General features: G+C 42.2%; 2 protein-coding genes and 2 non-coding genes across 7 annotated transcripts; 1 reads left to right on the plus strand and 3 right to left on the minus strand.

The window, feature by feature from the left end:
- Positions 1-18,099: 18,099 nt before the first annotated feature.
- TMEM131L (transmembrane 131 like) lies at positions 18,100-178,602 on the minus strand. Of its 3 annotated transcripts, none has more exons than XM_074377138.1 (35): positions 178,425-178,602; positions 177,651-177,721; positions 168,387-168,430; positions 102,112-102,180; positions 97,642-97,765; positions 96,184-96,300; positions 95,240-95,350; positions 72,737-72,814; positions 72,393-72,546; positions 70,906-70,964; positions 70,490-70,598; positions 69,390-69,486; positions 68,620-68,773; positions 67,889-68,059; positions 66,544-66,613; positions 65,359-65,476; positions 63,836-63,977; positions 61,721-61,830; positions 60,656-60,728; positions 57,496-57,623; positions 55,487-55,629; positions 53,631-53,817; positions 53,233-53,418; positions 52,459-52,608; positions 50,534-51,078; positions 44,197-44,345; positions 35,585-35,709; positions 32,925-33,091; positions 31,410-31,595; positions 29,255-29,333; positions 28,302-28,384; positions 23,242-23,362; positions 21,691-21,779; positions 19,940-20,079; positions 18,100-19,214 (listed from the first exon to the last, which is right to left on the minus strand). In XM_074377138.1, exons 1-35 carry the CDS (start codon positions 178,546-178,548, stop codon positions 18,939-18,941), a joined length of 4,749 nt encoding a protein of 1,582 aa, XP_074233239.1. In that variant the 5' UTR covers positions 178,549-178,602; the 3' UTR covers positions 18,100-18,938. The 3 variants fall into 3 exon arrangements, with proteins under 3 accessions (XP_074233239.1, XP_074233233.1, XP_074233244.1); XM_074377132.1 differs by having other exon boundaries at positions 21,691-21,782; XM_074377143.1 differs by lacking the exon at positions 178,425-178,602 and adding an exon at positions 174,820-174,935 and having other exon boundaries at positions 21,691-21,782.
- Positions 42,912-42,986, minus strand: TRNAS-GGA (transfer RNA serine (anticodon GGA)). The gene has a single exon. It is a non-coding gene; the product is annotated as a tRNA-Ser (tRNA).
- On the plus strand, positions 115,487-115,559 carry TRNAT-UGU (transfer RNA threonine (anticodon UGU)). The gene has a single exon. It is a non-coding gene; the product is annotated as a tRNA-Thr (tRNA).
- A 38,584-nt stretch (positions 178,603-217,186) lies between the features above and the next one.
- Positions 217,187-277,229, minus strand: MND1 (meiotic nuclear divisions 1). Of its 2 annotated transcripts, none has more exons than XM_074377149.1 (8): positions 277,150-277,229; positions 272,667-272,732; positions 269,277-269,334; positions 265,893-266,041; positions 237,054-237,128; positions 234,234-234,348; positions 222,315-222,359; positions 217,187-217,429 (listed from the first exon to the last, which is right to left on the minus strand). In XM_074377149.1, exons 1-8 carry the CDS (start codon positions 277,150-277,152, stop codon positions 217,323-217,325), a joined length of 618 nt encoding a protein of 205 aa, XP_074233250.1. In that variant the 5' UTR covers positions 277,153-277,229; the 3' UTR covers positions 217,187-217,322. The 2 variants fall into 2 exon arrangements, with proteins under 2 accessions (XP_074233250.1, XP_010966821.3); XM_010968519.3 differs by lacking the exon at positions 277,150-277,229 and adding an exon at positions 276,720-277,135.
- Positions 277,230-287,559: the final 10,330 nt, after the last annotated feature.

The following is a 287,559-nucleotide window of genomic DNA, read 5'->3' on the forward strand; positions in this document are numbered from 1 at the left end:
AGACCAGCAACACTTCAAGTGTTCAATATCCATACGTAGCTAGTGGCAACCATTGGACAATACGGATCTAGAATGATCATTTAACAATGGAACTGATCATTTCATCCCACCTCAAGCTTAAGATTCTTCTATGGCTTCCAAATCATTCTTGGATGAGGATCTAAATATTTAACGTAGACTACAAGTTCCTGCAGGATCTGTGGTGCAGCTCGTGCTTAAATTTCCTGTCTCTGCCTCCTGTCCCCATCACCACCTGTGCCAGCCACACCAGCCACATCAGACTTTCAGGTTTCCAGACACAGAGTTTCCACTCACCACAGATCCTTTGCATATGCTGTTTCCTCTGCTGTGAATGCCATTCTCTATTAACATCCCCTCCACCATCACTATCAACCCCACCATCACCACCACCTCCATCATTACAGAATCGCCAGCACCACCACCACCTCCACCAGCACCACCGCCACCTCCACCAGCAGCATCACCACCACCTGCCGCAGAGACTCACTTCTCCTTCAGGTCCCCACTCACCTTCACTTCCCTTACTTTTCACCCTAGATATGCCTTCCTTTCCTTCATAGCATTTAGCTTAGTTCGTAGCTGTGTCCTCCCAAGTGTGTGATTAATGCCTGCCTCTTTCACCAGGCCATAAACAGAACTGGTGTGTTTAACTCACCATTGTATTCTCAGTGTTTACCCAGTAACTTGTATGTAGTACGGTTCAGTAAAAACTTTTGAATAGATAAATGAATCACTCAAGATAATCAGGAAATGAAGAACTATAAAATGGGGCACGGAATAGAGCTTGAAGAATGGAGGAGAAGTCAGTGAACACTGTCAAATTGGGTGAGTAGAATCCAAAGCGGGGATGGAGGAGTGGGAGGTAATTACTTCAGTTGAGACCTTACCTTGTGTTAATCTCTCCGCGTGTTGTTTAATGTGTGTTTGTTTAATGCGTTAGCAAGTCTATGAGGCAGGCATTATCTGCATTTTAAACTTAAAGAGGCTCAGAAGGGTCCGAGGCCTGCCAGGTGACACAGTTAAGATTGAAGCCTCCTTCTGTCTGATTTCCAAGCCCCTGAACCATGCATTTCACTAGGTTTCCATAGACAACTTCCTAGGCTTCACAATCTTGCTAGACTTAATCGATGAGAATAATATTATTGAATGAGAATGTGCCTGAACACTCAAAGGACAGAAAAGGCTAGATTTGTTATAGTGTATATGCATGTGCCCCTATATTGTTGCAAAGTTTCTTTATATAAACGTTGCCCCAATGCGTTGCACAATTCAAGGGTGATTGCCTCATGTGAGACTCTTAAGCAAAACAAACCCGGCCTGAAATGATGTCATTTACTATTTCAAGTCCAAGAAGGAAGTTAAATGATGATTGAATAATGGCTCGTATGGAACATTCTCAAATACCAATTGATTTTCCTTCCTGTTTAAGTGAGGTTGTGCACATATAGTGCTTAACAGAAAACTTGGCATAGAGAAAGAGATCAATCATCGTTAGCTGGTGGTATTATGGTCATGATCATGATTGTTCCTGGCTCATTACAGCTCTTCGCTTATTTTCTGCATACATCTAAACTATTAGTTCTTAAAAATATGCTGTGCTGGCTCAAAAAGACTCACATGAGTCGCGGCCAAAGTCAGCTTCTGAACTGACTCAGGGCAGCTGCCAACCGTGGCCCATGCACCACAGGGCACAGACCCAGAGCTGAACCGGCCGGTGTCCAGGGCTCAGCACAACCCCTCGGCGCCCTCCTCCACCGTGTTATGGGAACAACGGAGCATGGCTTGTAAGGGCAAGAGCTTTGTGGTCACAGCAAGTTGGTTTCAGAGCTTGCCTCTTCCACCTGCCCACTCTGTCACCGATCACAAGACTCAGTTTCACATCTGTTACAGGGGGACGATAATTCTTAGCCAGAGGACAGTGCCAGGAATCTGGTAAATGTTCAGTGTTAGCTATTATTTTTAAGAAAGGTCCTGGCATTGAAACTATGGGAACTCAGTTCTTGCTCTAGTTTGCTGGAGGTTGGCCAGTCTACTCAAATTGTCATTTCTCCTGGAAGAAAGGAATATCACACTGTCGCTTGCTTGGCCCACAGCCACCCTTCTATTTCCTGATTTCCCGAACCAGTTGGTTCAGCGCTGGGTCTGTGCTCCGTGGTGCATGGGCCACGGCTGGCAGCTGCCCTGAGTCAGTCCAGGAGCTGACTTTGCCAGAGACTCATGTGAGTCCTTTAGAGCCAACACAGTGTATTTTTAAGAACCAATATTTCAGCATGTATGCAGAAAATAAATGAAAAGCCGTAATGAGCCAGGAGCAATCATGATCATGATCATAATAAAACCATGAAAATCCTGACCATTGCCCCCAGCCCCACAGAACCTGCTAAGATTAGTGATGGCATCTCCAGGTAGCGAGGGAGCAGGAGGAACGTCACCTCGTCGACCGTGAACCTGCTACGGGTGCAATGAGGTCTGATCCTCCCTCAACTGTCCATCTGTCTGACGGTCAAGACTGGCTTCTGAAAAATTAGGATGCTCTGACTCTTTTTTGTTGTGAGATATACTATTTCAGAGTGACTTAAAAACTTTTCTGACCTGAAAGTAAAGCAGGGAGGCAGTGCTAAGTGCAGTCTTCACCTAGTGACCATCTCTGTAAAACGAACTTACTAGAGTAATTGTGAAAATTAGGCAAAATGCCACGTGCAAAACACAAACAGTGCCTGGCCTTTTGTGACCTCATGAGCCCTGGTCAGAAGACAAGCTGTTGACCGAGGAACTCTTAAGACATATGAAATTGCAAAGCTCAAAGCTGTGTTGGCAGAGGATGAAAATTCAGAGAGGAAATTAAACGACGTGAGTGGGTGTGGACATCTGGGTAAATTTTTTCTCCTCAGTCTTTCCTAAAAAGCATTTGTCTCTAACCTTAAGCCAATTGCCAGGAAAGTTACCAGATAACAATTCTCCCCCAAATAATCAGATCCCAAACCTACCTTGTCTCCGGCCCTCTGTGTGCGGAAGACTCAGCAGGCCAGGAAAGGCCTTGTCCAGTGTAGACCAGACAGCAAGTCCCCAGCCGTCCCCCTGTGTCACTGTCAAAGAGACAGGTGTGACCAAGAAAGAATTAGTCCTTAAGGGACCTGGAGTGGAGCAACTGGTCAGAAATTCTCTATGAACATCGTGGCGTCGGCATCCACTTGGCTCAGTAAGTCCCTTTGAGAAAAGGCAGGTATACCAGGGAATGTAAATGCCACTGGGCTTTGGAGTTTAGGATGAATATTGTCTCCTTCTTACCAATTAGACAAGCTTAGCTTCTCTCGGACAGTGAGAGCAGGGATGACAGGGGTGGAGGTACAACATGGGAGCCGAGGGAGTTGCCTCACACAGGTTCAGTTGGGACAATGAAGGCAAAGTGTTTGGGAAGAAGGGGGATCCCCTCAGAAGTAGCGCATAGAGTCCAGGACAGGGAAAGGAGACGCAGAAGGACCCACTGAATGACAGCATTGTTGGCAGAAGGGTTTTGCCCCTTTGTCAGGGGAGGGCTCCGGGTAAATCTTCTCATCACTCTCGGAGGAGGGAGCCCCGGGGCTGGGCTTTGGGGCGGGAAGGATGGCAAGGATGCTGCTCTCTTTTCCAAGACTGAGGGATGACCTGCTGAGGATGCCATCCCTGGCACCCACAGAAACACTCAGACCCTTGCCCAACTGTGCCAACGCCTGCTCTGCCAGGAACCGGGACAGAGGCAGCGCTGTCTGGCCGCAGGACGTCCAGTGAAGGACTGCATTAAAATTCCACTCTTGCATAATGTGCTTCACAGAAATTTCAGATGTAGGAAATGAAAGTGATGGCTGCGGAGAGCCTGAACTTCCTCTGAAACTGCCCCAGCCGGGCACAAGCCTTCTGTGCTGGCGAGGGGAGCACGGCAGGAGAGGAGGGGCCTACTGGATGTCAAGCACCTATTGGGTGCCCCCTTATTTGTGTCCTGTCAACATTTACTCCGTGTGTCCTTTGGTCACCCGTTTGCTAGGGTGAACAGTCCAAAGTCATGGTCCTCGCCCTCGAGAAGCTCACAGTGTTCAAAATGAACAAATTTAACAAAACAGAAACAGATTCACGGATACAAACAACAGATGGGAGAGGTGTGGGGGCGGGGCAAAATGGGGGCAGGGACTTAAGAGCTACACTCTTAGGAATAAGGAGGTAAGATACAAGGATGTCATGGACAGCACAGGGAAAATGGCCAATACCTTCTAAGAGCTTTAGAAGCATAATCTATAAAAACATACAGTCACTCTGTAGTACATTTGAAACTAATATATTACTGTAAATCAACTATTTTTCAATGGAAAAAAAAAAGACTCACAGTCTTATGAGGAAGAGATAAATTGTGCAAGTAATTCCAAGAAGGACAACGTGAACGTAGTACACACGAGGTGGAAGTCTCGCCACAACCCCGTGAAAGAATTATGAAGCCCATTTTGCAACCTGAGGCTCAGAGAGGTCAGAGAAGCTGGTAAGAGGTACCGCCGGGATCTGACATCCAGGTACCCAGTTCCACAGCCCACATTCTCTCTATCGGCTGACCTCATATGTGCCACGTGCACGTCACTGGGGTGGGAGCTTGAATAACGATCTACTCTATTCAAAGAGCTTCATACCCTCAAAGGGTGAAGAGTTGCACAAGTAGGTGGATTTGCCAAGAGCAGGAGAACAGAAAGCGACAGGAAAGGGGGCCCCGCCCTTACTGGGCCAGCGTTCTCGTGTGCATTATTCAGTGTTTCTGAGTGTCAGTGTCTTGGAAGTGTTAACCTTTTTACAGGGTTGTTACGAAGATGACATTAGAGGGTAGAGGTGAAAGGTGGTTTGTAAATTAAAACCACTGTTCTCATACATACTTTCCAGCTCTGGAAGGTAACCGTAACTGCCTCGGGAGCAAAGGGCTGGCATGCTTACTGCTCAGTTTGAAAGATTTGAGTTCCCCAAGCTCAGGGTCCCTCCTCCATCACACACCCCCCTGCGTGTGCTGGTGTCACACCGCCCTGGGGGAATGTGGGCTCAGTGAACCATGCCAAGTGCTGACAGTCTAGCTGCTGCCATTGCTGTGAGTAAGAAATTGTCCTTTGTCCCTGACCCACCAGTCTCATGTGTTCCGCTAGCATCTGAGGGACTGCGACAAGCCAACCGGTTAGCTTGCAGTTGGGGTAAAGTCTCGGATGTGTCGCTTCTGGACAGTGCTGTATAAGTTTCCTATTGCTGCTTTAACAAATTACCACAGATTGAGTGTCTTAAAACAACACAGTTTTTTTTTTTTATCTTATCGTTCTGGAGGTCGGACACCCAAATTGGGTCTCACCGAGCTAAAACCCTTTCTGGAGAAAAATCCATTTCCGTGCCTTTTCCTCCTTCTAAATGCCCCCTTGGCTCTACCTGGCTCCTCCGTCTTCAAAGCCAGCAGCATAACACCATCAACCCTCTCTCTGACTCTCTGGCGCCCTTCCTTCATTTACAAGGACACTTATGATTACAGTGGGTCTAACCCAATAATGCAGAGTCCTCTCCCCATCTCCAGACCAGCTGATTAGCATCCTTAATTCCATCTGCAACCTTAGTTCCTCCTTGCCATGTAAGGTATACCTTCACAGGTTCTGGGGATGAAGATGTGGACGTCTTTGGAAGACCATTACTCTGCCTACCACAACCGGTATGACAGAAATTCAGAAGTGTGACAGCTGACAAAGGGAAGCCACTTTACATAGACCATTGCCACAAAATAGCCACATATTTGAATCTGGCTGTCTCTTAGTCTCTTGCATTGCTCAGGAGAATTATAACCATCACCGTAAACCTTACGTTTTGAAGTTGCCTGTTGTGAGAAATGGCTCTGTTGTAAATCGAGGTCTGTCCTCATAATTTTTGTTTTGAAGTTCATCACTTCAAACAATCACTAAGTGACTTCAGGACCATTATGTAGGTTATGTTGTAAAGCATATTTACTATTTCAGACATACACTCCAGGTTTGGCGTGTGAAAATGCTAATAGCCAACTCCTCACGACACAGTTAAGACCAATGGAAGTTTTATTTTATCTGTATGGATTAAGAAACACTCATTTTATATTAAAACTTATTTTTGGCTTTAGCATAAATTTTGTCCTACCAGGGATTGAATCATATCATCTTGTGCATAATGAGAACTGGAACTCAAGGATGATTTTAGGACAGAGGTTTAATTGCTAGAGACTTTTCAAAACATATGTATACAAATGACATTTAAATGTACATATTATATTTAATGACTGTATTATGGGTAAGAATTGCTCTCTGAAGTTAAGCAAAATCAAGTTCTTTCCCATTTATTCATTCATCCCATAAATATGTACTGGGCGCCCACTATGTGCCAAGCTACGCTGGGGAAATAGAAGTGAACAAAACAAATCTCTGCCCTCTTGGGGGCTCACTGCTGTCAGGCGGGTGAGGAGACAAACATGGTGGCACGTCTTCACTGGGTCCTCTGCTCAGGGTCTCATCAGGCTGAAATCCAGATACCAACTAAGCCTTTCATCACAGCCCAAACTAGGAAAAGATTCCCTTCCAATAGTTCCCAGGTGTTTGGCTGAATTCATTTCTTGAAGCTGTGGGTTGAGGATTTCAGCTCCTTGCTTGGGGTCACTGTTGGCGCCTAGAGGCCACCTGCAGTCTCTTGTTACACGAGTGTCTCCAATATGACCACTCACTTTATGACAGCTTGCTTCTTCAAAGCCAGCAACAGAGAGAGAGGGGTTGCTAGCAAGACGGGGGTCTTATGCTACATAACAGTTATGGGAGTGACAGCCCATCACCTTTGTCATATTCTATCGGTTAGAAGTAAGTCACAGGTCTTGCCCGTACTGAAGACGAGAATATTATACAAGGGCATAAACAGCAGGATTTAGGGGTCCTGGGGACCAGCCTGGGTGTGTCTGCTGCATTCTGGTGACCCAGGATGAGTCCAAAGGGGCCAGTTGTGCACAAGGGAAACTCTAGAACATGGCCCCACCTAACCACAATCCTTCCACACGTCCAGGAAGCAGAGAGATGGAAATATTTGGTAAGCAGCACAAATGACTTCTACAAACAAGTGAATATATAATATATCGAGTGATAATAAATGTTACAGAGAAAATAAAGTAGTGTAAGGGGAAAGGGATTGATGGCACGTGGGAGTGGGTATTAATCAGGATAACTTAAGTTATGCTGCTGTAACAAACATAGAGAGTCCACCGTGGGTCCAGACAAGTCTCCAGGCAAATTTTGCTCTAGGTAGTGACTTAGTAACTCAGGCTAATATAGTTGCCCCCATCCTGTGATCAAACCATCTGGAACATGTGGTCTGTCTTCTTGCGACATTAGAGGCAAACATCAGTCTTATACGTTAACTCTTAAATGCTTCAACCCAGGAGTGATGTGATTTTTGCTCAAATTCATTGTCCCAAGCATCAAAAGTTCATAAGAAACAGAAACAAAACCAACAAATCACTGACATAGTAATTAGTAACCTCGCTTGTTTTGCAAAATAAATTAAATTAAGCTTTGCTTGTATGACCATGCAGGCAATTTTTAAGTCCGGTCTCCATTTGCATTTGATTTTAACAAAAGCTATAATGGGCAAGGAAGTACAATCTCCTCATAAGGGCTGGCAGGAAAGACCTCTCTGATAAGGTGATATCTGGTCAGAAACCTAAACGGAGAAAGGGAGTGTCCCGGGGACATCTAGGGAGTGAGTGTTTTGGGTGGTGTGAACACCAAGTGCAAAGGCTTGGAGGCAGGAGCTTTCTTGGTGTATTTGAGAGATGATAAGTTGGGCGTGGCTGGAGTTAAGTGAGAAAGAAAGGCAGTGTAGGAGACTAGGTAGGGGGAAGTCAGATCATGCAGGGTCTTGGATGCTGCGGCACTCAGGTGTCCCAGGAAGCCACGAGTGGGTATCGAGTGAAAGTGTGACATGGCTGACATATTGAAAGGACTGTTCCCGGTTGCTCTGTTAAGAACAGACTATCTCAACAGCTTGTCTTTCAAACCAAGAGCCCCCATGCTCTGTAATCCAATCTTAGTTACGTGGGGCAGGCAGAATTCTCTTAAAGCTTGGCTTTCTCGGAGGTGACATTCAGTTGGTCTCTGTATATTGGATCTTGGCATTATTTTATTTACTCCTTCAGAATGCATCCGTTCTAAATTTCACCTTGACTATTACTGGGCAGAAGCTGCCTATCTAGTCATTCTTAGAGATCGGACCCTATTTGCAAATAGACACCTGTCAATCATGTGCTTTTTGTGATACCATCAGCTTTGGATGTTCTGCAGAAAACAGAAAGGGTAGCTATTTGGTTCGCTCCTTCTAAATCCCAGGCTGATGAAGAAGCCTCTATTTGAGCATGCCATTTGGTGGCAGAAGAAAATAGTCAGAGACAGAGGACTATGCAGGGCCAGTTAAAGCTTCTCTTGGAAATTAGCACATTGTCACTTGTGTCCACATTCATGGCCAACACAAGACACTGGGCCAAGCCTGACAACGGGGCATGGAGTGTGCTCCACCCATAGAGAGTGCTGTTCGGAGAGGGTGGATATGATCCGCCGTGGTCTCTAAATCGAGTCCATCTGGCCTGAGGTCCCTTAGGAGGTCTTCAACTTAGAGGCGAAGGTTCCAGCGGAGTGTGGAGGTCTCTAGGGAGAGGGAGAAGGGCCAGAGCCCGGTCGTGGTGTCACTCCCTCTCCAAGGAAGAGCGGGGCCAGGAAAGCAGTTAGAAGGAGAAGGGCTGTGGGAAGCAGAGGAGAACTTCTCGGTCACAGAGTCTGTGGTCGGAGAGGTTCACAAAGGAGAGCCGGTCCGCAGGGAAGTGAAGGGCCAGTTGCCTGGATGAGAGATGGCAAGTCCCACTGGGGCCATCTTAGAGTCACCATCTTCCTGCTTCGAGTCACCAGGATGTGGGAAAGTGAACAAAGACATGTCTGGAGCTCAGCTTCCAGCTTTCGCCGGTGTCACCTCTTCAGTCATATCACACTTTGCTGTGCACAGGTCATTGTCGTGCCTCGACCTGCTGGGTAGCACCTTCCAGGGGCCAGTGCTGCATTAAGGCGGGGGAGGGAGAGAGATCATTCAGGAAGGGACACGAGGAACATGTACCAGTAAGCAGGATGCCCAGCAGGAAAGGTGTCTGAGGGACCAGGAGCCCTGTCTGTGCCCTATGTCCTACTCAGTGGCCGAGGACATGCGGGGGACTGCCTCCGTCTCTCCCCGCCCTAGGAGTCCACGACTGCACCTGGGCGTTAGGCCGGCTTTTCCCACAGGAATGACCTGAGAAAAACAAAAGGAAACAAAAGCAAAGTATTTCAATAGCCTGTTTTAGCAACGAGGTGGGGCCATGCTACAGTTTATTCTCTTGGTCACAAACCATGCACCTGGCTGACTCACGACTGCTGGCTTGGCCTGGGTGTAATATCACTTCCAAGAGCCTAGGGGGCAGGTTTTCACTTTAGGGTGACCCACTGTCCTGGTCTCCTCAGGATTCTCCTGGTTTCAACCATGAAAGTCTCACATCCTTGGCACCTCCTCGGTCCTGGGCCACTGGGGCGGCTGATCACCCAACCACATCCCTCCCAGTGGCCCCTGCAGTGAACTGCGGGGGACGTGGTGGCAAACAGGCGGATTGTATCACCAGACAGACCCAAGTTCAAATCCTTGTATGTGCTACGTCACTTCCAAGTGGTGTGATCTTAGGGAAGTTACTCGTTATTTCAAAACATAGATTCATATTTGCCTCATATGGTTTGTTATAAGGTTTGTGATAAAATTCTCACCTCACCAGGGACCCGCAGCCCCCTCGCCCACTTTGTTCGGTGTTAGCAGCCTCCGTTCTCTTCCTTGAGACTGCAATGTTCACCCTCCCACGGTGCACTCCCCGGTCCCTCTGTCGGGAAGGGCCCAGACTCGTCTAGTCCCTCCTTGGGAGGTCTTCCCTGCCCGCTCACGCAGGAGGGCCTCTGCCAGCTCTCCCAGACACTCTATGTCTCATCCCCGTTTCATACTTCTTGGGCTGAACGTGAGTGGGAATCGTCTTGGCTACTCAAGAAGAGGGCAGGCAGCCTTCTAAAATGGCTCCCAAAGACCTCCACTTCCTGTCCGTCATCTCCCCTGGAGTTGGGGCAGGACCTAGGGACTCACTTCTAACAAACAGAATATGGCAAAGTGATGGCTTGTCTCTTCTGGGATTATGTCTTAAAGACATGCTTCTGTCTTACTGGCTCTCTCTCTCTCTCTCTCTCCATCTCCTCACTTGCTTGTTCTGATGAAGCTAGCTGCCCCAATGGAGAGATGCATGTGGCCAGACACTGAAGGCAGCCTGCAGCCAACAACCAGCAAGACACTGACTCCTGCCAGCAACCACATGAACGAGCCTGGGAACAAACTCTCCCCCAGCTGAGCCTGGGGATGGGGGCAGCCCTGATGGACACCCCAGCCACAGTCACAGGAGAAGCTCTGAAGCAGAAGGTCCAAGTGGAGCTGTGGGCTGATTCCTGACCCTTAGAAACTGTGAGATAATAACTGTTGTTATTTGAAGTCATGAAGTTTGGGGGCGATTTGTTATGCAGCAATCAAGAACCGAAACAGTGATGTTTTGTTTATTTCCCCTCTAGGATATTAACACCATCGTAGAAGGGCCCATGCGTGGCTTGTTTACTGCAGTATGTCCGCAACACAAAACAAAGTCTGGCATGTAATAGCTGCTCAGTTTTATTGAATGAGCAAGTCAAGAGGGCACAGGCTGCCTACAGGGCGTGTGAAGACAGATGAAATAAATATTTGTTGAATGAATGAGTAATTTAATGACCAATTAAATGTGAGGAGGGTTGGGAGAGGGAGAGTATTTGAGCTGACTTATCTTTATCAAGAGGTCCCTAGTGTGGGCTCGGAAGATGTTAAATGAATACATTAGTAGATGAACAAACTCAGGCACAGGTTTCACTTAAGGATAGACTAGAAGTGATATTGATGTTGACACCTTGAATGAGAAAGATCTGCAAAATGTCTAAAAGGCATTCAGAAATAATCCAGCTTTTCACAGAATATTCAGTGAGAAAAGCGATCATGTGTATATCCTGTCTTTGTTAAAACACAGATAGGCACACAAGTCTGGAAGGAAACACACCAAAATGTTAACTCCTACTTGGTGGGCGATAGGATTCCAGTGGTTTTATTTTTTTCCGTTTTGCTTATCCGTATTTGCTACAACAGACAGAACAAACAACAAAGGTACGTCCACTTATTCTTAAGACACTAGAGGAGAAAGCACCCACAGTGGATTTAAGTCAGCACCATAGAAGCAATCATTCCCCGGGGGGACAAGTAGATTCAGTGACCAGGGAAGAGGAGAGAGGACTATGGTTGCTGTGGGCAAAACCCCAGGCATTTCTAAAGTAAGATTTCTGATCGGGTTAGAGAAAAAGCATTTGGTGTTGACAGCAGCATAGCCACTTCCTCTTCGGCCAAACTCCCTCCACCTGCCCTGATGGCCCTCCTTGTCCAAATCATTTCTCATTTCTTTCAAATCCATTTCTGGACACGATGCTGGTCCAGCCTTTCTTTTTCTCACACTTACACATCTACTGCCTGTTTTCCCATGGTCCTGGAGGCTGCTTCATATTCAACAGCTAGAATAATATCCCACAACTGTTTTGATCATCCTTCTCATTGTAGCTGGGGCATGAAATCATGAACTGAAAACTGTGGAAGAGTCACCCTTCATCTCATCCCCAGATGAACTTGATCAGTCTTTCACTTCCCATCAGAAAGTGACACTTAGGAAACCACCAGTTACCTCCAGTAACCACTACTGGTCTCTCCAAGTTCTGTTCCAGAATGAATCAAGCAATGACTCATCTCATGGATACCTGGGTTTCAGGCCTACTAGTTACTCCAGCAGACTGTTTCTCAATAACTGTTCAGTAGTTGACGTGTACTGGCACCTAAAACCTGAAATCTTATTTTTCTGAAGTAGAGGCAACACAGGGTGCTGTGTCTGAGGACCAGGCTGGGCTCCTGGTGCTGACACAGACCTCGGAGGCTGCATCTAGTTCCCCAGGATGTGGAAGCCTGGAGGCGTGGGTGCCGCCTGGGCACCATGGAGAAGCTGCACTCTACTGTGAGGAAGTCCCACGGCCCAGCTGCAACAGCTGGGCTGCAAGTCACACTCCTGTTGGCACTGCAGGGCCTTCTCTCCAGAAGGAAGCCCATGCCCTACTGGTTGCCTGGTTGCCTGGTTGCCTTAGACACCAGAAACCTCTCCAAATAGGGCAGACATTAACAAAATCCTTCTCCAAGCCGGTACAGTGCGGTGAAACATAAAGAGTGCCCGGCACCACCCTCTCTTCTCCGCTCAGACACGTGGAAGCCGCTATTTCCGCTCGAGTGGGACCACGTGACTGGTTCCCACCAATGGGCTGTGAGCGGAAGTGACGTACTGTACGTACCGTACGACCCTGTGGGGCGGGGGGAGCCCGGAAGAGCAGCCTGAGGCCTCCAGGCCCTTTCCTGTGGAGGTAAACGGGGAGACGCTTAAGACGTTGGCAAAATCCAAGAGCAGAGTGGCCTGGATACTGAGTCCCACGGCAGGACGGTGTCCCTGGAGTGTCATCTGGGTCTGCTGGGAGATCACTTTGTTTCTGCAGCGTAACCTAGCCTAGCCCAACCAACACACAATCAGTTCTGGGTTTTGCCACATCATTTTGATTTAATGACTTTTTTAAATTAAAGAAGGACGGCAAAGAAGTGGTTGCTTTCTCTCCAGTAGCACTGGGCGCCTGGGATACTTGATAAATCTGGGGACGTGGCCTCACTCAGAGCTGCTTGCTCCTTTTGTGGCGGGAATTGCTTTTCACATTGAAATAGAGACTGAGCGGTCATGTTTCCCGTCAGTGTTGCAGCCTCTCCAATCCTGAGGTCATTGTCCTTGGTCTGTTCCTTACATGTTTTAAGGATTTTAAATAAGTTCTCCATCTAGTGAACAACTAAACATACAACTGGAATAAAACATCCACCCTGATGCAATGACATTAGGTAGAGTTTTTGTTTGCTTTTGGTTTCTAAAGTAAGTTTTCTTTTTTAAATACTGCATACATTCTATCACACAATTAATAAATACGTTCTACTTTACTAACATCTCTGTACTCCACGGGGAGCAGTAAATTGTCCAAATGTCTGGGTCACACAGAAATAATTTTGAAATGTTAATTTGAGTTTGCATAAATATTATATGTATTTTAACAAAGTTGTATTTTAACAAAGTTGTATTTTAAAGGTGACTTCTATAACACTTGCCCAGTATTTTACCTAATTATAATTAGACTGCCTTGCATTTTGGATGTTGGCTGTATGAGTATTTAAAGACATTCTCATGTGCCTTTAATCCTAGCCCAAGTAATTTCTACATACCTCATTTTATAGGATTTTTACTAGGGAATGCTTAGTGAAAGTTTCACTTTGCCTTTGCCTTTAAATCCTGTCCTTTTATAGCATGATGTAAATTTTATTAGGACTTCAGTGTTTGTTTTTAACATACTTACTTTCACCGTTGTTAAATAAAATACACTTTCCCTTAAGACTTAATTAAAAGTTTTGGGAGGAGGTGGGGTGATAGTTAACATGCTGATAATAGATAATACCAAAGAGAAAAAGAAACAAACAAAAAATGAAGATGACTCATAATCCCTCCCCCAAGACAGCGCATCCTCCCCTGCCCCCATTCAGTGCGAACCCGAACGGCGTATAAACTGTATCCTAACTCTTTCACTGCCTACCTCGTTCTCTTACAACGGCTTTTAAAGGCTTCCTAGTATGCCACCATCTGTACGTACTATAATTTAAACGTATTCCTACTGTCGAACATTTATTTCCAACACATCCCTGTTCTAAACACGGTAATGGATACGCCGGTACGTCATAGGCAGAATAACGACCCCGCCCCCAAAGAGGCCCACATCCTAAACCCTGGAACCTGTGAACACGTGACGGTAGAGCCTAAAAGGCTTGGAAAACGTGATTAAGTTAAGAACCTTGAGATGGGGAGATGATTTGGGTGGACTCAGTCTAATCACACGGGTCCTTAAAAGAAGAGAACCCTTTGGTCAGAGAAGAAGATGTGACAACGGAGATGGGGTCAGAGAGATGCTGCATTGCTGGCTTTGAAGATGGAGGAAGGGGGCCATGAGCCAAGGAAGGTCAGCAGCCTGGAGAGGCTGGAGAAGGAAGAAGGAAATAAGAGTCTCCCCTGGAGCCTCCACAAAGGAAGACGGCCTTGCCACCACCTTGGTTTGAGTGCAGTGAAACTTGTGTTCAATTTCTGACCTGCAAAACTGTAAAAATATAAATATGCGTGTGTATGTGTGTGTGTGTTGTTTTACGCCACTAAATTTGTGGGAAGTTTTTATGGCAGCAGTAGGAAACTGATACCCAATTTTTGTGCACATCTTTTACAGTTTTCCTTAGAAGTCAATTCATAGAAGAGTTTTCCAGGTACCTAATACACATCGCCAACCAGTTTACAATCTCATCAGCCATGTAGAAAGTGCTTGCCTCACTTGCCCCTACAGACCCTGAGACTTAAGTTCATAGGCAGCCTATTGTTTCAGGTTCTTTCATTTAAATTGATGATAGTAAGCGTAACCAACAGCAGTAGTAGCCAACTGAGGGCTTACTACATGCCAAGCACTATGTAAATGCTCATTTAATCCTCACAACGTCTCTATGAGGTCTGTTGCCATTATTAGCTCCATTCTACAGAAGAGAAAACTGAGGCACGGGGAAGCTGGGAAGGTAGTAAAGCTGGAGTTAGACCCCACGACATCTGGCCTCAAAGGGGATGCTCTTTGATGAGTCTTCATTAAAATCTAAGCTCCTGGAAGGCGGGGTCGGTCTCCTCTCCTGCCTCGCTTACTCTAGGGATCCCTGAGTTTCCCCCAGCGGCAGCATAATCCAGCAGAGTAACAACCGTCGTGAAGAGCTCTACATGTGGAGACTGGCATGTGACACGTGTACGTATGTGTGTTTAGTGTGCCTTTGCTTGCGGCCAATCCCAGAGTAATTGAAGTACTCTCTAATCATGAAGACTCTCTTCTTTAACGGCCAGATGGCTGAACTCACATGGGCCCCTCCCACGCATCCTGTTACACACCCTCCTGTGCAGCAGACACCACGCCAGGTGCCAGAGACAGCGGTGACCTGGACATGTGCGGAGGCGGGTGTGCGTGTGGATGCTGTAACGGACCCGACAACAGTAGCTGAAACGAGAGTTTGTTTCCCTTCCCGCTGCAGAGTCAGGGGTCCGGGGCTGCAGGCACCTCTGTGGACCTGGAGGCCCAGGCTCCTGCTCTCTTGTTGCCCTTCTGTCCCCTCGAGCGAAGATCAGCCAACGTTTTCTGTAAAGGACTGGAGTAGATATTTTAGGCCATACCAGTGGCAACAACTCTGCCCCTTTAGGTGAACGAACAAGGAGTGGCCGGGTTCCGGTACAACGTGATCCACAAAACAGGCGTGTACAGTGCGTGATGTGCAGCAGGTACCCGACAGAAACAGGAGGGAGCTCCATCACTTCTGCTTGGGTCTGCCTACCTCCCACCATGGGGGGCGCCGCGCCCCTGCCCCGTCCAGGCTCAGGAAGGTGACTTGCATCTTCCCCGCAGCCCACCTGCTCCCTGCTGCTCTGACGTCCCCTGCACGCCAGCAGGCTGGGCCATCGCCCCCCTCAGCCTCCCATCCACCGCCTGTTTCGAAGCTCCCCTCACAACTGACCTTCCCCCGCCTCCTCGCTTGGTGTCCACTGGCTCGAGCTGGGACGGTGACGACACCAGTGCCGGTCATTGGCTGGTCCCTCACGGCTCCCTCATCTGACCTGGTCCTCCAGCGTTTGACCTGGTGCTGGCCACTGCCTCACCTTCTTGGCTTCCTCCAACCTCATCAGTGTTTCCTTCTGATCTTCTCTGCCGCTGCCTCCTCTACTAAATGTGAGGTCCCAGGCTCACTCCCTGAGACTCTTCTCCTCGCAAGGCCCCCCTCACTCACTCCCATCACATTAGAACCCTCGGCAGGCTGAGGATGCCCCAGTGGACGGCTCCAGCCCTAAGCCTCACCTGGCTTCTGATCTGTCGGTGCGGCTACCTCTACGCTGTCTCCACTGGCACACGAGGCCTCTCACACGGAACCCGTCTGACATGCAACCCTCAGGCCCCCGCCCCTGCCCGGTCTCCTCCTCTCAGTCAGGGGCATCACCACGACCCAGCTCTCTGCCACTGCCTCCCAGTCTGAGGTGTTCACCTCCTGCACCCCCTCAACCAGCCTGTCCGCACACAACCTGCCTGTCCTGTCCCTCATCCTGCTGATGGGATGGGGGACTCTGACTGCTGTGACTGTTACTCCCGCACTCCCAGTACCAGCTCTCCTGCCAGCAGTCGGTGATTTCTTTGACACTCAAATGGGGTAATGTTCCTTCTCTCTTAAGACTCTCCAGGTACTGCTCGCTGGACTTCCCATTCTCTCTTTGGTGGCCAAAAAGGCCTTACAGAGGTGGCCTCTGTCCACCTTGCTGGCTCCCCTCTTTCCCCTGTGTCCCTTACTCATGGGGCCCCTGCCCCTCTGATCTCCTGCCCCAGGGCCTTTGCACCTGCTCGTCCCTCTGCTTTCTCCTCATCCTCATCAAGTTTTACCTGGGATGCACCTCCTCAAGGAGACCTTCCCCACCCACCCCTAGTCCCCACTGCCACCTCCCCCGAGCTGATCACATCACCCTGAACTGCCCTCACAGCACATGTCATACCCAAAATATTCCTTGAACCTTCTGTGGGCTTTTTCCCTAATCCTGCTTCTGGAATGTGCCAGCAGGACCTCATCTGTCCTGTTCTCTGCTGCACCCACAGCCTGCGGGGCAGGTCCCAGCTCCTGGGAGGCGCTCAGTATGTACTTTTAAAAGAATAAAAACTTCCAGGTCCCCACGACTGATTTTATCTTATGGCTGAAAATAATATTCCAGCTGAAGTGAAGGTTTTTTACTTTCTTTTGTGTATAGTGGAATCAATACTTGTTTTGGTTTCTCATGTTTCCCTGAAGGGGAATTGAGGGGTCAATGAAAGTAGGGGGAAAATTAGATCCTTGGACCAAGGAGAGAGCAGAACGTGTATTTAATGTCTAGACTCAGTCCAGTGGGGAAGTTTTGAATTCAAAATTGAAAATGCTTTGGGGCCTTTTTTCATCAACCTAAATACTATTTCTTTTATTTTGGTAGAACACGTATAACACAAAACTCACTACCTTCACCGTTTTATGTGTATAATCTAGCGGCATAAAGTGCATCCACACTGTTGTGTAACCACCACCACGACCCATCCCCGGAATATTTTCAAATCCTCAAACTGAAACCGTCTGCATTAAACACCAACTCCCTACCTGCCTCCCCCCTCCAGCCCCCCGTAACCTCTATTTTACTTCCAGTCTCTGAATTTGACTACACAAGGTACCTCATGTAAGTGAAATTATACAGTATGTGTCCTTTTGTAACTGGCTGACTTCACTCAGCGTGTTTTCAGGGTTCATTCAGGTCATAGCATGTGTCAGAATGTCCTTCCTTTTTAAGGTTGAGTGACATCCCATTGTACGTCTACAGCATGTTCTGTTTAACCTTTCTCCCACTGATGGACATTTAGGTTGTTTCTACCTTTTGGCTATTGTGAATAGTGCTTTAGTGAACATGGCGTGTAAACATTTGTTCAAGTCCCTGCTTTCAGTTCTCTTGGGTGTATACCTAGAACGTAAATTATTTTTTTCAGCGTTATCCAGTATTGGGGACGAGGGTCTGCTTCACTCAGATCAGGATTCTAACTGGGGAACCCGAGAGCATGCCTGGAGGTGCTCCTGACAGAAGGGCAGTCCCCAGTGTATGGTGCCCTCGCCCTGCTCAGCCAGGCCCCACACAACCACGGCAGAAAGAAAGAAACTCAAAGCAAGCAAGCCCGGCATTCCACTCGAAACTCCATCCCACTGAATTTCTAAGAAAGACAAAACAAAATGTAAAAATAAGGCATTTTTATTAAAAGTTAAAATGTCTTCCAAGTTTACACATACAAACATACTTCCACCACCACGTGGATTTCTAAAATCACCGACAAGCAGATACAAACCAGCCCAGCCAATGTGCATCAGGCCCTGGTCCCTGGGCACCCGTGCTGGGCAGGAGCCTGTGCCCTCAGAGGGGAACCGAACACCTACCAGCACCTCCATGCTGCTGTCCTGCCCCAGGGACCAGCCTGCCGGAGAGGAGGGGACATCCCTGCCAGACGGACGGCAGAACAGCGCCGGGCTCCCTACTTAGCTGTGCCCACCAGGTCTGCAAAGAGCCCCCTCCACCCGGACAGAGCAGGTCCATCCAGGCCAGCGACCATCAGCGAAGTTGCCAACACCGGCTGCACATTCCAGTCAACGGAGAGCTTGAAACAAAAGCCTGATTGAGCTACGGTCCATCAGATCAGAACCTCCTGGGGTGCCGCCGATCACATTTGCTGTCTGCAGGCTCCCTGGATTCCTGTGCCCACGGTGGGAGGGAACCACATTGGCCGCTTCTTCCTCAGCTCTTACCTGCTGAGAAGTCACCCCGGTTCTGACAGAAACATCTGGCGCATCTGAGGCACTTCTTGAGTTGTGAAGGTCCAACGCCCAGATGCTTAGTTTCTACCACTGATTTGCGAAGGGTTAAAAAAAAAATAGAGCACCCAGATTTCATAAAAAAATTTATTTTCATATAAAAGTGCCAAAATATCCACCAATGTCAATCTATTTCAACAGCCAGTTTATGCTAGTCATCCAAACACAAGCCTCTTTATTCACATTGTTTAAAAATCCGATTCTTCTTTTCACACATTCCCACAGTAACCGGAGTCCCTGGACAGCGGGAAATTTGCGTTCCTGTTGGCTGTGGTAGTCCATATGTCCAGGTTCATGTAGGCACGAAACGGGTTAAACCCCGGGTAGTATTCCTTGCACATGACCGCCTGGTTGTCCAAGTGAGTCGAGTGCTCCGTGGTGGGACTGACAGGGCAACAGTTGTCATATACGTCGTTTTGAGGGGCCCAGATGGAACCAAAAAGTCCAGACATTGGAGACAAGCTTCGGGTGCTTGTGAGGTAGGGCTGAAGTGTACATGAGGAGGGAAAAAAAAAAGTTAAAAAAAATAAAGACACCTTAGATAGGCAATGTCAATGTCAAGGTTGACTACACAGCCGTGGATGCCACGGTGGTATCAGTCCAAGCTACTTGGAAGTGACTAAATTATTCTCAACAATCTGGGTTGCTGTCACTCCATTTCTCTCAAACGGAAGGTTGTGAGCGCCCCATCAAGCTAGAACAACTTATTTCAACCCCAGGAAGGACCCACAGTCAAACGCCTCTCTCTGTAAGAAAGGGCTGAGTAAGGCGGAAGGGCCGGGCTTTTAAGCACAGAGCGTGTTCAGGGGCAGGAAGCCCCCGGGCCTTGGTCGCCTACCACTGACTGACCTTCCTGGGATGTTTATTTCACCTCCTCCCAAAGCTGAAAGGTCAGCAGGACCACAGAAACACAGCTGTGTCCCAGACAGCTTCCTGGCCTGAGTTCGCTTTTATCAACAACCATCACTCCTCCGTGTGGCCGGGGTGTCTCTGTCACTGGGTGGCCAGGCCACTGGTGTCTGCAGCGACCCACCCCACCCAGCCCGGTCTAACTACGTGCAAGGGCCCCGCAGAGTGCGGCCGGTGACCAAAGGGCCTCAGCCAGGCTCTCCAGCTGATCTGAACCCAGCTCTAAAGCTCAGGTGAGCCCAGGGGGAAGGAAGCACCAGCAAGAAGCCGGGGCCCAGGCAGCAGGGCGGGCAGCACTGACCGGAGAACTGATGAGACCAGCGTGTCCCCAGGTGCTCGGCACGCTGGGGGGGCTGTTCCAGGCAGACTGGGAGCTGTGGTCAGCAAAGTCCGTCTGAACTGCGGCAGGACAGGGGAAGCCACTGGGGCAGTTCATGTTTTCTGTGACAAATGGGAGACATCGACAGAAGTGAACATTTTTCTGGAAAGAATGGAATTCTCACTCTCAGGCAAAAAAAGCTTTCCAGGCCTTACGATATGACCAGTTAAAGACAGACGTGGTGGGGGAAGGGTATAGCTCAGTGGTAGAGTGCGTGCTTAGCATGCACAAGGTCCTGGGTTCAGTCCCCAGTACCTCCTCTAAAAATTAATAAATAAACCCTAACATGGGGCCAGGGTTGAGAATCACTGGTCTAGACTCGTCTTGTCATCTGTAACATGCTACTCATAGGGACAGTTTTACTCTAAGAGGCAATTCATTGATAACCAACTGTCTTCCAGTTTAGCTTCGTAACCCTGATCTGTAGTTAATATCATCTGTCTCCTAATGGCTGATACTAGACTTCCCATACCCTTGGCAGCGTATTTCCGTGACTCTTAACAAAATGTGTTGTTTTGCATAGACAGTATGAGGTAAACTTCCAATTAGCACAAACTAAATCATCAACTAAACAGTCAGAGAAGTGGGTCCAAAGTAGCAGGATCTTTAAAATTGAATTTACAAAGCAATTATTTGGGGGATGGGAGTGAACAAGAAGGTTGCAAATGATGGGAGAGGGAGAGACACAAATAAGCATCTATGAAGAAAAATATAACTTTCATATTTTGCTTATGAATTAAAGAAATAAAGTAGCCATACTCCCAAAAAGAAATTAATTAATTAATTAACCCCCCTAAAAAAATATAAAAAATGAAAAGAAATACAGACATAAAGTAATTACTCCCTGAGACACATCACCTGGGAAGCCCTCGGGGAGGATGTAGTTCCTCTGGGCTTGATTTTCTGTATTTGATAATGTGATGGGTAGTGTAAATACTACCATAGATTTAAATAGTGTCAAGATTCTTATTAATGCTGAAAATTTTCCTTTATTACCTGTCATGCCATTGTCAGCCACCTGCACACACACCAAATGCGTTGATTTAAGAGCAGAAGGCACCAGGCACTTCGCAGTTGTCAGTAAGAAGATAATAAACACAGCCTCACACGCAGGGAGAAAGTGCCCACAGCACCCCCTTGTGGCTATCAGAGAGCACTGCATATGCCAAAACCCAGATCAGTACAAGCAATTGTGCTGACTCCAGCCCAGGCATCTGTAATTTCCCACAATTGCCCCTCCGAGCTCCTTTCCTTCCTTCTGCAGCATCTCCCAGGGGCAGAAGAGTCAGGACATGCTGAGGAACAAGGAGGTAAATGATTCTATCTCACCAAGGATGTGTTTGCCTAAAGAGTAACGACTAAAGCCCTGGCCTCCCGACAGACCACCCACAATGTTAGGTGCACACAAATGCAGACGAGCCCGTCCCGCCTGATCTGAGGGACTGGGTGGATCAGGGTTCTGTGTAAAAGCCCCTGTACACTCGGGCTGAGGGGCTTCTTGAGGCCACATAAAATGACACACGGCAGGACCTACAGGAAGGACTGAGCAGCCTCCTGTTAGATGGCTCTCAAAGGCCACATTCTTTGCAGCTGGTGTCTTAGGTCCACACCCTCTCTGCTTTGACTTTCCCAGGATAAAAGGATGGCGCTGGGACTGTCCAAACAGCTCCTACCTTCTGGAAAGGCGTTGTAGTCATTCAGTTCCAGGGGGCAGTACACACCGGGAAACTGGCCTTCACAGGTCGCGCTCCAATCAATGAAACTGCTACAAAAAGCAAGAGGTCTAGTCTCAGAAACAGGATGTCAACTGACCAAGGGAAGAAAGAGGAAAACGGTTTACCTGCCTAGCATCCTCATCACTGCCAGTCCCTCAATTTTGGAAAATAAATGGTGTACTTTATCGTCACGGAATCAAAGACTAACTCAGTGTGCTCATCACCCACGACCTACCACTGCAGGCTGGATGGCTCGGACTGGACGCCCACTTCCTTCACAACGGGGGTGAAAAGCACAGCCCAGGGCAAATGGTCAGGACTGTCGGAATAACGGTGCTGACAGAGGGTGACTAGCCTTGCATGGTGACCATCTCACAACGTGTACAAATATCAAACCACTGTGTTGTACACCTGAAACTAATGTGATATTGTATGTAAATTGTAATTCCCAAAAAAACCCTCAGAGATGGAAGTTTGATCTGTTGAGCAGAGAGAGCCAAGGACCCAGGAGAAAAGGGGGCCGGGGAGCTTTTCTTTAAATGAGACTCTTATCATGAAAAGCAAATAAATTACCCAAGGATAAGGGGAATGGGTCCAAACCCAGCTTTCATTTCCCAGAGAATTACTTCCATTTAGACTGTAAATCATTCTCACCTGGTGTCAGATAGCAACCATGTAATAGCAAGATCAATATTTGAAAAACTGGCTCTCACTGCTAATTAAAAGGTATAGACTCCAAAAAGCGTCCACCCACGTTTGTTCTAACGGGAGGCAGACCCTGTGGCTGTGGCTTTGTTAACATGCAGAGGGCTGGATGCCATCCAGGGTCCCAGCACACGTCCAGGGGCTTCAACATGTCCCGCTACTTAAAGCCCACCCTCGGGGCAGGGCCAGCACTCGCTCACGTGAACCACAGCCACACAAACTGTGACTCGTGGTAGGTGCTTGGATCCCAATTCCAATGTGGACTTTCACTACAGAAAGTAAGAAAGTAAATACCTCTATAATAAGCTGAACAAACAAACAACAAAACTTCAAATGGACTCTGATTACACATAGATATGAACATCTTCTCAAGTTTTCACAATTGAATGACATATCCGATGGTGAATTTAAGAAACTGCCATTGGGTAATGATTTCCCAGTACTCAAACTATTCGATCTTTTGATGTTTAAATGTGTGCAAGATGAATGCCATGGAAAAATGACAGTTTGTCTTCTGTGAGCTAGTAGGAATTATGAGCGACCGTTTTTGTTTTTTCCATTTTGTCTCTAATCTACTAATAGTTCATCTTTTCATTGAATATATTAATAGCTCATCTTTTTAAAAAGTGAAGCAATGACACGGTCACCAGCTACGTTACTTTTTCCCCTTCGTGTTTCTCTCAGTTCTTGGTTTGTTATTTCTGAGACATCGCGATTCAACCAGGCAGGTGGCAGCACCCAGTTCAGGCGCCACGGGGCCAAGCGAGGCCATCTTCCGGTCGCCGGTGGGAGAGGAGGCCGTACCTGTTGGGTAGCGGGGCGGGTCCCTGCACCCCGGCCGGCACGCCGCTTTCCAGGGCGCAGCTGAAGCCGCTCGTCACACACACGGGCTGCGAGGGCCACAGGTCTCCCGGCGGGTACAGACCTAGGGAAGAGGATCAGCCTCTCAGTCCACCTCCCGGCCCTGCAGGACCAGCTCAACTTCACCTCCCTCCAGAAAGCACAACCCGGTCCCCCATCGTGGGGACCACTTCTGCCCTCCTCCAGCCCCGTCCGGACGTCAAGTGAACACACAGCAGGCGGCTTTGACCTTTACCTCAGACGGCAGGTACCACCGTCTCCTGACCCAGGTTACAAGACCGTTGTGATGACTCAATGGTACTCATGGGCCCGCTTTCTGCAAAGCCCCCAGATTCCAAGGACACAGCAGTGAACATGTTTGCATTCAAGTAAGCAGAGCCAAACAACAAACAGAAGTAAGAAGCTGGGGAAACGGTGCAGCCCCGGGGATAAGACACCAGGATTCTGTGGCAGTGGGGCGGGTGGGGACCAATGTCAACACCTGGGGAGGGACCACTGTGGACTCCAGGAGGCCTGGGGCACAAAGTGACATGAGTGATACCAGTTTTTCAGAACCGCCCCCGGACCCCTCCTCAGGAAGGAGCAGGGCTGGGGATGGCTCTCTAAAGCTGGGTAAAGGCCTGACTGCTGGGTCCGCCAACACCCGCCACACGGTTCTGAACTCAGTTTGATCATCGACCCCCTTAACCTTTCCAGGGGATGCCCCACTCGTGCACCTCCCAGCAAAACACCTGTCAGCACCTCTGCTGGTCTCCCGCCTTCAATGCCATAGCCACTGCTCAGTCACTCATGGGATGGATGGATGGATGGATGGATAAATGGATGGATAGATGGACAGATGGATGCCACTGGCTGGTGGCATGGACTAAAGGGACAGGCTGGCCATCTGCACACAGGCAGTGCCTCCACATAGAAAGACGTGACTCAACCATTCAAAATGACTTGGAAACCCAAAGGTTTGCCAGCCAGCCAGCTACACTGGGGACACTGCTTGCCTGTGCCTCTGCCATGGGGGGAGCCCAACAAGTAGACACAAACCTCCCTGCACCTGCTGTGTGGGAGATGGCGGTAGTCCCCCTCCTGTAAACCCGGAGACTGGCCGCTCAGGGTGGTCAGAGAGACCTTGGAGTGTTTAAAGAAACAGCACCCCTAGACCACGTGGCTTTCATAGTGTGGAGGTCTCTCAATGAGGGGCTACCCTTGGCCATGCAGGGAGCTTCCCAGAAGGATCACTTGTGGTTCACGCACCTCCTACGGGCAGTGTTCACCACGAGGGAGCCGTCCAATTAGAAAAAGTGGGATAAACTTTGCTAAAATGAGCTGAAGTGGTCAAAGACACCCCCTTGGCCCAGAAGGCATTCAGGGCAGCCTCAGCCCACTGGTCAGGGCTGCTGTGGACAGCAGTGCCCTGGACGCCCTCCGGCTGGCCGAGGCCCAGTCTAGCCGTCACTAACACCTCCTGCCGTGCCTGGAGAGGTCAGGACAGAGACGTGAGGAGCGAGCCGCCCGGCCTCCCAAGGAAGACCGGGGGTTTACAGCCTCGCTCAGCGGCTGGGTCGGGACTCTGCGCAGCAGGGCTGCGGTCAGCGCTGCAGGGCAGCTGCACCCTGCTGCTTGAGTCCTGTTGAGAGCAGTGGGAACTAGATGCTGTAGGAGCCAATTAAGAGACTCACTGCCCCCTTCTGTCCATCAGATGAACCAAGAACTGCTTAACGGAGTGATGTCCTCATGAGCAAAGGGACCAGAAGCCAAGACCACACAGAAACAAGGGGCATGTGTGCTGCCAGGAGACTGTCCTCTGTGGGTCTCACCTTTCTGTACTTCCTGAGACCCGATGCTCTGGCTGTCCACATTCTGACCTACCCTTTCAAGGGAATTTGCTAAACAAAGCCTCAGAAGATAGAGACAGGGTCTCCCTTTAGAGCAGGGGGCAAGTTTGTTTTGTCCAACACAATAAAGGTAACATCTCCTGCCTCTTATAAAAAACACTTGGGCTCCATTAGCTCAGGGCTCCTTTCCTGTCATGCAACCACTGACCACTGCACGTGCAGGCGGCCAAGAGACTGGCAGCAAGGGGGCCTGAAGGAAGTGTGCCGGGCTGCCTGCGGTGCTAAACGTCCTTTGCCTCTGACCCAGGAGTTCCCTGTCTTCTGCCAGCATCTGCAGAATCGTGGCAGACTAGCTGGTTAGCTTGTGGTTAGGGTGAACGCCTCAGACCCCTCCCAGTCCTCAACAGTGACGTGATCTGACTTAGGTTTAACACGATCCCTCTGGCTGCTGTTAAAAATAGACGGCAAGGTGGTGACGGATGTTAACCAGACTCGCTGTGCTGACTGTTTTGCAACATATGCAGATGTGCAATCATTATGCCGTACACCTGAAACTCATATAATGTTACGTATCAATTACACCTCAAAAAAAAAAAAAAAAAGAGAAGAGAAAACAATGAGACAGTAGTGAGGAGAGAGCAGAAGCAGAGAGACCTGTCCGGTGGTCACGGTGACTACCTAAGTGAGGGATGACAGCGGCCTGGACCAGGGCAGTCACGGTGGAGGTGGGAGGAGTGAACAGACGCTGGATGCATCTGGAAGGCAGACGGCTTTGAGAGTAAGACAACAGACTGTGCGTGGGGGACAAGGAAAAAGGCGACGCTGGCACCTAGATTTCTGGCCTGAGTGACAAGACAGACCAAGTGGGGAGCCGGTGAGGAGCAGGACTGAGGGAGGAGGTGGCAGTCACTCTGGGACATCTGTGCGTCCCCCAAGGACAGAGGGCACGTGGCAAGTGGCTGTATGAGGCCAGACTGAAGGTACAGAGGTGGGAGTTGTTGGGGGAGGGGGAGAAGCTGTGAGGGGGACACGACCAGCAGGGGAGCATGGGCCTGGCCTCCCGGCGACAGCGTCCAGCATGGCAGAGGGGAGGAGGAATCGCACAGGGACCCCGGAGGGTACAGCCAGAGCAGAATGTCTTGGGTCCACAGGAGGTCGACTTGAAGACAGAGGACAGAGTGTGGGATTTGCAGACAAGGAAGTCACTGGTGCCCTGCAGACACTGCCTCAGGGCATCACAGCACAGCCAGTCCACAGGGTTTGGGGGAGAACCAGAGAAAGGGGTCGGAATCAGCAAGCTGTTCCCCTAAACAAAGGGGTCAGGAGCCACTAGACAACAGGGTCAAGGGAGAGGGTTTTGGCTGCTGTCGGTTTTTCAAAGACCGGAGAATTACAGGATATTTGCACGCTGCTGGGAACGACTCTTTAGAGAAAACCCGATGCTGGCAAGGACCCTTGGAGGGGAGGGCTGCACTGGCACCCCACAGGTCGCAACACGAAAGGAGCAAGGGTGACAGGTGGCAGATGGAGCAGGGGAAGATCTCTAACTGCTTCTCTCTTCCCCAGCGAAACAGGACGCAAGATCGACTAGGAGAACCAGGCAGAGATGCTGGAGGAGGGTCGGGGGTGAGGAGCCCAGGGAGATGCAGCCGCTGCCCGGGGAGGATAGCGTGTTGACAAGCAGCTGTATTCCAGTCTCGCTCATCAGCACAGAAACAGGCAGAGAAGCTGGAGAACCGGGCAGAAGCACGACTGCGGCTTTGCATAGGGGGTGCGATCACGGGAGGGGAGGCGGGGAAGTGATGTAACAACAGATCAGAGAACTGAGGCTGCGCACACGAGGGAGGTGATGGGCAGGGAGACAGGGACAGGACCGGGGCTCTGCAGACAGGAACTGTGGACAAGTTCTATTTCTTTAGTGACTTTATGGTCTAGCCAGGGATTGTAACCCATCGTCAAAAAGAAATAGATTAGTGAAGACAAGGTAAAAGACACCTGAAACACACACACACACACCCATGGATTAAGACACTAGATGACATACAATTCTCCAAACTGATGACAAAACAAAGACAGAAGAACACGTTGAGATGTGTCTGTTGGACACAGGTTTTCTCCTTCCCCACCATCAACTACATCCTCTCCCTCTTCTATTACCTCCAAGAAAAAAGGTGGTACCATTTAAACATCCCAAATCTCACCTCAACAAATTACTGAATTTAAGAGGTTCTTTTCATTGAAAACTAATTTTACTGGACTAGTAATCAGATCGAACTCACAGTTCATTTATTTCTGTTGATAATTTGACAGCCAGTCCAAAATGTGACCAGAGGACACAGAAGCCTCATGCCTTCATAGTAGAACAGCTCCACTGTGCAGAGCAGCGTTTAGCTCCCACACGATTTACATGAGCAAACATGCGTATCGGAGCCGAGCATGCCCGGAGGGTGAAACGCACCAGGCTCACCCTGCAGAGCCCTGACCGGGTTAGGGAGGAAGGAGGCACAAGAGGAAAACAGGAGCCACGAGACCAACCAAGGCGAGAGAGGTTAAGGGGAGGGGAAAGGGAGAAGAAGGCCTGGAGGTAACCTCCGGGACAGACCCAGGAAGGAACAGGCTTCCTTCCCGCCGGGTCTGCACTCTGCGCTCTGGGGCCACAGACCCCCGCCTGGCAGGGGCCGGCAGAAGCTAAGAGATCGGTGGGCTTTGGGGCAGGAGGGAGGCTGGTCACTGAGGCCGGCCAACAGGCTTCTGCAGCAAAGGGAGGAGGGTGAAGACGCAGGGGAAGCGGAGGTCGGCTGATACAGGTGACAGACCCTCACCCTCGGTCGGCTCTCCAGCTGGCCTACCACCACCCTCTATTTCTGCCATCTCGGATGGGAACAGGGAACTAAAGGCAGTGGTATTTAGAGGCACACTGCTGCTTGGGGGCCACAGGCCATCTGTGCCTCGTTTACCAGGAGGGGGCTGAGGGCCAGTGTAGAAGGGCAGCTGAAGTCAGAGGCCCCGAGGATGCCCGTGCAGAGGACAGGTGCCTTCCCGAGGCACGAAAACCCAGAGCCATGGGGCCCTGGGCCCTGGTCCCCAGCCTGCCTCATCCACCCCCCAGTTCCCCGGCCAGCAGGGCAACAGGGACCCCTGGCCGGCATCCCGAGCAAGAGGAACAGGCCTCACCTTTGTCTTCCTCAACACCCGCAGGTCCAGCAGGAAGGCTGGGACAGGCAGCATTCGAGAACCGGGGGAGGTCACTCGCATCTCTGCGGGGAGAGCACGAAGAGGGGAACTACTGACTTTCTGAACAAGGAAATACTGAATTTGTATGACCCACTCTGAGTTTTTACATGAAAGCCTCCCCTCAAAAACATACGGATACTGGAGACACAATGTTACACACCCAGAAAAGGGCTGGAAATGTTAACTTCCCCAGATCCAGCCAAGTCTTGTTTTAATAAACAACAACACGTTTTAACCAAGGTAACTTCGGGCATCGATCTGCAGTTTCCAATCCACCTCCCACCAGTGGGAAGCAGTTCTCTGCCCCAAATTACTCTCTACCCCAGACAGAAACAGTTCGCACAGAGCCTCCCTTGTCCAGTTCCACTGAATGACACCCTCCTGTCCCCTCAAGGAGCCTAACACTTCCTTCCACTTCTCACTCTGAAGCCCTCTCCTTCTTACGTCCCCTCCCTTTCTCTCTCTCAGTAAATGGGGCTTGTTTATCTTGTCCGATGCTGCAGAAATCAGCACACGGCGAAATTACAAATGCGGGTCAACTAGGTTCCTGCAAACTTTTCTGAATCATCAGTGCTATTTTATTTCGAGTCCTAGCAAAGAGTAGATGGTTCCCATCCCTAACTCGTGTTCTTCCTACTTTCAGGAATGAGATGTTCTCTAACGTGGCCTTATCACTGAAAGGACCAGCGATACCCGATGCTCCCATGGGACCGTGTTCACCTGGAGGGACCACATGCTCTGAACTGTTAATAAAATCAGACTTTACTTTCTCACATCCTTAAAAGGTGTTTATATTTTCGCCTGCAGAACCAAGTGCAAAGAAAAAACACACTGAATGACAGGAAAAGCAGTACCTAAAACACACTGCAGAAGCTGGAAAATGAAACACTTACGTGGGGTTGCAGATGTTATGAGAAAGATTCAAGATGATGGGGGTTTCGGGGGGAAAGTCACTTTGCAAAACACTGTCTCCTGCATAAAAACAAAGAGAGGATCACAAGTTTTTACAAGCATAATTCAACTGTATATATATTAAGACGCAGACTGCTAATATCATTAACCGCAGATGAATGATTTTCACTTTAAACTGACATTTACACATTGAGTAATTTAATTTTTTTAATTAAAAATTTTTTTATGTATGTATATGCATAAAATGTGTGGGATCATACTTCAGAAACACTTTGCCTTTTTGGTCTTTCACACCGTTAATTATAATGGGGACATTTTCCTGGTACTTATTATACAACCTCCGGACACCCCCAGACTGCATCACATGCCACCGTGTCACAGCAACACCTTTCTCGTTCTCCTGTCGCTGGCCTTATGCCCCCAGCTGCACTTCTATCAGGCAGGCTGTCTTCAGTGACCAAGAAAACCATCCCTGCCCCCACATAAAACGCCACGAGCAGGGCCTACATCCAAGTCCGTGCATCCTCCACGCTGGCGGTACTGTCCCCGCAGATGGGGCGGGGCTGGTTTGGTTCCTGGGGCTGGGAATAGCTTATCATTTATGTGTGAGACACAGCACACAGTAATAAACAGATACACAGTGTATGTCGGTGGCACTGAAATTTTAGGAGGGTTGTTAGGCAAACGGTGTCCACAAAGGCACCTGCTGGAGGGGCCAACGATGAGAAAAAGGCTGAGAAACAGAATCAACTCACAAGTGGGCGTTTGTCTAGGTTGCTATGGTACCAGGGCCCTGGACTGTCAGACGAGACCTTCTTTACAGGTACCACTGCTGGCAGGAGGGAGAACAGAGGCCAGCAGAGAGGCTGCTGTACGGAGAGGGAGGTGGGGGGAGTGGGCTGGGCTCTGAGGGAGACGTGGGGTCCAGTGTGTCCAACGAGCCACACGACCCCTCTGAGCCCGGGTCCTCTGCACCCCACAGAGCGAGCACCCCACAGATGCCACGGTGACACCAGCGGGAATCCCTGCCCTGATACAATGCTTAACCACGTTCTGTGTCGACTGTAACAGTGAAAAGGGGTGAATTAAATCCTTACATAGACACTGAGCTGTAACAAATGATGCCAAGGGAAAAGGAAGCCACAATGTGCTACCCTGAAGTACGATCTCCTTTGTGTAAATTAAAACAATTCTCTATTTTGTTGATGGCTGTGTGAATGTAAAATAAAATATGGACTAAAAGAATACACGCCAAGTCTATGACATTGGATGGTGAGTCTCTCAAGGAGGGGGAAATGGAACAGGCTATAAAGTATTATTCTTTAAAAACAAAATTAGGACAAATCTGACAAAATTAAGAGGAATTAATTCTGGGTCATAGAAATACAGATGCTGCTTCCACCTTTCCTGCATCTTCAAATTTCTCAAAGTGGGGACCACTGTTTACAGCAACGTTATTCATGATACCCAAAAGGTAGTGTCCATTAACAGAAGAATGGACAGACAAAATGCGGTATATACCCATGACAGAATAGTATTCAGCCTTAAAAAGGAAGGAAACCTTGCCATGTCAGAACATGGGTGAACCCTGAAGACATCATGCTAAATGAAACAAGCCAGCCACCGAAGGACAAATCTGTGTGACTCCCCTGACCAGCTACCAGAGTGGCCAAATTCACAGACAGCAAGTGGAGCAGAGGTCACAGGGCTGCAGGGGCGGGGAAGGGAAACCTGGGGTTGACTAGGTGCCGAGTTTCTGTTTGAAAAGATGGAAAAGGTCTGAAGATGGACGGTGGTGGAGGTTGCAGAACAATACGAATGTACTCAATGCCACTGAACTGTACACTCAGAAACAGTTAAAATGGTAAATTGTGTTGTGTATACCACAATAAAAATGTACAAGTGAAAACGTGGGAATTCTTCCAACTGTTTCCAAGATGGAGACTTAAATAATAATACTACTAATAATAACAGATGGAGGAAGGAAGGAAGAAAAAGAAAGTGGATAAAATTCAAAGCACAGCAAACACTCAAAGGCACAGGCATCTGTGCTCCGGGCTGGGGAGGCAGCCCTGGCCCCCGTCCTGGGTCCGGAGGAGGGCGGGGAGCGGGGCCACGACTCAGCCCCGGACTCACCGGCCGGCTGGAAGTGCTGGGGGCCCGCCGTGAGCTTCTTGTCCCCGTCGGAGCTGCTGGTGCTGCTCCAGCTGCCCCAGCTGCCCCGGCTGGCACGCACGCTCCCCGAGGAGCTGCCGCAGTCCGAGCTGGAGTCTGAGCAGGACTTCTCCCCGCACTTCTTCCTGGAATCCTGGTAGTAACCCTCTGCAGGGAGGAAGAGAGGCCACGTTCACCTACACAACGTTCAGCGCGAGGCCAACTCTCATCAAAGGAGGGAGGCCAAACTATGAAGACGACAAGGTTCAACTTCAGATCTGCGACCTCTGCTCATCCAGAGAGAAGAAAAGTTAACTTATTTACCAAACAGAAACAGACTCAGACACAGAAAACAAACTGGTGGTTACCAGGGTGGGAAGGGGATGGGAAGGGATAAACTGGGAGTTTGAGATGTGCAGATACTAACTTCTACACATAAAGTAGATAAACAGCAAGTTTATAGTGTAGAGCACAGGGAACTATATTCAACATTTTGTAGTAACCTATAATGAAAAAGAATAGGAAAAGGAATATATGTATGTACATGTATGACTGAAACATGATGCTGTACACCAGAAATTGACACAACGCTGTAAACTGACTATACTTCAATTAAACAAAAATTAACTGAAACTAATGATGGGACCTTAAGAAACCACTGGGGTGAGCTGTGCTGTGCTAAGTGCTCTGCTGTCAGATGGACAATTAATGCTGTCTGGGGCTCAGACCGTCAATTCCAATAATAATCTTGACCCCAAAACGGTTCTGGAAATAACAAGCATTTCTCTCAAGAAAATCAAAGCTATTCTACTGGACTGGAGATTTATAGGTAATTTCTTTATTAAAATGTCCACCAAGAGTTCCAGAGTGGGTGGGAAGAACCTCTAATAAGATCCAGAGGCAACACACACGTGTCAAGGGGCTGAACAAGAAGCCCCGCTACCTCTGCGTACTGTCTCGGGTGCACTGACGTGGGCACATGTCTGGGAACGTGGGTGTCAGCGGGAGCACCCCAACTCTCCCGCCTGGCACCCAATGTGCACTGCCCTACCCTGGACCCAGCGCTGGGTGCCCTCTACCACCTCCCCCCCAGGACCCAACCCATCAGCCCTCACGGGGCAGCAGCCTGGCTCTGCGGGAACCGCCTAGCACGTGTGCATGAGAACAGCCGCTGTTCTCACCTGCCTTTTCCCCACTCCCCTCTTTCCCGAGGAAGTCAGTCCAGAGCAAGCACCAACCGTCCCTTCAGCAATCTGCATGCGCAGAGATGAGAATGGCTACATGTCAGGGGAGGGGGAGGTCGGGAGGGGCAACAACACTAGGGAAAGAATCTCAGAAGAATCCCAGCACCTGGACTCCTCCTGACAGCATCCTACTCGGGCTCCAGTGAGCTACACTGCCTGGGAGGTGACAATCTCATCAAGACACACTGGACACTCCCCCGGAGAAGCAGCAACCCCGAGAGCAGCACGTGGGCAGCTCAGCAAGGCTCCATACCTGCCTCTCCCTGCGCGGCAGGTAAGCTGCGTCCCAGGCCAGCATCTGTTTTACACGTTTCCCCGGGATTTTCCTGGATGCACCAGCTTCTTACATCCAGGTCGCCACTCAGCTCTGACCTTTCCAATTCACTGCACACAAGCTTTAATTCACTCTGTTCAGAAGGCCTGGAAGAGCCACCAAAAAAACAAAAACAAAAAAAAAAAAAACCACATCACGTGTTATCCTGCAAACATACCTACTTGATTTCCTCAAGACTTATCCGAGGGGAGAATACGAATCTGGGACAACTGGAGACCCCTTCTCTTTGGGTCTGCGGGGAGAAGATGATGAGGAAGGGGGAGATGTTATTACTAAGGACAAGAGTTTGCCATTTCAGAATCAGAATTAAGTCGATGCTCATTTAATCTCTTCATATTTTTCAGCAAGAGGAATAAAACTCCGCAGGTTAAGCGAGTCGCCCAAGGTCCACTGGCAAGTGGCAGGTGCAGAGACAGAACCCACAACTCTTGGCATGTCTTCCTTGGTTCTAGTGTAAAATATGATTCTCAGCAGGTGAACATGCCCGTGGTGTCCAGGGGGAAGTCCTGAGTGTTAACTTAAATCTTTCCTCATTCATCCACTTAAGCAAACATTTGCTGAGTGATGACCACGAGCCACATATTGTTAGGAAAAACAGTGCAGTGTCTGCAAAGAATGAAGTTCCTCTCCCAGGAGTTCATAGTCCAATACTAATCTCTCTCTGGCTAGACCGTGAACTTGAGGAAATACCTATAACACAGTTATAGGAAACACAGAAACACGTAGAGAATGCTACAGGAATGCTTAGATGATTACTGCATATGGTCCAACTTCAGCAGCTCACGGCAGGTTTGGAGGGTGGCAGGTAAGACTAGATATGTGAGTTGGAGCCACAGTCTCACTCGTTTCTGACCGCTCGGGCTAAATGGCGTACAGAAGCACGAGCCAAGGAAACAGACAAGCCAGTGACAGTCACCTCCTTAAGCATCGTGTTCTCAAAACATTTGACGAGCTACAAGCTACCTGGGAATTACTCTTTAACAACTTAATTTGTTTCTTTAGCATGTCAGAAATCTGCTTTTAAAAACACATCAGAACATTTCATGGCGAAATTTCACTCTAGTTTTCTCTCTCTATTCCACTTAAGTCCTTCAAATTTTTATGAAAATACATGTAAAGGAATACAAGGGGTGATTTTTCCTTTCTACCGGAGACCACATTGCAGCTTTCAAATAATTCAGCCTAAATGAGAATAACTACCAGTCAGTGACCAGGATTCAGTGTTAATAATCATCTGACCATGGGTATCTTTCTTTTTTCTCTATTTGCATTTTGCTGACCCTGCTGGGGTCACCTCCCCAGAGCAGGATGTGCCAGGGGGCACATTTCAGGGCTGAATCCCAAGGTCTGAGCTCCCGATCACAACTTCTGTGGGAACCTGGAGACAGACACTGTAAGTAGCATCTTATGTGCCCCCATCAGGGGCTCCTGCCACCAGGCGGAGGCTCTGCCAGAGCTCCCTTCCAACCAGAGGAAGTTCAGCGAGGTGCACCCCTCTCCCCACACCAGTTTGGACCTGCTAGAGGACAAGCTGACAGAAACACAGTTAAGTGCCGAGCTGGGCTCATAGGAAAGAGAAATCCCCAGTTGCTGGAACTCAAAAGAAAAGCCAGAGTGGTGGGCGCGGAGGGGCGTCAAGGGAGGAAACACGCCTCGCCGCCCACTCAGGGCGGGCTCAGGGAGCTGGGCCTGAGTCTCCTTCATAAAACCAGGCCCAGGGAGGTCACTGCTGCTGGAGGCGCTCCCCGTGCCTGTGTGCAGGGCGTTGGAAATCTAACCCAAGGAGTCAAAACTCAGAGACGACACCACCAGGTGGGGATCTGGAGTCAGAAAGCACACACTCCTGACCTGGTGGAAAAATTCCTCAAGCTGCAGAACTGACCGAAAATTCAATGGAAAGAGATTTCTGGAAACCCAGAAATATGGGATAACCACAGATAAGATACTGAAAGCTCAGGGAGATTAAGTGTCTCAAGGAAGCAAGGGTTCCCTAGGAGAGGGCCTAACTGGTTCACGGCCGGCTCTGCCCCTTCCAGCAAACCACGGGGTGTCCGCACCTCACTGCCCACAGCCCCGGGAACCCACCTTCTGCAGGACTGAAGGGCCTGATGGTTCTGTGCATGAGGAGGATTCTCCTTCATTATCAGGACCCCAGGCAGCCCAGTGGGGTCAGGATCAAGTGGGGACTTGGGCTGCCTGTGCCCAGGGTTTCTCTCTGTGACCCGCTCCACCAGCGCTCTTGCGTGTCACAGGCAGAAGGAAGGTCCTGGTGTGGAGGGGTGTCTATGCTTTTTCCCTAAAAGCACCCACAGCTTTTAGCATTTCATTAAGTAAAATTTTAAAAATAGGTTCATGTGAAGGAGTTTTCAACAAAATAAATAAAAATGGAACCAGAAGATATGTTAATTTTAAGAATATTCATTTTCATAACATATTTTTATCTCAAAATCCAAAACTGCCACTCTCATATTACCTGTATCCAACTTCACAAAAATAAGATTGAAAGATAAAGAGCTAAATGGAAAACTGCAGAGTAAATAATGGATGAAGATTTTAAAGGGACTGCAAACACGACGTACCTCAAGACCTGGGCAGCACTCCTTTTCTTGTTTTTTCTACACGTTCGATTTTTATTCCAATTTAAATTTTGTAAACTTCCTTCTTTTTTCTCCTGAAGCTTCTTCTTCCTAGAAGGATCTTCTTGCTAAAAAGAAAAAAAAAAAAAGGCAACTTTTAGTAAAGGCTTAAACTTACTAAATACACATTATAAAAAAACTTCTGCATGATTTTTTTTCTTTATAACTTTTGAAGACCAACACAGTCTGGATTCAGAACATTCCAGCACTGGTGAAAACTGAGACATACATTTCTTAGTCTCCAGTTTGTTTTCATTTCCTTTTTTTCTCTACCTCCTTCAACCTCTGCAAAAAAGAAAAAAAAAAAAAAACGTTGCCTATAAAATTCCTCAGGGGCTAGAAAGGCAAAACATCTGTTAGCAATTTATGGTCAGCTTGCTGTTAGCCTCAGTGGCAATAAATCCTCCATCCTTCACCTGTTTATTTGGTATGTGCAATTCGCATGAATTAACTACTGAAGAAAAATCACGTAAAAACTCAACTTAGGAATAATTTATGTATTTATGCTTGTGTTTATAGATGAACTTTAAGAGAACAGCCAAAACTCCAGAGAATGCTCCAAACAAGTTTAAGCTTTTTAAGTAAATAAGGCAAGAATATGCTTGATGTTTTTTCAATGTGGTTCTGAAAAGCAATTGAGCGTGAGATACAAATACAGTATAGATAATATATCATATATTATATACATAGACATCCTTTTTTTTTTTAATTTGGGCTTTTTCCCCTTTTCAGTATCAGGCATGCTCTCCTAACAGGCCCAAGGGGAGGGGGTTCCCCTGACGTTTAACATTTTAAAGTAGTTCGTGTCTTACGCCTTCTAACAATTAACTCTTTCTCTTCCTTCCATCACGCTGCCCCTTTAAAACAGACTTGGAAGAAGAGAAATAAAAGGTTTTAGAGGTCTGCACATGATACATCTGGGTACTGAAAGCCTCGTGTATCTATTAAAGCAATACGCTCACCACAATCAGCCAACACTAGACATACAATGAAATTGTAACTCTACATGTGGTGCGATTATGGTATTTTTTGCTTTCTTCTTTAGACTCCTCTATTTCCCCCCAGTATATATTAACTTTTTTTCTGATTCTGAAGGTATTTTGAAAATATGACAAGTTAAACACACAAAACCCTATCCTCCAGGACCTTCTGCTAATTGTTTTAAGTTTGATGCTAAATACTCACACTAAAGACATATGGTCAGACATGACCCAATGTTAAACGGTAAATACAAACCACATTTATTCCTGTAGTGCTCCTTGTGGATTTCCAGCTTTGGGGAGGGCAGTTTCCCCCTCTCCTGCCCTACTCTGTCTTCTTTTAAGGGATGAAAAGGCTTTTCAGTACAGCAAGTATTGAGCCTCTCTGTCCCTCCAGGGGCACACACAAAAAGGACCAGCCTCTCCGTGGAGTCAGGGGGTGAGCCGGTCCGGAGTCACTCTGCCGCATGCTGCCTTTCCACCCCACCCGGTCAGAACGGCCATCACGTGCCCGCGAGAGGGCAGGTACTGCAGAACCACACGCGGGTGGGCCTCGGCGGTCAGGGGCATCACCACCTTCTATGAATATACGGAGAGTGAATTTAGGAGCATGCGGGGCGTGCTGGAGGAGCAGCGTCCACAGCAAAGACCAGACGGGCCGGGAAGCGGGTGTGGACAGGGGAGCGAAGAGGCAGGAGACAAGCGGAGGAACAGAAAATGAGTGAGTGGCCCTTCCGCTGGCTGCGTGTGCGTGCGTGATGGAGAGGGACAGGGGAGCTCGGGCAGTGAGGACCCCGGCCCGAGGCAGCTGGGGGAGACCAGGCTGGCAGCGGATGTGACAGAGGGGAACGCAGACTGGGAGAACTAGAGCCACAGACTCGTCAAGACGCGGGAGGACGGATGAAGGGACAATGGACTCTCTGTTTCCTGGGAGGGAGGTGTCCCACGCGGGGAGGCGGGACTAACCAGGAAACTGAAAGTCCACGTGGACTTGAAATTGAGACACCATCTCTGAGGCCAGACCGCCTGGTCTGAACCTCGGTGCTGACTTGCTGCGGAATCTCGGGTAGGAGACAGCCTCTCTCTGCCTTGGTTTCTTCCTCAGAAGACGGCTGTAAGCATTAAATTACCTGACACACAGCAAGCAGTTTACAGAAGACTGGGCTGTTACCACCACCATTGTTGAACTGTTTGAACTAAGTTCTCTGATCTCCCTGCAGGAGGGACAATTCAACTGGCCACAGGGTGGGAAATACGATTTACGAAGCTTTACTGATAAAAGCAAAGGAAGAAATCAGAGAGCAATTACAGGCTGACTGCACAAAGGTATTGTTAAAGCCACTGCATACAAGTCAAAGCAAATAAAAAAAAAAGAGGGAAAGGGCAAACAAAGAAAAAGATCTGCTGTTACTATCTGATAGAGTTAATACCATCACCCATGTTCTTAACAGAACACAAGGGAAAAACACTAACATTCACTAGAAAAGTGGGCAAAGGACATGAAATGCAAATTCACAAAAGAAAGAGAAAAGGCCCAAAACATGAATAATTTGTTCAAAATATTTAATAATAAAGTATGTTTTTAGGAAAGACAGATCATAGACAAGTGCCTCATCTTTCCATTCTGGCTTTAAAACCACAAAGTGTGTTTACACGGCGTTCCTGTGCTGCAAACAGGAGGCAGGGCTGGGGAGGCAGCATACCTAACAGTGTGTGCCTCTGAGCAGGGCCAGTGATATCCGGTTAGACATTTACTGCTTAACTTACTTTAAAAAAAATAAAATAAAATTCTTAAAGAGTCCATGGTGAGATCATGGATGCATGATTTGTTGCTTCTGTTTTTCAGAATTTTACAAAACAATGAAGGAAAATGCTTACTTTCCCCTAGTATGAGATGCAAATTGAGATGTGAAACAAGACAACCGTTTACCTATCACACTGACCAAGACTTTGTCAAAAAAAAAATAACCGTGCTGCTGAGACCAGAGTAAAATGATCCTTCTCGTACACCGCGTGTGAGGGGAAATCTGCTCCACCTTTCTGGAAAGCAAGCTGGCAGCTCGCACGAGGGGCCTTCCCAGCTGATCCTCTTTAATTCTATTTCGGGAAGTCTAGGGGAAGGATGTACCAGGTACTCAGGCAAGACTTAACAACAAAACAGCTCATCATAGTGTTATTTACGCAAAGTCAAAGTTGCAAAATGACTTTAAAGTCCAACTGCAGGGGAGTGGTCCGGATTATGGGCACAGCTAAATGATGGAACATTACGTAACCACCAAAAACAAAGTTCCCCGTGAATTTCTAACGTGAGAAAATTCAGGAGTACGACATTATAACAAAACTATACAGACAATAAAAATGACCCTGAGTTTTTAAACACCTGCTCAGAAAAGGAAGAGAACACAGGAAGAATGCAAAAAGGAGTCCATTTTGGACAGATCTTTCCCTCCTTCCTTTATGCTTTCATAATAATCATGAATTCCTTTTCAAAGGGGAAAAAAAAAAAAGAAAAAGATCTGCTTAAAAGAAAATAAACAGCCAATGCTGGGATTAAAATTTAGTTTGTGGCTCCCAAATGTGGGTTCCAACCTCCTTTGCCAATAAATCTAGAAGAATGTTCCCCATGTGCTACAGACAGATTTATACAATTTTCTTAGCTGCAAAGTTAGGCCCCAAGAATGTACAAGAAAAACAAACACTGAGCACTGCACTTGGGAATGTGTTTATTGAGAATGATTTTCTCCAAATGAACAATGAAATGGAAAGTACACTCAGGGGGTTTTAAGGAAGAGTTCTACGGAACTCTGAGAGTGAGTCACAGAGACAGCAAAGGAATGACTGACCAGGCCGCAACCAGAAAACCCACTCCGGTCACTGCGAGGAGCTGAGGACCACCCAGCACAGCCCGAGTCCCCCAGACCCGCTGCATCCTCGGACCCCTTGCATCCCCACTGTCACGCCGGCTGCCCCCACTCAGGCCAGATGTCTGTCCTGCCCAGGCTCACAGATCAGGAAAGGAGGGAGGAACTTACACAACCCTTGGGACCGTGTCAAGGAAGCGTCTGGGCTCTGCAGACAGAGATAAAGACGCAGCTCGTGCTCCCTGAGACCTGATTGTGAGGACACACCGGGGAGAGGATGCCCCGAGTGAGAGCAAGGCCACAGCCAAGGGCACATGCGGACGGGGCAAGTCTGGCACAGGAGCTGGGGGAGAGCTGGGGCTGGCGGCAGAGGCTGAGACAGGGGCCCCGCACCCCACGTGCGGCAGGCAGGGCACCATCTGACTGCCAGCAGACTGAGGGGCCTGGAGCGATGAGCGCCCACCTCTCCTCCAGGACACAGGGCTGTGGGGCCAACAGGCCTGCCCATCTCAGCTTCAGCTTCTACCTCACTGCAGTGGACCACGGAAGTTTCTACTCATGACCTCATGTCCTCCTCTATCGAATGCATGGCTTGGCTTCTGCCTCCGTGGCTCGGCGAGCTGGCCAGCCCTCTGCTATATGTGCCCCATCAAGCCGTCTGCAACCCCGATCTCTGTACACACGTGGGAGAACGCCCGTCACCCCTCCGTTCTAACCTCCACGGGGACAACTCCCAACTCTAGGACACCAGGCCTGCCTTGCCATGGAAGGTGCTGGCTCCGTAGCTCCCGTGACCAGGCCCCCCGGGGTCCCATTCCGGCCGCCCCTGTCTGTTGGCGATGACCAGTCAAGACCTGTCACTCCCGTGGTTCTCACCACTGGGCGGTACTTGCTGGTGCTGCTATTCTCGACACTGACATTCGCTCAGCCAACCCCCCCGACCCGATGAGGTCCACATGCTGTCATTACCCTCATGTTTCAGATGAGGGAACAGCGATGCTGAGTAGCTCAGCCAAGGTAAAGGAGTAAGTGTCGCGCTGGATTCACACTCAAGAAGTCTGACTGCAAAGTCTACGCTCTTAACCTCGAAGCAACACTGCCTTGACAGACATAAAAATGAACTTTTCACGTTAATCCCAATTCTCCATCTTCTAGTTACCCAGACTTAAAACCGTGGAGTTATTTTTACAAACGGCTCTGGCAGAAAAACTGGTCCTGTCCTTTATGTAGTGAGGCGCTAAGAAGTCCTGCTGGTTCTTCTGTCTCTCCCTCTGCTCTCCCCGTGGGTTACACCGGCTCCCGTCCAGACACGGTGTTAACTGCATCACGCCCCCAGCAGAGGAAGAGCCTGGTTACAAGAGGGCTGCTGCTCATGTGTGCCCTCCCCAGCCCAGCCTCCAAAACACGCAGACTAACACTTCAGAGACGCAATTCACACGTTCACTCCGGCACTTACTAACCACTGCATGGGCTCTTTACAACAGGCCTTCTGCCTGCCTCGGTGAAACTGAATTGAGAGACACTCAATGACGACCTGCAAAAAGATCGCAGCCTGCAGGTGGCTTCCCATTTGTTATCCACCCTCTCCCCAGCCGCCCAAGTTCAGGAAGCTTCAATAGCTCTCGATGATTTGCAGCAGGGCCCCTAGGCTGGCCACCCTCAGGCCAAGTACTCCAAAAAGACTTTCTATGTGAACCAATGTGCCTTCAAAAATTCGATCCCGAAGTTCCTCAGCAGGTGACCATCCTTTCCTGTTGCTTATCGCTCACTTACTTCATTCTGTTCCCAACTGAGATGCAGGGAATAAAGGCCAAACTTGGACTTGGCACGCGAGGGCCCTGGCCCCCTGGCAGGACGCCGACTCCCCCTACTCCCCCTCCTGAGTTTCTTCTCATCAGAAGATTCCCTTACTGCTCCCGTCCCCTGCCCTGCCTTTCCTCCCTCCACCTGCACAAGTGCCTGCCTCCTCCGGGGACTGCCCGCGGCTGCTGCAGGCTAGGCGGGCATCTCCCGTCCGACACCACCTCCACGGTGGACTGATTTTAGCACTTGACTACGTGGGAATGCCCTGTCTTTCTCAGCAGGCTGCAGATTCCTAGTTGGGATTGTCTGTGATTTTCTCATCATTCTCACTTCACTTACTTACATGACATAGAGTTTAAGCACAGTCATTTAAAGAAAGAGAAAAAAAAATCATGCAAAATCCTACCACTCTGAAATAACCAGGTTATTCTCCCAAACCTTATTTTTTTACTATATTTTTGTGAACTTTTACACACGTAAGGAAGGCAGGACAGATGATGGGAATAATTTATGATACCGGGGCCATGTATTGCTTTTAAATATAAGTTTATGCCTCAGAAAGACAAAGAAAAATACCATATGTTATCACTTATATGTGGAATCTAAAAAAAAAAAATGACTCAAATGAACTTATTTACAAAACAGAAACAGACTCACAGACAGAGAAAAAATACTTTTGGTTACCAAGGGGAAGACAGAGAGGAGGGAAGGGATAAACTGGGAGTTCAGGATATGCAGATACAAATACTACATGTAAAATAAACAAGGTCCTACTGTATAGCACAGGGAACTATATTCAATATCATTTAATAAACCTATAATGAAAAACAATATGAAAAGGAATATATGTATGTACAACTGAATCACTATGCTGTACACCAAAAATTAATACAACATTCTAAACCGACTATACTTCAATAAAAAAAAATTAAGGCTCAGTTTTAGCTGAACTTAACAGAAGAAACTGAAGTAGAACCAAAGGAATTACTAACTCTTAAATAACTGTTTCTCCTCCACAATATATTAATTCCCTATGGATCTCTCTAAGGTTAAGAAAAAGATAGTGAAAGGTATTTTTGCAGGTTTTCACCCTTTTAATTAAACTACACGTTTCAGTTTTGCACAGTACTGGCTCTCTACCAAGAAACATAAAAATTAAAACTTATTTTCACCTACCTTTCACCTCCTGTTTTTGCAGATTTTGTTATTATTTTTGCTTTGTTAAGGTTTTAACATTTGCGATCTGGGCTGCAGTCGTAACTGTCAGGTCTTAGTTCTGGATATAAAGTGGACAGAAACCTCAACAAGAGACCTTTATCACGGCTTCCTCAACCCTGGCTCTCTGTCTTTAGGTCTACCTTAGTTGGCTAAGTTTCACTATCTTCATTTTTGGAGTAAGGCTCCTGAGTTCATTTGAGTTTAGGGAAGTATCCTGTTGCCTTCGTGCCTGAGTGTCAGCTTGCTGGACACAATATTCTGGTTCATATTTTCATCTTTCTCTAAATGGTACTATTCCCCTGTTCTCTGGCATCAGATGTTTCTCCAAAGTCTGAGGCAGGCTTAAGTGTGTGTGTTTTTGATCTTCCTGCCTCTCCTGCACAATTCTTTAAACTTTTGTTTTTTTAACGGAGGTGCTAGGGATTGAACCCAGGACCTCATGCACTCCAGGCACACGCTCTACCACTGAGCTATACCCTGTCCCCTTCTTCAAGCTTTAAGTCCAACACTTTAACTGGGATGTGCCCAGGTCCATCCACTTTTCCTGGTGTGCACGGTGTGCCCTTTGGATCTTTAAATTCAGTTCTTCCTGCACATCAGGAAAGTTTTCTTCTATTACATCTCTGAATACTTTCCTGATCCATTTTTGGGCCATTGACTTAGACAACCATCCTTCTTACCTTGGGCTGTTTTGTCTTTGTACCCGTATCTATCATCACCTTTTCTCCAAAATCTTCAGTCTCTCAAGTTTTTCCCTACACATTCACTCTGATGATCTCAAAGCCTTTTCTTCAGGTCAATGAGTCAATTTTCAGCCACTGCACATGTAACGTAATGTCTACATGTATTGACTGAGCTTTATAATACCTCTTTCAACCTCATCCTAGCATATTAATTTGCCTCTAAAGACTCTTATTTTATTGAATTCATAGTCTATAGTGTGACATATTCTCAGTTTCCTTCAGGTCTCTGGATATGCTTCCTTCCAGATTGGGGTCTCCATCTTTCTTCTGTATGTTTTATTCCTTTCCTTCATTTTTACTACAGTCTATCTGTCTATTTTTTTCACTATGCTTGTGCTAATACACAGATCGCTTTGTTCTGATCCAAAGTAGGTAATTCTCCTAATTCCCTTGCCCACCTTTATCTGAGAACTGTAGTTTCCCCTGTGAGATACAGGGATGAGTTCTGCTTTCTAGACACTCTGCAGGGGCCCACGCTGGTGGGAAGCGAAAGAGCTAGCTGGATCAGTACAAGCTCTGCCCTCTCTTCTGGGATTCTGTCACACTAGGGCCCACACACCAGAGCAAGAAAGGCATCTCCGTCCTGGGGCTGCTTATGTAAAAGCTTATGCTTCTAACTCAGAAAGATTATGCTCTAAAAATGGATGCTGGATATGTGCCCTGGTTCTATTCTAGCATCTTTACCCAGGAGTTAAACCATTTGCCTAAGAACAGCTTCCTTGAGAGTAAAAGCTATCTGATGTCACTAAAAATTATTTTAGCATCTCCTGTATAATTAGAAGACAAACTCTCTGAACATATCAACCTTAATCATCAGTGTAAATTCAAATGTATAGCTATCCCCTTCGAAAAGTATGAAATATAGATGTACAGTTATCACACAGATATTCGTACACTAAGCCCTAAAAATAGGTTTAATTCTAATAGGCAAGAAAAAAAGGCATACAGACCTCGACTGAAGGTATGTCCTGTTTCTCAGAACACATGTCTTCTTTAGATGCTTTGTGAATCTTCTTTTCTGAAGAAGACTTTGTGTCAACCTTTTTCAAAGTTTCACAATTGTCTGCTTCATTCTTGACAGGCACTTGCTGGTTATTCCCTTGAATAAATAAAAATGATTCAGTTTCTAGCTGATGATTTCCATTTGTGTTCCCCATAGTTAAATCTCCTTACACCAAATGATCTCGTTTGATTTAATGAGATTTAGACTTAAGGTTTTTGACACCCATAATGCTCTAAGAAATTGATTTTGTTTACAGGTGAAAATTTACTTTTAATATTGAGTTCTACAAAGTCATTAAAAGAGGTCCAGGAAAGAATGATGGGGGCACACCACTGTTCACAGCAGCATTATTCATAAAAGCCAAAAGGTAGAACCCCCCAAATGTATGTGGATGAATGGATGGATACACAAAATGTGGTAAATACCAGGGAACACCTTAAAAAAGAATGATTCATGGTACTACAATATGAATATAATTAACATTACTGAACTGTGCACTCAAGTGGTTAAGATGGAAAAAAAAAAAAAAAGGAATGAAATTCTGACACAGGCCACAACATGGACGAACCCTGAAGACATTAAGCTCATTGAAATAAGCCAGTCACGACAAGACAAATATTGTGTGATTCTACTTGGACCTAGAGTCATCAAGTTCATAGAGATAAGTAGAATGGCAGGGGCCGGGGAAGGGAGTAGGGGTAATTACTGTGTAATGGGTACAGAGTTTCTGTCTGGGGTGATCAGAACATCTGGAGATGGATGACGGTGATGGTTCTACAACGATGTGAACAGTTCATGCCGCTGAACTTTATCATTTAAAATGGGAACTTTCATGTTATGTATATTTTACCACGATTTGTTTTAAATTGAGGGAGGGAGAGAGAGGGGTGAGATCTTGGGTTCTGGGTATGACTCAGGCACTAACTAGCACGAGGATCAAAGTCAGTCTCTAAGCTGCCTGAGCCCCAGTTTCCTTATTTATGAATTACCACCATCTCTGCCTATCCTGTCTGTTATAAAGAAGTGACCAGAACAGAGAGAAATGCAGAGGGTAACAGCCATCTCACACATGAACTTCCTGAGGGCGGTGCCTTCTCCCGCGGTCAGTGCCCACCTGCCCGGGAGCGGGGCCAGCCTGCGGGATGGGCTCTGGGCGCGATGTCACCACGCAGTAGGGACCACATCATGAGTGTGATAGTTCCAGGTTCCTTTCAAGTGATTTCACTCGTGTTTGTTCTTCTATTTCTGACTTCGACAAAAGGTCAAGTCAACCTCAACCCCACGGTAACGGGCCTCAGCGCTCTCATAGGAAACAAAGTATTTCAACACCTTCTCCTTTTTTCTTTAACTAAGACTCCCTCACAATACCTTGGCCACCTGAGAAAGCGGAGATGACCCCAGCGCCAAGACCCCGCAGCAGAGCCGGCTGCGGACACGAGGGGGCGGGCCAGTGCCCTCCAACTCTGCAATCCTCACGCTGCAAACTCAACTCACTCGAGGCCAACACACACACGTTTAAAAAAGAATACCTATAAAGTGAGCACTTTTGCATTTGGTTAACAGAAAATTATATAAATGTTACATAACTATAAAAACGCTGGGAAGTGTTAATTCCTCTCCCGCACGAGTTGGGCGTTCGACACCCACAGAGGAAAACGTCCAACACGATGAAGGAACCCAGGAAAGAGCCAAGAGCAGGGGAGACGGGGTCCAAACAGAAAAAGAAATCAGAAATTAAGACACCCCTTTGGATTCTGGAAGCCATCAGTATGAACAGAACACAGATATTCTCAAGAAAATGTGCCACAACTTTCCTAGAGTCTTAATTCATGAGAAAATGGATTTCCTCACATTTTCTTTAGGTCAAAAACAGCACTTCAGTTCAGTATGAGTCATCAAAGCTTCTTAGGAAGGATCCAAATTTAACATCCAACACTAAACCATGCCCAAGAAGAGGTAAAGCAGACTCTGAGAAAATCAGTAATGCCTGTGGTGGGGCTGAGAATCAGGGCAAACAACAAAATGAATTCAAATAACAGGTCCTCTGTTAAGTGTCTGAGAAATTCTAACGTGACGATATTCAAGAACTTAGAAATGCTGTGAACATGTACTTCCTTTAAAAAGCAGAACCATTCCAGGGCATCCTACTAAGCCTGTTTACTCAGAGCACTTACTTACATATCTTTCCTCCATTTATCCCTCGGAGGAGGAGTGTCTGAGCCACAAGACAAAAAACAAATGGAACAGGAACAAGTGAACTGACCAGAATCCTGCTCAGAGTCCTACTGAAGCCAGTCTAATGGCATGGTGCATTGAACAAACCACTACATTTTTATTTCCAGTTATTAGTATCTATAAGAAAATGAGACGATTTTTTAAAATTTCTGCGAAGACTGGTATTTCAGAACATTTGGAGGTATCCATCTAATTTGGTGAGAACTTCCACGTACTGTTAATTTCAAGGCTTTGGGGCATTAGGAACCTTAAAAGTTCATTATCCTTTATTTTATCATAGGCAGAAACAACAGAAAACGTGCTGACTGGTCCTCTTTTAGAGTGCTGAGATCAGTAGCAATTTTATCTTTACCTCTAAGTTTTTATTATTTTTATCACATCGTGAAAAAATAATAGTTATAAACCTCTGAAAAGAGACCTATTTCAGAAGATCATCTACGCTACACACAAAGCCCTGCGATCCTGTCAGGCCATCAAGGGGCTCCTGGATACAGAACACAAGCCTGGAAGATGCAGCTCCCTTCACAGCTGTCTGACAGGCTGACGCGGAGAGCAAGGGTGTGAAACAGCCCTGAGCAATCTGGCAACAGCCTTCCTTATTGTTGGGAATTTTAATTTATGATTTACTACAGGCTTCTCAGAAGGAGATGGGAGAAAGAGCAGGGAAGAAAGGAATGACACATTTTCTATTGTTCAGAAAACGGTCTGCTTCTCCCCGACAAGGGTGAGCACCTAGCCAGAGCCACTAACACCCACCTTGGAAGATTTTCCTCTTATGGTTACCGGTGAGGAGGGGCGGGGGGGGGATAAATCTGGAGTTTGAGATTTGCAGATACTAACTACCATATATAAAATAGATAAACAACAAGTTTCTTCTGTACAGCACAGGGAACTATATCCAATATCCTCTAGTAACCCATGATGAAAAATATGAAAACAAATATAGGTATGTATATGTGTGACTGAAGCACGCTCTACACCAGAAATTGACACACTGTAACTGACTATACTTGAATTGAAAAATAAATTTTTTTCCTCACACACAGTAAGTTACACTAGGGAAAAAACTGCCTCAGTAAAAGAAGACACAATCCTTCAGGTGCCTTCAGGGGTTCTGACAGGTTTGGGACATCACTCAAGAGACAGATCACCTCCCTGACCCCTTCCCCAAAGGTGGTCTTGTCACTAGTGTTTCTGAAAATATCTGCGTACTTTGGTGGAAATGGCCAGAACGTGGCACACACACTGAGTGTTTCCACTGAGTGAATGGACGTTCTGAAGAGGCTCCCAGACCACCAGGTGGGCTGAGTTCAGCTCTCAAGACTGAGGCTGTTTTCCTCAGACTCTAGAAAGGATCTCAATATAAAAACGACAAGCTTTTCACAAAGCGCAATCCTTTTCAAAATAAGGAAAGAACTAATGCTCAAAGTCGAAAGTGGAGACTCAGGAGGTGCTTATATTTTTGGTTTTCTCATTCCTGAGTGTTCTGCACACCGGGGGTCCCTGCCTGTGACTACCTGTCAGTTCGTTATGATGCTTCCCTTCAAAATCCGACAAAAGAACCCAACACCCTTAATGTTACCAAAAAAACTGCGTCTCCGACCTGCAAACTACAATTTTCTTCCTCTAGATTTCTCAGTCCACTCTTATTTTTTAAATTTTCAACTCTTTAAAATGTTTAAATGGTTAACTTGATGCCAGGCAATTTGTTTACTTTTTAACCTCTCTGATGTTTTCCTAGAATAGTCTTCTAAACAGAAGACAGACAGAACCAAATACCTGTCAGTCAATGGATTTCCCTGTGAGGAGCCTCCTGCTGACATAGGACTTCTGGAGACAAATACAGGACTGAGAATTAGCACCTTTGCATCTGCTCGTATGACTGTGGTGGAAAGCTAGGGTTCTTTCATCAACTGATCTGATCTGATCAGCAACCACCCTGCTACCACTTCACATGCTGATGAGCCAGCCAAAAGGCAGTTGTAAAAAAGTTCTTGTAGTGAGAGATTCATTTCATTTCATAAAGCATTACAGGCATACCAGTCATTGCCCAGGAAGAAAAGATTCTGGGCAAGTTCACCATCTACAATGTTACAAGCAAACGCTGTGTTTACTGGCTCCCTTATTAAATTTAGTCACACTTGCTGAAGTGATGGGTATGACGTGGTCATTGAAGCTCAATTACAGGCATTAAGCCACAAGCATCAGACAAGAGGACCTTGAAGCATGAAATCGAATCCTCTGCCCTGCCCTGGCACTACACAGCTGGGCCACGCCCTCCAGAGCGCAATGATGGATGGGAGGGTCTAGCTCAGTGGCAGAGCGCATGCTTAGCATGCACAAGGTCCTGGGTTCAATCCCCAGTACCTCCAATCAAAAATAAATTAAAACCTAATTACTGCCACCCCCCTAACATTTTTTTTTCCACAACATTGTAAACTAACTATAGTTCAATTAAAAACCAACAACAACAAAGCACTATGATGCAGAAGGCCCCTCCCATCCATCCGTCCGCAATGCCACTGCCTTTGCACTCTGCAGGTGCGTTTTCCCAGACACCTGATGGATGCAATGGACCACAGAAGAAGCACTCCTGGACAAAATTCCCTCAAACCATCTATGATTTTAAGTTGGTGTGAAGTCAGCCTGTGTCCAATGCTGTCCTCAGGCCTAAAGGACACACAAAACTAGAGAAAAGTCCAACCAGACTCACCCCATCATTTCGCCCTTTCACAGAGCTTTGCAGCCTGGGCCCTAGAGAGTGTCGAGAGTGACAGAAAAGGGGGAGGAGGTCCCCACTGCCCCGCCATAAACCCCCTCAGACAAGGAAGGCTCTGACTTCATGGAGACCGGGTTGAGTACATCATCCGGGGGGCATACCCACACGCCACGGGGAGGGGACATGGGGATGGCGCTGACCCTGCAAGCAGGAGTCCATTCAAGCACGTGCACTATGGCCAGGGAAACAGGACGGAGGGCTAGAACAAGGGGTACCAGGAATGAGTGCTGGAATGCGAGCCTAATCCATGCTCTACTCAGAGGACCCCGGCTTTCCTTTAAAGTAGAAATGTCCTTTGATGGAACGTGTACAATTCAGTCTGGTTTCTTCTCTACTAAATCCATAAAGCTCATAAGAATCATCCAATCTACCACCTTCTCTACAATATCAAGAAGTAAAAAATACGAAATCATTTATATTCAGACATTTCAAATAAGATCAAAGACCACTGATTCTTCCATATTAAAAACTGTCAAAGATATGACTTTTAATAGGAACAGAAATGCACTTATTAAAATGGTCAGGATGGATGCGAAAATATAAGCAGAGGCTCTTATGCCAGAAGCCAGAGGGATCAATTAAAGAGTTAACGACAAATGGATATGGAAGAAAGCCTCCCCGTCTAGTTTTGCTGGCATTTTTATTAACTGTATTTGCTACAAGAGAACTTCTGTCTTCTTTTAACCAAGGGACACAATTAGAGAAGAAACAGGGACAAGGAGCCTGTGATGGTGGCAGCTGGTAAATCGGTAAGAAAGTAAGTTTTGTTCAGTCAGAAACATTTCATGGGCTGACTGATTTTTCCCTATTTTGGGAGGAGGGGCTGATTGATTTATATAAATAGTCTGGAAAGCCAAGAAAAAAGATAATGAGGAATAGGTGTCCGTAGATTCTCACAGTAAAACGTGGTACTCCCATCATTCTAACATAGGTACTAAACGGAAAAGTAAACTCTTAACCGCGACGTTCTAAAAATTAGTGCACTGAAAAATTGTGCTGAACACTGGAATTTGACACAACATTGTAAAATGATTATAAATCAATAAAAAATGTTAAAAAAAAAAAAACAAAAACTTGGTGCGTCGTCCTCAACATTCCATCTTACAGACCGTATTTCAACAGTTAGCGCCTCTGCTCATAAGCCTTTGCACGTGAACTGTAAATTGAGTCGCCACCGTTAAACCTAAGTCACAGGTGGGAACAAAGTCCACTCAAAACAGACCGGCCCCAAACAGGAGACAAGAGTCATCAGACAGGATGCAAAGGTTACCGTTAGTTCTCCTGGAAACTTCGGGCAGGTCTGGCGGGTACTGAGGTGGATTTCTCGGCAGATGGCTTTCAGGTAGTTTCTTCGGGGGCTTCAGGGGACAGGGCTCGCGCTCCTTGAGCGCGGCCGCGTTCTCGGGTCCTTTACTGGCCGTTTCCTTAGGAAACATACACGTCGGTGCCCCCTCCTTGGCGGGGCACTCCGGGGGGGCGTGGCCGCCGGCGGCGCGCAGGCAGCCTTTGGGGAGCGCCAGGGGCTTGTGCAGGCCGCCGCCCGCGCCCGCCCAGCCGTCCCCCAGCGCAGCGGCGCACGCGTCCTCCCGCGCGGCGGCGGCCGGCCTGTCGTCGGCGGCCGCGCCGGCCGCGCCCGCCTTGTGTCGGCCGTAGTACACAGAGCACTTGTGCTTCCGCTGCGAGTGGCCGTAGGTGGCCGGGCTCCTCTTCGGGGCGTTCTGCAGCCTGCTCTGCGGGGCGCTGACCGCCAGGCAGCTCTTCCCCCGGCCTTTATCCGAGGGGCCGTAGGTGTCGAGAAAGTTCTTGCAGCTGCTTCTGAATTTAGGAAGATTAGGAATTAATTAGGAATTAACAAATGTAACACCGAGGCAGACCCAAGACACCTCTACCTGAACTCCCGCTGAAAGAGGGAGCAGTCAGTGTTGTGTGTATCAGGGAGCTCTCCACCTTCTCTTCTTTTTTTTGTCAAGGAGGGGGTGATTAGGTTTATTTAATTATTACTTTAATAGAAGGACTGGGGCTTGAACCCAGGACCCTGTGCATGCTATGCATGCACCACTTGAGCTACACACTCCCGACTAATACCTGTTTTGTTTTGTTTTTTAAGTCATACAGATACATACATACATTCATTTTCATATTCTTTACATTATAGGTTACTACAAGATATTGAATAGTTCCCTGTGCTATACAAAAGAAACTTGTTTATCTGTTTTATATATAGTACTTAGTACCTGCAAATCTCAAACTCCCAATTTATCCCTTCCCACCCCCTCTCCCCACTGATAACCATAAATTTGTCTTCTGTGTCTGTGAGTCTGTTTCTGTTTTGTAAATAAATTCATTTGTGTCTTTTTTTTAAGATTCCATGTATAAGTGATGTCATACGTATTTGTCTTTCTCTTTCTGGCTTACTTCACTTAGCGTCATCCAAAACAAAACAAAAAAAGAATATAAATACAAAACAGAAACAGACTCATAGACATAGAATACAAACTTGTGGTTGCCAAGGGGGCAGGGGGTGGGAAGAGACAGACTGGGAGTTCAAAATTTGTAGATACTGACAGGCATATGTAGAATAGATAAACAAGATTATACTGTATAGCACAGGGAAATATATACAAGATCTTGTGGTAGCTCACAGAGAAAAAAAATGTGACAATATATGTATGTTCATGTATAACTGAAAAATTGAATTTAACACAACATTGTAAAGTGACTAACTCAATAAAAAAATCTTAATAAAAAAAGAAGCTATGGTATATTTATACATGGAATACTACTCAGCCATAAAAAATCATAAAATAATGCTATTTGTACCAACATGGATGTTTTTGTTTTTTTGTTTTGTTTTGGTGGGGGAGGTAATTAAGTTTATTTATTTACTTATTTAGTTTAATGGAGGTATGAGGGATTGAACCTGGGACCTCATGCATGCTAAGTAAGCACTCTACCTCTGAGCTGCACCCTTCTCCCCACTTATTCTGTTCTTCTAAAGCTCGGAGAATTGGATACACTTACATGAAGTCTATCTCATCATAAAAGAAATATCACAGTGGTCACATAAGACTTAAAAGAAAATTGTGCAAAAACACACTTGGAATCCAAATGTATATTACCTTACAATAAAAACCAGAAATGAGTGATATCAAAGGTGAGACCTGCCCACACACACGCTACAAGAATCCTCCTTACTTGTGCGAATGGGGGCCGATGACATCCACTGGACCACTGCTCTGCTGTGAAGAGGAGCTGGCGTTCTGCCTCTGTCTCGTTTTCATGAACTCCATCAGAATGTACTGCGCTTGTTGGAAGGCTATTAAAATGACACCCAACAGGGACAGACTGAGGAAGAAAGCAACGAGGTCCATTACTGCCTGGTTCTGACTGGCGTTAAAAACACCAGCTTTACAGGAGAGTGGTGAATGGTTGATGGGAAATGCCTAAAGATATGGTATGAAAATCCCATAAGATGTATGACATCACAATTTCTGACATTTCTTGAAGATTTTTTTAAGAAACGAAGTTTCTAATAATGTGACTATTAACTCCAACATTCTAATTCAATTTTTAAAGACACTTCTAGGATAAAATCACATCTTAAAGGGTCATTCTAGTCTTCTAATCTCAAACTGCCATTGTCCTAAGCTAATAAGACATCATGCATCTTATACGATGTTTATGTATCTTAGATGTTATATTACATATACACCTTCCACTGTGACTGCCCTTGAACACAGATGGAACACAATGTCCACTATACTCCTGGGTCACCCTGTGAATCTCTTACAATTAGTTTACTATTATCTTAAAGCTTACCAGTGACTACTTCGTCTACTTCATGAATGTCAGGGTTCTCAAAGCAACCTAAGCTCCACTCAACCCATATGCTTCGCTCACACCTGGACAATATCCATTTTCATGCAACGCGCCGGGATGTCTTCTCCAGCGGAGAAGGTGGTAGCTTACCCAACGAAGAAAACCGTGAGCCTCCAAAACGACTCCTCCCAGCTGGGCCCTGGAACCACGTCCGCACACAGAGGCAGCAGGTGATGCGGGAGGGTCACGTTGAGAGTGAAGCGAAACTCGAGGTCTGCTGCCGTCACAAGAGTCAGCTCACGAATGACCCAGGAAGAGGTGAAGTCTGGGGTAAACCTAACAACAGAAGAGCCATCTTTACGAACCTTCATTGTTTACATTTTAGGCACGAAACAAAATAATTATCATGGCAGCAAAATTTCTTACACTGACAAGATAAATACTTGTATGAAAACAACTTAAGACATCTTACCGATGAAAAAGGGTTTCTCCCCACCAGATATTAAATGCATCCCCAAACTTAAATGAGGTTCCAGCCCAGTGCTCACACAATGCTGATGTCCCGGGACGTGCTGGGGTCCAAGGAAAACTGATGACAGTCTAGCACTTCGAATCCATAACCTTGGCAATTATACCCATTAATTTTCAGAGACGTCACAGTTATAGGAAGCGGTCCGATATTCTCAACCTTGAAGTTCTTTGTAATAGATAAAATTTGCTTGCTGTCTTTCAGTTCTAGTGAGGATGGAAAGTGAGATTTAGTACAGATGAACTGCAAATTTTATTTAAAACAATTTACTATATCAACATTTATTGAATCCACAAACCATGATCTACATGATTAAAATGAAAAAAAAAATCCATATAAGCTCAAAGTATGATTTCCTAGCTAATTTCTAGAACAGTCATAGATTCTGTTGTACTATCAGAATATGATAAAAATACTTAACTAGTCAAGGTTGTTCCTCAGTTAAATGATCTGCCTAGGTACCCAAAATCTATTCTTTGTTCTTTTACTTACTCAAGGTTAAGGTGGTAAGTTTACTCTTCTCAGAAGCCTAGGAGTCTGGACTTACCAATAGCCACCACACACACCACCTGTGCCTCGATCACACTGAACAGGGACCAGTTAGGAGGGGGTGTGCTTCTGTGTAAATCCAAAACAGCCACTAAAAACAGTTCAAACTCCCACTGCAGGAGGATGCAGCAGGTAGGTATAGCCTTGCAAATCAATAAAAGCACATTTCATATTGGGAGTTTAAAAAAGGAACAGTTATCAAATGTTAAAATATTCCAATAAATCTATAATGCACAATCTATTCCACATAAGGACTGACATTTTATCTGGTTCTACAGTTTTCGTATTCCTCCTTAATTCAAACTTTCAAGGCCAACTTTAAACTACTGAACGAATGAAAGAATGGAGAAAAGAAACACTCTGATGAAAACTTTGAATGCAAAATGGCTAAACTTTTCAAACTTGGTGCTCATTTGGCATAATTTTCTGGAAAAAAAAATTCAAACAGTCATTAAAGTAGTGCTACAAATTATCCAATGGTTTCAATGAGTTTTTCCCATAGGATACATACTGTTACACTATAATGTTTTCAGTGGGTTCCTGAAACTAAAACTAATAATAGGAAAATAAGATAGAATTTACCAAAAACATTTTCATCTGTTGTTTTATTTTTTGTCTTAGTTCCTGAGGAAGTTCTGGAAACTAACACAAATAGTTCAAAAGCATTTAATTTAAATTCATGCATAATTTACAAAGTTCTAATGGATCATGTAGATGTTTAAATCTGTACCATCTGATACAGTGGCCACTAGATACATATGGTTACTTAAATTAAAATTAAATAAATTTAAAAATTGATTTTTTTCAGTCACACGAGCTGTATTTTAAGCATTCATCAGCTACACATGGCAAGCAGCTGCCAGACTGGACAACACAATGTACAACACTTCCATTACTGCGAAAAGTTCTACTGGTTAGCACACTTTCAGTCTCTCCACTTCTCATTTTGGTGTGATTTTCTATGATTAGCTAACTGATAAACCAAATTACCAGTTATCTTTAATATTTCATACTCTACTGGTAACTTAACATTATACATTGTCCCCCCATATCTATTATTTAAATTGGGTTAAATATCTAAGGCTGTTGTTCTAATCGAGTTGTCTACACATGCTCAAATGTTTGCCTAATTATTTGCATCAATACAACAAATTTAATGTAAATTTTTTAAAGAATCTTGTAATCTCATTTTGCTCTTGGCTTAAGCCCAAGCCTGCCCTTCCGAGTGCCACGAACACGGGCCACACCATGCACACGGGCCACACCACGCACATGGGCCACGCGACGCACACAGGCCACACACGGGAACCACGCTTTCGGACTCACGTCGGCGGCAGTCCATCAGCGTGGACTCGGGCACCTTAAATCGCAGAGACCCTCCCGCACCAGGAAGTCTTCCACCCACTTTCAGTAATTCTCTTGCTCCAAATCCTTCCACGCCAACCATGTCGATAACAGTCAGGTTATTCCTACAGTGAAAGGAGATGCAAATAAAAAAGCATTACCAGGAGAGTCACAAGATACAGTGACTTGAATTTGAATATTCCTAGTTAGCAAAAACGTTTTTAAAGATTGGGGGGGGGGGAATCCATTTAAAGAGTGTGGCATCTCCTGCCATCTCAGGGAATCCATGAGCCAACGGAAGCCGCCAAGCCCTGGCAGAGTCACGGCAAGCGGACTGGGTGAGAACCAGCGAATGACCATGACCGGTCTCCAGTCTCCGCCCAAGAATGGAAACCCGCAGTGTTCTAAGCAGGCACCAGGGGGGTGATCAACCCTCCAAGAGACAAAAAAATGAAGAAATAAACTGGGGGCCACCCAGAAACACTTAACAAATTAGCACAAATTGGTAAAAAACCGTTTACAGGGTGAATTAAGGAGTTTTCACAGTAATTGTGACTCTAAGAAATTCTGCCTTAGGGGTAATTCTAGAAATAAAATCCGACCCTATCTTCTGAACTAAAGATATAAAATATCATCCAAAAATAATATATATCGATACAAGTTCTTAAGAGTCAAACAGTAATTCAGACTAGCTCTTGCCTTTTCATTAAATGAAATCATGAATCCCAGGATGAAAAAGTTAAGTGGAAATGATGTTCAAATGATGGAGACAGCACTGAAAGCCAGTTATCATTCACGTAAATACTAGAAGCAGAGACAGAATCCATTCCTAGTTATGCAGAATACACTGAGATGTCTTTACCTCTTCTAGAGGATTAAAACCTTTATGGAAAACTGCTTAAAAGCCTTTTAGTGACGTTAGATGATCAATATTGTTTACAGAAAAATATCTCTCAATACAGAAACCATCAAAAATAAATTAACTAGTATAAAAAAATCGAGACTTTTTAAGTCTGGGATAGTTGAAGCTGGGATGAGATAAAGCTTATCTTTGTACTTCCTACAACCTTAGTTCTTCAACAGAGAATGGGTTTAAGATGAAACATTGTCAGCAGAGCATTAAAATGCTTACTGGAACATTGGTTATTCGTTTGTTCTAGTAAGCACTAGTCAAAATGCTTAATAAAACAAACTATTTTAAGAACTTTATTTTAGTGCATTTTCATTTTAGTAGCACTCACTTGCAGAAGAACAAACTCATATGATATACTAAAGAACGTCCAAAATCATAAAGTCTTTGCCTGCTTATCTGACACTAGAAACGCTTTACAAAAAAAAATAACAAAAATGACATTAATGAAAAACTGAACTTGTCAGATGTCTTAGCCATTCAGAGAGCTTCAACATAGACCTGTATTGACTGCAAATTTTTGAGAAAAGACTCAAAGACTACCTAAAGATGCAAAAATTTTAAGAATGAAAAACATGTAGCTGTTTAAATCAATTAACAACAATTGTTCATTTAAAAGGAAGGAAAAGAAGCAATACAAGTCAGGAGGCTGAACCAAGCACTTTTTCCATTGTCCTTTGCAGCTACAGAGAGTTCCAGAAGCAAGACATACAGATGGGACAATGGTATAAATCCAAACACTGAGGAATGAAAATGTATATACAGCAGTGTTTCGATTATTTTTCAGAGCTGAGGACAGAGAAGTACGTGTCTGTGTGCTCATGTGTGTGTTCTGCTCTCTGATGGCAGGTGAGGCACTGAGTGAAGGGTACCGCCGCCCCAGGAAGATGGGCACTCACACCCCACGGTACAAGGGAGGAGTCTGGGGCACTGGGATTAAGTGTGGAGCCACACCTCTCCTACCATGAGACACAGCTCATCACTGAGGGCCTGACTAGAGGTACATGTCAACTCTTTGCTAAAGAGATTGTGTATTCTTGAGAAATTCAGTCAGCCAAGAAAGAGACAGGGACACACCTACCGGATTAGGATGAGTGAAGTCACTTTTCCATAGTCAGCTGGTGTGAAAACTACCCCGACCCTTTTCATTTCCAAAGGCTGCAAATGTAAGTGGAGGACGCCAAACCCGGATTCTTCAGCATGCACACCCTGCAAAGTATTCATAAATGCAATTAACTCCCGGAGAGCAAGCGTCCGTTAAGTGCATCGTGGACGATAAGCATGACTGCTTTTTCTTTAATGTCTAGACCTGACCAACCAAATCAACCTGTGAAACTTGTTTATCCTGAGAGCCCACGTCCATCCATGGTGCCCCAGCCGCAGCTGAGCAGCAGAGGCAGAGGCTGCAGGACAACCTGACACGGACGCTGGAAAGGGGACCTGCTTCCTGGAGCAGATGGGAGCTGGGGCTAGAGGCCTTTGATGGAATGATGCTGTGAATGTAAAACATCACCTAGAAAACAGACCACACAGCCTTTGCTCAAACACTACAGGGATCTGACCGAGCCACCCATCCACTGCTGGACAACCCTAAATTCACTTTAATGTCAAGTTTAAGTTTATAAACAAATCATCTTCATTATATTTAGTCTCTCCATTCAGGAGAAAGATCTTTATTTATTCACATCCTCTTTTATTCTCTCCAAGATTTCTAACTTTCTCTGGATAAAATTCTGTGTTCTAAATTTAACATTCAAGACTTGGTTCTTTATCACTGTGGTAGACTTTCCCTCTTCCCACTCTTTTCTAGCTCCTTCTCACTGAAAGTAATTTATTAATTTTTTTAGAGCTAACTGTACAGTCTGCTTAATATTTCTCTCTTCTGTATTTTTAGGTTTGTTTGTTTTATCCTTCAGTTATTGCTAGCATTTCCCACGCTACCTAAAAGAAGAAACAGTGATGGTATCTGATTCACTTTCATTAAAATTACAAACTTCATGAGGGAGAAACTCTGCTTTATACACATACGAATACTGAACAAAAAGCTGCCAACTTATGGTATTAAAAGTATAACCACGACAGCACCAATTATTAAATAGTTCTTCCATGCCAGGCACTGGAATGTAATTAGGTGCATATACAAAATACTAAGCATTCCATAAACTTGTTGAATCTTCAAACATTATTACGAGTGAGAAAGAGAAGGCTTGGAGAGGTTCAAGCATTTCCCCAGGATTACATGGAAGAGCCGGAATATCTGGAAACCTGAATGTCCAGTCCCACATGCTCTTAACCAAAAGAGCTACATTTCTAAAAGCAAATGGACAAAAATAATGTAGGCCTTTGTATAACAAAGAATTCTAATAAGAATTTTAAGTTAAAGTTTTGAGTGTCTCGAAGACACTGAAACTATTCTTTCTGTCAATGTAGTAAATTAACCATGGTAATCATATCCTTTATCACAAAAGATGTAATGTTCTTGGGGAAAATCTTCAATCACTGATTAAAAATGTTTTCCAAGTGAGCTGCACCATCTTTCCAAATCTGAATAGAAAGGATATTGCCATGTAAAGGAAACTGGCATTATTTTTGGAATTTAAAATTATATATGATTAAATAGTAGTGGAGCAAAATACCTGTTAGCATCTTGGCCTCATTTACCTCTCAGCAGCCCTGGGAGACTGCTTGGTGGAGAGAAAAGTGAGAGGGACAGAGCGGGGCAGGCTCCTAACACAACAAGGCAGTGCTGCCCAGACCACATACAAAGGGAAACAAGCATTACTATTGTGTGTTTCCTACTGTAAAAACGTCTCCATTAAAAACCCACTCAATGTCTATTGACAGATGACTGGATAAAGAAGCTGTGGTATTTTTATACAATGGAATACTACTCAGCCATAAAAAATAATAAACTAATGCCATTTGCAGCAGCATGGATGGACCTGAAGATTGTCATTCTAAGTGATGTTAAGCCAGAAAGAGAAAGAAAAATACTGTATGGTATACCTTATATGTGGAATCTAAAAAAAAGACAAATGAACTTATTTACAAAACAGAAACAAACAGACACAGAGAACAAATTTATGGTTACCAGAGGGAAAGGGGGTGGGAAGGGATACATTGGGGGTTCGAGATTTGCAGATACTAACTACTATATATAAAATAGATAAACAACAAGTTTCCACTGTAGAGTACAGGGAACTGTATTTAGTATCCCGTAGTAACACATAATGAAAAAGAATATGAAAACGAATATATGTACGTATACGTATGACTGAATCACTATGCTGTGCACCAGAAATTGACACAACATTGTACATTGACTATGCTTCAATTAAAAAAAAAAAAAAACCTACTTAAAAAGTCTGCTTTGACTCCTATTTTAACTCTCAGCTGGAGGTTATCTATGGCCTCCCTCTTTCAAGGTAATCTGGAGCCAACAGTGTACCTTTGGAGGGGGTGGTAAGGGCAGAGAAAGAAAAAAGCACCCAAGGCATTTAAATACGTTTGTGCGTTAGAAATACAGTGATACGCATATGTGTGTTCACAGGTGTACGTGCGTATTTTTTTTAAGAGATGCTTCGTGTTTGAATTGATCTCTGGCACAAAACACCTGTGAGGAAAGTGCTCAGCTACACCAGTGACCCACAGAACGACTGCGTGAAAACTCAGAAACCAGGCTGCCAAGTTCCCAAACAACACCCTTGCCACATGACATGTTTACTCCCTCTCCTCAGTATTTATCCAAGACCTTCTGAGTGCCCAGAGCGTTAAGATTTTCAGAGAAATCCTTTTATATAGATGAGGTGACTATCACAGAAATTGGCTGGTTTGCTAAAAAAAAATATGAAGTCAGTTTAGTGAGAGAAGATTTTTTTAATTGCTTTTACTTTATTTTGCCTTTAAAAAGAATCTGATGGGGCCGAGGAATCTTAGGAGAATTATAAATTACGGGGTCTCAAGTTTTATGGTTTTCTCCATAGCTCTGATTCAGTTTTTATTTCTTCACTCACAAGAATCTAAATAATCACATTAAAATGATTTGCAGGCTCACATGAACCAGGGGCTCCTGCTGCCTGAGTTAACTGGAAAAATCTGCTTTGCATACTTAATTCTAGAATATAAAAATAAGAGAGCCACATACATTACGTAAAGACACTCGGAACATAAATCAGTGAGGCCCAAATGCTATGCATCTAGTTTGTCAGCATTCTTTTTTCTGTTTAAAGACGACACCCTACCTGGTAAGGGCAAGCTTTGGTGAGCTGGAATTCACCAGTTGTGAAATTAATCATCTGCGTATCGGTGCCAAACCTACAAAGAAAAAAAAATGTGTAAAATAGCATTCAGAGCACCAAGGAAGAAAGAATTACATATAATACACACACACATACACACACACACACACACACACAAGCACATGTACCTGCACACAGACGCAATCCACCTGTCCTTACACTCTGGGGTCCCAGCCCCTCACACCGTACCTGACATATTCTAAGAACTCAATAAATACTGTGGAATGAATACCACTGACAGCAAAGAATGTAAAAAAGTATATGGTGACAAAAGCTCTAAAGATGAAGCAATTTCTTTTTCTTTAAATGGTCCACAGCTACGGAACCTGATAGGAACTCTCGGCCAAGGACAGTTTTATCTCAGTGGACTCGTGGCCATGTCTGGAGATATTTGCTTGTCGTGGCTGGGGAGGTCCTACCGGCATCTACTGGGTGGAAACCAGGGTCGCTGCTAAACACCCCTCAAAGCACAGAACACCCCATCCCCCTCCTTGAACACAGACTCCTCTGCTCTGCCACGTAAACAGGGCTGAAGCTCAGACCTGGGGATCAGGGGAGGTCTTACTAAGCCAAAAGAGGAAACGTTCTAGGTGCAACTGTGATTGCTATGCGAAAATTAGATGTAACAGACACGAACAATATTACCGCATCTTGTTTATTACCAACATGAAATGAAAAACGCACTAAACCACTAACGTCATTTCTCGCGTTGCGCAGAGGTCACCGGCATTTTGATGATAAATTTTAGGAGTGTATGTGAACCACTGTGACTGCAAAGGTTCCCTGACAAGAAAAGAATATTCTGCTGGGGGCCTGGACTTGACCCAGGAAGACAAGACGTCACACGGTACACACAGCTGGGAACTGCCGTCAGGGGTGTGCACGGGCGGCTGGTGCACAGCCACACACAGGCTCCGGGGAGAATGTGAAGGATGTTACACGATGCTGGGTCTAAACAGCACTTCCCCAAACCCCTCCCCCCAAGGAGTCTTCAGGACTGGGCGTTACCATTTGTGGAGCAGGCGCACAGCGGCCTCGGGTCTGGGGTACAGGGAGATGGGCAGGAGCTGCAGGGAGACTGGCAGAGAGGAAGGATTCTTCACCACAAAGTACTTCACCTAGAGGCGGGGAGAGGAGAGTCAGAACCCCGAGAAAGGCTGCACCGCTCCTGAGACGTTCCTGCAAAAACGCATCCCCTGCAGCTAACCATGCAAAGCAACGCAGCCATCAGCTCGAGGGACAGCCCGGAGAACAGACGGCCGGAACGCCTCAAAAGTGCCTGCACTCTGATAAGATTTCTTTCTGTTTCTTTGTGTCATCTTCAATTTCCTTCATCAGTGTTTTACAGTTTTCAGAGTACAGGTAATCTCCTTGGTTAAGTTTATTTCTAGGTATTTTGGTCTTTTTGATGCAAAAGAAGTGCCCATTATAAAATTCTGGTTTTTGAAGAGGAAAAAAAAAAGTGAATGAAGGGCTGCAAATGGCAAAATATCCTTCTTTCTTACGGGTGAGCTGTATTCCATTACATATATATGCTGCACCTTCTTTATCCATTCATCTAGTGATGTGCATTTAGGATGCTTCCATATCTTGGCACTTATAAATAATGTTGCTGTTAATAGTGGGCTGTATGTGTCTTTCTGAATTAGTTCTTATTTTGTGGTTGGCTTTATTCCATTGGTAACTATGTAAGCTTAAAAAGCTAAAGCTTTAAACGTTCTTAGAAACAATGAACAGTACATACATGTAAATTTTTTAAAATATGTGCAGTATATCGTGTATATGTATTCACATGCAATATATTGTATATGTGCAGTCAAATTGTAACAATTCTACCTAATAAAACTGAAAAATGGGGAAAAAAAAAAAAAAAAGAGTGTGCTCTGAGAAGAGAGACTAAGGAAGATCCAAGGAGGGGAAGCCACCTGACCAGCCCCTGAGAGATCCTGGATCAGCCAGGACCAAAAAAAAGCCACAAAGCCTGCTGGTGGGATAACTGGGAGAGCTGGAAGGCAGACTGCAGGTGAGAGAACGTTATTATGATTAATGTTACATTTTCTGATTCCGATCATTATCCTCTGACATGTCAGAAGATGTTGCTCTTTGGAAATTCACACGGGAGTAGTAGTTAGAGGTGGAGGCATAACGTCTGGCCCTCTCAAGTGGCCCCTAAAAATGCGTGTGCGTGGAAAGAGAGAGGAAGCCGTGGAGCGAGTGTGGCAAACGTCAGAGATGGATGCATCTTTGTGAAGGGCAATGGGGAGGTCTTGTCCCCTCTTGAAACTTTTCTCCAAGTTGAAATGATTTCAAAATAGAAGTTTCATTAAAAAGCAGTTTTAGTAGCACAGGGAACTATATTCAACGTCTCGTAGTAACTTATGGTGAGAAAGAATATGAAAACAAATATATGTTTGTTCCTATATGACTGAAGCATTATGCTGTACACCAGCAATTGAGACAACATTGTGTCAACGGACTGTACTACAATAAAAATATATATACTGAAAAAAAAAAAAAAAAAGCAGTTTTAGGATGTCTTGCCTAAGAAACTCAACAAGCACCTGAATAAGTGTAACTTACTACTCAGACCACGTGTGATCTAGCTCTTGGGCAAGGAAGCTTACGAGACAAAAACTCAGGTCTGCTGGCGTCTTCTTTCCCTCTGCCCTCCCTCCCCACCACCCCTGCTGGGGGAGAGAGGCCCACAGTCGGGCGCCAGCGGCCGAGGATGAGGATGGCGGGGCAGCAGGCATCACCGAGCCGCTTCCCAGACCTCTCCCAGTGAGCGCCGCACCCCCTCCCACCTGCCGAAGCCTGTGTCAGTCACGATTCTCTGTGGTGGGCAGCTGAATACTTGCTCAGCTGGCAGATTTTGAATTGAACACAGACTTCATAAAACGTATTTCTTTTATGCACTTCCAGTCTGTTTCAGAGTTTTATTCCTTACTTTGTCCTTTGGACACCTCCCCACTCCAAGGGCTGAGTGGCAGGTGTGTGTCACTTAAATTTAAAAGAATTCTGGTTCTGAAGCAGCATCTCAAGGTGGAAAGACTCTGGTAACATAAAAACCCAAGCGCTGGGGTGTCCCTGGCGGAGAGATGAAAAGACACCGAGGATGCTCACCACGCTGCTCCTCAGGGCGGTGGCGCTGAAGTTCAGCATAACGCCAGGCTGAGGGATCAGGCGAGGCAGGAAGGAAGCAAAGGGTTCTGACTCCCTGGATCGCTTCGAGTGGGCAAACCGCGTTGTTCCTAATACACTCCTCCTGGGTGATTCATAAAGAAAGAAATCATCAAAATAACTTGGGCAGAAAAAAGGGAAATCACTAAATATCACTCCCCCTAAAAGGAGTAAGAGGCTTTTGGAAATAAAAATGGCTTCTTCTGGGTCTGGGGAAGCCCGAGTACAGGATGACCCTGGAACATCCTGTTTTACTAGAAAGCAAGAAAGTGCTCGAAGAATGATGGGCATGAGTCAAAGGGACCCACGAGCGAGCCTTGAAGGACGCCCTCAGCCAAATTTGGGACAAGTTGGCATCAAAGATAATAATGATGGTAATGGTGGCAATAACCAAAAACTCCACAGTGATGCCCAAAAAGAGTGTAGAGTGAATCATTAGAAACCACCATTTTTGCAGCCAGCAATTCAACAAGTGATCCCAGGCAAGGATTATCGATGGTTAATAAAATCACAGTGGGAAACATTCTGAGGGAACAGGAAATGTGCAAGGTCTCCAATGATCACAGCCCATATAGCTTTTTACTTGCCAAAGGAAAAACACCTACAACGGACAGAGGCCTGTCACACGTACAACGGCAAGTCAAAGGATTCAACTGTGCTACGCCAGTAATGGGACCAACTGACATCGACGGGCCTCCTGAAGTGACAAGGACCCAGGGCCAACTGAGTCATCAGCACTCTTCCCCAGAATGTTTAACAGGAAGGCAAACTTAAAGCAGCAACGGGCAAAATCCAGAGTGCTGAATGTCCTATGAGACTGGCTAGGATGCTCTGAAAGATCAATATGATGAAAAAGGAAGAAAAGGGAGGGGACAGTAGTCTAAAGAAAATTAAGGGAACGTGGCCACCAAATGCAACGCATGATCCTGGATTTAAAAAAAAAAAAAAAGAAAAAAAAGGAGAAAGAAAAAGAAAGCTGTAACAGATATTTGGGGGGCCAACTTGGGAAATGTGAATACGGAACACATGTTAGATAACATAATTGTATCAATATGAAGTTTGCAGGGTATGTAATGACAGTGCTGTTATATGTAGGAGAAAATTCTCCTTAGGAAAGAAATTATTCCCTAATGAAGCACTGGGGGCTGAAGTGTGATATTGACAGTTTACTTCCAAGTGACTCAGCACAAAGGGAACGTGTGTGTGCACGTAGATACAGACGGAGAGAGAGAGAAAAGAGCAAAAGTGCTAACATGTCAACAACTGGGGAGTCCAGAGGGGGAACGTTTGCATATTCACTGTACTAGACTTTACAATTCTTCTGACCTTTGAAATTTTTCAAAATAAGAGGCTGGAGAGAAAAATCTCAATTATTAAAAAATTACGTACTGAAATTTCAATAAAGTCCTAGGTTGAACCGTCTCCCCAGTGCTAAGTAAATGAAATGAAGAAGGGTGAAGACCTACCTGCAGACATCACCATTTTTAAATTTCTTCCATCTTTCATACAACTTATTTGAAAGTTCGGAATCCACATCCCAGGTAGACCGATCCAGAGAAAGGCTCCCTTCCCAATTAGGATTTTCTAAAAGTTAGATCAGATTTACTAGTTAGATGTACAAAAAAAAAAAAAAAACCCCACAATTTACTTAGTAGCTGAGTGTTCAAAACTTCTCAAAATGAGAGGCCGGTAAAGTGATCAGTGCCCCCCTCTCTCCTCTGACTACTGTCCTGAAAGCCCCTCTAACTCAATGGCAAATGATATACCAACTCAAACAAACATGTGTAAAACAAAACTCAATCGAATTATGTGAAGGTAATAACATAAAAGACACATGGCTCATGGAGACAGCCTGAAACAAGTTAAAATTATACTTGGAACATGTTTAACAGCTTTAAATCTAAAAAGCTAAACTATTTCCAGGTCAGTGCTGGTCATCATCTATGTTAGTTTACTCTGTTGAAGGCTGATGGACAAACAGCAAACCTCAGAAGAGGACACCAGCAGGGCTCCGCAGAGAGAAGGTGTGTGTTTACGTTTATAAACTGGTGCCCTGCTCACCACGCCCTCCTGACCTATCCATTCTGTCTTGTCTGTGCTGAAGAGCGTATTAGCATCTCCCAAAAGAAATCTCTGTACTAGAATGTTCTCTTTAGGTTAAATATTTTTAATAAGTCAAAAGGCAGGGAAAGACCTAGAGATGGCTTTATCTCAACGCCCTGGCTGTCGGTTCACACAGCACTAACGCTCCCTGTAAGACGTTCATGCTCCTATACTGACGTCTTCAAATTCAATTTCACATTATTTTTTACCAACTTCTAGTTAGCCCTTTTATAAAGGAACCAGAATCTTCCAATTTTTCCTGGTGACAAGGTTGCTATGATGCTCAAATAACATGTCTGAAGAAAACCCTTGTGAAAAGGACAAGCCACTTGAAGGGGGCATTAACTACCCGAGCACCTTAGATGTTTTTGGAGGATTCTTAACAGTATCAAGTCATTCCATTAATGATCATGCTCTTTGAGAATAGAATATGATGCAATTACGTGAACAGGACTAATGATTTCATCTACAGATGCTAATTTTGCTCACTACTTCCCACCCCACCCCAAACTAGAGTTCTACAGAAAACCTAAGGGCAAAATACTTACCCGCTTTTGATTTTCCCATGAAATAATGCATGCCACAATGTGCTATCACTTCAAAACCCAGACTCCCTTCCTAGATTGAAAAGTAATATATGAATAACTTAAAGCACAACACTAAACACAAAAACCCTCATGCACTCAAATGCGTAGCTGGCGTTGGCCTCCACCTCAGTGAGCTTCCCTTTTACCAGAAGCCAAACAACTAGAAAACGGATTCTTGGCTTTCTGTGCCCTTGAGTGACAGCTCTCCCTGTCTCTCACAGGGAGTGGATTCTGTGCCCAAAATCAATCATCATAATCAATGCCCAGAGTGACAAACCCTGGGCCCAACAGACACCAGGCTGCCTTTGGAATTAAGAGGACATTCTTAGCAGGGTTTTTAAAAAACTGTATTCTAATCCTGTAGTATTAGAATGACCCGCTTCCTAGGTTAGGAAAATGCGGACCGGCAACTTCCACACACACCTGCAACCTGCCTGCTCCCGCCCACGGTCACTCTGCTTGTAAAGCATCGCCGGTTTGGAAGAAGGAAATTTCTATGAAACCTCCCCTGCTCAAAATAGGGATGAATGGAATTAACCTTACGTTTTGTTTAGTTTCACTTTAGAAGCCCTGTCTTTATGCTTATAGTGAAATATGAGGCATGTCTATCTATGAAACACCAAGGCTAAGTAAGTGAGAAAAATCATAAAGATGGTTGCATGAATGTCTCATAGTGAAAAATTAGAACCCAGCATTATACAGAATAGCTTGGATCCAAAAGAAGCAATAACAGTAACTAAATGAAAAGAAAGAAACATTAAGAAAAAATGAGGCATGTTTAAGCTAAGATTTAAACTAAATACAACAGACCCAGATTTTAGAAAGCATTTTAACTGTGGACCCTTGCAGGCTTTAGATTTGGCCCATTAAGGATATTCAAGGATTGTCAGCGACTGAGAGTCACTTACCAGACATCTAAATAAAGCAGTTAACAATTTAGTTTATCTAAAGTCATTGCAAGTATGCCCTAAAAGTTCAAATGTGTTTTCTACAGCAGGCACATACGCCTTGCTCTATAAATTCTGGAAATAAATGAAAGAAATCTTCAACTTGCAGTGTCTTATTTCATTCAAGAATTACCTCAGATTACTTCAGAAAAATAGAAATTCTTTCTAAATAAAGATTTCCATATCTAAATAGTTTATCACCTAAGACTGTCCTGATAATGTCCTTCAATTCCTTAGATAGCCTTCAAGAACATCATTTTAACCCGGTCAATAAAATCCAAGCACCATGAGATAAATTAATACAAAGAAACAGTCATTATTACAAAAATCATAACACGTATATAGCATGTGGACAATACCTTGGTCGGGGCTGAGTAAATGTGCAGAGGTATTACAAAACTGGCACCTATGTTGGTAGTCAGAAATACATGGGTGAATAGATTTATGGCAATGTCTTTAACAGCAAGTTTCAAAGAAAATATTTTCCAACAGCCTGGAGGTAGAAATAAAGGGCCAGTGAAATTCAGAATCTAAAAAGAAAAGAAGTAAGAGAAATTACTTTCCTAAATACCACTAATAAGGATTAAGATCATTATAATGTATCGTACTAATGTTCTTCTCCACTTTGAGAAATACCATTTTATGCAATTATCTCCAGGTCAAAAATTGAACTATTTTTAGATAAGTGGTACACCTCACATAATATTTAACATGCAAGTGTTTTTAAATTTCACAAAAGTCATCTTGAAGTTTTCATAGGTGGTATTTTACAAAAACCTACTCTTTCCTCATGAACCAGGCTTATTTTTACTAAATATCATCTTTTTAGGCTAAATTATAATTTACAATACTTTTAACTCATGGTAATAGCAAATATCTCCAATCGATATATCCTGGTCTCTGTAAGCTACTTGAATAACAGTTTGAAAAAAGTAAAGAGAGCCTCAAAGTAATTCTGAAAATGTGAAAAGAAAAACACTTGCTTTAAAATTCATCAGTAAAAATTAGATCCTGTAAATATCAAGTTCATAGCATTTGACTTGAAACCAATTAAAATAGGCTCCAACTTGGATGAAAGTACCATGTGTACCTTTAAAATGTGCTTGGTCTCCTTGGAAACAAACACATCATGCAAGACAACGCTACGGTCAAAATGGTTGAGGTACCACATTGACCAAAGTCCTGATGCGTTCTCATGAGTCTCCATGTGAAACTGGGTTGCAGAGGAGTCCATTCTAAAGTACCTGTGAACACAAGACATGCGTGCTGTCAGCCCTGAGTGTGAGACCGTCTTACAAGAATCTCAAGAGATTCAAGAAGAACAGCATCACAGAACATCAGAAAATGAATGTTAGCGCTGGAAAGGATGGAACCCATCACCTTCCTCAACTCTCCTGCCCACAAGGGGAGCATCTGAAGGCCAGAGGGTGCAGTGGGGCCAGGACCAGGATGGCTCACAGAGGCCACAGGGCAAAAGTAGGACCCGAAAGTAACTCAGAAACATGGCGGGGGTACTTCTTCCTACCCCCACCCTGCACCTGGCTGCCTGGCCGGAGCCCATCCAAGACCTTCAGGTTCCTCCTTCCCACTCTGCAAACCACCCTCGCACTGCCTGTAGCAGGGAAGGCAAATCCTGAAGAGAGAATCAGACGAGTCTCAGTTATATACCTATAAATTTTTTTTTAACAGAAAATACATAGGGGCCACAGGAAAGGACTGCAGCCTGCACCACAGAGCAAACGTCTTAAAACTTCGTACAACCATCCCTCTTCTTCAGAGTTCAGTTACATTTTTAAATTATCTCTAGATGGGGAGGGATAAAAAAAACATACGATTCCAGGGAAAGTGGAATTAACCCACCCTTGAACCACAGGAGCGGAGAGGCAGGCTTTTAGTGTTGGAGTGTGTTTTGTTTCCTTCACATCTTCTTTCATTCCACTGTCACAAGACAACGTAGCTGTTTGGAGGTAGAAGGAAATAAATGTGAAGGATAAGTATCTCTTCTTTCATTACTGAGGGAAATGATAACCCACAATGACCAGTCTCCTGTCAGGAGATGCTCTGTTGCACAAACAACGCACATTTCTGGAGGTAGAGTTCTGAACACATACACGAGTGTATATGTAGATAAATTCCTAAAGGTAGAATTAAGGATCGAAGCCCATAACATGTACGTTCATACATTTTCATAGAGATCACCAATTTTCCCTCCAAAAAGCCTGTATCCATTTATACCTGTGTCAAAAATATGAGTGTTTTTTTTCTTCCTAATCATTACGGAACATCAACAGTCTTTATGATCTTCAATAGAGCTAAGTAATAAATTATATCTCACTTATTGCCTTAGCATATCTTTCAGTATGAGTGAGGTGGGGCTTGTTTTTATATGTTTATCTGCATTTCTTTACAGAAATATTTTTAACTCTAAGTAAGAGCCTAAAGGATTAGGTTTATACTCCAGCGCTAGTCAGTCTACACCACGTTCTACACAAAAAAACAAAACTGGGGCAGCACCACCTCTTTGTAAAAGCAGCACATCCATCAGACGCATTTGCAACCTGGTCTTTCAAATCGCCAACTGAGCGATGGTTTACAAATTCAAAATTCTACACATGTAGCAGAATAAAAGCCACATCCCCAATGGGAGGGCACAGCTCAGTGGGAAAGTGTGTGCTTAGCATGCACGAGGTCCTGGGTTCAATCCCCAGTGCCTCCATTTAAATAAATCAACAGATAAACTAATTACCTCCTCCCCGCCACCAAAAAAAGTGGCAGCATCAATCACTTTTTCCATCATGCTATCTCAGAACTACCAAGGCTGTGGAATTGAAACCAAACCCATTCATTTCTTACAACCTTGCCTAGGCTTAGCTGTGAGTCATTTTACAGAAAGAATGGCCATCCTAACAGCTAGATACCCAAAACACAAAGACAACCTTCGGTATTTTTTAAATCTGTACCTTTGCAAGTAAAAGAAGCGATTTTTGTAAAGTTTGTTGCAGAAGTAGGTAGGAGCACTGGTTCAAACTGCAGAGACAGGGCATCTCTCTGTGAGAAATGATGGACATCCTGTAACAAAAAACAATCCACAGGACTGCTCTCAGACACGCGAAGCTGTATCCGGTTTGAATTAACTCTGTTCCAATGACTAGGTAGCTCAGACTGGTGTACACCACAACCACTTAGCAGATATGTCTGTAACAGGACGAAGGGGTGCAGACGACCTTCATCCAAACATGGGTTCAAGCAGCGAAAACAGGTTTAAATCATTGCAGAAGAGAACAGAGACAAGTGTTTCCTCAAAAATCCTCATGTTCTGCAATGCCATACACACTTGTAAGTTTAAAATCCACCTCATGCAAGCATTTACAATTACCTGTATCCACAGAAGGCTGTCTCCTGAATGCAATATATACATATTTACCGCCGAATCATCTGCCCAAAAGAATCAGAGAAATGAGATTAAAACAAAGGACCATCTTCTCACCCCTTCACACAGTACTTAAAATATCACATAACACATTTCTATTAAAAAATGTAACTCGTTCTTCAACACTAAAATTGAAACGAGGAGCTACTTTCTGTTGGATATTCTTTTAAGTGACAAGAGAAAGGACAGTGGCAAAAGGACTGACCTACTACCCCAGGCTCTCTGAATGATGAACTACCCATAGAAAAAGTCTAACTTCAGGGCCGTATTATGACTCCCCTGGATGAAACTAACCAACTGGACAGTTTCAAATAAAGCCAGGTCCTCCTGCTGATTAGAGAGCCCCTCAATTCCTTATTTCCACTCAGGAAAAACAAAACCTTGGGATCTCAAAATGCAGCCTTCCTTTTCATCCTCCCCAAGAGAAGTGCTCCTCAAGGGACAGGGGTCTTCTCTACACTGAGGTCCACCTGGCCATTCTGGGAATCACCAAGAACTATGACCCCAAGGGCAGGAAGCTCTCCTGCTGACCCATGACTACAACACAACTAAATCTGCGGACTGGGAAGGACAAAGTTAAGACTGCCAATGTAAAAGGACACTCTGGGACCATTTCTTTCTCTGAATATGTATGTGTACACACACACACACACACACACACACACACACAAACAGCATTGATAACCACTGGGTAAGAGCAAACCCTACATTATAAATGTCACAGATCACATAGTATGTGTCTCCTACAAAATCTCTTAGAAACTCAAACTGAGAAACTAGGTTATTTTTGGTAAGTAACTGAAACACACAATTTCAGAGATAAAAGGCATAGAAATAAACACTAAAATCTGCACTGCTGTAACCTGTCGGGCATCCAGGAACAAGCGCATCCAATCAACTATTTTTTGGAAGGGGGGGTAATTAGGTTTTTATTTATTTTATTTTATTATTATTTTTTTTAACAGAGGTACTGGGGATCGAACCCAGGACCTTGTGCATGCCAAGCATGCACTCTAGCACTTGAGCTGTACCCTCCCCCTAATCAACTATTAAAAATACAAACAGTATGATATGGTCAACTGAGCTGCTGCCAATCAGTAAAACTGTAACAAGAGACAGAGGAGTTCAAAAACTTCGTGAATATTTATATTATGCTGCAGTGCCCATTTGACTTGTTCACTCTCTCCAGAACTCCAAGAAAAATTATTCCCAGGGAAGCGCAGAATGGTTTGCAGTTAACGTTCAATTTACTCCAAACTATTACAGCCTTACTAGCAGATGCAGGCTGAGAACCAGTTACTATTGGAAGCTGTTCATAATGAAAGCAAAGGCTCTCTCTCTTGCACTGCAGTGATACAATCTGCAAGCAAATGGTAGAGAATCATGATGCAGGTTGATCAAAATAGAATAGAAATTTTCAGACTCCACCTTACCTGAAGTCTCAGATTTATCTGTCGCTACATAAATGATAGAGAGATGATCTAACAAATCTTGTGTGTTTTCTTCAAATTCTTTGGAGGAGTTTCCCATTGTTACAATTATGCTCATCTGTAGCCGTAAAACGTCGTCAGATTCCACGTAACAACTCTGAGATTGGAGGGATGGGAAAAAAAGGAAAAACTCAAAAAAAATCTGAATTTTTTTATTTTGAATTTTACGGTGGGGGGGTGGGGAAGCATTTATGGTGAGGGCGTGTGCATTTCTGAGAACAGAACATTTATTTCTAAATAAAGAGGCAGGAAGGAACGCAGGGAGGAAACACAATTTTTCATTTTACCTTTAATTGCTGACACACTTTATTATGTAAACTGCATTCCAGTTGCACCTGCAAGAGGCTAGTATTAGTGGTTTCTGCCTGGAAGAAAAAAAGAGGGGGGGGAAAGAATTTAAAAGGAAGCCAAAGGTTCAATCTAGTATTAATTGTTAATAATCTATCATTTATTTAGAAATTACATTCATTCATTCATTTTATTTATTCAACACAAATTTGGGTATCTGCTAAATGCTGGGTATAATTCTATTACTGGAAATACAGTAGTGAGTAAAATAGAGAAAGACCTGTACTGTCACTGAGCTTACTTCTAATGGAAATGATAAGCTCTCCCCTGGGCGACATGAAAATTCCTATTACGGCAACAAGCAGATAAATAATTTCTAAACATACACGGAACACTGTAGTTTGGTATTTCTTATGCTTTCTAAACATTCTGTTCCAGCGTAGGAGTCTGCTTTTATTTAAAAGTAGGGTCACCCAGGGAGAGCCAATCAACAGTTCTCACGTCAGCCTCTCATCACTAGAACGACCTTAGAAGCCATGAGAAAACCAGAGACGTCCAAAGTTCACCTGGCTATCATTTTTAATATGTGGAAGGGATGTGGGTTGAAGAGACAAAAATATACGAAAAGAATGCAGAATTTCGAGACATTCAAAGATCTTAACCGCCATATGGGATAATACTGGCATATTTTTGAAGACGAGGAAACGCAAAGTCCAATCAGGGGATACAGCCATTTGGGTGGGAGGGTGGGGGCAGCAGACAGTAAATACCCACAAAAGGCAGGCGGTGCAGCACGTGAATCTTAAGGATCTCAGCTGAGAAGTTCCTCTTTTGTTCATTTGACGTGTCTGGCATAGCGATGACCAAAAAGCCACCTGGCCTGGCAGTCACAGTCGGAACACCAGGAAATCTCAGCCAGGTAAGAAGGCATTCCTCAAAGCTTTGGCTGACTTAACTGTGGGTGTCCAGCTGATTCAGTTTTAAGTAGAATCACCACAATTAGGTTTAATTTGTTAGATTTATAAGGATTACCTAAGTACATTATATAAAAACACATTTTTTAATGACTACAGCTGTCATCAAGCAATGAAAGTACTAAACGAGAATAAAACACAGTTGCTCCTCAGTTCTGTGCATGCAGAACCGGCAGATACGGAGGGCTGGCTGTCAGGAACTTGAGCAACCTCGAAGTTTGGTATCCGAGCCAGGGTGTAGGAACCAATCCCCGGCAGGTGCCATGGTACCACAGCATATTACATTGTAAAGTGTAGTAAAAATGAGTTTAACCCAGCTTGTAAACCGACCCCAATGTTAACCAATGGCTCTTTGCAAAATTGCGACTATCAGCTACACTTACATGGGTAATAAACATCTGTAAACTGAGCCTCAAGTCTTAAGAGCTGGATTTTTTAATTTGTCTTTCTGTGAATGAGTCCCACATCGAAGACATAAACCGAAAAAGCCCACTAGTCCCTGAAACTGTGTTGAGCATAGTTATAAATGACTTCCTGGTGTCCAAATCCAATAGAAACCTCTCTTTTTCCTGACCCTTCTCCCCAGCATGATGCCATGAGGAGCTTCTCCTTCTCTTGGCTTCTCTCCTTCCCCAGCTCCTCCTGCTCTGTCCACGAGGGGCTGGAGTCAGTCTGGATCCTGTCTTTTGCCCTCACCACTCTCTCCCTGCGGGAATCTGCGACACGCGGGACCGCCCACGCTCATCTCACCAGCTCAGACCTCTCTGCACACCCATGGGTCCAACCAACGACGGGGCACCCATCTGGATCCTCACACACCCCGCGACAGCCAGCCGGCTGTGGGCCCCATCTCCGCACCATCCTTCACACCGGGTTTAAGCCAGAAACCTGAAAACCAACCTCACTCCACCTTCTCACTCACCCTCCTCAAACACATCCATCACCGAGGAATCCTGGCTGCACCTACTCAGCAGAGCCTCGAATCCCTTCACTTCTCTTCATTCCTAAGAAGTACCCTCAAGATTAGGGGTCAGTCGGCTAACCATGCCCACGAGCCACACCCCGCCTGCTGCCTGTGTTTGTAAATAACGTCCCACTGGAACACAGCCATGCTCTTTCTCTTGGACACTGTCTACGGCAGAGCTGAGTCTTTGCAACAGAGGTAACATGGCCTGAAAGGCCAAAAATAACTACTCTCTGGGCCTTTACAGACAAAGTTCACAGACCCTGTCCGAGTGGGAGGGAAGCGGTAAGATGCAGGCAAGCTGTGCAGTAACTTCCTCCCAGTCTCCCCATGTCCACCTCTGCCCTCCTCACTCCACTCTCCATGCTGCATCAAGAACGAGTTTACAAATAAGCAAACCAGGTCATGTCACTACCGGCTTAAAACCCTTCAGAGACTCCCTGCTTGGCCAGAGTCCCAAATCCTTAACTGTAGCCATAAACCTCAGGTTCCACCTCCCTGTTTACACTCCAGCCTCACTGGTCTCCTTTCTGCTCTGTTTTGCTTTCAGCCTCTGTTCCTTGGCTCGGTACTCACATCCCCAACCTACCCTCCCCTCTGCCTAACAAAATCTGATTCATCCTTCATGTCCCAGCTTAGACTTCCCTTTCGGGGAGGTCATCCATGACACCACAGCTGGGTTAAGTGCCATTACCTACACCCACAGCAGCTTTCACCTGATCTTCTGTAACGCCCCTCATTACAACGTCACGACTTGCTCAAGGTCTGCCTGCCGCAGCAGACTGTAAGCACCCTGTCTGATGCTTTTACCACAATGCCTACCACTTAACTGGCACTCAGCAGACAGCTGGAGACTGAAAAGAAGTGGGCACGCAGCCACCGACGCTCACCTGCAAAGGGTCAGCCTGAAAGGGGCAAGAAACTAAAAAATAGTAATCAATGGCTATAAAATAAAAGTATGTATCAAAACCTGCTACTTGGCATGTGCTTCTGATCTGAAACCTTCACAGAAGTTTAAAGAAAAACCCATATCAATACACTGTCAACATATCATTTATAATTAAATTGGGTTTTGTTTGATCTACAACAATTTAACTATAAGGTCTTATCTGACAGGCAATTCTCTTGCCTAAAAAATTTTTCTCCAAATATTGAAATAATGTTAAAAGTTCAAAATTATGATTCTGAACACGACTGAAAATCCTATCTGCATAGTTATCTGATATGATTTAAAGCTTACTATGTTGTCATTCTTGGTAAATTTCTGGATGAGTAAATTAAGAATTTACCATGTTAAGTAAGATTCTTCTATTAGCCGGGAACATAACAAAAATAAACAACAATATTGTTTCATTTGCTGTACAACATATTTCAGAATCCCACAAGGGGGAGTTCCAGCACCTCCAAACTGCCCTTGAAGCATGCTGATTTTTCTCAAAAAGAAATTTAAATGTTCCATGTCTTCCTCTCCCAAGAGAACAAAAGTATTGCCATCTTGACTTAAAAAGGAAAACTAGAACTAAAACATGAGGCACTTGGGGCAACCGCACACACGCTGGGATTAAAATTCTCTCTGAAAGGACCCCAGCCAAGCACATTCGTTTGGACGGTAGGACACTTCTTATGCAAAAGTGTGCCTAGGCCGATTATAAAAGGAAAACAAACAAAAACCTACTTCTCTACCTTGGAAATCTCCCACATTATTGTAACAAATTAGTTCATGAATTTTATGGCTAAAAGAAAAAATAATTCCTCAGTAGTTTTCCCATAAGGATATGGTATTATTCCCTTTTAGAAGATGGAGGGAAATGTAGTTTGGAGGGGTTAAATGACTTATCAAAGGTCAGACAGTTGGTTAGTGGCAAAACAAACAAAAAAAAATAGAAGGTATTTTAACATAAGTCATCAGTATTTTTTCCAAGTAAATCAGAATAGGCCAAGTCTACTTCTCCTAGGTACTTTTCTTCAACATGAAAACATGCCTTAGAAAAGCACACCAAGAGATAATGCAACAGTCAAGACGACAGCACTATTAAAACTCCTTTCATACAGCATGTGTTGCCATGATTTTGTGGTGAAGGCATATGAGTTCAGGGGATTGGATAAAAGAGAGGAAAAAAACCACCTTCCTCTACTGGCTGAAAAAATGGTCTTTGTGAGATGACTGGATAAAGAAGTTGTGGTATATGTATACAATGGAATACTACTCAGCCATAAAAAAGAATAAAATGCCTTTGCAACAGCATGGATGGACCTGAAGATCATCATTCTAAGTGAAATAAGTTAGAAAGAGAAAGAAAAATATGATCTCATTGATATGCGAAATCTAAAAAAAGGCACTAAGGAACTTATCTACAAAACAGAAACACTCTCAGACGTTGTAAACAATCGTATGGTTATCAGGGGAAAGGGGGTGGGAAGGGATAACTTTGGGAGAATGAGATTTACAAATGTTAGCCACTATATATAAAAATAGATTTAAAAAAAGATTTTTTTTCTGTATAGCACAGGGACTATACTCAATATCTTAAAATAACCTTCAATGAAAAAGAATATGAAAACGAACATATGTATGTATATGCATGACTGGACATTATGCTGTACATCAGAGATTGACACATTGTAACTCACAATACTTAAGTTAAAAAAATTCAATAAAAATTTTAAAAATTGGTCTTTGTGTACCAGGCCAGGGGCAGAATGTGATGGGGTGGGGTGGGGGCTGTTTCTATGCAATTAAATAGGAAAGAAAATGACAAGCTTAAAGTTCTAAGTCATCTGAGATGCCTTTCATTAACAAGAGTAAATCACGCCCCGACAAGAGCAGATGAGAATCTAGAATACATTAATCCAGACAGAAATGAACAAGAGTCTTGAAATTAGGGTGTTCACAGTTACAACCACACATGAAAACCTTTCATTTAAGGAATGTAACTCATGAAATACAAACGACTCACTTAGACAAATTCCAACCTGAGATTCTATTCTTCTCAGACATTTCTCTCCCTTTCACAATTCTGAATGCTAAATTTCAGAGGGCCCTAACAAAGATAAATCTCTCAGGCCCATGTGTGTCTCAGTGGGAACATGATCCCAAATAAGCCACGTGACCATCCCAGCCAGTGGCCCACATGTACGGCACTATGTACAGTACATTCTACACAGCAAATGATTCTGTGTAAAATGAGAGCTTTCAAACAACAAAGTCCTACTGTATAATACAGGGAACTATATTCAGAAAGTTGTAACGGCCTATAATGAAAAAATATGAAAAGGAATATATATATATATATATATATATATATATATATATATATATATATATACACAACTGAAACACTATGCAATACATCAGAAATTAACACAACATTGTAAATCAACTATACTTCAAATAAACATTTAAAAAATAAAATGAGTGCTTTCTTGGGTCCGTTCCACACAACACTCACACTTTTTAACCAAACTTTTTTTTTATTGACGTATAGTCATTTTACAATGTTGTGTTAATTTCTGGTGTACAGCATGGTGGCTCAGTTATATATATATATTCCTTTTCATACTCTTTTTCATTATAGGCTATTACAAGATATTGAATATGGTTCCTTGTGCTGTACAGTAGGGCCTTGTTGTTTAAATCAAACTCTTAATTTAGTATTTCCTGCATAACAGGCAGGCTCAGCTAAGTTATTAGTAAGCACTGTATAGTTGCTCCACCCTCACATTATAAACAGCAATTGTGTTTCCACCCTCACCACCACCACTAACCTTCTATATCTCAGCTATTTAACCACCGAAAACAAAATTTACCTACGTTGCCAGACTCACTCACTAAAATATTTGTAAAACCCTAGGAACTGGTGGAAATGAATTTTTTAATTTGTTTTAAGGGGAAAAGGTTTAAAGCACATGCAGCACATTTTCCCTTACCCACATCTTTTTAGAAAAGGCAGTGTTGGTGCGGGGAGGGTTTAGCTCAGTGGCAGAGCGCGTGCCTAGCACGCACAAGGTCCTGGGTTCCAGCCACAGGACCGTCATTAAAATAAATAAATAAATAAATCTAATTACCTCCCCCCATTAAAAAAAGAAAGAAAGGAAGGAAGGAAGGAAGAAAAGGCAGTGTGGCCAAGTGGTTTTGCAGTCAACCCAGACTCAAGATAAGGCCCCAGCTGTGAACCTTGGGGAGAGTCCCCACCTTTTCCAAGCCTCAGCTTCCTCTTGGATAACACAAGAGTTCAGGAACTCACAAGTCACGTTACGAGCATTAAATGAGATACACACGCCAATCCCAGGGCCTTCAAGCAGGCCCTCAAAAGGGAGCATTCTTTTTACTTGTTCATTTGCACTTTATGCCTTAAATTAGGAAAATTCCTCAACAAGTAATTTAAATGCTTCTCAGAAGCATTTACCCCCACATCAAAGTTGTCAGAACGGAAACTCCTCTTCCCCAATCCTTTGGTTTCCAAGACAAGGGATTTTTTTTTTTCTTAAATGCTTCAAATTCTTCTCGTCTTGTTTTATAATTGGTTCAGAACCCAAAAAAAGGGAGAAGTGTCCTTTACTGCACACCATCTCCCACCTGCCCCCACCCCCTGAAATGTGCCAGAAACTGTGAAAGACAAGACAGCAGCCTGGAGATGGAGTGGACCCTGAGATACCAGGACTTCCGGTTGGATTGAGGGGCAGTGGTCCGTGTTGGGCAACACCCTGGCTTTTACACTTGGGCAGCTGGCTTTCAACAACCATAATCTGGCCAGCAGTTTCAGGACAGCAGTGAGAGCTTCCACCTTGGTCGGTCATGCAGCGCATAAGTGCTCTATCCAAAGGCAAACAGCTATTTTGTTTGTTTTGTTTTGGGGGGGGGGCAGGAAGGTAATTAGGTTTATTTATGTTTAATGGAGGGACTGGGGATTGAACCCAGGACCTCATGCATGCTAGGCATGCATTCTACCACTGAGCTACACTTTCCCCCTAAGCGGCTATTTTTATATTGTCGGGTGATGCTGGGCCTCAAGCAAACGGCAAGTGGGCCCTGCAGGCCTGGCTCAGCCCTTGCGCCCGGCTCGGCACGGCACAAATTCGGGCTCTGTTATGCCAGCCGCCGTGGTCTGACCTTGAGCCACACAGCACAGCCCTGACCTAAGCAGTCATGGCAAGGAGGAGGCTAGGACAGAAAGGGCGTTGCAGTGGAAAACAGGATGGTGGTTCCTCAAAAACTAAACACAGAATTACAACATGACCCAGCAATTCCACCTCTGGGCATACACCCAGAAGTCACAGGAGGTGCTCGAACACGTATTTGGACCCCTATATTCACAGCAGCAGTAACACAGTAGCCAAGTAGAAACATCCCGAAATCCACGGATGGATGAATGAATAAACAAAACTCAGGATATACAAACAGTGGCATAATTCTTCAGGCTTCCAAGGGAAGGCAATTCTGACACGTGCTGCAACACGCATGAACCCTGAAGCCATGCTCAGGGAGGTAAGTCAGTCACAGAAGGACAAAGGCTGTAAGATTCCACTCATGGGGGGACCCAGAACAGTCAAAGCCAGGGACAGAAAGTAGAATAATGTTGCTAGGGGCTTAGGGGAGGGGGGTGACGAGGGGTTACTGTTCAATGGGGACAGAGTTTCAGTTTGAGCGGATGAAAAAGTTCTGGAGGTGGACGGTGGTGTAAAAACGTGAGTATAATGAATGCTGCTGGGCTGCACATCTGAAAACGGTCAAAATGGTCAATTTCGTGTTATGCGTATTTTACCACAGGAAAAGAAAGGGAAAAGAGAGGGGCAAAAAGAAAAAAAGAAAAAGAAAACAAAAACAGAAAAATGTCCCCGTCAGGGCTCTCCTCAAAATAGAGCTTCCAGAATACTATCCGCTGCTTCTAGAGCCAGATCTTAAAGAAACTGTGTTGGGTCCAACTCCAGGCAACCAATGTAGACAGGCTGCTCCAAATCCTGTTCCATGGCCAAGAGTCGGAAATGTGCAAGGGTTTGCTTTAAATTCACGTGGTTGGGCCACAGACTCAAAAGTTCCTCTCCAACTCACCAGCTCTAAATTCATTCATCACCTAGGCGCTAACAGCCGCTTCTGATTTTCCAGGTCCAAAGTGACAGCTACACAGACAAGAGGCAGATTTTATAAAGAAAGAAGCAATGAGGGTATTCTTATTAAGGAGATATGCTGTCATCTTGGGTTGAGTCAGAGAAGCAATTTGACAAAATTATTGCCAGCACAAAGACAACCACCACTAAGGGCTACCCTTGGAAAAATCAGACTCACTCCGGAAATCCAAGAGGTGTTGGAAGGTTAGAAAAGAAATCAAAAGCAAAACAAAACAACAAAAAAGGTCCCTGTCATTTTTCCTAATAGGAGGAAACTGCATTCTATTCTTCCTTTTAGAACAAGAGGAAGGAGGGGGGGAAAAAAAAAAGAAGCAGATTGATGAAGCCGGAGACAGAGAGAAAAGCTGATGTCTTCAGGAAAAACCAGACAGAGCTGAAACAGGAAAGGAGATCTTGAAGCCTGGAATCCAACTGAAATGAGAGAGCTGTCGCTTTGTGCTTGTTTGAGCTTTAAAAAAAAAAAAAATCCAAAAAGACAGACAAACAAGATCTCCACAGACTGGAACTGCTCCTCCAGAAGGAATCAGGATTCAGTGCTAGGAACTCTGGAGAAACACACTTTTAGAGCCAGGTTCAGAACCCACAGTAAGAGCAATCTCCAAGGAGAGGACCTACGTGCATCTCCAAAGACTGAGACAGCTCTACCAAGGGCTACCGCACCTCCGGACAGGCTGGGAGAGAGCAAGGATCAGAGGAGGATGCTCAGAGCACAGCACCCGGGGACACGGTCCTTGCCTGCGCCCTGAGGGAACATGCTTGAGAAGTTTGTGGAATCCGGACTCAGTCTAAGAGAAGACATGGCAACGAGGAAGCCCATTAAAGGGGAAGCCAGCAGGACAAGACGGACTGACCCCAGCCGTGACTTAACACGTGCGTCTAATGGGAGAGTGTCTCCAGTGTAAGAGTCTCCACAGCAGGGATACAGCCGACCCAGGACGTTATCAACTGGATCTCCCTTGCTTTGGGAGAACTCAAAAAAATGTCTAGAGAAACACCCAGAGGGAAAAAAAAAATAGATACAGACCAAAAAGTAAAGGAAAAGGTTGGGGAAAAAAAAAAAAAAGGATTGCACAGTCCAGCAAACAGTAGCAGCTTACAAGTGTTAGAGAAAAAAGAGACCAGCAAAAGAAGCTAGTTAAACAGCAAGAAACTCATCCGAGCCTCCCTGAAAGGAAGAGGGGACAGGAGACAAGTACAACCTGGAGGCAGAGCGCAGACAGCAGAGAAAGGAGGAGTGAGTGGCTCGGGGCCAAGGTGTCACCCCCACGGGACCCCAGCTCCCCAAGTGTCAACAGTAGCTCCCTGCCAGGAATCTGCAGCGAACAACGCTCCACTTGAAACACGCAGGACGGAAAGGCAAAACCTTCCCTAGGAAGCAGGTTGCAGAAGCCTCAGTGAGTCCCAGGTAAGAGGCAACAGAAACCCTGTCCTGCCCAGGTCTCCAGGTCTCGTGCCCGCCCGCAGATGCTGCAGGAGCTGCATCCCTAAACAGAGCCTGGGTACCACTCAGCACAGAAGTGCCAGAAACAGGGGCTCCCTGCAGAAAGGAGAGGACAGGCACTACACATCTCTGTGCCGGGGCATCCTTCTAAGGCTGGGCTTCTTAAAATTGAAGTATCTTAATCCTATCAGTGGATCCCATCACAAAGGCTCCGGGAAGCTGTCTTGGATACGTGAAAAGAATTTGGGATGGGAAACACCTGGGGACAAGGCTGCCGCCACCGCTAAGTCCTGATGCTGAGGGCAGACGCCAGAATAAGGTAGGTGCCAGTCCCCAAGAAGAGGAGGTGACCTGCACGAGAGCCTCCTCCTCAAATGAGTGCCCACCCCTTCCTCCCACAGGCAACCTCTGCCCATGGAGTTTAAGGGCAAAGGTCTTGGACTAAGAACAACGGGCATGAATTGAAGCTGAAACCAAGGTGCTGCCCTCTCTCCATCCTGCATCCCTCTCTCCGGCAAAGACAAAGCCCTGGGAACAACTCCTCTCAGGATTAGTGCCTTGAGGGCTGGGATGGGGGGCACATTTTCCAAAGTCAGTGGATGTAAGATTGATAATATAATATTCTTGTGCGTCCTATTAAGATTGTAGGCTTGGAGGGGAAGGTACAGCTCAGTGGTAGAGTGCATGCTTAGAATGCACAAGGTCCTCGGTTCAATCCCCAGTACCTACTCTAAAGATAAATAAATAGATCTAGTCCCCCCCCCCACCAAAAAAAAAAGACTCTAGGCTTGGAGGGGAGGGTATAGCTCGGTGGTAGAGTGCGTGCTCATCATGCATGAGGTCTTGGGGTCAATCCCCAGTACCTCTATTAAAAAAAATAAATAAACCTAATGAATTCACCCAAACAAACAAACCAAAACCAAAACAAACAAACAAAAAGATTCTAGGCTCAAGAGAGACTTGGAGTTGAACTGTTGGGACTTCTGAAACCTCAGGGAAGCCCTGCAGATTCCAGCGAGAGGAGCCGCACCAGACATGGAGAACCTCTCTGGCTAAGACCAAAAAAAGAAAAAAAAAAAAGGAATAGGGGAGGACTTCAAATTCTTTGAATGTTAACTCACAGGCCAAGATAATTTGATACGGGACTGAGCCTTGAACTTTCATGTCTTGCCAGGAATTGAATCTCTGAATTTTCAATTTCTCCCTGACAGTTTCATAACAGGAGAGGGTTTATACACAGAAACTTTATAAAGTTAAGTGATAAATGCACTTTGGCTACGTGCCAGATGCTAGGTTCCAAGCTTCTGACACGTATTAATTTATTCAAGAGCTACAGCACTCCTGTGAGGGAGGGCTATTATTATCTGTTCCATAGATAAACTGAGACATAAAAAGGTTAGGTAACTCGGCCAGAATCACTCAGAACCAAGATTTTTACTTAGGTGGTCTGGTTTTACAAGTCGCTTTCTTATTCACTACACTCCACACCTCTGTGTTGCGGCATCCTTTTAAGGCTGGGTTTTTAAAAATTGAAGTATCTTAATTCTGTTACTGGATCCCATCGCAAAAGCTCTGGGAAGCTGTCTTGGATACGTGAAAAGAATCTGGGATGGGAAACAGATGAGAGCAGGAACTTTAAACCTTGGGCATAGCGTGGCTTTGGAGCAGATTATGAAGCATCATTATAACCCATCACAGAGCTTTCCAGCTCGCCCCAGCAGTCCACGGCGGATCCACCAGTCCACCGGGACTGGCGGGAGAAGGAACAGGCTCCGGAAGGCAGGAGCAGGGAGGGCCACTAGATGTCTGCTCATCTCCCATCAGAGAAGCAGGGCCATGGGTTTACCAGGTGAGCCTCACAGGTCAAAAGTACAAAACCAAGGGATGTTATAAGGGACATAAACACTAAATACTCCTGCCCCCTCGCCCCAAGCCTACCTCTCCCCTCTTGGTGGGGGACAGACAATGACCTTGTGCTGCGGGCAGGGTGACAGGGCAGGGACTATCCGGGGAGCTTTTCTTTTCTCCTTCTCTCTCCACCTAGGGTACAGATGTCTGTCCTTGATTCAAACACACCTTCCAAAAGAGGAAATGCAGGTGGCCAACAGGCACGTGAAAAGATGCTCAACACTGACAGCCATCGGGGAAATGCACATCAGAACCACAGTGAGATATCACCTGCCATCTGTCAGAATGGCCATCATCAAAAAGACCACAAATAACAAATACTGGCAAGGATGTGGAGAAAGAGAGCCCTCGTACACTGTTGGTGGGAGTGTAAATTGGCACAGCCACGGTGGAAAACAGTATGGAGGTTTCTCAAAAAACTTAAAAATAGAACTACCATATGACCCAGCAATTCCACTTCTGGGTATATATCCGAAAAAAATGAAAACACAAATTTGAAAAGATACATGGACCCCAATGCTCACAGCAGCGTTATTTATAGTTGCCAAGATACGGAAGCAACCTAAGTGTCCATCAACAGATGAATGGATAAAGATGTGATGTATGTGTGTGTGTATATATATTCACACACACATATGTATATGTGTACATTCATATATACACACATATACACAATGGGAATACTTGGCCATAAAAAAGAATGGAATTTTGCCATCTGCAACAATGTGGATGGACTTAGAGAGTATTATGCTCACAAGTGAAATAAGTCAGAGAAAGACTAATACTGTCCGATATCATTTACACGTGGAATCTAAAAACTACAACAGGCTAGTGAATACAACAAAAAAGAAGCAGACTCACAGATATAGAGAATAAACTAGTGGTCACCAGTGGGGAGAGGTCAGAGAAGGGGAGGAGGGTGGAAGACTAAGAGGTATAAACTACTCCGTATAAAATAAGCTACAAGATATATTATACAACACAGGGAATAGAGCCATTATTTTATAATAACTATAAATGGAACAGAACCTTCAAAAACTCTGAACCCCTACCCTGTACACCTGTAACTTACATAATATTGTACGTCAACTATACTTCAATTTTTAAAAAAGTCCCTTTCTGTGGACCATGGCGTGGTCCACCTAGGGGACAAGGAGTTAGCAACTCTCTCTCACCTCAGCTGACACAGGAGAATGTGGCTTATCAGTAACGATACAAAGAAGGCATTTTAGTTTTCTGGCTACTGATCCTGATCTATTCATCGGCTCAGAACCCAAGGAAGAGAGGCATTATTTATTGGGCATTTTCAAGACTTTTAACAAAAGTTTCTAGAATATCCCAATATAGTGAATGTTGGAAGGACATCAAAAGAGATTCAAACCTCATAACTCTGTCAATAGCAGAGATGATAACTTCCTGCTTTTTAAGGTCATTTACTCAAAGGGAGGGTCTAGCTCAGTGGTTGAGCGCATGCTTAGCATGCTCGAGGTCCTGGGTTCAATCCCCAGTATCGCCACCAAAAAAAATTCAAAATTAAGGTCATTTACTTAATTATCAAGCATTCCCTTACTGCATGTTACACGACCAGGCTCTACATAGGTGATAAGAAAATAAACGTTGATTAGGACACAATTCCTGCTCTTAAGGAGTTCTATGTAGGTGATAAGAAAATAAATTTTGATTAGGACACAATTCCTGCTCTTAAGGAGCTAAGAGTCTTAGTAAATGAAAGCACGTATATCAAAACAAAAGCTTTGGCATATTATCCTTGCTGCAACAGGGGCCTCTCAGGGTTTTCAGTAAAGAGCTGGTCAATTCTCCCAGGAGGCAAAAGAGGGACTAAGCAAGTGCTGAGTTAAAAGAGGGTCCAAGAGGGGAGGAGGGTATAGCTCAAGTGGCAGAGGTCATGCTTAGCATGCATGAGGTCCTGGGTTCAATCTCCAGTTTCTCCTCTAAAAAAAAAAAAAAGAAATAAACCTAATTACCTCCCCCCTCAAAAGAAGAAACTTGAAAAAAAGGGGGGCCAAGGAACTGTTCTCTCCTAGAAAACTGTTCTGTTCTACCAAGAGGGCAGAGATTTTGGAGAAGCCCACAGGGGTGATGCAGGGGAGGGGACTCCACTCGGTACAGAAAATACCGGAGGGGGAAACACGCCCAGACACACCCACAATTCTCTATCTCACCCTGGTCTTCACCACTTCCTTCCTATCTTACACTCAGCAACGCTTTATCTCTTCCCAAACTCCCATTCCACTGAATCATTCTCACTGGAGGTGCCAATGGGGCAAAAAAAAAAAAAAGGAAATATTTAGTATTTAAGCAACTTACTTGCTTTTAAAAGCTATATTCAGAGGTAGACAGGTAGGTCATGGCATATATTTACCTGACAGATGGAATAACTCTCCTGAGTCTGACAGCCTAAACTTTTAATGCAAAGAAGATCAGACAGCATCTCATAGGCAAATAAATTTGATTAAACACATTATGATTCCACCCAGGTTTTCAGGAATCCTCAGTGATCACACACCCAGAAAGCTGGTTTATTTCACTTAACTAATTATGTAAGATTTCAGTAAAACAGGGCAGCTACAGAAGCCTCTAACCTTTCTCTGTTTTTAGTTTCCGTCTCCGGCTCCTCGTTCAGACTTTTGCAACTTATTTGTGAGTGAGAAACCTGACCCTTTTCATTTCTCCCCTGATTGGAAATGTTCCTTGTCCTCCTCCCCACACTGATTTTACAGCTTCCCTTCCAGACTGACAGGGATCAGCACCTAAGGAGGCAAGAAGCAGGAAGGCCACGTGGGGCGCCCACCCCAAGCCTGGCAGGCACAGGCTGGCCCTGGCCCAACACCTGTCCCGGGCGGGCAGGAACAAGGGCCCGGCACCAGTGCACCAAAGTAAGGCTGTGCCAATCCTAAAAGGGCAGGAACTCCTGGTCCAAACGGTCTTAGATAGCACACAGAATACCCAGAAATAATCTCGCCTGGACACCACCCAGTAACAGGACACTGCGGCGGGGGAGGGGCCCCCTCATCACATACACACTCAGAAAAATACAGAAAGGAGATGACAGAATATTCTTCCTGGCCACCTTTGCTGAGTGTGACAGTGGTCATGCAGCCTGTTTCTAAATTTTCACTTCTCTGGTTTCCTGTGTTTTCTTGTAATTACATTACAATTTCTTATAATCATGATCTCCCTTTGGGAGAATTCAATAAGATGACACCACGTCGGGGAGCTACACACAAAACCTCTTTTGCTTGGTGGAACTGTGTGTCACCAGTTTCCCTCCAACTTTAAAACCTCTCTACCACTATAAAGCTGTTAAAAATAAATTAATTAAAATAAATTAATAAAAATAAATTAAATTAAATGTTTTAAAAAGAAAAAAATAGATTAAATAAATAAATAAATAAAACCTCTCTTTACCACAATAAAGGTGTTAAAAAATAAATTAAAATAAATTAAATTAGGGGAGGGTATATAGCTCAGTGGTAGAGCGCATGCTTAGCATCCACAAGGCCCTAGGTTCAATCCCCAGTACCTCTATTAAAATAATAATAATAATAATAATAATAATAATAATAATAATAATAATAATAATAATAATAAATAAATAAACCTAATTGATCCCCTCAAAAGATATAAATTTTTTTAAATAATGAATTAAATGTTTTAAAAGAAAAAAAGGAAGAAAACGTCTCTATTTCCCAAATTGCCTTATAATTCGATTTTTAACAATAAATGCTATTTTACGACTCCAATAATAATGAGTTAACTTCTTGTAACTCTCTGAGACAAGGTTATTGCTGTCGTGACCCTACAGGCCAGACTCTGAGAGAACACCAACTTCAAATATTCTGCTTTGCCCAAGTAAACATTCTTCAAACCTCAATGACCTGGATCCAAAACAACACTAAAGAAAACATTCAAAAATAAAACTCCTTGCTTCTTCATGAGCCTAACACCATTCTGCGTACACGGTTCTGTCCCGCCAGGTACTTGACGGTCACAATCACGGAGTGTGATCTAGTTTATATTCAACTGTTCACCTGTTGGACCTTACTACATTAGCATCATAATTGTAACTTGGGACAATTACTAAAAATTCTATGTTGATATTCTTAAATTTATCAAATCCTTTCCCCACTGTTGAGCCTTTAATCTGTTTCTACTGTTTTTGCCATTATAAAAATGTTGCAAAAGAAAGAAATTTAATTATTTGCATTTATCTTTCCTGGAACATGAATTACTAAGTCAACAGATATGAAACTCATAACCCACTGAACTATACATGGCGGAAAATTTAAAGCACACTGAGTCAGCACGGCCAGTCCTAGCTCTGCTCTCAATCTCCACCAAGTAACCTAAACTCTAAGACAATTCTACCATTTCTAAAATAAGAATAATACCACCTGCCCTGTAGTAAATCTGCTGAAGGTCATCTGGTTGGTATGGTGAGAAGGTGAAGTTATACAAATCTTGATACTACAATGAGCAGATACGCTATTTGGGGCTCTCAACTCAGATGCCCACTGACTCATCCACCTATTAAAAACTCTGGGGGCTCCCCTCAGTGTACCAAACACTAAGATGATGCTGAGATTATAAAAATGAAAAAGAAACAGGCCTGGACCCAGAGAGCTCGTGGAAGAACCAGGGTGGGGACAGCCCGGGACACTGAGTGCTAAAGCAGGTTTGCACCAAGTGCCGGGGGACCAGGGCAGAGACTTGTCCAGGTACCTGGAGAGGATCCAGGGGAGGTAACATCTAAACTGGGTCTCGACGGATAGAATCAGAAGGAGAACTGGAGTTAGAATGGGGTAAAATCTTATGAAGGGGAGACAGTCTGTAAAAAGGGATGGCAGGGACGAGCGGTCTGTGAGGCCAGAGTTGAGAAGACAGGGGTGGTACCTCCGAGGCTGGAGAAGAAGCTGGACCCAGGTGATGAGGGACCTTGTATGCCAAACTAAGGCGCTTGGGCTGTATCCTGCAAACAACAGGAGACCTGGCCAGTGCAGTGATCAGGGAAATAACGAATAGTTGTGTTGAAGAAGACTTCACCAGCAGGGGTGGCATGTGCACTGGAGGGGAGAAAGCCTGACTGAGGGAGGGGGAATAACCCAGGTGCCCAAGGTGACAGTAAAAGCAGGGGACCCTCAGATTCTCACTTAAACCCACTGTCATGGTGATGTCTTGTCTGCTAGGAATGCTCACTTCATAAAGGCCAAAACAAATGGGGGGAAAAAAGGCAATTTTAATTCCTCATGTTTGCCTACTTTCTTCCCAAGAGCAGACACACGTGCACAGCAGAGAGGCTGAAATGTACACCCTTCTCTCCAGTGAACTCAGTGATCGACACAGACCAGCCAGCCAGCATGAATTTAGACAGAGGACAAATCACATAAACACTCTTGGTTTCAGCAGAAGAGAGTGAGCCATTTAATCCAATTCCACTGAGCAGGAAAAATGCAAAAGTCAGATATGGATTGACACACGCAAGAAGGAAAGAAATGAGCTCATACTACAAAAAACATTGAGATAACCTAACAATTATTCACAGGCACCCTAGTTTATTTCACAAGATGGACACATTCTTTGGTTACTCCAAAAAAACTGAGATCGAACTCAGGATCCACATTAAGAGGCAGAACAAGTTACGATCTATAGAACATAACAAATGCTAACAGTTTGCCCCTGTTCATAGAAAAAAGATCAAATAAAATGGACGTGTTTCTTTTGGCCATTTTCCCTGAATATAAGCTCTTTTAGAAAAGGCAGGGGAGGGGCAAAATAGCAAACAATGCCCTTTTCAGAGTTCTTTAGTAAAGTTATACCCTGTGATTTTGGGGGGTTGATGCTGTTCTGGGTGATTTACAGATAATCATTTAAAGCTTCCAACGAGAGGCAGTGTGGTTCAGTGGAAAGATCACAAGCCTGGAAACAGACAGACCAGACAGAGGTATGAAATAAGCTTCCTGACCTCATACAAGCAGTTCATTTCTCCTCCAGTTTGTACCCGTAAAGTAAACCTAATGGGGTTTTTTTTGAGCATTATTTAAACTTGATTTCTGTCATAACTAACTAAATCTTTCAGCAGCTCGGGAGACAAGACCAAGTGCTGCCACAGTACATCTGTAGGAGGTAACATGCAGGAAGTTGCAAGGAGTAAGTGAGCCTAACTGTCCTGATCACATAAAATTTCTAGTTGCTACCTTAGGAAGCAATTTTAAGCAAGTGCAAGCAAAGGCCAGTGACCATCCTCTGTATCTGAGAAACTCCAAGCCAAGTTGATAACATATTAATTTCTGCCTAAGCTTTCTCGCTCCATAGCTTTCTACCAGATACACTTTCTAGCTCTGTATTAGAAAAGATTCGATTATGAACACTACATCCCCACACCCTCCTTCCCCTTTTAAGGGAATTGACCTCCTGAACTTAGTATCCACCCCAGATGACGGGTTTTTTTTTTCCTAGTTTGTTTATTTATTTATTTTTTAATGGAAGTACTAGGGATTGAACCCAGGACCTTATGCATGCTAGGCAAGCACTCTACCTCTGAGCTGTACCCTCCCCACCAGATGATGGGTTCTTGACCACAGGCAGAAAACAGATAAAAACACGGGACAGAAAGGCTATCAAAATAAAGACACTCCTATCTGCGGAAAGATAGCTGGCAATCTCACAGCCTCTCACGACACAGCTAGAACGTATTTTATGTATGCAGTTTAAACGCAAAAATATTACAGTTGAGATGTTTTCTGAGGAATGACATTATTTCTTAAATCTAAATTTTATAGGTTTTGTTTTTGTTTTTAGGTGTAGCAAGCCTTGAAAAATGACTTCAACGTTTCTTTTTCTCAAGCACCATAAAAATAAAAGAAATGTAAATAAGTGTCTTTTAAGAAATATTTTTTGATATTTGGATCTCTCAATACTGGATTCTCACCAAAGAGAAGCCAAAAAAAAAAAAAGTAAGCTTTACCTGAAAACTCTGAAATGTACTCTATATTGTAGGGACACTGTGCTGTGTTCACTGCTCTATCACTTACTGGAACATTCAAGAAATGACATCCAGTAAGTAACTGTTCGTTAACTGACCGGTGCAAGGAGCTGTGCCCACCAGGGGCAGCCTTGGAAAGTAACTCGTTTAAGTCATAGATCTCAGCATAAATGAAGATGAAGGAGACAATCTATGGTTAGGAGTGGAGTCAAAGCTGAGAAATTCAACAAGGATGCCGAGACAATTCAATGGGGAAGGAATGTCTTTTCAGCGAGTGGTACTAGAATTATTGGAGACGCATATGGCAAAGAATGAACTTGGACCCCGAGCACACACTGTACACTAAAATGAGCTCAGAACGGCTCATAGACCTCACTGGAAAAGATAAACTATAAAACTCTCAGAAGAAAACATATGAGGAACTCTTCATAACCGTGGGCTCTATTAGATATGACACTAAAAGCATAAGTGACCAAATAAAAAACAGCTAAACTGGACATCATCAAAATTAAAAGTGAAGGGGACAGTGTAGTTCAGTGGTAGAGTGCATGCCTAGCATGCACGAGGTCCTGGGTTCAATCCCCAGTACTTCCACTAAAATAAATACATAAACCTAATTACCTGCCCCCTCCGAAAAAAAAAATCAAAATGAAAAATGAAAAAGCACCCTATAAGATGGGAGAAAATATTTACAAATCATTACCTGATGGAAGCCTAGTATCTAGAATATATAAAGGACACTTACATCTCAGTGATTTAAAAAAACCCAATTTAAAAACAGGCAAAGGATTTGAATAGCTATTTCTCCAAAGGAGATATATAAATGACCAAAAGCACATGAAAAGACGCTCAACATCATGAGCCATTTAGGAAGTGCAAATAAAATCCACATGGAATATCACTTCACACCCACCAGAATGGCTATAAAAAAGCAAAACAAACCCCCCACAAAAAAAACCCAGAAAATAATAAGCCTTGGGAAAGTTGTAGAGAAACTGGAATCCTTATATATTGCTGGTGAGACTGTAAAATAACTTCAGAAAACAGTTTGACGGTTCCTCAAAATATCAGACACAGAATTACCATATGACCCAGCAAAATTCCACTCTTACATACTACACTCAGGAGAACGGTTTGAGAGTTACATGAGACAACAGTACTGTCGGTATGTAGTCATAAGAACATCAATACCCTTGCACGTAGTAAGCATGTTACTTAGTACTAAAAAAACTGAAACTAAATCATGTGGTAACATGGGCTGCTTTAGAGAATCTGTCCACACAAACTTGTACGTGAATGGTCCCAGCCACAGAACTCTTAACAGCCCAAAAGTGGAAACAAATCAAATGTCCGCCGATTGATAAATGGTTAAACAAAATCTAGCATATGCCTACAACAGTACATTATCTGGCAATAAAAAGGATGGAAAAACTGATGTGTGCTATGACATGGATGAAACTCGAAAACATTACGCTAAGCAAAAGAAGCCAGTCACAAAAGACCACACAATTCATTTATATGAAATGTCCAGAGTGGACAAGCCTACAGAGACAGAGAATAGAGCAGTAGCTGCCAGTGATTAAGGCAATGAAAATGTTCGAAAATCAGACTGTGGTGATGGCTGCATAATTCTGTGACTACACTTGAAACCGCTGCCTTGTACACTTGAAGTGGGTGAATTTTGTGGTATGTGAGCTCTATCTCAATAAAGCTGTTCGAATATAAATAAAAAATGCACAAAGGGAAAGAACAAAGAAGCAAGACGGAGAGTTTGGGGACCAGCTGAAGCAGAAACAAAGACCAAGAAGAGCCACGTCACCATCAAGGTGGGCCCAGGGCAGGTGAGTGCAGACCCCTCCGGTCCAAGCTTCCCTCAACCCCCGGCCACCAGCCCTCCGACGGCGGGCCCTGGGCGAGGCTGGGGGACGCTGTGGAAAGCCCGGTCAGATGGCCCCCGCCTTCACGGGGCTGAAAGTCCACGGAGTGAAGGAAAGAGTGGCTAAGGACCACATTACAGGAGTGTCCAGCTGGACTAGGAAGCCCAGGAACTAGACTGGGAGAGACCGCAAGGTGCCCTGAAGGACACAAGGTAGGAAAGGAAGGATGAAAAGACAGGGAGGGGAGTCTGGGGGAAACCACCACCACGGAGGACCTGGGGCAGGAGAGGAAGTGGACAGGTGGGCGGCGGAGGAAGGGTCCTGTGTGCCAGTAACCCAGGGGCCAGAGCAGTGAGCAGGCCTGCCGGCCACACTCAGGCTTCGGTTTAAGCCCTCACACCTACAGGAATGCCCAGGGAAGGGGTAAGCAGGTGACTCATCTGGTCCAGCTATCATTTTTGGGAAGAGGACTTCCCAAAGGGAAGGGTCAAAGCAGATGCTGGCAGACCAGTTAACAGGCTGCTGCAGTGGTCCAGGAGAGAGATGAGGATGGCAGGGAGGCAGGAAAGGGCAGAGCGCATCATGGCAAGGACAGGGTCTCCAGGGAGAGTGAAGGACAGGCAAGCTCTCTTCCCAGCAGGGCCTCTCTCTGAGGCCCTTAATTCCACGTATCCTTAAATTAACCTCGTTAACAAAGGCGATCTGAACACCCGCCTCGGTTTCAGCACTTTTATCGCCACTAAAATGGCATGAGGCACTCAAAACTCTCGCTCTCGGTCACCAGAGAAACCCGGGCATTCTTAACTGCCCCCCTTCACTGAAGGACAGCCCTGAGATACGGCCAAAAATGTTCATAGGAAAAACCTGCAGATGAAACTTTCTGTGGCCCTTCCGAGCCCTTCTGAAATGCAAGTCAGATCACAGCCGCTCCTGCCCCAAACCTCTCAGTACAGTCCCACTGGTTTTAGGACTTACACCAAATCCAAATTTGCAAATTACAAGAAACCTCCCTTAAATGCCCGAGGAAGGACTATTATTCCATTTAATAAAAAAATAATAACAACATTTAAAACTCTAAGAATTAACTATTTGGGGGCAAAGCACCTGGACCTTTAATTACAGGTAAATTAACTTCACTTGTCTCCCGACTGGAACGAAAGCTCCATGAAGACAGAAGTGCTGGACTGATGTCTGGCCCAGAGCAGAGGCTCAGGAAGACTTGATGGTGAAGGAAGCCTGGGTACCGTGACTGACAGAAAGTCCGAGCAGTGGTCTTTATTTATTCATCAGAAAGAAAGGCTGGCAAGGTGGTAAGCTTCATAACATACTGGTTCAACAGTTTTCTGAATTTCAAAAGTCATCCATAGTTACCAGGATAAAAAATCAAAGGGAAAAAAACAGCCAACCCTATAAGCTATTAATTAAATACGCATTAGAAGAATTTTAAGGGGGGAGGCTATAGCTCATGTGGTAGAAAGCATGCTTAGCATGCATGAGGTCCTGGGTTCAATCCCCAGTACCTCCTCTAAAAATAAAGAAATAATCCTCATTACCTCCCCTCCAAAAAACCAAAAAAAAAATTGTTTTTAAATTAAAAGCCAAAAAAAAAAAAAAAAAAAGAATTTTAAGGTAGCATTATACACCTACTAAAACATCAAAAACGTTTCTTGCCACCAAGCCACACCCAGGCAGGAGAGGGGAGGGGGTAAGACACTCTTGCTGAAATGTCATTACCGGGACCAGGGAGGTTCTGCCTTCCTGAAAAGCACCCTGGCAAGACTAACAAGTTCTATAAAACGGTTTCACAGTCTTTAGCTACAGAATCCTCTTGACAAAATACACCCCAAAGAAACAGGCAGTCCAAAAGGGAAATAGAGAAACTTGTAAAATATGTACATAGCCTAGTGGTAACAATAATGAAAAACTGGACACTTCACAAATGACCAACAACAGGACTAAGCAAACTATGAAATATTGGTTCTGTGGACTATCCAGCCGTTAAAAAGAACTATTATGACTTCTACTGACACTTTACATATATATATTATTTCCATACGTATCAGGATTTTTTCCAAGAGGAGCACATATTAAAATCCTCATCTTGACGATGTAAAAAGGTCTGTGTGTACTCTGCAAAAGACATCTAAATTTAGAGGTCACCGAATGTGGTGTTTACCGGCATTCAAAATAAATTTACTACTAAAATCACCTGTGTCTGCGAAAGCTGAATGCTCTGGACCTGCGGGAGGAGGAAGTAAGCGTTCGGTAGCTGCTTTGCAGACCCTCCTGCAGAGATTCTGCGAGTGCCAACTCCAGATACCTGCAGGAGAAAAGGGTGGAGGCGGATTACTCCTCTGTCAGTTTTGAAACACACATGACATAGTAATGAAATACCTTTCCAAAGGACATCTGTGCTTATCAACTTGGCCTTCAAGACTATTTAGTCCAATTACTATGATTATCTTTGTCTACAAAAAAAAGGCAACAAAAGTTGCTGTATTTAAGCTGGATGTTCCTCATTGTAGCAACTCTTCTCAGAAACAGGCATCTTTAATAATATGGGATCATGTGTTTAATGGACTCCAGTAGGAATTTGCCACAAAAATGATAGCTTTTGGCACTTAAAGGTGTCACAGATACCACTTAAGATCAAAAGCCCTGACTATTTTTGTGAACAACAGAAATATTCCTCTCCCTTCCTCCCCAGTGCTCTGAGAGAAATGTGAGCTCCCTGAGAACTGGCTTCCCCAGCACGGGACCCCTGTCCCCAACCAGAAAGAGTTCCGAGTCCCAGAGAGGAGGAGACAACGTCACCAGGGGCTGCCCAGAACTCCAGACCCCTGGACTGTCTGAGGTGAGGGACGTGAGTTTTGAAATCCCACTATTCTTTATACTAGAAATCTGTACTGTAGGTTTCTCTGTTTCTTTCCAATACCCTCCCAAGATCCAGGGCCAGCCAGCTACGGCTCTGCACTCTGTCCTGAGGACATCCGACCAGGGGAAGGGGGATTGCTGTTGAGCTGTCATCAGCGAAATAGTCCTTTATCTCCATGACATCAACCAGGTGGCAACGCTTCCAAAAGTCTTTTTTTATCCAAACCCTTTCATTAAGTCAACAGCCAAATCACACGACAGAAGGAAAAAGTGACTTACATGATAGGAAAGGACTCCGTATGAGGAGGTATTAATAAATAAAGAACTTTCAATGTTTCCTTCTTCAGTGGGTAAGAAAATAATTCTGAAGGAGGTTCTCCCCATTGCAGGAATCACCTGGAAGAAAGGGACCTCATTAGCCACCTAGAACGGCCCTTCTGTGACAAACTATCTGTCACAGACTTTCTTTTTGACGATTCCTGTTGCCAGATGATTACAGGTTCCCGCATCCTTGATTGTATAAATGAATTCATGTATCATGAATCCCTGAGGCTGTCCGAACAGACCAACACCTAACTATCTAAGAGAAAATATCAAAGTGCACGCCATGGACTTATGGCGAGAGAGCTCTCACCCCGGTTGGCAGTCACGTGCCTCACATCGTTCCTCCACCCTCCTCTTCCTCTCCCCCGTGTTCAAGGGCCTGTATGGGACACAGTCCTACCTCCACTTAAGCAAAGAGAGGCACCGATGGACAAACATGTGGATATTTCATAAAAGTCAAGGACTGTGGGGAGGGTATAGCTCAAGTGGTAGAGCACATGCTTAGCATGCACAAGGTACTAGGTTCAATCCCCAGTACCTCATCTAAAAATTGGTAAATAAATAAACCTAATGACCTCTCCCCCCAAAAAAAAACAAAAGCAAAAAAAAAAAAATTTTTTTAAGTCAAGGACAGTGTTTATCTGGGCAGACTGTCATAAACAAAACACTGGGCTCCCCCTTACACCACGTCCTCAGTCCCAGTACCTGAAAAAGACAAAGTGGCTATCAGGTGGACAGAGTAAGGACAATATATAAATAAACCCAGCTAGTAATTAGGATGTTCATTAAAAGTTAAAGACCTAGGGGGTAGGGGTATAGCTCAGTGGTAGAGTATACACTTAGCATGTGTGAGGTCCTGGGTTCAATTCCCAGTACCTCCATTAAAAAAACAAAAATTAAAGACCCGAATTAAATTGAATTCCTAAAATTAAAACTATTATTAGGAGATCAGTTTTGAGCTCTGTGTTCCAGTGCAAATCAGCTTCATAAGGGGCCATTCACTCCCTCTCAGTCCTATATTTAGAAAGGAGTCCTAACCATCTTAATGAGCCAGGTGAAGAGGTCACCACTGTAAACTTGTACTAGTTACTAAATGCTTCAGCATTTGCAGTCATTACAAGACAAGTAATGTTAAGTTTCTTTAAGCATGAAAAAGTCACATTGAATGGACATACATTACTACCACATTTAAACTCTTCAAAATTTTCCCCCCACGTAGCTATCAAGAGCCACCAAAATTCTGAATCTGAACAACTGAAAAAATAAATGCTCGAGCAAACACACAGAAGGAAAGAGTTTGGGTAGCAGGAAAAGGGGAGACCGGGAGCAGAAAGTGAAAACTTCAGGCCAAGGAAAGCAAGAAAACCTGGCTGCCAGCCATAGCATAGTTTCCACAGGAACATCCACACTCACCCTGCAGTGAACGGGAGGCACGTGGAAATGTCCTGCGGTTGTAAACACGGAATTCACCACCACCTCGCTCTCCCTGCTAGGGTTATACGCATAGAGGATCTTTGCTACAGGGTGTCCCAGGAATCTGGGAGGGGAACAAGGAGAAAATGCAAGGTGTTGCATGGTTATAAATAAAATCATCCACCCATCCATCCATCCACGCATTCATACAGTCATATACACATGCATACATACATATATATATATAGTCTAAACCCAGAAAGCTATTGATATTCATTACAAAATTAAAAGCAACAATTAGTCCAAAATTTTTCTTAATTTTTTTTTTAATAAGACACTTAAGCCAACCCACTGGTGCACCCCAATGATTTTTATATTGGAAGAATTCAACCCATTTAGGCCATTAAATACTTGTTTAAAAAAAACAAAACACCTAGTGGGAACTAGGTACTTGTCTGACATGTGTCTCTAATTCAAATGAAAATATGTTTCAGATAAGAAACTATACTCATAGAAAAAGCCAATTTTCTGAGAGTTTGTTCTCTAAGCAATAAAATTAAAGAGACTTTTGGGGGAATGGATTTTAAATGGCAAAGAGACTTAAGTCTCATAAAAGGAAAACTTCATTGTGAAAGACCATTTTCTTCCTCAAAGAATGAAAATTCTGCGGCACTTTCTAGCAGTGGCTCTTATGCATTTAAATCGTGAGTCTTTCAGGAAACCTGCGGAAAGCTTTGGCTCTCCTCTCCCCAAATATACACACAAAAGTTTTATACTTACGCCCATAACTTTCCATGACCCTCAGAGTAAGCAACTCTGCTGTGCAGCAAACACACTAAGAGATGGAGACCTTGCTGCTGATTCTTTTCAGCCGGGCTCTCCATTCACAAGGTGGGCTCCAACAAAGGAACCCCAGGAGGAAAGGGGCCGGCTTCCGGCCCACCTACCTGGAGCTACCTGCGATGTTTCCTGGAATCATTTACTCTGAATCCTGCTGCTCAATACCGAATTCACTCTAGCTCAACCACGTTGTAATTAACAGAGAGCCAGCAAAAACTTCACTGAAGTCATCTCTCCAGTTTTAACACCCTCAGTGGCAGAGTTCCAAAGAGACAGTTTTCATTAGTATGGCCTGGAAATAACTAGATTCTAAATTCAGCAAAAATTCATCTACCTTCTGTTCATATTTCTCTGCCTTTATTCCAATTTCTGACATTAAGAATGTGTCCTTTAGCACATTTGACTGTCCTGTATGATTGGATTACCGCATTCTGTTGATTCTTATTTTGTGGTTGGCCTTATTCCTTTGATAACTACGCAAGTTTAAAAAGCTAAAGCTCTAAAACTGTTCTTAGAAACAGTGATCAGTACGCATATGTAAACTAAAAAAAAAAAAGCGCAGTATATTGTATATATGTATTTACATGCAATATATTGTATATGTGTAGTCAAATTGTAACAATTCCACCTAATAAAACTGAAAAATGAAAAAAAAAGAAAGTATGCTTTAGGAAAAATCTAATGTGTGTTGTTTCTCTTATATTCAATGGGATTTCTAAAATGCTGTTGTTTTTTTTTTTAAATGGAGGTACTGGGGATGGAACCTAGGATCTCGCACATGCTAGGCATGCACTCTACCACTGAGCTATACCCTCCCGTCTAAACTGCTGTGTTATTGCCATCAAATCCTTAAAATTTTTCTTTCAGCTTGTCCTCCTACTTTTAATCACAAGTCTTAACTGAGGGCTTAATAGGTCCAAAATGTATTTTATAAAATAAGTCCTTTATAGTCAGTTATAAATACACAGCAGTGTGATTAAAACCTTGATTTTTTTAGAGCATTCTTAAATAATACAACTAAAAAATTTCATACTATCATAAGCATCAAGGGTCACCTGAAAAAGCCCTTTCTCACGAGTACTGGGCTCCCATCTGCCTTTTCCCTCAATTAAATTAAATATGTAAGAACTTCCATGATTTTGGGTAAATAGCTGAAAGCTATTTATTATTATTAATACTTATCCTCAAAGCTTTTATCTCATTCATAAAGTTGAAACACAAGATTTTTTAGTTTCAAATGATACAAATGTCTCCCAGAGCAAAACATTAAAAAACAAGGCTGCAAAACTGCCATGTTACACAGCCCAGTGGCTGCGTCCGCCAGAAGCCTCAGCAGACCTCACAGAGAATGCTGGCTGAAACCTACTGACCACTGTGCTATTTTTAGCCTATTTTTTTTAATTCTATTTTTAAAAGTGTTATGAGGATAAGAATTTCCTTCACTAGTGACAACTGGAAGATACTCTCTTAATTTAATACTACAAAAGAATGATGAAAATTTCTTGTGAATGATTAGCACTTTTAATCTCAGGACCAGCAGAATATTAACCCTTAAAATAAACCCTCAGAAGTAGGCAGAGGGCAGCTGAAGAACATGATCCTGGTTCTCCAACCCAGAGGAAGACCAAAGCTCTGAGAAGGGTGAGGTGTGCTCAAGGTCAACGTCAAAATAAACAATAGCAGAGCCTGAACTAGGGCAGTGAAGTGATCGGGAGAATGCTCTGGTTGAAGTGTGTATCTAATGCCTATAAATTAGACCATTTGTTAGAAGTAAGATGAAACTCGAGTAATTTTAAATGTGTTCTGATTTAGACTATGGTTTGTTATTATCTAGATTTTTTTTAACATCAGCAAATATAACTTATTCACATAACTATATCCTGGATCTCAATTACAAGAAAAACAGCATGGTGTGTGCTTGCTTAGAAATCAGGTTTATCTTGTCACTTGTAGTGAAATGACCTTTGGAAAAATGCACTACTTCTCAGCAACAAATAGACGAGCATCTGTAGCACACGCTCAAATACACAGATATTTGGAAATGATACACACACACTCAGTAGCCCCTCTCTCTCTCAACACCTGCCTCCACCATCCTTCCAGGACTGATATAGACCCGGCCCACAAGTGACAAGTTGTACTTTGGAAACTATGAACTACTACATCAACAAAACTGAATTACCCAAAGGTGACTCAAGTCTAAAACTTAGTAACCTTTTCAAATCCAGACATTAAATACTCCTCTTCAACATGCTTCCAGCTACCAGAAATTGAAATGCAGAGCTAATTAACATAACTAGCTCATACATACATACACACATGGACACTGTTTACAGGATTTTTATATAACTGAAGAGTAAATATACTACAGACAGCTGGCATCCCATGAATTGGAACTGTATCCTAGTCTAACGAGACTCACTGCTCTCCATCTTATTACATCTACCAATCTGTAATATGCAAAGAAGGTCCTGCATCAAAATTTCCTTTACAATACTTTTCACAAAAGCAAAGGGCTCTCTTAAAATTTGAAATCAATGACACTGTACTATATATTCAGCTTCTAATAAAGTTTCTTTACCAAAGAGTAAAAATATAAAAATTCAAAAACAAAAAAGCAGACACCTAGAATCTTGCAGAGTCAGAAAGCTCCCTTCACACTTTTCTCTCTTCCTTTTACAGACTCTCCTGAAAGAGCTCAATAATGTACTTTTAAATTTAAAATTCTTTATCCTTTACTGCAGCTCTCATCTTTTGATGATCAGAAAGAACCGGAAAGAAGGAAGTCCAGATGAATAAAGAAGAGCACACCAGGAGACCACCACTAACACAGCCCAGATGCTCTCCTGTCACCATGGTTACATAACTCTTCTTGTGACTCAGAAAAGTTCTTCATCAAACTGATGTTCCAGGCTGCTAAAACCAGCAGGTTTCTACACCTGAAACACTCTGTGACTTCCACCCTCTGAAACTCAACTAATGTGAAACTGTATCCACTCCATGCAGCACCATTCTGCATGCAGGGAGTCTAACACTTTAAGGTTCCAACTTCATCACAACCAACACCAGTCCGTCAGTCCCCTCTTCTGCACTGCTTCACCCTCCTCTTCCTTAACTGCTCCGAGTTCCCAGGTCAGTCCTCAGCCGGCTCTCAGATCATAGCCCCTTCACGTCATGGTCCTCAGTAAGACGTACTGTGAATCATTACTGCTTATATGCCGTCTTCCACCCTTGTTTCCAGAATCTCAATCATAATAACTAATTTGCACAATTTGGAATCTTGAGAGACAGCAAGCAGTAAATATGAGTGAATAAATGAATCCAGTTTTTTAAAAATTCAGAAACCATCACTATGTAGTTCTTCATTACAAAATAACCTAATTTGTTTCAGAACAAAGACTTATTTCTTAAATTATAAGGTACATTTATTAAAAACTAAAGAAAGGACTAAAACAATCCTTACACTCTCCTTTTCACAGAAATGTTCCTTTTAACAAGTTGTAGGACCAATATCTCTTGATACTATCAATATACTTATAATATATTTAACATCACAAACATTTAAAAGATACCCAAAATCAAACAATGCAAATAGTAAATTACTAAAAATGATAAGGAAAAGATACTTACTGAATTCCAAAATCTAGAACTGATGGCTGAAAATGTAAGCCCTTTCCACTAAATAGCTTGTCTGAGAAGCTAAAAAAAGAAAAGAAAAGAAGCAATTAAACTTATTGTAGTTTTAAAATTTGAATGCGGAGTTAAGAGGACATACTTAGGCAATGCCTCTCGTGAGGTATAATTTTACTCCCTTGTAGATGAGTCTGAATTAGAATTTAAATGTGAAAGTTGAATTATTAGAAGTCAAATACAGCTGCAAAAATTTAAGATACCCTTAGATTATGGTCAGTATCACTTCATACCAAATATGCAGATTCTGTAAGCATTCAGATACAAATGAAGATAGATTTAATTTTCATAGACTTCATTTCTGGATGAATTCAGACAACATATTTATTCTCATCAACCCCAAATCAAGAAAAGACATCCAAGTAAGGGGGTTTTGGGTGGAGAGGGTAGGAGAGGGAGGGAACTTGGGCCTCTGAATTTGTTAAGACTAGTTATAACACAGAAAGCACAGGAAACACAGCCAGGCTCGCTCCTGAAATTGAACCCATCACCAGGTCTTTATTTTTAAGATTAACCATCACATAAAATCTCACAGGGCAGGTCGTATTTTCAGTAGCTATTTATTATAATGATGATTTCACTTTCCTTCAGAATCAGAAGCCACAAGTTAATATACCAAAAAACATATAAAGATGTCACACTAAAAAAAAATGAGCTGTAACAACGTAGAAGCATACTTAAAGACATAAAATATGAAATATATATAAATATATAACATTTATAAAGTACAAGGATGTGTGTGTCTATCAAGAAACTATCAACTGTCATATGACATTTTAAAAGCCACATATTCCAAAAACATTTGACTGGAGAAGCTCCTAAATGTAGCCTGTATAACTGTTTTCAAAGCAAGTCTGCCAGAACAGTCTTTCCATCTGTTCCTCCCACAAAGTAGCCCTCTGCTGAGCACAGTTCAGAGGCTGGTTCACAAGCAGACATCTGAGTGTCAATCCTGCCAGGCCATAGACGCTTTGTGACCTTCAGCAAGCCCCTCTCCCATTTTTCTTGAAGGTGCAAACAATATGGAGACCAGAGAATCCCCCTCCAAAGTCCACATCTCATGGGAAGTATCCTGGCTGCACACTTTTCTTCCTCCTTCCACTCTTCTGCCTCTAAGCTCCCTTCTTCCATCCTCCTTCCTAAGCATCCCTTCTCTGTTATCTTCCATCCGTATCGCCTTTATTCTATCTCCAACATTAACTGTATTAATAATAAGGGTGACAGCTCAGGCTCCATCTGCCTCTCCTGCCAACCTCTTCACTTGAGACCAGCTTGGGCAGATAAGAGGTCTGCCATGTACTCAAACCCCAAAAGGCCAGGACTAACTCCCTGACTTGCCTGCAAAACAAAAAGGCCACTCACACACCCAGTGGCCTCCAGAAATGTTCTGAATTGCCACAGGAGGCCATGGATGTAAAGAGCTGCCAGCATCAGATGCACGCAGCCACCCCCACTCCAGACCCAGCTGGCCGGGGCTCAGCATTCCAGAGCAAAAAGAAAACAGGCAACTTCACCTGCCAAAAATTATCTTAGAAAAGTCAGGCTACTGCTACAGGAGGAAGGAAAATAATTAGGGACAGTCTCCTTTCTGCCTTGTGTGGATTTACCGTCAGATTTCACACACAACTTCTGAATGAAGATGAGGTTTGGAGGATTTAAGTGATTCACCCAAGATTACATAATAGCTACTCAGAGGCAGAGCCGAAATTCCACAGCAGACGTGTCCAGGTCAGAAACCTGAGCCCAGGGTGGAGTTCAGGCCTATCCAAGTTCACACGACCTACCCAAGGAACCAAGGATGTCTCGCCTGCAGGGAGAGAGCTTTAGAGCTCAGGTGCAAAGCCACCACTTTCTACTCCTGCGTGGGCCCATCACTCAGCTTCTCAGTCTCAGCCTTACTGTCTGTAAGATGAAGATGACAACAGTACCCTCTTTATAGTCACCATGAGGTTAAAACCAAATAACAAGGCCTTTGCCTCATGCCTGGCACATAGTTAAGTGCAATAAATATTAGGTCGTGTTACTAAGAGGACGGTGCTCATCTAACAGGAAAAGCAGTGGGAACAGATCCAGGAGCCAACGGAGCCTGGAGTCAGAGCTGACCTCGGGATTTAAAGGTCCCAAACAGGGTAGCAGTAATTAACTCTGAACAGAACAAATGAAATAGAAACCTGGCCTGGCTCATACCGTAACAGACTTTTCTAAGTCCTACAATCAGGAAGTTTCACACACCCAATGAAAATCGGGCATCTAAGGTCCAACCTAAGGGAGAAAGTGTAGCTCGGTGGTAGAGCTCATGGCTAGCATGCACGAGGTCCTGGGTTCAATCCCCAGTACCGCCATTAAATAAATACATAAATAAATGTAATTACCTCCCCCACAATAAAAAAAAAAAAGATTAAACAAATCAGATTAAGGTCCAACCTAAAGCAGTAAGGTAGAAATAGCGGGAATTTCTCTTACTGCAAAGAGACTCTATTTTGACCTCACAATGGAGAAATAAACCCATGTCAGTATTTCTTCCTAAAAGCCATAGAACAGATTCATCTTTTCTCACTAGTCAGTTTCTATTCACTTGACAATTTGGAACCTAGATCAAGTTACACAAGGAGATTTAACACCACTCTCTAAATTTAAAAGTAAGTTCTCATAGATAAAACCATTTTAGACACAGGTGTAGACATGGAGAGTTCTCACACACATACACGACCTCAAGCACTGGTTAAAGACCAAAGAGGGAAAAAGCAGCAAACTGCTGAAATTTCATCAAGCACAGACATCAGCAACTCTCCTCAAACATCAGGGCTAGCGAGGAAACTTCACTGTGTTTAAAAGATGCCAACGCTTTCATTCCTAAATCCACAAGTTCAAAAAAAAATAACTTAAGCCTCAAGAGCTACAGAAATAAAAAGATAAAATGTCTCCCCTTTTCCCCTTTCCCTCCAGAGTCAGCATTAACCTCTTCACATTTGCATCCTTAATAATACGGGTGATTCTTTCGCATCAAAGTCCACCTGGCCTCTTTCACTCAGAGTCCCCACAACTGCCATAAAATGAACACGTGCATCTTGTGAAAATAAATCATAAATTCATACCACATATTTCTAATCTTCACCCTTTCCCCATCTGCAAGATAATTATAAGGAAAAGTCTTTTAGTAAAAAAGAGAAATAAGAGGGGCCATTTTGCTTTTGTAACAGGACTAGGCAGGCACAGGAACAGGGCATGGAAGTACCAGTGATCTGGGCTGAGGCATCTCAGTTATATGGACCCCAACCCACACCCACTCAGCCCTTACTCTGAAGATGCCCACCTTCTGCCAAGAGCTGCACCTTCCTTCAGCGGCAGGACATACGGACAAGGAACTCTACACACACTTTTGTGAAAGAATATCTTTGCCTAAGGCTACCTGACTTATTTTATTTTTTAACTTTTGCCATCGTTTTTTCCTCTATATAGAAAACAAAGAAACACACTTCGAAAAAGCAACTAATACAAACAAGAGGAAAGAAACCAGAAGAGCCCGGTTCAGGTCCCAGCCATGAGCCCCGGCATGGGACACAAGGCTTCGGTTCCCTCTTCGGCAAACTGAACGGGTTGGACTGGGTGCCTCCGAGATCCTTAAAAACGCACTAGGAAGTCCGGTCCTTCTTCCGAGGCAAATTAAATCCATCTGCCGATATCAGGCACACCCTTTAAAAAACTTCAGTCCAGTAACGTAGATATAAAAATGAATTAACTATCACCAACCGTTCTGGCCATTCACAAATGTTATGTGACCAAAACACATCATTTTCAATGCGGTGCTCCACCTCTTGGGAGTGAGCAACAGGGCCCAGGGGCTCCGGACCCAGCCCGGCAGCTCTGGGCCACTCAGGACGGGAGGTCAGGGGAGCAGCCGGCTCAGGAAGAGTTGCCCCTCAAGATGATCATCCGGACAAGGCTCGTGTGCCAATGCGCAAAACTCAAAGATCAAGAGAGTTCAAAGAGGGGAGAGAAGAAATCTACCCAAAAGAATCAGGAAAGGCCATCAAGGGCCGGGACTCAACAGAGAGCTTCCCCAAGTGGAAATGGAACGGAGGTGCTTCCAGCAAAGCTAACAGCGCGAGGGAAGACGCAATGGCTGAGGGTGCAGGAGCCACACTGGGAGACACCTTCTGAGCACCTGGTAGAGTGGGGAGCACAGAGCCAGGGAGGCGGTGTGAGCGGTGCAGAAAGGAGGGCGGCCCCATACAGCAGTGCCGCTACCCGGGTGGTGCTCCTGGACCACAGGGACTGGGAACAGTGGCAAAGCTAGACGCTCGCCCCATCACTCCGTAAAGCAAGTCTCCTGTGCTGTGGGTCTGTGCTGGACCTTTTCACGGTAAACCTACAGGTCTACCTAGCTTCTGGAAAACACTGCTGTTTCAGGACAGGACTGCAGAGGCTGCCATCCTTGCCAAACAGGTAGGAGACAACTTCACGGTGAACACCGACAGGGAGGGTGGGACTGCCTGGTTTTCCATATTCCTACATGGACTGGTTTTCATCTGTTTCTCAAAGCCCCAACATCCACAGCTAGCTGCCTTTTATATCTAAACTCTTTCAACACCCCGGGGGAAGCAGCACGTTTTGGCTTGTTTGTTTGTTTGTTTGTTTGTTTTAATTTTTAAGGTTAAGACAATGGTTTCAGCCACTGGATGAGGGCAAAAAGGTTGCAGGAACAAGAGGAAAGGTTTCCCACCCATTTCACAGACCCTCTCTGCCTCAGGAAGGTAACAAAGTAGACCACACCAAAATGATGCTCCTGTCTAGACTCTGAAGTATTCAAGGAAAGATATGTTGTGCTAATGAGCCACTTAATGAGCCACTTACTGGGCTGTTCTCCTTAGAGTCAGAGAAGGTGAGGCACCTTGAAGAGACCTGGAGACTCCCGAAGGTAGGGACTGTTAACCCCCTTGGACCTTGAGCAGGAAACAGGTGTTTCTAGGACGTAGTTGCTATTCCCAGGGAACTTGGGCTTTTTGACTTTTAATTTTAAAAAATGCTTCTCCCCAAAAGTTTACTGAGAGGAAAAAAATGTGAAATACACAATCTACTTAAGTTAGAAATGTCATTCTTCCCAGTAAATCAACCACTTGCAAAGAACCACTTAAAAGTGGATGCAGAAACCAGTCTTTTTCCCACTAAATTCCCACAGAGGGGGAAAACGTCACTTGGTACAATAGGATTTTCCCACTTTCTTCTACTCACAGAAAGCCTCTGGCTTCAAAGTCAAAGCCGAGCCAAGTACTTGAAGCAATACCAACAACGGACTGTTGGAGGCGCTCTCGCCAACAAGACATCTGGGGTTTTCAGCCACTTGGAGAGCGGATGGCCAAGCCCTCCCAGGCCAGGACAAACGTCCTCCACACCAGTCTGTCCCCTGAGTTGCTGATGACCTTCTTCACCCACAGAGGAGGTGTTCTTTTCCCTTCAAGGTGACCCCGACCACCCCTTAATGCATGGGTCCTGGGCTGATTCCAGGGCCTCAGAACTGCTTCCTGCCTCCCCAGGATTTCCACCATCTCCTTACCAGCACTGTCTTTCTCCTCCACTTACACACCTGAAACTCACGGCCCCTTACTTGAGAAGACCCCCGATGGTCCCTACCTGCTTCAAGTCCTCTTCTTCCCTTTGCAGCCCAACTGCCCATGAAAGTACCAATGACAGCAAGCACATTTATTGAGCACTTACAGTGTACCGGATGCTGCACCAAGCCCTTGACCATCCCACGTAATCCCACACACCCTGTGAATGCTATTACTATCACACTTCCACGCACAAGGACACAGACGTGTTGAGAGCTTGAACAACTTGCCAAAGCCCACTCAGTGGTCAGGTAGCTGAACGGGACCATGATGTGTGTTCAGAGCCCCTCCTCTGCACTGCCTCCCACCCCGCTTCCCTCTGGCATCCTGCCCCTCCCGCAACCAGGACTGCTCTTGCTGAGGTCACCGACGATAACAAGCTGTGATGTTGAGGGCTGAGCTCAGTTAATCTCTCCACCAGCTACCCTCTCTTGAAGTGCCCTCCCTTGGTTTCTAGGAAATATAGTCCAGTCTTCCTCCCCGCTCTGTGGCCGCTCCTGCCCTCCGTGAAGGTCCTCCCCTCTGCTCACCTATACCAGGTCACCCTCTCTTTCCAGCCAATCGCACTCACCCCCTAGGCTCACCCATCACCAAGAGAGTGATGCTTTCCTATACAAACATCTGGATTTTTTTGGCTGTCCAGCACGTTAGCTTCCTTACCACATTCACAGATTGCCCACGGTCACCCCTTCTGGGTTGTGAAAAGATCAGCTACAAGTGACCCCTGAACACGGGCTAGGATTTTGCAGCTCCGCCCCTACATGGTGTAAAGTCTGTGCATAACTACAGTCCAGCCCTCGGGACGCCTGCCGCATCCGCGGTTCCCTACCCACGGATTCAACCAACTGCGGATCGTGTCGTCCATATTTACAGAAAAAAAATCTCATTTAAGTGGACCCACGCAGCTCCAACCCGCGTTGCTGAAGGGTCCACTGTACCAGTTTTAGCAGCCTGGCCAGCACCCTAGCTGCAGGCGTATGACCCAGACTTAGCCTGATTCACTTGCCTGAGGCAGGGCACCAGGAGGTGATGCCACAAGGAGTGCCGGAGGTGGAGACTGGCTCTGAGGGTGATAACCACAGCCACCAGCAGCGGGGTGAGCGGCAGGGGTGGGAGTGTCCTTGGCAGCCTCCTTCCATGGCACGGTTTGGCTGTGGTTCTAGCTGCTAAGTCCCCTTTTGGCTTGTTTGTTTTCTGAGCCTGGTTCTTAAGTCTTCCTCGAGATTCTGTGCACTGCCCAACATCTTTTCAATAAATTCCTTTTCTGCTTAAATCAGCCAGAGTTGGTTTCTGTGGTCTGACTGATTCATTCCCCAAGCCTGTGTATCTGCGGCCTGGACGCCTCTGCTGAGCTTCAGACTTGTGTTTCCATCTGAACGCCGCCCGGCAGATGGTCCACGGGCACCTCCAGATGGAACCCAAGACGGAGCTGGGCATCGGACTTAGTCTCCCCATCAGCTCACAGCACTGTCTCCCCAGCCTGGTGAGTGACAGCCACCCTGTCCACCGGGAGCCCTGTTGAGACCCTGACTCTACCTTCTTTAGCTCCACGTGCAGCCGGTGCTGAGGGCTGTCCTGGGACCCCACACGCTGACACCACGCAAATCAGCTTCCACCTTCTAGTCTCACTAGCAGGACCTTACATTCAAAAGGCATTACATTTGCCCTTTAAAGAATATATTATTACATTTACACATTTAATCACACCACAGTCCATACGTCATAAAGACCTCCTTTGGTTAAGTGGTTAAATAACCTTGTAAAAACCTATAAAAGAAAAGGCCAGTAATTAAGCTCATGTTTCCTAACACCCATCCAGCATTCTCTTTACTGCAATGCATGGCTTCTCATGGTTTAAAGATTTAACATCTTTTCCTAGACTCTGCTATATGTTAAAACAATTAAATATGATCTTGAAATCTGCAAAATACAAAATGCATTCCGCACCACCATTCACCTCTAGGGCAAGTCAGCATGAAACAGTAACTCAGTATCAGACATCTCTAGCGATATTCGTCTTGGCCAGATGCTGCCCATGGGAAAGAGGAAGCCAAAGAGAAACTCACACAGACGACAAATGAATGGGGGGACAGGGTATAAAGGCCTTTCCTCCCCAGTCATAGGCAGGCAAAGCAAGTTTGTGCAATACTGTAGCTATGTTTAGAAAAGCAATTTTGAGTTTCCAAAGTGCCCATATAAATTTAGATATTAGTTCTGTGAACATGAACAAGTTGGGTTTTTTTCAACTGAACTATAGAGCATTTACAATACTCCATCAGTTTCAGGTATACAGCAAAGTGATTCAGTTATACAGATACACGTGTGTGTGTGTATACGTATTTCTTCGGATTCTTTTCCATTATAGATTACTACAAGATTTGAAGAGCTCCCTGTGCTGTACAGGAAACCCTTGTTGTTTATTTTACACATGGTAGTATGTATCTGTTAATCCCATGCTCCTGATTTATCCCTCTCCCACTCCTTTCCCCTTTCGTAATCATAACAGAAAAGGATTCACAGACACAGAGAACAAGCTGTTTTCTAAAGATCATCTCTGACCTTTCAAGCAACTCTGCAGATAAACATACTCGTACTATAAGAGCAACAATGCCAAATCCCACTGACGTTCACTCTTTCTCTCTACCTGCATTAGACGTTACTGCAGCCAAGGCAGTTTGACCCAAGAATCCGAAGAAGAATGAGAGACCAGCTAACTTTCAAGGGCTGACAGTCTCACCAGGACACAAAGTGGAACAAAGTCCGTAAGAGGGAAAGATGGTGTGGAGCCGGTTCAGAAAAGTTTTCTGAAAGAGGTGGCGCTAGAGTAGGGCCAACAGGCCGGAGATGCTGTCTTTAGGTAAAAATAGAGGAAGAAGTTCCAGACAAGGGGAAAAGACAAATGAAGGCATATGGGCCGCAGGAAGGTTGGTAACATAAGAATGGAAGTACAAACGGTAATTTCTTGGAGTTTCTTGGTAGGATGAAAGAATAATCCTATACAACTTTCTGGCCCAGAGCAACATGTTAATTCAAACACAATGAACTGACTGATGTTTTAATCCCACTGTGAGCAAGTATATCGAAACACTCTTCAGGCAATTACAAAGAATATTAGCAATACTGTTGGAAAAAAATCTAATGAAAAATGCCTAAGCTTTTTAACTGTCCCTCGAAGGCCAGCCTCGTGCCCCACTGGCTGCGGGGCCTGAAGCCTGGGCGGGCTGGGAAGTACACAGTGGCTGCTAGCCTTGCACGACAGCGACTCGTGTGTCTGGGGCACTCCTGCTCCTCGGACTCCCTGGACAACATGTCACTATTCAACAAGCTCAAGTCTTCTCCCTTTAAATGTAGTTTGGTGCAGTCTTTATGGAAAACAGTATGGAGATTCCTAAAAAACTAAACATAGACTTACCCTATGATCCAGCAATCCCACTCCTGGGCATATATCCAGAGGAAACTCTAATTTGAAAAGATGTATGCACCCCAGTGTTCGTAACAGCACTATATACAATAGCCAAGACATGGAAACAACCTAAAGTCCATCAACAGATGACTGGATAAAGAAGCTGTGGTATATTTATACAATGGAATACTACTCAGACATAAAAAAGAATAAAATAATGCCATTTGTGACAACATGGCTGGACCTGAAAATCGTCATTCTAAGAGAAGTAAGCCAGAAAGAGAAAGAAAAATAACCCTATGATATTACTTATATGTGGAATCTTTAAAAAGGACACAAATGAACTTATCTACAAAACAGAAACCGACTCAAAGACATAGAAAACAAATATGTGATTACCAGGGTGGTGGAGCGGTAGAGGGAGGTGGGAAGGGATAAATTGGGAGACCAAGATTTGCAGATACTAACTATGATAGATAAACAACAAGGTTTTACTGTAGAGCACAAGGAACTATATTCAATATCTTGCAGTAACCTATAATGAAAAAAGAATGTGAAAACAAATATATGTATGTATATGTATAACTGAAACTTTATGCTGTACAGCAGAAATTGACACAACATTGTAAACTGACTACACTTCAATTAAAAAATGCAACTTTAAGAATAAAGACATTATCTCATAAAAACATTTTTTAAAAAAGTCTTCTCAAAAATGTGACAATGAATATATATATGTTCATGTATAACTGAAAAATTGTGCTCTACACTGGAATTTGATACAACATTGTAAAATGATTACAAATCAATAAAAAATGTTAAAAAAAAAAAGAAAAGAAAAGAAATAGAAACTGCTCCTTAAGCCTGACCTGGCACTAAATACTAAAACTTCTATAGATTGTTAGCAGTAAAAATGCCAAATGAAAAAAAAAAAAAAGTCTTCTCTCTTTAAAAGAAAAAAACAATTTACCTTCTGGATGTAAGCTAAAAAAAAAAAAAAAAGTAGAAGAAGCTCTTCTTAGTTGGTCCATCAGGCTGTCCACTTAACACACGAGCAGATAGATACTCCATACTTGCCCAAAGAGCCAAGCTCACGGCTTATGGGATATAATCCCACTGTCAGAATGGCTTCAACGCTGATTCTTCTCGTATGAAACCCGAGGCTTCCTGACACTGGAGAAATCATCCCGAGTGTGCCCAGAAAAACAAGTACTCCTTAACACAAGGCAGAAGGGCTAGGTTTTCTCCCAGGGATGGAGGAGATGTGTTGTGTCAAAAGCAATTTTCCCTTGAGAAATACGGTTTCATGCTTTCTTTCCCAGGGTTCTGTGACAAAGACTGTTCTTCGGCACTTAATAAACCTTCTCTCTATCTTCTGTATAATTTTTAGCTGGGCACATATCCCAGGAGCCCCTGCAGCTGGGAATGGTCCCGGAACCAGGTTCCAGCAAACGAGGTGTAAGTGGAAGGTTCGAGTGGAGGCTGCCAGGAAGCCTCTGGCCCTTTCCTGCACTCCTTCCTCCCATCTGCTGCTGTTAATCCCATGTATTCACCCTGAGTGCCAGGCCTGGTACCCTAGGGGAAGGAACACGGGGAGCTGGAGGGAGTGGGTTCCCTGAAGACTTCCTGGAGCCAGAGGTGTCATATGAGAGAGAGAAAGAAAAAAAAAACTCTATCATGTTTTAAATCACTGGTATTTTGTAACTCCGTTCCCTCAAAACTTAAGACTAACTGAAACAGCTCTCACCCATTTCAAACACCAGAAACTGCCAGTGACCACTGCCCAACAGAACCCACACTACACAACGGCGCCATCCCCCAGCCTCTGCCAACTCCGGGTAGGTGAGTTCCAGCACCACCAGCCTTTCCTGTGGTCCAGAACCAGAGCTCCCCAATAAATCAGAAGGCTAAGTGGTGAAAGCAATAAAAGGAACCCAAACCTGACAGTAAGACAAAGAAAACTGCTGAGTAAAGAAAGGCTGGTCCTGCTGCCCGACACTGGGGAAAGCCACCGACTGTGCTGGTGGCCTGTGGTGGCTTTGGTCACAGGCTGGTGCCAAGTGAGAAATGTCCTCAGATCTGGGCACACAAAAACTACCTTCTCGTTCAGAACCTAGCATCCTGTCCTGCCTCATAACCTTACAGGCAGGGACCTGTCCCACCCAGGGACCCCAAGGACCTTTGTCACACACTTCAGGGAACCCAGACCACGTGATCACAGCAGAACTACAAAAGATGCTGGAAGGAACACAAAGGTGACTGTCCCCACTTCTAGGAATAAAGTCCCAGAAGGGGCCTTGCCAGTCAGAGCCTAACACCATCCCCACTGCAGAGAGGGCGCGGGGAGTAAAAGTTATTCTACTCTTTAAAGACTGCTGCAGCTTCCTCAGTCATTGACACACACTAGCTCCCACCCCGGGGGTGGCTGGCGGGAACCCTGCATTAGAAAACGCCCGTCTCCCTGCTCTACCCAAAGTTCTTCCACACCGTGATGAAGTGCAGAGTTTCTGCAAAATCAGAAGGGGAAAAAGGGGGCCAGACTGGGTCCAGCTTCCTAGTCAGTCTCGGGAGAAAGGAGTCCAAGGATGATAAGAGGGTTATAGCAGTGAAAGAAAGAAATCTGCTGGAGTCCCAGGGCCTAGAGTCACTCACTGGGTCCCCATCAGAGAACAATACACAAAGGTAGTCTCAACGAGCCAGATGAATGCTTGAGATCATCTAATGTCCATGTAACCAGAATTTCTGTTTACTGTAAAATTAAGATAACACCCCCTGGGTCCACTGTGAGGAGATTAAATGAAATTTGGATGTAAAGAGCTTTGCAAAGAGCAGGGGGAGGTGGGGGCAGGGAACGTGTCAGTTCTAGGCCAGCATCAAAGCAAAATAGTAAAGATTCACGTTCAATAGGAAAGACTACAGAAGCAAATCGGGACAAGGCTGAAGAATCTTTCAGAATTTCATTTATTGGGGAGGGCGGTAGAGCTGGGGAGGTGGGCAGAATGGCTCCAACCTACTTCAAGGGAGCGCCAGCTCCAGGTGCACCCCACTTGAAAGAGTAGCAGGCGCCTCCCTTTCAATCCAGCCCAGAGAATTTAATTGTTCTTAATTATACAGACGCCACTCATATGCAAATAGTGCATGAAGAGTCTTCCTTTTAAATTCTAATTTCTCTTTCAAAGCCTTGAGGCACTGAAATGTAATCACTGAAGATGTCACGGAAGAAAGAATGGCCCCGAGGTCACTAGGGCCCAGGACAGAGGCCCCTGGGCACAGGCCCGCCCTCCCTTTGTGCGGCCCTGCAGGCTGGTTCCCCTCCCACCGGCCAGGCCAGCCCGGGTCTTGCTCGTCCAGCACTTCGCTCTCTCCTTCCCGCATTCTCAGACCAAGTGTGAAGCCGGCCCCGGCTCCAGGGCCCAGCAGAGCAGGGAGGGCAAGGCAAGGGTCAGGTTTTATCAGTGAACAGCGATTGCAAAACAAGTAGAGCTCTCCAGTAAAGACCGAGTTGTGAAGATAATAATAGCAACGTGGCGGGGAAAGCTGCCAACAAGTAAATACAGGGAAACAAGACGGGCATGTGCAGCGCGATGACAACTAAAAACACACAGAGGAAAGCGAGGAGGCAATTACCAAAACACGGACCGGCAATGTTAGGAGCGGGGTCGGGGGGGGGGGGGGGGGGACAGGGACGGGGACGGGTAACGCTTCCCTCCACCCTGCTGCCGATTTTCTGAAACTGTCTAGTGGTTCAATATCTTTGAAAATATTAACACTTTTCAGAGGTATGTGCCTTCAGAAAACTCAAGAGTAAGAGGAAGGTACATTCATCTTACATACAACTTGTAATTATTTCTTTTGATTGATTCAAGTAACACATTTCCACATTTATAAGTTATTTAAAAGGTAACAAAAGTTCCAATTCCCTACTACTCCTCAAGGTAAAAGAATGGAATCATGCCATTTGCAGCAACGTGGATGGACATGGAGATGATCATACTAAGTGAAGTAAACCAGACAGAGAAAAACAAATATCACATAATATCCCTTATATGTGGAACCTAAAAAAAATGATACAAATGAACCTATTTATAAAACAGAAACAGACTCACAAACATAGAAAACAAACTTCTGGTTACCAAAGGGGAAGAGGGGAAGGGATAACTTAGGAGTTTGGGATTAGCAGATACAAACTATTATACATAAAATAAATAAACAATAATTTTCTACTGTATAGCACAAGAAACTGAAGTCAATATCTTCCATAACCTATAATGAAAAAGAATATGAAAAATAATACATATATGGGGGAGGGTATAGCTCAGTGGTAAAGTGTGTGCTTTGTATGCACAAGGTCCTGGGTTCAATCCCCTGTACCTCCTTTAAAAATTTTTTTAGACAACTAAATAAAATAAAATAAATAAATTCTCTCTCCCCTCTGCCAAAAAAAGGAAAAAAATTTAAGACTATATATATGTATACCTGAATCGCTGTACACCAGAAACTAACACAACATTATAAATAACTATACTTCAATTTTTTTTAAATTTTCAATTCCCAAACACTTCTTGTTACTTTGCTCCACTTCCCTGACTCTCTGGGCTCCTCCTCCCCCACCTCTCTCCACAGAGACCCCTGGGCTCCATCCAGCCCCAGGCTTCCTCCTTTCCCATCTACAACCGTTCACTCACTGATCTGATACAGTCTTCAAATCCCACATCTTGGGCCCAGCCCTCTCTCCAATTCCAGCACTCCTACAGGTCTACTGGGAAGTCTAGAAGACATTCAAAAACTAAGTTTAAAACAAAACTCTTCCCCTTACCCCACCTTACTCTTCACCTTCAGCTGCTGAAGCCAACACCCTTGGAATCATCCTTGACTGCTCTCTGCCTTGCACTCCACATCAGTCTACTGGGGAGCTTGGGAGCTCTGCATTCAAAACATATCCAGGCCCTCACCACCTTCCCCACCTCCGCCCTGGCCCGGGTACCAGGATTTCTCCGTCTGTTGACTACTGACTGCAGTGGCCTCACGTGGTTTCCTCACAGTTTAGGTCAACACCAGCCAGGATGGCCTGCCTGAACCTAACTCAGACCACATCACTGCTGTGCTGAGACTCCACTATAACTCCCCATTTCACAGGTCTCACATGAACCCCACAGCACACTCTCCCCAGTGACCGCACCACCTTCAGTCCCCTCCCCTCCCTGGGACACAGTTGGTCAGCTCCCGCTGCTCTGAACACTCCAGGCATTAATTCCCTCTTTAAAGGCTTCTGCACTTACTGTTTAGTCTGGAACATTCTTCTCCCACGGTGAACTCCCTCACCTCCTCCAAATCTTTGTAAAATCTCACTCTTTGAACGAGCCTAGACACCCCGTCTGCTTAGAATGACAGCCCCCAGCCCACAATCCTCACCCTCTTTTTCCTTGCCCCATTTTTCAACTTTCTCCATTCGATGTAACACCTTCAAACATCCAAAAATGTAGGGGGTTTTTTTTGCGCTTTTTTTAAATAGAGTTTATTCTTTTAGAGCAGTTTCAGGTTCACAACAAAATTGAGCAGAAAATTCCTTTCTGTGAACTCTGTTCCCACAGAGTTCCCACATAGCCCTCCCCACCCACCCATATATACTCCCCTACCCTCAACATCCCTCATCAGTGTGGCATATTTGGTCCAAAACTGTAGTTGTTTATTATACTGAGGTTTGCTGTCTCTTTCTCATATTTTATTAGATTATAAGCCCCACTGGGACAGGGATTTTGGTCTCGTGTGCCAATTTTGTGTGCCAACGTGTCCCAAGCATTTAGAGAACAGTGGCTCAATACGATTTGCTGAATAGGAGAAAAACTTCTCAACTAGCGTCACGGATTTATAAAATCACAATTCAGGCCTCAGAATATCTTTTCAGTTATTGAGTATAAAGTCAGCCTCACCATAATATATCAGAAACCACAGGAAATGTCATGGAAAAAGGTTTCCCAAGTTTCAATATAAATCTTTACCAAATCTAATTTTTTTTAAAAAAGGGGTCACAAACAATGTATAGAACAGTTTTAAAAACCAATGTCCGGTTAAGTTATATTTTTTATTCACCTTAGAAAAAGTCAGGTCTAGTCATGTCAAGGGTATAGAGTGACTTGCTAAATTGCAAATGCTGTAGTTGTTTAAAACATGCTGAGAAAACTAAGAAATTAAAAAACAGAGAGGCTATTGAGTCTACTGAGAAAAATACGGCACTGAAACGTGTGGATAAAGTAAGTTAGAGCCATAAGAAGAGACCCTGTCTGCTGCTGCCTGCCTGGGGAGGGTCTTTCTTTGGAAAGCAGCCCCCAGGCCCGAGCCGGTTCAAATCCTCTGACCGACCACCCCAATCAGCAGCATCTGTTACTGCAACATGCCTGAGATGGTTCAACTGCTTGAATGTGTGGATTCACGATTCCAGAATGAAGAAATAAGTCAAAATCTGTAATATTTACAAACGGCAGGTACCCAAAAACAGGTAGCTCAGGTGAGGTCCGGCACCTGATGACCTCGCTCCTGCTCCCTGAACTGCATCCCGGGTTCAAGCACCAGTGGGAGCAGACTGTCCCCCACTCCCACCCCCAGTCCCCCCGCTATCTTGAGGGTGAATGTCACCAACACGGGGATAAAAGATCTAAGGGATGGAGAGAGAATCCCTGACTCCGCTTCCTCCTGAAGCCGACAGCCCTCCTTCTTCCAGGTCATGTGAACTGATCAATTCCTTTCCACTGGAATCTATCACTCAAAGCTGAAAAGGTTCCAACCAGTAGTTAGATGAACCTGGTCACTAAAACCTAATTCATGAGCTTGGGTCCAAAAATTAGGAAAGCTGGTAACCCTTGGAACATGAAAATACATCTGATGTCTGAAAACAAACGCTTTCTGAGAAATAGGATGATTCTGCAACAGGCTTCAGGAGGAAGCATCCCCACCAAGAAAAAAAGTGTCCCTTAAAAAGTATAAACTAGATTTTCTTCGTAAAAGAACCACAGCTTCTTTCAGGAGAGACAGAAAGGCTCTAAAATTAGATGGTGGTGATCCTGCACAACCTGGCAGATACACTAAGAAACACCGAACTGCAGACTTTACATGGGTGAATTACATGGTATCCGTATTATATCTCATAAAGCTGATTTTTTTAGAAAAAAAAAAAAAAAAGGCAAGTACACATGCCAGCCTCCTAATTCACTCTGTCAGGATGCAGTGCAGGAAAGGGAAGAGGGGGCTGTCTCTACAGATGCGTCTTCTCAGACATGTCCCCACAGAAGCCCTCCAGGCTCGTTTCCTTTCTGTGCACACAGACCCCTCGTATGCATAATGAAAATGCCGTGTGCAGATGCCCTTGCCGAGCGCAGGCTGCATCCCTGTCATTATGCAGCACTCTGTAATAAGCTGCAGTTAATTCCTGCCTGTTATCCAAGTGCAAAATCACTCCGCCTCATTTCAAGCAGCCTGGCAGCTGCAGGGGAAGGAAGGCCTGGCCCTCAGTGGAGCCCCACTTGACAGATAACCCCTGCTGCTACGAGGACTCCAAACATCCAGGGCGAAATCCATTTCCATTAAGGAGGCGCCCTTTGACTTCATGCGTTAGACTGGCATGTTACCTTCCGAAAGGTACAAAAGCACGAGAAGGGCAGAAATCAGAACTGGGATTGTGGGCTTTTGTTTGGGGCTTAATTTTTTTTAGATGGAGGAGATCAAATAAGAGCGACACAAGTGCTGACACCAAGACAGGTCCTCCCACTGCCATCAATCTCCACGGACGCGTGAGCCCTGATCCTTAAACCACGGGCCTGCAGCGCGCAATGAACTTCAGTCCTGCTCAATGATTCTGAACTCTCCGGTTCTCCAAATAACCCCTTGACCTCTCTTCTGAGGAGGCATTTCCGTATTTCAAACAGCCCCCATTGTGGCTTCCCTTTAACTATAAACAGAGATAAGAAACTACACTAACAGTACTTTACACGATGAAAGCGGGGACGACACTGTGACATGCCACAGTTATACAATAAAGCGCCGGATATCAAGTATTCAGTTAAATTTTTAACTCTCATTACAGACAACGCAATTTTCATTCTATACTCAGTAACACTTTCCAAATATATTCCTTTCCTCTAGTAATAACAAAAGAGGGTAACCCCTGTACATTGCACACTAGAAATACTGCCACGTACTGGCAGCAGTTATAGAATTAATCCCTTTAAATCCAAGAAAAGGTAAATCCCCCAGCAGTGGAATTTTTAAATGTATGGCTCCTAACATTTCCTCCCTTTTAAAAAGAATCATGAGCATCAGCTCCTAGAGTCAAGAAATGATTCAGTCCCTTGGTATCCAGTCTGGTCACTTCTTAGGGACAACCAGGGGCAGCTTTTTAAAACTATAGCTCAAGTGATAGAGCACATGCTCAGCATGCATGAGGTCCTGGGTTCAATCCCCAGTACTTCCTCTAAAAATAAAGAAACCTAATTACTACCCCCCCAAAAAAAGAACTTAAACAAATTTTAAAAAGCTACGGATCCAGGGCTCCACCAGTTCCTCCTGAATTAGAATTTCTGGGGACAGAGCCTGGAAATCTGTGTTTGGGAATAACTCCCTCAAGCAACTCCACCACCCCTGCACCCATCAGGGCAGTAGGAGTGTGTGCATCCAGGGACCACAGATCCATCGATCCATCTATCTGCATTCACTCCGGGACCCTCCCAGTGATAACATGTTTCCAGTGCAGCTCATTCCCATTATAAAATGCTTCAGTCCCAGCAAGGGTCAGGCTGCAGGGAACAGGCTAGCTGCTTTCAGCAGAAAGGGATTTTAATACAGGGAATTAGGTGCTTATGAGACCACTGAGAGGGTTCAAGGGGGCAGGCTTGGTGCTGGGCCTCCAGGAAGGAGCCCCAGAGCAACAGGGAACCGCCCCCCTCATCCCTCCTCAGGAGGCTGCCCTAGGCCCACGCAGCCAGGGGCGCCCTGTGGGCTGAGACCCCAGGACCCGCACACTGCCTCGGCCAGCACCGCCTGCCCTGCGCCAGCCAGCCACAGAGTCCCATGGCGGGAAGACCCACTCACTCCTTCGTGATCCAGAGGTTGAACTTCCGTGAGTTAAACGTGCTTCTGAAACGGCTGCACCGAACAGTAGTCACCAAAACCGTGTCCAGCAGGCCAGCCTACTGTGATGAGAGGCCCTCGCCTCTGACACACCCATGTGGCGTTCGCCCCCAAGCAGTCAAACCCCTCCGGTCTCCCTCCCCCACTGGCCTCTCTACTCTGCATTTCCCCTTCCTGTGGGGACCATGCTCATTCAGATACCTTTTGAATTTCTTCTTTGATTCAGCTCAAAATGCAGTCTGTCAAGATCTTTTAAAATTAACGCAACATTTTAAATCGACTATACTTCAATTTAAAAAAAATTTTTTTAAAGATCTTTAGCATCCTGATTTGTATCATCCAATAAACTGACTCTCTGCCCCCAAATTCTGTCATTCACCAAATGAATGATATTTGAACTGAACAGATAGGGTTAATTTTAAAAACATCGTAAAACAACCTTCACCTGGAAGCTCTAATATCAGCATGATCAAGATCTGCCCAAAGTCAACCAGCATTTCTTACACACTATTTTCTGGACTATACGTCCAACATAGCATGAGATCCTGTAAATGCATAAAAGCCCCTGACCACAAACAAGAAGTTGGTATTCTCAGAGCAGCAGCAGAGACCCGAGAAAAAAGAACAGCAGAAACAGCAAGAAATCTAGGTGTTGCGAACAGGACATCTGACACCAGTATGAACTATGAACCACTCAGGTTTGAAATAATGTCAGTGGTTCTTCTCTTAAAGCGTGTGTGAGGTCTCGTGAAACCAACATATGGTAACATCTTGTGTAACAGCCCACAGAGTCCATTTTTGCAATCAGATCTTACTTAATTCAATACACCGTGTGACTTCTAAAAGCAGGCATATGTCAAATCCGAAAACTCTCCCACAGTTACCTGGATAGGGTGGGGAGGGAGGAGAGGTCTCTTGAGCAAATGGAATCATTTCCATCACAAGGAGCTGACCAGAGAACACACCATGTGCCACAGAGGTGCATGTTAATTTCTTAATTTGTCTTCTGTGAATAAACTACTTTTACTCCTAGATTAATTTGGCATCACATTTGTACCTGCATTAAGATTCTCTCCCACTCAGTCTTCTCATTGGTTTTTCTACTTCTTTCAACCCACTCCCTTCCAAAGCAGAAGCGTCTGCTTCTAAATAAGGAGTCCACACAGGTCTCTGACTTGACATACTTCCGGTAAGTGGAAACATACACTGAGTTTCTCTTCAAGATGGGCTTGAGGGGGTGGAAGACGCACGCCCACAAACGTTTGCTCATTTAAGTGGAAATTTTACTTTCATTTCTTTTGTAAAAGGATTCCATCCCATCTACCACATTTTAGAAGCATGCAATTTCTTCAAACAGAAAGTTCAAAGTAATCACATCATTTCTTCTACTACTGCCAGTACCACCAACCCTACATGGAATGGAACATTTCCATCTTGTACGGGTGAGAGTCAGCGTTCATGGACATGGAATTCAGTGTAATTTCTCATCGGGATAAAATTAATCACAAAATATCCTGGAAATCACCAATAATCATGGAACTGACAACTGATGAATGGTCTCCGGAGCCCTCTGGACAAGGAGGGGAAAGGCGATGGAAGGGCCTTCCTCACCTCCCAGGACCCTCCCTTCCTTACTTAATCCAGAGGACACAAGCCTCCCAGATCAGACTAAGTAGAAAGGTGCCCCACAGAAACAGAGCAAAACTGCAGCGCCTCATATCACCTACAGCATACAAGCCAGATAAGAAGCCAGGCCGATGTGATGTTCCAGAGTCCACCCTATCTCCAGCCCGCACGCTCCCCACCCAGACCAAGCCCCTTTCTCCCAGTGCTCTTTCCACCAGAAACTCTAAAACTGAAGCCCTCAGGGGAGGGTGTAGCTCAAGTGGTAGAGCGCATGCTTAGCATGCAGGAGGTCCTGGGTTCAATCCCCAGTACGTCCTCTAAAAATAAATAAATCTGATTACCTCCCCCTCCCCCCGGCCCAAATAAAATCATTAAATTACATGATGATGAATAAATAAAAAATATTAAAACTGAGGTTGTCACATGTTGTAATTGCCTTCCTGAAACAAACACTAGGAGACAGGCCTAGAAAGGGCGCCCCCAAGAGGCAACACCAATATTTTCAAGAAAGTAAAAGGAAGAAGGTAGGAGGAAATGGAAGTGAGAAAGCTGTTTCATCACGTTCTCAAGTCAGTCCTTCCTTCCTCTACCTGCTTTTAAACCGACACTTGTTCTCATCGCTTTAAACTGTTTTGTTTTTAAACCCAGAGGTTTCCCCCTGCACGTTCACAGGTGGATAGATTATCTGCATTACTGCAACCAGTCTGCACACTCTATTTTTAAAACCAGTTCTCTTTTTTCAGTATTTTCAAACATGCCACATAGTTTTCTCCAGTAACTGGAAAAGGATGCACTAAACATAAAACTTACATTTTCCAACCCACACAGATCTACCAGTGCCAACGGCCAGGAGCTCCAGAGCAGCTTACTCTCTGTCCTGTTTTCATACACTGGGTTCTGTCGATTTGTAAATTTACATTTTTAAAAGTAACCTGCTCTTTAAAGAGGCAAGCTGTCACCTGTTTTATATTACCTAATGTCAAAATCTGAAAGTAAGTGGAGGCTAAACTATTTCACCCCCAGATCTGAAATCCCATTGACTCCACACTGCTATCCGCGTCGGAGAGACAGAAGTCAGCGGCGGGGGCCCGTCAGGCGCAGGCAGGCGGGGGTTTACTGCGTGCCCGAGAAATTCGGGGCGGACCAGGGGAGAGAGCAGCTGCTCACACAACCAGTGTGGCCAACACTCGAAACATACAGGACCAGAAAGCAAAGAAGCCTCCCAAGTTGTAAAACTATGGTACCAAAAAGATGGAAGGAAGGAAAAACAAAGGCAAGGTGGTCCACTAAGGCAGGAAAGGCTAACACTCGGGCAGGGGCAGGTCACCCGTCGATACTGGACAGAGTGCCGGCCACACCCTCAGCACTGTCAGGGGGCAGCACCACCCAGTCTTCAAGGGGAGCCATCCTTCCCCAGAGACAGTCCCCACTCCCCCCACCACAGTACCTCCTAGAAGCCGGCACAGAAAGCCAATCAGATCTTCCCATAGAAACTACAACACTAAAACTGTAAAATCAAAGGGCTACATACGTTCTAGCTAAAGGCATCAAACAAACAGCAGTGACAATGCTGCACAAAACCTAAGACCCAGGGACAAGTCCTCTAAATAATTAACATAAAGCAATAAACTCAAGCCATAACCCTGAGCTTCTGTGTTAGCCGTGACCTTATAGACCACAGCGTCTGAATCTCTCCTTTGGCAGGCCAGGAAGTGGAAGCCCAGAGGACCACCTGCCATGGTCAGGGATCGAGCTAGAAGCCACGTGAGAAACCCAGGCCTCCTACCAACCAATCATGTGCTACTAGATAAGCTTACCTTCTTCACCAGAGTCCCTGAAAACAGACAAAAAGCACAGACAGCTATTATATAAGCTGTCTCCAAAACAACACACAGAACAAACAAATATATGACTTCCCTGTGACACACTTTACCTGCCAGCAGTGTCCACCATTAAAAACTATATACTTCTGTGCCTGTGATGAGCTACCTTTCTTTTTGGTGTCTTTAAAATTTACAAAGTATTAGGCGAAGACATGGTCTGCCGGTCCCAAGTAGCCACGGCTCCTGGCCGTCCCCTCCTCCCTGGCCGTGTGCATAGGCGCCCTTCCCCAAACCACGTGCACCGGAAGGGAACTCTCAGGGAGCAGAGCTTTGTGAAGGGCTACCTAGCACACACAGCCAGTGGCCCAATTCCCCCTTTGACTTTCTGCAGGAGAGAACGAAAAAGTCAAACAGAAGTGACTTAAAGAAAGATGGGAGAGAAAGCCAGCCTTGCACACGCAGAGTGAGGTGTGCTGGTCAAACAGCCTCAGTGAGGAGAGTAGGGCGGCCCCGATCCCGGTTGGCCTTTACTGAATTAGCTCATCTTGCTACACCAAACACGACTTTCGTAATGAGAAACGTAGTCAGAAAACTGTGAGAAGTAAGGGCAGGGCTGATGTTCCCCTAGGATGGCCTCCCTTACCTGACTGCCTGTGGCCTCTGTTGATTGGCTGGAATCCCAGGTATCACCCTGACCCCGGGTAAAAAACAAAAAAAAACTTTCTGTAAAATCTATGAGGCTGACTGCACAGTGAGGGTGATAGCTTCTTTTCTGGGTGTGGTTTCCATTCGGACATTCACTTTAATTTTAACACGAGCTAACTGCAGGCTATTTCCTACAATCCCGTCAGTAAGAATATGCTAACTCAAGAGCACAGGAAAATTCAACAGCAAAACCTGAGGTTAGCTAGAAGCACGCAACCTCCTTTCTGACTGCTCCCCTCAGCACCTCCTTCAAAACAGCCACCCAACTGTGCAAATGTTAGCCTTAATGCATTTCTGAACCTCAGTTCCTCTTCCTCAAAGACTTTCCCTTCTTTTTTACCCCAGGTCTTACCTTCGGGCTTTGCATCTGATCTAGTCTCATCCCACACAATGCAGTGATGCTTTCTTTTAAAAGTTTAATTTTTTGTTTACTATTATGCCTCTCTCCCCTCTCCATCTCATTCCTGAGACATCTGCCCCCTTCTCCAGCCTCAGGCGAACTGCCTAACCTCACGTCTCACAGAAGGAATCCCATTCAACAGACAGTAATGGAGATAAACTTTAGGAAATCCCTAAATTTCACAAATACTTCTACTTAAAAAGCATCGTAATCCTGACTGTTTTCATGAACGTGGTTTGCTGATGTCTGACATAACACATGGGACTTTACCTTCACAGGAAACTCTATTCTGGGTCTTATTTTGAAGTGAAATGGTAAAGACACAACAAATGTCCAAAGAGAAAAATACAGGTCGTCCTATAGGCACAATGTTCTTCAATTGTTTTTTAAGACCAAAGAAAACACAGTACCATACAGATATTACATGATAGTTAAGTGAATAGACAAAGCCACAAAAACCTACGCAATCCTGAAGTCCTGTAAAGCCGAACCACCGAGTACTCAGAGTGGGCTAAGGGAAAACCCAGGAGCCCTCCGGCCCGGGCAAAGGCCACGGGGATTTCCTCTGACTTTTCCGAATCACCAAAGGCAACTATAGGCAGGGCCTCAGGCCAACCCAGAGCTGAAAGTGGTCCGTGGGAGGTAGGAGTGGGAGGATGGGGAGGCCCTGTGGGTTGGGGTGTAAGGACCAGAGTGAAAGTAAAGAATGGAAAAATTGAGGGGCGGATGGAAACAGGCGTGGCGAACACTGAGAGCTGGGAACGGCCACCTTCTAGGCAAGCTCTCGACTCATTCCAGAAACATCTACTAAAGGCACCCCAGTGACGTGCTGGGGCTGCAAAAATTAAAAACAGAAGGACCTTACTCTGAGAGAACTTCATCTAGCAGAGTGAAGGCACAGGCCAGAGAGTCAGGCAGGCAGAGATCAGAATACTCTCAGAAGGAGCCAGAGGCAGGGGGAGGGGCCAGTCTTCTTGAAAGCTACACCCTGGACCTTCTTAGCCCTGAATCTTCCTTTGCTTCCATCCTGCCTCACCTGATGCCCAGCACATGGCCTCCATCCCAGCCCACCACCCACCACCGCCCATCCCCCGAAGAAAAGAGCCCATCCTTCTGAGGCCTCCTAATATTTGCACATAATGAAAGCCAGCACACCTATTTACTACACCCTTAGGAACTTAGAAAGTTGAAATTAAAGGGCACACAACAGGAACTCAAAACCCACAAGCTGAAGCTTCAAAGATGAGAATGTCCCATTTCATAAAAGGCGGTTAAGGGTTCCCACTTCTCTGTTCCATGGTCTCTCCCAGCTCCCCCACCACAGCCCCAGACTGACTCACGCTTGAGTCCCCACTGTCTTCACGACTCAGATCCCACGGTTCCCTCACATCCAGAGGGGAGGCCAGAGGCCCCAGTGTACATGCAATTCTACTCTAAGCCATTCTGCTCTGAGACACAGCCTCAGGAGAAGCGGACACCAGACTCGCAGGGGTTATGTTCAGCAGGAGCGTTCCGGAGTGTCTGCCTCCTTCTCTACATTGTTGAAAGACTGTGAAATTAACACGTATCTCTTCTGTAACAAGAATAAGAAATAAAACAAAGAACAACAGCAAAACAGAGACCACACAGGCTCCAACCGGAAAGAACCTCGAGGACATGACGCTCAGTGAAATAAGCCAGTCCCCGAAGGACAAACACTGTGATGCTTCCACTTACACGAGGTGCTGAGGGTGGTCATGCTCATAGTAGCAGGAAGCAGAAGCGTGGCTGTCAGGGGCTGGGGGACCAGGAATGGAGCCGGTAGGTAAAAAGCACAGAGCTGCAGTTTCGCAAGATGAAAAGAGTTCTGTGGATGGACGGTGGTGATGGTCGCACAGCATGAATGTATTTAATGCCACTAAACTGTATACTCAAAAATGGTTAAAATGGTAAATTGTATATTATATATATATGTATCACAATTAAAATAAATAAAGGTTTTAAAAGAGCAGTCTTTGGGAACGTATCATATCTAAACTAGGGTCCATCTGTATTTAACAAGACATATTTTTCTTGGGGGATGCACAGACTGTCTACTTCCTAACCAGCACATCAGGGGCGGATACGTGTACTGAGACACTCCTGCCTAGAAAGCCAGGGCCCAGAATTTTCCTGGGAGAAACAGCCACCCCTTTCCCTTCCAATGATATCAGCACCATTACCCCGAACACAACCACCACAATTAGCCAAATACCTAACACATATTCACCTGATACAAGTTGTCTCCTCGGCCACCCCAGAAGAGTAGGTATCGTCCCCAGTCTACATGTGAAGAGACAAGGCCCAAGAGGACACCACTGAAAGTGGCTGAAGCCTGTGTGTGTCCCCGCTCGGGGTTCCCCTGGCCCCTGGCCCCTGTCTCTCACACACACACAGGGCACTGGCTTCCCTGGGGGCAGAGTCGGGACAGGACTGCAAGTCCCTCCACCCACCCATTCCTGCAGCCCATCCACGTGGGCCACCTGCTCTACAACCTCAGGGCGCCACTGAACTGCTGCATACAAAGACCTCAACAGAAAAAGCATACGCTCCGACCATCCCCTAGAAGGTTCCTCAGGGCTTCCCATTAACTGGCTCCAAAGAGAAACTAAGCCATGCTCCAGGTCTTTACCTGTGATCATTAACCCAACTCAAGTACGAATCCCCGGCCCCACGTGTAACTCAAAGGGCTCCTGGCCCAGCCCAGCCAGTCATTAGGGAAAGGAGAGGTCTTCCTTCCCGAGCTCGAGCCACTGCTTCTCCACCTCCCCGCCTCAGCGCCCGATACAGGACACTAATCTGCCCCGGGGGCCCGGGGCCTCCCCAGCTTCCTGCCTAAAATGTGAAAAATAATTAAAGGCTCATTGTCTATTCTTAAGATACAAACTAAGCACTCTAGCTTTGAGGTTTAAGATTTTTTTAAAAAAAATCTCCCAAATCTTAAGTAAAATCAGCACCCAAGAAGATGGACCACAGATGTTCAAAGCCTCCAGAGACCCCCACCCCCTAAGTCAGATCAGAGGAAGAAAAGGGCATGTCTGTCCAGGCCCGGGAGGTCCCTGCATCCCTCACGTGGCATTTCTGTCCTGGGCTTCACCCTGCCAGTTTTGTTTTCACATGCATCACTGTAAATTCCCTGTGGTCGAGCGAGGGCTGTCAGACTTCCCTGTCCTCCACGGCATCCAACCCTGTTTCTTACACCCAGCAGACCCTTGGTAGAGCAGTTCTTCAAAGAGTCCTTGTGTGAAAGAAGAGTGTGACAACAGCCAAGAGGCCATCTTCCTAGAGACTCAGTGAATTTCTGCCTCAAAGCCTAAGAAGCCACTTGGCTCTGATGCAAACCAAGAAGAGGGCACCAATTGATCCGACCGCCTGAAGGACCATTTTCCTTTGTCCCTGCTGCTACAATTGGCCAGGTCATATATGCACTAAATTCATGTATCTGCTTTAAAATTACATTTGCCCACTGTTTCCCTCTAATGCAGACCCAAGAATTCAAGTTTCAGATTGCTCACAGTGCATCCTCAAAACGTGCTGGCCAACAGGTAAAGATGTTCAAACTCCTCCCACAGCAATTAAGTGTCTCCCTGCTTTTGTCCTAGTTTCTCTCCACTTTGATGTCAGTGTCACCTGAGGTTTGAGTACAACTTCACAGCCCCCAAGGCAAGGATAAAAGTGGGAGACCTATGATCCATTTGGGTTTGGGTCCAAAGTCTTCAACTTCAAAACTAAGTACGCTGGGCCACTACCAAATTTTCTATCACAGCTTTTGTCACTTCAGCAACTCTCCTTGAAAGCTTGGCCCCAAGCAAGCAACTCAGAAAGATAATATTTATGTATGACATCAGGACAAGTGTTGTCGAAATCGCAGAGAGCTTTCTCAACCAAATCTCTAAGCAAAGAACACAAAGTATCGCCTGCCGCCACCCCATCCCATCCACTCTGAACGCCCACGGCCAACTCACCCACTTGACAAGCCACTCACACAAGAGAGTACCACCCCTCCAGGAGGGCGGGCAGAAACGTACTGCGCATAAAGACTATAAACTGATCACAGGGCAGACAGAAAGGTGGTCAAGAGTTTAAAATACAGCAAATGAACCAATGTCTGTAGGACCCCAACAACTAGGATTCCCAGGTGGCTGCCCTGATGTGGAGCAAACAGACAAGGGAAAGACCCACCAGTCAATGCCTAAATGACCAGCACTGTGTCCCCCGGAGTCTAAGATTCCATCCAAAAGCTGAACACTGGCTCTGAACTACCCTCAGGATACTGCGAAGAGAGTCTGGGCCCCCAGATAGGCACTGAGTTTTACAGGAAACCTATACTAACTGATACCAAAGTCTGTCTTTATTTTTTTGAAACTATCACCCATGATTTGAATCAATATGAAATTTCTCAATAACTTAACCCAATTCTGCCTTTCCAAGCATCACGAAGCCAGAATCTCACAAGTCTAGCCCGCCCCCCACCCTGCAACATCACACACGCGGCGTTGTCACACACGATTTCCCTGCAGGGCGAGCTAATGCTGAGACAAAGCTAAGTTCTTCACTGTGTTTTCAAGCTTTTCTAGGCCAGTAACAGTTGCTCAGCTAATGGCACATGCTGCTTATTTTCACAGACCTCGACCCTGGGCTCAGCCGCGTCTGGTTCTGCTTCCTCTTCGGATCTGCTCCTGGATGCCCCGCCTCGCCCCCTGGCTGCCACAGCTTTCTCTGACACCCAAAACACTGCCTTTTGAAATACTCAGGAGCATCCAACAGGGAAAGTTGCTCAGGAAATGACATTTCTACATTAAGTGGTCAACCCTACCGTCACAGGGCAGAGCACGTTCGGGGGGAACTTGTAAGAACTCAAACACCTGCTGACTTGCCTCAGTTCTAAACTCGGCCCAGGCTGGAGTCAAGGGACCGTCCTGCGGGTGCGCCCCGTTCAGAAACGTTCTGCTCGGCAAAAGGCTTCGTGGGTTCTTTTCACCCCGTTATTAAATACACACTTGAAATAAGTTTAGGAAGAAAACTAGTGAGGTAAACAAATCACCTTGAAACCTCATCACTCAAGTCGGGCAAATTCTCAAGACATTAAAATAGGGTCCCAAAAGACTCCTAACTCCATATAAAGTTTAAAAGAGGTGAATCACAGAGTGAGTCTTAAAAAAACAAAGAAGCAGCAGCAGCTATAAGCGCACTGAGTAATTTAACTAGGTTATCACAGGAAATCAGGCATGTGCCAAAACAGACTTTCAACTTCTGAGTAACAAAGTTTGGGAACACATGATTGCATAAACACACATACTGCCCAGAAAATAACTTAAAAACCTTAACTGTTAAAAACCTTCGAAAAGCATCTCTTTCATTGCTACCGTATTCTTCATGAGCCCACGGAACCAAGTGTCAGGTGAACAAAAGGTTCCTCGCCTAAATGCTAGAAAAGCTACTGAGCCCTACACTCCATGAGTTTCATTCAATTCCGTTTTGTACTGAGCACCCAACACGTCCCTGGCAAGGGCAGATCTGTCCTTGTGGGGCTTGAAACTTATTGCTTGGGGTGGGGAGGGGTTGTTTAAGGGGGAAAAAAATACACAATATATTTTACTTCTGAAAATTTAATAAAAACATAACCGTGTGAACACACTCCTAGGCTCCCTCCCAGGGCCTTGGGAAGGACCCGTGAAACAGAGTCTGAGCGTGTCTGTGTCTGAGTAGGTTGGGGCGGGCAGGAGACACTTCCTAGACGGGGGATGTCCAGGCAGAGATGACCTGTAGGAGGCGTGGGAGGAAACCTCCAGGCTCAGGAAACAAGTCCAGTGGTGGGAAACAAAGAAAAGACGTCAACCACTTGCATTAATAAATGAATGTGAAAGAAAGGTACATAACACCAATCTGGGCTCTTAGATTGAAATTACAAAGATTAACAAAATGCTGGTGGCTCAGTGCTGGGAAGTCTGTGGGCAAACAGCAGCCCTAAAACCCTGGCATGAGACTAAAACTCAGAACCACCTTTCAGGAGGGCAATTTGGGAATATCTTTCAAAGGCTTTAACACATGCCCACTTTTTGACCCAGTAATTCCAGTTCTCGGAATGCCTCCTAAAGAAGTAACTGTTCAAAGATGCAAATGCAAATGTGGGTTTTTTTTCTTTTTTCCTTTTAAATAAATCCCATAAAGTATTAGACTTTAAATTATGGAACATTTATATAATGTACTACAAAGCAAACATGAGAAGCGATGGTCAGAATACATTAAGTTTAAAAACCAAGCTACAATAACTTGAAAAAAATATCTGCACCCCCGTGTTCAGAGCAGCATTATTTACAACAGCCAGGACACAGAAGTAGCCTAAGTGTCCACCGATGGATGAATGGATAAAGAAGATGTGGTATATGTGTACAATGGGATATTACTCAGCCATTAAAATAAAAAAAAAAAAAAAACGAAATTCTGCCATTTGCAACAACATGGATGGACCTTAAGGGCATTGTGCGAAGTGAAGTAAGTCAGACGGAGAAAGATAAATAGTGTATGATCTCATTTATGTATGGAATCTAAAAACCAAAAACTTGCAGAAAAAGAGATCAGACATATGGTTACCAGAGGTGGCAGATGAAGGAAGGGGGAATTGGAGGCAAGCGTCAAAAGGTATAAATTTCCAGTTACGAGATAAGTAAGTACCAGGGACGTAATGTAAAACATGACGACTACAGTTAGCGCTGCTGTAGGATATACAGGAAAGTTGTTGAGAGAGTGAATCCTAAGAGTTCTTAACACAAGGAAAAAAATTTTTTCATGTTTTGCTTTTTCTTTTTATTGTATCAATTCAACATGGATGTTCACTAAACTTATTGTAGTAATCATTTCACAATATATGTAAGTCAACTCACTACACCGTACACCTTAAACTTACACAGTGATGTTTGTCAATTATATCTCAGTAAAGCTGGAAAAAAGGGAAAAAATCAAGTTACAAGGTTATATGTGTCAAAAAATCTTATTTAAAAAATATACAGTAAAAACAGTTTCCTCTGTATAGCAAAGGGAGCTATGTTCAACATCTTGTAATAACTTTTAATGAAAAAAATATGAAAATGAATATATGTATGTATATGCATGACTGGGACATTGTGCTGCACACCAGAAACTGACACATTATAACTGACTGTACTTCAATAAAATTTTTTAATTAAAAAAATTAAAATGTACAGTAAAAATAATACACTATTTAACAGAAAAAAGTTCTGGTAGGATACATTAAAAACTTTCAGTATACAACTCAACAACAGATACAATTAACCCAATTAAAAATGGGCAAAGGAACTGAACAGCCATTTCTCCAAAGAATACAGATGGCCAATAAGCACATAAAAAGATGCTCAACATGACTAGTCATTAGAGAAATACAAATCCAAACCAAAATGAGATACTTCATACCCACTAGCACAGCTATAATCAAAAAGTCAGCTAATAAGTGCTGATGGGGGTGTAAAGAAATCTGAACCCTCATTCACTGCTGGTCGGAATATAAAATGGTCCAGACACTTTGGAAAACAGCTCAGCAGTTCCTCAAAATGTTGCACATCGAGTTACCATAGGAACCAGCAAATCCACACTGAGCTATATATCCCTAACAGAATTAAAAACATATGTCCACACAAAAACCTGCACACCAATGTTCACAGCAGCATTATTCATAACAGCCCCAAACTGGAAACATCTCAAAAGTACAGAGATTGATGAATGGATAGACATGTGGTATATCCACACAAGGGCACGTTATTTGGTAATACAAAGGAAAGAAATACTGAAGCATGCTACAATGTGGTAAACTTTGAAAACATTATGTCAAATGAAAGGAGCCAGTCGCAAAAGACTGACCACATACTGCATGATTCCCTTTATATAAAATATTCAGAGCAGACAAGCCCAGAAAGACAGAAAGTAAACTGGTGGTTGTCAGGGACTGGATTGAAAGGATGGGAAGTGACTGCAAATGGGTGTGAGGTTTCTTCTGAGGGTGACGAAAATGTTCTAAAATTAGATGGTGGTGTAAAATGACTATAACTCATTAAAAAAAAGTTTAAAAAAATAAAAATAAAAATAAAATAATAAAAATAAAATTAGATGGTGGTGATGACTACACAGCTGCTAATATACTAAAAACCACTGGACTGGGCACCTACACAGGGTGCATGCATGTGGGATTGTGTGAACTGTAAATTAAATCTCAATAAAGCTGCTGTTTTTTAAAATACAGTAACTATTTCCATAAAGGTGCTTTAATTTTCTTCCTTATATTCTACGGTATTTTCTAAGAAAAAAATTAACAGGCATTACACCTCCCAGCTGAGCAAGCTTGAGTGAGTATTAACTGTAACTTTAGTTTCCTATTATAAAATGGGGATGGTAATTCCACCCACCTTAATAGTATCCAGCTCACAGTTTTTCTGGAGGATTGAATGAGATTCCATTTGTAAAGGGCTTTAAAGTGTCGAGCACAAAGCAGGCACTCAAAAACAAGCTTTGCGATCTCTTAAGCATTTAAATGAAAAAATGATTTCCATTTTGAAAACGGAAACATGTCCTCCTACTTACGTCACTACACATTCTTGACTCGTTTCTCATCGTTTAAGCAGCAGTTCTCACGGGAGCTGAGACAAACTGGCCCAGGGCAAAGCCACTGAGGTGCTAGAGTCACAAGGCACTTGCTTGACGACAGCCTCCCGTCCTGTCGGGGAGTGTTTGCTACTGAGTGGAGCCCACACCACGAGCTTTATGTGCACGTGCACTAAACCTTCCCAGCAGCTGTGGCAAACGGACATTAGTCTGTTTTACAGAAGTGAAATCAAGGCTTGCAGGGGTTTGCTTGACCAAGCTTTCCCAGGGTGAGGGGCTGAACCAGGTCTCAAACCCAGGTTTCTGCTTCCAAAGTCTGTGCCAGGCCACATCTGAGGGAAAAATGGTACCTGAAAAAAAGGCTGCTCAAAGGCATCACTTAAAATCCATAAGAGTAAGAGGGAAAAAAAAAAAAGAGAGAGAGAGACAGGGAGAGCGAGACTTATCTGGGACTTGACATCTTAAAAAAATCAGTAAGTGTTCTGCATTTAATAAATTTCGTTATAATCCCAACCATGCCCTAAATCTCACTAGGCACAAAAAAAAAATAAGTCAAAAGTTGAGTTTTTAGCATAATTCTTAACAAATATTAGCATGATATAACACAGAGGTAATTTTGGCTAAAATCCTTAAGGGCCATATTCATTTTCACAAGGGCACGTCTTAATGTGCTGACATTTAAACCACCCAGCAATCAAATATATCATCTGTGTCCCCTTTCCTCTTCTCCAAGTGCCAACACAAAGACACTGGCTACCAACCAGATGGGAGATGCATCCATTAATACAGCAGCTAGAATGAAGCAGGAAGGCATGTTTGAACAGAGCCCAAGTTCACAAGTGTTACATTTCTTATTAAATATTTCTCTGTCGTGGCAGCTTCTGCACTGCTCTGAAACCTCCGTGCTGGAACTCAGAGAACCAACAAGAAAACAAGGATCCCTGTCCTGTTCGCCCAAGATCTAATCAGTTCACCAAGTGTGAAAACCAAACTGAACTCTTTCTGCCCTTTTCCGATCTTCAGTTTACTCATTTGATAAATATATTTTGGTTAGTATATCTTTTCAAAACTATCAACTCAAAACTGATAGAGAAGTCCTATCCTACCCAGACGAGATCCAGAAACAACAGAAATAAGCTTTCTGTAGTCAGATCTCACAGTTTCCTCCACTAAGGGCACAAACGTGCTCAGGTGAAGGCAGCAAGACAGACATACACCAGCTCCCCGCCCCCGACCCCGCCCCACCGTGCACTCCAGTGACATAAAGGATCTGTAAACTCAAACAGCTTGCTGGCAATAGCAGGCGACCATGTGTATCCTGCCTTTCTCCAGGGCTCCATCTACTTCTCCGGGCATTCCCAATCTCTCTAGACTCCTTGATAACTAAAACCAACAGATAAAAATGAAAATTAGCAAAAGATAAAGGCATACCTGAGGAGGACAAACTGGTGAGTTAAAACCCAACCACCGTCTACTGATAACACAAACGGGCCTGCGTATCTCAAATGGAAGAGCGCAGGAGGAAGGCAGAAGGCAGGGAGATGACAGGAATGTTATCAACAAAGGCTCAGACAGAATGGGCCTGGAAAAGTTAAGTCATCTTAGGGAAAAAAAAAAAAAGGGTGTGCATTTTTGGACACCATAATAAAATTTGGCAACTATCCTTTTTTTGTTCAAATATTGCTGAGAGGCTTAAAAATATCCAAGTGTATCATCCTTCCAGCTATTTTAATGAAGGAAGAAAAGTAAATGACCCTGTCTTCCTCCCCATCCCCGCCCCCGCGACAGGCCTTCACATTTCTGTCCGCATAATCCGAAAGCAGATTTGGAAAAACTATGTACCCTATGCATTTTTAAGTTAACATGCAAAAATCTCACACTGTAATTTTAAATGGTTGCAAAGACTATGATTTCTGGCATATTGTGAACAATGATTTTTAAATAAAATTATTTATTATATCGCTTTTAAATATATCTATTCTAGTTTAAGTTCCATCACCATTTCCCACACACCAACAGCCATTTTAAAAAAATACATGAATAAACTCCTTAAGAGTTGGAAATTGTACATCATTTCCCTTTCTTCTTGACCTCATCTTTCCATTCCACTCTCCGCACAGGATCCCATCCTAACAGCCTCCTATGCTTGCAAATCCATCATACCTCAAAAATCTGTAAACAAATTGAGATTTATGGATTTAACCATTAAAATCAGTGTTAAAAGTTTCTTCTAAATTGAATTAAATACAATTAGTTGGGGGGGAGGGTATAGCTCAGTGGTAGAACACATGCTTAGCTTGCATGAGGTCCTAGGTTCAGTTCCCAGTGCCTCCATTAAAAATAACAATAATAATAAATATAATAGTATCATAAAAACAAAACTGACCAAAGAAATATTATAAAGTATTCTAAGTAAAATTTTACTGGAAACGTATATCTTAATGACATGGACGGTACTTTCCCTCCCATTAGTCATTCCTTGTTGAAGATTATTACTTATTACTGGAATAAGACAAGATTCCACATGAAAGCTATTATTATGTTTAGTTCTTATAGATGTAGGCACTGAGAAAATGTGCTCACATAAACAGGTGGATGGAAATAGAAAAAGATTTTTCTAGCAAAGACTAATAATATTTAATCACTATTTAATATAATAAATATTCATTATTTAATAACTAATTTAATTTAATATCAAATATTAATTATTTAATAAATAATTTAAAAATAATATTTTATAATCTCTCAGTTGACCACTCAACGAAGTCTTCTTTCAATTTTACTGCAAGTAAAGAATGGGAAATTTATTTGCAAAGGACCGTTTACCTAGTCCTTTGAGTCATTCCCTCTCTCAGCAGCCACACCAGTTTTTTAATTATCCCTTTTCTTGGCACCCTTATGACCAGGGGTAGATGAGAGGTGTGCCTTCCCTGTAAAGAGTGGTAATTCTACAAGGAGAGTCAGCAGGCCACCTGGGCCACAGGCATTTCCTCGGGCAGGTCAATATTCGGACTGGTAACACCCAAGATCTAAGAATCTGAAATTGATTCCCTTTGTATTATAGGTCCCTCAGAAAGGCTTCAAAGTTGCCCCAGGTATGCATCCTCTTGGATCTGAAGGCTCTAAGACTCCTGCGTGGATAGACCTTAAATTCAAAACCAGACAGGGATGATAGGGAAAAACAGGACAAAGACTGAAAAAAAAAGAAAACTATCCAAAATCTGATTCAACTGTGGGCTGTCTTCAAGACATGGAAGCAACCTAAATGTCCATCAACAGATGACTGGATAAAGAAGCTGTGGTATATTTATACAATGGAATACTACTCAGCCATAAAAAATAAAATAATGCCATTTGCAGCAACATGGATGGACCTGGAGATTGTCATTCTAAGTGAAGTAAGCCAGAAAGAGAAAGAAAAATACCATATGATACCACTCATATGTGGAATCTAAAAAAAAAAAAAAGAAGAAGAAAAAAGAGGACACTAACGAACTCATCTACAAAACAAAAAGACTCGCAGACATTGTAAACAATCTTACGGTTACCAGGGGAAGGGGGGGGTAGGGATAAATTTGGGAGTTTGAGATTTGCAAATGTTAATCACTTTATATAAAAATAAATAAAAAATCTCTTCTGTATAGCACAGGGAACTGTATTCAATATCTTGTAATAACCTTTAATGCACAGGAATATGAAAATGAAGATATGTATAATTATACATGACTGGGACATTATGTGGTACATCAGAAACTGACACATTATAACTGACTATACTTCAATAAAAGAGTTTAACTTAAAAGAATATTTGGGCTGTCTCATACACATATTCTTTGACAAATGAGAGTCAGGTATCAAAATTATAATATAGGGATGAGTGTTTCATACCCGTTCACATCATCAGACGTGCTTTCATCTGAAAATGAAAATTTAGCCTTCTACAAAATGAACATTGTCATCCTCTTCCTGACAGATCATATTCCAGGGAGCAAGATCAAAACCAGGGCACCATGAAAGCAGCCGCTGGGCTATTACAAAAGCAATCCTGATGCAGCAGTGTCAACTTTGGCTGCCCATATTCTGATTCAATTACTTTAGGGTGCGGCCAGTAGCACCAGTTTTTTGTTGTTATTTTTTTTAACTCCCCAGGAGATTCTAAAGTGTGGCCAGGGTTGAGAATCACTAAACTAATTAATACGTAAATATTAAATTCATTGTTAATTGTGGAAGGGTGATGTATATTCCTGACTTGTAGATTAACCCAAGGTTAAACTATTTTCATTTTTAAGATATATTATTAATAACTTAAAAAGCATTATAGTGACAAGAGTTCTACACAGATAAAAACGTACCATCTTTTTTTGTTTAAAGCAAACACTAAATCACATCCCTCAATTCAAGGAAATCTATGAGATACATCTTTAATCAATGTATACCAGGAGTTTATTTAGTGAATGACATTACTGACAATACAGAGGTAAGAAGAAAGCACTAAATGAGAAAACATTTACAGAATCTAGCACATCATTTGCTACACAGCCAAAACTCAGAATAACTGTGCTCAAGTTCTGAACTTAGGATTCAAATGTAACAGCTACCTAATTTTCTAACTTTATGCCACCTTCCCTCATTTGACTGCTTATGACTTCTCAGATTAAAAACAATAACATGTTCAAACAGGTATAATGCACATAGCAAAATTTGATATATGGACACCCCAATTTTTCTGATCCTTCTGGCTCAAACCTCAGAACTATCTTTTTGAAAATCATGAAAATATTATAAGCTTATATAAGAAACCCAACACACGGGAGGGTAAAAATTGAGAAGCATGTCTGTCTCCCTATCATCCACATATACCCAAACATTCCTGTCACACCAAAATCCATCCCCCAGAGGAAACACTGAATGCTGCCTGACTTTTCTCCCTTCATTTCCTTATTCTAACCATCACGAAATGCAACGCATTCCTTCTTCCATACTCTCCTTGAACCCACCCTTATGCTCGTCCACTAAGTCCTTCCTAGTTCAAGCCTTCACTGGTTCCCACCTGGACTACACTCAGTGTCTTTTATAATCTCCCTGCCCCCAGGATATCTCCCCCACAATCCATTCTATGCCTGTGTCAGGTTCTTAGTTGCCTGTGACAGAATCCATTCTACAAGTTTTCCAGGCATTTATTGCAACCAGGAACTCAATTATGACCCAGTCCTAGGATTTAGGCGAAATCACATTACAGAAGTCATCTCACAAAGGAGCGGCTGGCTACCAGCCGGAACCGCCCAGCTCTCCTGTGATCAGAAAGCTGCCTCGGAAGTCACCCCACCCTCAGAATGGGTATTTCCAGCCTGGCCTGTTTTTTCACATTTCACTTCCAAATGCAAGTCTTGCTCGGGGATCACACTCAAACTGGCAGATCTGAAGTCATATGTCTGCCCCCAAACAGCCAGAGAGGCTGGTAATAAAAGTGTGAGAGGTCCGTATGTTTGGGGGTTTTGTTGTGTATTCTCTGTGGAAAGTCGGGATTCACAAGAGAGAGAGCTCTCCAAATGCGGAGAGGAGGTTCAGAAGATTCTGGGAACTCACCAAAGAACAGAGGTCTACCGCAATGGTCTAAATTATCACGTTGACCACAGGCCTCTCCAAAAGGAAAGGTATGGTGGGCACTGAGTCGAGCTAGTGGTGATGCAGAGAGCGGTGGGCAGACAGCCTCCAGCGGCCAGCTCCTGCAGGGTCTTCCTCGGCCACGCACTCAAAAACATGTCCTTCAAAGGGCAGTCCACCCCCAGGGGTGGATGAAGACAGGGTGCAAGAGCCCAACCATTCCAGCCCAAGACTGGACAGCTCTGATGGGCCGTAAGCACTCCAAAGCTCCCTGCAAAGCTCCCTGGGGTGCTGGCCAAGGCTCTGCAGACCTGGACACAGCTGACCTCTCCCTCTGCCCCATCTTGCTTCTGCCCCCTCCCTTCCACAGGCATTAATCCTTCAGAAATATCCCAACACCAAACTCTGTCTCAGCATCAGCTTCTAAGGAACCCACACTGAGACAGAAAACCACCTCCAAGAGCTTCCCACTAAGATTACAGGGACGGTTTCTTCTCTCCCATCCTGGTCTCTCCCCCCACGTTAGTCTTAGATCTGCAAACAAAATATGCAATGCTTGCCATCGGTCACCTTGTTGAAGTTCCCCCAGTCACTTCTTGGCTAACTGAAGTGCATTCTCTCACAAATTCCTCAACAAGGGCTCAAAGGTGCAGAATTCCCTGAGGTTGTGTATCTTTAAAACTGAACTATTTTCTAACTTTGACACTTGAAGCATCATGTATCCATGGTTGTCACTTTAACATCTTCTGCTAATTCTGTTCCACTGTGGCCTTGCTTTGTATGTTATTTTGAGAAGTGTGATGATCATCAAACCCTTGTTTCCCTCATGTTACTCCATCTTTTCACAAGGAGTCCTTGAGAATTTTTTTTTTCCTTTTCTTCGAAGTCTAATGCTTTTTTGAGAATATATCTCCACATAGGTCTTTTTGGGTTAATTTCCCCAGATACTTGATGGGCTCTTCCAATTTAAAAATTCAAGATAGATTCAAGTCTCCTTTTTACCTTCAGAAAGTTTTTTGGACTTTAAATACCAGTACAACCGCACAGTTTTGTCTTTCTCCTTTGTTGCCCAATTATACATAAGTTGTTTCTTTGCAACCATCTTCTTCTTCACTATCTCTCTCATCCTTTTTTTTTCTTCCGTGCTCGAGCACTTTTTGGGGGGAGTGAGACAGAGAAGGAGCACATCCAGCCTCCCTTGTGACCAGCTCAGAGATCAAAGAAGAGTTCAGGAATTTAGGAGGCAGATTCACCTTCATAACAGATCAAACTGAACAGAACTCAGAGGACAGACAAGAAAGGTGGGGGTGAGGTGCTTCCCTCCTGGATGGCTGAGTGTTGAAGTATAATTGCTAGAGAACTAGAACCATTTAAGAGTCAAAATTCAGCTGATCCGTATGATTTAGAGTGTTCCCTTAGCGGAAGACAGGGCTTTCTGCCTCGAGTGTCCATATTCACCTTGGAGTGCAATACTTGGCTGACTTAATTCAACTGTGTCACACATCAAATGTTACAGAAAGAAAGAACAGGGCTAGCTTGTGATCCTTTTTAATTCATGAGAAAGTTTAATTGCTCACACAAGAATTCAAGCTATCAAAATCTGGTACCTATCCACGAGATCTGTTTGCCACACCAAAAAAAAAAGCCCTCTGCTTTGGTTAGCAGTGCCCTGGCAGAACCCTGTGTCTGCCCAATTCACTTCCAATTTGAAGTCCCTCATTCCTCTCAAGTCCTCTCTCGCTTACTTCATGAGTCTCTCTCCTACCATTCTGTCCCCAGACTAACTCCATTTTCCTGAATCCTTATTATTTTATTGCCCATCTCCTTTTAGTGGCAGAAGACATTCTGGCCAGGCAATAAAATTACAGCACTGTCTCACACCACTGATGTGCTGTGGGCTTACAACTCAAGTCCCGAACAGAATGAGAACTTGAATGCTGAGACTATGACTTAATGCTCTTCCTTTTCCTCTGCAGGACATAGTGTGCTTTCAAATTCTCATTCAAGGGACACACAAATATATTAAAAAGTGAATTTACAGCTTTGGAGTTCATTACAGGCAGGTATTACACTGCAACTATTTATGGTCAAAAATACACGTAAGCTGCTTTGACCCTCCCACCAAGGTCCCCTGACACTTGCTCTCCACTCCTACAGTGTGCACCTAGCCAACCCTAACCTATCCTCCCATGGGACCCCACCCCAGAACCCAAACATCTGTCACTGCTCAGCAAGGCTGCTCACTCTGGAAAAACAAGCTGAGATTCCAGTGAACACATCCACCCCCATAAAGGCATGCTGTCAGTGGTAAAAGCAATGAAGAGGCACAAAGTCAAGGATTCCGTGTTTCATATGCCCTAAATGTCATTCATTTGTACAAAAAGCCTTTTGGTAGAAGACAATCTGATAACCTAGTTAAAGGAATCATAATATTTTGCTAGTTCAATGGGATGATGAAAAAAAAATGACTTATAAGAAAATTTATATTACAACTCTTTGGATAAAACACAAAGAATCAACACATTTAGATTTAATTATGTCTTAAAAGCAAAGACTATATATATATTGAATATATATATTCAAAGAATATATATATATTGAAAACAATATTTAATGAAAAGCAGTGAGTTTTCTGTTTTTCTTCATTAATTTAAAGACTTGCTTCTAGTCTCAGCTGGGACTCTTCCATAACATAACCTTACACTTCATGACTCCCCAATCATTTTCAAATCACTTTCATAACCAAACCACATCATATTAAATTCTTGCAATGAGGCTGGCAAGGTGGACATTAGCCTTATTTTGCTCCTGGTGAAATAAACTCAGAAGTCAAGTGCCCAAATCACATCACTGGCAACCTACAGGACCCAGATGCCCTGACTCCTTGCCCTGGCTCTGGCCACAAAACTGAATTCAGGCATTAATTTAATATACACCTAACATTTTTTCTTAACTATTTAATTGTCTGGTTTAACCAACATCTATCTTAACAGATCTTTCAAAGCTATATTCTAGTACTTGCTTTAAACAGAATTTAGCATAAATAATGCCTGAATTTGAAAATGACAGTGACTCAGAGAAAGAATCCACTCATTCTGCTGTATTTTAAATAGTTGTTCATTTGTGCCACTTAACGTACTCCATTCTAGCCTATCTAACATGGTTAATCCTGTCCTAGTTTATGTTTGAAAAGCTATGTTAACAACATTGTAAATTGAGTATAACTCAATAAAATTTTTTAAAATTTAAAAAATTTTTAGAAAGCTATGTTATGCTCCAAGGGCAAGAAGGAATAATAACCAAATCCCTGAAATGTGAAAATTCCCTTGCATTCTAAAAATGAATCAGGAAAAAAATGAATTGAACAAGAAAGTTACAGCAATGGAAAACATCACATGAACACTTGCTAAGTGTTAAGGGTTCCTGAGAAATTCCCTAAGTGAGAAAGTACACTCCAAGGGATGTGTGAGAAACTGAAATTGAGTCTGTGTTTGCCTTAATGTACAGTTTACATAGTTTAAGATTAACCTTTAGGCATCTCTGAGTTTTTCCAACTAAAAATAAATCTAAAGTATTTGGGTCAATAGAAATAAACACAGGAAGACGAAAAAAGAGGTCATCCTGCAAGATGAGCCTTTGTAGTAACTGGCTTTCGAGAAATTTCCTCTCTAGGAACAGGGTCAGGGACCCCACGGTTATCTTCCTAACAGACGAGAATAATGTGAAAATTCTAAGATGCAGATTTCCCAGGAGTGACGATAGCGAGTCACAGCACTTCCCAGGGCAGACAGATCAAGTAACAAGTTATAAACACCAAATGCTGTAAGCATCCTCTAATAGTCAAAGCAATCTGCACAAATTGTCTCCATACCGAAAGGATAATGAGTGACTCACACCAGCCTCGCAAGACAGTCTCAGTAATTTCCAACTTTCTCCTTATCAGCAGATCTTTTCGAAAGTAATGTTAAACCGAACTTTTGCAGTGGCACTCATTTAAATGAATTTCCACCATGTTAATAGCTTCTGTGGTTTAATGCCTAGTTGAACACATCATAATCTGTTAAGTCAACCAACGTATATGTTAATGTCAATGGACCTTTGTGTTAACTCCCAAAGGATTGAAACAAATCTTGTATTCCAAAAGTTTGGGATCTAATGTAATGATAAGTAAAAGCTTAATGTCACAAAGAGAATGCTTGCTACTAACCACAATAGCTTTTTCCCTTCTTCCTCAAAAGCAACTCCTTTTCTTTTTTTTTCTTTTTTTTTTTTTGTAGTTGATTTACAATGTTGTATTAGTTTCTGGCATACAGCACAGTGATTCAGTTATACATATATACATTCTTTTTCATATTTTTTTCATTACAGGTTACTATAAGTCATTGATTCTGGTTCCCTGTGCTATACAGTAGCACCCTGTTTATTCTCCACGTAGTGGTTTGTATTAAAAGCAATTCTTAACTAGGCACATGGCTGCAGAACAGACTTCTTTCCCTGCTTGTCCTGCAACTGAGATGCAGTCATGTGGCTAAGCTCTGGAAATGAGATGTATATTGAAATTTGGGGGCTCCCTCCAGGAAGTGACCTTAAAGTGGGGCAGGGTGGCCAAATGCTACTGCAGCTCCTCCCTCCTCCCTAGAGCAGATATGAACCCGACCTTGCAGGGTGAGCATCAATTCAGACTAGGAGACAAAGGGGCCACAATCTTGGGAATCATGAAGTCATCACATCAGGCCTGGCCTGCCCACGGCTCTCTCAGATAAGCAATCTAAAGATATCTCATTTACCCCACTTCCATCCTGTTTATGCCACTGGGTTGTCTGTCTCGCGAAGCAGATCCTGATCCTAGCTGACACACTTCTTCCCTGGCACAGCAGTCATGGTGACAGGAAGGGAAGCAGTAACACCTGCACACTCACCTGACAGTGCTTACCATGTGCCAGGAAGTCCACTGGATGCTCTGCATGCATTATCTAATACCTACAACAACCTCGTGGGGTGGGCATTCTAGTCCCATGTCCTCATTAGGCACACAACGGGGTCGACCAGAAGTCCCCCCATGGCATTGTCCTTAGCGACCTAGTCCCCACCGAGCCCCACTCACCTCCCAAGAAAAACCATCTCTTTATCCTTGCGGTTCTGGAAGTCCACAACACGCATGGTGGGCCATTTTCATCATCATGTTGTTGGCCTTCTCTGTTTCCTTCATCAGTTACCATCTTCAACCATTTTCAATCTTCCAGAATTTTTTCTGAAATTCTTATCAACTGATAACTCCTTTCCCAGACACACGTTTACTATGGGCTTTCTCTACCTTTTAAATTTATCTCCCATCATATTAATGAGGTTTTGGGAGAGAGAGGAGATTAAGTCACGTGGTCATTCAGGACTCAATTTTCACAATTAGGAGAAAAAGTGCCTCTGTGTGTGTGTGTGTGTGTGTGTGTGTGTGTGTGTGTGTGCACGTGCACATGCGCATGTGTATTTTTCTCTGGTCTCAACAGGCCAATATAGGTCCAAATCAACAAGATGAAAAAGATGAAACCTTAACAAGACCAAATATAAGTACTTAAAGTTTGTTTTTTCTAAAAGAAGACAATTAACTACCTGAGTGTATATAGAGAAAGAGAATTGGTAAAAAGAAGAAAAAGGATAAGAGAAAAAGAAAGGCTTAAGGGGTTTGGGGTTTTCTGTTTGTTTGTTTTTGCATTTGTCCTTATTTTCATTTGGCCATAAAATCCACATGGTCAAAGTAGGAAGAAACTGTGCGGAAGTGCTAACGAAATCTTAGGCTTTGTTAAAATAAGAAGAGTCCACACAAAAAAAGAAATGCATTCACTACACATGGCACCATTCGGATCTCAACTGATTCCCTTCGTCCAGTACTGGCTGAGCTCAAACTAAAAACAAAAGTTCTGACCAAGTCAACATGAGAACTGAAAAAAATGAGGAATAATTTAGCTTGGCGATGTTCAAAAAATAATTAGGTAAAATCAACCAACAGCTGAGGTCTGATGACCGTCTCCAAGCCTGTGAAGACCTGTCTGCCCCCCGGCAGAGAGTGGCCTCATTCTGCGCTGCTGCAGAAGGCAGCCGGGGTCACCTGGGAAAGCCAAGACAGCAGGTGTGAAATCCCATCAGGGACATCTTAACCATGAGAGGGGTCCAACGATGTGAAGTCAGCTTCTGAGGACGTGAACTTCCATCACCAATGTGTCCAAGCTGAGGCTGAAAAACCAATCAAGTGTAGAGGATGCCGTAAAGGGATTTATTTCTTCATCGGCAGAGAGCTGGACCACTCCTGTCATGCCTGAGACTCCAGCAGAGGATGCTGCAGCCCGGCTCTAGCCGCCTGCGTGACGCTGCCCAGGGAGCTGCCGCGGACGGGGGGCGGGGCGGGGCGCTGGGCAGCTTCCAAACCTCCTGAGGACCTGTGTCAGCTACCCCACCTAAGACCTGAGCATTGCCCCCTTGGGGAAAGGGACAGCCCAGGACCAGTGCTGCAAAGGTAGAAGGTGCAGTCTCGGAGCCATGAAACTGTGAATTCAGGCCTCACCCAGCTTTAAATGCTACCAAAGAAAGAAAAAACTGCCGAGGATAAACCAGGTAAAGGATCTGGAAAATAAGAGGCAGTCCACACTCTTGATGAAAGATTGCATTCCAAGAAAAAGACAACAAAAACAATGCAGGCTCACACCCTGCACAGCAGGGCTCGTCCTGCTTTGCAGGACTAGGAGGCTTCTCTTAATTCCTGCCGTTTTTTTATTTATTTTTTTTTTTCCCTAAGAAGGGCTGGCAAAAACTCCAAGTTGATATAACTGCAAAGTTTGGAAGAGACTCTCTCTTGCATATGTTGTATAAACTTCTAAATGGCAGCTTCTCAATTTCCAGCTTCTAATTACTCGTTTCCAAAGTGATTGAAACAGAAAGAGATGAGAGCAAGAGGGAGGCCCAGTCTTGCCCAGAAGGGCCAAGGGAGAAGATCCTGGGGTCCCAGAGGACCACAGGGTCTCAGCTCTTCCTTGTTCACACTCGGCATAAATACTAAGAGAGAAAACAGTCTGCACATTGTGAAGACAGAGTTTAAAAGAACCGTATTCACACTCAACCGCGCTACGCACCTCCAAAACGACACACTAAACACTCTCTCTCACATAGTGCGCTTATCCATGGATGTTGTACTAAGGAATGTGCAGCCTCTACTCCAGAATCTTGAAAAAAAAATTTATGAACCAATTCACTAAAACACATGTTCCAGGATTTCAAATTAAACAGCGAGCCGGAAATGAGTGGGAGATTGGGAAGAGCTGGCCTTGGCCCTCACCTCTGCGGCCGCAGCCCTGCTTCTCTGCCCGAAGTGGACTTTTAGGAACAGTGCCTAGTAGGGGAGGGCCCCTCGCTGTCTCTCCATCCCCTTGGGGGGCTAAAGCACATAAAGGGCTGAAGGGAAAGGGTTCCCTGCACAGGACCCCTCAGCACCCCTGTCTCTGCTCAGGCCCCCTGAGCAATGTGTGTGCATAAAGACAGCACCCCTGTCTCTCCCCGGCACCCCTCCTTCTCCCAGCCGCCTCCCCCAACTTACATAAACTCGGAGAGCGGCAGGCGGACAGAAGAGGCGCCATGCCTTAAATCTGACAGCATATAAAGGCAGAGAAGGCAACGGAGCAGTTTTTCTTTAAGACAGAAACTTCAAAATGCTGAAACGCTGGCCTCTCCTATCAACAGCTTTCAGGATGTCAACAGAAGCTGAATCCAGGAGATGTGGAACTGGATGTTCACTCTACAGTTCTTCCAAGTCTTCTTTCTTTTTGAACTTTTTCATGAGAAAAAGAAAAATTTATGTACTTCTGGATTTTAGAGGTATCTTGGTGAACACAGATGAAAAGTGGAAAAGAGGATAGTCTGTGATTTAAAACAAAAAGAGCCAGACACCCATGTTTGCCAGTAATTTCTAATTTCAAGTCTGAGAGGTGAACACACAAATAACTTTATTTTCCAGAACAGGACAAAGAAGCACCTACAGCCGTGGTTCCACTGGGATGTGGGAAATGCCTGACCTGAGAGGCAGACTTCAAAAATGTATCTTTGAAAGTATGAATAACATAAAATGTAAGATCTAATTTAAACAAATTAAGTCTCCAGGTAGATGATTCTATGGAGCATAGAGTTTCAAACTGGGCTGGAGAGTTACAGGTTTCTGACCAGTTTATCTCGGGGGCTGAGGGAGAGGTGCTGAAAACGCAGGTGTGACAGGCTGTTCTGTGCTTCGAGCATCACGAGGCCTAGCTCAGAACAAGGTGAATAAGGGTATTTCTCTCTTGTGACTCCAATGAGCCCACGTCCTGGGGCGGACGGTTCTGGGGCCAGTTGACTCCGCAGCTCAGTGACGTCACAGCGTTGTGGCATCTTCCCACCTGGCCGGTCCCTCAGCCTCACATCCTCACTGGGGTTCTTCAGAGGCCAGAAAAACCTTCCCCAGAGTCCTCAAGCTATACTCCCTTCAAAACTGTCTTCAGAATGGCCAATCCTAAATCACCCGCTGGCGAAAGCGAGGGAACCAGCGTGACACTGTCGTAGTCACACTACACACACACATCTGTGCAGAGAGGACTGATTGAGACGAACTGAGATCAGCCTCTGGGGCTGGGGGACAGGGTCGGCCTAATGAGATGGGCAGAGGGAGGTTCTTGAAAGGAAAATATCCCTTTGCCTCAGTGGACCTCCCCATCTCCAGTGTAACAGAGCAGCCCACATGTATGGTTTGTACACCAGGCTTCTACAGAAAATTCTTCTTCAACAAAGCACTCAGTGATTTTAAATGTTTTATTTTATTTGGAGGGAAGGGGGTAATTAGGTTTATTTGTTTATTTTAACGGAGGTACTGGGGATTGAACTCAGGACCTCGTGCATGCTAGACATGCACTTTGCCACTGAGCTATACCCTCCCCTCTAAAATGTTTTATTTTTTGAAACTGTGGTTTAGGCCAAGCTTCAAGGCAAGTACTATTTGATATCTTTCTAAAGAATTGCCATCCACTAAATCCATACCCCCATCCATGTGGCTACCCTGACTCTGAATGGGATTCTCTGCAACCAGCCACTTTCCAACTTCCGGTACCCCTCCCCGGAGCGCAGCTGGCTTGGCATCACAAGCCTTGCTGGCCAGGCCCTGGAGGATTAGCCTTCAGACTTCTCTGGCCAGGGCCGCCACCCTCTCCCTAGGCAGCAGGGCAGCCACATCCTTTTAACAGGCTGCAGCAGTTTCACACTTGTTGGGCAGAGAGCTGCTACTCCTCCCCCAGGACCCCTCCCACCTCCCCAGGACTGAGCAAGTAAAGGGGAGATGCCTGGCAGAGCAGGTGCCCCCAGCGCCCACTGCCCAGGTCAGAGCCCGTGTCCAGAGCCTCATCCTCACCCACCTGAGGCTGTAAGCTCTACCCCAGCTCCCCTACGCCACAGCCCCACCTCCACAACCCCAGCTCCTGGTCACTAAACAGCTCTGCACAGTTTCCCCTTTCCCAAGGCCTCAGAACCCTCATCTGCAAGAAGACAAGTTCCCACTCTCCAGGTGAGACAGCCTTCAGCGAGATCTCCAACTGGGTGGTCCACGACTGGGTGCTAACAGCCTCCGCGGGAGCCCAGCCCTGGCGTTCAGATGGTATCAGGCACTTGGGGTAGCTATTTCTCAGTCAGCTTCCCTCTTTATCCTGAGTCTCCCTAAGCCAAGATGCCTTATTTTCTCATGTACCTTATGGCATAATAAGCAAAAATAACATTTCACTACCAAGTGAAAACACTGAACAGCTTCAAGTGCATTCTTCCAGACTGCACAAGCAATTCTGTCTGTCTGTGCAGTGTCATACAGGTAGTTCTGTTTTCTTCTCTTTTAACTTTTTTTGTTTATTTGATTTATTAAAGTATTTAACTTACTAAATTATTTACTTAATTATTTTAAATGGAAAATTTTATTTATTTATTTATTTTTAAAATGGAGGTACCGGGAATTGAACCCAGGACCTTGTGAAAGTTAACCATGCTCCCCATCACCAAGCTATACCCACCCCACCCCACCCCACCTCTGGTAGTTCCCTGATTTGAACAGCATCCCTGGGAACTGTTACAAAGATAAAACAAACATATGGGTAGCCCTACCATAGAACCTGGCACAGACCCACTCAGTCAACATCCCCCTTGAAGAGAAATGATTTCATTACTGAAGTACAACTGATACATAACATTAGATTAGTTTCAGGTGTACAATATACTGTGTTGATACTTGTGTGTATTACAAAATGATCATCACAAAAGTTAACATCTGCCTATAATTTTTTCTATTAAAAATTCATTATCATAAACATCTTTCTCTCTCAAATATTTTACTATAACATTACCTACATGGATGTACTGTTCACCATATAGGTTGTTTCTAATTTTTTCCCAGCACAGAAAGATAAACATCTTTTTAAGGATATCTTTGTAAACTTAGCCTACTGTTTCTTTAAGAAGCAGTCTAACTTCTCTAAAGCACACACACACCTTGATATGTGCTGCTGACGGCCTACTCCACTCTGAAGAGTTTCTTTTACTCAGAACGCCTTTAATCCTCGCATAATCCTGTGACTGTGCTACAGGTACAATTACTGTCCCAATTTTACAGATGAGAAAACTGAGGCTCAAGATCACACAGCTGGTAAGTCACAGAGGCAGGGGCCTTACCCACATTAATTCTGGCTTCTCAAAAGCAACAATTTCTAAAAAACAGGATTCTCCCCTGGAGAAGGGAAAGGGTGCAGGGTGGAGCAGGGTCCCTGGATGTGCCACGGGGGCCACAACTAAAACGATGACAACCTCCTCAGTCTCACAGCAGGTGATACTGGAGCACTTACGCTTACTTACCTGTTTCTTACAAGCTCTGTGGTAAGAACTATTCACAATCCACACGTTTTAGAGCAGGGGAAACTGAGGCACAGAGAGCTCTGGCAACTTGCTAAGAAGTAGGATGTCAGCTCCCAACCCAGATGGTCTGGCTCCAAGCACACTTTTCAGCCACGGACCTACGACCCTACCACAAGGTTAGAAGTCACGCCCTGTCTCAGGTCATCCTTCCCACCTCCACGGGAGTTTCACATCTTATTTCATAGCTCTGCCCACAACCACCTCAGAAACCTGACAGGAAGGGGCCGAGCCTGGCTCAGTTCCTACCGTCTTGAGCCCCTCCTCACCAGCTGTCTCCTCCACTCCGCCCACCGCCCACCCTCCCACTCAGGATTCCTCTCATCCAGGACCCCTCCACACCCGCGAACTCCGCCCAGCTTCCTGTTCTGTTCTCCCTCCCCTAGCCCCAACCCAACATCCTATGAAGCCAAAGAGATAAGTAAAGAGAACCAAACCCTGGTGTACAGCACAATGTCCCAGAGATTGACACACTGTAATTGACTGCACTTCAATAAAAATTAATTAATTAAATAAAACCCCACACAAAAAAGAACCAAACTGAAAACCCAGCTCATAAGCACACATTATGTGTCGCCAGAGTCACACATTCCTTCTTAAAAACGTTATCTACAGCCCTTGAGAGCAGAGCCTGTGTTTATAACATCCTAGTTTAATCAGCGCTTACGAGTTTTCTAGTAACATGCAATGCCGGTTCCTATTACTGGAATATTGTCTTTTCATCACTGATCACAGCAGAATATTCATTTTCCCCAGGTCCAATCTGGTAACTCTGAGATACTTTCTGCATAACCTTGGGACTCAAACAATGACTTAAGCAAAGTTTTGTGCGTATTTGTTAACTGTAGAGATTCAAAATAGCCTTTGAAAATCTCTCCAACATGGAAAATGAAGTGATTTGGATGAGGATGAGTGAAAATACAAATTTTCAACAAGCTCTCACTATTTTCAATCCCAAGCGAACTGAAGAGAAAAATAATACTATGCATTTAATTATTAAGAATTACCTACAATCAGACCAATATGTTAACTGTAAGGCACCACCCTCATGGATGTTTTGATCAGCTCGCTGGAGCTAAATGATGTACCTTTAAAAAAACTGTTCTTTTAAATAATCTTTGGGTCAAAGTTTTCATAACTCAATACTGCATTTTGTTACATGGATTAACAACATTTCAATACATGTAAATAAATGGCACTTGCCCACCTTGTGTTTCTTGTTCTACTCATGTTAGAACAGAGGGAAACTAAAGAAAGAAATGAGCACAAGGGAGAACTTTCTAGTTCTTTTATGCCTGTAGACGTGAGAAATCCGAGTCCGGTGGTTTGATCCTGGGACTCATCTCAGCTCCACCACTTCTCAGCCGTGGAAGAACTGAGAGGCATGAGTCACCGCGGTCACAATGAAATGGCGAGATGGTCACCTTCTGTTGGGAGGGTCCCTGAATTAAATAAGCTGATACTTACAAAAACAACCAGAAATGTGAGACATTTGATAACTGTCAGTTGTCTACAGCCAGAATCCTGGTTTCACTGCCCTCATCTTCCAGCTGAGGTCGGCTCTACAAGGTCACACGGACCAGGTGACAATACACAGCCGTGTGTTCTATACTGGAAACTGTGTAGGAAAACCAGCATGCTTAGTTTTAAAAATTAATTTTAATTTAATATCCAAGTGAATTTTTTAGGCTACAAAAGGGATACATGCCCAGTATAATAAAAACTGTAGCATTTCCCTAGGCAACAGAAATAAAAGCAAAAATAAACAAACGGAACCTAATTAAATTTATAAGCTTTTTGCACAGCAAAGGAAACCATAAACAAAACAAAAAAGGCAACCCGCAGACAGGGAGAAAACATTTGCAAATGATGCGACTGACAAGGGCTTAACTTCCAGAAAATACAAACAGTTCATACAACTCAGTAACAAAAAAAAAACAAACAACTCATTCAAAAAATGGGCAGAAGAGCTAAACAGACATTCTCCAACGAAAACATGCAGATGGGCAACCAGCACATGAAAAGATGCTCAATATCGCTAATTATCGGAGAAATGCAAATCAAAACTACAATAAAGTAATCACCTCACACTGATCAGAATGGCCATTGTTAAAAAGCTCACAAATGATAAATGCTGGAGAGAATGTGGAGAAAGGAACCCCTCCTACAATGCTGATGGGAATGTAAACTGGTACCACCATTATGGAAAACAGTATGGAGAGTCCTTAAAAAACGAGGTAATCCCACTCCTGGGCATATATCCAGAGAAAACTCCAATTCGAAAAAATACATGCACCCCAATGTTCATAGCAACAATAGCCAAGACATGGAAGCAACCTAAATGTTCACTGACTGGATAACAAAGTTGTGGTGTACATATATATACACATATACACACACACACATATACACACAATGGAATACTACTCAGCCATAAAAAAGAATGAAATAATGCCACTTGAAGCAACATGGATGGACCTAGAAAATATTACACTTAGTGAGGTAAGTTGGACAGAGAGACAAATATCATATGATGTCACTTATGTGTAAATTCTTTAAAAATGATGCAAATGAACTTATTTACAAAAGAGAAAGAGACGCAAAGACATAGAAAACAAATTTATGGCTACCAAAGGAAAAAGGTCAGAAGGGGAGGGATAAATTGAGTTTGGGATTAACAGATACACACTACTGTATACAGAATAAACAACAAGGTGCTATCATACAGCACAGGGAACTACATTCAATATACTGTATAACCGATAATAAAAAAAGAATATGAGTAAGAATATATATGTACGTATAACTGAATCACTATGCTGCATACCAGAAACTAATACAACACTGTACATCAACTATCCTTCAATAAAAAATAAAAATAAAATAAAAACGGTAGCAAGTAGAGTCAAGGTCAGGACTTGCCCGTATGGTGCTTTTGTACAAATCTGAATTAGAGGCCTCCTCCAGGGGGACACAGCTGCAAGGGCAGCAGGTTGGTGTGGCCACCCGTGTGCAGCGGCACAAAGTAAACCGATCAGGTCACCTACCCTTCCAGCCCTTCTCCCTGAAGGCCAGAACAGACTTACCGCTTCAGCACTTCAATTTCCATAAAAATTAAGCTAAATACTTATTTACTATAATAAGAAGTATGCTAAAGTCTCGTGCTCAGGATTCTGTTTTACAGGAGAAATAACATGTGCGAAAAGCCACCAAATATATGTAAAACTAGACATCATAGGATAAATGCCTCAAAAGTGGTAAGTTTAGAAAACCCACATACTCTAATAGTCTAAATAACTTCTGGATACTAAAAGCGTTTATTTGGGAAAACAGAAGAAACCTTAAAAAAAAAAAAAAGTACTCTACAAAAAAGTAGTACTCCACGAAAGTACAGCTCTTCCTCAATATACCACAGGGTTATGTCCAGACAAACCCACCATACGCTGAAAGTATCGTTAAGTCAAAAATGCATTTCATACACCGAACCCACTGAACACCTAGCTTGGTGCAGCCTACCTTAAACATACTTCAGACACTTACGTTGGCCTACAGTTTGGGCAAAATCACCTAAAACAGAGCCAATAAAGTGTTGACTATCCCATGTCACTGACTAAATACCGTCCTGAAAGTGGAAAACAGAATGACTGTCAGTGTATATCGGTTGTTTGCTCGTGATCGCCTGGCTGACTGGGAGCTGCCGGTGCCCAGCACTACACGAGAGGATCAGATCACACACTGCTAGCCCGGGAAAAGACGCAAATTCCAAGTTCCACACACGACGTCTGCTGAGTGCGTATCGCTTTTGCACCATCGTGAAGTTGAACCTTTATAAAGTTGAACTATTCCATGTCGGAGACCACCTGTATTACTTAAAAGGCAATACAGAGAATAACTATATTAAATATATATGGAGGGTTTTCAGTATGTTTAAAAAATAATAAATGCACAAACCATACAAACTGGAAGAAAACGACTAATGTGACAAAATAAAGTTGTCCCGAAACAGACTTAAAGGAGTAAGAGTGATTTTTACTAACCATCTGAATGATTTTAGAGAGAGACAGAAAACTGACATGGTTCACTAAGAAAACAATACAGAAGACTGAGATTTAATTTCATATGATCAACACCTATAATTACCACCTACCTGATCAAAATCCCAAAGGGAAGGGGGCATAGAGAAAAAACACAGTCCAAACTCTCTAGATGTTTTTTCCCTCATCCCAGTATCCTATTCCACTTACCTCCCCCTTCTCTCCTTTTATTAGTTAATATCCCAGGTGTGCAGGTCTCCTGAAGCATCTCTCTCCTTCTCCAGTTTCCCTTTTTATCCCCAATTCAAAAGCAGAAATAAAAAGAAAATGTAAATAGCGTGCGTTTAAGTGAGAGACGGTCCTTAAACTCAGCAAGAGACCAGGTCACCTGGTATCTGAGCGTCCATGAACCCAGCTCCACATGCCACGAATATGTTTCTGAACTCTCCAAAACAGTGCCCACGACACATCTCTGAACTGCGTTTTGTCTTGGTTGTGCTTGTGTGCTTTGGTTTTCGGCTCATTTTTTCCATCTGGAATTCAGTTTCCAATGGGGAGCAACACGACTTTAATGGACCCTTACTGTATCCACGGTAACTTTAAGAAGCTTAGGCAATTGGGAAGTACCTTCCTCCCTTAATTATGGTCTAAATGTGGTCAATTAATGAAACCCCTTCCCAACTACCTAAACACACTTCCAAATTAAAACGAAACCTGAATTTACAACCCAGGTTAAATGGATTATAAGATTAAGGACTAGCGTGCAAGGGCTTTCTCCACCTCACTCTCACATTTCAACCTCAAATTACCCCAGCCCTCTAATGACCAGAGTCATCACTGCGAAGGCGCCTAATTGCCCACGAATTACGCCAACGGTAACCAATTTCAAGATCACAGATCAGATTTTCCCCAAACATGAAATCTGCTAATTAAGTTACACGAAAGTCAAACTAACAGGCAATTTGGATGTGACATTTATCCTCAAAGTAGACGGAGAGATAAAGTATTAACATTCACAGTAACAGCAGCTATTCCTTCCGTGAGCGCTATTAACACACCCAGATCATGGCAGCTAAAGCACACGGAAGCAGAAGGAGACTCATTTTCGTGATTCGAGCATTTCCAGGAAGCAACAGAAGGATTCTCCCTCCAAACCAATAAACGGCTCTCAGGGATCGGCTGCAGCATGCGAGTCAACCCAAGCCGCTTCATTTGCTGGGTTTAAACTGGAATAAAACCAGTTTCAGATACTTCCACACGCAGACCCAACACAACACACGCAGCCCGGCGGCAGCTTCAGTGGTTGTATTTTTCTGAATACGAATCAAAGGACTGTGGTTTGATTTCAAGGTTTTGCCTATTTGCTAAGCCTCAGTATATACTGAAATATTCTTCAATTTTCCCAGAAGGAAAAACAAAACAAACAAAAAAAAAAACCCACAAAAAAATTTCTTGTCTCTAGCGCCCACAATTTTGTGTAAATAAAATAAAGAACTCCCTTGGATGTGCTCTTGCAGATACACAAAGACATAATTTAGAAATAAAACCCATTCCACCAAAAGGCCAGGTTCAATGAGTTGGTAAAGAAAACCCGTGGGGCCTGCTGCGGCCCCTGGAGTCCTGGAAATGCAGCTCAAAGAATGACAGTCCCAGCCAGTGGCTTCACAGGGCACCAGCTCAGTACCAAAGGTGTTTCCTAGGAGCCCCAGAGTTGGGGGAGGGCACAGGGAAAGGAGGTGAGGTGACCCTCAGGAGGGCTCAGGAGCGAGTCTCCATTTGTAGCAGCTTGCATTGTGTGCCCGATGATGACATGCTGTGGTCCTAACCCGCGGGACCTCAGAACCCGACCTTACTTGGAAACAGGGTGGTCGCAGATGTCATTAGTTGAGATCAGGCCTTATGGGGTAGGGTGGGCCCGTTCTAAGGAGACAGCCATGTGAAAACACGGAGACACACAAGGAGACCCGTGTGTGATGTCAGAGGCAGAGCCTGGAGGGATGCGGTTGCAAGCCAAGGATCTTGAAGGTCACTGGCAAGTCCGCAGAAGCTAAGGAGAGGCAAGGAGGGAGCCCCCTTACATGGTTCAGAGGGAGTGTGGCCCTGCCAACACCTCGCTTTCAGATTCCCAGCCCCCAGAACTGAGAGAGAATAAACTTGTGTTGTTTGAAGCAACCCAGTTTGCGGTACTTTGTTATGGCAGCCCCAGGAAACTAAGGCAGCACACCTGAACTTGGGCTTCTTCCTCCAGCCCTCCCCACTCTGGCCCCTTCAGCTGCCAACGGCTCCCACTGCACCACAAAGAGCGCAGGGAACCGCCAGCCTGTGCTTTGCCTGGGGGGGCCTCCCTCCCCCAAGGGGTCTCAGGACAGGCTCAGCCACCCAAGGCCCTGGTCTCAACCATGTCCCTTCCGTCCAGCCCTGCCCTGCCCCTGGGTACCATCCCTGCTCCTCCAGCCAGCATCCCAGCCGGGAGACGGGGTGGGGTGGGGGAATCGGGCCGGATGTGCAAGGTCCTGCGGTGTGGGTGGGGCCTGTGCTGCTTCTGCCCACCCCCCACTTTCTCACAGCATTTTTAGAACACTTCTTTCAGTTTTTACTTAAGTAATATGCTTCCTCATGTCCTAGCAAGCCCCCTTACAGGCTCACACACTCTCTCTCACACACACACATACAGCCACGTGCCCACAGGGAGCTGGGCCAAGAAGCAGATCTGAGCACATACACACCGCCCAGTACTGTGAATGGCCACTCCCATCCCATAACTGAGACTTTCTGTTTTGGGGCCAAGGTTTTCTGCCAGATTCACTTCCCTTATAATGAATGGATTATCCCTGAGAAAGTTCCTCAGTTCTCTCTGGAAGCCGCCCTGGACGGCCTCACCCACCTGTTGACCAGGCCTGCCAGGGCCGGATGGACCTCAACCGGCGGGGGGTGAGGGACAGTCAGGCTCACCCTGGAACCTATTCCCAACCCCATAACCACGACAGAACTCTGTTAGGAAAACTGGGTCGGCTGGCTGAAGCCTGATCACCGAGAGGGACATGGGTATCTGGGTTTGCTAAAACCCCAGGTGGTGATGGGGGGCCGGTGCTGCAGGACAGCCAGGTCTCCCCACTCGCACCCACTGTTTCATCTGCAAGTCCACTTCTGCTTCAACCAAAAGCATATTTCAGAAAGTGCTTCCTTAGATGCCTTGGCCGGGACCTGTGGTTCTCGGCCCTGGGCTGCATCACAATCACTTGGAAGGCTTGTTCAAACAGCTCGCAGGCCCCACCCGGGAGCCTCTGATTCAGCAGGCCTGGGGTGGGGTCTGGGAACGGGCCCGACAGGTTCCCAGGCGCTGCTGATTCTGTCGGTTCCAGGACGAGACTTTGAGAAACGCTGCCTGGCTCTTCCCTTCCTTGCTGGGCACAAGTGACAGGGACTGCAATGACCCTCTCCCACCCAGCCCCTCCCCTACAGCAGCTCGGGGTGCACCATTCCCCGTGACTGACCCCAAGGCTGATCCCAGCGGTCCCACCACTCCCTAGGCTGGGGAGGGTGCAGGGTGAGTAGGTACAGACCCATTTTGACCTGTGAGGTGTAAAGGGAAGTTCGCCGAGGGGTGCCCCTGAGAAAGGCACAGGACCAAGGCTCTTGTAACCTGATCACGATGTTCACGTGGGAAGCCCTGCAAGGCCCGCAGGCCTCCCGCAAGCTGGGTGGCGGGGGCTGCTGGGCCGAACAGGGGCCCACAGCACAGACAGGTGGGAAGAGCCCGGCTGCCTGGCTGGGCTCACCTGCTCAGTAAACCAACCCAGCACCACCCTGCCTCCGGGCTTCTTGTTAAGTGACATAATTACATTCTTTATTATTTGAGCTGGTTGAGTCAGGGCTCTCTGTTACTTGAAGCTGAAAATATCTAATCACAAAGCAAAGCCAGCTCACCGGATAGCACGTCCATCCGAGGACACAGGGCAACCTCTCGGCGGGCGCTGCAGTGGCAGGTGTTCCAAATTGTCACCCTAAAATCCCAGAGGTAAACTTTCCCAATGATTCCAAAAGCCATGCAGCTGACAGTGGAGGAACACTTAGAAATCGTGTGAAACTGAAGAAGCAAACCATCCAGTGCACAGTGAAGGGTTCTGAAGACCCGGCTCGGGGTCTGCCTTACAAGAGCCATGCTCACTTTTCCCAGGGGTTTGCTAGGAACCCCAGCTGCTAAAGCTTCCTAGAGAATTCACCTGCTTTCACACATCAATCTTAGACTTACCTTCCTTCTGTGGAGAGCAGGTATGGAGTATACCTAACTGGGAAAATGGTTTTCTAACCTACTTCACTATAGATACAAGGTGGACCAGTGGATCTGGGAAGAGGACACCCCAGCTGGCTGGCCTGTTCTGCCACCACGTAGCTCTGTGATCTTAAACTGCTTTGCCTTTAGCAACTTGTTCCTCAGCTACAAAACGGGAATACCAGTACATACATGCCGGTTTCCTAAGAAAAATGCACGTGTGAAAAGCACTCTATAAACCATAAAGTCCTAGGCAATGATTTAAATCCAACTCTGAATGTATTAACTGGATGAACATGGCCTGACTTTAAGAGATAAAGATTAATCATAATCCCAGCAGAATTACTTCACCAAAAATTCCTAATACGTGCATCTGCTGCAACTGTCAACTGGAACACTGTTGGACTGTTATTCAAACAGGACTTCACCTATTACCAATAACTGAGTGACAGTTACAGGAACCAACACCCGCAGGTAGGTCGCACAGCCCGGAAAGTCACCGTCATACAAGGCGGCGTCCACGTGACACAGTTGCTATGTACATTTCCACAGCGGTCACCTCAGGAGGCCACACGCTGCGTCTTCCCTTTCACAGAAGCTATTCTCTGGGCACTACCTTCAGATGCAGCAGTGGGCTCCTTTGGACATTCCACAGCTGACAAATCAGCTTTACTACTGGGGAAGTTTGGTTTTAGCTCAAGAGCCACATGCCATTCAGAGCCATGTTTGCTGGAACAAACTGGGTAGAAACAACAGGAACTGGAGTCGGGGTGTAGGGGGAAGCAGGTACGGCACTAAACCCAGGCTTCCCCACCTGGGCTAAGTATCCATATGGTAGAGGGAATAATGCCAGCAGGCAAATATGGCCATTTTCCTGAAACATACATTTTATTAAAAGATTTTGGGAGAAGGGAAAAAAAACAAGGAATCACCAGTGAGTAACTTTTAAATGACTGCAAATTCTCAATAAATGCTTTTTTTTTTTTTGATTTCACAGAATTTTTATGCTCAGAGCACTTTTCAAAACTACATCCCCACTGTTATGCGGGGAAACACTAGGAAAGACTACAATAAGCACACAAGACTTCTTGCATCATTTATAAATTAGATGAAATGGCAAACCCTAAAACAATGGTTCCAAAAACATCTTTATTGAGCACGAAGTCTGTGAAATACTGGCCAAACTACCATAGTAATTACTTGGAAAGTGGCAATGTGGGGCGGGGGGGGGGGGGTGTCACTATCACTCTGGAGTCCTATTTCAGATGTGGAAGACTCTAACAACAAACTAATAATTTGATGACAATTTGTTTAAAACTAGATTAACAAGCTCCTAGGAGACCCCATTATCTTATTATTGGTGTTCCTAGACAGAGAACACTGCCCTGGGAAATTCTATTTCTCCTTTAAACCTGGAAATCCCAGACTCTGACACCTTCTTAAGGATAAGCAGCTTGGTGTCACAATATGTCTGGGACACCTTTACAGAACTAATCAATACTGCTGCCAATATACTGCGAGCCATCTCGAGTATCTTTATTTCTCACTGGCCCACCATGGCAAGGGGAGCAAACAGTAACCCAAAGAGCAATGCTTGCTGCATAAAGGCAGCCCAAAACTGGGGGGAAGGTTGTACAGCTCAGGGGTAGAGCACGTGCTTGGTGTGCACAAAGTCCTGGGTTCAGTCCCCTGGGCCTCTGTTGCGGGGGGGGGTGGGGGGTAGAAGCAGCGCCAAATGACCAAAATGTCAGCTCATCTCTTAAGACGTAAGTTGGGTTCCCAATGGCAAAACACCCAAGTATGTCTTGCTCAGAGCCATACCTTCACTCCTGTCTAAAATGAAGCTTCTCAAATCTTTTTTTTAATGCTTTTTAACCATGTGTAATTTCCATGGGGAATTCTTCCTGGGCTGTTGAATCTGCCTTGCTCTTTGCTTGGAACGCCCACCAGACTGCATGGATTCCAGTTACTCCACCATTAAATATTATGACAAGTAGTAATAAATAGTCAGGCCACTGAGCGGCAAGGGGAAGGAAGCCAATGAGGGTCAGACTTTCAGGGTTAGCTAAGCCACTTCCCCTAAAGGCACCCCTAGTCTAACGTCATGAACCCACAGGTCCTGATGCTAGACCGCCACATCTACGGAACACACCCAAGCTCTCCAGACTTCAATTCCACTTTTTTGTTTCAGTAATACCAACATTAATGAAGTGTTTTGCCTGTCCTTATTCTAAATTAACCCTTCAAAATATACCTGGAATTATTAAACTTGGTTCAAACATCCTTTTCAACATAAAGATACAAATTAGCACAACCCTCATCACTCCAGAGTGTGTAAAAATATATCTATCTATCTATCTATCTATCTATCTCTGGTAGAAGTAAAAACTTCAATGAAAATCAGAATTAGGATTCTGATCCGATTATATTAATTTTCTAATTGATTTCATTTGAGGGCTACATCATTATAGAAGTGTCAAAAGCTCTGCTAAAAATTTCACAACCTAAGAAAACCCAAAAAGGAGTTCATGGCTTAACAAACTCAATACATACCAAGAACCCTGTTTAAAGCCTATATTCAAAGGACAACATCTAAATTATGAAGTTTATTACAGTCAAAGGGAAGTCACTTTATACTCTCATGACCACGACTCAATCTGTTCACTCTACAACTTTCCTGAGACCATACAAACCTGTAGAAGGTACCACGGGGCACGAGGGAGAGAGCTCAGAACCCAGTCTCTTTAAAAACACACCGACTGCAATAACCCAATTTAAAAGCCACCAGCCCCTAATACTCATACCAGTACTGTGGTTTCAAGGGCAAACACAGTCTGTGCACTTGGATATGAAGAGCAGGTGAAGCACGACAAGCAATCAACGTCAAAGAAACGTTAAAAGTAGGAGGGGGGCACCCCTATACTCAGCTCCTCTCCAAGGGGTGAGGTAGTAGGTTAGATGCTGGGGAATCAGTGGACTGAGACGCGGACAGGTCCCCTGAGAAAGGCGACTGTACACAGAGGGGTACGCGCCTGGCTGGGAGAAGCCCACAATGCACATGGAGCAAGACGGATGGATCAGGGTGAGGGGTCTGCCAGGGGAGAGAAGAGTGTCTGGGCAGCAGAGAGGGAGAGAGGGAGAGAGAGAGGCTGTGAGAATGAGGGGAAGTGAGAAGCAGGGGGAGGAAGGCCGGTGAGCAGCACCTCCATCACAAAAGGCCTTTGTGCCGTGCACTTTATCCAGAAGGTAAGGGGGTCCACAAAAGGCTGCTTGTCAGAGGAATAACAGGCAAGGATGTATCTTTTTTGGGGGGGGGGTAAATGGGTTTATTTACTTATTTATTTATTTTAATGGAGGTCCTGGGGATTGGACCCAGGACTTAGTGCATGCTAAGCATGCACTCTACCACTGAGCGAGACCCTCCCCCAAGGATGGACGTCTGAGATGCGTCACTTGGGTAGGAACGCGGAGAACAGGCTGTGGCAGCTGTAAAACCCAGGCAGGAGACCATCTGAAGAAGATGCTGCCAGACCTGGTGAGCCACTGGGGACGGGGAGTATGAGAGGAGGCGAGGGGCTTCCTGACTTCCAGCAAAGGAGTTCAAGGTCAGCAGAGAGGAAGGGGCCACGCTGGAGGAGCAGCGTGGGGGAGGGGCTGCAGCAGACTGAGCCCAGAGCTGCATGCAGGACACACTGAGGAGAGCTCTGTAGGCAAGTGCACAGGTGAGGCCCCTGGGCAGCAGGTACCACTGAGTTCAAGTTCCTTCTCTCCATAAAAAGCCCAGAGAGCAGGCATGATCGCCCAGGGACATGACCGAGGGGAAGAGAGGGCATTCAGGATCAGGACGGAGTCTGGGGAGCCAACTTCAGGTTTAAGATGCATGATCCTATCAACAGGGAAGGAACTTGAGGGTTGTGCTAAAAACACAGTTTCCAATTTCTGAAGGAAAACAAAGAAAAGTGGAGAGGAGTTCTGTTCCCTGAGGGGCTCTGAGATCCCTTCATCGCCAAAAGGAAGCTTCCCTGAAGATTAAGTCGTTTTTGTCTGCAATTACATCTTTCAGTACGCTGCTGAAAGGTTAATGAGATTTCCTTCGTGTTCTGACTCTTCTGATGGCCTCTAACGGCTGTAAACGGTTTCAGGAGAACACATGTTGCTGCTGCTTCCAACCAGATAAAAGCACATTTTTTCAGAAAGGGGCCTTCCACAGCAACTTAGCTAGCCCCAGCCAGTCAGTATTTGTGATTTAACATGATCATTTCAAAAGTTGACATAATATACTATTCATACTTGGCCAATGCTGAAACTTTTCACCTTCTAACAAATACACTCCACAAAGGCGTATGGGAGAGCTGGACCTGCTTCCCGGAGAGCAGTCGATTCTCGCTCCCCTCCGCTCTCCCCCTGAATTCACAGCAGCACTCTTTCTTTCTCAGCGGAGGAACAGATGACTGTGGATATCCGAGAACACCCCAGAGAAAAAGGGGGATTGGACCAGAGAGAGGGAAGACATTTTTCAAATATTGCTTCTTTGGCTTTCAACCAAGAACAATTAAATAGCATGCACGGAAGATGAAGTCAAGATAATATAAACAAAATCTTCAATGAGGCCAATGACCCTAAAAGCTTTTCCGAACTTTGAGATTACAGGCAAGCAGCTCTGGTGCCCTGCGCCGGCTCCCCAGTCAGCAGTGGTCTGGTTCTGGTCCCACCATGGGCAGCCTGGGAGTGAAACACAGAGCCCCCTTCACGGTCTAGACTCTCCAGCGACATGTCAGTGCCGCCTACACTTTCCCCGGGACGTCCTGAGACTCTCTTTTATGGTCAGATTGCTCTCTTGAATCCAAGTCAGGAGCCGCTCTCCTATATGGGTTCTCTCAGAGACCCGCTCATTTTGTGGGATTCACACATGCTGGTTCTACTGAAGTCAAGTTCATTTTTCCTTTTTTTTTTTTCTTTCCTTTCTTTTTCTTTTCTTTTTTTCTTTTTCTTTTTATCACTCCCCAAGAGGTGCAATTTTCCAGTTTCCAATTTAACCCTTCCCACCTGCTTCAAGTTCATCTTAATCTCACTAAAGTTAGCGCAGCAGGGGAGTGATTAAAATGACAATCCGAAAAGCATTTGAAAAACGTGTGAAGAGATACCAACAACTTCATAAATCAAGTTAAGGGAAAATGGCATGAAAAGAGCAGGGCAAACCTAGGACTGATCACAGCCCAGAGTAGAAAATGAATACCCGCGCCATAAATAAATGACTGAGTAAATCGATGGATGGGAGAGAAGAGACAAATCTCCCACACAGAAGAATTCTAAATAATTCATGGAGGTGGAGTGTAATTCCACTTAATGACTCGCCTCTGAAGAAAGAGGTTTAAGAAAAAAGTCACTTTACAGTGGAAAGAGCTGACCAGCAGCACCTCCACCAGGTGGCCAAGGTCAATGTCAAGTGCTAAGTCACGATGACAGCGGTACCCTTGACTAGGATGGGAATGTTCCTCCTCCCCAAAGCCCATAAACTCAACCAGACAGTAACAGAAAAGAACAAATCTGACTCCACATTAGAGCCGTTCCTTTGGCTTTAACCCTGTGCTCTGTTTCCTAGGCTTAGTTCTGCTGGCTCTGAACCTTCTGCAGAAAGTTGCCTACAGCCTGAAATATACAGGAGAGCCCATTCTCAAGACTCTGACCTTTAAGGGCATAACACCTTCGCATTCGTATAGAGATAACAAGTTGCAGAATAGGAAAAGTTTGTTTTGTTGGAGGTTTTACAGGGACACCATGATCTGACCCACGTGGACAGCTGCAAGAACAAAGGATTCCAAGAACAAAGGATTCCTACACCAGGAAGTCTGCAACAACCAAGCACACCCCTTCCCCTTTTTAGGAAAAAAAGAGCCTGAATTCAGATTTGGGGAAGATCGTTCTCCAGGACGGTAGTCGGCCATCTTCTAGGTTGGCGGGTTTTCCAAATAAAGTCATTATTCCTTGCCCCAACACTTTGTCTACCGAGTTACTGGCCTGTCGTGCAGCAAGCAGAACGACTTTGGACTCGGTAACAGAAGCATGAGGAAAAACCTCAGACCACTCCACATGGATGGACACTTTACAAAACACCTGACCAGAACTTCAAAACAGCCAAGGTTTCGAAAGTCAGGGACGTCTGACTGTCACAACCCAGAGGATCTTAAGATGTGACAACTAAAAGGAATATGATGTCCTGGGTAGGACCCTGGGACAGAGAACATTAGGGGGAAACCAGGAAAATCCAGATAAAGAATGGAGTTTCGTTCATGGTAAAGAACCCGTGCTGGTTTCTCAGCTGTGACAAATGTACCCCAGTAACATAAGACGCTGACATTAGGGTAAACTCTCTGCACGATCTTTACAGCTTTTCCATGTATCCTAAAAGCAAAAGGTTTAATTTAAAAGTCACAAGAGATTATATGAGTTTTGAAAGTATTAAAACTTTCATCTTCTTAAAAAAATCCCTTCTGTGCAGTAGAAGGTAAATAAATAGTAAGAACTCTGGTGATTACTTTACCCATCAAAGGACATCAGATTTAGAATTCACAGAGAGAACACAAGAAGCTACGGAAATGGACACGAAGGTGTTCTAGAAGGTTTTCAACATCCAACCTGCATCATGAACTTGCTGTCACACAAGAGGAAAAAAAATCTCAACTGAAAACAAACAAACAAAAAAACCCAAAAGCAACCAAGAGGCTTGGAAGTCCAGCTAAAAGGAAAGCAACTAGGGATAAAACACAGCAAAATGCTGGAATAGTTGATTCTGAGAAGATTAAAACATATAAATCAGGGCTGACCAAACTGTGAATCATGATTAAGGAGTTTTGAAATCAACTCAGCCGTAGCAACTAGCATTTTTTGAATGAAATAAAAAAGTTCCCTGGACAGATGGTCATGATGGTTACAAACAATGTGAATTTATTTAATACCACAGAACTCTACACTTAAAAACAAATGAACTACTTATTATTTATAACTTAGATGACTGATTTCTTGAATATGCATAAGCATATTTGACTGTCCTTTAATATTAGATTACTGCATTCTGTTGATTCTTATTTTGTGGTTGGCTTTACTCCTTTGATAACTATATAAATTTAAAAAGCCAAAGCTCTAATCTGTTCTTAGAAACAATGTACATACATATAAACTAAAAAAAAAATGCAGTACACTGTATATATGTATTTACATGCAACATAATGTATATGTGTGCAAACTGTAATCATTCTACCTATTAAAACTGAAAAAGGAAAAAAAAATACACACATAAAAACAAACAAAACAAGTTCCATGGACAGATGGTCATGATGGTTGCACAATGTGAATTTACCTAATATACAGAACTCTACACTTAAAAATGGCTAAAATGGTAAATATATGTATTTTGCCACAATAAAAAAAAATGAAATAGAAAACAGAGGACACCACAGGTAGCAAAAGTAAGCACTATTTTATACATAAATAAATAAGCATACAGGGACATATTCACACATCCACACAGGTTGCCTTTGGGTGCGCAAGCAATGGTGATGTAAAATGTATCTTTTACTGTGAGTCACTGTCAAAAGGCTTGAAAGCCATTGTCTCAATCTCCCTCACTCCCACACCTTCACTCTGATAATCTGTGTCAAATCAGCAACAAGGATAAAATCCGACTTAATACCTTTACCTGTGACGAGAAGTTGGTGAAAAGAAACTGGTTCTCATTCATAAGAAAGAGGAGAACTACACCTGGAAAAGAGGAAAACCAGGGCCAAGGCACACACACAAGGCCCCCGGAGCCCAGCCCGGGCATTCCCACTCCACACTCACCTCCCCTGCCCACCTGCCCACCTGCCCCCTCCCCGGGACGTGTTCCATCAAGCCTGAGATTCCGAGAAGACAGCCAAGCGGGCTGATCTCCTTCCCACTAGATCCTCTCCCATCACAGTCATCCTCTCCCCAGATGCTGAACTGGAATTCCAGAAGCCCTCCACGGTTTTCCTCTCTCCCTCTCCACGACCAAGTCAACAGAAATTCATCTCAGACCCCTCCTCGTACTTCCGTCCCCACCACCGCCAGCCCAGCCGGAACCACCACCAGCACTTCTCAGTGTTTCTTGCTTCCAGACCCTCAAACAAGACTGTGACAAACTCTGAACGCTGCCCCATATAGTTAAGTGACCCCAGTATTTAAGGTGTTACACTCCGCGTTTAAATGTTTGCAAAGAATGTAATTTCTAGTGTACTATAAATATCAGCGTTTTTCATAAAACTCACACTTTTTCAAATATATTCAAAGGACTCTAAATACCACTGCAATGACATCTGTCATCATCCATTTTTGAAAATATACAGAGAGGCTTTTTTTCCTCTCTTGCTGAAAAGTCCCACAAAGAATTTGAAAGTAATATATATTTACATTCAAAGCCTTATTCAACAAAACTGTAAATTGAGATTTCCTGTGACCACAGGGTCGAGACCTTAAATTTTTTTTCTTCTGAATTATTGATGTGATTTTGATTAGCACACAACTAATCAAACCAACAAGTTTCACAAATTTAGACAGGTAACTGAACATACAAATTCACATTTTATTAAAAATGCATCCTTTAATGAGATGGATGGACCTGTCTTTCCCCCAATTGGTTCATGTCAATATTACTGCTAGAATGAGACAGCAGTGATCAGCACCAAGTTCATCTTACCGTCCTTGGTTTTTTTTTGTCTGTTTGGTTTGAACATAAGCACTGGAAAAGCTTGTTCACACAAGTACATGTGATTCAGGAAGCAGCTTTGTATAGCACTGGCCCTAGATTCTCTAAACTCCCTCAGCACTTGATCCAAAAATCAATTTATCTATCATTGAAAAGAACTTTTGATGGTCTAATAACTGCCAATTTGATCGGGTCCGCCTTCAATTTTACAGAGAGATTTGAAAACCACCAGAGTACAAATCAATCTGTCATCCAATCAGAGTTAAACTGCTTTCTCCTAACCAATATTTCACACTGTCCCTTCGCCCAAGATGAAGCACACAGCAGGATCAGGGCTGGGTAAGAAGTATGCCCTTCTTTGGCAAAGTGGAGATGTGAGATTGCAAAAGAAGACGTGGAAAAGGACAACTTGCAACCTACAGACAGATTAGTTTCAGGAGAATATACAAATGTTGGGGATTAAAAGCTGATCCTCTGAAAGTTATCCCCATGCCCAGGTACCACTTAGTATCTTCATGTACCCCCAAGGGACCAGATATCCCAGTTTGACAACTAACCAAGACTGTCCCATGGCCAAAGCAGTCTCTTAAAAATTTAATTTTCATCTTTTGATTTGCTAGCCCCTGCTTTAAATCTTTTGACAACTCATCCCACACTTAAAAAACATTAAAAAAAAATAATAATAATAAAACCCAACCTCCTTACTGTAGCCTCATCTCACTATCCTACAAAACCACATTACCTGCCCCAAGTTCCTGGATTGCTGCCAGGGCTTCCTACCACAGGGCCTTTGCACCTGTCATTCCCTCCACCTGCTGAATGGCTGCTCCCACACATCCTCCAGGCTTCAGCTGTCACCTCTGACCACCTGACCACCCTATCCACCTCATTACTCTCTACTACAGAAATCTAATTCTTGATAGTTCTTATTATAAGCATACTTTTTTTTTTTTAACAATAATGTCTGACTTCTCTATTACACACAAACAGGTCTTGGTCAATGTTTTAAGTCCAGCACACAGCACCATGCCTGATGCTCCATAGATGTTTGTAAACAAGAAGGAAGGTGTAAGCACGCCATGGAGAAGTGAAGTTGGTGTGGGAGGAGGGGGTACTTTAACAGCTTTCTGTGCAACCTTATTTTAAACAAAGTCATATTAATTATTAGAGAGTACAGACACCCCAATGCCAAAGACAAAGGTACATCACAGATAATATTAGATATACAAGCACAGACATAGGCCAAGACTTCAGATAGCATCCTAGCAGGCAAGGAAATTCAGCATATATTTGCTCCCACTTTTTTCCTTACCTTTGCTCTTGAGAATGGTCCTCCATATCCTCTTCAGAATCACCCTATTGAGAAAGAACATGCTTTAACAGTTGTTTCAAAGGAACATGAAATCTCCAAAACAACAAAACAAATAAAAAACTGTTCTTCAACTCTCACAGGGGTGACGACCCCAATGTTCACAGCAGCACGATTTACAACAGCCAAGACATGGAAACAACCCAAATGTCCATCAACAGATGACTGGATAGAGAAGTTGTGGTGTATTTATACAATGGAATACTAATCAGCCATAAAACAGAATAAAATAATGCCATTTGCAGTGACATGGATGCACCTGGAGATTGTCATCCTAAATGAAGTAAGACTGAAAGAGAAAGAAAAATACCATATGTCACTCATATGTGGAATCTTAAAAAAAAAAGACACAAACGAACTTATTTATAAAACAGAAACAGACTCACAGAGAACAAACTTATGGTTACCAGGGGGTAAAGGAGGTGGGAAAAGATAAATTGGGAATTTGAAATTTACAGATACTAATGTATATAAAATAGATAAACAACAAGGTCCTACTGTATAGCACAGGGAACTATATTCAACAACTTGTAATAAGCTATAATGAAAAAGAATATGAAAATGAACAGATGTATGTATATGTATGACTGAAACACTATGCTGTGCACCAGAAATTGACACACTGTAAACTGGCTATATGTCAATTAAAAGAAGAATGCAAATACAATTTTTAAAAAATCTCACAGACATTCAATAAATATTTATTGGAAAAAAGAATGACATTAGAATGACACCACTAAAAGCCATAAATTGCCAAGTGATCTCTTAGATAGTCATTGTAAGTAAACATTCTACCTATTAAAATCACAGCCAAAACATAATCTCAAAATTCGACAAAACTCCTCTCTCCACAAGCCTTTCTTTGATGTTTAAGTTTAATCACACGAGATAAAATTTAATGATAATTCAAATCCCCCAATATCAAAAATGCACTGTTTAGCTCAGACTCCTCCAAATGAACCAATGGTATATTTTGACACCAACGTAAAAAGGCTGATAACATTATACATGGCATACATATCATACTCGAAAGGACTTTCAACATCTTCTCCAAGACTGCCAGGGCCAAAATGGGACCAAAAATCACATACCGGGAGGGGAAAAGGAAAGGTGCTTGCAATAGAAACGGAAGGGCAGATCCAGTTAAACGCTTCACTGCTGTCTGCCTGGAAGATGCGCTGGTGACAGAAGAGTCTTCCCCAAGCTCAGTGGCTTCGGGAGTACCGACCCTTTCCGTTCCTCCAGCTTCTCTTGGTCACACTGCCCTCTTCCTCCCCATCACTGCCAGTCCTCCTGGGCCCAGACCCCTCTCCACTAATGCCCTCCAAATGCTGACCTACGCTGGCAACCATCAGACCAAACCCCAGCCTCCGGCCCCAACTACTCAATCACACATGCAGATACTCAACAAAAGCCTATCCTCCCACAAGAGCCAAGGCTCGGGTGGCTCTGGTCAGCACAGCACTGAGCCGTGCCCAGCACATGCCAGGGACTCCACAGTCCGTGTCAGATGAATTCGTTTACAGCTCCAGCCCTACTGCCAGAACCTCCAGGATATACGCACTTTGTGTCCCCAGAGACAATTATGACCCATACCAGACTTCTCAAAGACAGGGATCCCTGCCAAGGGCCTCCTTCTGTTCAGGATGCCATCATACTCCTTGACCCCTGGGCAAACCTTAAGGTCATCTTACACTGGTCTCCTTTATCTCCAAGCATGAGGACTTACCCACTCATCGGAAATAAAGTTCAGACTGTCCTCCATCCTGTCTGCCAGCAAATTAGACCAAGCCTTCAGTAGCCCAGGCCTGCATTACCACCACAGACGGGCTTGTCACTCTGTTTAAGACGGCTGCCTCTCAAGGACAGGGAGAAAAGGGAACCCTCATGCACTATTGGTGGGATGGTAAACTGGTACAGCCACTATGGAGAACAGTATAGGGGTTTCTCAGAAAACTAAAAGCAGAACTACCATATGATCCAGCAATTCCACTCTTGGGTATATATCAAGAAAAAATGAAAACACTAATTTGAAAAGATACATGCACCCCAATGTTCACAGCAGTACAATTTACAATAGCCAAGACATGGAAGCAGCTTAAGTGTCCATCAACAGATGAATGGATAAAGAAGATGAGGAATATATATTTAAATGTTTATGTATGTACGTGTGTGTGCATACACATACACACAATGGAATATAACTCAGCCATTAAAAATGATGAAATTTTGCCATTTACAACAATATGGATAGACTTGGAGGTTATGCTTGGTGAAATAAGCTAGAGAAAGACAAATACCATATGATGATATCATTTATATGTGGCATCTAAAAAAAAAGACAAACTAGTAAATATAACAAAAAAAGAAAGATTCACGGATACAGAGAACAAACTAGAAGTTACCAATGAGAAGAGGGAAGACAGGGGTAGGGGACTAAGAGATACAAACTACTATGTATAAGATAAATAAGCTACAAGGATGTATTATTGCACAGCTCAGGGAATCTAGCCAATATTTCATAATAATTATAAATGGAGTATAAGCTTCAAAAATTATGATCACTATGTTATACACCTGAAATATATGTATATTGCACATCAATTATATCTCAATTAAAAATTGTTTTTAAAAAGAATGCTGCCTTCAACCCATCCTGTGTGTCAACGAGGAACCAACCTTCCTCAACATCAGTCATTACTTCCCACCTGCATAGTATGGACCCAGGAGTCAAGATCATCGTGTTAATCTCTGCTCAAGAACCTACCATGGCTGCCTAACCGCTAGTCAGGTACACTCCAAGCTCCTGAACCTGGACTTGAGCAACTGTCACTTGAACTTGACACACTGATCCCAATCTCTACAACCACACTTCAGCAGACAGGCTGGCTCCCATTCAAAACCTCAGCATACACACCCACGTGAGGTTCCAGGCCAATGCAAGTCTCTAAGCGGCCCCGCTCTCCCAGGAGCCTTAACAGACCCACCAACACACACAGCTCCTCTCTCCCCTCAGTGTCTACATTTCAGCACTTGAACACGGCCTTATCTCCCCAACACCACCAAGCTCTCAAAGGTCAGAAACCAAACCCTGTAACTTCTCCCCACTCCCTCTTGACAGTGCCTCAGGGCCCTTGCATGAGCTATTCTAATTCTCTCGCTGCTTTCAGGGGTTGGCTCAAATATTAAAAACAGGCCCTCTCAAAGAGATCTGCCTTGACCTCTTAAATTAAAATCAAAACTCGTATCAACCGAGTCTTCCTCCAGTCTGCTACCACACAGTCCTGATGCCCTTGTAACAGACTATGTAACTCACAACTGGGTCTAGTTCCTATTTATTATCTACATGCCTCCACTGAACTGCCAGCTCCACGAGGGCAGTGGAGTTTCTTTTTTGGTTCCCCGTGACAGCCTCAGAGCCTGAAACAGTGCTTGGCCCTCAGTACATGTTCATGAATGTCTGCGGGGCTAAGTAGAGTCCAGCTGTTTAAATACTAGTGGATATCACCTCACATCTGTCAGACAGCTCTCATGAAACAGACAAAGAGTTAACAAAGGCTGGTGAGGATGTGGAGAAAAGGGAGCCCTCGAGCACTGTTGCTGGGATTGCAAGCTGGTGCAGCCCCTGTGGAAAACAGTATGGAAGTTCTTCAAAAATTTAAAAATAGAACTACCATATGCTCCAGCAATCCCACTTCTGGGTATTTATCCAAAGAAAACTAAAACACTAATTTGAAAAGATATACACACACCTATGTTCACCGCAGCACTATTTACAGTAGCCAAGACACAGAAGCAACCTAAGTGTCCATTAGCAGATGGCTGGATAAAGAAGATATGGTGTGTATATATATATATATATAATGGAATATTATTCAGCCACGAAAAAGAATGAAATCTTGCTATTTGGGACAACATGAATGGATCTCAAAAGCATTATGTTAAGTGAAATAAGTCAGACAGAGAAAGGCAAATTCTGTATGATCTCACTTTTTTATGGAATCTTAATAAAAAATAAACCACCAAGCTCAGAGATACAGAGAACAGATTAGTGGTTGCCAGAAACAGGGGGTGGGGGTGGGTAGAAGAGATGAAAGGCATCAAAAGGCACAAGCTTCCATGTATAAAATAAGTCATGGGGTGAAATGTACAGCATGATGTACATGATTATAGGTAATAATACTCTATTGCATATTTGAAGGTTACTAAGAGAGAAAATCTTAAAAGTTCTCATCGCAAGACAAAAAAAATTTTTTTGTAACTTTGTATGGTGATGGACATTAACTAGACTTATTGCGGTGATCATTTTGCAATCTCTCCAAATACAGAATCACCTGAAATTAATATAACATGTTAATTATACCTCAATAAAACTTATTCAATAAAAATAAAATTTAAAAATACCAGTAGATGGAACTATTCTTTTTAACTTCGTAAAGCAAATTTTTCTAACTCAAAACAGAACATGAAATTATTTCTCTGAGACACAGGAACTTTATTCACCACAATACCACTGTCATGGTCAGACTCCTAAAACTCAGACAATACAGAAGCTTAGGCTCTGGACACCTCCTGGGTTCAAACCCCACCACTGCCATTCCCTTATCACCTTGGGCAAGTCATTTACCTACTGGGTGCCTCCATTTCCTTATCTGAAATCAGCTCACAACACGTCATACTTTTTAGTGTATTAACATGAGTTAATACTTATAAAGCGCTTCAACAATGCCAATGGTATTCAACCCCTGTTAGTTTTTTTTTTTTTTAATGTTAACAGTGGAAGGTGATTCAACCAATAAGAAGTCTCTATGACAAAAAGATTTCCAAACACGAGTCAGTGCTTCCTGGACTGGCGCGAGATGCTGTTACGTAACTCAGTACCTGAGCCACTTGGGTGCCATTTCCTGTTTCACTTTCTACCAGTTTCCGTTATCTTCACTCTCAGGCTTAAGGGACTAAAATAAACAAGATGTGGGACTTGTAAAGGCAGAAACTTTCTTATTCGTCACTGGCCTGCAGGGCCTATCTGGGCCAGGCCCATGTCAGGTGTTTGCCAGATGGACCAACAAGGCCAGGAGAGCCCCGAGCCTCCCCATCCCAAACCAGACCAACGTGCTCTCAGCAGGCGACAGCTGCTCCCACTCAGCACCAAGGTCCGTGTCCCAGACCCAGCCAGGGGCCTCAGGAGTGAATGGATTAAATGAACAAATTCTACACTGCCCTTCTTGCTGCTAGACCTGATACCAAAATGTGATTATTAGAGGGGAGGGTCTAGCTCAGCGGTAGATCGCGTGCTTAGCACGCATGGGGTCCTTGGTTCAATCCCCAGTACGTCCATTAGAAAAATAAATAAATAAATCTAATTACGGCCCCCAACCAAAAACAAAACAAAACAAAAGTGTGGTTATTAACCAATAATAGGAACTCAACCCCTAAGACATTCCACCTGCCATCTTCAGGAGTGACTAACTCATACACAGGGGAACTGGACAAGACTCTGACCACTGCCTCTCCACTAGGAAGAATGCATGCGCTAACCCCAGAATGCCTACTGTATGCCCAACATCGTGGCCACAACAGGGAACCCAAACACTCTTAAAGGGATACCAGTTAGGGCAACAAGGCATATGCAAAACAAAGAAAACATCCAGACACTCAAGAAAGTCCAGGAGGGAAGAGGAACAGTGACGGTAACAGTGGCACTGCCAAGCTGGGAGTCAGGAAGGACCGGTCCTGGACGAACCATGGGGCAGGAGCATCTGTGCTTTCATTCAGCAGGGAACCGCTGGATCTGCCTGGCCAAGGTGCAGGCTGGAGGGAGCAGCCCAGAGGACTGACCGGAGCTGCAGACAAGGTCAGAGTGCAAAAGGCCCCGAGGGCCAGAGCCAAGTCGAGTGGGTCACAGGGAATCACAGAAGGTTCTGATCCTGAAGTGGAGTCAGAAGGTGCACCAGGGGGAGGGTATAGCTCAAGTGGTAGAGTGCGTGCTTCCTATGCAAGGGGTCCTGGGTTCAATCCTCAGCACCTCCTCTAAAAATAAATAAATAATAAACCTAATTACCTCCCCACTCACTCCTAAAAAAAAAAAAAGGGCAGAAGGCGCACAAAGCAGTATCTTGCACAGACACAATTACTTCTTGACAATGAGCTGATGAAAACATTTGTTTGGTTTCTGTAGTATCACCACTTTGGGGTCAGGGCAGTGAAGTAGAGTCAGAGGAGAGGGAAAAATTCTGTAAATCTAAAAATAAAATCACATTTTTTTTCCTTCCTTCTTCTTATTATCACCATTGATAGAGCTTTTAATGTTCCTAGACCAAAATATTTTACCACATCAAAGAGTATATAACAAAAAGATGTGAATAACGTAACTTACCTATGCAATTATTGGGCACAAAATAGTATTGAGCTGTTTGCACTGGTTCAGGCCCTTCAAAGCAGGAAAGCTGTTCCGTGCTCTCCAATGACCAAATCCAGGGGTCAGTTGAGATACTGCCAAAGTAATAGGTGACCTATACTAAGTGCTAAGTTCCAGGTACTTAATCCTCACAAAATCCTCTGAGACCAGCACTGCTATTCACCCCATTTTGCAGATGAAGAAACCAAGGACAGGAGGTGAAAAGGGATGGAGCGATGAGTCAAATCCTGGAGGCCTGGCCAGAGGGATTTATAAGCCTGGCAGTTTATAAGTATTCAATTGTAATATTTGATTTTACTAGTAACGCATTTTTCAAGTTCTTGATTACTTCAGAGAGACTCACTAGAAAAAAGAACAAGGACAAGGAAAAAAAAAGAAAAAAAAGGCCCAATCTACAGAAAACATTTTCAAAATAGGTAACTGTATAAATAATTAGTGGTGGCAAATGTCAGTACTCAACGTTTTAATGCCACACCTTCTGATGCTCCTACGTCACCTATCACTGACAAATCTTAGTTTCCAAAGCCATCTTTAAGTCTTCCTGAAAGGAAGCCAACTTACAAATTAATTAAGGAGAAAACCCTCAAATTTAAATAACACCTATAAATGTTCTCTTTTTAACAGACTCTGTGATACACATGAGGGAACTTTCTCTGAAAAAAAATTCAAAATACTTTGAAAAGAATTCCCTAAAAATAACTGTCTTCAGAAAACACACACATACACATGTGCAGTTTAGAGAGAAATATATATGCAGTTCAGATAGATAAATAGACAGACCCATATATATCTTCACCCCCAACCAGGTAAAACAGTCCCCAAAAATATGCATCTAGACAGAAATGAAATATTTAGAAAATTACTTTGAATACCAGTTTCACTTTCAATATAGCTTTGATTAAAATAGCTATAAATGCTTCTGTAACAAGTAGTCCAGAAAGACGGCTTCCAAATGCTATTTTTTCCCCAAAACAAACTGCATTATACATATAAACAAAACCAGAAATTAAGAATTGTATAAAATAACTTTGGAGCCTATAAATAAAATCATTAATCACATCAGAGGCTCTGACATGTCCACCTCTGAGCACAGCGACTGATTTCAACTACCGCTGTAACAAATGAAAGTCTCTAATCTCCTTTCCTTTCTGTCTGAGTTGGCTTCTAAGACTAACCAGTAAGAGGTAGAGGCCACAACTGAGTAAAAATGCAAATATGTATAGATATACACCAGTGCTTCTCAACCCGGGCAATCCTGCTCCCCAGGGACATCTGGCAATGTCTGGAGACATTTTTAGCTGTCACTACTTCGGGGGTGGGGGAGGGAGTGCCACTGGTATCTAGCGGGTAGAGGCAGAGATGCCCTAACTGCTCAGCAGCCTACAGTGCCCAGGACAGTCCCCCACAATAAGCAGTTCTCCAGTCACTAACGCCTCTGCTGAAAACTCTGACACACACAAACACTACTACACTGTATTTCTTTAAAAGTGAATGTGTCAAATGTTAAGTGTGGTTCTCGCAGCAGGAACTGCATGATTTCTATTCCGTTCTTTTTATCTTTCTATATTCTATATATCTGCTAACTACAATCAGGAAAAAAATCCACTTAAGAATAAACTTTGAGAAGGACAAACTATTTGCTTCCCATCCTGATGGGGCTTTTTCTCCAAGGACTGGTCCCATTCAGCCCGCTGGCCTTCAGGGAAGGTCCAGGAAATTTTTCCTCTAAAAATCACCTCTCTACCTTGAAGCTGTTATTCATTAGCCCGGTTAAAAGGAATATTCCAAATATCTCAAAACCAGCACTCTAAACGCTTCACACAGGAGGGAGAACGCTGAAATGTAAAAGTGCACTCCAGTCAAGTTACAGCTAGATATCCTGTTTTCTGAACAGGCACAAGAGACAACATAGAATTAAGTGCTGCCACCAATGTGGGAAGTAATGAACATCTGAAAAATCACGGCACACAAGCTGAATATTTCCTTGTAATTCAAAATACTCTCCCCACCAAAAAAAAAACCCATGCATTTGAGGTTACTACTGCTGCTGCTGAAAAACAGCCAACATGATATTTCAATGTGCACATCTGCAGTCAATGAGAATCTCTCCTAAAAGTTAAACCTGAAACACGACAGCTTTGCAGTCCTGTATCTGTGGCAGCAGTGAACCCTGTATGATGCCAGATGCCTAACAAATTGTTAGCAATGATTTTTCCACATGCAATCATTATATCCTATAGGGGGGGAAAAACCCCAAAACCTGAAATTCAGGTTCTTAACAGGAGGGTGTATTCTAACACGAATTAAAGGTACTTGGAAAAAATCCAAGATTACAATCCTTTAGGTCACATCTCCATCCCAAAGCTACTTAACGCTAATGGTGAGTACCATTCACTAACATTTCTTAAATCAATATTCTATATTGTGCCTGTGGTCCTCAGGCACACAGCACGGCTCACGCAGAGACCAGGGCACGGGTCCCTCGCCCACCCCGGCCCACAGGCGGCCGCGGGGCCCGCCCTTCCCCTCGGCACCGCCGCCGCTGGCCGCAGCCCTGCTGAGGTGGCCTGGGCTCCCACCTCCTGAACTTGGGGCGGGCGTGACTCACGGCCTGTCACATGGCGCGGGAGGAGGCCGGGCAGGCCACCGCTGCCAGGTGTTAAGGCTCGGCCGACCGTTTATTTGCCTTGCAAAGTGGCCCGAGCGCCGGTGCCGCCGCGGGGCCGGCGGCCTCCGGGCCTCTGCTCGCTCGCAAGCCCGCAGCCGCCCTGTCACCTGGTCGTCCTCACCTGAGTGGGCAGCAGGAGTTCCCCTTCTTCTGCCTGCCACAGCTCCACCACGTTCGGCAAAGGCTCAACCGCTGCAAGAACACCGAAAAACACACCGCGCTTTTAATGCACGGAAAAGAAATGCTTCCTGTTTCCCGATCGTCCCCCCAAGCACCCGCCTCACCAAAACAAGCCTCCCTTTCCTTCTCGAAGTGGAGGCCACCCGAGGAGGGAGGCGAGAATCAGAACACAATGGACGGGGTGCAAGCCGGCGGCCCCTCGGAAGGAGAGGAGAGGGCGTGCGGACTCCGGGGCTCTCGTACTGGTGGGGGAAAGAGAGGGGAAGCCACTCCGCGGGACCCCGCGCTCCGCATCCCGCGGCAGCCGGGGCGGGCGTGTGCGGGATGCGACCCAGGCAGCCAGGCTCGCGGAACAAAGCTGCAGGAAGCCGGGCCGCGGCGGGGCCCCAGCGCGCGCCACACAAAGCGGGGGCTGCGCCCGGGGCGCCCGGGGCCCGCGCACAAAGGCTCCGGGGCGTGCGCGGCTAGCGGTCCGCGCGGCGGTCCCCAAGCCCCGCGACTTCCCAGCTTTCGGGTGTCGGGGGGGTGAGGGACGCGGCAGGGTACACCGCGGTTAGCAGAGGTTATCAGCACGGAATTGCAATCGCTTTCCTTCCTTCTTCGGCCCCTTTCCCGTTCCCCTCCTCGCCTTCTGATAGATTTCAGCAGTTCCCCAAAAGAAAGGGAAGGGGGGGCGGGGTGAAGAGGGAAGCCAGCGAAGCGGCGCCAGGCTGACCTTGTCCCTGAGCCCCTCCCGGGCGACAGCAGGGCAGGAGGACCTGGAAGACGCCCAGCAGGAGGTTCACGGCCGCGGCGGTGCGGCAGTAGCAGCCCGGCTGCGGGCGTCGGAGCCCCGCCATGCTGCTGCTCGCGCTCCTCTCGGGTGCTCGCCGAGCTCGCCGCTCGCTCGCTGGCGCCCGAGCCGCCTCGCCCCGGACCCGCCCCCGCGCCGCCCGCCCCGCCCCGCCCCGCCCCGCCCCGCGCCGCGCCGCCCCGCCCCCGCCCCGCCCTGCGCGCCGCCCGCTCCGCGCGTGTGCGCCACAGATAGGGAGGGACGGAGCGCGGCGGGGCGCGGGGAACGTGGACAATGCGCACTCCGCGGCCGCCGCCCCGCCCGATGCGGAGCACATGGCTGTGGGCCCGCCCCGCAGCGCTCTGCCGCTGCCTTCCCGAAGCTGCGGGGCCCGGGCGCGCTCTGCGACGGTGACAGGGGCGCTCAGAGGTGGCGGGAGGGGCTCCCGGGCCGCTGTCGCCAAGAACTTTGGGGGTGGTTTCCGCTTTGTTCTGGCACACGGGCCACAAGCGGGTTATTGCCCACGCGGCGGGGGCGGCGGTGGGTGGTGGGAGTGAGGAGTCGCCTGGCGAGAGGCCCTAGATAGGACATTAGTGGAAATAATGCAGTGGTTGTCAGGAAAGGCGAGTGCAGCCACATGGCTACTGCCAGTTTTGCAGCGAGGATATCCGGTGGCTGCAAAGTCTGTAATTTAGAATAAAAAGAGCTCTCCCAAGACCCGGAGGCTGACCTCATCGCCGCGTGGCGGTGGGACGCCCGGCACCCTCCATGGAACCGGTCCAGGTTGTGACAGGTGGGGAATCCTCTTACTAGGGGATTTGTCGCTTTAAAGACCCTGCACCTACTCCCCTTTGGATGCCTATTACAAAATTTAGCCAGCCTCTTCTGAAACCTAGTTGGAGTTGAGGACGTGATCAGTTGTCTGTCTCTAATATTAACAGAGTAATATACGTGGTACTTAGAAATGTGTTTTCTAGCCCCATTTTTTGATGCCTGTACCCAAAATGTATGACTAAGATCCGAGGTCTCTTTTAAGTTGATATCATGCCTTGCCAGAGGTATAGCTAGCAAGGGTTTATTCTGAAATCTATTTGCACAATCTGGAAGTATTGTCAGTCTTAAGATATTTTTCGTTAATTTGCTACTTCCAGAGTAACTTGTATGAAATTCAGAGAATATGAACAGTATAGAATAGAGAAGGGGAGTGCCCAGGGCACACCTGTCTGCTTACGTTGATCCTCTAGTTAATTGCTTCTAGTGCCTTAAAGTCTAGACAATGGAAAAGCAGTGGTTGGATAGCAGGACAGATGCGGAGAAGGACTAAATCAATTATGGATCCTCTCCCTCCCCAGGACGTAATATAGTACTGTGAACTCAGTCTCACGCAGTCTGTGCGTAACTCTAAGCAAGGTTAAATAGTCTAATTGCTCCGCCAGAACTCAACATTTAAGAAGATTAGCATAAATATAAGCCCTCGATGTGGGAAAAAAAAAGTCACTTTGCATTATCCAACTCAAATACCTCCAGTATTCTCTGTCCTTTGCCTTTTTTCTCTGTTGCCTGCCAGCATTACCTTTCCTTTGCAAGGCTCTCCAGTCCTAACCCAACTCGGCCCTTTTTTCTCTTCATTTCACTTCTTTAAATTCGTATTTGCCCCTAGGACTCTGAAGGTCTTTCTTCTACTGTGTTAAGGGGGCCTCTTATAACAAGAATACTTACTTGCACAGCCCACTAGGCAGTAACTGCTCCTTCAAAGTTAATTTTTACATGAAAATTCCCTCATTGGCCTATTTATTTACAACATGTATTTTTAAGTCCTATTACAACTATGTTACTCGGAAAGGAAAGCAAGCAAACATTGACAGCATAGCAGGTTTTGTTAAACAGATTTGATAAAAAGTCGCAGTACAAAACTTTTTGTTCTTACTGATTTTTAAGCTATTTTACTTTTTACTCAAAGTCTTCCAAACACTAACCAGTATCACAGAATCAATGGAAATGGGTTAAAAGATAGAGGAAAATTGCTACGGATCATACATAAATGAAGCTCTACTTTGTTCTTCTACTGAAGCTTTTTAAAGACCAGCTTAAGTTTTCGAGCTGTGGTCTTGTGGACTTTACAAAGTTGGTAATGCTATTTGACTGTTGTTCAAGAAGCCAAAAGCGTGTCTCTGCAGTGCCATGGGTTTGGAGAGGGACACAGGATTACACAGCTGTCTCCTTAGATAAATCCGACCTACTTAGCCTTCTCTGGAGGTATTTTTCATGCTGACTCACGAACAACAGGAAAGTTATGGCCCATTAAGTAGCATCCATGTTTTGAAGTAAACTTGTTCTCCAGAGAAGACTCCTGTGTCATTGGTGCTGTATTTCCATTATTCCCCTGTGGATAATAGATATTCTGTTAGAGCTGGAAAAACTTTGTCTATTAAATAATAGTCTAAATGCCTCATTTTACAGAAGAAAATGAAGCCTGGAAAGGATGAGAAATATCCAAGTTGTGTAGTGGCAGAGTTATGGAGACGTATGTATGAAATAATATTACCCGGAAAAAAATTAATGTAAACGTGAACTAACTCGATATGCAAGTTATATGCAGAAGAGTAAAGCGTGGAAGAGACACTAAGGAGATATTTTACTGGAGTATATCAATTTTTAAAAAATTTTTGAAGGGTAATTGGGTTTATTTATTTATTCATTAATTTTTTTTTAATGGAGGTACTGGAGCTTAAACCCAGGACCTCATGCATGCTAGGCACACACTCAACCACTGAGCTATACCCTCCCCTCCCTGGAGTATATGCATTTTAAATTAGATCCATATAAGTTTAAATGATCTTTTGTAAAATCACACCTAAAATTGACAAATCTATACTTATTTTAAACGTGCCAGATGTTGACCATGCTTTTGACTTACTTTACTCTTGTTCTTCTTTTCTTAATTAGTACAGATGAAAACCAAGCAAGTTTATAAATGTGAGTTATATCTCAACACAGCCTACATAAAACTGACGGGGTGGTGGCAAGCCCAAATCACTTACCTCTGATCCAGAGAAGATTCAGCACAGCAGGTCACAAGGTGGTTGTGAAGACTCTGAGATAACGGATGGTAAAGCACCTAGTATAGGGACTGAGTAAATGCTAGTAACGGTATTACCATGAGTTTGCGTCGTGGGAATGTGCCAGAATGCCATGAATATGGTGGGGTTTTTTCTTATTCTTTTTTTTTTTTAACATTCTTTTTTATTGACGTATAGTCCGTTTATGATGTCTCAATTTCTGATGTACAGCATCACGCTGAATGTAGTAAATTTGATACGGACGTCATATTACCTATTCCTGTCTTATCTCTTATCACTCAGACATGCTGGAAATGGGAGTGACTGATGACAGTGCACATGAAACAGCTGTTTTCTAGCTCATCTATGCATACATTTCAGGCCTCACCCCAATGGAGACAACAAAACTCATCAAATCTCCATCACCATCATTGCTGGGATGCAAGCGTCATCCTTGGCTGGGAGGAGATCCTCAGAGGGAGGGTTCTTGAGCATGGCAGAAACCTAGGGATTATGGGCAGGTCCTCTTGAGATGCAGACTGCCCCCTTGACTCAAAGGGACTCTTCTTTAACTTTCTTCTGTTTCATCTCATCTCAGGAAGCCTCAGTCATGTGCATCAGATAAGTGTTCTCGCCTTTCTTTCTCAAACAACTCTGTTGTGTTAAACAATTGTCCTTTTCTGCTCTGGGACCATCAGACAGTTTAGGGGGAGAGGCAGTATTCATAGCTAAAAATAGTCATCTTATTATGTTGTACACCAGAAATTGAGACAACATTGTAAACTGACTATACTTCAATTAAAAAAAGAAAGAAACAGTCATTTTTCTCCACTTTTTTTAAACTCATAAAACTACAACAAAAAGGGTAAATTTGACTGCATATAAATTTAGTTGATTAAATTCAAATTTTTAAATTAGATCACTTTTTTAAAAATTAAAGACAGTTTTTTAAACATGATCATTCTTATTTATCTCATCTGGCATGATAACATGAGATCTCCTTCTTAACAGATGAAGAGTTCAGTACAGTATTGTTATCTACAGGCACCATGTTGCACATGGTTTCCAAAGCTTATTCATCTTGCATAGCTGAAATGTATATATATTGATTGGCAACTCCCCCATTTGTCCCTCCTCCTAGCCTCTGATAACAACTGTCTGTCTCTCTTTTTTTTAAATTGTATTATTTAATCTTACATACTTTTGGGGGGGGGGTAGGTAATTAGGTTTATTTATTTTTTTTTTAAATGGAGGTACTGGGGATTGAACCCAGGACCTCGTGCATGCTGAGCACACACTACCAATGAGCTATACCCTTCCTCCTACCATTCTCTTCTTTGCTTCTACGAGACTGACTATTTTACATACCTTGTATAGTGTAATCAGGCAATATTTATCCTTCTATGACCAGTTTATTTCACTTAGCAAATGTCCTCAAGTTTCATCCATGTTGTTGCAAATGGTAGGATTTCCTTCTTTTTCTGTTGAAGTGTATATGTACAATATGTCTTTCTAGCTTATTTTATACCCAATAGTTTGTACCTCTTATTTCCCTCCTCCCTCCCCTCTCCCCATTGGTACCCACTAGTTTGTTCTCTATATCTGTGAGCCTGTTTCTTTTTTGTCATATTCACTGGTTTGTTGTATTTTTCAGTTTCCACATATAAGTGCTATCATACACTATTTGTAGAGACAAAAAATTTAAAGAGAGTCTAGCATGTGATTTACACAGGATGCCTTGAGTGTGGTCCTGCTACATGTTTAATGATGATTAAATGAATGTTACATGAATGGAGAAAAAAAAAAGTCACCTTCCCAGCCTCCTTTGCAACTTGCTTGCTATTTGGTCTACTTCTGGTCCATGTGATGCAAACAGACTTGTACTGGCATGGCTTCAAGGAAAGCTATTTTCCTAATGAAGAGGAATAGACTCAGCTAGGACAAGAGTTTTGCTCCGTGTTCTTCTTCCTGCTGGAATATAAGATGTGATGTACAGAGGTTTGGCAGCCATCAGACAAGCCTGAGGAAGAAAAGTACCTGTTGAGGATGGTGGATTGGAAAGGCAGAAGTCTGCATCCTAGAAGAATTAGGAAATGCTAGTTTCCCTTTCAACATCTTGTTTTGTAAGCAAAAGTAATCCCTTCTTACTGTGGTCAAGTTTTCTGTTACTCATAGCTAGAAACAATCCCAAGAGAGAGAAGGGAAAAAACCAACACACAAGTGGAAGTAAACAATAATCATTAACAATAACCAATCTCAAAGATATTAACAGAATGCTCATATAACAAGAGGAACTAGCAAAGTAATACTCGGTTTATTTTACAAGTGCAAATTCAAAGCACTTTCGTGCATTGTTTTATATCAAATTTGCACAATAAATAAAAGCAACAAAAGTAAATACAGACTAGACAGCTGCAGAGAAACAGTGCTTATCTCTTAATAAACTAGTTTATTCTCCAAGGGAGAGTCTACTGTCACCAGAACCATCACTGCAAGTCTGTTTGAGTGGTGTACAGCTATGACTACCACCTGTGAGATTTTCTCTACCTCCTCAATCTGCTTTGCAGCCGCTTCTCCTATACCCAGCCTTTGAAAGTAAGAGGATCCCACGGCTTGGTCCTGGATACCCTCTCTCTCTCTCTGGGCAAACTCATCCAGCCCTATGTCTTTAAATGTCTATAAGCCAGTGAGTCCCAAGTTATAATTTTAGCCCTACCCTGAAGTTCCACGATCATCTATCCAACTGCCCACTTGCCATCTCTACTTGAATGGCTAATAAGCATCTCAAACCTAGCATGTCCAAAACTCTTGAGTCCACCTACCCAAACCTGGTACAGCCCCACCCTTCCTAACTTCCAGTCCTTGGCAACACCATCGACCCAGTGGTTCAAGCCAAAAGCCCAAGGAGTCATATTTAATTCCTCTTTCCTTTCCACCCTTTAGATCTCTCCGCAAGTCCTGTGGTCCTCACCTCCAGAATAGTTCCCATACCTCTCCTTTCTTTCCGGACTGCTACCTGGACGGATGTGAGCGCCCCATCCCTCTCGTAGACTCCTACGACTGCCCTCTACCGGTCTCTCTGCTTCAGCTCTCACCACTTGTATCTCTGCTGTGCAATGGCCAAACTGATCTTAACACAGAATTCTTATTAGGTGTAAAACACTTCATTGGTTTCCCATACAATTAGAATGAAACCCCGACTCCTAGCCTTGTCCTACAAGGAACTGTGACATCTGGCCCTACTCCCCTTTCTGGCCTCATCTACCGTCTTCCCCTTGATAAGTGCTCTTCAGCCCGGGGACCTTTGTGTCCTCCAAGCTCATTGGGCTTGACCCCCATTGAGGGGCCTTACTTGGCCTTATTTTACATGTTAGAAACTGAGACTGGAAGGGTCAATTGTTCATCTGGAGTTAGAATTCGGACTCTAATTTTACCGCACTATACTGTCTCTAAAGATAAGAAACAAGAACTCACTTGGAAACTTCCATTGGTCTTCATGTTTTAATACTACTTATTTTAGGATGCTTGTAGGCAGGTTGGAATAGTCTATGACAACCCAGCTCTAGCCGTTAAGAAGAAGTTACTATTGCACATATCCCTACAGAGCATAAACCTCTTATACACTTTCCAGGCGATAAACTAAGGTCAATATGAAATCCACTAAAATCCATCATTTTTCTTCTGAGCCTCCGCGCTTTGGGACAGACAGATCTTTTCCCTCTGCTGACACTTGAACATACTAGCTTATAGTCTATGTCAGCAAGTTGTTTGTGAAAATCTCAAAAATAGTGACTGCCTTAAGTTAGTTGTTTGTACTTGTTATTAAAATGTTCTACTTGGGGATCCAAAATGTAAACCAAAGAGTAGAATTTATTTTTCTCTTCCTTGTTGTTGGAAAAGTTAAAGAAGTATATTTCATTCAGAAGGTTGGCGGGAATCGCAATTCTGTAAATTGAGTCAATTTCTTGGTAGATGATCTTGGAAAAACTGTTTTTTAAGGTCCTTTAAAGTGGGGACCCATGAAACAAGACGTCTGGGAAGCAGTAACAGGAAGTAGTTTTTCAGCTCCATTCAACAGTCTGAAGTGATCCATTGTAAGCTTCCGCTTCTAGAAATAATGATAATCTTCATAGAGTTCTCACGTCATGTCAAATCCTACCCTAAGGGCCTTGCTTATATTAAGTCATTTAATCCTTCCAGCAAGCCTATGGGGTGTAGGTACTATTATTATCCTATTCTACAGATGGAGAAGTTGATGCACAGATAGAGGAAGTATGACTGCCCAAGGTCATAAACCAATAAGGTGCAAAGCTGAAATTCAAACCCAGGCTGGCTGTCTCCAAAATCCACATTCTTCATCACCAGAGCAATACCACCCTTAGACCCTTATGTGAATGGGCAGTGATGTAATGGCGATCACTAGAAATGTAGGCAAAGCACAAGGGAATTGGGGACACTGAATGAAGGCCATCATGGCACTAAGAAAACTAACAAATTGCTTTTAAGAGGATGTCAAGCTGGTATAACTAACTCCAGGTCACTGAATGGGTCATGGTTCCAGAAAGAATGGCATGCTTAGTTTTGGAAATGGGTCTGTCTGGGTTAGGTAACCCTAATGTAGGGTTATGAATATGAATTAAGACATGTGAACCCATGTTGCTGTCGGACCTCCCCAAACTAATACCCTCCATCGAGTCCCATAACTAGATCCGATCCAAAAGTTGCATAGCAACAATTCTTATCTGACTTGCCCGTCTGAACAATCTAACTGCAATTTTGGAAAATGGGTTTCACAACCTTGAACAAGGCATTCCACCTCCTGGGCCTTTTTTCTTGCCTAGAAACTAAAGCCCTAAAGTAATCTGACCTCTAAAGTCCTTTCCACGTCTAACGTTGAATGATTTTCTGGCCAGACCTGATGGCTTGGCAGCTGGAAGCCTGAACTGTTTTTATTCATCATTTCTTACAATTCCAAAGTCCACTGAGTAAAACAACTTCACGGCTTCCTGAATCTGCGTGCTTTCGGATTACAATCGTGTTAAGTTTGGCACTTAAAGTTCAAATAAAAAGCTGCCAGGTCAGCAGCAGAGAGCCAGATGTCCCAGTTCCCAGGTGATAAGGGAGGAGGGTTCTGTTTTTTCTGTGGCTCAGCCAGGACTGCCAGGCTCTGGCCACTGGCTAAGCTACAGTCCGTGGAACCTGGTGTCCTGTCTGTGGGGCCTGGGCAAGTCACCTAACCTCTCTGTGCCTTAGTTTCTCATCTGTAAGATGGAGATGGTAATGGTCTACCTCATCAGCTGTGGCAGAAAAATGAGTCCAGAGACACAAGCCCCTAGAGGAGTGGCTGGCCCATGTTGCTTTGTTGCGATTGTTTCCTGTATTAAGGTAAACAAAATGAGACCTTGAAGGTCAACCCAAAGAGTCTGTGGGACCACAGCAACAGGAAACCTCCGGTGATGGCCCGGAAAATGCTTCTGCGGGTCAACCTTAATGCCAGGCCGTGTGAACCCATTGCCCTGGTGCTGTGAAAATGCTCCACTTCAGTGCATCCATCGAGACTCGTGTTTCAATTCCAGGCACACAGGGCAATAGAGGGCTTCTATTTTCCCTTCAACTGCAAATAAAACTGCCCACCAGTTGGAAAAGGAGCATCTTGAGTAAGACCCGATCTGGGTGATCAAACACAACACGCTCACAGGGGACAGTAACTGCATCATGCGAAACTCAGCCTTCCCGACACCTGGGTCTAGAAAGAAGCTGCAGACACGTGATCGGGGTGGGCGTTCGGTGCGGGGGTGGGAGGGGGGCGGTCCCACCGCGCGCGGAACTTGTTCCCTGCATCTCGCATCCCTGCGGCACCCTGGCCGCCTGGGCGGCGAGCGCAGGAGAGCAGGCCCTAGAAACCAGACAGGAGGCAAACAGAGGCCGGGAACACAACCTGAGCCAGTCGGCCGCCAGCGAGAACCTGGCAGGGGGAGCAGGAACAGGCGCAGCGCTGAGGCCTGAGGAGCCCGGGCCCGCGGGAGGCCAAGGGGCAGAATCACAAACAGCGGGGTGTGGACCTCGCGCAGCGGTCGCCGCTGCTGCAGCCAAGGGGCTGCAAGGAAGGCCTCCAGCATCAGCCAGTAGCTCTTCGGAGCCGTCTGGATTCCCGGAAAGTAGGGAGAGGCGCATGGTGGGGTAAGAAATCCGTCTAGCTCTAGGGTGACAGATTCGGTCCCAGCTGGCTGTGCCCCTGGCTCCTCCCCGGGCCCTGTTTCCTCTGTGAGCATCTTCAGCCCGGAGCTGCTGCGAGTAAACGACTGGCAGAGCTGAAGATCCGTAAATTGGTTAGCAGTCTTCGGCAATCACTGTGTGTGAGGAGAGAAGAATCTAGACTAAAGCAGTAATAGCAACTTTGCTAAACAGCAATCAGGAGATGCCCCTCCCGCACCGCCCCCCCCCCCCCGCCCCCGCCAGTGTGTAGGCAAATTCTTTTGTCAACCGGATAGATCTGAAGAAATTACCCCTACCCACTCCCCTTAGAAATTATTTTTGCTCTCTGTTAAAGATCACTTCAGTCCTGAAAATGTTTATTGCTTTAGGTCAGCCTTACTTAGATTAAGGAAACTCTGCAGTATCATTTCATGATGATTAAGATGACATAATGACAACAGCCAAAAAGCGAATCATAATAAAACCCAGGGGTGGGAAAGATTCCAAGAAGCCCACTCTTATCAATGCCACAGACAGGACGGGTTGGTACTTCTTCTGGAAGGTGGCCTGATTACAGAATTAGAGACATAGAAATGGCCAGATCTTTTGACACAATAATATTCTTGGAAATTTATTTTGAAAAAAATCATTTTAAATGAGAGATACTTTGCAAGCTACTTATGGCAATGTTATTTGTAGTAGCTCTAAACTGGAAACACCCCAAAGAAATCCAGGAACACAGAAATGGCAAAGATAATTAGGTTAGATTCACTGAAAAACTACTCAGTACAGTGACATATATATGTATATGGTTTTTAAAATACTGCACAGAGGAAAAGGTACATACACATGAGGTGGGAGTGAAACGGATGTCCAGGCAACAAAATTGGGCAAGGGTGGGGACAGTGTTTAATTCAGGCAGAACGTGGGGTTCATGAAGGAAGAGGGGAGGTCAGGTCCACTTGGAAGGGTGTAAGTGCTGGGATCCGCACAGATGAGGCGTGTAGATTTCAACACAAACCAAGACCTGAAAAACTCAGGAGTCATAAACAACTGGAAGATTGTAGGAGAGAAGGTGGGTGAGGGGTGAAGTCAGTAACCTCCGTGGGCAAAGGGATCAGTGGCTGGGACTTCTCTCTGCCCCTCTGATGGGCAGATAATCAAAATCAGCTCTGAAGCCGGAGGCCAGTATGCGGGTTGGTGGCTTGGAGGGAGCAGGGCTTTGAACAGGAAATGGCTAAGACGGTCTTTCTAGTTGTCAAAGGAAGTTGATGTAATGAAGACAAGACTCTGGGAAAATGTGGCTCAATTATTAAGCCCGAACAGTTCAGATCACCCCTGAAAAACAAGCCCAGGTGGTATCTTAAAAAGGTAAGAGGTTGAGAGAATTAGATGAAATAACGTGTGTGTACACCTGAAACTAACACTGTAAATCAACTACATTTCAATTAAAAAAAATTTTTTTAAATATGTGTAGACACTCTGCCAACTGAGAAATGCTTTATAAATACTTGCTCTGAAGACCAGGGCTTTAGTCTATGAAAAAGACTGCAAAGTTAGCCAGTAGGTACATTAATCCTAAATCAATAGATGACTTTATATATAAATTCTTCCAGCTCTAGTTCTGAACAAGTAATGATAAAATCATATGCTTGTATCTTAGCCATTTAAACAGATTGACTCTTTTCAAGGGATTTCTGGTGATCTGTAAGCTAGCCATAATTAAACTGATCACATGAATTAGTGAAATAGCCCCAAACACCAGATCAGCCATAATTGGTTCAATGATTTTTGAATTCTGAATATTTTAAATCACACGAACACTCATTCATTCATTCATTCATTCATTCAGATCAGCCTGGAGAGGCACGGTGCGTCTGTATAAGCAGGGTAAAGTAAGGCAATAGAAAGTTACGGAACACTATAGACTTTAACAAAAGAGAAATACGAAAGTAGGGCTACATTATACAGATTGTCCTTTCTGCTGATCTCAGTGAATAAATAACTGACATTTTTGCAAAGAACAATATTTGATCTTTCTTGCTTGAGCTTAAAATTTGGCTTCACCAAGCCCGCTGAATTATGCTCACTGCGTGCACTTAACACGCACTTACACGTTCCCTTAATGTTTGACTCACCAGGGCCAAGAGTCAGCTTCTACCTCATGCCTCAGAGATATCAGGTTTCAACTCTCGATGTCTGAATCTAAACACCTTCCCCCAACCCACCCACCCCCTGTGCCTTATAAAAATGAAAACTTTCTTTTGATTTTCTCCTTGTGACCACTGGGGTCTAGGGCTATTTTCTTTCTCTACTGTTGTTAAACATCACTGGTATCATTAATCCCAGTTGGATGAAGGTATACGGTGGCAATTCCAGCTGAGAAAGGTAATCATTACTTTTTGTTTTCATATTCTTTTTCATTAAAGGCTATTACAAGATATTGAATATATTCCCCTGGGCCATACAGAAGAAATTTATTTTTTAAATCTATTTTTATATATAGTGGCTAAAATTTGCAAGTCTCAAACTCCCAAATTTCTCCCTTCCCACCCCCTTTCCCCCAGTAACCATAAGATTAAGGTAGTCATCTTGACTTGATACCAGTTTATCCTTGTGATGAAAGTGCCATTTCATTTTTGATGGCTGTAATTTAGCATTTATCCCTGGCGCTGGATTTTGTGTTGCCTTTATAAACACACACACACACACGCACATGCACACGCATACGCACACGCACAAAGAGCCTAGTTCTTTTCAGGCAATTCTCCAGCTGTGAGTTTAGCAAGCCTTCCTGCTAATGGGGAGACGGACAGAATTACAGCTCCAAACATTCCCCTGCCACTGATCCAGAACATGTGTTATCATATCACACTGTAAATTGATTCCAAATCCCTGCCAACAGGGCACAGTCTGCATTCCAAATACCTGAGGCCTTGGGACAGTGAATTGTAAAGTAAGTAAGCTGTGCTTCCACCTTTAATTTGGTATAAGCATGAATAAGTTTGCTACACACAGTTGATTCCTAGAATATGTTGGGGGTTTTTTTCTGAAAACATAGAACAGCCCACAGAATCTCTACACCTTAGTGACAATAGACTTTATTTTGAAGATCCCCAGTCCCTTCAATTGTTAATGTCACTTCCAATCTCTTGGCGAAAGGTGCTTAACAGGAAATAGGGCAAGACGGAGGGGAGCGCACATTTAAGATAATAAAGTGCCTCTCTTTCAACTGATGAGAGACGTAAACAGTCTGACTGTGATGGTCTCCTGGGAGGAGAGGTCTAGGATTTCAAGTGGTATATAAACAGTTGCAGAATCTCTGCAATTACTTTGGAAATGAACTCCTGGCGCGGATGGCAATGTACAGAAGAAACATCTATTTTCAGTCCCATGCGTTTCCATGTGGATAACATGAGCTGCTGTCAATTTACTCCTTATTCGGAATAATTGTATAGATTAGCGAACAACTATCACTAAAACTTCTCTTTATTTTTGTGACTTTTGAGGACTGACGAGTGGGAGCTGGGAAAAGAGACAGTAAGTGTCCCTTGACTGGCATTGGGAACATCTTGAGGATAAGCAGGGAGGTTGGTTGAATCTCCTCGGAAGCCTGGGGCCCCAGCTCGGTTACCACGGCAATACGGTTCCACCCAACAATTTCACGAGACAAGGTCTCCGTTGCTTCATCACTCTGGAACATTAGCCCCTCCCACTCTTCTTTGATCCAACTCTTTCTCATTAGATCCTAAGAAAGAGCCGCATACGCACACATAGGAGCAGGGACTAAATACTTTCTGACAAGTGGATTAATGCCAGAGGGCAAACTGCCAGACAGGCTCCTCAAACTTTATAGAAGAGGGTTCCGCGTATTTTTCACATTAAATCTCATCATACATGGAAGAATGGTGGTGTAATGGTGGCATGGCCTGGTTTTCCCCAAGTGAATCAGTCAGTGCTAATAAATAAAATGTGGCTAACTGAATAATCACCACAGTTTATTTTCAGGTTCGTCTGGCATAAAGAAGACATTGCTCCACTAGCCTGCAGGAGGCCTGGGTCTGGGGACCAGCTCAGGTCAACCAGCTGAGTGACTTCCACTTGTGCTGTCAGGGCCTCCGGTTCTTTAACTGCAAGAGGGAGGAGTTGGGCTGTGGTTGCATCCTGAAGCTCTCCCCTCGGGCTCAGACCCAGTGCTGCTCCTCCCTAGGGGTCCTTTCTGCTCTGAGAGTCAAGATTTTCTTGTCCATTTCCAGGTTGGTTGGTTTGATCTTGCTAACCTAAAACCTTTAAGATATGAAAACAATAAAGTTGAAGAAGGAGGCTATATTCTCAAAATAAAGGAACTCTAACCTTATTACACCATTTTAAAAAGGTGTGGTTATGTCTGTTTGGGAAAGGCAATACATAAGGCTGTAGTAGGAAAGAATAATTCAAGTCGGTCCAACTATAATAGATGTTTTCATTTCCTGAAAAGCCAAACGACAAACAACATCTAGAAAACTGATTTAAATGCTATAGCAGCAAAAGTGGCTTCTTAAGTATCAAGACATAAGTCTATATGTTAAAAGTCCCTCTTGAGAAATGTTCTCCTATCTTTATTTCTGTGTATTCTGTTACAGCAGATATCATGGTTAGCATTTTGCTGCAAAAGCCGCTGACTATAAGCTCTTTGGATCCATTGACCTGGGTCCCCACTGAGAATCTTGGAACGCTCTGGAAGGAAGGAGGTCTGCTCTAGTTGGTTGTGAGATGAGAATATAAGAACCACCTGGAAAAGGGCAGGAGATACACTTGAAACTAACATTGTAAATCAACTACACTTCAATTAAAAAACATTTTTTAAGGGGGCTGGAGACATTTATTCTGTACGACCTTGAGGAGGTGGCAGACAGGAAGAGATACAGTTTTCAAGGGGAAGGAGGGGGTAGGCTTCATAAAGATGACAGTTGAGCAGGACTTAACTTTGCAGCTACCCGGGGAATGAGCGCTCCGGGCAGAGGACAGCCCAGGCCCTGTGGCAGAAGTGTCCCTGCAGGAGGCCAAGGTGGCCAGAGTCGGGAGAGAGGGAGCGTTTGGAAGATGAGATCAGAGGGCAGAATGAGTGGTGTCTCAGGGGCCACTGTCAAAGCTTTGAAATGTACTTTTGCTTTGCAAAACATGGGGCATCAGGAAGGGTTTTAAACAGAGAGATCTCATCTGACATACATCTCAAGGGCTCCCTCTCTGGTCCTGAGAGTAGACTGTCCGAAGGCAAGGATGAAACAAACCAGTGTGGGGGCTAATGTGAAAATCTAGTCTAGAGATTACAGCGACGTGGAGACGGTGTTAGCAGGAGAGGGCGTGGAGGTAGTCAGATTTCAAATCTGTTTTAAAAGTAGAGTCAACAGGATTTCCTGACATAGATTGGATGTGGGATGTGAATTTAAAAAAAAAAAGAGTCAAATCTTTCTCAAAAAGAAACAATTATAGTGATAGATAAGAGACGACTGGTTGCAAAGGGTTAGGGGTAGGGGTGTGGTTGATAGGGACTTTGTGACCAGGAAGGGAGGTTTTTTGGGGGATGATGAAGCTGTTCTGTATCCTTAAAGTGGTTGTGGTTACGTGAAATCTTTATCTAGCTAGCTGTCTGGTCAGTCTGTCTATCTATCTATCTATCTATCTATCTATCTATCTATCTATCTATCAAAATGCATGGAATTGCAATCCTCCAAAATAAATATTTTCTGTGATTAAAAAAAGAGTCAAACAAGGAATTATGTTTAATATCTTGTAACAACCTTAAATGAAAAAGAATATGAAAACAAATATATGTATGTATATGCATGACTGGAACATTGTGCTGTACACCAGAAATCGACACATTGTAACTGACTATACTTCAATTAAAATAAATAAATAAATAAAGATGAAAATGAAAAAAAAGGAGCCAAGAATGACTCCAAGCAACCTGAAGAGTGGAGTTACCATCACCTGAGCTGGTGATAAAATGAAACATCCCACTCCGCCACAAATCTCTATTTTTCCTTGTGTTTTTTTTTTTTAAATGATCTGCATTAACTGCATAATTTCGATGATCACTCCAGTTTCTACATAAGGTTGTTCTTTAAAAAAGTTATTTATTTACTTATTTATAATATTTATTTATTTATTTTTCATGGAGGTCCTGGGTGCATGCTCCACCACTGAGCTATATCCATCCTCCACAAGCTTGTTCTTTTGCCCAAACTATTCTCCCTGCCTGTAATAACTCGTATTTCCCTCTTCCTTCTCTGCCACTCTCTTTATCACTAAAGGGTTAGTTCAAGCTCCACATCCTCCAGGAAGCCCACCCTGACCACATCCCCAGCAGAGCTCTACTATGGTTGTCTTCAGTGTGCTATCTGCCATGATTTATTTGAATGAAATACTATTATTCATGGAACTACTGTTAAGTGTGATCCTTCAATAGCTATTTTTGCTTAAGTTGTTACTGTCTTCAACTTCTTTTTTTCCAGTTTGATTGAGATATAATTCACATGTAATGTATTCCTTTTAGATACACTGCCTAATGATTTTGTATAGGTATACAGTGGAAATTATCACCACAATAAGGTTAGTTAATATCCATCAAGTCACATAGTTACAACTTTTTTCCTTGTGATGAGAACCTCTAAGAGCCATTCTCGTTGCAATTTTCAAACGTTTAATACAGTATTGTTAACTATAGTCACCATGCTGTACATCACATTACATCCTCAGGACGTGTATGTCTTATAACTGGAAGTTTGTAGATTTGAACCCCTTCACTCATTTCACCCACTGACACCACTCCCCTCTACCTCTGGCAACCACCAATCTGACCTCTGTCCATTCGTCAGCTTCGAACTCTATCTCTCATCTTCCACACCAAGAATCCGCTCAGCCCCAATCTGAGTTGCTACATACAGACTTTAACACTGTCATGTTCCAGGCTGGGGTGGTGCCAAGGAGGCAGGTGATGTCCCTAGACCTGCTTTCAAAGGACTTTTTCCAAGTGCTTGTTTTATTTATTAAATGTCTATCTGCTATACATTTCTTTGTAAACTCTAAGTGGACTGCATCATTGGCCTTTGTTAACCATTTTGCTCTTCAGTTAAAACAGTTTTTATTCAACTGTAAATATCATGATACAGAGTTAATAAGAGAGAACATCTAACTTTTTAAAGAAACATCTTGATTCCCTTGGTTTATGAAAAATATAATGGAAATAAAACAGAATATTGATATAATAAAAAAAATTGTTCATCCTGCGGGGGTGGGGAGGTTTGTTTGGTCACCACCAGAATTGGTGGGTGCGACTGCTCGCCATCCTGACATCTTTGGATGTTTCCGGACGGTGGACAGCACAAAGGCTTTGGAAGCCGCGGGTCCTGATGCGCTGGGGTCGCGAGTGCAGGCATTTGGAGGCTGGTGAGGAGCTGACTTCAGGGAAAGGCTCCTGTCACCCAATCCCCCAACAGCGCTCAACTCCCAGGGAAGCACCTCTGACCTCGAAAGTGCCAGCCCACCTGTCCCAGGGCCAGACGTTAAAGGACTTCTGGGGAAAAATATGGGTGTCATTTCCACTTAACTTGTCCTGCTGTTGGTTTCAGGTATTTTTATAACAGGGAGAAAGGCAGTGAACTTTAAAATGGGGAAAGAAATCTCTGTTTCCCGGGCTCACTGTTTCTCTCCTTTCTCTGGGTGAAGGTTCCGGGCTTTTCATCCAGTGGAACGGTTCCAACTCCCACACCCAGAACCGTGACTCCGGCCCGATTTCTCTTCTGGGCGACGTCTTGCTAACCGCTCACCCATGACTCTCCCTGGGAAATGTGTAGACTCCTCAGACTCAAAGAATTCAAAATTGAATGAGTCTCTCTTCCCCTACCTGCTTCTCTTCTATGACTTCTCTTGATTTCTTGCTCAATGTCAAATTAACTAGAAACCTTCTACTCTAGTTTCCCCCCTTTTTTTTTTCAAATTAAAGATAGTTGATTTACAACATTGTGTTAGTTTCTCGTGTATAGCTTAGTGATTCAGTTATACATTTATATGTATATACTTTTTCAGATTCTTTTTTATTATAGGTTATTACAAGCTATTGAATATGGTTCCCTGTGCTGTACAGTAGGTCCTTATTTTTTATTGACTTATTTTTTAACTGGAGGTACTGGGGATTGAACCCAGGACCTTTTGCATGCTAGGCAGGCACTCTACCATTGAGCTATCCCCTCCCCCAGTCCTTATTTTTTTAAATCTATTTTATGTAAAGCAGTTTGTATCTGCTAATCCCAAACTCCGAATTTATCCCTTCCCCTCCCACTTTGGTAACCAGAAGTTTGTTTTCTATGTCTGTGAGTCTGTTTCTGTTTTCTATTCCCTTGATACTAGGAGTTCCACTCTGAATTTTCTCATAAATGTTTGTCCCCACTCACGAAAGGACAGATGGGTGTGACCTCGACCCTCCCCTGACTCCAGCCCATCTTGAGGTTGCTGCCAGTGATCCCTCTAAAACACAGATTTAATTATTTCCCTGCTTGAAAACTTTGAATGGGTTCCTATTACCTACGGAATAAAGTCTAAATTCTTAGCAGAGCCTGCGAGGCCCTCCTGTCTGACTCCTGGCCACACTTAAGAATTTCTTAACTCCCACCCCTCCCCTAGTCACCCCAAGTTCCAGGAATGAACTAATTGCATTTCCTAAAAGTCTCACTGAATTTCCCAATTCCACGCTTTTGCTATGATTATAGCAACAATCACCCTATGCCAAGTAGTGCATGAAGCCACTCTAAAAGATGTCGCCGCCCCCTCCACCAACCCGCCTTGCTCAGGAGCAGCAGAGTGGGAGAGTCCGGTTGAGAAACTGGGTTTTATGACCACACAAGGCAGTCAGTGCTGTCAGGCCCAGTCCTGCCCACCTGGTGGTGCCTTCTCCTAGTTTTCAGGGAGAGCTGGTGCCCCTCTTTTGTCTAGACTCCCCCAGGCAGAGCTGCTCACCCTCTCGTCTGAGCTGCCCTTCAGGAGATTTGGTCACACTTTTGTGATCTTAGTGGTCTTTGCATCCCTGGCACCTGGGACATTTGATGCACACGTGTCAGAACCAGGTGGCCGTGTCCTCAGGAAAACCAAGTCAGCACTTACCTGTGTCCTCCACCGGACCCAACCCAAATGGCAGCGAGCGCCAGGGTCAGCAGCAATGATGCCGCCTCTTAGAGCCTTCGTGCAAATCTAGAATGAGCTTCATTTCTCTAATAGATTCTAAACCCTTTTTTTTTTTTCAATCCTCTAAAACATTTCCACTGTGCCTTTCCCTTACAGAACCTCCAGCGGCTGCCTATGGCTGAGAGCAGGGCTGGAATGGGGACACCAAGCTGCTGCCCCCTTCCTGATGGTGGGGAGAGAAAGACGTTGCCCAGAACTGGCACAGAAGGATCCCTCTTTGTCCCGTCGGTTATGTTCACCGAGCTCAAGGAGACTCTCTTCTGAGACACAGGTGTGCCTGTCAGTCCTTCTGACTTAGAGTACAATATTTTAACCAAGTCATTTTAAACTTGGACTGAGCTAAGTACTTGGTGACTGTGACTGACATTTACATATGACAAGAGAGTCTGATGGTTTTCCAATTTTGAGGAATTGGAACCTTTACTTGAAGGGCATACATACATATATTTTTAATGGAGGCACTGGGGATTGAACCCAAGGCCTCGTGCATGTGTTCTACCACTTGAATATACCCAAGATTGAAGGGCATTTTTTTTTTTTTACTTAACAGCAATTTTTATTTGAATGCTATCTTGAAATGTACATACATAAAACTGGGTATATAACCCTTATGCATTTATTATAAAATCAAAAGAAATTTACAAAGTAAATATGATCAAAGCTACAATACCAATAGACTCCGAATTAGCCCCATTTCACGGGGATAATTTCAGAACCAAGTGGAGTTGGAAGGAAGACAGACGCGTTCTGGGTGTGGCTGTATTGCTGTGTAGGACCAGGGCGCGCAGAACAATTAGGTTCGTGCCCATGAGGAGTGACAGGCAAGAAAAATGCAGGTGGTAAAAAAAAAAAAAAAAAGAAAGAAAAATGCAGGTGGGAGCAAGCAAAAGAGAATTAACGAATTAATCCTTTCTTTTTCAAAAGAATAATTAATTAACTTTGGTTTAGAATTCTTTTTTTAAAAAAATTTATTTAGGGGAAGGGAGATAATTAGGTTTATTTATTTATTCTTAGAGGAGGCACTGGGGATTGAACCCAGGACCTTATGCATGCCAAGCATGCACTCTGCCACTTGAGCTATACCCTCCCCCCTTGGTTTAGGATTCTGATGCTATATCTTCTTTGCAGAGCCATCTGTAAATCATTTGGGGTTGTCACAGCCAGGATGATATGGTTAAATTTCATACTCATTCAGGACTTTATCTCTCCCACTTGAATCACGTCCTCACCTGAGGTCAAAAGCACCTCTCACTCTAACTTGCCATACTTGCTGCTTCTCCCACTTTGGGCTTATTCTGCTTACCAGAGGCTAGAATGTCACAGTCCCATTTTCATTTATTCTGTCAACAAACCTTCACAAAAGATCCGTGTTTACAGGACCTGGCTGGGAGGGGGCAGGAGCGCCAGTTAGCACCTTCACATCACACCAAGATGCTCTTCTGATCAACCTTGTTCTTCTTTGGCTGCTTTTTCTCCATTAAGCCTTGATTAAGTGTTCAAATAATAACAAATTAATATGTTCCCAATATTTTCTGAACAAAAAAGTCAGTCAAACACCTGACATAGGATATATAACGGCTCAGCACATCTGAAGTCCAGTCTGCCCTGGAAAAGCATAGTTTAACATTTTCCTTCCCGGACCACACTGCCCTCTTGTCTCCTCTGTAAGGAACTAAGGAAAGAAGCGTTTTTCGTAGTCTGGACTGGAATTTTGAGATAAGACCAGAGCTGAGGGGGCAGAGGAAAGGAGGGGGTGGTCTGAGAGGGAGCAAGACACAGGGAGAGAAAGGACAAGACGTGACAGCCCCACTGGAACCGTCATTGCTTCTCACATTCGTGGTGCCAGTCCAGGAATCTGTCCTGGTAAACTCTTCTTGACTTTCTGTTCTGTTTCTTTTCAGTGGAGTTGAGAGACACTACTGCCAGACTGCAAAACTTTAGTAGTATAAATAACTTAGGCAGGGTTCAGAGAATAACCCCGGTGAGAACCACCGTGACTGACGTGTGGGCGAAGGTGTTTATTAATAGACAAAGAAACAGAAATCACCTAGCTTGGGGGAAAGCAAGTTTAGGATCAATCTAATAGCGATCTTTAGTAGATAAAAGGTCACATAGGGGCAAGGGACCACTGGGAAAAAGACATAATCTTCCAGCCTCTCCATCTTAGAATCTCTATTTTTAAAAAGATGTGATGTAATAACCTTTAATGAAAAAGAATATGAAAACAAATATGTGTATGTATGTGCGTGACTGAGACACTGGGCTGCACACCAGAAATTGATACATTGTAACTGACTCTACTTCAATTTAAAAAAAAAATTTTTTTAAATAAAATAAAAGATAAAAAGAAGTGATGGAAGTCTCATAACTTTCTAAAAGTGAGGCTGAGAAATGAAGGGTTGGTCAGTACTCCTGTGGAGCGTGGCTTCTACAAAATTAGGAAGAAGCCTCTGCAGTCAGAGCAGTAAAGGATTTTTACAATATGCATAAAATGTACTTAATGCCACTGAACTGTACATTGAAAAATGGTCAAAATGGTCAATTTTATGTTATGTATATTCAAAGCACACACACACACACACACACACACACACACACACACACACACACACACACACACACACACACAATATCCATGAAAGAAAATGAGAGCTAATATGTTTCCAATTCCCAAATAATGTCACTTTTAGGAATATTATTTCACAGTGCCCAAAATATACCAAGTCATCTATTTTTCTCAGTTGCTTTTACTAGCCTCAATTTTCCTGCAAAAGCACTTCAAGGGAGCAATGGAGACTGTTAGAATGTAGCCTTCTGACTTGAATACGGGTGCAGAGTGGTTGGATGTAGTTGGTGACACATCCCTGACCATCTCTGGGCAGAGTCTGAGTCAAGGCCGGGGACCAGTACACCCATGAGCATGGGTGGGTGGGGCAGGATTTTTTACATCAGGCAGAAATGTCCCTGAGAGCTGAGTCTAGAGATATGAATTCCCGGGCCTTCTTCATTCCCGAATTTTCCCCTTCCAGGAAGAGGTTCCCTCCACTCCTGACCTTAGGCCTTCCTTCCCCTTTATTCAGTGGAACAGTCAGTGGTCTAACTTGACACTGAACTGCAGGGGCTACAGTTTCCTCTCCTCAGCTCACTTGACGGGGGCGACAACTGACTTTCTTGTCTGGCTTGAAAGGAGAGGGCTTCACTCGTTTTAATCTTCCAGAAAATAACTTTAGGTGAAAACAGCTCAGGATGACTTGTAAGAGACATGAACGTACTCCCTCAAAAGAAAATTTTATCCAAGGCTTTAAAAGTCTATCTGAATAGATTTTCAGGTATATATGCGTATATCTAAAAATCTTTCAAAGGTAGAAAAATTCTAATGTCTCCCACTTCCCTTATGTCGGCGCTTTGCATTATCTCCACGCAGGTCAGGTCTGTGCGCTGCTCTTGTAAATGCTCATCCCCTTTGGCTCCTGTCCTGGGCGTGACTGGACGGGCCGGTGGGTTCCTGCCAAGTCCTGGTGCTGCCGATGTGCTGCGTTCAACACCAGAGACTTGAGAGCCCACTGAGTTTGGGGGCGCACCGTCAGGGCCAGCTGGTCCTTTCAGAATATAAGGTGGCATTCCCATCTGCCTGACAGCGGACGCCCTGCAGTGAGTTCAAGGAAAAGGATTTTTTCATTTTGGGTGGGGCGATAAGGTCAAAAGCTGCCCCCAAAGCCATTTTAGAGCTGATAAAGAGAGTCTTATTTCAGTAAAAATTCAGTAAAAGGCAGACTTTTGAAATTAAGGTGAGAGCTGAGAGGAGAAAGGTTAGGAATTTCTTTAATTCGTTTTACCTAAAAGCCAGAACCCAGCTCAACACTCAAAGTGTCCAAAATTTGGATGCAGGAAAGATATTCCTGTGTCAGGAATTCCACTCCCCATACGTTCTACCCAGAAAACCACCGTGGGAGTCAGGGGTCAGGGAGGGAGGGGAGGAGGAAGTCAGGGGAGCTGAGGGTGCACTCAGGCCTCAGTCTCACCCACAAACAGAGACAAGGGTCTGGATTCGGTCTCTTGTCTGTGAGATCAGAAAGAACCCATCTCAGAAACTAAGAGGCCCTTGAACGAGGCCCTTGAAGTCCAGCCCCAGCCTCTTTGGCAACCAAATAAATGCTAGAAGATGTATTCGCTGCCATAGTTGTTTTTAAAAAGTGATATGGAAAGATATACTTTGGTTTTTTTTTTTTTTAAAAAAAGAAGACCCTTTGCATCACATCTCCCTCTTAAAAAATATAGGTCTGTTCAGCCTTAAAATGGAACACCAAAAAATAAATTAAAAATTGTTTTTACAGAACCGACTTGCAGACTTAGTAAACAATCCTATGGTTACTGGGGAAAGAGGGAGGGAGGGGATAAATCTGGGAGTTTGAGATTTACAAATGTTAGCCACTGTATATAAAAAAAGATTTTTTAAAAAAGTTTCTTTTGTATAGCACAGGGAACTATGTTCAATATCTTGTTATAACCTTTAATGGAAAAAATATGAAAATGAATATATGTATGTATATGCATGACTGGGACATTGTGCTGTACACCAGAGATAGACACATTGTAACTGACTGTACTTCAATTTAAAAAAATTGTTTTAAAACGGAAGACAGTTCTAACACTCACTATGACATGGATGTACATCATGCTAAATCAAGTGAGCCAGTCACAAAAGAACACTCTCAGATTTCACTTACATGAAGTGCCTACACCAGTCAACTCATAGACCCAGAGAGCAGAGTGGTGTGGCTGCCAGGGGCTGGGGGACGGGAGGATGGGGCTGTTACTGTTTAATAGGTAGAGAGTCTCAGTTTGGGAAGATGAAGGAACTCTGGAAGTGGACAGTGGTGATGGTTACACAAGAATGCGAATTACTGAGTGGTACAGAACGCCACACTTAAAAATGGTTAAAATCTCCTTTACTTTTTTTTTAGATTCCACATAAGGCAACTATGTTCAATATCTTGTAATAACCTTTAACTGAAAAAAATATGAAAATGAATATAAGTGTGTATACGCATGACTGGGACATTGTTCTGTACACCAGAGACTGACACATTGTAATTCAATTTTAAAAAATGGTTAAAATGGTAAATTTGGCATTATGTACAACTTACCACAATGTAAAACTTTTTTTAAGTGTAGGCCCTCATCTGGTGACAGTTCTTTTTTCTAGCTATTTTAACCTGATGTAATCTATGTCTGGTTCCCAAAACATAGGGCAAGACTTGTAAATTTGTTTTATCTTAGTAAATGCCTTTTTTAAATTGTCTATTTGAATGTTGCCAAGAGAGTAGATCTTTAAAGTCCTCATCACAAGACAAGAAATGTATAACCCTGTGAGGTGACAGATGTTAACTAGATTTATGGTGGCAATCATTTCACAGTATATACATTTATCAAATCATTGTGTCGTACACCTTAAACTTATACAATGTTATATGTCAGTTATATCTCAATAAGATCGGAAAAAAGGTTTGATTGTTAAATTCTTGTGATGTATTTAAGGAGTCTATTCATTACTTAAGCGTAATATGTGAATAAAAATGTTATATTCACATTTTATTAAAAAGTCATCTGATCTGATTGAATGTTTATGCTCATAAATTTGGTTTAGCTCTTAATAAATATCTTTTGAATCACAACTGGGAACATGACAGTGACTCTCTCAAACTGCACCTGAAGTTTGCAAGCTGCCTGACACAGGCAGAGGTGCACGATTTATTTTTATAATTATCTTCGAGCAAGAGTTGATTAAATGCGTGATAAAATAACTTCTTGGAAGACAAGGCTTTCCTCTTAATTTCCCACCCTCTTTCTCTCCTTCTCTCCCTCATGAACACCACATAAAAAGTGTCAGTTTGTAATTTTTTTTTTCTTTTTTAAGTAGGAGCATCAAAGTTGGATGGGGACGTCATTCCTCTCTGCCTGCAAACAACCCACATTCCAGTCTGGGAACATCCCTCATTCCATTCCAACGTGGCAATGCCCTTTTAAAGAGCTGGCAGCTTAGCCAGCACCAAATCAGGGTCGAAGGTGCGAGGGACATTTCCTGTGTCTCTTTCCCCCAATGTGGTTGCATCTTCGGGGGACGTGGGTGGGGAGCACGCTGGGAAATAAAGCCCTCTGGTCCCCGAGTTCCTCTTTCTATTTCTGTGGTTCTCACTTCCCCTCCCATTAGAAATCCCCCTGTGGTGGCGATGCTTTCTCTGCTCGGTTCCCTGTTATTTCCCTTTTGCTTCTCTCTCGACACCTCTTAGGGGCTGGTCCCTGTCACCCTGCTACTGCCCATCTCTCTGTCTTCACATCTTGAGTTCCATTTCCCCCAACGTATCCGCAGGCCGTTCCTCTAGCAAACACAACTCGCTGCTTTCAAGAGCCTCCTTGGCCTTTGCAATCCCAGTGGTTCTTCCTGGCACATTTGCACACGGCAGGCAGTGGGGGAGGGAGTCAGGGCTGCCTTCTGGCTGCGATCACCTGCCACCAGGCGTCTAGGGTGCGAGGGAGGTAAATTCTGTACGTGTGAGCTTGCCTGGTGCTTCCTGGCAACTCAGAGAGATTCCTAGGGAAGCGCTTACCTCCCACTGTTTCCTGGAGTTATAGGTCTTCTTTCACAGCAATAGTGTCTTCTGGAAAAATAGAAATAAAAGAGAGTTGTAGTGGGTAAGTTGCTTCTGAAATCTAAATTCTCATCAGGGCCTTCGCTACCTGCCAAAAATTCCAACCCTATACAACCTTCTATGTCTCCTCCAGTTTGACTCGGTTTAAGTGACTCTGACTTGGTCCCCAGAACCCCTTCTGCATCTTTTCATTTTAGAGTGCCGGTGTGGTTAACCCTCACCCCTTCCCATCCTGCTGTTCTGGGGCGTGTACCAGTGCTCAGACAGGCTAAGCTGAAGTTTATTGCCGCACTTATACCAAAAAAGAGTTTGCCCTTTGTAGTGGTTATAAATATCAGTCCCCAAACTCATTTCTGCAGAAATATGTTTTTATTTTCTACCTCAACTTCTTTTCCATTTCAGATCCCATCCTGAAGCATGGGAAATTTAACCTCACCCTGTTTCCCAAGATTGTGCCACAGTTTTGGGCTCTTACCAACTATCAAGGGCTTATACAGCTGGTCCTCTGTTCATAGACATTACCTGCTGCAAAGAAGTCCCCTAGGCAGGCAGCTCTTAGAGGAGTTTGCTTCTAATAGCAGGGACGTCTTCCCTTCATTTCTGGCCGAGATATTTTGGCTACTCCCCTTCCTTCATGCTTTTAGGGGTTGTTTTTTTAAGCCTGCTTTTACTTTCCTTTATTACTTTTTTTTCATTTTTCAGTTTTCTTAGGTAAAATTGACACAGTTTGACTGCACATATACAATACATTGCATGTAAATTCGTATATACAATATACTTCACAAAGTTTTTAACCTACATATATGTACTGTCCATTGTTTCTAAGAACAGTTTAGAGCTTCAGCTTTTTAAACTTACATAGTTATCAAAGGAGTAAAGCCAACCACAAAATAAGAATCAACAGAATGCGGTGATCCAGTCATAAAGGACAGTCAAATGTGCTTACACACATTCAGGAAATCAGTCATCTAAGTTATAAATAATAAGTTCACTTGTGACCTTTTTTTTAGATTCCACAGATAAGTGATATCATATAGCATTTTTCTTTCTCTTTCTGGCTTACTTCACTTAGAATGACGATCTCCAGGTCCATCCATGTTGCTGCAAAGGCATTATTTCATTCTTTTTTGTGGCTGAGTAGTATTCCATTGTATATATGTACCACATCTACTTCATCCAGTCATCTGTTGATGGACATTTGGGCTGTTTCCATGTCTTGGCTATTGTAAATAGTAGGCAGGAGTTTTTGAACACCGGCACTGAATGTGATAGTTACAAATGATTTTTGGCTACCTCACTGATTAAAGAGCACCCTTCACTTTAAGTAATTGTCTAGTCTTTATGTAAATTTGCATATATAGACGAAAAATTTGCATTTCTCTAAAATTAGTTCATGAGTTACTCAAACTCTCTTTCCTGGAGAAAATTAGCAAGACATTTCTAAGTTTATAGATAATACTCCTATAATTTAGGACTACCAAACAGGCCCACAGCTCTGGCTTGCTTACTAATTTATTTTCACTAAAAAGTGAAGCAAAAGTAATTAAGGACATCTAACAGGGTATAGAATACCTATTTTTACTCAGTATGCATCTAGGAAAATCATCTTGCTTCCATCCTAAATACCCCAAACTTGGAGTCATTCAGCAGACTTATTTTTTTTAGTGGAGGTCCTGGGGATTGAACCCGGGACCCCATTCATGCTAAACACATGCTCTACCACTCAGCTACTACCCTTCTGTGCAGCAAACTTTTAATTGTGGCACAGAGCTGTGGCTGGGACAGCTTTTCACATTTCTTACATTGATTTATTCAGTTTCCATATAAGTCGCTACTTCAGGAGCACTTTAAAATAATTTTGTTTCACAGATGTTAATGTACATTCGTACGTGAACCTGCAGTTTACCCAATGTTCTAGATTCATTATCTTCTGGCGCCTCATAATAACTCTAAGTACTTGTGGTTTTTTAAAGGGCTTTTAAAATAGTACCTGCAGCTGACATTTGGCTACAGATACGAGCCGAGCCAGGGGCTGAGTGAGCGAGGGGAGCCCAGCTAGTTCTCCGGGCATGTGCGGAAGAGGCCTGCCAGCTACGTATTAGAACGACGGTAACTCCTCCCATTCTTCTTATTTTTGTGGAAATCCATGAATAGCTTTATTTTCAGTGTACTTACTACAGACTGAAATACTCAAGTGGTTCTGAAAATGGACCACGAAAAAGTCATGAGTAGATAAACAAGTTTCTACTGTAGAGCACAGGCAACTATATTCAACATCTTGTAGTAACCTATAATGGAAAAGAGTATGAAAATGAATAGATGCCTGTATGTGTATGACTGAAACATGATGCTGTACACCAGAAATTGACACAACATTGTAAACTGACTATACTTCAGTTTAAGAAAAGAAAGAAAAGGGTCATAAAATGGGTCAGTGGGAAAAAGGAGGAGTTATAATTTTTACACACATAATTTAATATGTGATATATACACACACACACACATATATATATATATATATTTAAATATATATCACAATCGAAATTGCAAACAATAAAAATATTCCGGTAAGGTTTACAATCCAGCCTGTATTCAATACTGGAGAGAGAGAGAAAGGTGGGGTCTAAGATTTCTAAATCTTGGAACTTCCTACCCTTAGAGATACAAAAGCTGAGAACAGAACAGTTGAGGGCTAGAGGCAATCCTTCTCACAAAAATAAACACACACACACACAGCTAAAATGACTGTAAGCGTTCTTCAATTTACTTTTTCTTCCAAAATGTAAATGGCAGACTTCTCTTATTCAGTTGTATTTCAAGTGTCATTTGACAGCATCATTTGGGAAGTTACTCGAACCAGAAACTGGGAACCACTTTTAACATCATATGCTTCCTCCCGCCCCTTCCCCCTCCATCCCTCCATCCCATCCAACCAGCCATTCAGTCTCCTCTGTTCAGCCTGTAAAATATGTTAAATATCTGTTGACTTCTCTCCTTCCCTGCCCTCATTCAAGCCCCCAGCACCTCTGACCTGGATTATTATAGTAACCCGTCTCCCCTTGGCCAGTCTTGTTCTCCGTCCACACCGCACACCAGGAGCCCCTCGAGTGGGACCTGCAGCTACAGAGATCAAAGGAGGAGCCAGTGGGCTGTGGGATGAAAACTTAGGACTTCAACTTGTCCTTTAAAAATGACTGTTCTTCTGTATTTTGTTTATTTTTGAAGTTATTTTATTTATTTGTTTCTTTAATTTACTTTTGGGGTGGATAATTAGATTTTTTATCTATTTATTTTTTTAATTCAGGTACTGAGGATTGAACCCAGGACCTCATGCATTCTAAGCATGCGCTCCAGCACTGAGCTAGACCCTCCCTCTTCTGTATTTTGTAATACACATAACAAGATGTAAGAACAAATATACTTGCATTGGCACGTGGGTTTTAAATGTTTTATTGGTAGAGGGACACTATTTTAAAAGTTTGGTGACCCCAGCTTTACACGGCAGTCAGAGTGATTTTGAAAAATCCAGATCTGACTGGGTTAAATCTTTTGCTGAAGCCACTCAATGGATTCCCATCGTCCGCAGAGTCCACAATCTGTGACAGTTCCTACAAACCCTGAAGGGTCTGTCACCTTCTGATTGCCCAGCCACCTCTCCCCTTTCCTGGGCGTGGGGCTCTTTCCCATTGACTCCCCTGAAGCCAGGTTTTTTGCCACAGGAAATTGTCACACTCCTGTTCCCTCTGCCTCCACAAAGCTGTAGGTTTTGGTTTTAATGCTGTTTTCTTCCCTGACACCCCCTTCCCCACACACCATCTCTCCCCAGTCCAAATTGTCTCTCAGTTAAACTCTCTTACACCCTGAGTTTTCCACCATCGTACTTAGTAGAGTTGCTATGATGTATGTATAGATTTTTGTTCTATGTTTTCCACACTAGGCCACCATCTTCATGAAAACTCATCTACCACTGTACCTCCAGCACCTAATAAGGGCACAGTATTGTTGAAAAAAGAACGAATGAATGTACCAACTGTCACTCCCACATTTACTTCCCAAGAGTTAGGGAGCCTGGGAGGATCCCCAGAGCATCACCTCAGGGAATCTCTATCCTTGCCGGGGTTCATCTGCCCTGCTGCAGAATACCTAAGACTAGGAACCACCTGTTTCTCTATGAGGACTTTTGCAAGGTCCCGGAACAGTTACTCCCCAGCAGCCCCTGAAAAGCTTGATTACAGCCCCGAGCAATGAGTAACCACCTAGGTCTACTTCTGTTTCAGGGCAAGACCTCTCCTTCATCTCTGGGAATGGTGTAAAGGAGCCATTTCCTAGGGGACTGGAGATCTCTGGTGTTCCAAGTTCTTTTGTAAGAAAAAGTTTCAGCTTGCTTAATTTCCAGAATTCTCAGAAAGTTACAAGTATCCCTTAAAACAGGGCAAGTGGGCTGGGTGGGGCTTGGGGGATCTTACTAAGGCTTTCCTGTGATAGATTAAATGCTTGCACTCGCCTTCTTGAGAACTGGCTTTGTCGAGGGGACGGAAGAAAATTAACAGCCTCCCTGATTCTGCAGTTTTCTTCTCTCTCTTAGAGAAACCAGTTTAGAAGGAAGGGTGACACAGGGATTGAGTGTAAACCTGGAATAAATAGCAAAGAGGACATGGAAGTGGCTTTTGCCCACCGACACAAGGACCAAAGAAAGAGAAGGAAAACGGAGGAAAAGACGTGCCTGCTGCTTTTTGTGGTAATTACACAAAATGGAAACAGAGGAGAGTTAAATGCCTTTTCAGGACTTAGGATGAATTTAAAACAGAATAAGTAATTTTTTTTTTTTTTTTTTGGTTAGGACACCAACCTCGCACAGATCACCTATCTTCCTATCTAATAATTTCGTCCCCAGCCCCATGGGGTTGATTCATATAGTATCGACTAGATTTCAGGAGATGCTTAATCTTAGCCCCTGAGCTGTTTAACTTTTAAGCTTGGATCCTAATAAGGTTGGACTTGCTCGCCTCATTCCCGGGAACTGCGGTGGAGCAGTGACCATACAAGGGCAGGAAGCCTTCCAGGAGGGAGGGCGGGAGGGAGCGGCCGCCTTAGCACAGTGTTATGTAACCACAAGAGGAGCGCTGCGAAAGGAAACGCTCCCCTGCCTTCCTTAAAAATGTGACATTCTAAAAATGTCTAGAAGACACCGAACAAGCACAGCAGAGCTGCTGGAGTTAGAAGCACAAATATAATTAGACCCAGAAAATCCGTTCAATCTGATGGGCTTAGGCGGCTGCTATTTTAAACAGTTTAGCTAGGTGGTGTCCTCAAGAAATAGCTGTCAAAATATGTGTGTAGTATGTTTCAGTAAGAGCAGGATAAATGTCGTTTCCTTTTTCACTGGCAATGAGGTTATGAACGTTGACCTACAGACAGTCCCCAAACAAGCTGCATTCCAATACCTCATTTCTAAGTCAGTTGTTAGGCTGGAACATAGTTTCCCATAGAAACAAGTTGAGATGTGGTAGCTCAGATCGCCAGATATGGCCAGAGAAGCCCATTAACCCATCAGCAATTTTACTGAAGACCCTGACCACCACGTAGGACAGTGCTTGTGTCCCGATTTCTAAGCTGGGATTCCCTTGTCTTGGGAGGCGTGAGGATGCCCTGAACGCAGAGGCTGCTTGGAGGCGGGCGCGATGCATGGAAAGTTGGTTCCTCCACGGGCCACAGCACGGGCTCCAGGGTGAGGGTGAGGTCAGGTGGAGTCCAGCCCTGGAAGGCAGTGCGCCTGTGAAAGTAACCTGTCACTGTATTTGCAGTTAAGGATGTTATTTTCTTCTGGCAAGAACTTCCTTTATAAAGGTTCAGAATGAGAGGACTACCTCCTACTGAGCACAGAGCACAGTGTTCATTGCTGTGTCTCCATTATTTCACTTAATTCTCCAAACAAACTCAACATCTTAGAGGCCAGTTGTTTCATCTGCATTTCAGAAACAGGGCAGAAAAGCTTAAGGGATAGTAAGTAACTTTGGCTAAATCCACAGTGAGAGCCAGCACTTGAACTCAAGTTTGTTTGATCCAAATCCATAGATTTCCAGGGACTTAGGGAACACTTCCAACAGCTTGTTTATTTTCATTCAGTGGTTTTAATTAAGACAGTAATTATCCTCCTCAGTGAAGGGACTGGATTAATTGATTCAAGAAATATTAAGTGCTTTATTTATATGTGGATGATGCAAGGAGGAATGAGCTGGGAATCTCATGGATACAAAACGTCCAAACACGAACATGATTTAGGTAATGTTAAGAGCTGCGGTGGCCAGTGCCACGTGAGTGGACATACCTTCACTTGTTACAGACAGCAATGGCTTTACAGGTCACTGTGAGCAGTATCACAGAGGGTCTCATGAGGGATGCTGGATTTGAGCTGCACCTTGTAGAAACAGGGCTTAGACAGAGGACATGCCTGATGAAAGGCTCAGATGAGCAAAACTTGCATCCTCACGATTCTTTAATTAAGAGACAAGACCAGCTTGATTTGTTTCATGTTGCAGAGAAGTGGAAAATAAGATTGAAAAGCTGGGGCCAGATGGTGCCGAGACCTCTAAGGATTTCTTTGTTATAATTCAACTTTTTGTACAAGCAAAATATAGTTCAAAAATAAAATTTATAAAAAGCACAGGAAAAATCCCTCCCTTTCACATAAATAACCATGACTAATAAGTGTCCTGTGCATCCTTTCAGGGTTTTTTTGTGTGTGTGAGTAAACACAAGCAATTATAAATATGTTATTTCCCTCCTTTATTAAAAAGTAGCATATGGTCTGTAGAAATTTTGGATAGCAATAAATTATATATTTTTTTTCTTAGAATTTAAAAATGACTGTTTACTTATTAAAATATAATGGTGCTTCCCACTAGGGATTTATTAAACAAATATCAAGAATTGGGAGAGTGATTTCCAGAGGTGGACTCACCCGGAGTCGGTTTTCTGTCTATGGATCTAAACCCTAAGGAGTGTGGGTCTAGGTCGGTGAGCGGTGCGCCTCTTCCACATTCGCGTTTAACACCCTGTGGGCTCCTCGCCTTGGCCTTCTTCAGTTTTCTCATCCCCTGTTTGTGTGTCTGCCTCCTTCACTTAATTGGAATTCTTTGAGGAAAGAACCATAGAACTCATTTATCTTCGTATCATCAACATCTAATATAATGCCTGGCAAATATGAGATTAGTAAATGAATGTTCAAATGTCTTAATAAATGGAGAAAAAGTGAATGTGAATAAAATGTTCAAAAATCAACCTGAGCAACCTGGCCGAGCCCTAGGGGGTCAGAATACAAGGGGAGGAACGTTACTTTGCTCTGTCTGGCAATGTAGTCTGATGAAACACTGTAGGGGTGTGACAAAAGACCAGACAGCAGAAAGGAAGAGTGAAGACACTGGAGGGAGAGGAAGAGGAGGAAGATGAAGGTCTTGGAGCAGCCAGGAGGGAGTTGGGTCATGGACATAGCAGAGAGGCTGGCCTCCACAGAAGCATGGGTGTGGAAATAATTAGAGGTGGGGGGTTAGGGAGTTGAGATTTATGCTTGAAGAGCTCAAATTTAATTTTTTTTTTTTTTTAATAGAGAAAATTGAGAAAAGTTGGGCTGAGTACAGAGGCCTGGGTGGTAAATGTTTGAAATAGTTTTAGGGACTGACAGGAAAAGCTGACTGAAAGTAACAGCTGCTTTACAGCCTTTCTGGAATAAGGCCAGTTACAGCTTTAAGTAAAAATGTTGATAAGCAATGCTGAGAATCTATTTGAGGCAGGAGATTATGAAGCTGTAATTCTTTTGTGCCAAATACTTCGTGAGGTGCTCTGGGGCCTACAGAGATGAAAAATTAACATGCCCTCAAGGAGCCTTTTTCTAGTAGAGAGAAGGTCATCCGACCCTTCAAAATATATTTAGTTCCCACATTACCACCTTACTCGTTAAATGATCTTATTAGAACATAGTTAACACTGCAATATAACATGGCTGTCACTGCTTCTAAATCTTCTGTCCACATTTGAGAAAAGTGAAGCAACTTCTTAGATACTTTCAGTTATGGTTATGCAAAATAATATTGATATCCAGATATTTTATTCCCTGAAGGTGTGCTATGTCAAAACGTTGACACCGTTTCAAAAAAGACGTTATCTTTCTGGATCCACTAAGGAAATTGTTGTCATTAAAAGTATATTTTATCTGTTAAAAACAAACAAACACGCAGACCATTTCAGTCCCTGTAAACACAAACTGATTGTATTAGGGCCCTTAAAGGCAAAATATTTGTTCCAGTTGACATCAGCATCAGACCAAATCTGCTTGGATGGAAACTTGCTAAGCAAGTTAAACTCAGTCAGGTGTGGGTCTCCAAAGCTCTCATAACACAGGAAACACGTAAGCAGGAAGTACAACGGTAACAACCACAACTGGACAGAAAAAAGTCACACATCTGTTCAATTTAAATTTGTAAAAAGTTCCCATAGTTACTTTTCAAAATGTTATGAGAAACATGACACCTTCCAAGTTTGGGCTTACAAAATAACTGGCCCTTTTTCTGCATCAAACCCAGTCTGCAAATTGGTCAGGTACATTTTACAGAGGTTTTTCAGAAAGCAGTTGGGATTTAACTATTAAAAGCTAATCTTTAACCTAAAGACACTTGAGCATTAATTACACATTTTTTTTCATTAATAAATTCCAACTACAGCACTGGGACATTGTGCTGTACACCAGAAATTGACACGTTGTAACTGACTAAACTTCAATTTAAAAATAAATAAATAAATAATAAAAACAAAAATACATTCCAGCTAAAAGGCAGCAATTTTTACAAATCTGTTTTTGATAATAAGACTCCCAGCTCATTTTTCACAAATCTTTTTAATAAAGAATTACTTAGAATTCATTTCAGAAAATCCATGGAAAAAGCAAGTTAAAAAGCCCTCAAAGCCATTACCCTTCAACCTCTTTTCTATAAAATTCAGCTCTGTCCTATGTTTCTTATACTCTCTTTACAAGATCCTTTCTTCATGAATAGGGATTCTTTTCTTTTGTCAAGGGATTCATCTTCAGAACACCCATAAATGTGCAAGCAGGTATGTTTGGAAATGGTCTTTAAAAATATTTTCTGAAATAGCATGCAACTGAAAACAAACCAAATGTCTATCAATCTTAGTCCATCTCTATGAAGAAGTAATACATAGCAAGCAAAACAAACTTTCTGAACAAACTTCAAATTTTTAAATGGAAAACAAAATAGCATTGATTCATATATATGGAATGATCCAATTTTTGTTTTTATTCTTATTTAAAATTATAATGAAGTATCTCTGGAGACTAGGTAGTCGCAGTGTTACGTAAATTGTTTCAGAGCAAATGAAATGAAATAAAATTTCCAAATCTTTTTAAAGAAGCAGGTAAAACATTGATACCCAAATCTATAGAGATAGCACATAAAGAAAAAATTACAGATGAGACTCACTTATGAAAATTGATGCAAAAAAATCTAAACATACTATTAATGAACTCTAACATCATATTAAGAGAATAATTCACCATGGCCAAGTAGGTTGTATGCCAGGAATGTATGGATAATTGAGTGTTAGGAAGTATATTAATGTCATTCACATTAGTAGATTTTAAAAGAAAGATCATATGCTTAGCTACATAGATGAGGAAAATCCTTTGATGAATTCAAGAAGCATTCCTTATACAAATTCTTGAGAAAATACTTCTAGATTAATACTTCCTTAACATTACCAATTATATATCATAAAAAGCCAACTTTCTACTTAATGCAGAATTACAAAGGTATCCCTACTAAGGTCAGAAACAAGACAAAGATGCTCTCTATCTCCACTACAGTTTTAAGAGTGGTATTAGCCAATGCAATTAGATAAGAGAAAACAATTAGAAGCATAACAGTTAGAAGAATTAAAACTATTTCTATGTGAAAATGACATGATAGGATACCTAGAAAACTTAAGAGAATTAATTATAAAACAAACTCAATCAAAAAAGAATTTAGGAAGATAGCAGGATGTAAAGTTAATATGTTAAATCAATAGCCTTCAGATACATAAATAATAACTGGTTAGAAAATAAGATGGTACACCAGAAATTAACACACCATTGTACACTGACCAAACTTCAATAAAATAAATAAAATAAGATGGAAGAGAAAACTCCATTTACAATGGCAACAACAAAAAAATAAAATACTTAAGAATAAACTTAAGAAAATTGAAAATTCTACGTGAAGTTAACTATAAAACTATTGGAAAAACACAAAAGTATGTTTGAGCAAATGGAAAGACATTCTTTTGTTTTTGAATAGACTGTTTCATCATCATCAAGATTACCAGTTCTATGTTAATTTATACATTTAATACAATCTCAACAATAAAAATAGCACCAAGGTTTTTTTCCTGGAATTTGAAAAGTTGAAACTAAAGTTTGACCTCAAGTTGGTTTATCAACTTTGGAACAAAATTGTGACTTGAACAAGAAAGCTGGGAGGCTTCCCTCTCAGAAAGGAACCAGTCACCGCTGGGCCAGTCCTACTCACCTCTAGTGGGCTTGCTGCTTACCATGCGGGTTGCTAAATCACCCAGTTACCAAAAGAAGCTGAAAATCTCAATTTGCATGTGACATTTTATACGTGGACATGCTAGCAACTAATGCAAATGAACAATGAAAGTCTGAGCAAAATAAAATACACCTCACAGGTCATATCTAGACCATGGCCTGTCAGTTTTTGATCTTTTGGAAGCTGGCAAATTTTTTCTGTAAAGGGTCAGGTAGTAAATATTTCAGGCTTTGCAGGCCACATACAGCCTCTGTTGCATAATCTCGTCTATTTTTATCTTTAAAAAAGTGTAAAAAGATACTTTTAGCTCAAGGGCTGTGAAAAACACGCCTTTGATTTGGCTCTCGGGGGCAGTTTGCCAATCCTGGTTAATAGAAATCTTTAGGCTTGAGATTCAATGAGTACTTCCAGAGACAGCCTCTTTACCTGACCTCTACTTCTCACAAATAATTTTTAAAAAATCAAGCTGGTGTAAGTATAACATAAATTCACCACAAAGGGCCATTTCATCATGCAGTGCATTTTCCTCCAGGTATATAGACAGTATTCAAGAAGCACACCCTGAAAGGGAGTTTATGTACAATTTTAAAGCATCTTCCTACCATCTGTCACACTGTAACTGCTCTTACAAATGATGCCACGTTAGCTGGAAAATGTTTTATATTTTACTCCAATCATGTTCACACAAAAAAAGTATTATCGGGTTTACAATTTAGACTTTTCTGCTCAAGAATTATTGGGATGGTTCATGCTTCTTGGCTGCCAGCTCTACTCATTTCCTTTCCTAGTCGCTTAGAGAGAACTGCTTGATAAAATTTAGGATCATAACATCTATTTCAGAGACAGGCCAAGAACTTTGTAATCCTGTGCGACTAATGATGTGGCAGACATCAGAGGAAAAGTCATGTCCAGTTCTTCCTATGTATTGTTTTGGTCCTGGCCCAACCTCAGAAAGGACATTTCAGTGATCTGACCTGGCCCTGAACAACTGTGAAACCTACTAGGAGACTGTGAAGTCTCTCCCAGAACCCTTTAAAAATTGGACAGATAGTAAGATTTTAAAAATAACTACATGTGAAGAATGGGTTAAGATGGAAATCAGCTCTCAAATATCCTTTAAACTTCCAATTCATTTAAATATTTGGGAATATCAATTATAACATTTACTGAATCATATTTGATCCCAGACCACTAGTAATTTGACTCTATGTCTACCCCAGTTGTACTCAGAACCCAGGACTAAGGATTACCTAGAGCTTGGCTGGACCAATGCCCGTGGGCTTCTTAACCATCTCTAGTTTCAGGGAAAAACAAGCTCAAAAGCAGCTCTTAAAGATTAAGAACGGTGATGTGTTGGAGTAGGCAAGCCAACTGTTAAGTAACAGGGAGCCAGCTGTTAAACACTGCCATCACTAAGATTAAATCACACAAACTACGATAAACTGTATCATATTAAAAACAATGGTACTAAAACTAAAAACTCATCCCTCTGTAATTATTTTTTATTTTACCATTTTCTCTGTTCTTGAGATGTACACCTACTGCACCTGTATGGGAGAAATACTGTCTAATGGTGTGCTACTGAGCATCTTTTCCCAACCCTCATTGTCACCACGTTGGTAATCTGAAACTGGCCATGTTGGGAATATTTACGCTACACAAATAGGCAAATACTATAAACCAAGCCCCACCCCACTTCCCAAAGAGTCAGTTTAGTTAAACCCCTACCAGCACATTTTTGGCTTAGGAGGGTACCACAACCTCTGGCCTACTCACGAACAGACTTAATCGTTCTCTTGCTAGCCTCCAAAATATTCAAAAAATCTTTTTGACACTGCCTGAATATTTATAAAACAGAATCTTTTAGGGATCATTAGAAATGGCTTCCTTTTAGAACACACATACCTTCTCTCAAGGAAGCATCTTTTCTAATAAATAGCACACTGGGTCTGAGAAATTTTGGAATTCCCACAATTAGTGTATTAGGGAAAGGCTTATGATGGGTTATTTTTATGTTTTGTCCTTTGTCTCTTAACACCAAATACTTTCTCCTGTGAGAAGAGCTGTTGCCTTAAGGCAACATAAATTGGCCTCAAGAACAAACAAAGTTGGACCAGTAAGTTCCCGCCCATATCCAGGAAGTGATTAAGTAGGCCCGGAGCAACCCCATGCAATACAAAGGCCAGATTCACTTACAAATGGCCTGGATGCCATCTGGGTCATTTCAGACATACGGAGTACTTCATTCAAGTTACTTAAAAGAATATCAAAACTGGACAGTATAAAAAAAAAATTAAGGCATGTGTGTAAAGGGCATTACGCACATTTGTTTTGATTTTTGTTTTACGTTTGTCTTGGAGTGCCTGCAAATACTCTAAATGCATAGGCTGAAATAGAAAAAGACACACGAGATATACATTATTTTTAACCTACTCTTTTTTCGGCAGTTGAATAAAAATCCCTGAACTCTAGCTGGTGATGTGTGCTATACTGACACCACTATATCATCTTATAAAAAGTACATAAATCAGGACAAAGTGCTTATTCTTTACAGTAGAAAAGCATCACACATTCAAAAGAAAGTAGTTTTCACATCTGAGGAATTCTATCTAACTTTAAATTTGAGGAATACCAACTTTCTGTATTTTTTTCTGTGGAAGATTTGTAAATATGATGCAGTATATTAAGAATCACTCACACACACTTTCCACTAAATACTGAGAAATAGTAAAGCAGCAATTAGGGTTTTTGAAGTTATTTCCAAGCATGTATGTGTATAATAGAGCCTTCAAAGGTACCCTTAGTTCTTAATACTTAATGTTTGAATGAAAATAAAAAATGTTATCATGTCATGATGGCTGTGATCTCTAAAAAAATTACTGGTAAGCCTAACAGGTGGACAGCTTTACTATGCATTCTCCTACTCTGATGAGCACTGAGGCTGTCATCCTGTTTTTGACTGATCAAAGACTGCAAAAATCTACACTTTATACTTTATTTAAAATTAATAAAATGAAAAACACAGTTACAGGTAAATGATAATTCAGTACATTTAGCTGGGTAACAAAAACGTTACATATTCACAAGTACATAGATCCTTCACCGACACTGAGCAGTTCAGTCTATGTAGTCAAAGTCTTCTGGAATTCCAAAATTTTTATCAATTTTATTTTCTTCGAACCCAAATTTTCTTTTGGCCCAAGATTTTATTGCAAATATGTTATCTATAAAGAAAATGGAGAAACACTTTTGAGAATCAAAAACATAATCATAAAACATTTCAAATATATTCTACAGGCTTTTTTTAATTTTACTTCTAGAAGTATCAAAATAAGGAGATTTCTGTATTTTCAAGAGTAATGGCAATTAATTTCAGAAGAAAGAAAATATTTAATGAGTGTTTTGAATAAATGGATCTCATATTTAAAAATTCAGTGAATTAGTTGCCGCTAAAGAATAGCTGACTTAAAGAATAATCCAAAGACGGGGAGAAGTTAGTGGCGCCTCCTCCACATTTCTGCAGCAGAGGCAGGCCTCTTACCTCAGGGATCAGAGCTGCTCCGGTCCCCAAAGGAACGCATTCTGGCCAGACCCCCTCCCTCCCCCACAGAGAGTAATGGCTCCCAGTCAGGCCAGTGGGAGAGCAAAGGGGTGAGGAAGAGGGAAGGGGTTCTCCTCTCTTAAGACTAAGAAAGGAGAAGATGTGTCCTCCGTGTCCCCTGGGGGGAATTTAAACTGCATTTGCCACTGAAAAAACTGTTTTATCTACCTAAAGGGATTTACCCCAAGGAAATAAAACAGAATGTGTACAAAGATTTATGATCAAATCTTCACCCCAGTGTAACAAAAGGGAAAAATAGAAGCACTCTGAATGTCTAACCCCCTGGAAGGGTGACTACGCGCAGGCAGTGAGGGACACGAGGCAGTGCCAACGTGCTCACAGCAGCTGCACCCAGGGGATGGGAATGATGGTGAGCTTTAATTTTACACGTTCTCTTTAATGTACATTCACCATCTTCATAATGAATATTATTATAAATAGAGAAAAATAATGGTATACAGTTTTCTGGTTCAGAGTATTCCATAAAACGCTGAGCACTGTGTTAGTTGAGATGAATGAAGGGTTAAAACAGGTTCTTCTGGAGTGTTATTGGCTGAATCGCGTCACCTCCCCTGATTCGTATGTTACAGTCCTAAGCCCACTACCTCAGAATGTGACTATATTTGGAAATTGGGTCTTCAAAGAGGTGATTTAGTGAAAACGAGCCTATTAGGAAGGGTCCTAATCCAATCTGACTGGTGTCTCTGTAAGAAGAGGAAATGTGGACACCCTGAGACACAAGGGGCAGGCAGAGAGAAGACCCTGTCAGGACCCAAGGAGACGGTGACCACCTACAAGCCAAGGAGAGAGAGGCCTCAGAAGAAACCAAACCTGCTCACACCTTGATCTTGGACTTCCAGCCTCCAGAACTGTGAGAAAATTAATTTCTGTTGTTTGAGCCACCTAGTCTGAAGTATAATGCTATGATTTCTTAGGAAATTAATATATGTAGTTTGATCACTTTTTAAAACATTTAAAAAAACTTTCTAAAAGAAAGTTTAATTCCAACTATCAGATAATGATAACTAAATGTTAGGAATGAAGTTCACTGCTAAGGTGAATACTACTATATCAAATAGAATAATGTTAACAAAAAATCCTCATTTCTTTTAATTAATGTGTTACGGAATAACAGACACTAAAATAAATCCGTGTAACAGTCTAAACTAAATCTTTACTTTTCACAAGACCCTAAGCGAGAACACTAATAGCATGAGGTACTGTAGAATGACCTGTGTAGTTTTATTAGTGTCTGCACAACCTGTGCATTCTTGACAATCAGAAGCAAATACTTATAGAGAGCCCACTGCTACATAAGACAGGTATTAAGTGTGTTACAGGAATTCCAGAACATAAAGAGCCTATGCCTTCAAGCTGACACAAGAGTAGAGAGAAAAATCAATTTATTTCTAAACAATTCCAAAGTGATATGTCTGTTAGAGAGAAAACATCAAGGGTTATGTGTACAGCTTCCAGAATAGGCTCAAGAATACAGAAGGATTTCCAGGAAATAAGAGGACACATGCAACACTCTAGGAAGCCTGGAGGAATGGACTTCAAACCGGATCAGGAGAGAAGAAAACAAGGCACCAGAGCAAGGCTAGAGGCTTTGCAGGAAGAAGTTCCTGGTTTATATGAGGGCATGAAAACATTTTATTATAAATCTTCAAAGATGAAGAACAGACAAATAAAAAGCTTCTCTACACAATGCTCAATGGACCAATTCAAAAAGACTCTGATTAAATATGTCCTTGGGCCACTGGATGTCTGCCTTCAAGACAATGTTGCCCAAAATCTTGACAGTTCATCCCTGTCAATTAATTTTTCTATTATGTGGAAATGTTTGCAAATGGATAAGAAATAGGTCCTTTTTTTGTTTTTAAAGAAACAACCTGAAGTCTGGTAGAATTTGTCTTAATTTATATGACATCATACCCAAGCTATATACACACACACGCATATATATATATATATAGGAATCGGATGGGCAGTAGCACACTCATGAGTCTACGTCAGGACCACACATCTATCCCTCCTCGTTCGTTAAGATGCCTCTCACACAGTCGTAAAAACTCCACTGTCTTAGTTATTAGGCAAGGTTTTATGTAATTTGATAAATCACATTTAAAGTATTTAATGTCATAAAACATTTAGATGTGATATTTCTAGTTATACCCTGAGGTAATTTCTCATTCTATAAAACCGAAATACTGAATTACTAAAGTTAATATGCTCGATTCAGAATATATTTTAGGGAGCTTTTCTGTATAAAGAAACCAAATCTTAACTAATAATTACATAACAATCTTTAGTTTTAAGTATTATTGATGCTTCCTCTTTGTTGTTTTAAGAAGAGGCATTCTGAGGTGTAATTTGTTTTAACTACATGATTCTTGCATAACACTTTTATGTTAGAAGGAGCAAGCAAGCTGTAAACCCCCAAAAAATTTTTTTAAGTTTTTTTTTTTGAGGGGGAGGGAGGTAATTAGGTTTATTTATTGATTTATTTTTAGAGGAGGTACTGGGGATTGAACCCAGGACCTCGTGCACGCTAAGCACGTGCTCTACCACTTGAGCTACACCCTCCCTCCTCAAATGGAAAGATGGTTCTTAGCTGTTTCTGCTGTCCTAAAAATATCCTTCCTACATGATTTAAAAAGATTCAGGTTCTTTCTCAGCTAATAACACAAGGGGAAAAAAGTTGTTCACATTTTTTAAATTATAATTTTTGAAGTTTATGACCAACTGGAAAACATGAAAGGATTTTTTTGAAGAGAAAGGGAAAAGGGGAATATTTGTTTATCTGTGTCTAATGGTGTGCTCAAGGGCTTACAAACCATCTTATTTAATCCTCCCAAAATATGAGGTAGATATTATCCACACTGAACAGATGAGGAAGCAGGCTCAGAGAAGTTCAGTAAGTCACATAGCAAATAAGGAGCGCAACATGGATTCTGTTCAAAGCCAAGCTCCTCCCACCATCTACACAGGCTGCCGGTTCCTACTGTTTGCTTAGCTGCCTTGTTCATTGGGGGAAATCACTTTGTGACTCTCGTCTTTTTTTGTTTTGTTTTTTACTGGAGGAACTGGGGATTGAACCCAGGACCTCGTGCATGCTAAGCACCACTGAGCTATACTCCCACTACTTCCTCTTGTCTTATTTTTAACCTAAAAATTCACTTGTCACTTTTCTCACTCAAATTTTGTATTACTCAAACCTATACATCACTGTATTTATTATTTACTCACATTTTACAGGACACACGTTTCACTATCTTCTTTTGTTCAATGTTAAGTTTGCTGCTTTTACCCTCCTCTGTTCCTATCACTAAAGCACTACATTATGTAGGAAATAGCTTTGTAATAAATAAGATTGTAACTGTATAGGAACCAAAGGCCAGTTACATTGATTTTATCAGTCTACCTAATTATAAAACAGACAAGGAAAAATGATTCTTAAGCTTTCTGTGAAACACAGAGGCCTGGACATGGAATCAGGGAAACCTGGCTCAAATCCCTGTTCTTCCAGTGACTAATCACCTTTGACTTAAGGCAGCCACTTCAAGCTTTGTGCCTCTCTTTGTCGATGTAATCTTATCCACACTCTCCCACAGAAACACAAAGATGAGTAACACATGTGAAGGCACTAAAGACTTACCAAGTGGAAAAGTCCAATTACCACTATCTTATAATTAAATACTGGAAAAACACCAGTGTAACTTCCAGACAGGTTTTAACAGTCATAATCATGCTTGTATATAATTCTCTACAGTTATTATTTATTAACTTTCTTCTAAACTTTAAGACACATAGATAAAGCCTTATTAATTCCCATTTCTTAAAATATCCTGACATAGACCAGAGGGTATATCTATTGGTAAGTAGATTAAAGAGGCGTTGACATGAAAGCAGGTACACGGAGAAGAGCGTATCATGCAGTGGGCAAGAGCCTGGACCGTGAAATTGAATCCCTGTCCCACTGCCCAGCACCTGTGTGACTGTGGGCTCCTAGTGGCCTCAGCTTCATCTCTAAAATTAGGGATGATAATCCTATCCACCTCACAAGACTGTTGTGGGGATAAAATGAGAACACACCATGGACACACTTTACAATGCCTGGCTTACAGTCAGCCCTCAACAAATGTTGGCTTATTATAAGCAAGAAGACCAATCTTTAGGATACACTCTTAAATTTGTATCTTGTATTAATATATACGAAGGTTAAGGGATCAGCCTAAGCCATTTATCTGGGAAAAGTTACACAAAACTTAAACTGGACAAAATCATTGGTTTTAAAAAATGTCTTATAATTTACAAAATGACTCATAATAAGATTAAAAAAAAAAAACCTTGTTACTAAAGTGAGTTAATATATAAAAACTTGATTAATACATACATTTCCAAAAATGTCTTTTCTTGAACAAAACTAGGCACAATAGCTTCTGCACTTCATATCATAGTAACTGTGGAAGAGTCTGACCAGTTTACCAGTGCCCTGTGATACATACCAGTCCATCTGTTAGCAGCTTCTTTAGCCAGTATATTTGCTTGACCTGAAAAAAAAAAAAAATATATCCATGCACACACAAAATAATGTTCATCTATGTATAGATTCTTTTTAAAAAATATATAAACAAAGGTTATACATACAAAATGGCTTTGGGAAAAAAGCTCAAATAGTGATACTGTATCTCACAAACCTGCTCAGCTTCCCAGGGAAATTTTAGATAGCTGCAGTTATATTCGTCATGAAAAGAAAGTCAACGTGAACAACTTCCCTTTCCTAAATGTCCATTACTACTGCACTTGCTCCTTTAAAGACAACATATGTTTAACTGAGATGTTTCTCAAACAATTTACAACACCAAGAAAGGGTAAAATAATGTGTTTAATGATAAGCATTTTAGTTTATGTATATTTTAGACCACAATAAACCTGACAATAAAATTTTAACAGTCATACAGTAGCCCTGTAGAAGGAAATATTTATTTTAATTTAAAAATTTAATTATACATCCTGCTATTAAATGTATCTATATCATGTCTTTCAAGTTAATCTATACAGCATACAATAATGCCATGATCAACAAGGCACAAATATTATTTATCACCATAGTAGTTATTTATTTATTGAAATTTATATATCACAGAAATCACCATACTGAAGTGAAATTTCAGTAGGTTTTAGTATATTTACAAGTTTGTACAACCATTACCATTACCTAATTCCAGAACATTTTCATCACCCAAAAGGAAATCCTACACCCATTAGGAGTCAGTCCACATTCCCCCTTCCCTCAGCCCCTGAAGACCACTTACCTACTTTGCTTTTATGGATTTCCTTATTCTGGACATTTCATATAAATTAAATCATTTATGTCTGGCTTCTTTTCGCTTAGCACAAAGTTTTCAAGGTTTATCAACTGTAGCATGTATCAATACTTCATTCCTTTTTGTTGCTAAATAATATTCCATTGAATGGCTATACCACAATTCATTTAGTCACTCATCAGTTGACGGACATGGGCTGTTATTACTAATATGAACAATTTAATAATTTTTGTGTGAACATGTTTTCAATTCTTTTGGGTATATACCTAGGAGTGGAATTGCTGGTTCAAATGTTAACTGTATGTACAACATTTTGGGGAATAAATAAATTACATTCCCCTAATGATGATGTTGAGCATCTTTCCATATGCTTATTGGCCATTTATTTATTTTCCTTGGAAAAATGTCTATTCAAATCCTTTGCCTATACTTACATTTTTTAAATTGTTGAGTCATGAGAATTTTAAAAAATATATGGTTTGGATATTGGACACTTGTCATACACAGGATTTGCAACTATTTTCTCTCATTCTGTGGGTTCTTTTCACTTTCCTGACAATGTACTTTGACACACAAAGTTGTTAATTTTGATGAAGTCAAATGTATCTACTTTTTTGTTGGTTGCTCAAGCTTTTGATGTCATATCCAAGAAATTGTTGCCTAAACCAAGGATACAGAGATACACATCTGTGTTTTCTTCTGAGAGTTTTATAGTTTTAGCTCTTACATTTAGGTCTTTGATCTTCTTGAGTTAACTTTCATATATAGCATAAGGTGGGAGGTCAGATTGATTCATTTGCATGTGGATAACCAGTTGTGCCCGGCACCATTAGCTGAAAACACTATTCTGTCCTGATTGATAGTCTCAGGAGTGGGGGTAGAGTTCAGTGGTAGAGCACTTGCTTAGCATGCATGACGTCCTGGGTTCAATCCCCAGTATCTCCATTAAAAATAAATAAAAAAGAAAAAGAAAATAATAATTAAAAAAAATAAATAGGGGAGAGTAGTAGCTCAGTGGTAGAGTGTATGCTGAATACGATCGAGGCCCTTGGTTCATCCCTAGTACCTCCATTAAAGAAATAAAATAAAAAGAGTACTGATTGATGGTCTTGGCACTTTTGTTCAAAACCTTGCTTCTGGACTCTCAAGTCTATTCCATTAACCTATATGTCTGTTCTTATACCTGTACCACATTGCCTTGACTATCCTAAACTTGTAGTAAGTTTTAAAATTGGGTAATTTGAGTCTTCCTACTCTTTTTTCCCCCAAGATTCTTTTGGCTGTTATGGGTCCCTTGCAATTTCATATGAATTTTAGGATCAGCATCAGTTTCTGCCAAAAAAGCAATTAGAATTTCAATAGGTTTTACATTTAATCTATAGATCAATTTGGGGAATATTTCCACCTTAACATTAGTTAAGTCTTTCAATTTGTGAACTCAGGATACTTTTCTATTTAGATAGGTCTTTAATTTCATTCAGTGTTTTGCAGTTTTCAGTACAAATCTTGTACTTCTTTGATTAATTTTATTCCAAGTATTTATTCATTTTGATATTTTCCCTTCATTTTCAGACTGTTCATTGATAGTACATACGGTACAAGTGATTTTTGCATATGGATTGATCTTGCAATCTGCTGACCTCATTTATTAGGTCTAATATTTGTACTTTGTTGTTGTTTTGTGGATTGTTTAGGGCTATGTGTCTAAGATCAGGTCAAATGCAAATAGAGGTGGTTTTACTTTTTTCTTTTCAGTATGGATTCTTTTTCTTTCTTTCTTGCCTAACTGCCCTGCCTTGAACTTCCAGTACAATGTTGAACAGATGTGGTGACAGTGGACATCCTTAGCGAAAGCATACAGCCTTTTATCATGTTAGCTGTGTATTTTTTTCCCCAGATACTCTTTTGTTAGATTGAGAAAGTTCACTTCTATTCCTAGTTTGTTGAGTGTTTTTATAATAAAAGGGTGTTGGACTTTATCAAAAAATTTTTGTCTATTAGAGACAATCATGTGGTTTTCTCCCACCTTTGTTCTGTAAATCCATTGATTAGATTGACTGATTTTTGTCTATGTTGAAACAATGTTGTTTGCATCCCTGAGATAAGTATCATTTAATCATGGTGTATAATCCTTTTTATATACTGCTGGATTTGATCTGCTAGTATTTTGTAGCAATTTGTAGAATTCTTACATCTGCATTTATAAGCAATACTTAACTATAGTTTTCTTTTCTTATGCCATCTTTGGTTTTGGTATCCGGGTAATACTGACTTCAAAAAATGTGTTAGGAAGTGTTCTCTCCTTTCTTTTTTCATTGAAAAGTTATTTCTTTAAATGGGTAGAATTCACCAGTGTAGGCTTGGCTTTTCATTGTAAGAAGTTTTTAAATTTCTAACTCAATCTCTTAACATGTTATATATCTATTTAGATAGTTCATTTATGCCTGAGATAGTTTTGGTAGTTTGTATCTTTCTAGAAATTTATTCATTTCATATAGCTTATCAAATTTATTGACATACAACTAACTGCTCATAGTATTCCTTTATGATCATTTTTCTATCTGTTAGGTCAATAATGATCCTTCTCTTTCATTCCTGATCTTAGTAATCTGAATCTTCCTTTTTTCTTGATCAGTCTAGCTAAAGATCAATTTTTTTGATTTGCTTAAAGAACCAACTTTTGGTCATTCTAAATGAGCCAGAAAGAGAAAGAAAAACACCCTATTATATCATTCATATGTGGAATCTTAAAAACAAACAAACAAATAAATGAACTACCTATTATTTATAACTTAGATGATTGATTTCTTGAATATGCATAAGCACATTTGACTGTCCTTTATGACTGGATTACTGCATTCTGTTGATTCTTATTTTATGATTGGCTTTATTCCTTTGATAACTATGTAAGTTTAAAAAGCTAAAGGTCTAAACTGTTCTTAGAAACAATGATCAGTACATATATGCAAACTAAAAAAATGTGCAGTATATTGTATATATGTATTTACATGTAATATATTGTATATGTGCAGTCAAATTATAACAATTCTACTTAATAAAACTGAAAACTGGAAAAAAAAAAAGAACCAACTTTTGGTTTCATTGATTTTCTCCTGTTTCTTCTCTTATTTCTGTTCTAGTCATTTTAGTTTCTTCCTAATACATGCCTTGGGTTTAGTTTGCTCTTCTCTTTCTAGTTTCTTAAGATGGAAGGCTAGGTTATTTATTTGAGAGCTTTCTCTATTTTTTTAACACAGGCATTAAAATGTTAATAAATTTCTCATTGAACAATGCCTTCATGCATCCAGTAAGTTTTCATACGTTTTAATCTTCACTATTTCACAGTATTTCCTAATTTCCATTATGATTTTCTTTGAGCCATCCTTTTTCAGGAGTGTTGATTAATTTCAACATATTTGTGGATTTCCCAAATTTCCTCCTGTTATTTACCTTATAATATTCCACTGTCATCAGAAAATATACTTTGTATTATCAATCCATTTAAATTTACTGAGACTTGCTTACACTTAACATATGGTCTATTCTTGAATATTTCATGTGCACTTGAGAAGAATGTGTCTTCTGCTATTGTTGAGTGAAGTGTTCTATAGATGTGTGTTAGATTCAGTTGGTTTATAGCAGTAAGTGCTCTAATTCCTTGCTTATGTTCCATCTCATTGCTCCACTGTTTATTCAAAACGGATTACTGAAATTTTAAACAATTATTGTTGAACTGTCTATCCCTTCAGTTCTTTTGGTTTTTATTGTACATATTTTGGTTCTCTATTGTTAAGTGTATATATGTTTATAATTGTCATATCTTCCTGAAGAGTTGACCTCTAACACTATATTTATAAACTGTACTTTGTCTATAGTAACAATTTTTCTCTTAGTCTATTTTCTTTAGTACTGGTCTAGTCACTCTAGCTCACCTTTGGTTATTGTTTTCATGAAATATCTTTTTCCAGCCTTTACTTTCACTATATTTGTGTCTTTGAGTCAAATGTGAGTCTTCTGTAAAGTATGTAGTTAGCTTATGTATTTTTAATCTATTCTGTCAATCCCTGCCTACTAATTGGACTTTAACCCATTTACATTTAATGTAATTACTGATAAAGTAGGATTTACATCTGCCATTTGCTATATGTTTTCTATATGTCATATGCATTTTTGCTTCTTAATTCCTCCACAATTGCTTTATTTTATGTTAAATGAATATTTTTAGCATATCATTTTAATTCTCTAATTTCTTTTACCAAATATTTTTGGGTAATTTTCTAGTGGTTGCCCTGGGGACTACTACTAACATCTTATTTTGTAACAATCTAACTAGAATACCAAATTAATTTCAAGAGTATGCAAAAATTTTCCTCCTACATAGCTCCATTCTCCTCCTCAGTTTTATACTGTTATTGTCACAAATTATACTATATACATTGTGTGCCCAACATGTTTATCATTATTGCTTTACGTAGCTGTATTTCAAACCAGATAAGAGAACACAAGATAGGAACAAAAATGCACATGCACTGTGCTTTAGATTTCCTTATGTGAATCTAGTTTGCTTTGTTTCTTCACGTTGATCAAGTTGCTGCCTAGTGTCCTTTCACTTCAATGAGAAGAACTTCCTTTTTTCTTTTTAAAGGTAGGTCTACTAGTGACAAACCCTTTCAGTTATTTATCTGGGAATATCTTACTTTGTCCTTCAGTTTTTAAGGAAAGTATTTCTAGATACAGAATTCTTGGTTGACAGTTTTTTTCTTTCAGCACTTTGAATATGTCATTCCAATGTTTCTGGCCTCTACAGGCTTATAATAAAAATCAAGTTGTTAATCTGACTGAAGATCCCTTCTATATGATGAGTTGTTTCTTGCTGCTTTCAATATTCTGTTTATCTTTTGACAGTTTGATTATGATGTGTCTCTGTGTAGATCTCTTTGAGGCTGTCCTAAATGGAATTTGTTAAGCTTTTTGAATGTGTAAAGTTTTTCATCAAATTTGGGATGTTTTCAGCCCTTATTCTTTTGCCCTCTTCCTCTCTCCTCAACTTCTGTGATTTCCATTATGAGTATGTGACACTGTTTATGCCATACCATAGGTCTCTGAGACACTGTGAATGTTTCTTCACTCTTTTTGATTTCTGTTCCTCAGGCTGGATTATCTCAATTGAACTATCCTTGAGTTACTGATTCTTTCTCTTGCCTGCTCAAACTGCTGTTAATCTCTCCAGTGAATTTTTCCCTTCAGCTATCATAGTTTTCAGAATTTCTATTTGGTTCCTTCTTAATAATTTCTATCTCTTTATTAATATTCTCTATTAGGTGAGATATCATTCTCAGAGTTTCCTTTAGTTTCTTAGACATGTTTTTCCTTAGCACTTTCAACATATTTAAAATAGCTGATTTAAAGTCTTTGTCTAGCAAGTCCAAAATCATGCATGAGCCACATTTTCTTGTCTCTTTGTATGTCTTGTAATTGTTTTTTATTGAAAACTGATCATTTAAAATAATATAATGTTGCAATTCTGGAAATCAGATTCTTCCCAGGGTTAGTGTTGTTGCTACTTGTTGTAGTTATTGTTTATTTAATGATTTACTGAACCAATTCTGCAGAGTCTATATTTATTATGTGTGGCTACTGAAGTCTGTAGTCAGTTTGCTTACTCGTCAGCTAATAATTGAACAGCACCTTAAACACCTGGATTAAATCTCCAAGTCTTTGGTGAGAGATTGTGTGTGTGTGTTTCTGTGTGTGCTAAGGCAGGTTTCAACAATACCCAGCTAGTCAATTTACAACTCTGCTCTAGCCTTCACTTCCTTCTTGCACAGATTGTCAAGGTCAGCTAGTGGTAGGAGATTAGGACCTTCTCAGGTCTTTCCTGAGAATGTACACAGCACTATGCATGTAAGTGGCATTCTAGATTTCCAGGAATATGTTTCTTTTCAAGGCACCAATGAACATCTCCTTTGGTCTCTCCCTTTAAGCTTTTTAGTTAGTCTACTCTTTTCCTTAACTGTTATTCATCACCTAAGACAGTTGTGAAGTTAAAGTCTTGCCTGTAATTGTTTTAGACAAACGGCCCCCAGGAAGAGGCTGTTAGTGATGAGCATACTACAAGCCAGGTCAAAAGAAGACAATTCTTTCTATTAGTGGCTTTTAGGGAACCACCAAAGATGCCAAATAACGACAATTCTTTGGGAATGAGGGACTAAAAGAGCTCCAGTTCTATCCTACTCCCTCTGATACCAAGAATGCAGGGCTGACTGTTGAGGGGGAGGGTAGGCGATAAAACTAGAGCAAATTAAACAACACAAAGCTCACTCTTCTTGCAGAGGTCCAGTCATTTTTCTTGAATGGGCAAATCTTTGGTTAGTTTCTAGAATTCTGGAAAAGTTGTAACAATTTTTGCTAGTTTTCATGGAAGGGTAAATTTCCAAAGGTCCTTACTCCATCATTTTCACTGTCATCTGGGCATTTATTTCGAAGAAAATTTCTTAAGTGCTTGTAAGACTTACTTTCCAAATCCTTTAATGTGAGAATTCAGGTTGTACTACAACTTATTTTCTCACTTAAGTAATGATCAGAGTAGCTAAATAAAAATTTATTTTTTTAATAAATTATTTCTTTTACTTCTCATTTCTTGGATATTTGCAACTAATCTTGCTAATACTTGTTTAATGATATCAGTAATTCAACTGGCATGAAATATAAATATTTCCTGCAAGAATTATTGAGAAATGAGAGATAATACATAATCATGTCTACAGGAACATAAGGGCTATAGCTATTATCAGCAGAAAAAAGTTTCAAAATAAGTCATGACAGACTTAGAGATAAGCCTGATTGCTATAATACAAAGTGTTACAGCCACATTATTAAGAACCAAATCCTATTAAAATCAATTTGTGAAACTCATAATCCTTTAATCCAGTATAATCTGTTCTGCAATAACATGATAGCCAAATCCTATGAAACCCTTCATTACCAAAAAGTACATTTTAAAAACAATAATCTCATTGGGAAAAGGGATTTAGGGTAAGTCAAGGTAAAGCTTAAAAAAGTTCTCTAGATTTAGTGATACAGAGATCACTGCCATTTACTACTTACATATTTAAATTTCTTGAATCTGTGGGTTTAATCAAATTAAAAAAAAATTTACACCTTTATTTCTTCTGATATTTATTTCTTCAGATATTTTTCTGGTCTGAAACACCCCCTGCCCTGGCCCCACCCTCAAAATACACCCCTTTTGGGACTGTAATTACACATACATTAGGTCACTTGAAGTTGTCCTATAACTCACAGAGGCTATTTTCATTAAATTATTTTTCCCTGAGTTTCATTTTGAGTAGTTTCTATTGCTATGTCTTCAAATACACTAATCTTTTCTGCAGAAGCTCAATCTGCTGTTAACCCAATCCAGTGTATTTTTCTTTCCAGACACCATAGTGTTCATCTCCAGAAGTTTGACTTGGGTCTTTTTTATATCTTCAATGTTTCTACTTAACGTTTTGAACATATAAAGTACATTTATAGTAACTGTTAATGTTATAGTCTTCTAATCCTACTATCTGTGTTAATTCTGGGTCAGTTTTCATTGAAGGTTTGATTATTCTCCTCATTAAGGATAATGTTTTCCCTACTTCTTTGCATACTTGGTGATCTTTCATTGTATGCCAGACATGAATATTTTCTTGCTGGGTGCTGGATATTTTTGTACTCCTACAAAAATTATTGAGCTCTGTTAGGAATGAATTTAGGTTATTGTACAATACTTTGATCCTTTCAAGACTTGTTCTTATGGCTTGTTAGATGGGTTGAGAGCAAAGCTCAGTTGAGGGCTAACTACTCCCTTCTACTGAGGCAAGATCTTCTTGAGTACTCTACCCAATGCCTTATGGATTATAAATTTTGCTAGTCTGGCTGGTGAAAGCAGACACTACTCCTGCTCCTGTGTGAGTGCCTGGCACTGTTCCTTCAATCCTTTGAGATTGTTCTTTCTTCAGCTTTGGGTATATTTCTCATATGCATGCATCAACTACTTGAGAGGAACCCTCTCTAGATATCCAGGGTTCTCTTTGTGTTACTCTTTCCCCTCTAGAATGCTGTTGGTCTCCCTAATCTCAGTTGCATCTCCTCGACTCAGGGAGTCTGCAGGGCTCTGCCTAGGTTCTCCTTCTTTGTGCTGCAGCCAGGAAACTCAACAGAGTAACCTGGGACAATGTAAGGCTTACTTTGTCTGTTTCCTTTCTCTAGGAATCACTTTCCTTTGTGGTCTGATATCAAGTATCTTGAAAACTGTCATTTCATATATTGTTTGTTTTTATGTGGGGGGATAAATTCAGTACATTATTACTCTATTTTGGCCGAAAGTAAAAGCTCCACATATAAAGTTTCACTTGTTAGCTGTTTGAATTTTAAAAGCCAAGAAATTAAACATTTCTCTATAAAAATATGAACTGAAGTTAGCTTAAAAATTCTTTCTACAGGTATACAGGCTTTGACAGTTTTTTTTCTTTTCACTGTAGTTTGGTAACATTCCACAGAAAAAGATATGGTGCTACCTTCACATCTAAAATATATTTATGGCCCAACTGGCTTGGTCGGTAGAACATGAGACTCTTAAAATTTATTTATGGAATAATGTAATTATCCTACACATCTAATGTCTATTAAATATGCTGTAATTTTCTATAATTAATGTATTCTATAAAAGATTTTTTAATGAAATAAAAAAATAATAGCACAAAACTAGGAAGGAAGGACTCTTACCCTTTCATTTCCCATTAAGATCAGAAACATACAATGTGAAAATGTAAAGAATTAATATATTTGTAATAGATTCATAATTGCAAATTCTATATAACCCAAATACAGATCCATTCTTATGTGGCTGCATAAATAAATACTAAAAGATAATTTAGGTTTGATGTTGATGAAGAAAGATAGTCTCTTCACTGAAAATCAGAAAACTTCTCATTCACTTAGACCTCATACCCCGCATAATACTCATTCACATTGGCATGTTTTCCTTGGGTTGAGAAATAAATTACCAATTTTTAAATTCAAGGGTTAAGATGGAGAGAATTCAGGCAACCAGTATAAAATTATAGTTGCAACTTCCATCTCAACTATGTTATTCTACTCTCCAGAAAACCCATCATCTTTAATATACCCTGAAACCACTTTCTTCAAGTTTGATTACCTTTCTAACAGGTGATGCACTTGCCAAGATTGCTGCTTGATTCAGAGGTACAAGAAATGGCAACACTGGAAATTATGTGCCTGAAACAAGTTTTCCCACTTCATGAGTCAGTCTGGCCTAATTCTCTGTCTTGATTTTCAGCAACTCAAGATGCTCCACTGGCTTACGATCACCATCAGCATAGGTCAGAATAGTTTTCTAAGCCTAAATAAGAGTTTTAGTCGTTCCTGAGTGGACAGATGTAATCAAAATCATGAAAAGGACTGTAAAAATGGGAGGTCACAGTTGAGGTGATATCAGTCAGGGTCATCTGCCCAAGGAAAGAGCTGTGACAACCCAATGAGGACTACAGGGTGAAAAAGCAGAAGCCTTGACTAGGTATGGCTAAGACCTATGGGTCCCTGGATAGAAAAAAGAATGAGATGGGGAAGCAAGAGTTGGTACTTCAAGGAGAAAGTCCAAGAATTGCACAAAACTAAAATCAGGAAGGAACGTAGAACCAAGTAAAAGTAATAAATGAAAGATCATATTTGGTTAATGTGAAAACGTAATTTTCATGAGGAACTGCTACAGGGCACAGCCATGCTGATCCTGAAAATAAATCATCTGAAGGTATTAAATCTGGGTAAGAAAATTGTTCTTAAAACAGTCTTTCATGAGAATCTGCTCTAGATAAGACACATAACATCCGATGTCCTCTTTAACACACAGTACGTGTTTCCTTTTGAAGGTAAATCATGAGCAGGCCTAGCTTCCTAGTAGTGAATTCATACCTTGTGTCCTGTTGCTTTGATGTGCTTGTATTCACTAAGGGTCATTTGACACTAGTTAAAACTTTAAAATAGATTAAAGTGGTTAATTCTGTAGCAGACTTGGTTAGCACTTTCTTCTGCAAGAAAATAATAAATGAAAAGAATCTGCAGGCAGCACAAAAGAGTTAACATGTCTCCCAAATACTTAATTCACAGAAACTGGCTCAGGGGGTTCTGTCTCCATTTTGCTTTGAAAATTGCCCTGGGCAATCAGCTGAACTAGGACTGATACATATTATCTCAGCTGTGCACCGCATGGACTTGAACGGTGACTCCTGCAGTCGTGCAGAGCAGGACCTGTCTCTAAAACTAAGTTTAACTGTAGATAACACTAACTGAACTGCTTAAAATCTTTTTAATTGTGAAGAATACCATGTGATTCTCAACTTAATTTAAAAATACCAAATATTTTCAATTTCTCTCAAAGCCTTCAATCACATACTGTCATTTTTTTCTAAAAGTTTCACTGGGTAAAATTTCCTAAATGAAAAGAGAAGCTAAGATAGAAAAATATAAAAAGGTTATGCATATTTCCCTAAGCAATTAAATGTAGTATTTTTATAACACACTGTATCATTTCTTCAAATATTCAAAATTCCATATTTACATGAATATATAAAAATTATTAAAAATGAAGCTCTGGGGACTCTGGTTTAAAAGTAAGGAAGAATATCATTGGAGTGTTCACAAGGCAAGTCAATGCACAGACTAATTTTCTGCAACTTGTAAACTCATCCTTTTTGATATCACTTTTCTTGGAAGATAATGGTGAGTTTCTTTCTAGAATCAAGACAACAGCTTAGTTCCCTCTCTGACTCCTCAGTTTCCTAAGCTTATATTTTATGACTTTATCCTTCTACCTCACTGACCTTCCTTGTTCTTGAAATGCTCATAATTTCAAAGTTGTTACTGTTCAATGCTTTAACATTAAGATCCCTTAATGGAAATATTAATGAAATATTAACACTATTAAGGGCTTTATTTTCTCACATACATGGAGAATGGTTACCAGGGAACTAGAAGTATAAAGTGTCTTTCATTAGCAAAGTTAAAAACCCTCAAAGTGTAATACAAACTTACGTATTTCTTCCACAACTTGCGGGTCACATTCTCTGTATTTTTCTACTTCTGCTTTTAGCTGTTCCCTTTGGTCTCGAAGTGAAGAAAGTTCTTTTGTTAGCATGGTTCGCTCTTCCTGCATTCAAATAATATTATGTATAATTAAGATAAACAAAATGCCATATGTTATAAAGTTACATGTTTTATAAACATTTTCATTTTATTTCTCATAACTGATATGCATTAGGCTTTTGACAAAATTATATACATACATATATTCACAGTGCAAGAACAAACTCAATTCTCATTTTTCTCTGCAATCTCAAGCACCTTATATATATGTTGACTAACTGGAAATTATTATGTAGAATGGAATGCTCGTAAATAGATAAGAGGTTACTGATTATGCATGAACTCAAAGATGATTGTCATCAAGTTAGGAAAAAAAAATACTGCTCCTTAGGTAGTTTCACAAGACTGCATCCATTATTATATAAGTAATATTTTATGGCAACATCAATCATTGTAAAATTTTCCTTAAAAGTCATCTAGATAATTTTCCAACCTTCAAAGATGATTAACCCTCAAAAATATTTTAAAATACCAGAAATAAGAGTTGTAGCTTTGTGACCTCCTTATCACGTTCCTTTAAAGGTAAACCAGAATAAAGATTTTAAACACAAAATGATCCAATAAACACCATTTGAAATTTCTAGCCTTAGTTCTAACAGGTAGAAGTCATAGTGCTATCAGTATTCAGTTCATATGTGTGAAACGTAAGCCCAAATAAAAATCAACTAACGGAAAAGTTATGGTACAGAATTATAGGGTAAGTCTGGGGCAAAACCAAACAGAGTTCAAGCTGCCTGATCGGACTTGTTTAAGGTTCCTTGCTAGCTTACATTTCTGTACTTGTATTTTCCTACTTTTGCCTTTCTCTGTTCTCTTTAGTTCCAAAGCGAAGAAAGCTCCTTTTGTTGGCATTTATACAAGAGAATGCATGCACACAGCTCTGAGGTAGCCGAGTCCAACAGAATTCTGCAGTGACAGAAATGTTCTGGATCTGTGTTCTCAAAGGCAGGAAACATCAACTACATGGGGCTACTGAGTACATGTACTGTGACTTTTGTTACCGAGAAACTGAATTTAATTGTATTTAATTTTAATTTAAATGAAATAGATAAATATGATTACAGTATACCACATTAGCAAAGCACAGAAGAAATTAAAAAATAACTACAATATAAGATGGTCATTATTTGCTATCAACACTGAAATTATACACATTCTACAATGACAAATGAGTGGAGAGAAGCTAATGGAGACAGGAGCAGCAGAGGGGTGGCCATCCGTGTGAATGCAATGACAGCTCTCCAGATACCCTGAGTTGGGAGCCATCTCAGACTGTTACCAGCAACAAGATCTTTGCCAAATTACTTAACCTCTTTGTGCTTTCAGTTCCTCAAATGTAGAAATGAAGACAGTAATAGGAGCTACCTCCTTGGACTGTTGGCAGGATTCAATAAATATAGAAAATGTGTTTGGAACAGTCCTGCCTTGCTCGTTTAGTAAGCAGAATATGTAAGCTAGCTGTTTCTTCTCCTTCATTACCATCGTCAGCAGTATCACCACCATGAATAATATCTAGCAGATGGAAAAATCTTTTAGATATTTCTGAAAACTCCTGACTAGTGAACTCAGGATGAACACAAGAGTTTGTCTCTCTCAGGAGCTTTTCTGAACTACTCTACCCTTCTGATGGCTACAGGCACCAACTAAGTGTGCCAGTGTCTTTTTGTCCTCATTCCAGTGGTTACAGTGGATGGGGTAACCTTCAGTAGACTGGCTAACTAACTACTTTTGGGCATGAATATGTCACCATTAGTTGAAGGTGCTTCTACAAGTTATTGCCAAATAAAGAAGTGGTAATTGCTGTCCACAGAAGAAACATCATAGTTTAAGGTTATGCCCAGAACTTACCTTCCCTTAAATCCTCTTCAGCAATCACCATTCTCTAGTTCCTATCTGTGAGCGTGCTGACCATTCACGCAGACTGCATGTAAAACAACTTTGAAAAGCATAAAGCCATGTAAACCTGTGATGTATTCTTTTCTACAATGTGACAAGTTTTTGAGTCTCTTTCACTATCAAGTGGTACAAGCAGAGGCTGAGTTGAAATGCTTAGTGGTTCATGTTGATCTTCAACATTTTTTTCAAGTCATAAATCCATACTTTAGATAATGATGAAACTAGAAAGTAAAGTGATTTTTTAAAAACCCCTAATGTAATACTTCAGAGAACATTTGCACTTTTTAAAATAAAATAGGTCAATATTCATTTAAATAATTTAGAAACATTACGAGGACACAAGGATACTATAATGATAGTTTTCAATTTGTTCTGAGCCAAGACTTTAAAATAAAAGACTCTTAAAATTTTACATAAACATTTATATAGGGCTGACTTTGTGCCAGGCTCTCTTCTAAGTCCTTTCCAAATATTAGCTAGTTCAATCCACACAGTAACTCAGTGATGTAGATTTTATTATTCCCCACTTTACAATGGAGAAAACTGAGAAGAGAGAGTTTAGGAGACGTTCAAACCTAGGCAGCCTGGCTCCAGGGTTAATGCTTCTTTGCTATACTGCCCAGACAACACAACACAGCAACAATGACAAATCTAGATTCACCACTAGTGAACTACCAGGTGAGATGTTGACATACTTTGCTGAGCTTCACTTCTCCTCTGGGAGAAGCAGCATCCTCCCCACAGGAAGCTCTATGCTTTTACTCTTCTATTTAGAATCGACATGATTAAAGAACCTACAGGATACAAACTTACCGTTTCATGTCGGCCAATTTTAGCTTTCTCAATGCTTTTCTGTAGGTTTGCATGCTTTTGGTTTCCCTCAGATAACTAGAGAATTAAAACAAATAAAATGTCTTGCTAAGATAAATTTGCTTAACATAAAGTTTACGAGTCAAGAAGACAGAATGAGATTCGTCTTCAGCCCAAGTCCGTGTAACAAAAAAGTCAAAGACTACATTGGGAACTAATTTCTCTAAATTGGAGAAAACCAACTACCATAAATCATTAGGGCAGACTGAAAAAAAAAAAGTTTAATATCACTTCACATGAGTCAGAATGGCCATCATTCAAAAGTCCATGAACGATAAATGCTGGAGAGGGTGTGGAGAAAAGGGAACCCTCCTACACTGCTGATGGGAATGTAGCTTGGTGCAGCCATTATGGAAAATAATATGGAGATTCCTCAAAAGACAAAAACCAGATTTACCATATGATCCAGCAATCCCACTCCTGGACATACATCTGGAGAGAACTCTACTTCAAAAAGATACACGCACCCCAATATTCACAGCAGCACTATATACAATAGCCAAGACATGGAAGTGGCCCAAATGTCCATCGACAGATGACTGGATAAAGAAGTTGTGGTATATTTATAGAATGGAATACTACTCAGCCATAAAAAATAAAATAATGCCATTTGCAGCAACATGGATGGAACTAGAGATCATCATTCTAAGTGGAGCCAGAAAGAGAAAGAAAAATACCATATGATATCAATCATATGTGGAATCTAAAAAAAAAAGAAAGAAAAAAAAGGACACTATGAACTCACTGACTTGCAGACATGGTAAACAATCTTATGGTTACAAGGGAAAGGGGGTGGGAAGGGATAAATTTGGGAGTTTGAGGTTTGCAAATATTAGCTACTATATATAAAAATAGATTTTAAAAAAGTTTCTTTTGTACAGCACAGGGAACTATATTCAGTATCTTGTAATAATCTTTAATGAGAAAGAATATATATTATATGCATGACTGGGACATTGTGCTGTACACCAGAAATTGATACATTGCAACTGACTCTACTTCAATTAAAAAAAAAAGTATTTCCTCCTATCCTATACAAAAAAAAGAGCAATATGCTTTCAACCTTTTCTACAATCTTCATATATCAGGTTTTCCCACCTTCATCACAAATAATGTGAAGTGTATTATTTAAATTTTTAATTTGAAAATTCAAAAATACCTGTTTTATATAAATTCTCTCTTTAAATTTCTTTTCACCTCTGACTTAAGTCCCTTTGAAACACCCTAGACTGTTTCTTATAGACTGGTGGTATTGGGACCTGTTTCACTAACACAGTCAAAAATGAATGCACCACTGATTATTCTTAAATAAGGTACTTTATAAGGAATTGCATATTAAATTCTCAGAAAGAAAAAAATCTATTAGCCGGCTGTTGATTTTATTCATGTTTTACATACCTTAAAAGTGATCATTTTAAGTATTTTACTAAGCTTAGAAAGTAGTAAGTTGTATTGGAAATGGATTAAATAATACCAGCAAAAGGAGACCTCAGATAATAGAATATTCATTAGTACATGGTTGAGCCCACACCAAAAAGGACTGTTAATTTCATAACTTTGCTTCCTGTCTCAATTGTATTAATCCTACTTGGGCCCCAGACTAAATAATCACAGGAAATTCCCAATACTAAATTCTCCACCATGTATTTCACTACGAACTTGTTAGAAATTTCAGACTCACTTGATTGGGTAAGGGGTTTCTTAAAATATATTCCACTCCTCCCTCATTCTTGGGTTATAAACATTTAGAAAATAATTAATGATTGGATGAGTAATTTCTTTTGTCTGATTCTAAGAAACTAACCTTTCAGAATATGGCCTTATTATATGTAGAGGGTGAATAATATTTAGATACCCGTTTTCGCTTAAAAACCACAAACAGTACCTTCAGAAAGTTGGTAGATTTACCCTGACTTTAAAAAACCTTCCACTTCTCAATATGCGTAAAGGTAGGTTTTCCTTTAATGATTCTCTAGTTCCTGATTCTAACCTATAGCACGAACAAGACCCATCTGTGATGCCAAGAAGACACCACACCAAACCAGTTATACCTCTTCTTGAGAGTAATTATCTTCCTAAGTTGAAAAAACAAAAATCTGCTGTAGATTTAAGAGCCAAAGTAAGCTATAAAGCCCTAAATTTAGCAAGGGGATAAAGTTCTTTAAAACAAAGGCTCTCATTTATAAAATAACACCTTGTTTAAAAGGTTAATATTCCACCCTGACAAACCCACCTGAAATAATTAATAAATGTATGTAACATCTAAATTCAGGAGTAGAAAATTTTCCAAAGAAAAAATACACATACTTATTAGCGTAACATTTTCCTATTAAAAATGTTTTAAAAATAACCAGACAGGCAGATGTTACCCTAAGAATGAAGAATTACATAAAAATAATCCAATAATTAATTAACATATATCTTAATTATATTAATGAAGTATCTCCCAGGTATTGTATGTCTGCTTGTAGTTATTTACAACTTAAAAGCATTTGAAAGAGAGCTAATTTAGGAATTCCTTAACTCTGAAAATAATCTTATGTAATTTAAATGTGATTTCATGATTTGTCATTTTAAGTATCTTGGTAATGGAGGGAGGCACAATCTAAATGATGTTATTAAATGAGAAGCTTCTGCCTATCATCCTAGGTACTGAAACAATTTGGTTCAACTCAACAGTGAAGGATTCTTGGCTCTGTTTAGTGCTTAAAATCTTAACTCCTGGGAACAATGACAGCAGCTCTTGTGAGGCAGCCCCTGCTATCAGTTTTTCATCTACACATCTCTTAGAAGCAACATTGCTATAGTTCCTAACACACACCTTGGAATTAAACCAAATCCAGAACTCAGATGACTAAGAGCTGAGATTTTAAGCCACTCTGTAGATATTATCTAAACCAGTAGTTCTAAACTTCAGCACATAGCAGAATCACCCGAAGGGCTTGTTAAATATAGGTTGCTGGGCTCCACCTCCCAGTTTTTGAATAGTAGAGGTCTGGGGTAGAGCCTAATAATTTGCATTTTTAACACACTCCCAGGTGATGTGATGCTGATGCTCCTGGTTGGGGGCATCACACTTTTGAGAACTAGTGACCTAAACAAAAACCTGTTTTCTTGCAGTAGAGAACCCAAGTAAAACACACAAGGTATTAATATATGGGAGACTATTACTAGTTCATCCGCAAAAATGAAGTACTGCTAAATATCGTAGCCTGAACTAGAAACAAAACATCTCAATATTTCCGTCACTGAAAGAAATACAAAGTCCACACTTACAAAAGTAGAAAACGCAGTGATACTCTATAATCAAAGAGGATTCACCATAGGATTCCTTTAAAGAGAAAACTCTCTTGACACATATGTATAACATAAAACAAGAACCACCTATATGCTGGAAATCCATTTCCAACTTTCCCTAAAGCAAATAATAATTTTTAAAATTCTGTAACTCAGAAAAAACAGCACCAGCAAGAACAAAAATAACTTACAATTAGAAAGAACAGGACTTCATCTTTAGACTTGAGTTTCTGACACAATGCTTCTCTTTAATGCATTCCAGACCACCTATACAGACACTCAGCGTTCAGAAACATAATGCCAATGTTTTCTAAAGGGCTAATTCACTGCCTGGAGGAACTGTCTATTCATAAGAGGGACAGAAAGATTGATTCAAGCTGGTTGCACTGGAAATCTGATTGGCTCCCTTTTAGAAATAAAAAAATTTCAAAGCAGTAAGGAGGAAATATAGAAGTTTTCATAGATGCGAAAGAATGTCAAGAAACAAAGAATGGGGAAAAGAGGTAAAAGCAAAAGAAACCAGATCAGTCTACTGCTTGAACAAAATTCATGTACAATATGTTACAGGGTAAAAAAGGTTCTATGTCTTGTTTTCCCTTAAAAGAAAAAAAAAAGAGAGCTAGTATAACTTAAGATTTTTTACATTTAAAAAGTATAGTTTATATTAGTGTAGTACAATTTTAAAATTTATTATTTTTTATTGAAGTACAGTCAATTACAATGTGTCTGGTGTACAGCACAATGTGCCAGCCATGCACATACATATATATATTCGTTTTCATATAAAATTTATTTTTTAGGGTGATATTTCATTTAGGAATAGATCACAGGGAAACAAAGAACACTATAAAGATGTATTTACATAAAGATGGGAGCTGTACAATTGTCTTAACAATAGAGAAATGGTAAATCATTATTTCATGGTACAGATAGGTCACAATTATGTAACCAAAGGAAACATTTTAGAAAACTTTCAATGACACAAATACAGAACAGGGGTTTTAAAAAGCTGGAAACAAAACTGTGAATACATTTGAGAGCTCATCTATGACCAAAACCCTCAAAAAACTGCAAGAAAATGCACAAAATTTAAAAAATAGTTATCTCTGTATTGTGAAACATACTTGTAAATTTTCCATATTAAAAGCATACATAACTATTATTTTTTAAATGCTTTTCCCGGGGAAGGGGGTAAGAAAAGGAAAGAAATAGGTGACGATTAAGAGGTACAAATTTTCATTTGCAAAATAAATGAGTCATGGGTATGACATGTACAGTGTGGGGAATAGAGTCAATAGCTATGTAGTATCTCTGTATGGTGATATATCGTAACTAGACGACTTACCAAGGTGATCAGTCTGAAATGTACAGAAGCATAGAATCACTATGTTGTGTAACAGGAACTAGCAACGTATAGTAACTCAGAAAAAGATCAAATTTGTGGTTATCAGAGATGACCACAGCAGGGGGGTAGGGTGGGGGTATTGGATGAAGGCAGTCAAAAAGTACAAATTTCCAGTTATAAGATAAATAAGTACTAGGGATGTAATATACAACATGATAAATATAATTAACGCTGCTGTATATTATCTATGAAAGTTGTTAGGACAGTAAATCCTAAGAGTTCTCATCACAAGAAAAAAATTTTTTTTCTATTTCTTTTATTTTGTATCTATATGAGATAATGGATGTTCACTAAACTTACTGTAGTAATCACTTCATGATGTATGTAAATCAGATTATTATGCTGCACACCTTAAATTTATACAGTGCTGTCAGTTATATCTCAATAAAACTGGAAGAAAAAATTCTTTTCCCATTATAAGAAATATATGAATATATTTTCAAGAGACCAAAATGAATACATTTTTATTTTAAAAGACTCAAACAATGCACAAGTATTTAAACTAAAGCCCCCTCGCTCTCCACTTCTACACCACCCCCACTACCCTCTCGGGGAGGGGGACCCCTGTAAAGTCTAGTGGGCATCTTTCTTGTTCCAATTCTTTTGCTTAATATTCAAGTACAGGTCAATGTGGAGAACATGTCAAAACACACAGGGGATTATCCTTTATGTTTCATGTCAATATATTTTCTATAGTCTACTTCACTTTTTAAAAATAGATTTTATTTTTTTAGAGCAGTTTTAGGTTCACAGCAAAATTGAGTGGAAGTTATAGAGAGTTCCCATATAACCCCTGTCCCAACATACACACAGGCTCTCCCATAAACAAAATCCCCTCCAGAGTGGTACATTTGTTACAACTGATGAACCTACACTGACACATCATTATCACCCAAAGTCTATAGTTTACATTAGGGCTCACCTTTGGTGGTGTACATTCAATGGGTTGAACAAATGTGTAATGACATGCCTTCATTATTATCCTATCACACTGAGTATCTTCACTGCCCTAAACATCTGTGCTCTGCCTATTCATCCCTGCTTCCTCTCCACAGCCTCTGGCACCCACTGTCTATGTAGTTTTGCCTTTCTAAAATGTCATATAGCTGGAATCATACATTATGTAACCTTTTCAGACTGGCTCCTTTCATTTAGTAAAATGCATTTAAGGTTCCTCCATGTATTTTCATGGCTTGATACCTTATTTCTTTTAATCACTGAATAATATTCCACTGTCTAAATGTACCACAGTTTATTTATGCATATACCTACTGAAGGACATCTTGGTTGTTTCCAAAGTTTTGGCAATTATGAATAAAGCTGTTATAAACATTTGTATGCATGTTTTCCACCCATTTGGGTAGATCTCAAGAAGTGCAACTGCTGAATCATTTATCTTCCCACTGTCTTTCAAGAGCACTGGGAAATGACATGCTCACATTTCAGTCCTAACACATCTGAATACTTCTTGTGAGAATTAAGATTGTCCACTATTTGAATTTCTAATAAAAATGTTACTTAAATACTATTTAAAATGTATTGATCCAGAAAATTACTCAGTTTAAGTAATTTATTTCATTAGAAACCACCCATCTAAAATATAACAAATTACTTGCTAAGGAGCATCAGTTAAAGAGCTTAAGCTCAAATATCTATTTAACTTAAATGTAACTAATTTAAATTAAAGCTTTACACTTCTTTCCAGGCCAGGTTATAATATACTCCACATTAAGTATATAAAGCCAAAGAAAAAGTCATAAAGAGACAACAGTGCTCAGAAATAGTGACTGAATAAAGTACCTGCTTATAAAGGCTTTTATCTTTTTCCCGTATTTCTGCCTCTTATAGTGGATAGATTCAAGAGAACTTGGATTTCAAAGGATTAAAAAAGCAAACGAAAGCCTTCTCTTCCACAGCTTCAACAGCTTTAGCAGAATAAAGAGAGCAACATAACACATCTGGATGAGAGTAGCCAACCAAACTAAGATCTGTGGCAAGTTCAAGTGTTAGAAATTATTGAAAAGGTAAAATGTACTGAACTTTAAAAGCTATAATAATTAATAAAAATTTAAATTGAAGTTTCTTTGCATTCAATCTCAATTTTTAAAGAAGTTATAGACCAGGAAATTTATGGTTATAAATAAATATAAACACTACGGAACCCGAACAACGCCCGATATTTGAATCTGATGAAATGCAGGGTTGAAAGTTTGAGCCATGCCCTTTGGTTAAGTGAGAACCATACTTTAAACCCAAAAAAGCACCCAACTTATAGGGCTGTTTTCGTGAAACTTCTAAATACATAAAACAGCCAGAGACATTATGAATACTGAAATATTAAAATCTATAAAATATTGATACACTTCTTGAGGGCAAAACAAGCCAAATGAAATTAGGGCTGGCTATCCTGGGAAACTAAGGATATATATGACCTGGACATTGCCACCACCTGGTGGCATGACATTAAAATTGTAGGTCCAGTTTTGATGGAATAAATCTTTTCCAGGTTGGTTGATCTGGGGAGAAGAGAGTTGTGAATGAAGAATGGCTGTCACAAATCTGTAATCCACATGAAGCACAGAAGAATGTTCTGGGAGTGGGAGAGGAAATTCTAAAGCTCTAGAGTAAGGCTTTTCAAATTCATCCAGCAAGTAGCTCCAATAGCAAAGGAGAATAATTCCTGGGGGAAGGTTCAGAAGCCTAGCCCAAAGCTACCTACCGCAAAAGCAAAACAAACAAACAAATATAAAAAATAAATCATGGAAATCTTTGGTTCTACTGTAAAAATTTCTGCAAGTTTCAAGTTGTAATATTACCTATTACAATTTTTTTGTTATTTAAAATTATTTACCAACAAAAATCCTGTTTATATACTTCCTCCATCTACCACCCACCCCCAATTTTTAACTAACTCAACCTGAACAAACATATTTAATTCTTGATTATCCAAGCTGATGCAGAAAAGTAGTAAGAACATTCAATTTAAAAGACCTGGACTTTCAAGTGCATATAGATATAATTTTGTAGGCCCTGTTAATTGCCTCTCTAAAGCTTCAGGTGATCTAAAGCCTTTCTTTGTAAACAGAACTCCAACTTTGTTCAGATTGGGAGGGCAATGTGCTCAGAGAGAATAGGCCCCTCCCAGTCCAAGAGGGCAACCTATGATGTCCTACCTTCCAGCATGAGTATGTATCTCAGACCTGGCCAATGAGGGTTATACATAAAGGGAAACCTATTTGGGAAAGGGGGGCATTCTGGGATTTCCCCTCCTGGATAAAAAGAGAGAGGTATACAAGAAGAAAGTCCATCATTATTCTTGCTTTGGACATTGTCATGGGAAGATATAGTAGCTGTGGTAGCTACTTGCATCCAAAAAGGGAAAGTCAAGAAGAGAAGCCAGCCCAGACCTCTGATATCAATGTGTGGTGAATTCTGAAAGAGCCCACCTCCAAACTTCCTACACAGGATAAAAACCCCTATTATTTAAGCCCATTTGGATCTACTTTTCTGTTATTTGTGGCTGAAAGATATCCTGATTCATGCACACAAGAAAAGCAAATAAAATAATATAATATAATAAAAGAAAGGAAATATATCAAAATGTCAACAGTAATTAGTTTTTTTAATTGAAGTATAGTCGATTTACAATGCATTAATTTCTGGTGTACAGCATAGTGATTCAGTTATACACATACAATATTATATATACACACACACATTCCTTTTCATATTCTTTTTCATTATAGGCTATTACAAGATAGTGAATATAGTTCCCTGTGCCATACAGTAGGGTCTTTTTGTTTATCTATTTTATATGTAGTAGCTATTATCTGCAAATAACAGTAACTAGTTTTGAATCATAGAATTACAAGCAATTTAACTTTCTTCTCTACTCTTTTGTTCTAAAGTGAGTAAGTTTTAAATTTGTTATAGCAAAATGCAAATGTCAATATTTGAAAATTGGGATGTGGTTTTTTTTTCTTTTCAGGGACAATTTATTAATTTATATATATATAATTATTTTTATTTAATGCCTATTACCCTGCAGAATCTATATTGGATGAGAAAGTTCCCTAGCAGTGGCTGGAAAGGGATGTGGTTTGCTGACTGGCAAGATTATTTCAGGTTTCAACAAAGAATATATATCAATTTTGGGGAGAAGAAGGTAGTCTAAGACAGCAGTCTTGTCTGCTGAAAAGAATCGATAAAGTTGGGAAGCATTTCCCAAATGTTCCATAGAACATTAATCCCTCAAGAAAAAGAATCAAGTAAAGATTCACAAAGCATACTGGCATGAGAACTGAGAACTCAAAGTAGTTTATCTTTGTTAATCCAGAAGCCCCAAATTCCTCTGATTACAGAACTCCTCTTCAAGTAATACCTATTATATATCCATTCCACAGGATTACTTTGGATAATGCCGAGCTAGTCTCCAGCAAAATATAATTCAAGTGATGGTAAAAAGAAATAATGGAGTTGAAAATTCATGCTTAATTATTCCTATACATGATATTTCTGAGGCTGAATTTTTAAAAATCGAGATTCCTATAAACATGAATACTTAATGGAAATCATCTGTGTTGCTCTATATTGTGGACTAGAAGGAAAAGAAAAGGTACGGGCCAGGGAGGAAGGTTCCTAGACCAAGAAGACAATAGTTAGGACCAAAACTAGGCAGTGCTGTACTGATCTATGTATTCATTCACTAACAGTTATTATGTCTCTGTGTGTCTCAGTAAGTGCATTCCATGCTGGGGATAAAACATGGTTAAGATATGCCTGCTCTCAGAATGCTGGCCGTGGACATAAGACACATAAAGACTTCACCCTATAAGAAATACATGTAAGATAGTCAAGGCACAAAGAAGTACTCAGCTTTGCTGAGGGGATAAAAACTTCCCAGAAGAAAAGATTTCTGAGGTGGGTCTTAATAAATATCTCTGGTTAATGGACAGGCTGGAGTTTGTTAGTTAAACAAGTAAAAAGAGCCAGTCCGGTGCAGCATGTAAAGATGCAAGATATAAAATAAGTCGCATTCAGGAAGCTGTAAACAATTTGGTTTAATGGGTGCTAGGGTTGGAGAAGGGGTAAGAGCAGGTTATTAGGCTGGCCAGTGGCAGGAGGTAGATTACAGAGAGCCTTAATGTCAGGCTGAGGAATCTGGATTTGTTATTCAGGAATGGGAAACCATCCAAAAGGAATTAAAAAAAAAAAAAAAAAACTACTACAGCAGATGAAAGAAAGTGAAAGCTGGAGACAGGGAGACCAGTAAAGACACTAATTCAAAATTCTGGGCCAGAGGTAATGAGAGTCTAAGCCCAGACAGTGGCAGTGAGGATGGACAGGACGGGAGTGATTTGAGAGGTATCAGCACGTAGAATCAACAGAGTTTAGAACCTACTGGATGGGGAGAAAAGGGAGAGAAAAAAAATCCAAGGTAACTACCAGGTTTTTGGTTTGGGTGACTAAGTGGATAGTAGTTTCAGAGTCTACAACTCAGAGGAGCAGTTTTGAGTAAAGAATTTTGAACATACTGAATGCGAGTTGCCTGCTAGCTGTTCAAGAGATGTCCAGTTAGTAGCTGAATACACAGGTGTGGAGTTCAGGGCAGAGGTACAGGCAGGAGATGAAAAGCGGGGAGTCAAAAGTATACAGGTGGCAACGGAAGCCACAGGAGTAGGTGAGGCCTCCCAGGAGGAGTGTGCAGAGCAAGAAGGGAAATGAGCTGAGGATATAAGGACTTGGACCCTAGTTCATCTGGAGATCCTTAGTACGGCAAGGGTGGTTGCCTGGATTTGAGTTCTTTCCTTCCCTGTTTCAAACATTTTAACAGAAAACACATATTTAATTAAGATGAGGCTGCAAAAGCTAGCTAAAAATCTCATGAGTGATAGTTCTTCTAAATGGCAAATCTTCAAAAAGGAGACTTGAATGGAAAGAATAAACCAAACTTTCTTTACAATTAGAGAGATTGAAGGCCTAGAAGAGATTTTAAGGCCTAGATTTGTATCAATTAAGTATGTTAGCACTAGTTATTTCACATCAACTCTGAAAAGCTCTTATTGGTGTCAAATATATCGCTGGTTAAAAAAATGAGAAAAATGATTAAAAATGCAATGGGGTGGGGACAGAAATAAAATAGACAAAAAAAAAAAAAAAAAAAACCCCAAACAAACAATAGAAAAGATCAATAAAACTAAGAGCTGGTTTACTGAAAAGATAAACAAAAATGATAAACTTTTATCCAGATCCATCAAGAAAAAAAGAGAGAGGACTCAAATAAATTCAGAAATAAAAAAGGGAACATACCTCAACATAATGTAGGCCATATATGACAAACCTACTGCCAACATTATACTCAGTGGTGAAAAGCTGAAAGCATTTCCTCCAAGATCAGGAAGAAGACAACAATGCCACTCTCACAACTTTTATTCAACATAGTACTATAAGCTCTAGCCACAACAATTAGACTAGAAAAAGAAATAAAAGGAATCCAAATTGGAAAGGAAGAAGTAAAGCTGTCGCAGTTTAAAAGTCGATATGATACAATATATAGGAAATCCCAAAGACTCCACCAAAAAACTACTAGACTAATAAAACAATTCAGCAGAATTGCAAAATTAATATAAAGAAATCTGTTGCACTCCTATGCACAAACAATGAACTATCAAAAAGAGAAATTAAGAGAACAATACCATTTACAGTTGCATCAAAAAATGTAAAACACCTAGGAATAAAGCTAACCAAGGAGGTAAAGCCCTGTACTTGGAAAACTGTAAGATACTGATGAAAGAAAATGAAGATGATGTAAAGATATAACTGCTTGATTGAAAGAATTGGAAGAATTAATTTTGTTAAAATGACCATTCTACCCAAGGCAATCTACAGATTTAATCCAAAGACTATCAAAATACCAATGGCAATTTTCACAGAACTAGAACAAATAATTCTAAAATTTGTATGGAAACACTGAAGATTCTGAACAGACAATACAATCTTGAGAAAGAAGAACAAAGCTAGAGGTTATCACACCCGCTGATTTCAAACTATATTACAAAGCTACAGTTACCAAAATAGCATGGTATTAGCACAAAAATAGACACTTAGATCAATGGAACAGAATAAAGAGCCCAGAAATAAACCAACACACTTATGGTCAATTAATCTATGACCAAGGAGGCAAGAATATACAATGGAGAAAAGACAATCTCTTTAATAAATGGTGCTGGGGAAACCAGATAGCTACACGCAAAAGAATCAAACTGGACTTTCTCACACCATGTAAAAAATAAACTCAAAACGGATTAAAGACTTAGATGTAGATGTAAGATCTGATACTATAAAACCCCTAGAAGAAACACTGGCAATATGCTCTTTGACACTGATCTTCACGATATTTTTTATACGTCTCCTCAGGCAAGGGAAATAAAAGCAAAAATAAACAAATGAGGCTAAATCAAACTAAAAAGCTTTTACACATTGAAGGAAACTATCAAGAAAATGAAAAAGCAACCTATTGAATGGGACAAGATATTTGCAAATGATATATGTGATAAGGGGTTAATGTCCAAAATATAAAAAGAACTCACACAATTCAACATCAAAAAACAAAAAATGGGCAGAGAATCTGAATAGGCATTTTTTCAAATTAGACATACAGATAACAAATAGACATGTGGAAAGATGCTTAACATCACTAATCATCAGAGAAATGCAAATCAAAATACAGTATCACACCTGTCAGAATGGCTAGCACCAAAAAGACAAGAAATAACAAGTGCTGGCAAGGATGTGGAGAAAAGAAAACCGTCGTGCACTGCTGATAGGAATATAAATTGGTGCAGTGACTATGGAAAATGGTATGGAGTGTCCTCAAAAAACAAACAAACAAAAAAACAAACCTACCATATGATCTAGCAATTTCACTTCTGGGTATTTTTCCAAAGAAAACAAAATCATGAATTCAAAGATATATGCACCCCTATGTTCACTGCAGCATTATTCGCAACTGCCAAGATATGGAAGCAACCAAAGTGCCCACCAACAGATGAATGGATAAAGAAGATGTGGTATACATATACAATGGAATATTACTTGGCCATAAAAAGAATAAAATCTTGCCATTTGTGATGACATGGATGGACCTAGATGGTATTATGCTAAATGAAATAAGTCAGACAGAGAAATACCATATAATTTCACTTATCTGTGGAATCTAAAAAACAAAACAACAAATAAACATAACAAAACAGAAACAGAGTCACAGATACAGAGAAGAGGTAACTGCCAGAGGGGTGGGGGTGAGGGATGAGTGAAATAGGTAAGAGAAATGAAGAGGTACAAACTTCCAGTTGCAAAAGAAATGAGTCATGAGGATGAAATGTACAGCTTAGGGAGTATAGTCAATAAAATGAAATCAAGTACAATAGAAATGAAGTAACAGAGTCATGAATCTGAAACAGAGCTGAGATAATAGTTTGGGAAACACCAGACTAGGGTTATTACAGGAATGAAAATGAGGCAAGTTAAGAAACATAACTAAGGACAACTGACAATAATTAGTGATGCATTACATACAACAGAAAGAACGAGAGTTAATCTTCCAATGTGAAGACGGCAAAACCGTGAAAGTGACAGACCTCAGGATGATCTCCATTTTCTATATACTTAGACATATTCAGTTAAGTGTCTGGAAAGGATATGAAGTTCCCTTTACAGCTCTAGATCCTACTCAGATACTGGTTATACCCATTAGAACTGCTCCCTGAGGAAGTAAGTTTGGAGAAGAAAACGTTCTTTAGAATGAACCTTGAAGGACATGAGAGTGGAGAGTAGAAAACAGCAGTAAAGGAAAGGTGAATGGTCAGAGAAAGATTAATTATCAAGAGTAAATAGCTCAAAGACACAGTTAACCTTATCAAAACTGGCAGAAGGAAGAGGTTAGGAACAGAGAGCAAGACAGAAGAACGGCACTGAAAGCAGTAAGCAGGGCACCTGAAGTTCTGAAATTCGGGAGAAGAAACAGGCAGTGGCATCATAAACTCACTGAAAGTTCGCTCCCTCTCCTCCATTCCGTAACAGTGCCTGCTCATTTCTCTTTTACTGAACACGTGTTAATTAATGTCATACAGTTTACTTATGGTCTAGTCTTTGATCTAAAATACGAATTCACTGAGGACATGGCTATGCCTTAAATCTTTCCATTTCCAGCACCTTGCATGGTGCCACAGCACAGGGCAAGAGCACAGGAATTTTCTGAATGGCTCCCCATTTCTCTCAGGATAAAAACCGTGTGATATTATGGATGGCCTGACATCCCTTTATCGCTCTGATCTAAGTTCTCTTACTCCACTTCATTTATACTTACTCTAGCCACACTGGCCTCTTTGATGTTTCTTAAACTATGCTGGTGTTTTAATGCCTTTATGTTGGCTGCTTTCTCTGTCCCTCTCTGGGATATTTCTCAAGATATTCACAAGGTTTACCCCTTCTCCTCTCAAATCCCACTTTCTGAAGAAGGTCTACTCTTTCTTATTTTAAATCTATTTTTATTTAAATAGATTTCTCCCTCTTCTAGAATGTGAGCTCCACAAAGGCAGGGATCTCTGTCTGTTTTGCTCACTGACACATGTCCCAAGCCCCCTGAGCAGTGCCTGGCCCACAGTAGAATCTCAAAAAATAAACAGACGAAACACAGTGACAGACAGAAAATGAGAGTCTGCCAAAAGTGTGGTGTTGCTTTCTCAGCACTGTGAGTATTGGAGGAAATTTCAAATTCAGATACTGGAAAAATCAAGGAGAGGAAGAGAAAGCTGGTAAGTAGGAAGCCAATGGAAAACACACAGACTTGCAAAAGTCTGAAGAGCTAAGACCTAATGTTTTCAATCTTTCCCATCAAGTAGAATGCAATATTAAAACTCCTAAAAGAACTTGGAATTTTACTTAAGAACTGAAAATATGAAGGAGCTTACTAAAGAGGAGAAATGAAAAGCTGCCAACTATTTACCTTTTTGATACAGATGTGAACTTAAAGATATCAAATGCCACAAAAATAAAAGTTCCTTCTTATCTGGAAGAGATATTAAAAATTATAAATCAAGAATGGAATTATTAAAATGTCTAGCAGTGACTTTTAACCCTTACTGAAAATTATCAGATGAGATTATATCTAATACAATAAAGACAGAAAGAATTTCCACTGGGAAAAACTGGCTTGATTTTGGAACATTACTTCTCAGGGTTAATTTCCTAAGAAAAGTCCATCTGGAACTTCAGTTAAGTGTAATTATGGAAGTTTCTAATGTGATTATGTCATGAGGTGATGACCCTCTGGCTTACTGCAGGAAAACAATGGAATTATTCCTCTCTCATTAACGAAGGGATATGGGGCTTTGACAACGGAGAGGTAATATAATTTTTTTTTGAGAGAGAGTAAGTTGCACTATCTTCTACAAAACTAACATTTTAACAAACTGAACATAACTTGACAATGCTAACTAAAAAAGCAAGTAATGTCACTGAAAACTTTTTGTCACTTTCTTCATTTTTTTTCTTCCTTTATGTATATAAAAACAGTGACGAGCAACAAACTACAAGTGAACAAGCCACACATTCTCCCTGTATTCTCCACTGTCAAGAGTCACTCACCTGCTATGAACAGAGTCTCCAAGTGAGCCAGGCCTGCAGAGGACACAGTCTATACATGAGCTCACTGGAAGCTGACACTGCCATTTCACAGATTAAGAAACTGAGATCCAGAGAGATTAGGTAGTTTGACCAGGTAGTAACTGGCAATGTTGCTAGTTTAATCCAGCTCATCTGGATAGCAAAGCCTGTTTTTCACTGAGAATTCTGCCCCTTTGGGCATCATATTAATACATTAAATTTGTCAACATTTTAAATACTAACAAACAATGTCCAGAACAATTTCAAGAGAGGCATCCTCAAGAAAATAAAAAAACTACATTTTGAGTTATATAGCATATACTTAGCTAAGATTACCACTTTGAAAGAAAGTATTAGAGTAAAATGGTATCTTTCATCAAGAAGAACCTTTCAATGCAGGAACTAAAATTTATTAAATAAATAACAACCTCTGGCATTTAAAGAAAAACCTTAGCAGATAATATTGATAGAAGTATGAATACATACCAGTGAAAATGTCCCTGTACAGCAAAAATAGCAAAAAAAAAAAAAAAAAAAAAAAGATTATACAACAAATAAGAAACTGGCCAAGTATTTCCATATTTCAAGGAAAAATCAAAGCACAAATATTATTTTGTTGATGCCCTGTAATACCCCTGCAACCACGGGGGGGAAAAATCAGAGGTAAAGCAGAGTATTTTCTGTATAATCCATGTACTCACAGAGAACAGACTACATTACCACCGAACACTATTATCTGATCAATTGTGCTGCAGTTACAGAACTTTACACTCTCATAAAATAACGTCCTATTTATAACACTATGCCTGTGTCAACCCTTCTGGTTAACTAACTCATCTAAGCCATTTCCAACCTCCTTCCTCCCTTACCCATTCCCACTCCCAGCTTCCGCTACAGAGAGGTGAAATACTGTTTCAGCCTACAGATTTAAGGAAAAGTCTGTTGGACAGCTGTGGGAAAGCTTTTGTTTTCCTGCTAAGAGAGACAGACATTCCAACCACTTCCCTTTCCCCTCTTCCATATTCTGCTTCGGATATGACACGAGGAGCTGTGCCAGCCACCCCATGACCATGAAGGAAAGACCAAGAGGACCACAAAGATGCCGAGACATTGAGCAACATTAATAGAGCCCCACCTCAAGACTTTGTGAGAAAAATTAATTTCCATTTATTTAAGCCACTCTTAGTCAGATACTCTACTATTTGTAGACAAAAGCAATCTTTACCAAACATTTTATAAAACTTTCAGGATGACCAGAACACAGGTCAGTAGCTGGTCAGAGGTCTGATGTGTTCATTCATTTGTTTAAAGGGTTAAATGCCTACTTTCTATCAGGATTAATATTAGGTTTGGGGGAGAGATAGTTGAAGATACGGCTCTTAGTTTGAGACACTCAGGCCTAACACAAGAGGGAGATGTATAAATGACAAGTGTGACAAGTGCTCTAATAGAGCATGAACCAACTTCAATGACAGCCAAAGAAGAATCGTGACAATTTTCTTCTTTTTGCTGTTTCAAAAATCAAAGTCTAGATTCAAGTCAGAAAAATACAGGACCAGCCAGAACCAGTCCCGTACCGCCTTCTCCAAATGACAACTTGAAGACAGAGGCAGGGAAGAAAGGAAGAACACTGAACACTGTTGAGGGTTTCTGATACGAGCCCTGATCTTCCCTCTCCAGTACATGATGAGACTGGTTACAACTATAGAAACAGGAGTGCAACTACAGAGCCTCTAGGAAATCTGGAGGATACAGGAACACAGACAATCTATCACTTCCTGTCTAGAACCCTGGGAAGCAGCAGCCCCACAGGTATTGTCCACACCCTCATGGCAGAGGAGGTGCAAAGAAGCACTCTTGCCTCTGTTACCTGGAGCAGAGTGGGCCTGGGACAGCCACTAGTTTGGCAGTGTCACAGGGCACACTCCTATATATCCTCCAGAAGAAGCACTTTCTAAAATAAGGCTCTGATCATCTCACTTCCCTACTCAAAACTCTTCAGCTTACATACTCAGAGCCCTTCATGATCAGGGTCCACCTGCTCATTCATCCCTCACACACAACTGAGCAGTACAAAACAACTCAAGATCTGCCCCCAACGTTCTCTGCTTCTGTACACACCTGGTCTCGGCACACAGCAACAGAACTGAAGCACATACTATGGATTAGTCATCACTGGAGGCAGCTGATTGTCACAACTACCCTGTGACGTAGGAAACATCAGGACCATTTTTTAGAAGAGAAAACAGAGGCACAGAGGTTATGAGTAAATGGAAGGAGTTGGATTTGAATCTAGAGTCTGGGTGTAGAGTGCACTCTCTTAAACCACTGTGCTGTACATACTGCCTTAACTTACAGGTCTCTGTACCCAGAATGCCCTTCACTCTCGACTCCCTTATGAACTCCCATACATCTTTCCAGAGCCAATGTAAAGTTCTCCTTCCTTAACTGTAAAGCCCTTCCTCGGCAGACTAACTCTCGCCCTCTTCTGTACTCCCATCCTCTGCCGTACTGCACACGATCACATCATACTGCAGTGATCTGCTGACATGGGTCTCCTCACTGTGAGGTCCTGGAGGACCGAAATTAACATTACATCCCTTTCATGAGTCACAGGGCCTACCACTGCAAGTATTCACCAAACATTTACCGAACTAAATGAATTTCAATAGAAGTAATGCCTATTTTTATTCAGAAAATATTTCAAGTTGTCCACATAGCCCAAAAGCGGACCTACTCTTTGTCCAGTTTTGGCAATAAAGAATTCTATGTACTTATGGTTCCCGACTTACAATGGTTTGACCTAATGATTTTTTTTACTTTATGATTATGCATTAAGATTGTTCGGTAGAACTGTATTTGGAATTTGGAATTCAGACCTTTTCTGGGCTGCTGACATGCAGTATGATCCTCTGTCCTGACGCTGGGCAGCAGCAGTGAGCCGTAGCTCCAGGCAGCCACGCCGTCATGAGGGGGAATGATGGATCCACTCACAACCGCTCTGGACCCAGGCAACAACTCTGTCACTTTCAGTAGTCAATAAATTACAAGAGCAATTATAAAATAGGCTTTGTGTCAGATGACTTTGCCCAACCATAGGCTAATATAAGTGCTCAGAGCCCTTATAAGGAAGGCTACGCTGAACTATGACGTTCGGTGGCTTAGGTGTATTAAATGTATTTCTGACTTACAGTATTTTCAACTTACCATGGGGTTACCGGATGTAACCCCACTATAAGTGGAAGAAGATCTGTACTCATTTTTAAAAACTGGTAAAAAAAAAAATCACTGAATTATCCTAAGAGAATCTATTAGTGTCTCCCAAAACCCATACACCATGTCTGAAATTCAAGTCAGTATAGATTTCAAAATGTAACACTTATCATAAACTGACTCCTAGAAAATCTGTCCCCTAAACTACCTTCCCTTAGTAGTGAATGGCCTGCAAACCAGAACTTGGATGAAGAACTATGGAAGATCTCAGCAGAGCAAGAAAACAAAAGAAAGAGTATGATTTCTACATTCCGACCCTTTAACAAAATTTTAAAAACATAAGTTAAAAACTGCTACACAGACTTGCTGCAGCACTAATGAAATTCTCTGAATCAATGGATTGTTATCATTAAGACTGACTTTATATACATCTATCAGACTTGATCAAATTATACACCTGAAATATGTGTAGTTTACTGTACAGGAATCATACCACAATAAAGATGTTAAAAAAAAAAAAGACTGACTTCACATCCTTTGTTTCCCCTAATTCTCATTCACGTGTCAGATATCAGTCATATGCCAAGAGCTGTGCCAGGTGCCGAGGGTACAGGCTGACTGAGAGACCGTGTTCAGTAACAGCGGTAGCACCACGTGAAAGACTGGAGTTAGACTCAGGATGCTACAGCAATGAAGCAAACAAACATTCAAGTCAGAATGGGGAGTCCTGGAAGGAGGGAAAGGGCACAAATACAAAAATAAAAGCATACTGAAAGTGCTGTTCTTTTGGGGAAAAAACCAAAAAGTGTGCATTTCAAATCAGTATTGGTCAGTTATTCCCCACACTGCCAGACTCCATGTGAATTAGGCACCACAGTTACAACACTGCTCTCACCTGGTCTGCACACGTTGCAGAACACCATCCTACATCCGTCAGTATCAGCCAAGGTAAAATGGACAGAGTCACTCCTTGGAAGTTGAGATTGTTCCTTCATTATAAAGGGCAAGCTATTTGGAAGGGGCAAAAGAAGATGAGAACCAGAGGATGACTGGAAGAATGGTTTAACGCATTTTGTGTGGCTTTTCCTTACAAAGAATACTCATAAGGACCACAGAGAGACAGACAGACTCTTTGTCTCTCTCATACACACACTAAAATTATTATCATGCTGGGGAAAATCAGCAAGTTTCAGCCAAAATTCTTGAAACTGTTATCAAGAAATAAAAATCATCTCTTGACCTTTAATAAAGTTCTATACATTCTTCAGGACACAGAAAAATGCCATTTCACTTGGGAGTTTCCACAATATAATTACATTTTAAGTTACGTTAAAATTCATAACAAAAGCACAACAAAGACATGAGAAAAGGATCTGGTCATTTCTACTTTCCGTTGAACCAAAAATGGCTGCTTCTGCTGTCATCCAAATACCGTAACATATTTACATATATTTCAGAAGACCACCAGACTTGAACATGTGTTACCACACTCATCATCTTTGCATACAATGAAGTTACTAATTTACTTGAAAAAACCTGAGGAATGCATCTGTGTCACAGATATTTAGAGGCTAGTTAACAACTACTTCTTCACCCAACCCAAATATTTATTTCAGCCTTGCAAAAATAAATTACTACACCTTAAATTATTCTCAGCAACACTAATGATAAAATCTTACTCACATACAGAGAGGGGAAAACCTTTTTTGCTTAATACCAGAAAGTAACAACACTATTTTCTAAGTTTATAATCTAATTTTTAAGCAATTAGACCAGGAAAAAAAACCCATAATATTCTGGAAGGAAAAATTTCAACTTCCCCTGCTTGGTGTACATGATAAGAGCTAACCAATCACTAAGATAATCCATAATATGGCCTCAATCTAATGTCCAATCTTATTTCTCCATTTCTATACAATGAAAAATTGCATATTCTTTCCAAGTCAATGACCAACTATCCACTAAATGTAATTTGCTTTTAAGTTGTGTTTATCTGTGGTTATGAGCAAGGACTACAGAGTCAGGATGCCTGGATTTGAATCATGCTTTACCACTAATACTGTCACCTTGGGCAAGTTATTTAACCTCTTGGAGTCTCCAGTTGTCTCACACGTAAAAGGGAGTTCATAACAATAGCTACCTCATGCAGCTTTAAGAATCAAATAATACACAGCACGCAGAAGCTCTGCTCTGGTCTGAATATGTGTGTCCCTCCAGAATTCATACATTGAAATCCTAACCCCCAAAGGTATCAGTAGGTGGGGCTTCTGTGAGGTGCTTAAGTCATGAGGGCAGAGCCCTTGAGCCTGGGATTCAAGCCTTATAAAAGGCTGCAGAGACACCCAGCCCCTTCCACATGTGAGGAGTCAACAAGGAGTCTGTGACCCAGGAAAGGGCTCTTACCCGAACAGCCTCCAGAACCCTGAGAAATAAATTTCTCTTTATAAGCTTGCAAATCTAGGATATTGTTACAGAACCCTGAATGGACTAAGACAAGCTCTTAAAACTGTACCTGGCAAACTGCTCGATAGATCGTGGCTGCAATTATCAGCAACAGCATCCCGGTGCCCTCCATCTCCCACGGCAATCGCCTCCCTCCACCTAGATCTGGTCAACTGTCAGCTCAAAAGAACCATTTCTAAGAAGTCTTCCTTAACTATACAGATTTTCTTTCCTAAAAAGTTAATTTACTATGTCAGGTATTTATCTTGCCTTACCAAGTAAAGTATAAATTACCTTGACATGAAACACATATTTTGATTTTTATATTGCTCAAAGAACTTAGCACAGTGTACAGTGGAGGCACACAGTGAAAATCTGTAGAAGCAGTTAATGCAACCCCCACACAGTTGATGGCTTATCTGCTATCTTATAAAATATTACAGAGAAACAGAAATTATACCCATGAGGATTTTAGACTGTCTTTAATGATGATCAACACATATAACCTAAAGGCATGAGAGAAAAAAATGTGTTTCCTGATTTAATTTTCAAACTTACTACAAGAATGTCTATTCTCAAGAGACGAATACATTCCTGTACATAATTGGAATCACTGGCAGAACCAAAGTGTAACAGAATGAGAGGGAAAAAAAAATACAACTAAGAGCTCCCTCTCTGTATAATCTGGAAGTAATTAACAAGAAACTCCGAAGAAGTTAACATTTTACTTTGGCAAGATGTTGAATAAACTGATCCTCAGTGCAACCCTGGAGTTGGAATCTGATTCAATTCAACAGTAAGTGAGGGACTGCTATCTTTATATAAAACCCACCATCTCTTGCAGCATGTTTCTCTCTGTCACTCATTCAGGCAGTTAGCCACAGAACACTTTTCACTTCATCCCACTCCAACTAGTAAAACGTGAAACTGTGATTTCAATCCATGTTTAATTTCTAACTGCTTCTCTTCCCATTAGGCCATATGGCCTCTCTGAAATAAGTCATCTTCAGAACCATGGTTGAGGGATTTAGTATGATACTGACATTCCCTCTCAAATTTCAGTGAAAAATAAGGTAAGTTTATGTCAGTGAAATGATACTGAGTATTTTCTTTTCTTTTAAAGAAGTTATTTATAGCAAATGCCAAGGCTATCTTTTACGAATGACATATCAAAATCTAACTCGTCATTTACTTCTGTGGTGCTTAGAACAGAAGGTATAGGACCTACTGCCTATGTGTTGGCCTCTAACTTGAACTCTAACTTCTGAGTAAGTGTGTGAGAGTAAGCTTTGACCTCCAGCTTGTAAATGGGGCTGGGGGACAGGGGTGTGTCACAACATACATTGGATGACAATTCTCAGACCAGCAGGGAGAGGAGTATATTGACAGTAACTGATAAGAACATCTTATTCCTCAATCATTCAGAATAAATAAGTAATGATATTAAGTTCACTTATTAAAAATAGTCACTGTACTAGCAAGAATCTCTTTCTTCTATTAAGGTTTGCCGAACTCCTCCATTTGCTAAGTAAAGATTATGCTAAATCCGGAGGCAAAGAAATAAAGTGACATTTGGCCAGATTATCTCTGGATTACAAAGTCAACAAAGAAATGCTTAATCAGCACCCGATTATGCCTAGTTTCAGGCATGAATAAATGCCTGGAGGAAGGTAGGGTACACCACCAGAAACATCAACCATAAAGCAACAAGCTGATAAATTGGACTTCCCTAAAACTTAAAACTTTAGCTCTTTTAAAGACAGTTAAGAAAATGAAAAGGCGAACCACAGACTGGGAGAACATTTGGTAGGTATTCTGTGAGAACTGTTCCACATGTAGATGTATTTTTGATGTATTTGTGGCAGAGGGTGAGCTCCATGTCCTTTTATTCTTCCATCTTGAAGCCCCTCCTCAGGGAGAAAACATTTGGAATGCACTTATCTGATAAAGGATTTTGTATCGAGAATACGCAAAAAAACTGCCCAAACGTAATAATAAAAATAAATGTATCAATTTTTATAAAGGCAAATGATTTGTATAGATACTTCATCAATGATGATATATGGATGACAAACACTTGCGAACATGCTCAACATTCTAAGGCCCTTGGGAAACGAAAATTAAAATCACAAGATATCACTACGTATTTTATTGGAATGGGTATCATACCAAGTACTGATGAGGATGTGGAGGGACCAGAACTTTTATACACGGCTGGTGGGAATGTAAAATGGCATAAGCACTTTGAGAAACAGCCTGGCAGTCTCTTGAAAAGTAAAATACACCTACCAAATGATCCAGCCATTCTATTCCTAGGTATTTACCCAATTTAAATGAAGACATATGTCCATACAAAGATTTATATACAAATATTCTTAAAAGCTTTACTTCCAGTAACCTCAAACTAAAATAAACAAAACCCTGCAATGTCCATCAACAAACAACTCTAGTATATCTATGCAGCGAAATACCACTCAGCAATAAAAACGAATGAGTAGGATATATGGCAGTAATGGATATACTTTAATTATGCTGAGTAAAAGCATCCAGGAAAAAGAGTATATACTGCATGATGCCACTGACATAAAATTTTAAGAAATGCAGACTAACGTTTAATGACAGAAAGCCAATCAGTGTTGCCTGGGGAAATGGGCAGGGGAAGCAGCATATCTGTGTGCGTGGGGGGTGGGCAGGAGACAGAGATTAAAAAGAGGAAGGAAGAAACTTTTAGGGGTGAAAGGTATGCTCCTTATCTTGATTGCAGTGATAGTTGCGTGGAGGTATACATATGTCAAAACTTGTCAGTTTATAAACTTTAAATGTGAGTGGGTTTTGTAGCCCAATTATTCCTCAGAGAGGCTACTTTTTAAAAATAATCAAAGAGATTTATACATGTGAAAAGTTAAAAGAATGAAAAATTTGTGATAAGTATCTTCTAAGATGATCCCAATGATCTTTGCCTCTTGGTATTTATGCCCATGTGTCATCTCTCAAGTGTGGACTAAATTTAATGATTTGTTTCTAGGGAACAGAATGAGGCAAAGGTGATGTGATGTCATTTCCAAGATTAAGTTACAAAAAAACTTGTGGCTTCTGTCTTGGCCTCTCCACACGCATTTGCTCTGAGGGAAGGCAGCTGTCATGATATAAGGAACGAGGGAGACAGCTGGCTAAAGCTATCAAGAAATTATGGCCATCACTCCGATAGCCTGCAAGGAACTGAAGAGCTCAGCACAATCGCCCGCAAGGAACTAAATCCAATAACCATTATGATTGAGTTCAGAAGAAAATCCTCTCTCAGAGGAGCCTTCTGATGAGAATGCAGCTCTGGCCAACAGTTTTGACTACAATCTCATGTGAGACTTGGAGTCTAACTAAACTGTACCTGGATTCCTAACCCAAAGAAATTGTGAGATATAAATGTTCGATTCTTTAAGCCATGAAGTTTAAGAGTACAGTTTTGTTCCACAGCAATACACTCCTAGTATAAGATCTAAGTCATGATTATATAGAAAAAGTCTTCAAAGCAATTTTATCCATTCGGAATACATTCAGCTACAAATAAGAGAGTTTTTGACCAAAACTAGATTAAACAGGGGCTTAATTTTCTTATGTAATATGAACTCCGGAGGTAAGGGAGTCCAAGGCTAGTGCAGTGTCCAAGTGCCACCAGAGACCCAAGCCTTTTTTTATCCAGGTCCTGCCATTCTTAGGGAATGTCTTCATTCGAATGCTTGTTACCTTGGGGGTGTCACAATATGATCTCATGTCCATACCATGGAAAAGAAGACAAAAGGGTTTTGCTTTCATCAGGAAAGTGAATGCTTTCCCATAAACCTCAAAGCCAGTTTTCCACTTACACCTCATTCATTAGAACTGTTTCCCATAGCTGTCCTTGGGTGCAAGGGAGTCTGGGAAGATTAACGTTTTTTTAGCAGGACATGCAGCTACGTCAACACAGTGTTTTGTTAGTAATGAAGGAAGTAGCAATGCTTATTAGATAGGCAACCAGCCACATCTGCCAAAGGAACACATTTTACTTATGGTAAAACCAAAAATATTACTCAAGTTTACAGAACGGCAAGAATACGGTAAGCTATAGGAGCTTGAGAAGGTTCCTGAGGAGAGATGTTAAGAACTGGCTAAGCAGAAAGGAAAGACAAGGGAACTTTCAAAGGGGATAAAAGCAAGAACAAAATCTATGAAGACGGGAAAATGTAGTAAGGTCTAAAACTAAATTACCCTGTAAAAAGTTTTTAATTGCATAATTAAGTTTAAAAAACATTGCTGAGTGATAAACATGCATGTTGTTTCCTAGCAGGAAAAAAAAAAGTAGCATCATGTTTAAGAGATGAGTCACGAGCCAATGATCTCATTAGACATTTCTCCAAAGAAAATACACAAGTGGCCAGTAAACACATGAAAAGACACTCATGATTAGTCACCAGGGAAATGATAATCATACCCATAATGAGATACAACCACTTCATACCCATTAGTATGGCTAGAATCAAAAAGTTAGCAAGTTTTGGTAAGGATGTGATGAAACTGGAACCCTCATACACTACTGGTAAGAATGCAAAATGGTACAACCACTTTAGAAAACACTCTGGAAGTTCTTCAATCAATTAAGTATGTTATCATATGACCCAGAAATTCCTAAGAGAAATGAAAACATATGTCCACCCAAAGACTTGTATGTGAAGTTTTATAGCATTATTCATAATAGTCAAAAGGTAGAAAAAAAAACAAATAGCTAGGAACTGATGTGTAGATAAACAAAATGAAGTATATCTGTAGAATGGAATATTATTTGGCCATAAAAAGGGATGAAGTACTGATACGTATTACAACATGGTCAAACTTTAAAAACCTGCTAAATGAAAGAAGCAAGTCATGAAAGACACACATTATGTGATTGCATTCATATGACATGTCCAGTACAAGGAAATCTATAGAGACAGAACATAAACTAGTGGTTGTCTAAGGCTGAGGGCGGGTAGGTGGGCTGCTATGACCTGATTCAAACCACTGTTACTTCATAGCTGGATTTTTCTGATAACTTCCTGGTCTCCTGCTTCCATTCTTTGTTCACTAATGAATTCCAAGTGCCTAGAACAGTACCTGGCACACAGAGGAAAGTACGTATTCAATATATCTGTTGTTATTTTGACTTCAAGTTCTGTGCTCCTTTCCAGATTTTTCTCTTGATTTATTTTCTGGGTATATATCCACCATGGGAGGAGAGGAAGTGCTACTCAGAACCCAACCCCCCTTCATATTTTGGGAAATTGCAGGCACCAAAAGGAGGCAGCCCCTTTCCACCATAAAACTAGAAACCCTAATTATTTACTTCACCAGCTCCCCTGGCACACGACCAGGTTTGGCCAATCACATGTACCTCCCAGAATTGTGACTGGGAACTGGGAAAGAGGTTTCTCTGTGGCTTTTTGTTTATTTTGGTGGTAGCAGTATCTGGTTCTTCAGCCAGGGCCAGGAGTGCCAGTGGAGTTACCTTCTGAGGTCAGCAATGTCAACAGTTAGGTGAGGTGTTCAGGGCTCTGAGGCACAGTATCCTCACCAGACAGGCTTCATCGTGTGTTCGGCTGTGATCTGTCTGTGAACCTTCCCTCAGTTCCTGCCCACTTTTAGAACTGGGTGTCCACTCTTCCCAGTGATTCTGCAAGTCCACCTTATATCTCTCAATAAATTCCTTTTCTGCTAACATCAGCCAGAGTTAGTGCTGCTTGTAATGAAGAATACTGACTGAAAGAAGACTTCCTATAAACATGAACCTTCTTAAACCCAGGAGCATCATTTAAAAAAGTGGTGTTTCAGGAGGATTTCCCTGTGAAGAAACACAATCTCACATAACTTCCAGAGAGAAATTAATTTACTTTACTTCTGTTGATTCACTTTTCCTGTTCTTGTTATCTTCCAGACAATCAGGATTCTTCCTCCTTTCACCCCCAAACAAGTCCACAGCCCCTTTCCCTAAAGTCTCATTTCCTGCCTATATAGTAGTCTCCTCTTATCTGTGGTTTCAGTTCCCACGGTTTCAGTTACCTGTGGTCAACCACAGTCTGAAAATATTAGATGGAAAATTCCAGAAATAAACAATTCATAAGTTTTAAATTGTGTGCCATTCTCAGTAGCATGATGAAATCCTGCACCATCCCGCTCTGTCCACACGGGACATGAGTCATCCTTTGGTCCAGCATATTCTGCCCCTTAGTCACTTCTTAGCTATCTTGGTTACTGGGTTAATGTCATGGTATCACAGTGCCTGTGCTCAAATGACCCTTATTTTACTTAATAATGGCCCAAAGCCTAAGAGTAGTGAGGCTGGCAATTTGGATATGCCAAAGAGAGGCTGTAAAGTGTTTTCTTTAAGTGAAAATGTGAAAGTTCTCAACTTACTAAGGAAAAAGAAAAATCATACACTGAGGTTGCTAAAATCTATGGTAAGAACGAATCTGCTATCCATGAAATTGTGAAGAAGGAAAAAGAAATTCATGCCAGTTTTGCTTTTGCACCTCAAACTGCAAAAGTTATAGCCACAGTGCATGATGAGTGCTTTGTTAAGATGGAAAAGGCATTATATTTGTACAGTAAGATATTTTGAGAGAGAGAAACCATATTCACACTGTTATTAACTATTCTATTTTATTCCTAGTTACTGTTATTAATCTCTTACTGTGCCTAATTTATAAGTTAAACTTTATCATAGGTATATATATACAGTAAAAAACCATAGCATAAATAGGATTCAGTACGTTCCACAGTTTCAGGCATCTACCAGGGGATCTTGGAATATATCTCTTGCAAATAAGGGGGGCTCCTGTACTGTAATTACGTGTAAGTTCCACGTGATAATTCACGGCATCAGTCCCGTAAAAGGATGAAAAACAGCTCACTAAGTGTGATGGGATCTGGGACTATGTTTTTGGAAATGACCAAGATTTCCTTCTATAGTTGAAAGAATAAACAAGCTGTGGTACTCACATGGAATGGAGTATTATTCGTCAATCAAAAGAAATGAGCCATCAAAAGACATGGAGGAACATAAAACGCATATTGCTAAGTGAAAGAAGCCAACCTTCCTTGTTTTGAAAAAGCTGTAAACTATAATGATTCCAACCAGATGATATTTTGGATAAAACATAACTTTAGAGACTGTAAAAATACCAGCAGTTGCTAGGGGTTAGGGGAGAGGGAAGGATGAAGAAATAAGTGAAACACAAGAGATTTTTAGGGCAGTGAAACTATCCTATATGATACTGTAGTGTTGGATGCATGACATTTATGCATTTGTCAAAACTCACAGAATGTACAATACAAAGAATGAACCCCTAATGTAAACTATGCACTTTAGTTAATAATAAGATATCAATATTGGCCCATCAGTTGTAACAAATGTACCAAACTAACACAAGATGTAAATATTAAGGGAAATTTTATGTTTGGTGGGGAGAGAGGGGTGGCATTTTGGAACTCTCTGTATCTTCTGGTCAATTTTTCTGCAAACCTAAAAAGAACTTAAATACTAGAAAACAACATCATGGCATGTAAGAAGATGAAAGTTAAAATATCCTAAGGTCCTTGTGCTCTGAGAAAAAGAGATGTTGATTATCTTTAGACTTTGAGTCCAATAATGCATGTTAAAAATTTAACGGAAACCACTAAATGAAAACAGGATTAAGCAAAACAAATTTCTTTCTTACAAAGCAAATCTATTATTTTTAACTGTGGTGGCCTACCTGAGATTCCAGAGCCTCCAACTTACGTTTCCTGGCATGAAGGGCTTTACTTGGAAAAGCCCAATAATAATTAGATGTTCCAATTCTTTCACAGTCAACCATACCATCATCGACTAAGCTCTGAAGAACTTCTTTTACTGACATAGCAGCTGAAAGAGGTAATTTTTAACGATTCAATATTAAGACACAAATTAAAAGGCCAATAACTGGGGAAACACTTGCAATAGATATTATAGATAAACGTCATTCTAAGTAAAGCCAGAAAGAGAAAGAAAAATACCATATGATATAACTCATATATGCAATCTAAAAAGAAAAGAAAAAAAAAGGCCACTATGAACTCATCTACAAACAGAAACAGACTTGCAGACATAGTAAACAATCTTATGGTTACCGGGGAAAGTGGATGGAAAGGGATAAATTTGAGAGTTTGAGACTTATAAATGATAGTCACTACACATAAAAATAGATTTTAAAAAAAGTTTCTGCTGTATAGCACAGGGAACTATGTTCAATATCTTGTAATAAACTTTAATGAAAAAATATGAAAACGATTATATGTATGTATATGCATGACTGGGACATTGTACTGCTGTACATCAAAAATTGACACATTGCAACTGACAGCATTTCAATTAAAAATAATATTAATAAATAAAGTCAAAAAAATATTATAGATTGAGTTAATAAGTTAATAAACAAGAAGCTTTCAAAAATAATTTTAAAAAGACAAATACTCCAATAGAAAAACAAAATACATCAATGGGCATCTATAAAATACGCATGATCAATAAGAAACAAGAAAAGTGTTCAAACCCACTAACAATTCAAGAAATGCAAAATAAGGCATGAGATATGATTTCCTGACTACCAAGTTAAAAACATCAAAAATTATAATAAAGGATTCAGGGAAATGGGTGGGAAAATATAGCACTATGTATCTAAAACCTGAGATTTGTGCATATCTCTTATACAGAAATTCCACTTTTATAAATTCAGCTAAAGAAAATAATGATGGATATGCATAAGGATGCTTGTTAAAGCACTGTTTTCAACAGTAAAAACTTACAAATCAGTCCAATTACTGGACTCGTAAAAGTATTTTACTGCAATGACATACTATGCATTCATTAAATTTACGTTACAAAAATTTAATGGCCTGGATATATACACATTCAAAATGTATTATACAGAAAAACAAGTTAAAAGATAGTATGCACTAATGTGACAGTTGTTATTTTGAATGTAAGGTTAAGAGGCAATTTGTATTTCCTTCTTTTTGCTCATTTTTCTTATTTTTTTCCAACAATAAATATGCATTATTTATTATGCTAAGGAAACAAAAACAGAACTACTATGAAAAATTCAACAAGAAAGAAGGAAACTGGAGGTTATGGTTAGGGGTAAGATTAAAGATCAGAAAAGTTTAAAAATAGCACGTAAAAATATAAAATCATATTTCACAAATGTTTGAAATTCATGAACTATTCAAACTTTCTATTAGGCAAAACTACACCAACAAATTATCCATATTTTAATGTCCATTTTAATTTTTCCTAGAGTAAATTTAATAAAAATCTATTAAAAATTTAAAGATTTAATAAATAAAAGCAATAAAATTGACACCAAATACAAAACATTCAACCTCATTTGTAAAGAAGTACAAACCGAAAGGAATTGTCAAAGAATTCTAAAAATGAAAACAGTTCTGAGAAATGAATTTGAGTAGAATTTGGTATAACCTTTCCTGAAGGCAATTTAAGAATACATATAAAAAACCCAAAACTACACAAGTCTCTTTTTCTACTCTGTTTCTAGGGACACTTCCTAATGAAGTAACATGAGATGTAGAAAAAAGTTCATAGTGGGGGGAGAGGAAGGGATGAATCGGTGGAGCACAGAGGATTTTTAAGGCAGTGAAAATACTCTGTATGATACCACAATGACACTGTAACAACGGATCTGTGTCACTGTACATTTGTCCAGACCCACAGAATATGCAACACTGAGAGTGAATACTAATATAAATTATGGGCTTTGGGTCAGTATGAAATGTCCGTGCAGGGTCATCAGTTGTGACAAATGTCCTGCTGGTGAGTGATGTTGATGATGGAGGTGAGGAAGTATATGAGAAATCCTGAAATTAAAAAAGCTGTAAAAAATAAGTCTTTTAGGAGAAGAATCTATGGATGGCATGTTACTTACATATTAATTCTAGCAGCAAAATTTGGGAACAATCTGCATGGTCAATAATAGCTAACAGGCTAAGCAAACTATGGCACAGTGGGTGGTCACAGAATAAAACATTAGCAGATGCAGACGTTGTAAATCTTTTTTTTAAAGCAAATGACATAAGAAAATGTATATGATATAATGCTATATGAAAAACTACATGAACACAAAGCTGTATATGCAGCATGGTTCCCTCTCAGAGAAAGGGACAGATATATACACACACAGATAAACAGAATCTAAGAATAAGACATCAAAATACACCAAAATATTAACAGGGGTGATCTCAGAGGGATTATGAACAACTTTTATTTTTATAATATTCTTTATAATTTCCAAATCTGTTGAAACAAACATATATAGCTTATGTAATCAGAAAATAATGTTATATATATACATAAAATACATAGTGGGTTTAACAGTGACCCCTGAAAAGATAGCCTCCAGAACCTGTGAATGTGACTTTGTCTTGGAAAATGGTCTATAGAGATGTAATTAGGACCTCACAGTGAAATCATCCTGGATTTAGGGTGGGTTCCCAAATCCAATGACATGTGTCCTTATAAGACACCAAGGGAAGAAAACCAATGGGAAGGCCATGCAGAGGCAGAGATTAGAATGCTGTGTCTATAAGCCAGGCACACTGCTGGCAGCCACCAGAAGCTGGGAGAAGAGCATGAAACAGATCCTCCCTCAGAGCCTCCAGAAGGAACCCACCTTGCCAACACCTTATTTTTAGACTTCTGAACTATGGGAGAACAAATTTCTATTGTGTTAAGCCACCAAGTTTATGGTAATTTGTTACAGCAGCCGTAGAAAATTAACACCATACAAATCACATTTAACAAATACTAGAACATACATGAATAGTTTTTACTTCTTTTGAAGGAAATTATTCCCATAAATAGATAAATGTGTACAATTGTGTGTACATATTATGTGTGTATGTGTGCACATGCATGCATGCATATTCCGTTTTAGTTTTCCTAGAGCAGATACTCCAAACACAAGAATCATGGTTGTGGCCCAGAGATATTATATAAGGGATTTTAGAAACATTCTTCATCTCTAGAAATTTATAAAGTGAAAGACTGTTGCAAAAAAAGATGACTGGTATTTACCAAAATATTCTGGAACTTTTTTGATACTTACTAATGCCTTTTTCTTTGGGAGCAATCTTCTCCATGTCTTTTAATTGAAATACATCTTTCTGTTTAAAAGAGTTATTAAAAAATAGGTGAAAAATATGTATTTATTTCCTACTATATACTTATATTTACCATATTATGTTTACAAAATACTGTACTAAAAACCTATGCCTGGAAATGAACAGTGCTATAGAATTAATAATTTTAGAGCTAAAAGAAATTAATTATCTTGTTTAATACCTTCAACAGAACTTAAAATGGACAGATTTTGCATGAACATACAATTCTTTAAAGTGAGTGGAGGGCAGAAAGTAAAGAACATCTTCCCAGCGAAGTATAAAAACTAGTCATCATGAATCATTTGTTAACATGAGATAATCAGCTTCTCTGACACTCTGACTTGAAGAAAACACAAGCAATGCTTTGCTTAGCACATAGCATACATCACAGATTTAGCAGCTCTAACTAAGAGCAAAACAGACAGCTGTCAAGATCTGTTTACATTTACGGTTTCACAGAAGAGCTGCACCTAAATATGACCATCATACAATTCAGGGCTGCCTATCAATCGTTCACCTATACCTACTGCATGTCTACCATGTGCAAAACAAAACATTATCGCACGATATACACGTAGAATATTTGATCTTACAGTTGAAGAAAAAAATCTATGTAGAATATTCCTTTCTTCTTGTAATAAGCCTTGGCTGAAGTTGTAAAAAGAACTTGGATAACAGAAGTGAAATATTTGAAAAGACCGAAGTATTCAGTTATTAGAACAGAACTATTGTGATTATTGCTATGGAAATCTGGGATCTATTTCTTCCAAAATAAACTTGAAAAAGCAACTTCAATAAGATGGAAATTAGACATCATAAAAATTTAAAATGTCTGCCCATTCAAGGGCACTGTTAAGAAACTGAAAAGACTGCCGAGAAGACAATTCACAGAAGATATACACTCCCCTGCCCTCAAAAAGATAAACTGATGATGGATAAAGGAGTGGACAAATGAATATTATATATTAATAAAGTAAGCAGAGTACAAAATATTAATGGTAGAATCTAGGTTGGGCATATAGTCCTTCACTGTGAAATTCTTTCATGTTGAATGATAAAATGTTGGAAAAAGTAACTTCATCTAAGTACACTTAAGATTTAGTAAATTAAGGAAAATACTGAATCATTGGTCTTAGAAAGTGTGAAATCAATTTTTGTCCCTCTGGGAATAAACTCTCAAAAAATAATTCTGTAGGGTCTCAGAGAACATGCAATAAATCACTGGCTTTAGGTCACTAATGCATTAAAAAAAATCAATTAATCAAACCTATTTGCAAATACCTTAGATTCCCTGGAAAAAGAACATGAACTCACTGAGATATCTGCCTACATGTGGTCATCAAAGAAGAGCCCCAGACATACTGGCTGCCCCAGCGGGGATGCTGTGTAGATAAATATGCTTGCAAAGAACCAGCCTCAGGACTAAAGTAGGGTCATTTAAATGAACAGAGAAAATGGTCTCCAGTAAATAATAGTTCTCCCCAACATCAAACAGAAATAACAAAGAAGAGATGAACACAATGGTTCTAGCCCTCAAAAACAAAACTATAAAAACAAAATACCATGGAAGACACAAAGTAATAATACTAGATAACTTTTAATTAAACACTTGTGATCTGGGCATTGTAATGTTTTACACAGATTATCTCATTTAATACTCATACTAACACTGTGAGCTAGGTACAGTTATAGATGAGGAAACGGAGACTTAGGTCAAGTAAGTCACAAAGTCACAAAGCTGTTAGGTCAAGCAGACTGGAAGTGCAAGTTCTCTGTCATGGAGCGATACTGCTGCCATGATCATCCTAAGTGTAACAGCAAAGAAGTCTTTTTCTATTACACTAGCAACTTCAAATAAATCTAGGTAAGTATGTATTCATACAAATAAATATATAGGAATATAAGAACTGAAATCAAGCAATTAATACAATTAATTTCTAGCTTTACATAAAAACACACTATTAACTTCTTTAAGCTGCTACTACTCATTAGTGTCACAGTCACTACTATCTTAATGTTCCCGAGAGAAGAGTTGCATATTTTTCAATCAGAAACAGCCAACTTTGATATTCGAGAAAATTAACAATTCCATAAAGGACAAAATAATTTCCCTCACCACTCTCCCCAGCTTTCCACTGCCTGGTGGGAATTAATTCTACTTCTCCTGCTCTAAGAGCATAGAAAAAATATTTCGACTCAGCGGAACAGTCATAATCCTCACCAACGAACGTTATCAATTTATCTTCCTAACCATATCATCATTACTAATATGATACTCTGTTCTGAATTGCCAGTGACTTTTAGTAAGTCATTATATATTAGTAAGATTACTAAGATTTCACTTAGATGGCAAAGCATTAAAAAAAAAAGCCCCTACAATATTTCGCTTGTTTTATTAAGAATATGCTTTATCAAAACGAAAATGTCAAGTATTATCATTACTTATTAATTTCGTATTCTATTTTGCCATTTTCCCATCTTCTTCACATTTGTAAATAATGAAAACAACCAGTAGGCTGGGGCCAGACAAGACTTTGAAGGTCCTGTCAAGACATAAGACATAGGAAGTTAAAATGTTTTTGTGGGTCCAAAGTCTGAATTTTAACCTGCAAACAAGAAAAGCCACTGAATGGTGGCTTGGTGAAGAAAACAGGGTCTAGAGCCAGGTGACTGGGTTTGAATCCTGGCTCTGTCACTTAGAAATGGAAACTTCAAGCATATTTCCTGTTAGTGGCAGGCACAAATTAAGGAGGACTACGTGTTACATTATACATAGGCTTATAAATGTTGGTGGTATTTAGCATTCCCTCTAAAATCAGATGATTCTCCCTGGGTTGTTTTTTTTTCTTCCCCTCCCTGGGTTTTTAATCCAAGTACTATCACTTCCACTTTTGAGATCAGGGCTGGTACCTTAGGCTGTTCAGATGTCCAGATCTGCAGAATGAGGATGATAACAATAGTACTGATCTCATAGGGGCAAAAAGGACAAAATCTGATAATCTACACCAAGTGCTTAGAATAGTGATTGGCACCTCGGAAGCACTCAGTGGATGTGAACTATTAGTATCATTTTCAGGCAAAGGGGGACAATGCCTCAGAAAATACATGCCTCAGAAAGATAATTGCAGTGCCAGCGTGTACGAAGAGATTCTACAAACACTGGGGTAGGGTTCTTTCCATAGCTCACAGGTACCACAAAAGCTTGTAGAATTTTATCTGTTATTCAGGATATTGGTTAGTACTGTTCGCTAATGAAAAAGGTAGAGTTGATACTGGATGACACACACTTAAGAATATTACACAAAATTCTAAAAATCTTAAGGAAAATGACTTACTCTCTCAAAAAATATTTCCATCATGCGGGCTCTCTTTTCCTCTGCACTCAGTCCTTTTTTCTTCGACTAAAGCACAAAAGTTAAAAAGTAAACACTGTGTTGTTGTTGTTTTAATAAACGTTGCATTTTAAAACAACTTGGTTCAAAACATTATCAGAAATTATACATGGTCTTGTCTGAGACCAAGAGGTTTAGTAACTCAAGACAGATTTTAACACTCTGCCAAGCCTTGTGGCAGGTGCTGCCAGTATGGTAACAAGAATTGTGACTGACACAGAGCTGGCATTTTATAGAAATTCAGTATTTATTAAATGATCCAATAAGTCACTGTATTTACCTTCAAAAGACTTACAATCTCTCGAAGAAAATAAATGGGCATAACCACTTATAACTGATGAACAGGTACGTGCACAAATTGCTACCTGGGACAGAATGAATTAATTCCACCCTGGAGAGGGAGGAGGGTTAGCTAGGAAGGCTAGAGATGAACAGCATTTTGTCAAGTTGAGAAACGGTAAGAAAGGTGTCTTGAATAGGCATAACGTTATGGTAGTACATGGAATACTCCAGAAAGACAAAACACTCAGGGACAATTATTATATGCGTGGAGTATGTAGATGGAGTGGCAGATGAGATGCGAAAGGTTGTCTGGGCCAGATTATGCAAGGCTGACTGTCTAGCCAAAGAGAGCAGACTTTTTTCCAGGCAATGAGGAGCTACTGAGCAATTTCTGAAGCAGGGAGTGACAAGATCAGTTACATCTTGGTTCGACAGCTGTAGCAGTACTGTAGAGGGTAAGCGGGAGGAAGGAAAATCACATCCAAATAGAAAATGAAAGCCTCTTCAGGTTACTATTATTCTGTAACTACCCTTTGGCCAATCTGAAATTAAGATAGTTAATATGTAACTGAAATGTACATTAATGATAAATTTTATTATATATTGTATATAGAGTATATACCTAAGGTCCAATTTAAAAAAAGGCCAAATTTCCTTAATGCAAAAATTCACAGGTGGGGGAGGGTATAGCTCAGTGGTAGAGTGAGTGCTTAGCATGCAAGAGGTCCTGGGTTCAATCCCCAGTGTCTCCATTAAAAACAAACAAACAAACCAAATTACCTACCCTCCCGCAAAAAAACCAAACAAATAAAAAAAAGGTCTTTAAAAAAATTCACAGAAAAACAAGAGAATGAGAACCAATATCTCTAGTGCTCTCATGGAAGATTCCACACTTTTTTTTTTTAAAGTGATCTGCATCTTTCTCAAAAACTGCATGGGATTATAGGGGAACACAAATTGCTTAGTTAGAACTTTAAAACACCGTACAGCACTTAAAAAGCAGGCAGAAGTCAACCAACAACTAAAAACTGACTGGCCCCATCCAACCATAAACTCCATCAGAAATGAGAGCCTACGCTAGATGGGGAAGGAATTTGGAACTGCCACTGTGAATGCACACCAGGGTACACGAGTCTAACCAGCAGAACCTAGAAACCCACTAACTCATTTACACAGCAATAAATTTTACCAGGTGTTTCTTGATGAGTCATATAGGTAAAGCACGTAGCCTCAAAATTTTACTTTCCTCTTTTATCTCTGTCCACTCTCAATACTGCAGTTCCCCAGGGTTCTCAATTGATCCCCTCATTGCCTCACACCTTTTCTCTGATCTCAGCTGTTTTCATGGTTTTAACAAACACCTACGCTGAGATCTCAAATCTATACATCACTGGACTTAGTGTGCACCTGAGCTTCAATCTCATGTATCTACCTGCCTGCTGAACAGACTTCCAACTCAGGAGGTCTACAATGACCTGTTCCTCTCCCACGTCTACTGCCCAAACCTGCTGTTCTGGATCTTAAGTTCAGTTGGATACCAACCACCTTGTTACCCAAGCCAGAGGCCTGGCAGTCACCCTGGTTTCCTCCATCTCTCTTACTCCATATCCAACCAATCACCAGGTTCTGCCGAGTGCACTGCAGTCCCATAAGTACAACACAAGGTAAATTAATAAAAGGAATTCTGTGATAACCATTTACTGCTTTGTTTGGAGAGATAAACCAGAAAAGCCTCAGCCAGGCGAGTTCCAAGAAAGCATCTACTCTGAAGAGCAGTTCACTAAACCTCGGGTACAGAGCTAGAGCACAACACTACTTGATTACCCTCCCTTCACACCGGCCTTGGCAGCATAATAAAGCAAGCCATTCACATCCAGTTAGAAGGCCCATTCAGCTCATTCCTCTGGTCCAGTTGGTCTCAAACTTCCACATAGATCAGAATCATCTCAGGAGCATTTAAAAGTAACTGATGCCCAAGCACATCCCATATGAAATGAATCAGAATCTCTGAGACGGCGCTATGGCCTGAACATGTATATTTTAAAAATCGTGAGGTGTTTTAATTGTGCCCCGGGATTGAGAACACAGCTCTTCTCAGCCCAGAACCTGGGTTATGTCAAGGGCAGTGAAAATCCTTTCAGGACTCCAGTCTGTGGCTGCATCAGTGGAAAATAGATATAAAGCCTCAGAAAAGGCTACCATTTTGGTATTATTATAAATTGCTCGAGAGACCACAGACTCCACAAGAATCTGCCATGCAGAGGGCAGGCAATGAGGAGAATCTAGTGTCCTGAGAGCTCACAGTTTTAAGAAAGCTCTTTTCTCTCAGCTCAGCAGCTGTAAAACTTACTCAGGAAATACGGATGAGCTGTATCATCTGTTAACACGGATTTCAGGCTAATTTATTCATCAGCCTCCTTCGTGAGAAGTAGTTTTTTTTTATTATTAACCACAGCAGGAGAGTACCATGGCCAGAATTAAAGTAACTAATGTAAATGGATGCCATACTAATCCATATTTAGAAATTTCTCCAAAAAAAAAAAAAATCTGCAAGGGCTCATTTAATATTTAAGATTAAAGAAAATCTCCCTATAGTATATGTTAAAGATCCAACCAAATTAGTAAGTAAGAGGACTAAACAGTTAAGGATGGGGGAGGAATCTTCTCCAATTAGGAGTTAGAAAATCCCTAATGTCAGTCCTGTTACCAACTGCAATAAAATAGTGAAAAATTAAAAGGAGACACCTGGGGCCCTCAGAAGTGGCAGACCACCCTGCAGTTCCCCAATTCCAAAAACATGCCTGGACTTACAACAACTCCACCCAGCAAGCCCAACCAAACTGGAACAAACAACTATTAATTCAAAATAAGGGAAGAGAACAAGTTACCTTTGATCAACATAATTCGAAACCTATTTCTTAGTAATATGTGACAAATAAGTATGTATCTTACCAAAAGTTTTTAGTATTAGATGATTCAGGTGTAGAGAGAGCTTAAGTAAAAAGACAAAAACAAAAAAAATTTCACACACGTGTGCTGCATAGTTCTCAGTTGTATCAGGCCAGTGGCTCTATAAGGAGAAATAGATATCACAGAGCACTGGTAACAGATTTAAGCGTAAACCTGTTTGGCTTCTTGTATCATTTAATGCCCAGGTGGCTGGGTTGTTGGTTTAACCACAAAGAAGCCGTTATCAGTTATAATTACATCTGGACAAGTATCCTCAAATAAACACCGTACAACCCAGGTCCCTGTCCACCATCAGCTTGCAAAATAACGGCCACTTAATTAAGATATTAAAATCTTAGATCTATTTCACTACATGTTGATTCTCTACCAATAGAAGCGAGGGGTGGGATGAAACTGAAGGTTTATGAAAATGACTGGATGAGCAGAAAGACATTAAATTCATAAAAGGAGACAATCTGGTATCTTACCAAGACTTAAACCATTATGGCATGCAAGGAAAACTAAGTCTGTACGGTGCTTCCCTAACAAAGCGACTCTCCCTACCAGCCGGCCGTCCTTTTGAAGCACAAAACGGCAGCGATTCCTGCCCTTTGTTAAAAAAAAAAAAACAAAAAACACATTTTCACAGAAATCATCTAACTGGCATAAAGTGAAGATTCGTTAGGTTACTCTGGAAATCGTGCGCGATCCTGAAATGCGCTCTACCGGTTACAACATGAAAGCACTCAAACGGCAAAGACCAACCGAGCCACTTGGGAGCCGAGGCGGCCCCGGCCCTGCCCGCCGACACCAACTCCTCCGGTTCTCATCCCGCGGCTGCGCCTTTAGCGGCGAGGAGCTGCTCCGGAGTGACTCGTGGTCTTTCTGCCGGCCAGACTGCAGGGTCTGGGAGATACTCGGGGCACGTTCTCGAACGCTCCCGTCTTTAACCTAACCCGCCCGGGAGGGCGCCGGGGCAGACGGGCGGGGGTCCCAGCGCGGCGCCTCAGCCTCCCGGCTCGGGCCGCGGGAGCCGGAAAGCGTGGGGTGGCCGGGGGGTGTCCACCGGGCGAGGGAGCGGCCCCACAGCCCGCCAGGGCGGCCAACACCGAACCGGGGTCCCACGCGGCCGAGGGGCTCGGCGGCCCGGTGACTGGGGAGGAGGGGGACCGCGGGGCGAGCTCCCGGCTCTTACCATGGCGCGGGCGGCGCGGCTTCCGGCGGCGGGGCCTGCGCGCGGCAGGGGCGGGGCGCGCAGGCGGGTTTGATTTTGGCGCCAACACCGCCCCGGGGGCGGAGCAGAGGAGAGGAGGCGGGGAAGAGAGGCCGGCCCTCACCCCAACGGCGTGCAGCGTCCCCTGGCGTCTCCGTCAAGCGGCCGGGCGGGGCGGGGCGGGGCCTTTCCTGGGGGCGGGGCCTGCCTGGCCGGCCGGCCTCCGCTAGGTTGACTCCAGCTGCTGGCGAGCTAGGTCTCCCAGCTGCTTCCGCCTCTTCCGTCCTCCGCGCCGAAAGTGCCTCTTTTTTTTTTTTTTTTTTTTTTTTTTTTTAAAAGAAAGCCTTGAGTCCTCGCTTTTAGGTCGTTCCTCGCTTAGCGGAAACGCGGCCTAAGTTTGCCTTAAAAAACAGGCAGTTTGGCTGCTGGGGAAGGAAACACAGCATCCCAACATCCGGATTTGCCAGGTCTGGGGCGGCTTCTCTCTAATTTCATGTCTCATCTTCCCCATCGCTGTCCACAGCTTTTACAGCTTTTAAAAATCAGTTTGTATGTTTGTCTTTCCCTTAGTTTTTTTTTTTAATAAAGGAGAATGAATTTTAAATCAAAACGGTCGAAAATAGAATACGTCGTTACTTGACAACAGATAAGGATTCAGATCAAAAGCTCAGGTCCCTTTGCCTCAAGGTGACATTAACTCAGACCTTTCGGTTATTTTGAAAATAATTGTACGGGATTTTGAACCATTTTAAAGTTTAATTTTACTAGAAACAACGAGTGGCATCTAATACAGGAATTTGTCCCTGTTGCATCTTATGGAAGCACAGTAAGGGAATATATATATATAATTGCTTAGAGTTCTATTTAGTTTTTCCTTGAGTTCAATACAATTCAATTGATGGTACATGAGAAGATTTAAAAATTGTAAAACGGTAGACATTTAGAAAGTGTTTTAATATTAGAACTAGAAAATGTGTAATTATACGCCATACCCTAGAATTCTCATGCATTAAGATACAGCTGAAGTAGGTAAGTCACTCAGAAGTGAAAGTGACATTTAAGAAAACTATGAAGTACTTACACTAGTGCTGTACAGAGTTTTCAAAAATCATAAAGGTGGCATTTGTGGGAAGCCTTGCCTTTGCTCTGTCTGCCCCACCTCATCTGCTCCATGAAGAACAGCCTTTCTTCACCTGGCTAACTCTTAACCATCATTTAAATAGCTTAAGTGAGCCTGTCACACAGGAAGGGGACAGGGCACCGACATTCAAGGAATGACACAACCATTAACACCAAGATGGCAGAAAATTCAACTCCCAGTAGACCTTGAGAGCCAAGATGGAGATTTGGCTTCCAGTAGACCTTGAACTTCATTATACGCTCACTGTAATATATTAACATGGTAGTCTTCCCACAGACGCCATGACAGTTCTGAGGCTGACCATAAAAGGTCAAAAAGTGGGCAGTGGCCCAATTCCTGGGAATCCCAGCCCCCTCCCCAAAGTATATGGAATAGTCCTCCCACTTGTTAGCATATGGGGTTATCAAGCATGTAAAAACTAGCAACACCACCCGTTGGGGGAACTCTTTTTTCTGAGATGGACCACCGTCTGTCTATGGAGTGTATATCAACATTCACTTTAAACTGAGCACCCAATTCCCACACCTCATGGCCTTTCTCTCACCTTCTGAGACAGCCTGCATCCTGTCTATGGAGTATGTATCTCTCTGAATAAATCTACCTTTACTCAACTGTGGCTCACTCTTGAATTCTTTCCTGTGTGAAGCTAAGGACCCACACTTGATGGGATTTGTCCCAGAGACTCAACCGAGACCTAGGACATGGCCATCCTCTCGCCCCACATTCTTTTTCCTGTGTCACCTCCAGGAATCTTTTTCTCTCTGCCTCTTCACCCCCATCCCACAAGCAGATAGGATCTCTGTAGTTTTATCACAGCACCCCAGATCCATTTTGTAATTATTTACTTGGACAGCTTCCCTATAATGTCAGAGACTAAACCAACCAGTTTTGTATCACCGAAGCCTAGCACAGTGCCTGACATGTGATGAACACTCAGTAAATGTGTATTAAATAAATATACCAGGTATCCAAGAGCACCATCTTGTCCTTGACTTACGAATATCGTGATACAATTTTCAGGTGAAAACCCGAAGGATATTTTGCTTTTAAAAATCTTTATTTGCATTGAGTAGTTCTTTCCCATTTACTATTTTCACCAGTATGATTCTGAAATCATCTGATATACCATGCAGATGTCTTGATACACTCCAAATTTTGCAAGATTACAGGGCAGGCAGATGTGGTGTATAAGTTAAGTATGAAAGCAAATAAATATTTGTAGCATCTGAGAAATACTCATGAATTTGGATCTTGTATCCACCATCTAACATTTGTTACACTACCCAAATGGCATTTGTTTATTGCACACATTTGTGTTTTACAAAATCCTTAAGCATACATCAATTCCACTTTTTAAAATCTGAGTATCTGCTGCCTGCAGAATGTGTGAGGATGAACCGGAAAGCCCACACACACCCTTAAGCAGTTTATACTCCAGCCATTGCTGCCCTTCCATCTGGGCACCTGGCCCTCACCCTAGACCTTGCTCTGTAGAGGCCATGTTGGCCCCACCCCAGCCACATCCTGCCCCATAGCCAAGGGGTCTGCAGGGTCAAAGGGACATACCCATCTATTACCCACAACCTTCCTTCTAGATCAGGAACCTAGGAACCCAGTATCCCCTGCTTATCTTAGATTGAGTACCCAGAAAAACAAAGCCTGAGACAAAGGTGTGCTGGTACAGGCAACCCTCTTTTTCTTATGCTTCACTTATTGCCCTTAGCAGATACTGTGTTGTTTACAAATTGAAGGTTTGTGGCAACCCCGCACCCAGCAAGGCTATCAATGCCATTTTTCCAACAGCATTGGCTCACTTTGTGTCTCTGTGTCACACTTTGGGAATTCCTGCAGTATTTCTAACTTTTTCATTATTATTATATCTGTTCTGATGATCTGTGATCAATGATTTTTGATGTTACTATTGTAACTGTTTCAGGGCACCACAGACCATGCCCATGTAAGACAGAGAGCTTGTTATGTGTGTTCTGACCACTCCACTGGCTATTTCCTCATCTCTCTACCTTCCCTCGGGCCTCCCTATTCCCTGAGACAAAACAGTATTGAAACTAGGCCAGTAAATAACTGTACAATGGCTGCTAAGTGTTCAAGTGAAAGAAAGAGTCACAGGTCTCTCGCTTTAAATCAAAAGCTGGAACAGACTAAGCTTGATGAGGAAGGCCTGTCAAGAGCAGGGGCAAGCTGAAAGCTAGGCTCTTTCACCAAACAGCCACATTGTGAATGCAAAGGGGAAAAAAATTAGAAGGAAATGAAAAGTGCTACTCCAGTGAACACACAAATGATAAGAAAGTGAAACAGCCTTATACTGATATGGAGAAAGTTTGAGTGATCTGGATAAAAGATCAAAACAGTCACAACATTTCCTTAAGCCCAAGTCTAACCCAGAGCAAGGCCTCAACTCTTTTCAAAAGAGATCAAATCAGGTCAGGGAAAAGATTCCTTTAAAAATATTCCTGCTCATTGACTGTGCACCTGGCTACCCAAGAACTCTGATGGAGATGGACAACGAGATGAATGTTTATGCCTACTAACACAACATCCATTCTGTAGCCCACGGATCAAGGGGTAATTTTGACTTCCAACTCTTAAGAAATACGTTTTGTAAGTCTATAGTTGGTGATTTTTTTTTTTCTGATGAATCTGGGCAAAGTCAACTGAAAACCTTCTGGAAAGGATTCCCCATTCTAGATGCCATTAAGAATGTTTGTGATTCATGGGAAGAGGTCAAAGGATGAACATTAAAAGGAGTTTGGAAGAAGTTGATTCCTATCCTCATGGATGACTTTGAGGGGTTCAAGCCTTCAGTGGAGGAAGAAACTGCAGATGTGGTGGAAACAACAAGAGAACAAGAATTAGAAGTGGAGCCTGAAGATGACACTGAATTGCTACAATCTCATGATGACACTTGAATGGATAAGGAGTTATCCATTCTTATGGATGAGCAAAGAAAGTGGTTTCTTGAGATGGAATCTACTCCTGGTGAAGATGCTGTAAAGACTGTTGAAATGACAACAAAGTGTTTAGATATTACATAAACTTAGTTGATAAAGCAGTGGTAGGGTTTAAGAGGACTGACTCCAATTTTGAAAGACATTCCACAGTGGGTAAAATACTATCAAATAACATTACATATTACAGAGGAACCGTTCATGAAAGGAAGAGTTAATCGATGCAGCAGACTTTCCTGTCTTATTTTAAGAAATTGCCACAGCCACCCCAGCCTTCAGCAACCAGCATCCTAATCAGCCAGCAACCACCAACATGGAAGCAAGACCCTCCACCAGCATCAAGATACAACTCACTGAAAGCTCAGATGATAGTTAGCTTTTTATTTTTAGCACTGAAGTATTTAGAAGTTAAGGTATGCACATTGTCGTTTTAGACATGATGCTATTGCACACTTAATAGGCTACATACAGTAGAGTTTAAGTATATCCACTGGGAAACCAAAAAATTCATGACTTGCTCTGGGAGTGAGGAAGCAATGAGGATGAAACAGTTTCCACTTGAGCCACTTGCCTCTGAGGTGTCCAGGAAGGAAGAGCCACAAATGACTTTCACTTTTCAGTTTGGGCATTTAAAAATCTTTATAAACCCATCTTTTTTGCCCAAGAGGATGGAAGTTTGTGGACGTCTCAAGAAAACATAGGAGAGACAACACCTGAGGACAGAACTCACTGGACAGGATGCTCTGAAGCTTTAGGTGCCTCCCGGGCCCTTTGCTTTCTGAGCCTTGAAACTCCCAGCATTCTTTCTGCTTACAGTTGTGGTTCTTGCCAAATCCACCTGATGAACTCTCTTCCAGCTGGGCCATACAACCAGACCAGGGTGCTCAAACCAAAAGCTACATGTATAGGCTGAAGATAAAGGAGGCCACTTGCCTCTGAGGTGGCCAGGATGGCCTTGGACTGTGACAGACTGACCCAATGGGATCTTCTCTTGGAAAAAAAGCATAACCTATAGGAGAAGCTTCTTTATTAAGAAAAAAGAAAGCTTCTTCATTAGGAAGAGAAAGGAACATCATTTGAAGGAGACAGAGAGAAGAGGTAGGAACAGAAGTAGGAGAATGAAAAACCAAGAGAGAAGAAAATTTCAAGGAAGAAATAGTCAACATTATCAACCTCTTAGTCACACTATGTCTCCTGAGTTGGAGGTGACAATACTCTGATGTCATTTGTGCAGAGCATTAGTTTCAAGGGTGGAAAGATCAAAACTGGTTCCTGGGGGCCAAAAAAATCTTGGTTTGTGAACCTCCAAAGAGCTGTAGCACAGAAACAAATATAAAGTATATCTCTGGTATTAAAATGTCATGGGGTGGGAGTGAGGAGTGATTAAGAAAAATTAGGAAAAATATGTCTATAAAAGCTCCTTGGGGGAATGATAATGTGGAGAAAGGCTGAGAAAACTGGTAGAGAGTGAGAATATAATTTCACATTCAAATGAGGACACTCTTGGGGATGAAAAACTGCTCTTTATAATTATGCTGGGACAGTAAGTATAAAGCAGGACTATCCCAATCAATTATGTGATAAACTTGGATTTTCCATCATGCCTTATTGACACTTTTTTTATTATTCTTACCTTAATTTGCTCTGTATTACAATAATTGATGCTCTTTTCATATTTCCATCTGGGATGTAAACTCCTTGAAAACACCCCCAGTAGTAGCTAAGTCATTTTTGTAACCTTGCCTCAGCTCTTATCATTTCTTCTTGACCATCCGCTGGCCTCACGGTATTGAACATTTTGTTCTTCCCTGGACAACTCATGTGTTCTGGCCCTCTTTTAGCAAGCCTTGGCTCACAGGTGGGCCCCCCAACACCACCTCTCTGCCTTCTCCCAGGATGTGCTCTCAGCTGCCAGCATCCCTGGCTCCACCCAGAAACCCCTGCCACCCTCCACTCCTGGTGAGGGGCTGGGCACAAGCTATGGGGCGAGTGTGAGTCGCGGCGTGGGGTCTCAGGTGTATGTGAGGGTCTTTGTTTACCCAGCGAGTATCCTTCTACCTAAGGGAGCGTGACATTAAGTAGCGAATAAACACCCACCACCACAGGTTGAAACGGAGACCACAAGAAAGGAAAAAGTCTCTTTCATTCCTTTTGAACCAGGAGCTTTGTATTTTTATTTTGTACTAGGTGTCACAAATTATGTAGCCAACCCTACATATATTCACATAAGTCTCACCAAAGTAGAATAAAGCTCCATGAGAACAGGCCTTTTTTATTTACTGCTGTTCCCCAGTGGCGAGAACAGGACCCAAGCATACTAGACTCAGCAAATATTTGCTAATGTAGGTCTATAAAGGCAGCTCACAGTATTGTAATTACCTGGTCTCGTTCTCCAACCAGACTGTGAGTTCTCAGAAGTTACAGGCTTTATTTTTCATCCTAACAGCCTTTTAACCCCTAGCCCAAAGTGTGGTGTACCATAGGTGGTCGGACATTTGTTCAGATTATAGCAGCAAAAAAGAAAGAGCGAGCTGGGGTTGAGAATAGAATGTTGATTGTCCTTCCTGCCTCTTAACCTAGGCGATAACAAACTACAGCTTTAATTGAACCCTTTGTCTGCTCTGGAAAGCGATGCCTCTGGCTTTACGTGAACCGAGTTCCTAAAAAGCAATCTGAGATATGCTAAAACCTGGGGCAAGTGGCTTATATCAGGAATGCCCTACTCTCAGTCTGGCTCTGAAAACCTCCAAAGAGCCCATGATTGCAACAGTATCTGCTTGGTTAAAAGAAAAAAAAAAATAAATGAAGAATGGAATTAGCTGTCAATAATATCAATGTTCACAATTACTAGTTAGCAGTGCCACATTTTGTCATTTTCTCATTTTTGTTGTTTCATCTCTCCTTCCAAGACTAATTTAGGTCATCTCTTTCTGACTTTCAATCTATGATGAATTTGATTCAACCCTCCAAAAAACAAAACAACAAAATTTTTGGAGTGTCCCTCCATTTTTAACAGGCTACTCTAATTATGATAAACTTAGTTTTCATTTCATTACACAAAATACAAATCACAAGCTTAATGAAAAACCAAAAAGCCTATAAATACATCAGGAAAAATGTTGTATGCATAACTGTAAGTCAACTACTTGTTTACAGTCAATGAAGAAAGACAAGAGTCCTTTACAAGAATTAGTCCTGAGGCCTCGCGAATTTCTGAAGCCAGCCACCCTGTGACCCCGTCCCACCAACCAGTGGTCAGCGGCCTCCCCATAAGGCAGGGCCTGACAGCTAACCAGACCAGGGGCAAGTCACGCCTACTGGACCACCCATAGTAGTCAGCCCACACAACAGAAGGACCCACGCAGCCCATACGGAGACACTCCTAGAGCATACAGCTCTGGTGACCAGAGGGGAGTGTGCTGCTGGGATGCACAGGACGTCTCCTAAAAAAGACCAGTCCTCCTAGGTCCAGAAACGTAACCAACCTACCAGATAAGACAGAAATAAAAAAGCAAGTTAGGCAAGATGAGGTGACAGATAAAACATGTTCCAAATGAAGAAACAAGATGAAACCCCAGAAGAACTAAATGAAATGGAGAAAGGCAATCTACTCTAGAAAGAGTTCAAGCTAATGACAGTAAATATGATCAAAGAACTCTATAGAAGAATGGATGAACACAGTGAGAAGTTAGCAGTTTTTAACAGAGTTAGAAAACATAAAGAACAACCAAACAAGAGATGAAGAGTACAATAACTAAAATAAAAATGTATTAGAAGGCACCAACAGTAGACTAAATGATACAGAAGAATGGATCTGTGAGATGGAAGACAGAGTAGTGGAAATCACTGAAGATGAACAGAAAGAAGGATGGAGAGAAATGAAGACAGTTTAAGAGACTTCTGGGACAACATCAAGCATGCGAACATTCACATTATAGGGGCCCCAGAAGGAGGAGAGAGAGACACGGACAGAGAATATATCTGAAGGTATAATAGCTGATAACTTCCCTAACTTGGGACAGGAAACAGACATCCAAATCCAGGAAGCACAGAGAGCCCCAAACAGGATCAACCCAAAGAGGACCACACCAAGACACACTATAATTAAATCGGCAAAAATTAAAGACAAAGAGAGAATATTAAAAGCACCATGGGTAAAGCAACAAGTTACACACAAAGGAACTCCCATAAGGCTATCCTCTAAAGCTGACTTTTCAGCAGAAACTCTGCAGGCCAGAAGGAAGCGGCACAATATATTTAAAATGATGAAACAGAAAAACCTACGACCAAGAATACTCTACCCAGTAAGGCTTTTATTAAGATTTGATGGAGAGATGAGAAGTTTTATAGACAAGCAAAAGCTAAAAGAGTTCAGCACAACCAAACCAGCTTTACAAGAAAGGTTAGAATTCTCTAAGGAAAAGAGAAAAGGCCACAACTAGAAACATGAAGATTATGAAAGGAAAAAGCTCACTGGAAAAGGCAAATATACAGTAACGGTAGTAAATCAACCACGTTCAAAGCTAGTAAGGAGGTTAAAAGATGAAAGTAGTAAAGTCATCTATATCCACATTAAGCAGTTAGGGGACACACAAAACAGACAGATATAAAATACGTCAAAAACAGCAATTGCGAAGGGAGGAGCAAAAATGCAGGGCTGTTAAAATGTGTTTGAAACTAAGAATCAGCAACTTAAAATAATCATATGTGTGTGTGTGTGTGTGTGTGTGTGTGTGTGTGTGTGTGTGTATATACCTCATGATAACCACAAACTAAAAATCTATTATAGATATACACACAAAAAAGAGAAAGAAATCCAAACATTAACTATAATCATCAAATCATAAGGGAAGAGAAGAAAGGAAGAGAGGAACAAAAAAGAACTACAGCACAATGAACAAAATGGCAATAAATACATACATGTCAATAATTTAAATGTAAACGGATTAAGTGCTCTAATCAAAAGACAGAGTGGTTGAACGGACACAAAAACAAGACCCATAAATATGCTGCCTACAAGAAACTCACTTCAAATCTAAAGACACACAAAGACTGAACGTGAGGGGATAGAAAAAGGTATCCCATGCAAATGTGAAAAAAAATGTCAGGGTTGTATTACTAATATCAGAGAAAATTGACTTTAAAAGAAAGACTATTACAAGAGACAAAGAAGGACATTACATAATGATTAAGGGATCAATCCAAGAGGAGGATATAACAACTGTAAATACATATGCACCCAGCATAGGACCACTTATATACAAAAAGCAAATATTAACAGACATAAAGGGAGAAACTGACAGTAACATAATAATAGTAGGGGACTTTTAATATCCCACTTATATCAATACACAGATCATCCAGACAGAAAATCAATATAGAAACACTGGCCTTAAATGACACATGAGATCTGATGGACTTAATAGATATTTATGGAACATACCATCCAAAAGCAACAGGATATATCTTCTTTTCAAATACATGGACTGTTCTCCAGGACAGATCACACGCTAGTCCATGAAATAAGTCTTGGTAAATTTAAGAGTACTGAAATCATATCAAGCATCTTTTTTGACCACAATGCTATGAGACTGGAAATCAACTATAAGAAAAAAAACTGCAAAAACACAAACAGGTGGAGGCTAAACGATATGCTACTAAACAACCAGTGGGTCACCGAAGAAATCAAAGAAGAAATTAAAAAATACCTGGAGACAAAGGAAAATGAAAACACAACAATCCAAAATCTACGGGATGCAGCAAAAGCAGTTCTAAGAGAGAGGTTTATAGCACAGCAAGACCAGGATCAGATGACTTTACAGGTGAGTTCTACCAAACATTTAGAGAAGAGTTAACATCTATCCTTGTCAAACTATTCCAAAAAACTGCAGAGGAAGGAACACTTCTGAACTCATTCTATGAGGCCAGCAGCACCCTGATAACAAAACCAGACAAAGATATGACCAAAAAAAAAAAAAAAAAAATTATAGGCCAGTATCACTGAGGGACATAGATGCAAAAATCCTCAACAAAATATTAGCAAACTGAATCCAGCAATACATTAAAACGATCACACACCATGATCGAGTGGGATTTATCCCAGGGATGCAAGGATTTTTCAGTATCCACAAATCAACCAATGCGATACAGCACATTAACAAACTGAAGAATAAAAGCCATATGATCATCTTAGTAGGTGCAGAAAAAGCTTTTGACAAAATTCAACATTCATTCATGATAAAAACTTTCAAAGTGGGAATAGAGGGAACATACCTCAACACATTA

Source organism: Camelus bactrianus, chromosome 2 (assembly GCF_048773025.1).
Source record: "Camelus bactrianus isolate YW-2024 breed Bactrian camel chromosome 2, ASM4877302v1, whole genome shotgun sequence".
In the NCBI taxonomy this organism is placed as follows: Eukaryota; Metazoa; Chordata; class Mammalia; order Artiodactyla; family Camelidae; genus Camelus; species Camelus bactrianus.

Coding starts and splice junctions, on each gene's coding strand:
- TMEM131L (XM_074377132.1), bottom strand. CDS start 178,548: ATGGCGGGGCTCCGACGCCCGCAGCCGGGCTGCTACTGCCGCACCGCC. Junction 70,965..72,392: donor AGATAAATCTGAGACTTCAG/GTAAGGTGGAGT, acceptor TCTTTTGGGCAG/ATGATTCGGCGGTAAATATG. Junction 55,630..57,495: donor ACTTCACTCATCCTAATCCG/GTAGGTGTGTCC, acceptor CTTTCACTGTAG/GAATAACCTGACTGTTATCG.
- MND1 (XM_074377149.1), bottom strand. Junction 234,349..237,053: donor AAATTGGCCGACATGAAACG/GTAAGTTTGTAT, acceptor ATTTGAATGCAG/GAAGAGCGAACCATGCTAAC. Junction 217,430..222,314: donor AGCTGCTAACAGATGGACTG/GTATGTATCACA, acceptor TTTTCTTTATAG/ATAACATATTTGCAATAAAA.